The 274,958-nt window shown below is 35.7% G+C and overlaps 41 protein-coding genes, 1 long non-coding RNA gene, 1 other non-coding gene and 3 pseudogenes across 60 annotated transcripts; 28 read left to right on the top strand and 18 right to left on the bottom strand.

The window, feature by feature from the left end:
• Window positions 1-1,491: 1,491 nt before the first annotated feature.
• Window positions 1,492-6,319, bottom strand: LOC106414420 (protein ENHANCED DISEASE RESISTANCE 2-like). 2 transcript variants are annotated; one of them, XM_013855078.3, is made up of 16 exons: window positions 6,063-6,319; window positions 5,829-5,985; window positions 5,549-5,623; window positions 5,417-5,470; window positions 5,268-5,333; window positions 5,016-5,202; window positions 4,890-4,936; window positions 4,711-4,811; window positions 4,381-4,541; window positions 4,223-4,294; window positions 3,695-4,134; window positions 3,220-3,447; window positions 2,995-3,147; window positions 2,661-2,900; window positions 2,494-2,595; window positions 1,492-1,785 (listed from the first exon to the last, which is right to left on the bottom strand). In XM_013855078.3, exons 2-16 carry the CDS (start codon window positions 5,979-5,981, stop codon window positions 1,696-1,698), a joined length of 2,169 nt encoding a protein of 722 aa, XP_013710532.2. In that variant the 5' UTR covers window positions 5,982-5,985; window positions 6,063-6,319; the 3' UTR covers window positions 1,492-1,695. The 2 variants fall into 2 exon arrangements, with proteins under 2 accessions (XP_013710532.2, XP_022546846.2); XM_022691125.2 differs by having other exon boundaries at window positions 5,829-5,994; window positions 6,063-6,270.
• Window positions 6,320-13,671: 7,352 nt separating this feature from the next.
• LOC106411704 (U-box domain-containing protein 3) lies at window positions 13,672-17,032 on the top strand. 2 transcript variants are annotated; one of them, XM_013852512.3, is made up of 5 exons: window positions 13,672-13,858; window positions 14,371-14,662; window positions 14,742-14,858; window positions 14,998-16,644; window positions 16,722-17,032. In XM_013852512.3, exons 2-5 carry the CDS (start codon window positions 14,384-14,386, stop codon window positions 16,785-16,787), a joined length of 2,109 nt encoding a protein of 702 aa, XP_013707966.1. In that variant the 5' UTR covers window positions 13,672-13,858; window positions 14,371-14,383; the 3' UTR covers window positions 16,788-17,032. The 2 variants fall into 2 exon arrangements, with proteins under 2 accessions (XP_013707966.1, XP_022546845.1); XM_022691124.2 differs by lacking the exon at window positions 13,672-13,858 and adding an exon at window positions 13,930-14,275.
• Window positions 17,033-18,061: 1,029 nt separating this feature from the next.
• On the top strand, window positions 18,062-20,650 carry LOC106414300 (probable RNA-binding protein ARP1). 2 transcript variants are annotated; one of them, XM_013854981.3, is made up of 6 exons: window positions 18,062-18,365; window positions 18,660-18,801; window positions 19,365-19,491; window positions 19,575-19,617; window positions 19,711-19,936; window positions 20,456-20,650. In XM_013854981.3, the coding sequence occupies exons 1-6, from the start codon at window positions 18,180-18,182 to the stop codon at window positions 20,497-20,499; spliced, it is 768 nt and encodes a 255-aa protein (XP_013710435.2). In that variant the 5' UTR covers window positions 18,062-18,179; the 3' UTR covers window positions 20,500-20,650. The 2 variants fall into 2 exon arrangements, with proteins under 2 accessions (XP_013710435.2, XP_013710434.2); XM_013854980.3 differs by having other exon boundaries at window positions 18,063-18,365; window positions 20,450-20,650.
• Window positions 20,651-28,612: 7,962 nt separating this feature from the next.
• On the top strand, window positions 28,613-32,998 carry LOC106412390 (protein downstream neighbor of Son). 3 transcript variants are annotated; one of them, XM_013853310.3, is made up of 15 exons: window positions 28,613-28,848; window positions 28,974-29,093; window positions 29,175-29,248; window positions 29,328-29,460; window positions 29,583-29,671; window positions 29,755-29,905; window positions 29,991-30,181; window positions 30,279-30,493; window positions 30,585-30,683; window positions 31,003-31,124; window positions 31,773-31,874; window positions 32,029-32,138; window positions 32,226-32,313; window positions 32,397-32,533; window positions 32,616-32,998. In XM_013853310.3, exons 2-15 carry the CDS (start codon window positions 29,001-29,003, stop codon window positions 32,839-32,841), a joined length of 1,830 nt encoding a protein of 609 aa, XP_013708764.1. In that variant the 5' UTR covers window positions 28,613-28,848; window positions 28,974-29,000; the 3' UTR covers window positions 32,842-32,998. The 3 variants fall into 3 exon arrangements, with proteins under 3 accessions (XP_013708764.1, XP_013708762.1, XP_013708763.1); XM_013853308.3 differs by having other exon boundaries at window positions 29,325-29,460; XM_013853309.3 differs by having other exon boundaries at window positions 28,625-28,852; window positions 29,325-29,460.
• Window positions 32,999-33,080: 82 nt separating this feature from the next.
• LOC106412458 (myosin-binding protein 3) lies at window positions 33,081-35,312 on the bottom strand. 2 transcript variants are annotated; one of them, XM_013853374.3, is made up of 4 exons: window positions 34,775-35,193; window positions 33,522-34,658; window positions 33,395-33,441; window positions 33,081-33,318 (listed from the first exon to the last, which is right to left on the bottom strand). In XM_013853374.3, the coding sequence occupies exons 2-4, from the start codon at window positions 34,590-34,592 to the stop codon at window positions 33,216-33,218; spliced, it is 1,221 nt and encodes a 406-aa protein (XP_013708828.1). In that variant the 5' UTR covers window positions 34,593-34,658; window positions 34,775-35,193; the 3' UTR covers window positions 33,081-33,215. The 2 variants fall into 2 exon arrangements, with proteins under 2 accessions (XP_013708828.1, XP_048597107.1); XM_048741150.1 differs by having other exon boundaries at window positions 33,522-35,312.
• An 838-nt stretch (window positions 35,313-36,150) lies between these two features.
• LOC106414221 (probable mitochondrial import inner membrane translocase subunit TIM21) lies at window positions 36,151-37,242 on the bottom strand. Its single transcript, XM_013854910.3, has one exon. It carries the CDS (start codon window positions 37,193-37,195, stop codon window positions 36,359-36,361), a length of 837 nt encoding a protein of 278 aa, XP_013710364.2. The 5' UTR covers window positions 37,196-37,242; the 3' UTR covers window positions 36,151-36,358.
• A 3,098-nt stretch (window positions 37,243-40,340) lies between these two features.
• Window positions 40,341-43,729, top strand: LOC106411714 (probable glutamate carboxypeptidase AMP1). The gene is made up of 9 exons (XM_013852522.3): window positions 40,341-41,468; window positions 41,843-42,085; window positions 42,171-42,386; window positions 42,459-42,546; window positions 42,621-42,704; window positions 42,798-42,886; window positions 42,972-43,085; window positions 43,170-43,310; window positions 43,410-43,729. The coding sequence occupies exons 1-9, from the start codon at window positions 40,491-40,493 to the stop codon at window positions 43,572-43,574; spliced, it is 2,118 nt and encodes a 705-aa protein (XP_013707976.2). The 5' UTR covers window positions 40,341-40,490; the 3' UTR covers window positions 43,575-43,729.
• A 683-nt stretch (window positions 43,730-44,412) lies between these two features.
• LOC106414675 (probable inorganic phosphate transporter 1-7) lies at window positions 44,413-49,591 on the top strand. Of its 2 annotated transcripts, none has more exons than XM_022691123.2 (2): window positions 44,413-45,148; window positions 45,744-49,591. In XM_022691123.2, exon 2 carries the CDS (start codon window positions 45,759-45,761, stop codon window positions 47,352-47,354), a length of 1,596 nt encoding a protein of 531 aa, XP_022546844.2. In that variant the 5' UTR covers window positions 44,413-45,148; window positions 45,744-45,758; the 3' UTR covers window positions 47,355-49,591. The 2 variants fall into 2 exon arrangements, with proteins under 2 accessions (XP_022546844.2, XP_013710742.2); XM_013855288.3 differs by having other exon boundaries at window positions 44,418-45,148; window positions 45,741-49,591.
• On the bottom strand, window positions 49,410-50,823 carry LOC106411676 (serine/arginine repetitive matrix protein 1-like). The gene is made up of 2 exons (XM_013852485.3): window positions 49,990-50,823; window positions 49,410-49,718 (listed from the first exon to the last, which is right to left on the bottom strand). The coding sequence occupies exon 1, from the start codon at window positions 50,595-50,597 to the stop codon at window positions 49,992-49,994; it is 606 nt and encodes a 201-aa protein (XP_013707939.2). The 5' UTR covers window positions 50,598-50,823; the 3' UTR covers window positions 49,410-49,718; window positions 49,990-49,991.
• Window positions 50,824-51,136: 313 nt separating this feature from the next.
• LOC106415062 (structural maintenance of chromosomes protein 1-like) lies at window positions 51,137-58,817 on the bottom strand. 2 transcript variants are annotated; one of them, XM_048741149.1, is made up of 19 exons: window positions 58,131-58,817; window positions 57,812-58,048; window positions 57,483-57,716; window positions 57,159-57,397; window positions 56,466-56,732; window positions 55,973-56,243; window positions 55,408-55,532; window positions 55,096-55,205; window positions 54,891-54,998; window positions 54,677-54,816; window positions 54,512-54,601; window positions 54,222-54,430; window positions 53,621-53,790; window positions 52,928-53,037; window positions 52,466-52,845; window positions 51,969-52,220; window positions 51,564-51,791; window positions 51,393-51,478; window positions 51,137-51,276 (listed from the first exon to the last, which is right to left on the bottom strand). In XM_048741149.1, exons 1-18 carry the CDS (start codon window positions 58,569-58,571, stop codon window positions 51,430-51,432), a joined length of 3,660 nt encoding a protein of 1,219 aa, XP_048597106.1. In that variant the 5' UTR covers window positions 58,572-58,817; the 3' UTR covers window positions 51,137-51,276; window positions 51,393-51,429. The 2 variants fall into 2 exon arrangements, with proteins under 2 accessions (XP_048597106.1, XP_013711133.1); XM_013855679.3 differs by having other exon boundaries at window positions 51,137-51,478.
• A 7,598-nt stretch (window positions 58,818-66,415) lies between these two features.
• LOC106415186 (glutathione reductase, chloroplastic) lies at window positions 66,416-69,884 on the top strand. The gene is made up of 11 exons (XM_013855824.3): window positions 66,416-67,051; window positions 67,265-67,490; window positions 67,569-67,847; window positions 67,937-68,113; window positions 68,263-68,316; window positions 68,401-68,549; window positions 68,650-68,713; window positions 68,802-68,972; window positions 69,065-69,199; window positions 69,274-69,359; window positions 69,686-69,884. The coding sequence occupies exons 1-10, from the start codon at window positions 66,654-66,656 to the stop codon at window positions 69,307-69,309; spliced, it is 1,689 nt and encodes a 562-aa protein (XP_013711278.2). The 5' UTR covers window positions 66,416-66,653; the 3' UTR covers window positions 69,310-69,359; window positions 69,686-69,884.
• A 1,045-nt stretch (window positions 69,885-70,929) lies between these two features.
• LOC106416314 (F-box/LRR-repeat protein 17) lies at window positions 70,930-74,885 on the top strand. The gene is made up of 10 exons (XM_013857174.3): window positions 70,930-71,674; window positions 71,781-71,882; window positions 72,606-72,750; window positions 72,853-73,037; window positions 73,162-73,266; window positions 73,372-73,469; window positions 73,563-73,747; window positions 73,826-73,978; window positions 74,406-74,504; window positions 74,587-74,885. The coding sequence occupies exons 1-10, from the start codon at window positions 71,082-71,084 to the stop codon at window positions 74,662-74,664; spliced, it is 1,743 nt and encodes a 580-aa protein (XP_013712628.1). The 5' UTR covers window positions 70,930-71,081; the 3' UTR covers window positions 74,665-74,885.
• Window positions 74,886-75,309: 424 nt separating this feature from the next.
• Window positions 75,310-77,298, top strand: LOC106415880 (tryptophan synthase alpha chain, chloroplastic). Its single transcript, XM_013856694.3, has 8 exons — window positions 75,310-75,663; window positions 75,747-75,893; window positions 75,992-76,057; window positions 76,146-76,331; window positions 76,540-76,617; window positions 76,713-76,790; window positions 76,868-76,927; window positions 77,019-77,298. Exons 1-8 carry the CDS (start codon window positions 75,478-75,480, stop codon window positions 77,151-77,153), a joined length of 936 nt encoding a protein of 311 aa, XP_013712148.1. The 5' UTR covers window positions 75,310-75,477; the 3' UTR covers window positions 77,154-77,298.
• A 1,504-nt stretch (window positions 77,299-78,802) lies between these two features.
• Window positions 78,803-80,853, top strand: LOC106415264 (kinetochore protein NDC80 homolog). Its single transcript, XM_048741148.1, has one exon. It carries the CDS (start codon window positions 78,927-78,929, stop codon window positions 80,649-80,651), a length of 1,725 nt encoding a protein of 574 aa, XP_048597105.1. The 5' UTR covers window positions 78,803-78,926; the 3' UTR covers window positions 80,652-80,853.
• A 4,373-nt stretch (window positions 80,854-85,226) lies between these two features.
• Window positions 85,227-87,303, top strand: LOC111212259 (basic leucine zipper 25-like). Its single transcript, XM_022713719.2, has 6 exons — window positions 85,227-85,765; window positions 85,834-85,915; window positions 86,034-86,238; window positions 86,502-86,577; window positions 86,687-86,812; window positions 86,901-87,303. The coding sequence occupies exons 1-6, from the start codon at window positions 85,334-85,336 to the stop codon at window positions 87,132-87,134; spliced, it is 1,155 nt and encodes a 384-aa protein (XP_022569440.1). The 5' UTR covers window positions 85,227-85,333; the 3' UTR covers window positions 87,135-87,303.
• Window positions 87,304-101,283: 13,980 nt separating this feature from the next.
• On the top strand, window positions 101,284-103,753 carry LOC125575213 (extensin-2-like). The gene has a single exon (XM_022691122.2). The coding sequence runs from the start codon at window positions 101,343-101,345 to the stop codon at window positions 103,515-103,517; it is 2,175 nt and encodes a 724-aa protein (XP_022546843.2). The 5' UTR covers window positions 101,284-101,342; the 3' UTR covers window positions 103,518-103,753.
• A 5,422-nt stretch (window positions 103,754-109,175) lies between these two features.
• LOC106413635 lies at window positions 109,176-111,399 on the bottom strand. The gene has a single exon (XM_013854372.3). It carries the CDS (start codon window positions 110,837-110,839, stop codon window positions 109,307-109,309), a length of 1,533 nt encoding a protein of 510 aa, XP_013709826.3. The 5' UTR covers window positions 110,840-111,399; the 3' UTR covers window positions 109,176-109,306.
• Window positions 111,400-114,268: 2,869 nt separating this feature from the next.
• LOC125578896 lies at window positions 114,269-114,364 on the top strand (annotated as a pseudogene).
• A 2,256-nt stretch (window positions 114,365-116,620) lies between these two features.
• Window positions 116,621-117,833, bottom strand: LOC106415036 (histone H2A variant 1-like). The gene is made up of 3 exons (XM_013855644.3): window positions 117,636-117,833; window positions 117,370-117,517; window positions 116,621-117,104 (listed from the first exon to the last, which is right to left on the bottom strand). The coding sequence occupies exons 2-3, from the start codon at window positions 117,481-117,483 to the stop codon at window positions 116,808-116,810; spliced, it is 411 nt and encodes a 136-aa protein (XP_013711098.1). The 5' UTR covers window positions 117,484-117,517; window positions 117,636-117,833; the 3' UTR covers window positions 116,621-116,807.
• A 737-nt stretch (window positions 117,834-118,570) lies between these two features.
• On the bottom strand, window positions 118,571-121,584 carry LOC106415035 (ABC transporter F family member 4). Its single transcript, XM_013855643.3, has 2 exons — window positions 121,336-121,584; window positions 118,571-121,007 (listed from the first exon to the last, which is right to left on the bottom strand). The coding sequence occupies exon 2, from the start codon at window positions 120,996-120,998 to the stop codon at window positions 118,842-118,844; it is 2,157 nt and encodes a 718-aa protein (XP_013711097.1). The 5' UTR covers window positions 120,999-121,007; window positions 121,336-121,584; the 3' UTR covers window positions 118,571-118,841.
• Window positions 121,585-121,781: 197 nt separating this feature from the next.
• LOC111200323 lies at window positions 121,782-123,551 on the top strand. Of its 3 annotated transcripts, none has more exons than XR_007316552.1 (4): window positions 121,782-122,418; window positions 122,514-122,661; window positions 122,747-123,112; window positions 123,232-123,551. It is a non-coding gene; the product is annotated as an uncharacterized LOC111200323 (long non-coding RNA). The 3 variants fall into 3 exon arrangements; XR_007316553.1 differs by having other exon boundaries at window positions 121,878-122,418; window positions 122,747-123,151; XR_007316554.1 differs by having other exon boundaries at window positions 121,889-122,418; window positions 122,747-123,062.
• A 1,753-nt stretch (window positions 123,552-125,304) lies between these two features.
• On the top strand, window positions 125,305-126,714 carry LOC106413201 (E3 ubiquitin-protein ligase RSL1). Its single transcript, XM_048740531.1, has 3 exons — window positions 125,305-125,640; window positions 125,726-126,492; window positions 126,580-126,714. Exons 1-3 carry the CDS (start codon window positions 125,305-125,307, stop codon window positions 126,662-126,664), a joined length of 1,188 nt encoding a protein of 395 aa, XP_048596488.1. The 3' UTR covers window positions 126,665-126,714.
• Window positions 126,715-128,120: 1,406 nt separating this feature from the next.
• On the top strand, window positions 128,121-140,659 carry LOC106413200 (annotated as a pseudogene).
• On the top strand, window positions 133,033-133,139 carry LOC125578710. Its single transcript, XR_007316793.1, has one exon. It is a non-coding gene; the product is annotated as a small nucleolar RNA R71 (small nucleolar RNA).
• A 5,898-nt stretch (window positions 140,660-146,557) lies between the features above and the next one.
• On the bottom strand, window positions 146,558-154,651 carry LOC106414986 (CSC1-like protein At3g54510). 3 transcript variants are annotated; one of them, XM_022691118.2, is made up of 12 exons: window positions 154,359-154,621; window positions 154,174-154,250; window positions 149,763-150,082; window positions 149,543-149,686; window positions 149,401-149,464; window positions 149,097-149,309; window positions 148,861-149,004; window positions 148,281-148,579; window positions 147,772-148,051; window positions 147,410-147,688; window positions 147,099-147,332; window positions 146,558-147,022 (listed from the first exon to the last, which is right to left on the bottom strand). In XM_022691118.2, the coding sequence occupies exons 3-12, from the start codon at window positions 150,050-150,052 to the stop codon at window positions 146,855-146,857; spliced, it is 2,115 nt and encodes a 704-aa protein (XP_022546839.1). In that variant the 5' UTR covers window positions 150,053-150,082; window positions 154,174-154,250; window positions 154,359-154,621; the 3' UTR covers window positions 146,558-146,854. The 3 variants fall into 3 exon arrangements, with proteins under 3 accessions (XP_022546839.1, XP_022546841.1, XP_048597104.1); XM_048741147.1 differs by having other exon boundaries at window positions 146,879-147,050; window positions 149,763-154,250; window positions 154,359-154,651; XM_022691120.2 differs by lacking the exons at window positions 149,401-149,464; window positions 149,763-150,082; window positions 154,174-154,250; window positions 154,359-154,621 and having other exon boundaries at window positions 149,543-149,680.
• Window positions 154,652-158,210: 3,559 nt separating this feature from the next.
• Window positions 158,211-159,335, bottom strand: LOC106413198 (B3 domain-containing protein REM9-like). Its single transcript, XM_048740530.1, has 5 exons — window positions 159,273-159,335; window positions 158,836-159,186; window positions 158,711-158,794; window positions 158,539-158,632; window positions 158,211-158,242 (listed from the first exon to the last, which is right to left on the bottom strand). Exons 1-5 carry the CDS (start codon window positions 159,333-159,335, stop codon window positions 158,211-158,213), a joined length of 624 nt encoding a protein of 207 aa, XP_048596487.1.
• Window positions 159,336-160,431: 1,096 nt separating this feature from the next.
• On the top strand, window positions 160,432-163,212 carry LOC106415988 (F-box protein SKIP5). The gene is made up of 5 exons (XM_013856808.3): window positions 160,432-160,682; window positions 161,143-161,287; window positions 161,358-161,436; window positions 162,344-162,402; window positions 162,611-163,212. Exons 1-5 carry the CDS (start codon window positions 160,532-160,534, stop codon window positions 162,987-162,989), a joined length of 813 nt encoding a protein of 270 aa, XP_013712262.1. The 5' UTR covers window positions 160,432-160,531; the 3' UTR covers window positions 162,990-163,212.
• Window positions 163,213-164,278: 1,066 nt separating this feature from the next.
• LOC106414548 (protein NRT1/ PTR FAMILY 5.4-like) lies at window positions 164,279-171,057 on the bottom strand. The gene is made up of 6 exons (XM_048741146.1): window positions 168,953-171,057; window positions 168,647-168,864; window positions 168,310-168,561; window positions 167,520-167,797; window positions 166,199-166,595; window positions 164,279-165,717 (listed from the first exon to the last, which is right to left on the bottom strand). Exons 1-6 carry the CDS (start codon window positions 169,023-169,025, stop codon window positions 165,250-165,252), a joined length of 1,686 nt encoding a protein of 561 aa, XP_048597103.1. The 5' UTR covers window positions 169,026-171,057; the 3' UTR covers window positions 164,279-165,249.
• Window positions 171,058-171,303: 246 nt separating this feature from the next.
• On the top strand, window positions 171,304-172,381 carry LOC106413880 (protein SHI RELATED SEQUENCE 6-like). Its single transcript, XM_048741145.1, has 2 exons — window positions 171,304-172,015; window positions 172,090-172,381. Exons 1-2 carry the CDS (start codon window positions 171,637-171,639, stop codon window positions 172,293-172,295), a joined length of 585 nt encoding a protein of 194 aa, XP_048597102.1. The 5' UTR covers window positions 171,304-171,636; the 3' UTR covers window positions 172,296-172,381.
• Window positions 172,382-172,573: 192 nt separating this feature from the next.
• Window positions 172,574-173,776, bottom strand: LOC106412099 (endochitinase EP3). Its single transcript, XM_013852991.3, has 2 exons — window positions 173,255-173,776; window positions 172,574-173,167 (listed from the first exon to the last, which is right to left on the bottom strand). The coding sequence occupies exons 1-2, from the start codon at window positions 173,667-173,669 to the stop codon at window positions 172,761-172,763; spliced, it is 822 nt and encodes a 273-aa protein (XP_013708445.1). The 5' UTR covers window positions 173,670-173,776; the 3' UTR covers window positions 172,574-172,760.
• A 2,994-nt stretch (window positions 173,777-176,770) lies between these two features.
• Window positions 176,771-180,218, top strand: LOC106415612 (aspartyl protease AED3). The gene is made up of 3 exons (XM_013856366.3): window positions 176,771-177,419; window positions 178,599-179,076; window positions 179,745-180,218. The coding sequence occupies exons 1-3, from the start codon at window positions 176,961-176,963 to the stop codon at window positions 180,098-180,100; spliced, it is 1,293 nt and encodes a 430-aa protein (XP_013711820.1). The 5' UTR covers window positions 176,771-176,960; the 3' UTR covers window positions 180,101-180,218.
• A 4,171-nt stretch (window positions 180,219-184,389) lies between these two features.
• LOC106416300 (trihelix transcription factor ASIL1) lies at window positions 184,390-186,215 on the top strand. 2 transcript variants are annotated; one of them, XM_048741143.1, is made up of 2 exons: window positions 184,390-185,215; window positions 185,595-186,215. In XM_048741143.1, exons 1-2 carry the CDS (start codon window positions 184,655-184,657, stop codon window positions 186,027-186,029), a joined length of 996 nt encoding a protein of 331 aa, XP_048597100.1. In that variant the 5' UTR covers window positions 184,390-184,654; the 3' UTR covers window positions 186,030-186,215. The 2 variants fall into 2 exon arrangements, with proteins under 2 accessions (XP_048597100.1, XP_048597101.1); XM_048741144.1 differs by having other exon boundaries at window positions 184,415-185,215; window positions 185,655-186,215.
• A 2,763-nt stretch (window positions 186,216-188,978) lies between these two features.
• BNAA09G34270D (protein NCA1) lies at window positions 188,979-191,919 on the top strand. Its single transcript, XM_013856264.3, has 8 exons — window positions 188,979-189,163; window positions 189,348-189,768; window positions 189,845-190,079; window positions 190,150-190,295; window positions 190,439-190,526; window positions 190,599-190,745; window positions 191,357-191,509; window positions 191,612-191,919. Exons 2-8 carry the CDS (start codon window positions 189,371-189,373, stop codon window positions 191,672-191,674), a joined length of 1,230 nt encoding a protein of 409 aa, XP_013711718.1. The 5' UTR covers window positions 188,979-189,163; window positions 189,348-189,370; the 3' UTR covers window positions 191,675-191,919.
• Window positions 191,920-195,323: 3,404 nt separating this feature from the next.
• Window positions 195,324-197,515, top strand: LOC106414228 (floral homeotic protein APETALA 3-like). Of its 2 annotated transcripts, none has more exons than XM_013854914.3 (7): window positions 195,324-195,565; window positions 195,652-195,718; window positions 195,807-195,868; window positions 195,958-196,057; window positions 196,239-196,280; window positions 196,868-196,912; window positions 197,093-197,515. In XM_013854914.3, exons 1-7 carry the CDS (start codon window positions 195,378-195,380, stop codon window positions 197,285-197,287), a joined length of 699 nt encoding a protein of 232 aa, XP_013710368.1. In that variant the 5' UTR covers window positions 195,324-195,377; the 3' UTR covers window positions 197,288-197,515.
• Window positions 197,516-198,501: 986 nt separating this feature from the next.
• On the bottom strand, window positions 198,502-202,450 carry LOC106412187 (ethylene-responsive transcription factor WRI1). The gene is made up of 7 exons (XM_048741142.1): window positions 202,089-202,450; window positions 201,913-201,995; window positions 201,766-201,774; window positions 201,568-201,656; window positions 201,369-201,493; window positions 200,863-200,939; window positions 198,502-199,305 (listed from the first exon to the last, which is right to left on the bottom strand). Exons 1-7 carry the CDS (start codon window positions 202,289-202,291, stop codon window positions 198,644-198,646), a joined length of 1,248 nt encoding a protein of 415 aa, XP_048597099.1. The 5' UTR covers window positions 202,292-202,450; the 3' UTR covers window positions 198,502-198,643.
• A 3,199-nt stretch (window positions 202,451-205,649) lies between these two features.
• On the top strand, window positions 205,650-208,804 carry LOC106414947. The gene is made up of 6 exons (XM_048741141.1): window positions 205,650-206,366; window positions 206,635-206,795; window positions 206,880-206,927; window positions 207,043-207,150; window positions 207,256-207,525; window positions 207,603-208,804. Exons 1-6 carry the CDS (start codon window positions 205,991-205,993, stop codon window positions 207,690-207,692), a joined length of 1,053 nt encoding a protein of 350 aa, XP_048597098.1. The 5' UTR covers window positions 205,650-205,990; the 3' UTR covers window positions 207,693-208,804.
• Window positions 208,805-209,507: 703 nt separating this feature from the next.
• LOC106412018 (vesicle-associated membrane protein 727) lies at window positions 209,508-211,833 on the top strand. Of its 2 annotated transcripts, none has more exons than XM_013852905.3 (5): window positions 209,508-209,662; window positions 209,849-210,086; window positions 210,174-210,372; window positions 210,473-210,593; window positions 211,469-211,833. In XM_013852905.3, exons 2-5 carry the CDS (start codon window positions 209,897-209,899, stop codon window positions 211,679-211,681), a joined length of 723 nt encoding a protein of 240 aa, XP_013708359.1. In that variant the 5' UTR covers window positions 209,508-209,662; window positions 209,849-209,896; the 3' UTR covers window positions 211,682-211,833. The 2 variants fall into 2 exon arrangements, with proteins under 2 accessions (XP_013708359.1, XP_013708360.1); XM_013852906.3 differs by having other exon boundaries at window positions 209,519-209,662; window positions 209,885-210,086.
• Window positions 211,834-213,680: 1,847 nt separating this feature from the next.
• Window positions 213,681-215,410, top strand: BNAA09G34220D. Its single transcript, XM_013853037.3, has 3 exons — window positions 213,681-214,738; window positions 214,805-214,953; window positions 215,028-215,410. Exons 1-3 carry the CDS (start codon window positions 214,051-214,053, stop codon window positions 215,286-215,288), a joined length of 1,098 nt encoding a protein of 365 aa, XP_013708491.1. The 5' UTR covers window positions 213,681-214,050; the 3' UTR covers window positions 215,289-215,410.
• A 595-nt stretch (window positions 215,411-216,005) lies between these two features.
• Window positions 216,006-228,300, bottom strand: LOC106414992 (TATA-binding protein-associated factor BTAF1). The gene is made up of 29 exons (XM_048741139.1): window positions 228,131-228,300; window positions 227,767-227,898; window positions 227,539-227,633; window positions 226,461-226,678; window positions 226,300-226,354; window positions 225,819-225,900; window positions 225,214-225,548; window positions 224,809-224,908; window positions 224,119-224,716; window positions 223,829-223,961; window positions 223,645-223,713; window positions 223,219-223,430; window positions 222,904-223,144; window positions 222,515-222,688; window positions 221,557-221,982; window positions 221,041-221,490; window positions 220,782-220,901; window positions 220,250-220,714; window positions 219,522-220,060; window positions 218,647-219,139; window positions 218,498-218,566; window positions 218,305-218,409; window positions 217,957-218,187; window positions 217,580-217,843; window positions 217,453-217,502; window positions 217,157-217,266; window positions 216,977-217,059; window positions 216,628-216,840; window positions 216,006-216,538 (listed from the first exon to the last, which is right to left on the bottom strand). The coding sequence occupies exons 2-29, from the start codon at window positions 227,819-227,821 to the stop codon at window positions 216,377-216,379; spliced, it is 6,147 nt and encodes a 2,048-aa protein (XP_048597096.1). The 5' UTR covers window positions 227,822-227,898; window positions 228,131-228,300; the 3' UTR covers window positions 216,006-216,376.
• Window positions 228,301-240,095: 11,795 nt separating this feature from the next.
• Window positions 240,096-243,060, top strand: LOC106411802 (probable sucrose-phosphatase 3a). The gene is made up of 8 exons (XM_013852633.3): window positions 240,096-240,294; window positions 240,366-240,671; window positions 240,915-241,016; window positions 241,260-241,454; window positions 241,542-241,832; window positions 241,904-242,090; window positions 242,476-242,522; window positions 242,621-243,060. Exons 1-8 carry the CDS (start codon window positions 240,235-240,237, stop codon window positions 242,708-242,710), a joined length of 1,278 nt encoding a protein of 425 aa, XP_013708087.1. The 5' UTR covers window positions 240,096-240,234; the 3' UTR covers window positions 242,711-243,060.
• Window positions 243,061-245,937: 2,877 nt separating this feature from the next.
• LOC106411721 (diphosphomevalonate decarboxylase MVD2, peroxisomal) lies at window positions 245,938-248,942 on the top strand. Its single transcript, XM_013852529.3, has 9 exons — window positions 245,938-246,254; window positions 246,605-246,803; window positions 246,900-246,963; window positions 247,185-247,329; window positions 247,689-247,775; window positions 247,855-248,012; window positions 248,080-248,128; window positions 248,319-248,443; window positions 248,550-248,942. The coding sequence occupies exons 1-9, from the start codon at window positions 246,045-246,047 to the stop codon at window positions 248,770-248,772; spliced, it is 1,260 nt and encodes a 419-aa protein (XP_013707983.1). The 5' UTR covers window positions 245,938-246,044; the 3' UTR covers window positions 248,773-248,942.
• Window positions 248,691-250,280, bottom strand: LOC106413197 (annotated as a pseudogene).
• Window positions 250,281-250,438: 158 nt separating this feature from the next.
• LOC106415354 (SUPPRESSOR OF ABI3-5) lies at window positions 250,439-257,500 on the bottom strand. 3 transcript variants are annotated; one of them, XM_013856025.2, is made up of 17 exons: window positions 257,345-257,500; window positions 257,159-257,231; window positions 256,765-256,892; window positions 256,521-256,561; window positions 255,709-256,396; window positions 255,547-255,618; window positions 255,372-255,464; window positions 255,198-255,277; window positions 254,904-255,039; window positions 254,163-254,247; window positions 253,935-254,026; window positions 253,777-253,845; window positions 253,055-253,234; window positions 252,538-252,712; window positions 251,229-252,059; window positions 250,952-251,130; window positions 250,439-250,861 (listed from the first exon to the last, which is right to left on the bottom strand). In XM_013856025.2, the coding sequence occupies exons 3-17, from the start codon at window positions 256,810-256,812 to the stop codon at window positions 250,673-250,675; spliced, it is 2,958 nt and encodes a 985-aa protein (XP_013711479.1). In that variant the 5' UTR covers window positions 256,813-256,892; window positions 257,159-257,231; window positions 257,345-257,500; the 3' UTR covers window positions 250,439-250,672. The 3 variants fall into 3 exon arrangements, with proteins under 3 accessions (XP_013711479.1, XP_048597092.1, XP_013711478.1); XM_048741135.1 differs by having other exon boundaries at window positions 257,306-257,491; XM_013856024.3 differs by having other exon boundaries at window positions 257,159-257,488.
• Window positions 257,501-258,352: 852 nt separating this feature from the next.
• On the bottom strand, window positions 258,353-260,916 carry LOC106415282 (protein SCARECROW-like). Its single transcript, XM_048741137.1, has 2 exons — window positions 259,074-260,916; window positions 258,353-258,898 (listed from the first exon to the last, which is right to left on the bottom strand). Exons 1-2 carry the CDS (start codon window positions 260,510-260,512, stop codon window positions 258,469-258,471), a joined length of 1,869 nt encoding a protein of 622 aa, XP_048597094.1. The 5' UTR covers window positions 260,513-260,916; the 3' UTR covers window positions 258,353-258,468.
• Window positions 260,917-262,844: 1,928 nt separating this feature from the next.
• Window positions 262,845-263,750, top strand: LOC106415674 (50S ribosomal protein L17, chloroplastic). Its single transcript, XM_013856433.3, has 2 exons — window positions 262,845-263,146; window positions 263,229-263,750. The coding sequence occupies exons 1-2, from the start codon at window positions 262,930-262,932 to the stop codon at window positions 263,636-263,638; spliced, it is 627 nt and encodes a 208-aa protein (XP_013711887.1). The 5' UTR covers window positions 262,845-262,929; the 3' UTR covers window positions 263,639-263,750.
• A 1,762-nt stretch (window positions 263,751-265,512) lies between these two features.
• LOC106412001 (NDR1/HIN1-like protein 6) lies at window positions 265,513-267,082 on the bottom strand. The gene is made up of 2 exons (XM_048741138.1): window positions 266,910-267,082; window positions 265,513-266,801 (listed from the first exon to the last, which is right to left on the bottom strand). The coding sequence occupies exon 2, from the start codon at window positions 266,349-266,351 to the stop codon at window positions 265,665-265,667; it is 687 nt and encodes a 228-aa protein (XP_048597095.1). The 5' UTR covers window positions 266,352-266,801; window positions 266,910-267,082; the 3' UTR covers window positions 265,513-265,664.
• Window positions 267,083-274,958: the final 7,876 nt, after the last annotated feature.

Raw genomic sequence — 274,958 nt, 5'->3', positions numbered from 1 at the left:
TCACCATATTGCAATTGAAATTAGCGAGAGATTATGTGTTCTCAATCTGTCGTCATATATGGTCGTTATAGTGATTATTAAAAAAAGTTATAGTGATTATTTTCATATTCAGGAGTTCTTCGAAGAAAGACAATGTTATTATGACTTATTGCTTGTTTTTGATCTTTTAACTAATATGATTTCTTTATCAAGAGCATGAGTTTGAGCATTTTCCATATAATTTGATCTTATAGTTTTTTTTTTGGTGTAACCATATGCTTTTGAGCATTAAGGGTGCATATGTATTATTTTGGTATATTATTACAATTTAAAAGGTTGAAAACACGTGAGAAAGTATCTTTAATTAAGTGGTTAAATGTTCAAATCTGCGGTTTTCTTCACCGGAATTTAATTCCACTAAGTCGCGTTCTTCGCATTGTAAGGTTGATTATAGATGGGATGGGATCATGTCGATCCAACTGATGACAACAACAAAAAAAAAATTACTGCACGTTTGAAAGTGTACCAAACTTCTGAGAAAATTAAGAATTTTGATAACAAGTCAGATTAAGTGCCTGTGAGCCAACCCCCGCATAAAAGAAACGTTGACAAAGAAACAGTAATCTATTGAGCGATGATAGCAAGCCACTACTATCTTCTAAATCTCATAATATGTGTCCAAAAAGTAACATAAGAAAAATATGAACAAAAAAGTAAACTTATGAAAAATATTACAAAATGAAATTTAGCCATGATTTTCTTTAATTCTCAAGAAAACCAATTGAAAAAAGGAAGACAATGGTGGTGACTGAAGTGGAGAAGAAAAGGCAAATAAAACTATGGTAAATCTACAGAAAACTAAAACAGAAGAATAGTTAGAGAGGTGTCGGTGCCGACAGATGAACCGGACGAACCAGTGAGTCAGTGACCCACTAAAAGTGACTCCTTTGCTTCCGGAGGCATGCAACGCTATACTCAGCCCCACATTGTTGATATTCACTAATCACATTATCACACTCACTCTACATATGTAAGTCCCATATAGTTCCAATTTTTTTTTATAAAGTATAGTTCCAATTATAATTTGTTTTCTTAATATTCTAAACATTACTTATTAAAACTAAGAAATAAATGAATTTATGCCTCCGCCATTCACGTTAGCATTTATTATTCAAATGAATCCAAAATCTTAAGATAACGTAAATTTCTTCTGTAATAATTAAATGCACCGAAATGTATTTCACAGAAGTATTTTATAAAAAATAAAACCGGAAATGTGTTATATTTCAAAAGTGTGATATTGCGCGTTACACATCAAAGCCTTCCTAGAGATCGACTCCAGATACATTATCGTTTAACGCATACATGACTACTTTTTTTTTTGGTATATAGTCTTAGCTCTATAAATGTACGCAAATCAGTAAGGGTTTAGAGTTTCTTCTGATACAAGAACATATTTTGATTGTTGCACAAGTAACTATCTCCTCTAATTTTCATATAGCAAAACATGCATTGAACTGAATCAACAAGTTTATTTATTCAAGTGGATCAGGTAACACAGAGGACCGAACTAGATCCTTTCTATACCTTAGTCTGAGTGTAAAAACGAGTTGACTTAGTAAAGAATGGTAAAAGAAACACACAGCTTGTACAAAGAACCAAAAATAGAAATATCATCTGCTCTTGCATTGTGTATTGTTTGTTCTTGGGGATGCCTCATCTTTCTTTTACAGATTTTGAAGCATCGAGATAATTGAGCCGACATGTTCCCAGTAACAGTTCTGGCAGTTCCTCTACTGTATTTGCCTGCATAATCAGTTTTAAAACATAAAAAAATCTTCATTACTTATTGTTCCATAACATAAAGTCTTACAATTCAATAACTTCCAACCGGTGTTTTGAAACCTGGTGACCAAATATATAATTCGGTTTGGATTTTAGAAAAAACTATTATTTATAAATCCAATACAACCCGCAAAAACCAGTAAAATCCGGAACCTGGCTACTGGTTGAACCATTAATAATTTTTACTTTTTTTTCTTAGATTTTTTTAATTATGTTATTAAAATATGTTTTGTATTCTAGTTTATTTTTGCTCTCAACAATCTGTTACAATTTGATGTTTTACTTTTGGTTTATTTTGGATTTAAATTTTGATTGCATTGAACATTTAAATACTTATGGATTTAAAATATTGATATTTTTTTATTAGATGTCATAACTCCTAATTTGTTACAAAAATTGTTAAATAGTTTAAAATATTTTTTGATAGTTTATATGTCAAATGAGAATAAAAAAAAAACTAAAATTAAGTATTTTCTAAATGTTTTTAGACCACAAAAATCTCTTATATTTTTTAATAGATATTATGTTATTATATAACAAAACAAATTAATTTAGTAATCTGCGGCTCATCCGCGGTCGTCCCAATAAGCCGGTGACTCGGATTGTCATATTCAATATATGGGTTGGGTTTAAAAACATTGCTTTCAACATGATTATTTTTTGCTTTACCTGTATCAAAAAGGCCATTTCTATAACCAAATTGTTAAGATACCCAAGAACAAGATTGGTTACACCTCTTGCAACAGTTGAAGACCCAACATCAATGTCAAGCTGAGAAAGAAAAGATTATGAGTTTTGTTATAGCATATAATATTGCTTTTGAATTGTGTTTTTACCTCCAAGTAATTTTTTCCACGGGTGTAGCGAACTACAAGTGCCTGACCCACCAAGCAAGCCTTCTTGCCAACACTCTGTTTCACAATCCATGAGCCTTTGGAGATGTGAGGGATGAGTTTGAAGCGCGAATTGCGATAAGCATCATCACCATTCACAAAACTATGCAACAAAGGATGATCTTCTATTGGAGTTTTCAGCATATAGTACAATGCTAGGCTATACATAGCTGAACCTGGGGCCTGATTTATATATAAATTTTCATATTAGTTAGTGTCTCTTAACTAAAATAAAGCAATGATTCTTTAGAATGATAGTAGCTTATGTCAAAGTTACCTGCATGTTTACAATGAAGAAAAACTCAGGACCGCCTTTTGCTGCGAACTCCTGAACTACACCACCTAGTCGGCCACCAAGATCATCTTCTCGCTTATCAGAACTTATCCAATCTGCTCCAATCATTTGCATCATTGTGTCTTTTGCCTTTACCTATCGTATGAATAGTACCAAGCATCATTATCATGGGTTGAACACACACATGTGTATCTAGAAATGAATTACCTTTTGTTGGTCTTGTAGATAATTGTCTCCACGAATCAAGAATGTTGATGGATCCGCGGTAGCCCAACTACAAGGCAGAGTAAGATTTGGATCTTTTTGAAGAGTGGCTCCATAGAAGAATGTGGTCTTTTCATCCATACCAACCTCTTGTAAATCCATATAGCCTTTCTTGTTAATGGCTAGATCTTGAAGTTTCTTGACAATGCCAGCTGGTGATGGTATCTTGAGCTGAAACACACACACACACAAGATTACTTTGATCCACAAGAAAAACAAGAGGTGAGAGCAGAACTAGTCCTAGGCATAGCTAGATGAAACATTCTCTTATGGTCCTCAATATATTAATGGTTAATATGTATTATATCATTTAGCCCTCAAATGATTAAGAAAAAATATGTTTAGTAATTGTTTCAAGCCCTATGAATCTCAGGACCGGTCATGAATGAGAGAGCCACTGTGTTAAGCATAAATTTACCTGAGAGTGTCCTTGTGAAATGGGAGAGTTATCAATGAAGCTATCAAACTCACTGGGCTCAGGAACGTCGAAAAATTCATCAGAAGCATCATTTAAATCCATCAAACTGTTACGTGCGGAAGAAGGTTTCTCCATATCCTCAGCCTTCACAAGCTCTAGATCAACCCTTTTGGCTGCTATCTTAAGAGGTCCAGTGTTGATATTAGACACGCATGATTTAGTATCCATGAACTCCCCGGAGACGAACTCAGTGAAGCCATGTCCTTGTTTCGCTTTGAACATTTCGCGTAACGCCGCAAGTCTCTCAACCACGCGGATGGTTATGGATCTTGAAGAAGAAGCCCCAGTGTATAAGTTCCAGCTTCTCCAATCAATGGCTACCATATGCTTTACTAGTGATTGTTTCGCTTTGTTCACCGGTGTCACCACGTAACCACCACCTACGTTCCAAATCATGCAAAACTCATAAAAAAACAAAGGGTTATAAAGTCAAAATTAAAATAGTTGTGAAGAAAGAAGAAACTTTACTTTTGACACAAGCACGAACGTATCCCTTCTTTGGTGGGCAATCCTTGTGATAAACGGAGTGACAAAGAATCACTGTGATAGTCAAGGTTGAGAAGGTTTATAGACCAGAAAGTTCAACAGGTTAACGTTCAAGAAATATAATCAAGAATTGATCTAACCATATGTTCCATCTTCTTCTCTTCTCCAGTAGCGTCGCAGCAATAAGTCTCTTCTATTCATTCCCCATGGCAACCAATCACTGTATAGCTGGACATTGATTATATCTGTGTGTCCATCAAGATGCTCCACCACGCTGCCTTTGTAGAAAGAAAAGTCCCATCTACAAGAAAGTCATGTAAACCCTAAGTCAAGAACAAGATTAAACTCTAAACTTAGAGAAAGTCAAGGTTCCTTGCTAGTCAAGCCATGTATAGTAGCTAATATGGAAGATCAATGAAAATAGACCAATAAGGCTGGTTAACCTTTTAGACCAAAGTTATAGAGCTTACTCTGATCGTAAAGGACCGAAAGACATTAAGGTATTGAAGATATTTTCTGAAGTACCATCTATGACTCCAACTGCCATTATTGCAGGATGATCATCCCAATGCTACAAGAGGTTTTAGTAAAAGAAATTAAAAACTAAAATTCACAAATGCAGTAAGTAAACATAATTTACAGTACGTACCCTTCCCCTGGAATCCCAGTCTTTAGCTTCTTTAAAGAGGCGTAAACCTGAAATTTCAAAAGCTAGGTCAGGCCATCGGTTTCTTGAATCACAAGTTTCTTACAAAGAAAGTTTATCTTTTCTTACCGTTTTGGCATCCAAATATTTTCCATGGAGAAGGAGCAATGACATCAGGTGCTATTGTTTCAACATTCAGTGATGAGTAGTTTGTCCAGTCCACTGAATTTTTGCGGCGTGACCTCCTTGATACATTAAACTTCACAAGTCCTTTCTCAGCATGAGATACAAATTCGCAATCCGGAAATGGAAACTTCTGAAAATATATATCAAGTGCTATGTGAGTCTCAAATCTTATAATGTATTGAAAATGTAACAAACCTTTTGTGAAGCATCTTGTAGTGATCTGATCCATTTGGCTGCTTCTTCAGGACTACTTGCACCCAACTGTTCAAAGTGTAAAAAAAAAAGAATGAACCTTCCAAAACAAGAAATGCGAGATGTATAAGACAAGCTACTTCCAAACAAACCTTTAACTGATCCAAATGGTTCGTAGTATTGTAGAGCGTGAAGATGAAAAGGACCTGGAACAACACATGAACCAAAAAGAAACAATCTATAAACTGAGTAATATAGGCTAATAAGTATTCAAGAGTTGGTACCTTTCTATTGAAGCTCTCTCTTCCATTGTCGGTAACCCTAATACAACAGTCTAGAGATGCTCTTCTATAAGGTTCCTATACATAAAAAAGAGCATAAAAGTTAGCGGTTTTTATTTATCATCATTATTCTCATTAATTACTATCCTCCTTCGATATAATTTACCCTAATTTCTTCTTCATGTCAATATTTTGCATCTACTCTGCGTAAATATTTTTATACTACTAAAGAGCGTAACACATAAACAAAATGTCATATTATGAGGAAATGAGAAAGACAAACCTCGTTTTGATCTGATGGTACTGATCTAAAGCTTTTAAGGTTGTCGTCGAGAAGAACAAAATATCGTTTACGGGAAAATTGAAGACCGAACCGGTTGTGTCGGATGGTATAAAGCCAACCTTCCATTCTTCCGTCGGTTTGAGACATTTCCATTTTTCTACAAAACCTTTTTAAGTTTTACATAAAACGATTCAAATTCATTTAAAAAAAAAAAATCATGAATATTTGATTTACCAGTTGAAATGCTAGCTTCCTTTTCCCGTAAACAAATATATATACTAGATGTCACAAAACGTCTTGTATATCGAATGCTTAACTTGGCGTGATTCTCTGATTCAGCCGAAGCGAAACAGAGAATCCTAATTTGTTTTTTTTTCTCTCAATCAAGAGAGAAAAACAAACATAAGTTTTGGTTCTTTTCTTGTCTTTAATTGCTGCTACGTCTCGTTTTGGGTTATAAACTTTTTAAAAATTCATTGGTTAGAAATTACTTGCTATTTGTGAAGAGGCTAAAAGATTGGCACTTCTATGTTCGGGGTTTAAATTCTATAATTAGCTGTTTCTAATATATTTATGCCATTCTCTATAAGAAGATTCCAAAAGTCTTTAAACCTTACCAGTTCCTGCCTACAAGTGACCAACACATTCCACAACTAAAACTGAGACGGAACGAAACAATAATTCAATTCGTCACAAAACCAAAACGGGCCCTAAACCCGTAAAGTGAGCCTAACCCATCAATTTGTTTCATACGGCCCTAACATTTCTTTGACTAAAAAAAATCTCAAATTAGGTTGAAAGGAACACCATACCATAACTAATTAACATAACCCAAATTAGAAACCGGAACAAAGGTTAGCCATTGTACTGCCTTGTCATCTCAAGGTCCTTTGACATTATTGGTTAAACATATTTTTTTCTTGACATCAAACAATTTTTTTTTAACTTAACTTTAATCTAAATCTTTGGTCAAGACAACAAAATGTCAATCTCTACTAATAAAAGGGAGCTTTTGAAGCTCCATAGGGCGTCCACATCAGTAGAAAAAATTTCTCCCAAAAGATGACACGTGACATAAAATATAGTTTTACATTTTAATATTAATTATTTTTGAAAATTATAAAAAATATATAAAATACAGCACAAAAAAATGTAAAAACTACATTAAACATATGTAAGATTACTATTTTTCACTTAAAAAAAAGACGGCTTATCTCCATAATGTAACATTACCGTTTTATACAAAAAACAAAAAACATTATATATAATTTTGAAAATAATAAATATATGTAAAACATACAACATAAAAATGGAAATACTACATTAAACATATGTAAGATTACCATTTTACATTTTTATTTTAAGAAAATAATATGTAAATATACAACATAAAAAAATGAAAAAACTACATTAAACATATGTAAGATTACCATTTTTCACTAAAAAAAAGACAGTTTATCTCCATAATGTAACATTACTATTTTGCAAAAAAAAATTATATATAATTTCTTTTGAGGTTCCATAGGGCGTCCACATCAGCAGAAAAAATTTCTCCTGAAAGATGACACGTGGCATAAAATATAGTTTTACATTTTAATATTACTTATTTTCGAAAATTATAAAAAATATATAAAATACAGCATAAAAAAATGGAAAAACTACATTAAACATATGTAAGATTACTATTTTTCACTTAAAAAAAAGACGGCTTATCTCCATAATGTAACATTACCGTTTTATACAAAAAACAAAAAACATTATATATAATTTCGAAAATAATAAATATATGTAAAACATACAACATAAAAATAGAAATACTACATTAAACATATGTAAGATTACCATTTTACATTTTTATTTTAAGAAAATAATATGTAAATATACAGCATAAAAAATGAAAAAACTACATTAAACATATGCAAAATTACCATTTTTCACTAAAAAAAGACGGTTTATCTACATAATGTAACATTACTATTTTGCAAAAAAAAAAATTATATATAATTTCTTTTGAGGTTCCATAGGGCGTCCACATCAGCAGAAAAAATTTCTCCCGAAAGATGACACGTGGCATAAAATATAGTTTTACATTTTAATATTACTTATTTTTGAAAATTATAAAAAAAATATAAAATACAGCATAAAAAATGGAAAAACTACATTAAACATATGTAAGATTACTATTTTTCACTTAAAAAAAAAGACGGCTTATCTCCATAATGTAACATTACCGTTTTATACAAAAAACAAAAAACATTATATATAATTTCGAAAATAATAAATATATGTAAAACATACAACATAAAAATGGAAATACTACATTAAACATATGTAAGATTACCATTTTACATTTTTATTTTAAGAAAATAATATGTAAATATACAACATAAAAAATGAAAAAACTACATTAAACATATGTAAGATTACCATTTTTCACTAAAAAAAGACGGTTTATCTCCTTAATATAACATTACTATTTTGCAAAAACAAAATTATATATAATTTCAAAAATAATAAATAGTATGTAAACATACAACATAAAAAATGGAAATACTACATTAAACATATGTAAAATTACCATTTTACATTTAAAAATAACAATAATATGTAAACATACAACATAAAAAATGTAAAAACTACATTAAACATGTGTAAGATTACCGTTGTTCACTAAAAAAACGGTTTATCTTCATAATGTAACATTACCATTTTATAAAAAAAAAAAAAAAACATAAATATAACTATTTGTATATTTGTCCAAGTTCTTCTATTAAACATTGCCGTTTTATATTAAAAATGAAAAAATACGTAAAGATTTAAGCATATATCTTAAAATATAAAATATAGACATTAACTAAATATAAAGTATAAGAAAGAGAAATACTCAATAAGTAGAAAAATAAATAATAAGTAAATATTATAAATATATAAATATACGAATTATATATACAATAATAAGTAAATGCACAATTTTTAAAAAATGGAAAGAGTACATTAAATATTAAACATCTATCTTAAAATGTAAAATATAGATATTAAGTAAATAGAAAGTATAAGAAAAAGAAATACACAACTTAAAAACAATGGAAAAAGTATATTAAGATTTAAACATCTATCTTAAAATGTAAAATATAGATATTACGCAAATAGAAAGTATAAGAAAAGGAAATACACAATTTAAAAAAAATGGAAAAAGTGCATTAGTATTTAAACATCTATCTTAAAATGTAAATAAATCTTAAAATATAAAATTATTAGTAAATAGAAAGTATAAGAGATAGAAATACACAATATAAAGGAAAATAAATAATAAGTAAATATATAATATAATCTTGAAAGATGACACGTGGCATAAAATATAGTTTTATATTTTAATATTACTTATTTTCGAAAATTATAAAAAATATGTAAATATACAGCATAAAAAATGGAAAAACTACATTAAACATATGTAAGATTACTATTTTTCATTTAAAAAAAAGACGGTTTATCTCCATAATGTAACATTACCATTTTATAAAATAAAACAAAAAACATTATATATAATTTCGAAAATAATAAATCTATGTAAAATATACAACATAAAAATGGAAATACTACATTAAACATATGTAAGATTACCATTTTACATTTTTATTTTAAGAAAATAATATGTAAACATACAACATAAAAAATGGAAAAACTACACTAAAAATATGTAAGATTACCATTTTTGACTAAAAAAAAAGACAGCTTATCTCCATAATGTAACACTACTATTTTGTAAAAAAAATTATATATAATTTCAAAAATAATAAATAATATGTAAACATACAACATAAAAAATGGAAATACTACATTAAACATATGTAAAATTACCATTTTACATTTAAAAACAACAATAATATGTAAACATACAACATAAAAAAATGGAAAAACTACATTAAACATATGTAAGATTACCATTGTTCACTAAAAAACGGTTTATCTTCATAATGTAACATTACCATTTTATAAATAAAAGAAAAAAAAACATAAATATAACTATTTGACTATTTGTCCAAGTTCTTCTATTAAACATTGCCGTTTTACATTAAAAATGGAAAATACGTAAAGATTTAAACATCTATCTTAAAATATAAAATATAGACATTAACTAAATATAAAGTATAAGAAAGAGAAATACTCAATATATAGAAAAAATTATAATAAGTAAATATTATAAATATATAAATATACGAATTATATATACAATAATAAGTAAATGCACTATTTTTTAAAATGGAAAGAGTACATTAAATATTAAACATCTATCTTAAAATGTAAAATATAGATATTAAGTAAACAGAAAGTATAAGAAAAAGAAATACACAACTTAAAAACAATGGAAAAAGTATATTAAGATTTAAACATCTATCTTAAAATGTAAAATATAGATATTACGCAAATAGAAAGTATAAGAAAAGGAAATACACAATTTAAAAAAATGGAAAAAGTACATTAGTATTTAAACATCTATCTTAAAATGTAAATCAATCTTAAAATATCAAATTATTAGTAAATAGAAAGTATAAGAAATAGAAATAAACAATATAAATAAAAATAAATAATAAGTAAATATATAATATAAGTAAATACCCAATTTAAAAAATGGAAAATTGCATTAAGATTTAAAAGTGGGCAATTGTCAATAATAGCACTTTTTGAAGTTTATGTCTCAAAAATAGCACTTGAAGGAGAAAGTCACAAAAATGACATTCATTAAAGGGTAAAATATCCCTAATACCCTTGGTTTAAAATTAAATAAACAAATAAAAATAAATAAAAATAAAAATAAAAAAAATAAAATAAAAAAAATAAAAAAAAAGAAATTTTTTTTATAGTTCAGATTATATGTTTTCAGATTCGAAATTTTTATAAATTTTTTTTTTTGAAAATTTTTTTTTAATTTTTTTTTTTTGTAATTTTCTTTTTATAATTTAAAAATACTTTTTGAAACTGTTTTTAAAATTTTTATTTTTTATTTTAGTATTTATTTTTTATAAAATTTTAAACCCTAATTCCAAAACCCCACCCCTTAACTCTAAACCCTAAGGTTTGGATTAATTAACCCAAGGGGTATAAGTGTATATTTACCTCTTTAATGAAACCTATTTTTGTGACTTTGAGCCTTGAGTGCTACTTTGGGAACAAAAACTTGGTTTGGTGCTATCCTAGTCTTTTTCTCTTTAAAAGTATATATTAAAATTTAAAATATAGATATTACCTAAATAGAAAGTATAACAAATGGAAATATAAAATTTTTAAAAAATGGAAAACGTACATTAAGATTTAAACATCTATTTTAAAATATAAAATAAAGATATTAAGTAAATAAAAAGTAAAAGAAATGGAAATGGAAATACATATACAGGAAAATAAATAATAAGGAAATAATATAAATTTATAATATATGAATTATATATATAATAATAAGTAAATACACAATTTTTTTAAAAAATGGAAAAAGTTCATTAAACATTAAACATCTATCTTCAAATGTAAAATATATAATACAAGTAAATACACAATTTAAAAAAATGGAAAAAGTACATTAAGATTTAAATATCTATTTTAAAATATAAAATATAGATATTACGTAAATAAAAAATATAAAAAATTGAAATAAACATTTTAAAAAATGGAAAAAGTACATTAAGATTTAAACATCTATCATAAAATCGTAGTAAATTATATAAAAATGGAAATATCACATTAAACAAAAAAAAATAAAAATGTATAGTCTTACATCAAGAAAGTCCCTATAAAACTCATTATTCCATCAACGTCAACCTCACACTATCAAGGAAAACTTTAAAGCACTCGAGCAAAAAAATGGTTCCGCCATCAACTCTTGCCGTTCCAAAAACCTTTAATCACCTTGAAAGAGATTTTTTATAACAACGACCTTTTTGTTAGGTGGATTCATTGTTGGGAAACCCGTAACTTCCAAAATCCAAACTTATTCATGGAAATTGAATTGCTTTCCATAGACTCAAATGTATTCTTACAAATTTAAATTAATCTAATCCATAATTTTATTGTTAATATTCATACTAACTCTTTCATGATCAAACCATTACAGTTAATAACCATTCAAGCGTTTATCCCGAAACACTTCCTTCCTCGCCGAATCAGGTATTGGTTCATGTTGGTTTAGTATTGTTTTTGGTTTATTAACCGGTTTAAGATGGACCTATTGTAAATATAATTTAAGTTGGTTTAGCATATACTATGCTTAAAATAACTTAAATTAAATAATAATAATATTATGCTTAAAACATAATTTTAGAGAGTTTTCAAATATAGTTTACAGAACATTATAGGTGATGAATTTAATTTATTAAATTCGTTTATTACTTAAAACTAAGTTTTTTAAAAAACATAGTGAGTTATAAATATCAATGATGGATTGGTGAGTATAAAATGAAGACAAAAATACAAATATCTGATTTTCAAGATAAGAAATTCAACTTTTATTCAGATACTCAATATATAATATCTTAAATTATTTTTTAAAAAATATACATAATTTATATATATAGATTAATCTTCCAAACTTAAACTATTATATTATATATGAATAATGTTTTAAATAAAAATAATTTCTGATTTAAAATAAAAATAAAAACAACAAATGGTTATTTTCAAATAATGGATGTAATTTACATTATACTATCATTTAACAAGTATTAGATACGTTTTGATATATCATTATTTTCTATTTCCAGAAAACAATAAATTGTTAAACAACAATATCATCTAAGTTAAGTATACGAACAACACAAATTCAAACATCACAAAAAATATTTACATAACCATTATAATACAATAATTTAATCAAAAAATACAATTAAAAAATATTAAAAAGAATAGTTATATAATTAATATTTGAAAATAAAAGATATTTTTGCTAAAATTGTACTTACCCGGCCAAGGAGATCGACCATCTTTTTACGGATCGATCGATGTTGAGCATGTGGTCGATCCGAAAATACTCTGCAGTTTAATAAAATCTCTAAAACATTTATTCCAACACTCAAAAGATAGTTTTGCTAAATATGATAACTAGATAGCCAATAAAATTACAAAAAAATATTTAAATAGTAAAAAATATGTTAATTTAACGTGTTAAAATTTAAAAATAAATTTTAAATATGACATGCATTTTAACATTTATATAAATATATATCATAGCCTAAATATAAATAATTTAACAACTTAAATTAGAAAAAAATAAAAATCCCGGGCGTAGCCCGGGTTAATCCCTAGTTGTTATAAAAAGTAATAATTTTTTAACTGTTGTTAATTTTCTTTTTTTTTGGGTCAAATTGTTGTTTAATTTTATAAAAATGGAAAACAGAAAAAAAATAAAAAAAGACAGCTTTTAGAATTACTAACTCCACACAACACAACATAATACAGCAAGCAAATAGAGAGAGATACCTGCAGAACCCAAGTTGGGGGCCCCCTGCTATTACTTAGGGCATCTCCAACCATTAACTCTATTTTAGTGTCAAAACCACACTATTTTAGTGTAATTTCAACACTAAAACCAATGTCTTCTCCAACCATAACACTAAATTTTACACTAAAACTATTTTATAATATTATATGTATTAAGTTTTTTATTTATCATTTATTTAATTGAATGTTTTAGTAATAAAATAAGTGAATAGTGTTTTAGTGAGATGAATAGTGTTTTAGTGTGGTGAATAGTGTCACACCAAATTTGGTGTCAAATTTTAGTGTTACACTAAAATAGTGTGATTTTTGCAGTTCCATTGGAGAGGATTTGGTGTAAAAATCACACTAAAATAGTATTTTGCAGTCCCATTGGAGATGGCCTTAACACTTACTATTCCCTCTTCCCTTGTCTTACAATCTCTCTCTCCTCTCTCTCTCTTCCTCTCTTTGTGTAAGCAAAGAACCGATCTTTAGATGATTTTGGTAACTCTTCTTTAGCTCCATGCCACCCCTCGAATGATCGCCTTGTTCCTGTGAAAGCTTTGGTATTCTCCAACCCACATTTTCTTTCTAAATGTTTCTGTTTATACCAATATAAATCACTCTTTTGTGTTCTTCTTCGAACTCGGCATTGGCTAAGCTGCTAAGGTTTTTTTTTGTGTGTTTCTTTCTTCTGGGTTTCACTGTCTGTTTATGTGATGTGATGGGTCTCACACTTGGTTGAATTATCTTATTCTTCTTAGGGTATCGATTTGATATTTTATCAGATTCAGAGGAATCAGTCCCCTTTGTTAGTGTTTTGAATGTATATTTTCAAAGTTTATTAATCTGAAAAATTGTTTTAAATAAGGCAAAATCAAAGTAGAAAGCAGAAACATCTGTTTGAGTTTCCACAAGAGGTGGTGACTTGAATTTAGTCAAGGGCTGTCTTTCAGACAAATAGGTCAAAGTCAATGCTTTTGGTAATGTTGTTCCTACAGAAATATTGTGCTAAAGATACAGTTTTTTTTTCTTTCCTTCATATATTACACACTAAAGATACAGTTTTTTTTTTCAGCTTCATTAGTTGAATGGATCCTGTTCCTGTTCGATGTCTACTCAACTCCATTTCTCGTTATCTTCATCTGGTAGCATGCCAGACTATAAGATATAGCCCCATCCAGACACGTATTGGAAACGTGGTTCACTTGTTGAAGCTCTTGAAACCGTTTCTAGTTGAAGTTGTTGATTGCAAGACACCTCCTGATGATGACTGTTTAAACAGCGGGTGCGAAGACCTAGACTCCGTTGTGAACCAGGCTCGTGAGTTCTTAGAAGACTGGTCCCCAAAGTTGAGCAAGCTCTTTGGTGTAAGTTTGATGATTTAAACTCTTCATTCTATTTCTTTTTTTCTGCATCTTTATTGAGTGAGTTGGTGTGTGTGTGCAGGTGTTTCACTGTGAGCTTCTGTTGGAAAAGGTCCAGACTTGTTCACTGGAGATTACTCGCATACTTCTTCAGTTTTCACAGTCTAGTGCAGTTACTTTAAGCTTACAAGGTGTTGAGGTAAAGTACAATTACCTCATATTAATCTCTATGTGGAACTGGTGATAAGGGGATTGACCCATCTATCATATATATTACTTAGGATCCCTTCTAACTACCGACGTGGGGACTTTGTCTCTAATAATGAAACTTTTTGCAGCGGTGTATGCAGGAGATTGAGTGTGTTAAGCAAGAGAAGACATTAACAGAACACATGAACAATGCTTTACAGAATCAGACAGATGGTAATGATGATCTGGACAGCATTATTCAAATGATTGGGTTGGTATCAAACCAGGATCTCTTAAAGGAAAGCATTGCTGTGGAGAAAGAACAGATGGACCAACTGATAGATCTTGTCTCTTGCATCCGTGAACATATGCTCAAGACCGAGTTTCTTGAAGTGGCTAAAGGCATCTCAACACCTCCTTACTTCCGGTGTCCTTTGTCAACAGAACTCATGCTGGATCCGGTAATAGTAGCTTCAGGACAGACATTCGACAGAACATCCATCAAGAAATGGCTTGACAACGGGTTAGCTGTCTGTCCAAGGACGAGGCAGGTCCTGTCTCATCAAGAGCTCATTCCTAACTACACAGTTAAGGCTATGATTGAGAGTTGGTTGGAGGCAAACAATATCACCCTTGCTGTTAACTCTGGTGGTGATGATTCATCCGTGGCTAATAACATGGGTTCTAATGACTTTAACCGTACAGAGAGTTTTCGTTTCTCTTTAAGGAGCAGTAGCTTTACCTCAAGATCATCTGTTGAAGCTGGCAATGGGTTTGAGAAAGTGAAGATCAACGTGCCTGCCAGTTTAAGTAAGGAGCTTGAGATCTTTGAACTTTCTTCTCAGGAGCAGTCTTATACTCATAGCAGGAGTGAATCAGTTTGCAGTGTTGTCTCTTCTGTTGATTATGTTCCTTCGGTGACAAGTGAGACACAAAGCTTACCAGTGAACCACCAAAGCTACAGTGAGATGTCTTCAGGAACAATGATGACTTCACATACTATAAAGTTGGTAGAGGATCTTAAAAACGGATCTAACAAAGAGAAGACTGATGCTGCTGCTGAGATACGTCGTCTGACCATCAACAGCGTTGAGAATCGTGTCCACTTTGGGCGTTGCGGTGCCATCACTCCACTGCTATCACTTCTATACTCGGAAGAGAAGCTAACACAAGAACAAGCAGTCACAGCGCTCCTGAATCTTTCTCTTAGTGAAGTAAACAAAGGCATGATTGTGGAAGCTGGCGCTATAGAGCCGCTTGTTCACGTTTTGAAGGCAGGAAACGACAGAGCCAAGGAGAACTCAGCAGCTACACTGTTCAGTCTATCTGTTGTCCAAGTCAACAGGGAGAGAATAGGGCAGTGTAACGCGGCGATACATGCTCTGGTGAGTCTTCTTGGGAAGGGAACGTTGAGAGGGAAGAAAGACGCTGCTTCTGCTTTGTTCAATCTCTCTATAACTCATGAGAACAAGGCTCGGATCGTGCAAGCTAAGGCGGTTAAGTATCTTGTGGAGATGTTGGATCCTGATTTGGAGATGGTTGATAAAGCGGTTGCTCTTCTTGCAAATCTTTCTGGAGTTGGAGAAGGGCGTCAAGAGATTGTTAGGGAAGGTGGGGTTCCGTTGCTAGTTGAGACGGTTGATTCAGGGTCCGGGAGAGGGAAAGAGAATGCAGCTTCTGTGCTGCTTCAGTTGTGTCTGAACAGTCCTAAGTTTTGCACTTTGGTTTTGCAAGAAGGTGCTATACCTCCGCTTGTTGCCTTGTCTCAGTCTGGTACACAGAGAGCGAAAGAGAAGGTAAAGACTATAATAACAAACCAAGTCTGGTTTCTTGTTGTGGTTAGATATCTGAATAGTGATGTTGTTCCTTGCAGGCACAGCAACTACTCAGCCACTTTAGGAACCAGCGAGATGCAAGGATGAAGAAAGGTAGATCATGAGCATCAAGAAACGGAGCTGCATTGTTCCATTTGGAACATTCCCTTTGGGAGATTTGTTTTGTTAAGCTAGTAGAAACTTTTACTCTTTTCTTTTTGTCAGGAAGATAGCTGGAGAATAGTGTCTTTCTCTTTTCCTGCTTGTATTGAGTTCTTGTTATGTGTGCGTGTGTTAATGCTAGTGTGTAGTAGTTACATATGTGTGCAACTTGTGGGATTCGAGTATATAGGAAATGAAGTTTTTACTACGGCTCCAGTTGGTGATTGGTGACATATTGAATTAGAGTGTAATAAATTTATAATTCAATGTATTTTGCAGTAAAATCTATGTACTAGAAACAGTAGATTTATGTAGTAAGCTTATTGTAAGAATATGAATTACTATATTTGGTAATGTTTTTAGTGTATAAATTGCAGTAAATATTAATAATAATAACATTTACTATAAATTTATTAAATTAGTTTAGAAAAATTAATATATACTAAATTAAAATAATTAATTTGAAACTAAAATATATATACTTATGTATATATTCTAAACAACGGGTACATGTATAGTTACAATATAACTTGATGCATGTAATTTTTTAGTTACCAAATAGAATTAGCATTAAAATTATTGAAAAATGTTTTTTAATAATTCAAATGGAATTATTAGTTCATATTCATTTTTGACTAACTACTAATTAGCTACATATTTTTTTGAAAATGCTTCATTAATAAGAAAAGTAAACTTGGGACATGGATGCATTCAAATCAAAATTGTCCAAAAGCAAAAAGTAACTGTTGAGTAACTAAAAAGAACACCAAAAAAGATTAACACATTTGCATAGATATATCATGGAAACTATTCGTCCAATGTTTTGCAGCTTTTGCTTACATTGTTTGTTTCTTTACAGACAAAACCTGAGAGTCCTCTCAATATGTATAAGCTTCCCACTTTCACTACTGGTACATAAACATCGGATTGATGTCAACATTTTGTTATTTACCTTGTCTTTGGTTGTGTATGTAGCAAAAGAGAGCAAGGGCTAAATGAGTCTATGGTGTAATGGACTAACAAGAAACATGGCCTGTGACCGACACAGCATCTCAGTCATTAGGTATCCCATGACTGTACCTGTTAATCAACACAATGTCCAAACTCATGGCAGTGCACCCATATTTGGTGATGCTAATTATTATAATAAGTAAACAGTGAATGGAGACATAAGAAGGGTGTAGTTATCACGTTAAGACTTACCTGTCCACCAATCTGTCACTCTTTATTTTACACTATTTCTATATTCTTTATTATTCCCCTTCTTATACAATTCATTCACTCTCCTTCATCTCTCTCGCTTTCTCTCTCTTTCTCTGGCCTCTCTCTCTCTCTCAGAATTTACACACGATCCAATGACAACGACCAACAACGTGAACGGATGTTTTGGAGACACGAAGCTGACCAAAGTGTTTGTAGGAGGATTGGCTTGGGACACTAACAAAGAAGCAATGCATGATCATTTCATCAAGTACGGTGATATCTTGGAGGCAGTCATCATCTCCGACAAACTCACTCGCCGTTCCAAAGGCTACGGCTTTGTATGTTCCTCCTTTCACTCTTTTTCTTGTCTTCTTGGTTTCTAATTCTACCGCTTTATTTTTTTGTTTCTTTGTTTTTTTTTGAACAAAGGCTTTTAGTTATAATGCATGAAAAAAATACAGAGCTTTGACTTTTTCAAGTCATACAGTTGTTGAAGAAAAACATACAGTTTGAAGAAAAATCATACAAACATGTTTATGATCACATCTTAACAAGTCATAGCTTTGAAAGAAAAACAGAACATTTTTTTGTTTCTTTCTCATTATTTTTAAAAAATATTCTATTTGGTGTAGGTGACTTTCAAAGATGCGGAAGCCGCGAAGAGGGCTTGTGAAGACTCGACTCCGATCATCAATGGCCGCCGTGCCAACTGCAATCTTGCTTCCCTCGGTGGCCGCCTTCGTAGATCTCCCACCGTGGCCTCCCCTCAACAAGGTTCATCTAAGTTTATTATATAAATCTTTCTTTGTTTGCTTATAACCTGAGGATCACGTGAACCAGTCGTCATAACTCATAACATGTTGCAGAGTTGCCATTTAAGTCATCTATAGACTGATCAATAATTGTAGTGAAAGTATAGAACTTATACAGTATAATACATTGTTTATATAGGGAAATTCATATTCGGGTAATCGTTATGGGCATATAGTATGGTGCATGTGTATAAGATCAAATGTTACGAGTGTCTTTTGCAATATGGGAATAAAAAAGCAAATCAAATCATTATGTATCTGGTTTGGTGGAACATATGCTTGTCAATTATTTAGTTATATATCACAATGGTCAAAAAACAAAATAAAAAAGTTTGATCTAGGCAGGCATGTTCATTCAAACTCAGCAAGGTTGTAAACTACTAAACATTCCAAGGATTGAGTCTTGATTTGAATAGAATCGAAACACTGTTAACTGATGCCATTTGAACTTTTATAGAAATCATCTAACTTTTATAAAAATTGATCTTAACATTATTATCAATTTATGATGTTTGAGATGTGAAGGATCTAAGCACGTGGGTAGGCCCATGTCAGGACATGTAGGGAACAATCAAGCTCAATGGTACTACCCTGCGGGATTCGCACACCAGCAACATCAACAACACCATCATCAGACCATTCCTTTCTATGGGTAAAATATTTTAAGTTCCACCGTCTAATCTTCTTCCAAATGTACTTGTATTTGATTAGCTCAGTTTTGATATTAAATTAAAGGTACCCTCCCTCCTATGTCGCCCTGAACATGACCTTCAATCAAGTAAGTCTGATGACTACTAAAATCGATATGTTTGAGTTTTGATCTATCCGCATTTATGAAATAATTTTGTTTGTGATGTTATGTAATGAACAGAAAGTTGGATACGTTGGAGGCACCTATATGAGCGGATACTATGCACAACCGCAACCACAATCGCTACCACTGCCACAACCACAATATTACCACCACCATCACATGTATGGTGGAGGAAGAGTAATGGTTGGGGCAAACCCGATGATGCCTCTCTACACTGTCTATCCTTATCATCAATCTCACGCCATCGGTTTTCCTCAACCCTCTTATACGAAACCCATATCAGGTATCTATTGTCATTTTATCCTAAACCTTATATTAAAGCTAGATACATTTGGATAAGTATATATATACTATTTGGCTCATTAAAACCCGCAACAATGTCTCGTTAGAAAAAGTATTTAAAAATGTGTCATAGTACATATATAATGGTTCAATTATTATCCAACTAGCATTTGTAAATTGTCTATCCATGTTTTACTATATTTGCACAAAATAAATCATGATGAGACCTAAACACACATGCATACACAAGTTGGTCACGTTGTTTTGATATGTCAGCCGTGGACTCATGTGCCCATGATGTGGTATCACATGGATCAACCATCCTCAGCTAGCTAGGCTCTGCTTTTTCACGTGGTGACTTGATGTAGCACGTGTGTCTGTAATAATTTAGCTGCATCCTGATGCTTATGAGTTCATAAATAACAAAAGGCACCTTACATACAAGATCTTCGTGTGTCAGAAAATATATCAAACTGACAATTAAAAAAATGAAATACTTTTGACTGTTGGATAGGTACAGTTGGAGGAGGAGGAGATAGCATAATGAAGAAGGCCATAAGTTGATGGGCTACACAACAAGTTGTTGACCAAACGATTCAGCCCAAGAATATTCATTTTCTCCGGCTCACAATGTTTATTTTTAATATAGAGACAAATCATTGTTAAATTAATTCCTTTACATTTCATAATTTATTCATTAAAACTATTTACTAGAGTTTCTTTAAAAATAATTAAGGTCACTCTAAAGGTCTTATTTTATTTTAAAATAATTATATCTAGTTTTAAAATATTAAAAATCTTATTTTATTTTTTCTTAAATTACTTGTAAAACTTGAGTTTATAAAACAAATTTGAACTATTTATGAGATATAAATTTTTTAAGGATTAAAACGATAAATAAAAAAATATTTAAAAATCATAAATGTGATGTGTAATTAATGTAAGAATAAAAATACAAATACAAAGATAAAACTTTAAGTTTGAAATTTTGAATAGTGAAACTTCAAATAATATGAAGTTTCACTCCTCAAGATTCTAAATTTGAAATATATATTTTTAGAGCAAAAAATTTCTTATTTTGAAGTTATAGAATTTCTTTTGGAAATGCTAAACGAGAACGTTGTATATTAGAATTTGCTGCTGGCTTTTTCTTAGATTTTGAGAAACTCAAGACTCAAAAGCTTCACAGCCTTTTTTACTCCCGAAAAGGCAAGCAGTAAAAGAGAGGTAGACCCTCCAATTCTACTGCAGGAGGAACCGAATCATTTGAGTTTGAGGAAATTGATGACACATACTGGACTGACAGGATGATCTATAATGGTGGTGAAGAGAAAACACCACCTAATGAAAAAGAAAACTATCATGTTGTGCCGGTTGAGTTGAAACCTGCTCAGGTTAAAAGAACTGGTCGACCATACAGAAGACGACAATCACTGAATCACAGATCATTAGTCCTCTTTCTCCAGCGTCAGGAAAACCAGCGGACTCTGATGAGAGTGCACCAGCTGAGCATATAATGAACTTCTCTGAAACGGATACAATACCTGCTGAGAAGAGCCTGAGTAAAATGTTCAGGCATTTTAGACCAATAAAGGATTCAGAGACTGAACACGGAGAAAAAACGGGCAAGAGCAGTTTTTAGCTGTAGTTTTGCTTCAAGTAAAAATGCTCTCTGTGTTTTAACTTCTTGTGTACTGCTTCCAATATTTTCGTTCATGCTCGAATATTTACATAATATAGCCCACTGGTGTGAAGGTTGATGTGTACGTCAAGGTGTAAACCTTTCACACATGTATATATAGTGTTAGACTGAGAAGAACTGGCCATAGATCATAGATTCATAGTAAGCCTTGGTAGAGTCCTAGGAAGTTTAAGACAACACATACATAACGCCAACACAGTGATGAAGCCATTGAATGCTGTATTTCTTCTAAGATTTTAGGTTGAACTCAAACAGTGATTGATTTTGTGTTTCAGGTGAAACCAGTGGACAGGCAGTCTTCTTCTTTTCTTGTTTTTTTTTTAATATTTGATTTGCGGTTATTTAATCAATTGATGTTAGCATGTGTGTTTGTTCGGGTGATTTGGAGTGTTATATAAAATAACTAGATGACTTGTCGCGATATCGCAGGATGATATTATTTAAATACACTTGTGATAAATAAGTTGTGTATATATTTGAATATACAATAATTTTGATAAATTAAATATGTTGATAAAAATCGATTGATAAATTCTAACTGGTTAATAACGAAAGAATAACATTAAATTTTATTTCATTATATTGATCATCTTAACATATGTATCTACCATATGATTATGAAAAGAAAAAAAATTCCAAAGAGAAACTACCATATGTTTTTTTTTTTTGAAACTGACTACCATAAATAAGTTAAAATATATATCTAATATTTAAGTTTGAAAAGAATCTGTTGTATTTTTTTTTTGAGAAAGACTAAAAACAATAATAAATTTATGAACACTTAATATATTTATATATGATAGAGTTTCCACTAATTAAAATGTCTTACAAAATTATTAGTAACATGAAAAATAAGCAAAATTACCTAAAATATGGAGAACATGATAAATAAGCAAAATCACTTCGTAAATAATAGTATAGATATCACAAATACACCAAACTACACTTTCTCGTTGGCGGCAATTATGTCTTTAAAAATTGGAGAGGATACCTTAAATACACCTCAAGCTAAAAGTATTATAGTATGTAAACTATCTTTCGTAAAGTACCTATTTACAATATGACATACTTTCCAAAACTCCAATTACATTAGACATTTTGACCAAACAATATACTCCACATGCTTAAAATGTGTTCATTGGAGTTGTGGAAAGTATGTCATAGTGTAATTCTGTCAACTATCAACGGAAGTAACAAGTGTTATTGAAAAATAATAATACTGAGTTTGTGTGTTCAGATAACTTTGAGTTTATATAAGATATGCTGATTTGAGTCCTTGATTGAATGTTGGACATTGTACAGTCATATTTAAGTTAAATTTTATCGTTTTCTCAAATCTTTTGTTATTGTGATGATTGAAAAATAAAGTTTATTATCTTAGAATAAGTCATATTATCGATTGGTTTATTGTCTAAACCAGTTTTGGATTGGTTTATGTTTGTTGTCGATTAGAGTAAGTCTTCCTAGTTTATAGGAAGCTCAGTATTTTCAGGGTTTTAGTTGTAGCTTAATCTATTTAATATAGTTTGTGATAGTGATATTTTTAAATAAGAAAACAAAGCATTTCAAAAACACTTGTTCTCTTTGTTTTGTGTTCCTATGTTCCAACAATGATATGGTATTGTAAGATAGTTTGACAGTTAGATTTTGTTTGATTATTCTTTTGTTTATATTTGTTGATTCGGTTTCTAAGTAAGTTTGTTTACTCTTTGTAACTTTGCTGATAGTCAGGGTCCTTTGTGAATTCATCGAGCAAAATTTCATACTCATATTCCCCTGCAAACACTGATTTCATTGTTGAATTGTTTTCTCCCATCACGAGCTTCCAATTTCAGACTCAGCTTCCCTCGCAAATATATATTCTACAATTTTGATTTAAATGTAAATTTTTGTACTTAAACCTAAATTATTTAGTTAGATACACAATTAAATTAATCACTTTTTTGGACATTTTATTGGTTTTACTTTAACCAAATTCCTATTATTTGCTAAGTAGCTTTTTACTGTCTATGTGAAATTCATCTCTTTAAAAGTATAATTATTCGTTTAATAACTCAATAGATTGCTTGTACATAAATTTCTTTCACGATTAAAGAACAATGATGTTTGTCTAATTTGATTGATTTGACTTTAGTTCAATGGTTTGAGAGTTATTTATGTTTATATAATGTTAGAAAAGAAATTATATGCTAGATATCCCTCAAAAAAATTAAGAATTTATTTTATGGTGGTTCCTCAATTCACTCTTGTTGTAAAAAGTTTTAACAGTGAAGTAAGTGATATTTTCATAAGAGATAGCTTGATTTTTCCTTTATGGAAACAAAACATAAATAGCAGCTTGGTACTTACAAATTTTTATTAATTCTTTCACCAAATCATATAAAATTTTCACAGTAATCACATATGTAGGAAAGATCACCATCATTGTAATAACCTAATAAAAATTTATTAATAATTTCAAATCACATAAAATATCAGTTTGCAAAAACAAAACTATTATTGCATTTATCAATAAAGCCTATGAGGGTAAACACCCTTTCATCAAGCAATATATTTGATTAAGCATTTTTTCGTTTCGGTGAACCTATTAAAGTTTAGATAATTTTCATCTTCATTAAAATCTGAATTTATAGCCACAAAATCAATGAGATAATCTATATCATGACGTTTCTTTAAATTATATAATTTATATATATGATCTCTTATGTTTAAATTTTTTTTATCTTTTTCTTCTTTGTATGCTTGCTATTAATATGTCTCTTAATACGATATGTGATCGAGCACTAAGTTGATATCGGTAGAGTATAAACATAAGTTTTTTTATAGTGATAACTATTATCAAAACCTACAGTAGTTAAAAACATACTTTTTAAATAAACATTGATAAATTAAAAATAGTAAATTACACACACTTGTTAAAACTTGTGATTTTTTCTTTTAACGACACACCTATAAATTAAAATGCTAAATTACATACACCTATTAAAATCTTGGATTTTTTATTGTAACCGCTAAAAAGTGAATTTTATTTGGACCATAGCTTTTGACCGATGAGCTAATTTTAACGAAATCCAAAACAATATATAATTAACAAAACCCAGAACAATATAACTCTTTCTTAACATATAAGATATGGTAATTTTATTTTTATAAAATAGTAAATAAGATAATATAAAATATTTATGTAGATCATACGTTGTAGTTATCATAATATTTTCTATATTTTGTAAAATATTACCTATTTCATTATTAAAAAAATAGCTAAATTTAAAATAAAATAATTGATGTTAAAACATTACTCTACATATTCTGCGAAAAATATTTTAAATTACTTCAAGCAGAATATTTGATATAGCAAAATACATTAAATTTTAAATTTTGATAGAATTTGTTGATCTATGTTAATTAATACATTAAGTTAATCACTAAAATCGTTTATAAAACTAATAATTGTAAAATTTATTTATTAAAATTAGTGATTCATTCTAAAATTATATAGAATGTGACAAATGAGCTAAATCATTATCTATATAGTTATTAAAGGAACATTAGCTTAATTTTAAATAAAATAATACATGTTAAAACATTACTCTATATATCCTGTAAAACATATTTTTAAAATTGGTTCAAGCGGAATGTTTGATATAGAAAAATACATAAAATTTTAAATTTTAAAATTTGACATAATTTTTTTTATCTCTGTTAATTAATACATTAAAATAATCACTAAAATAATTTATGAAAACTAATAATTCTACAATACTAAGATATTCACTAAAATCTTTTGTTAAAACTAATAATTTTACATTTTATTTATTAAAATTAATGATTCATCTTAAAATTATGGAGAATGTGACAAATCAGCAAAATCACTTATCAAATAATATATATATACAATGTGACTTATCACTTGACTAGGTGTTTTGCCCGTAATGTGGGCTTAAACATTTTCATAAACTTTTGAAAAGTTTTTTGTACACTATACTCATTACTAAAATAAATCTTAAGATAACTCAATATTATATTTTTAATTATATAATTAAAATTTATTATTTGATTAACATTTAATTATATAATTTATGTTTTTAACGTTTTACTAAAATACTTTTTCAGATAACAATACAATATATACATAAATGATCTCTTTTTAAAATTATATTTTCAGATTTTAGATAATTCTTACTATTATTAATTTTAATCAATTATCTAATCAAATAAATTAAAATTTCGTTTTTATTTTTTTAATTTAGTTATACATTTTATTCATTAAGAGTATAAACGTTATTAACCATTCTAACTTTTAACTTGATTTTTAGATTTTGGATAATTCAATATTCTATTTTTAATTATATAATTAAGAATTTTATTTGATTAATATTTAGTTATATAATTTATGTTTTTATCTTTTTACTAAAAAAAATTTTCAGATAACAATACAATATATACATAAATGATTTCTTTTTAAATTATATTTTCAGATTTTATATAATTCTTACTATTATTAATTTTAATCAATTATCTAATCAAATAAATTAAAATTTTGTTTTTATGTTTTAATTTAGTTATACATTTTATTCATTAAGGGTATAAACGTTATTAACCGCTCTAACTTTTAACGTGAGAGCTCGATTCCAAAAATTTACTTTGCAAATAATAGTATAGATGTGATAAATATCATGATAATTATATATTAAAAACTAATTTTAAAAAATAATAGTGTATATATATATGTATATATCAATAGAATAGTTTAATGGTTATTAATTATCTTAGATATCATGATAAATATATATATATATATATCAAATAAAAAATAAAAAATAATATTAATTAAACTAATGATTTATTTTAAAATCATGGAAAAGATGATAAGTAATCAAATTGACTAAAATTATGGAGAATATGACAAGTAAACAAATTCACTTCTCAAATAATAATAATATATATATATAAGATAGATAGAATAGAAGAGAAGATGAACACGAACACGAAGCTGAACCGTATTAAACCAAATGTAATGTTTCTGTTTCATAATCCTTTTTTGTCAGGTCAAAACCTGATGCTTGTCCTGTTTGTCCCCTTTGACTCGACTGGAAATTCAGTGTGTGTGTGATTGTAGTTATGGGCTTTCCAAGAGATTAATTTTGCTTATGCTCCATTGCACTTCTCCAAAATATAATTTCCGGGATCTGTACGCAAATCAACATATAGATGAAGTTTCAAAGTTAGCTATATTACAATGATCTAAAATAGAATCTCTTCAAAATTAATGTACCAGTATCTTCTCATAATTCCACTTTGTGGATCTATAATCTTACCGATAATGGATTTTTAAATATCAATCCATGCGCTAAATGATAAAAAGCTTTGAGTTGCTGAAAATGAGGAATAGTAGTAGATATCAAAATTGATAATGGAGATGATAGAAATAAGGGATCAAAGCAGAAAGTAAATTAGCCAGTAGATAAAAACTTATATACGAGAAAAAAACAGTTTAAAATGATGATTATTTTAATCAGATTTTAATCATTTTTTAATTCAATTTTTTAAAAGTATTTTCCATATGTCAAGTGATATTATTAGTGAAGTGACTTGTGCTTAAGTATAAAAACTAGTATTATCACCCCGTGCTGAAGCACGGGAAAACTTTTCTGCTATTCAAATTATCTTTAAAATCGTAATAGTTTTATTTTTTGGTTAATAATAATTGAAATTATGTAAACACATTTTTTGGAGCTGCATATCACCTAGAAATATCATATCTGATTCATCAGTTTTATGTGTGTTTATTTTGTAATTAAGTCTTCTTAAAATAAATTTACTTAAAATTAATGTAATAAAAATCATGAAACTAAACATATGTATATAAAACAGTTATTTTTTTATAATAGACTTACAAAAAGTTTTTAAAATCCTCTAATACACTCTTTTATAAGAAAACATAAATATGTGAAATAGTCTAAACCATAACAAAGAAATTTGTAAATACCCAATTTGTAGAGTTCTCATTTTTTTTATTACATCCAGTTTATTACAAACATACCCAGTTTGTTGCAGAGAAGGCGCATTGGTTTTCTTTTTTGGTTTGTCTTTTTATATACTCTCCTTTCCGTTTCTGTTTTTTTTTTGTAATGCAGTAATGCAGAAGCAAGGCAAGTAGTTTCTTAGATATTGGACAAAGAAGTAAAGAACATATTTTTAAATATCCATTTTCTAGATAATATGAGTTTGTTTGTGTTGATGTCAAAAAAAAAGAAAAAAAAAGAAGATAATAGAGTTGAAATGCTTATCGTAACCTTAGTTGGTGCAGACCTTTGATCTCTCATTCTTTTTTGAAAATTTAAGTTTTGAAAGTGAAGCATAACCAAGTGCCATTTTAACCTGAAATGAACAATTAAGAGATTGTTAATTGAGAATGAGAGGAAACTGAATCTATGTTAAAATAATTATTTAAAAATTATTAAAATAAGTGTAATAATAAATGTGTGTGAAATTTGTTTCTGTTCAGAGGAAGAACTGGACAGAAGGAGAAGGTAAAGAAGTCGAAAGAAGGAGAATGAAGATATGAAGAAGAGAGTAAAATCTAGGTTAAAAAAAGTAAAATAAATAAGATTAAAAGGTAAATAGAAAATAAAACAAAACAGTTTCTGATCGTGATTTTATCTTAAAGATAGTGGTGATATTGGGAGAAAATTTAGGAATTTAGGTATTTGCAGTTTTTAAATTTGGGACCAGAACTTTTATTTTTAAATGGGCATTTTTTTTTTATAAATAAATTCCATGTGTCAATATTTGATTTGATAGGTGACTTTGCTTTAGTATATAAGGGATGATAGAACAGAACAAAAACACGAAGCTGAACCGTATTAAACCAAACCTAATGTTTCTGTTTCATAACCGGGAGAGATGACACTTTGAGACTTGAGTCAACGTTGACGGCGTTAGCTTTAACTGTTACAAATACATTTACAGGAGGAGGAGGGAACCCCCCCCCCCCCCCCCCAAAAAAAAACATATTGAGAAAATGATTTGAAAAAGGCTTCCAATTTCACGCCCTTTCCTCTTCCCTCCCACTTCACTATTTACAAGACAGAGAGAGAGAACCTAAGCCCATCCTCGCCGTGGAGATTCACACCACGACGAGCTCATCGCTATCCCTCTACGCCGCTGGATTTGCTACATAGCTAAGACATTAACCCCCAACGAGCGTGGTGAGTATGTTTCCTAATCCTATCTCCGATTCATGTTTATAATCGAAAATCTTCGCTTGTAACTTCTTCAGCATAGTCTTTTCTCAATTTAGGGTTACGATGTTAACTTCCTGATTTTGTGCCAGATCAATCAAACAAACATCTTCTGAAAAATGGCGAAAGTAGTAGCTCCTGGTGCTTTTGGCACTTCTCTACAAATGAGTGGAGGCTCCAAAGCTAAGAGGAAGACGCCCGCTGAGCTAAGAGTAAGTTGTTTTGTTTTCTTTCTCTAGTTTGCAAAGTTTGTTCATTTCTGATTCTAATGTTGTCCTTTCTCACTTACACAGGGAGAACAACTGAAGCGGACTAGTTTTGTGGACCAAGCTAAAGAGTCTTTTGATGCATTGCGCCCTTGCAAAAGGTACCATAAAGTCTTCAACTTAGTGAACTTATTTTTCTTTTTTGTTTGTCTTACTTGTGATTGATTGTCTTGGCAGTAGTATTGAGAGGGAATATGGGTTTAAGAAGCAAGAACAGTTGAAGAATCCAAAATATATTGAGATGCGTATGGATGAACTCTATCCTGTCAAAAAGGCTCGGCCTTGGATACATTCTGGCAAAGATATCTCTAAGGTTTTACAACCTTCTCTGATTCTCGATTCCCTTAGTTTTGTGTGAAAAAGAACTTATTTAAAAGACTGCTCGTGGTCTAGTACAGATCTTTTTGCTTTATTAATTATCTGTCTTTACCACAGGAAAATGGTGTGAAAGAGCAATCCAGCAACCTATTCAATGTTTCTTTACTGGCAGACGTTGCTGCCACGAAAAGACAACAACTTTGTCGGTAAAGTGCCTCAGCCAATTTCTGTCTGGAGTAAGCTGACTTACTGTGTTTTAACTTATGTTAATGCTTTACTGTCTAAGCAGTGAAGACAATGATGCGTCTACTGAAGTTTCTAATGATACTAACACGGAAGCTCGTCCAACAAATGAGAGATGCAGCCAGAGCATGTTTCGCAGCGTCACAGAGCTTTCAACAAGGGGTGAAGAGTTATCCTACTTGCCAGATATTGATATGGTATGCTTCACTTGAGAGTCTTTGATCATTTGAGACGGCTAGTAAGATATTTGGTCTTATTAAAACGGATGTCGTGTTTCAACAGACCAAAGCACTCAAAGGACTTGCCACTTATGCACCATTGTCGGTTCATCCTGATGACATAAGTGGGAAATCTGATACTGCTTCATTAAGTGGAAATTTTGTATATGAATTCCACGTTCCTGGGCGAGAGATTCCTCTGGACTTTTCCATGAAGACTTATGTTCGACTTGTTTCCTCTTCCCCATTAAATTGGTGAGATTAGGCTATTAAATACATGAAATACTGTTTTTTTGTTTCTGCCACCGAAGTTTGATTCAGTCTGTTATTTTTCATTTTAATGCTGTTCTAGGTTACATAGGTCAATCATGGGTAGCACCTACAATAGTATGCCAGAGCTAAAGTCGCTGTCGTGTAATGCGGTAAATCAAGATAAAAGTAGTGGTTCTGGATCAGCTGTGGTTTCCCAAGTGTTAAATTCCATGTCGCTACATTCATGGGTTTATCCTCAGTCCACCTTGCCACCTTTTATCATTTCAGCACTGATAACATCTGGACCAGACAGAGGTTTGTTAACGAGAGTTCATGAGCTATATGCCTTCTTATCAGTCATCTTCCTTCCAAATTCTTTAAAGAGATGTTCATTTTGTTGTTTTAGGTGAAGATGATTTCCTACAAAAGAGACAATTGGCATGGGAAGATGCTTTTCGAAGTCTATATTTTATGTTTCGGAAGAATCTCTGCAAAATATTTTATGGTAATCCCATCGATTTATTCCTGGTTTGGATGTCTTTTCTTGCGGGTATAACACTAGTTTAATGAATATAACGTTAATTGCACTGGAAACTATGTTAGGTTTCCCATTTGCACCCTCATTTAGAAGAATTCAGCATACACCTTGCTGTTACTTTTCTGTCTTGCCAAAAATGCATCAAAGTCACGTACACCTTTAGTGTTATTAAAATGTGAACTTTCATGCAAAGCTTTCTCATGCTTCATCTTTCTTACTGTAAATAATATATATGTCACACTCTTGAAATGAAACTAAATTTAGCTCTGCATTATTCGTATTGTAGTTTGTACTTCACAGTTTGTGGCAATGTTCACCGGAAGCTGTGAGTCAGGGGGTGTCAAACGTTCATGCAATGCCTATATCACTCAGTCAACTAGAAGATTGAGAGCCATGCTTAAAGACCTTGTAAGACATGCTCACTGCCTTTTGCTTTATTATGTTTTTCGCAAGTTTTTTTTGTGTTTTACTTTCCTTTAGACTTTCAAACTAGGCTGAAGCATCCTTATCTGTTATGTACTTTTGGTATCTGAACAAGTTCCATGATTGACTGCTTCTTTTGATAAGACGAAACGTAAATAAAATGTTGCGAGAAATTGCACAATAGCTACAAGTCACGGTGGTGCTTTTATTAGGAATTGTAGTCAACACATCTTTGCTTCGCTTTACTCAAAATCTGAGAATCCATGTGTTTTTAGGTAAATGAGGCTAGCCTGAAGCGAACTGTAGTTTGCAGCATTCGAAGTTATTTTGTCAGTTAACAATGATAGAACTTAAAAACATTTTGCCTGATGTTATACTGCCCTGAGGTCACCAATGCTTAGTTGAACAATTTGGTTCCATATTAGTAGGATATAAGGAATTTGGTTTAAGCAATGATATGTTACTGTTGTGCCTTTTCTGCCACTTGATTTAGAATTCATGTTAGGCTTTTACGGAATAATTGACACATTAAGAGAGAAGTATTTGAGTATCCGTTGTCTTTATTATTCTATTATGCAAACCTTGTGTGGTCATTAGTACTTGACTAATACGATCTGAATATGTTATTGACAGGACATATGCTACTCTATGCCTCTTTGCAAAACTAAAATAGATGAGACCACAGTTGAAGATCTTGCTGAACTTTCAGAGATAGAGAATCACAACCTTGGCCAGGTTTGTCCACCTTCACTTGCCTGTTTAGGAACTATACTATATTTCTGTCTAGGTGAATAATCCACTGTTATGACTTATGAGTGAAGCACAAGCAATTGTAAATGGAAGAAGAGTACTAGCGTTTTTTTCTGACTCCTCCTGTTAATGCATGCAGGCTCGTCGTTTGCGTTCCGTCTCAAACATAGATAATACTCCAGAATCGTTCTTGGCCTTTGAAGGTAACGAGAGCGTACATGGAGTTTATGATCTTCTGTTAAATTTTAGGTGCGTATGAACATTTCTCGGAAACGAAGTTACATATCGGGTACATGTAAATCCTATTAACAAATTTACTTGATGTGTCATGCTTAGGTCGTCTTTGGGATTTCTTCTAACCGCAGACGTTCCTGTATTATATTCACCAGTGCCATTTCAGAACGCTGCCCTGTCTTCTCCTGAGGTATTTTTTCTTACATTTTCACTTTTCTTTGTAATCTATGAATTCTTTTGACATTTTCAGAATACTTGTTTGTTCATCTCCAGATCAAGTGCACGGAGATGGTAAAAGCAGATGATACAAGTTGCTGCATGGTCGAGGTGAAGGGTGAATATCTTCCGCCGTGGATTATTAGCAATATTTGTGCAAACGTGGGTGCTAATGGACAAAACTTTGAAGCCAGGTTCGTTCATGCAGAATTTGCTTCTCTTCTCTTCCAAACCAAAACCTGAAGTCTTTGCTAACATTCTTTGAACTTAATTCAGCTTTGTGACCGAGCCAACCTCTGTTAGCTTAAACATGGGTCTACCACAGATCCCTGAGAAAACCGAGCCAGAGACTTCAGTCACCGAAGGCACAGGAGAAACAAAGGATGGTGCGTCTGGCATACCCGGAGCAGTGATCTGCCTTCAGCTTCAAGCAGGCTATCTAAAGAGTTTGAAGTATTGCAACAACTTGAACACTGTTTCTGTTTCGCTGTCTCCCTCGTGATCTGTATTTGCTTAGAATCCTCTCTTTTTAGGTTTTTCATCGTTATATGTATGACCTCAAAGTCAACCAATCAACGGAATGTTTATTTTTGTGCAATTTGGCTGGACATACATATAAGATGCAACATATAAGAATTAAGAAACCTATTTTGGTTTGATTCCTGACTTTATTCATGCATGACAGAGTGGCTTTCGTGTTAGTGTCTTTGCCTTGAAGAGATGAACGATCCAAAACAAGAGGAAAAGAATGAAATTTGATTTGATATATTCAGCCAGAATCTGGACCATTTGATACAAGTCTTGCAATAAAGAGAGATGTACATTCAATAATTTGCACTAACTATATTGCACAAGGGAAAAAAATGATGGATATCTCTAGACATGTGAACTTGTTAAACAACTCCATCTCCTACTTCGAGATCCCTCCCCTAGAATCATAAGCATCCCCATATTGTTTGCTGACATATCATACACATACCTGCATATTTTTGTAATTGAATTCATCAGAATATTGAACCATAAAGCAAGTGTTGTTACTCATAAAATGTACTTACTTGTTTCGCTTGGCTTTCCTTCTCCAAGAAACGAAAGACACCATCCACTGAACACACGAAAAGAGAGATCAATTCTGAGGCTTACACAGTTTCAGAAAGCAACATTGAGAGATTATAAGTATTTTACCTTGAAGGCCGTTACTACAGAGACTCCTTTGAAAAATGGCATTTTGCTAACCATGTTCCGCCTATCTGTCGTGACAGTTTCCTTAGATAAACGCTGTGCGTATTCTTTCAGCAACACCAACTGAGCTTTATCCGTCCGCATAGACACAATGATCTGCCTCAGTGATTCCCTATCAGCCTCAAGCGCTTGAAGCCTTGTGTAAAGCTTCTCAATACCCGGCTCGTTACCTCCTTGCTGAGCCATCATCATCATCACCGGTTCTTCCTTTCTCGGAGAATCCCAATGATCACCATTCAACTTCCCCTTACTCAACCTACTAGGCTCGTCCACAATCTTAACTTCAGAGACTCCCACATGAATCGAGTCAATAGTATAAACTCTGTCACCGCTACTAGACATAGGAGAGTCTGCACAAAACTCTGTCCCCTTTATCTCCTTCGCAGTTCCCAAAGGCGAGTTTGGATCATAGTAAGGCCATCTCGGAGACTGATCATCCACACTATACTCACAAGGGTAAACATCAACACTGTCTTTCCCAAACCCAAGTATCTCATCATGAATCTCTCCTTCGGTTAACCCATAGCTCAACAGCTTATCCTTGTAAGCTTCAACCTCGTAAGTCAAAGCCTCAATAGCCTGCTCTTTCTCATACAACAGCTCCTCCAGAACCAAAAGCTTTTCTTGATCATGCGTCATCTTCTCTTCAGCAAAGGCTTTGAACTGCCGAGCTTCCATCTGAATCTCAGCCTTTTCTCTCTGGAGCCTAAGTATCATCGACATCGTCTCGTTGGCTGCTGACGCAGCGGCTTTCCTCTCTTCTTCGAGCTCCAAGTGGAGATCTTTCACTGTCTTTCTTTGTGTAGAAAGATCCTCGAGGAGAGCAGCGCATTCGTTTTCGACTAGTGACTTTGCGTTTGAGGATGAGTCAGAAGAAGAGCCGCGTAGCAAGAAGTCGTTGAGCTTTCTTTTCACCGTTCTAGTCAAAGGCTCTGAAGAAGAAGATGATGCCTCGAGGGAGTAATCACAGCGTTTCACAACGTCTCTCGAAGAAAACTTCAACTCAGAATCCATGGTGTCTTGTTGAAACAACCTCAGATGCTAAGATACAACGATGAAAGCAAGAACCTTTGTTTCATTCTTCGATTGAATTGCGAGAAGGTTTCAGCATAGCGAAACAGAGGAGATTAAGTGGTGATTTTCAAAAACACGAAAGATTGTATCTTTTTCAAGAATAAAATGTAATCTTCGTTTACCTCGACGAGAAACTTTAAGATTGGTGCAGCTACGTATTCACAAAGATCTATGCTTTCAGGGGAAAACAGAGGAAAAAAGATGATTTTTTTTTCTCTCTGTTTCCAGGGAAGAAACAGAGAGGAAAATGTCAGAAACGGCAGGATGTTCAGGAGGGAGAGAAGGAGGAGGAGGAGGAAGGTTATGTTTTTGGGTTTGTGTGTTGATTCTCCTCCATCTTCCTCATCTCTCTCCCTCCTTTATCGGAGCGCGTTTCATTGTTCTTTGGACTACGTGCCCACAGAGAAGAGTAGTTCCATGACATTAATTAAATTGTAATAATAAATTAGAAAATTCCAAAAAAAAAATAATAATATTGATGACAAAAAAATTAAATAATATTTTCGTTAAAAAGGTCAGTTAATGCAATGTTTGCGAGTATGAGCATAGTTAGAGTTTTGTGGTTAAAAAAAAAAAGAGAGCACAATTAGAGTTTAGGAATCATACTTGATGTTTGCTTGGAAAAAATGTTGATCCCATGTAGTCTAAAACTAAGCAATATCACCATTGGTCATATGTTTCTTCATCATCTTTATATAGAAAAAGGTTGGTTTGAGTTATCTACTGCAGTATATAGGTGGGTAGGTAGAAATTAATTTCATTCGTTTGTGTGTTTTGGTTCACAAGGATTTTGTGATCTCTCTTTTGAAGTTTAATGGACAGAGAGATATGGGTGTAACTTGTAACACGTAACTATTACTTTCTCCTATAAAAATATTGATAATTATAATTTTTTGGTATACAAAAGATTAATGTTCTGATTTTAACTAATGTAATTTGTTTTTAAAATTAAAATCTAAAATTATTGTTATAAAAAATTAAAATATAAAAATATAATTGGTATAATTTTATTGGGAAACAAATAAAACTAAAAACTAATAAATCAAATTATATATTTAGTTTTTATTAATACGTGTATAAATCCTAAAACATCAATTTTAAAATTTAATAAATAATTAAGTAAATTAAAAGAGGAATTTAATGAGATTAACTAAGAAAAAGAGAAAATTTAACTAGTAGTGGTAGTCCAGGGGCGCTTGAGATAAATAAAAACCTAATACCGCAAAACTTTGGTTTGATTTCCGATGGCTACCTAGACTGCCTTAAATGGTAAGAATACATGGTTGATTGCGGGCCTTGTATGATTAGTCGGTTGATGTCAGTCGCCGAATTCTACAGTTATCAAGAAAATAAAGGGAAAATTTATAAATAAGAGCAAGAGGAAATTGAAAGCAATGTACTAAACAAAATTTAAAGTACATAAATGGAAGCTAATCGTTGCTTTCAATTTTGGTTTTTTTTCTTTATTTTTGCTCGTAAAAATTCTGTAAGGTTAATATATGAAAACTTATGTCTTTCAATTTAGCAATGCTAGTGCAACAGATGTCTGATCCCAGAATTGATGATAAAAACTAAAAGCACAAGTGTAAAACTGTCACATACGTTGTTCTCAATAACCCTTTAACTGATAAAACAATCTAGCCTTTTATGAGTGTTTACTGGACCAAACTGAATCACAATAAAATAGAGATATAAGAGAGTTGTGTCTAGGCGGGCAAATAGGACTCCAGCATCAGTTTGGCCGGGGAGGGAGCCAAAATCTCAACGATCAGGTATGCGTATTTCCATTCCTTCTTATCTGCCTTGTCTTTAAACATCTCTGTGTACACTTTCCCGGCTCCTTGAGGCCCACGGATGAAGAAGTTTACCTCCACATGCTCCACTCCCTCTTCATCTGTAAATACTCTGTTAGGTATACGTTGGCGAGCAGCTCGGTTTCTGGTTTCTTGTCCGTACCCTGTGATGGGGGATCCAATCCTCACCCTCACCTGACCGTCATCTTGGATTCTCTTAAACGCTTTGTCAAAGACCTTGTACTCTTTTGGTTGAAACATGAGCTCTTTAAACACAGCGTACCCAGAAGCCCCAGCGACTGCAAGCCCGGCCAGAATAACAAAACTGTAGGAAGCACCTTTTGTAAAGGTTACCGGCTTCTCCGGGATATGGTACGTCGGAGAATCAAAAGGATCTTCCTCCACAGTCACCACCTCTTTCTTAGCAGGTTCCTTGGAAGTTCTCGACGCAAAAGATCTAGACAACAAGCAAGAGGGCCTGCTGATGTTCATTGGACAAGATTCCATACGTCGGAAGCCAAACAAGAGTCCCTTAGCTCCATTTGAGACCACACTCACGAGACAAGAATCGGGAATGGCTTGCCTTGATGCTCCTGTTTGTGAAGCGGAGGAAAACGGGAGGGTCGAAGCCAGTTTAGATTTGGATAGGCTGCCGATGGATCTCCGTAGGAAGCTCATCATCTCTCCTGCTTGAGGTTGCGCAGCACGGCGAGCGAAGCCGCTTTTGAGGTTTCTGTTGCAAATTTCCATATATTGTTATTATTTGGGTTTGTTTTATCACATGGGCTTCTTAAAAGCCTGGCCCGACAACACCAAAAGGTGTAGATATTGGGGGCATAACTACAAGGCATCAGATTCTGTAAAGTAGGCTCAAATTGCTTTGAAAACTCTTAAAGTCCTTTTCATGAGAAGCCCGTATAATAGAAAAATCTATTCAACTTTTTTTTTGCATCAAAACATCATATTCCACTATGAATTCGACTAATTGGTTCAAAAACTATGGGGGAAGTTTGCTCAAATGATAAACAAACAAATATTTGTTTACATATTGCATAAAGTTGTACACAGGATACGATTGAATGTATAGAGTTATATATTAAGGTAGTCTTTTTGTTGTCCACCATATATATAGATTTTTTTATCCTACAACAATGGTCTACGAGAATTAAGGTAGTCTAGTGTCTGAACCAGACACTTGCGTTGTCCCTCAAATATTTTGTCCGAATGATGACTTGGAAGAGCATTTACGAAGGTGTTTGTACTGCAGAGATACGTTTAAGGACCCACTTAGATTTGTCCTTCCTATTTCGCGATAGTGCTGTGTCAACTTTCTGATTTATATAACACCTCAATCATTCGATCGAGTCCCACATCTTTTTTAGAAGAGCATAATCTTTATAAAGATTTTGTTTTTATAGTGAAATATCTAGAACATGGTGGTGACCTTTAAAGTAAGTGTACAAAAAGGCTTGTCATGATTATCATTCTTTTGTTCCATGATCATCATTTGTTGAGCTTAGTTACTTAGTATTTTATAACTTTTAGTTGTTTTCAATTGTGTTGTTCCAAAAAAAAGGTTGTTTTGAATTTATAAGTTTTAGTCACAAATTGTATGTGTTTTAATCAATTCACAAGTTTGTTTGTAAACGCTAGAACATTTTCCCGTAATGATCAATCCTCTTTTGGTGAATAGTTGTGTTTTTTAGATCGAATCATCTTGGTTGTTTACATAATTTGCTACCTTCTTATACGTTATAGTAAATTTTTACATTCATTACATAATTTTGGCTTTTGATTTCTCATGTATGTACCCAGACGATTAATTTTTGAGAGGAAAAGGCAAACAAGGTCGAAAATACTATTTACATTTCTTCCAAAAACAATTAGTTATTAACTTATTATTGAGTTGTTGACCGGTATAAAGATAACATTTATGGCGGACACAACATGAAGATTACATTACTGTTTATAAAAGCCACTCGGCGACACAGTATGGCTAAGAAACCTAGGTATGTGCACATCATGTATTGATAATGCCCATACATATCCCACATTTTTTCTCTATATACTAAATAGATATAAGTACATCATGCAAAATAGACAGCCTTCATCAATTTTATAACAACATGCATCACATGGATTTGGAATTCCATGCACTATATGCACCTATTGTCAAATAACATAAAATGTTATATATATACGTCTAAAACGTATCAACGATTGCGCTGATTCTTGTGCATTGGAAAGTATTAGAAAGATATTGATCTGCCAATTTTGAGAAAGATCATCTCATACGCTTCATACGAAGCAATCTTCTTGCAACATTTTGCCGATTTGAACATTATATACAACTCGAGATACAAGTTCACCTAACAATACAAGAATTAAACATTAGAATGCATGGGTGTAAAGGGACCCATCGATACCCTCGAGATGCGTCTATGTACCGTTTAACACATTTGGATGTGAACAAAATTCGAGATGACGACATTCAATGGATGAAAACGATAACAATGGTCAAAGCGGTAGAACAAAATAAAGACAAATTCAGAATAAGAAAGCCATATGGGATGAAATTATTGGCAGATAAAATATTCATTAGAGTGTAGCCACACAAATACGATAACACAAGGTGTCATATATGCAGTGTGTAAATTTAGTGTTTACAATCAGTTTGAATTCAAGGGTGGATTGTTATAATTATTGTAGCTTATATATTTACGTAAAGAAGATGATCTCAACCTCCAAGCTATATGCCTCAAATAGCTAAAGGTTTTAGGAGACATTTTGTTTTGCAAGAAAGATTAACAGCAATGCTTTTAGGAGACTTACTGGTAGATCTTATTGCTAAAGGGAGAACTCATGTTAAGTTTACCATTAACCTACCCAGTGTTTATGTAACTTTACACTGTGACTGTTATCTCCACCCTGATGAATTTATGAAATAATAAGAACAAAATCGAGGAAAAAGATGGCAATCAAAATGGAATCTCATGCGTAACATGCTTACGTTTAAAATGATAATCAAAATGGAATATGTCAAGTTTTTAACACATACAATATACATCATGATATGAGTATATAAAATTGAAGACAATAATATACAAAATAAAATACTATATATTGGCCACCCACTACTTACTAAAGAATCACTTTGTTCTTCGAATATGCAGCTTTTCATTCAACTGACCGACACTGCTGATGTCTAGTATCAAAATGGTCGTTTACATGCTTTTCAAGTGGTACTATTTAAAGAGGTTGGATCTTACAGTAATTAGTTATATTTTAATGCATTTTTATATTTTAATAATGGTTAGTTATAAGTTTTATAACTTATTGTACTAATTGAAAATTTTAGTTAAAATTAAATAAAAAATCATGAAATTATGTATTTAATATTTATAAACAAATTTGTTATATTTTATTAATATGTGAAAAAGATTTAAATATTTTAAAAGAGAGTAGATTAATTTCCCTAATATTTTCTCCTTCGGAAAAAAGATTTTCTATATTATTATCACATTTAAGAATATAATAGTTATTTACTTATTTATAATTAATTTTTTAATTATTTTAATTATATAACTTTCTAATAGCTATCAACAATAATATTTAATTAATTCAAATATTTTAACTAATGTTTTTCAAAATATGGAAACATATTTTTAAAATATAGAAAATTTATAATTTGTTATATATTTTTAATAAATATCAACCAATAATATTTAATCAATTTTAGTGTGTTTAACTAATGTTTTTTAAAATATAGAAAATATATTTTCGTGGAAGAAAAAAAAAGCCAAAAAATCTTGATTTTGGGATAGTAGGAGTACACAACAAATTAATAAGAGTAGAAGATCAAACACAATAATGTCTTTGACCCCCAAAAAAAAACTCCCGAGTAAATACAAAAGACGACAGAAACAATACAAAAAATAAAAAACAGAGAGACGAAGATGATTATTAACTAGAAAGATACTTTTTACTTTGGCCAAGCCACTACTGCTCAGACAATAACTCACTTCTCTCTCTCGCTCCCCCTGCAATGTCACAGCCTCTCACAGCAACTAGACCGACCACCGCCGGAATCTCCTTATCCCCTCTCCGTCAGCCACCGCCGCTCTGTACTTTCCTCTTCATCATAGTCCTTATCGTCGCCACTTTCTACACTCTCCACCACCCAGACGCAACTCCTCCTCTCCTCTTCTCCCGAAACACCCATAACTCCCTCACTCTCCGCCGCCTCTTCCTCTCCTCCGCCTCCAACGCCACAATCTCCTCTTACCTCCGCGCTCTGACCCGCCACCCTCACCTCGCCGGAACAAAACCCTCTCTAGACACTCTCAGCTACGTCACAAACCACTTCCAAAGCCTCGGGCTCGACACTCGTCTCGCAGAATACGAAGCTCTCCTCTCTTATCCTGCGCACATCTCCCTCGCGGCGCGTTTTAGCAACAACACGACGGTGGAGTTCGACTTAAACGACGTTACCGCCGATGACGATGTGATTAGGCCTTACCACGCTTACTCGCCGTCTGGATCGGCGCAGGGTAGCGTGGTGTTCGTGAACCACGGCGAGGAGAGAGACTACCGTGCGCTTGAGCTGATCGGAGTGAGCGTTAGAGGCTGCGTGGTGTTAGCGAGAAAGGGAGAGTCTCTGGGGAGAGGAGGGATGGTGAAGATAGCAGAGAGTAAAGGTGCGCTTGGGATGCTAATATACGCCGAGAACGACGGTGGTGGGCTCGGGGGAATTGAGAGAGGTACGGTGATGAGAGGAATCGGTGATCCGGTTAGTCCGGGTTGGCCCGGAGTTGTCGGAGGAGAGAAACTGAGTTTGGAAGATGGTGAAGTCACTAAGAGATTCCCGAAGATTCCATCTTTGCCTTTGTCTCTACGCAATGCAGAGATCATATTGGCTTCTCTGGGGGGAGCTAGAGCTCCGGTGGAGTGGAGGAATTCGGGTCGGGTCGGGTCAGGTCAACGGGTTGGCCCAGAACAGACGGTTGTTAACATGACGTTACAGGTAAACTAGGTAACTGGAGAGTCTTGTAGTTTCCGTTATATGTCCTGTGTCTTTGTAATTTAGTGTCTTTTATTATTTCTTGTGATTAATTTACGTTAAAACCTTTTTGAATATTAGATTTTGAAAGTTTTAATTTGACCTTACTATATATGGTCGGAAATAAAGCTTTTTTTTGGGTTGCTTTTTGGTTTGGTTAGTTGAAAAAGTTGGAATCTTTGAGGTCAATTTGATGTTCTTTTACTTTCAAGAAATTATTAGTTGGTAATTATTAGCTGCGTGAACCAATTTTTTTAAAATTGTTTCGCATAGGTAGATTGCCTAGGTTGAGCCATCTACGTACTGTTTATTTACTATTTGGCTTTGAAACTTTTAAGGGGGAGTTAAAGATGAAGAAAGTTCACAATGTTGTGGCTACTATAAGAGGTAGTGAGGAGCCTGACCGGTACGTGATTCTTGGGAACCATAGAGACGCATGGACGTATGGAGCTGTGGATCCAAACAGTGGAACATCAGCTTTACTCGACATTGGTAGACGATTCTCTGTGTTGCTTAAATCTGGTTGGAGACCACGTAGAACCATTCTTCTTTGTAGTTGGGATGCAGAAGAGTTCGGAATGGTTAGTTAAGAGAAAAGCTGAATCTTCTTATAGAAGCAAATTTGAGTTTTGAGTTTAGTGTTTTTTTTTCTTTCTTGTTTTGTAGATTGGATCAACTGAATGGGTTGAAGAAAATGTTCTGAACTTAGGTGCAAGTGCTGTGGCTTATCTTAATGTAGATTGCGCGGTCCAAGGCTCTGGGTTCTTTGCTGGTTCAACTCCTCAGTTAGATGGTCTTCTTTTAGATGCCTTGAAGTTGGTCCAAGATCCTGATGATGTAGCCTTGACAGTTGAAGATACTTTCAAGTCTCAGAATAACATTGTGAGTAGACTCAGTCTTTAAACTCCACAAGGGTGTCTTTGTGAATGATGTATGCTTTGAAATGGAGTGCAGATAGAGAGGCTAAGTAGAGTAGATTCTGACTTCTCCGGGTTTCTTCATCATGCTGGGATACCGTCTATAGACATGTACTATGGTGCAGGTAAAACAAGAACTTGATTCCACAACATTCAAGAATGTGATGATGAATTCATGCCTAACTGATGTTTTTTTCAGATTATCCTGTCTACCACACTGCTTTTGACTCCTATGATTGGATGATCCGCAATGCAGATCCGTTGTTTCATCGTCATGTTGCCAGTTAAACTTTTGTTTCTCTTCCTTCTTATTCTAGTTTTCATGGCTGCTATGCAGAGGAGTTAACTCTCTTGTATGCTTTTCTATATCTCTCAGTGGCTGGAGTTTGGGGACTTTTAGGAATCATCTTGGCTGATGAGCCAGTCATACCGTTTAATTACATCTCTTATGCTGAACAGTTACATGTATTTGTTTTTTCTACTCACTCCATTTTATAAATAAGAGAAAGGAAAACTGAGTTTATATATGTGTTTTGGTGTTACGGTTCAGGCACATAGAGATGCATTGAGCAAACTCTTAGTAGGGAAAGCCTCCGTTGATCCCTTGAGCATGGCGATAAAAGAGTTCTCTTTAGTTGCTAAAGAAGCAAAAGATGAAGCAAAGGTTTCTTGAAAGGGTTTTTGCTGATTGATATATATATATATATAATCGTCACACACCTATTCACATCTTGGTGATTGATTGCAGAAGTTAAAGGAACAAGCATACAACAAAAATGATGCTGCAGCAGCTGCCAGGAGAAGAGGGCTAAATGATAGGATGATGCTTGCAGAAAGAGGGTTTTTGGATTCAGAAGGGATCAAAGGGAAAGAATGGTTCAAGCATCTTGTAAGTAAATTAGAAACATCATTTTGTTTTTTTTTTAAATCAGAATTCACTACCTTTCCAAACTCATATGTGACCTTGTGTTTGCATGTCTATGTAAAGGTGTATGGACCTGCAGCTGAACCAGAGAGCAAGCTAGGTTTTTTCCCGGGAATAGCAGATGCTATTGCAGTAAACTCATCAGAGGGAATGATCCAGCATGAGATATGGAGAGTTGCCAGAGCGATTCAGAAAGCAAGCAGAGCTCTTAAAGGAGGGTTCACATGAGCAGAAAACTCAAAACACTTGTCGTTTGTATATGTATTGAGTGACTGTAGATTGTAGAAGCATAACCATATTACTTTATGATGTAACCAAAATAACATTGTTGTATTATTCAACACACGTTCAAGACTAATAGAATCTTGGTTTTAAACTCAAAATAACCGTGTCTTATTTTATGCAAGACATCTTCACTGAATCTTAAACACTGAATCTTAAACCATGATCAATGCAGGTTTTTAGGATGGAGTTCTTAGTGTAATATAAGCTAAAAAAAACACTAAAAAACGTCTCATAAATAAAACATATCGAATTTGGAATTACTTCATTGACCCTGTCTTCTTCTTGCTCCATCTCTTCCTCCATTTTAACTTCAAACTCATCATTTTCAAGTTTAGGTACCCCCAACTGAATGTCCTTTTGTCTCTGAATAACTGACTCTTTTTGAGGAATTGAGCTATATTATATTATAACAGAGTAATGTGTTTGTATTTGGTCAGTTGTCACTCAAATCTTTAGTTTTACATTTCCGATAAGATCATACGAAATGTATGTGGAAATATCAACATAGAATTTGCAGAAAACCGAGTTTCTTTATACTCCCTCCGTTTTTTAATATAAGTCGTTTTACAGCTATGCACGTAGATTAAAAAAACCATTAATTTCTTATATTTTCTAAACAAAAATATCATTAATTATTTACCTAACTACATTTCAACCAATAAAAAAATAGAAGATATATTATAATTGGTCAGACAATATTAATTATTAATAAATGTTACATAGAAAATTGAAAATGACATATAATTTGGAACAAAAAAGTTTCTCTAAAACGACTTATATTAAAAAACGGAGGGAGTAGTAAACATCGAGAGAAAGGAACTAGTATTTATTCTCTCATTTTTATTTTCTTTTAAAAAACAATGTTGACTGAAGCAAAGAAGACTAATAAATCTAAATTTCGGTGAAAAAAACTAACAAATTTCAATATTTTTTCCTATTCACAGCCACAATAATATCTGTGAACATTTAAGTTTTTCTTCTCTTACAAATTCTTCATTAATTTGGGATCAATTACTATAAGGAAAATAACATCTCATATATCCGAACGTTTGTTGTCCCTTACGAATATTCTAAGACATTGCCTAAAACGAGTTTTAAACCATGAGTTTGAAAATTTCGAACCGACAGTAAAAATAAATCACACACCAAACAGTTTATTTTAAATGAAAGCAGAACCAACTATTGTTTGCTAAAAGAAGTAAAAAAAAAGGTCGGAGGAGAAAATAGATAGGGAAAAGAAGAAGTCAAAGAGAAAGCAACGACGTCGTAGTCCTTGTCAGAAGAATATACCCACATGTTTGAAAAGAATTTGTCAACACAAAAACAGAAAATGATTTACGTATAAGTAGCCGTTCCCGACGCTGCCTCTGATTTCATTTCTCACAAATCATTCATCTTCCTCTTTGTCTCAACAAGTTTCTTCAATAAGACAACAATTACTCTTCTCTTAGGTTTTCTCTAAGACCATCCTACAAGTGTATTATTTGTCAACGAGAAAGTCAGCAAAAGAAAGTTTTGTAAGTGTTTTGTGAATCTGTTTTACTTTTTTTTTTTATTGTTGTTCTGATGAGAAATGAGGATCAAGCATGACTTTGGTCAATGGTCATTGTTTTCTTTCAGTTATTGTTTCCTCAACAGTCAACATCTATTTTATCTTCTTACAGAATTGTGTTAAACTGTTAATAACGTACGACTTTTTTGTTTTGTCGGAACTGTGAACTTGGAGCTTGATTTGTTTATAAGTCTTTTCTTGTATCAACAAATTTTTGGCACCTTTCTTGGATCGATGTATAAAGAATGTTGCCTAACACATAATAGCATCTTATTTTATTGTTGAAAAAGGTCTTGTTGGCTAAATAATTTACAAAATTATTGTACGAAATGTTGAAAAAAGAAAATAAAACGAAAGGACGTCTCCAAAATATATTTTTAGTTATAAAATTTATCTCGTTGAACTGTTTAGTCTTGTAACGAGGATAACATGTAATTTATGAATTTGAAATGGTTATAGTCTTTGGTACACTGAATAAAAGATATAGCTAATCCTTAATTATTAATTATGGGGTTAATTATACGTACTAAATGTGTGTTCTTACGACTAACGCATAGGAGAATAAAAAGAGAGCAATGGCAGGAGATCAACTACACGTCCTAAACGCACTCGACGTCGCCAAAACGCAATGGTACCATTTCACCGCGATTATCATCGCCGGAATGGGATTCTTCACCGACGCATACGACCTTTTCTGCATCTCCCTCGTCACTAAGCTTCTTGGCCGCATTTACTACCACGTGGACGGCGCAGAGAAGCCAGGAAACCTACCTCCAAACGTCTCAGCCGCGGTCAACGGCGTTGCGTTTGTTGGTACACTCACGGGCCAGCTCTTCTTTGGCTGGCTCGGTGACAAACTCGGGAGAAAAAAAGTTTACGGCATGACTCTAGCGGTCATGGTCGTATGCTCTGTCGCCTCAGGTCTCTCCTTTGGGAGCACACCAAAAGGAGTGATGAGCTCTCTCTGTTTCTTCCGGTTCTGGTTAGGTTTTGGCATCGGCGGGGACTATCCGTTGTCCGCGACCATTATGTCTGAGTACGCTAATAAAAAGACACGTGGCGCGTTTATAGCCGCGGTTTTCGCCATGCAAGGGTTCGGAATCTTGACCGGGGGGATCTTTGCGATCATCGTGTCTGCGGTTTTCGACGCTGAGTTTCCCGCTCCGGCTTATAAAGTGGATGCCTTGGCGTCCACGGTACCTCAGGCTGATTACGTGTGGAGGATTATACTAATGGTCGGTGCTGTGCCTGCTGGGATGACGTATTACTCAAGGTCCAAGATGCCAGAGACGGCGCGGTACACTGCACTCGTGGCCAAGGACGCGGAGCTAGCGGCTTCGAACATGTCTAAGGTATTGCAAGTGGAGATAGAAGCAGAGCATGATAGAGTAGAAGAGATTGCTAGAGATAGGTCCAAATCGTTTGGCTTGTTCTCCAAGGAATTCATGAAACGTCATGGTCTTCACTTGCTTGGAACCTCAAGCACATGGTTCTTGCTAGACATCGCCTTCTACAGTCAGAATCTTTTTCAGAAAGATATCTTCAGCGCCATTGGATGGATCCCACCGGCTCAGACCATGAACGCAATCCGAGAGGTTTTCATGATCGCGCGTGCACAAACCCTAATCGCCTTGTGCAGCACGGTACCTGGTTACTGGTTCACAGTTGCATTTATCGACATCATGGGTAGATTTGCGATACAAATGATGGGGTTCTTCTTCATGACTGTCTTTATGTTCGCTCTAGCCATTCCTTACGACCATTGGACTCACAAGGAGAACAGAATCGGGTTCGTGGTTATGTACTCCTTAACGTTCTTCTTCGCAAACTTTGGACCTAATGCTACAACTTTTGTGGTGCCTGCTGAGATCTTCCCGGCTAGGTTTAGATCAACTTGCCATGGAATCTCCGCGGCTTCTGGAAAGTTGGGAGCCATGGTCGGTGCGTTTGGATTCTTGTACTTGGCACAGAGTCCTGACAAGAACAAGACAGAACATGGATATCCTCCAGGGATTGGTGTCAAGAACTCGCTCATTGTTTTGGGTGTGGTTAATCTTTTGGGGATGGTGTTTACATTGTTGGTTCCTGAATCTAAAGGCAGGTCTTTGGAGGAAATGTGTGGTGAGAACGATGACAATGATGAAGGCAGCAGTTTCAGAAACAACCACTAAAACAGCACGGTATCAACTGCATAGAGGTTCTTAAAGATTCGTATTACTTATTACTTGTATTTTTGTTCACTATATATCTTCAAATTTCTTGACACTAGAAGCTCAAGTTATTCTTTATATCCACTTTTTATTGATTGATTTAAAATGGTATAGGATCTGATTCTTTTACACATCTTTTCAGTTTGTTTTTTGGAACTTTTTTAGAACTTTTTTCTTTGTATAATCCATTGTAACAAATGAAATAAAGGGAATAGAAAGCTTTTATGATGGAACTGTGTTTTTCAGTTTTCTTTGTCACCACTGAACTAAATAAGAAAAGGATTTTAGAATCAAATATCAAGCAGTAACACTAAGCAAAACAGTGGTTGTAAACTTGATTGAACTTAACTTGATTGAACTGATTAGAAAGTTAAGCCATTAAAAAAAAAGTAAAGCCATAAAGAATAGCAACTGGTCCACTGCTCATAGTTACAAGGCTGCTTTGTCTCTTGTGTTCTTGGGACAAAAAAAATTCATGTGTTAAAAGTTACAGTATATACACTGATGAGTTGAATCTTCTTGCAAAGAATTTGAGCATGGCAAAACTTAACGTTTTGACCCGTTCTGCATAAATGGGCAAAACCAAAACTGCATTGTCTTGCTTATTCAACCATTTTTTGTTCAATCTGCAACCACAAGAGGAGATGATTCACGGTGCTATGTACAGTGTGACTCTATGAAAGATGTTTTTTGTACTTTTTTGAAGGTATCAATGAAAAGCAAGAGTAGAAAAGAGAGCTTTGTAAAAGACAATTAATAATAAGAATCTTCTTATACTCTATACATATCTTTTGTTTAAATGGTGAGTGAGTACAATACATAGGAGCACCACTAGACACAATACAATTCAACATCACCAACAATACACCAATAATCTGGATCTTGGTTTATGTAAAAATAATGAACTTATGCGTATAACTCGGACATAGAGGCAGCTTCGTGTTCAGAGACCAGCTGAAACCAAACCATGCAATGTAATAATTCCAATCAACATACTGTCTTCATCGACCACTGGTAGAAACTGTACAGGTGATGTAGGTGACTCCATTTTCTTCATAGCCTCAACTGCCATTGTCTCTGGTCCAATTGTCCTCGGCTTCCTGTTTATAGATCCAATGCTTATAGGATCTAAAGCAGAGTTTTTTTCTCACGTGTTGTACATTTCTCCAACACTGAGTTTGAAGATAGCTTCTCCACTTGCTTTAAGAGTCCGGCGAATATCTCCATCAGTGAATGTACCCATCAAGCGATGATCATGAAACAACCACAAGAAAGCACCCACATCCTTTGCTGGTTAGCTCCACCAACTGATCCATTATCAAGTCACCTTCTTTACAAACCGGAAGCTCTTCTCTCTTCTTCATAACATCCTTGACCTGTTATATATAACAAATTTTTTTAAACATGCATGTGAAACTATTTAAAAATGCATGTGAAATTTTTAATACATAATCTGTTTACTAAATGTATTTGAAACTTATCATATTTTATATATAACTAGTTTTTTTATAAGAAAGAAAAAAATAGAAGGTTTTTCCTAAACATGCATGTGAAATTTAAATTAGAAATGATGCAAACTATAAATTCAGTGACCTCAGTTTTCTCTTATTTTTAGTATAACTTTGTGAAACAAACAAAAGAATAGTATTATTAATTTTGCAAATGGTTGAAGTAATTTGAAGAAGGTGATTGATCTTGTACATGATCGATTTGTTTTACCGTAGGTCCGCAACAGCGAGGTTGTAGCTTTTATATACAGCTAACACCATCTTGATTATTTGTCATATTTTGAACACATTATGGAACACATTATCAGCTGTGAACTAATAGAATTAAGAAGAGGTTACTTCAGCTGATCTTAATAATACACATGAAATTCTATGTGTACTGAATAGTGGATCAAACGGATAGTCATTTGTACGGTGAGATTAGACTAAATATGAACAATCTTAAATCAGATGTTGGAAGTTCGAAACAAGTCTCCATTAGGACCACCAAATCACATGAAATGTGTTCTGAAGAAAAACAAAACATTTTTAATCTGTATATAATATAGAGTTTATGGATTAAAATACTAGTAATAAACATGTACTAGATAGAATTATAGGTACACAAACAAAGTTTTGAACCAGCCTCCCAAACAACATATTCTACAAATCTACTGAATCTTGGGTGGTCTTGATAATCTACCGTATGATCAAAAGAACTAAAAGTGACTGTCTTAATCCCCCTACTTGAGAATGGGATGTTAACACGGAACACAGGGGTAGTAGTTTCCATCTCCATCATCGAGTGAGTAACTGGACATGAACCCAGCAAGCTCATCTGCACAAAACATCATTAAAATAACAGAACATACATGAGATGCCAAACGGATAGAGAAGAGAAATATATTCCAAGCACGATCTATAATGGACAGCTTCTCTATGGTGAAAAGAATTGAACATAAGAACCCTCGTGTTCAGACACATGGTGGGTTCGGTTCAAGTTGTCCCCCCCAGGACACGTTCTTGATAAGGCAAAAAGACCAAACCATCAAAAGAATCACGTGACTAATCTAAAACATGCAAGGCTATCTTAGTTATCTAAAACGTACCATCATCCGGAGGTGCCGGGGCGTTTCCCGCTGGATCTTGGTCGACCCAAGTATTCTGGATCGGATCGAATCCTCTCATACCCGCCCGATTTGGGTCGCCCGGTCTGTCCATGCCCGAGATACCCCTGCCGCGGTTGTTCCTGGTGAGGCAATCTCTGACTCGGATCTATAACTCGGGAAGAGTCGAGACCAGGTTTCTCGTCTTTTCGGACAAACCCTGGCCTAAGATGAGGAGGAACGAACTTGTGAGGTTTCGGAGAAACGGACATCGGAGCCGGAGGAGCTACGTGTTTCTCAGATTCTGGGGTCCGAGCTGGAAAAGAAAGCGAGGAAGCTGGTCCCGTATGTCCTAAAGGACGGAGAGAGATCTGATTCGGATCTGGATCAGAGATGGTTTGATCCGGAGTCTTGGTGGGAGCTGGAGATGGTGGAGGAGGCGTAGTGGCGGTTGCTGCGGAGGAAGATTTTAAGGGCTTGGGGGAAGGTTTGGTGAGGACGAGCATACGGCCATTGGAACGAGTAACGGAGGAATAAGAAGCAGGGGAGGAAGAAGGATCTCTTTGGAGGATGTGGCTGTAGTTGTATTTGTTGTTGTTGGTTCTTGCCATTCAATCTTTCCCTTGTTGCTTCTTCTTCTTCTATAAAAGTTTCCCTTTTTATATTTTGGGACCAAAGAAAGGAAGAAGATGAATCTGTTTTCTGGTTTTCGTTTTCTGTTGTCTGTCTCCCCTTGTTTCTTTATTTCTTAATTACACATTTAAGATTGCCATGTACTTTAATGATTGCGAAGGTGAGAAAGATAAAGGAGGACGCAAGTCTTTTGTTATTCAGATTAAGCACATGACACGTATCCATCCTTTTCTAAGATAATTTTATTTTATGGTAAATTATATCCCACTTATAATCTGAGAATATATTGATGTGATTTAAAGTTTTTAATGGATAATAGATAATTAGAAAGCGGTAATTCTTTGAATTTATGTTATTTCCGTTACTTTAATCTGCTGTGACTAAGCCGCGTCCAACGTCTACATTCTGCAGAGTACAATATCAACTTCACCTATATATTAGACTTACTAAGCTAGAAACATTCAATAGGAACTTAAATCATGTACACACAAACTATCATCGTACTTTCCACAGTAAAGATACCAAACCTGATTAATAAACTAGCATCCTGAGTTTCTGATACAACATTTAAAAAAGTTTCACATGTTCTACAGCGTCACATCTTACAAAGCTTCTATGCCGCAGGAAACCCCATATAACTATACCGCTGTTACCTACCTTGGAACATTGCGAGACGGTGTTTAAAAAAAACCCAGAAATTGAACACCATTCAGTACTTACTATATATATATATAGAGAGAGAGAGAGAGGGGGTTAGGGTTTATAATGCTTACTAAACCCTAAACCCCTAGGTGGGGGTTGTTGAGCCGATCACGACTCTGCATAGTTCCTAAGGTCAAAAGACATCGTACTCGAGCAACTGCAGCAAATGAATCATGAACGACTTGTCAGATGTCAGCTAAAATTTTGGTGCTTATACATGGACAAAACAAGATTTTGATCACCTCTTATCGACGTCTCTGTAAACTCCAACCAGAGCTTCGGCCTTGTCATAGAAGCTGTCCTTGAGAGATATTACAATGCTTTGGAAGCCATGCCCATCCTCTGCATCCTGATTGTCACGTGCTGCTTGGCAGGATTTGCTACGAATAAACTGAGCGACTTTTGCAACGTTTAAATTATCGAGCGCAGCATCCACTTCATCCAGTATGAAAAAGGGCGAAGGCCTATAGCTGAAAAAGATGGAAAGCAAAACACCTCATCATGACCATTTTCACGTTTTTGGGTGGGTAAATAAAAAAAAAATTAACATGGCAACTACCAAGACCACAGTCTGCTACTCCAACATGAAAGACTTTCACAAAAAAGATTGGAGATAAACTATGGTATAACTAGGTCGTTGGGGATACCTATGGATGGAGAAGAGCAATGCCAAAGCTGCAACTGTTTTCTCCCCTCCAGACAGCTGTTCCATATCACGGAAACGCTTTGTTGGGGGCATTGTAGTATACTTTATACCATGTAGAAACGGATCATCCTCATTCTCTAGGTTTAGATAAGCAGTCCCACCCAGTGGATGCGTGTTACTCTTGGTTAGCTGTTTGTAGATCTTGTCAATGATGCTAGAAATGTGATTGAACGCTTCCATAAATAGCTCATACCTGCATAACAGTTTGTAGTCAGCAGCAAAAACTCTAATTGAATATATGAATCTCGTCTAAAAAAACTGAGATGCACTTGTGTGAGGCATTCTATCCAAACAGGTATCTCTATCAGGTAATTTCCATAGACCTAGAATTCTCAATGTTACTTGTCCAGCTTTGGTTCTACCATAAAGTCGCTGCTATATGCTAGCAATATTCTTCGAAGTTCCAAAGATCATTTCACAAGAGAAATTTCGAGTTACCTCTTCTGCTTAACAGTATTGTATGCATCCGCTACTTGTTTCTCCTCCTTCCTGGCAGCTTCAAACTCTTGGCTAACTTGTTTCTCTTTCTCTTGTATAGCCTCATACTGGTCAAGTGCTCTCAAGTTTGGGGCCGTTCTTTCAATCTCTGACGATTTAGATTCTATTTTTTGCCTAAATTCCGCATCCATTTTGTCACGAGCAGATGGTCTCCGTTCTTGGAGATGAGCTCTATCCAACTCACTAAAGTCATACTGTGGCCCATCTGAGTCATCTTCCTCCTCCGCAGCATCTGATAAAACAGGAAGGGCAATACGTTCAAGCTCACACTGCTCAGCTATTTCCTGTTTTTGCGAGATCAGCTGCTCAATTTGGGTTTCCTGATAGCAAAAGGGGGCTTTAGTGCACCTATACTCGGACAAAAAAATCTTTGGGAAAAGATTTGATGAGTCTCCATCGTACCTTAGAATTTATCTGACGATTGAGTTTGGTTATGCTAGTTGTCGCTTGAGAAGCCTGCTTTTTCCAATCCAGGATTTCTTTTTCATACTCTTCTGATTTTTGTTTGCACTCTGCAAGCAAGAGTATTAGATATTCGCACCTCTATGGAAGGAAAAAAAAAACACTGCAGATTTGTGCTACGCAAAGAACATTAGACAGGGATGGTGACAAACAATGTATATGGTTGTGTAAGTTATGGTTATACCAGCAAATGTAAATAGGATAACAGGGGAAGAGAATCTAGAATACTGAATCTTCACATCAACCATGTGTCAGCCACTAGCATTTTATCTTAATATCATCGCTTTCTCTAAGATGTGGTGTAACCATACAATTAACGCAAGAGTTCGAGCAGATAATGTACATATAAAATTTGTTCAAGCCTAGGTCACTTCAGAGCAATCTACAAACAACTAAACAACCCCCAGGAAGTCCTAAGAAATTTTCATATTTTAATGCGTTACTCCAGTAACAGGTTCCAACATAAGGTCACCAATATTGACGAGGCAAACTCATATACGGACAATGTAGATCATGTTGATGTGTGCTATGAATGAAATCACAAACTGACAACTTATAATGGCACTGATAACTGGAAAAAAATGCATAGAACAGAGGCCATCAGATTTATGTAGAGATAGAGAATCAAAATACCTCCCATTTCCTTTTTCCAGTTGTTGATTTCATTAGTAGCTTTTTCTGTTAACTCCTTAAGTTCAGACTTCCTCTTCTGTATTTTTTCCAAATCAGTTTCCAAAGAACTGATAGAAGATTCTAGCTTCCGAATTCGTGACCCCACATCTCGGTTTTGCTCATATTCCACCCTGAAATTCAATAAGAAAATTATTTTAATAGACCAATAAGAAAAGTTTCGGTTTACTATAAGCAGTACGTCAACTCAGCTAACTAGTTAAGTTAGCGTATTGGGAGTTTGGTAGACATCCAGGTTTTTACAGGCTACAGCTACTGACACCTACACACTTGCTAATGTAGACAGCATCTGCCTACTAATCATATAAATTTCACAGAGCTGTAGTGCCTAGTGATAGTTAAAATGCAAAAAACAGTATGATGCACAACAAAATGTTCATTTTTAACTGGATACGAAAAAATCAGCTGAAACAGTGACTTTGGAGTCAGGGCTATCTATTAGCACAGAAATGATGTAATAGAAACCGATAGAGATTAAAATTGTATATGAGAAGTTAAAATAAATCTTATATGTAATCAGAAACACAAAGCAAAGGAAACATACTGGTATTTTAACTTAGCAAGCTGGTTACTCAGATTCAGCCTTTCTTCAGCCACTTCTTGAGCCTCCTTGAGCTGTTTTTCTTCATATTCACGTATATTAGCAACACCAACAGACTGGCTAAAATCCCTATAGATACGGTCCACAATCTCATTGATTCTTTTCTCCAACTTCCTGATTTCTGTATTCCTCTTATCAACCTCAGCTCTTGACTACAATACCAACGGCATTCAGTCATATTATTGTCATCAGGTTTTAACTTTACCAAATATCAGAAAAAGATATTAAATTACCTTAGAAAGTTCAACATTTATGCGTCTACTTTCTTCAGTAATATTCCGCTTCTCTTGCTCAAGATGTGGAAGTTTGTCTTTGATGCTTTTCTATAATACAAAGCCACCAATTAGTAATTCCTGAACAGTGCACAGTGAAGTAAGTTAGACATACGATTGGTTTACCTTCTCGATTTCGGCATACTGAATCTTTTTCTCAAGTCCACTTATTTTACCCGATATTTCGGACTCCTTTATCTGCATATCTCGAATAGATCCAACCTTTTCCAGTTCCAGTTCATATTCTTCTTTCTTTTTCATCAGTCCTGCACAACCGAAATGTTGACTCTAAGACACGTTGAAAGTGAAGACACTTTAAGCCAGCTGGTGACAAGCCAACCTTCAATTTTTTTGTCATCCCATTTGTTAGACTTTGCTTCCATTCCACCACTGGTACCACCAGTCATTGTTCCCGCCTTTGTGAGTAGTATGCCATCAACAGTAACAACTGGAAATAATAGAAATCAGGATAGGTAGAAATCAAAGCCAACGTTAGTGCAAGTATATGAGCAAGTTACATATAAACAAGGAAACATGAACACAACCTTTAAATCTCTCTCCAGTCCAGCTAAGACGCTTGGCTTCGTCAAGGTCGTCACAGACGAGAGTATTTCCAACAGCAAAGAGGACCGCCTTCTCTAATTCAGGATCGAACGTGAAGTGGTTAAGGTCCAAAAACATAAACTGGAAACCTACTCATATTAACCTTCCTACGTTTGTCAATTCTTGTTCAATACATCAAAACATTCTCAAGCTGCCCACAACTATGGACGCAATGAAGCCAAAGAACGAAGAATTAATAAAGGCAATCTTGTGTAAGCCAAAAGTCGAATCATTCACTTATTTGCAAAGGATATTGGATAACATCGAACGCCAGCTTTGCTGTGCCGTCCAAATTTCTTAATCTTTCAAGCACTGGCTTGACACGTACTGACTGAAGAGGAATAAATGTCATAGGAGGAAGCCTTTGCTCTTTCAAGTACTGCATGAACAAATAAACTCATTTAATCACATACCTAGAGTAGTGGTACAAAATGCTCAACATGTAATTCATAAATATTAGAAGGTAGAAAAATATCCGCAAAGTTAAGTTTGAAGACAAGTAACACAGAATGGGGATCAGTTATTAATTATATGGAATGAATTCTGCAGGAAGATGATTGCGTCATAATGTTAAATACCCGTTTGTAGCACATTTCCCTATTTGTTAATCAATATGAATTGATCATCATATAAGAGGTGGTAAAGTTTAAAGCATCATTAATTTGTTGGCATAGAACAGAGGTGTAGTATTGCGGTAAAGCATATCTTACTCAACTGTTAACGAAAATGTAACTGTCAGTAAAGAGGAGATTAAAATTATGAAAGAATATTAACAGCTTGCATGGGATTAGAACAATACAACAACCACAACAGAAATACCTTGATGCAGTCCTTTCCTGTGTTTTCATCTTCTACAACTACTGCATCCATAAATCGCCCCATAGCAACAGTAACTGCAAGGTTGTACTTCTTCCGATTTGGTCGACACAGATCAGTCATTCGACCATGAACTCCTTGGAATAGACGCTTGAGAGACTCAACAGCCTGCGTTAGCCTGCTATCTCTCTCATTTTCATATCTTTCAGCCGTTAGATCACTTAACTGATCTTCTAACTCTGCGATTCTAGTCTTCAGATTCTCAGATGCATTCCTGTGCACGTAGAAGTGGGATATAAACTATCACATTAAAATAAAAAAGACGGAGCATGAGGTATGCAGAATGCATTGCGCCTAGCTCAAGAAAGGGTTTTAGTCAAAGTATGAAATTTAAAGAAGATATATTTTTGATAAGTGAATTATCAGTATCTCTCGAGCCATATTTCAAAAGATGAAGCAACTATAAAAAGAATCTAGTGAATAGAACCATGCTAACCTGGCATCTCGGTGCTTTTCTTGCAGTGATCGTAACTGCTTTTTTAGACTAGTTGTTTCGTTCTTATATTCCGAGGATGAATCTTCAATCTCTTTTTGCCTGGATTTCATTCGCTCAATTTGTTCATCAAGATCATTCTCCCTATTTATCAGTTGCTGGTAATTTTCTTCCAGATTTCTCAGTGCTTCGAGATCAGTATGATATTGCCTATCTAGCACCTCTTTTTCATCTCTTAGCTTAATGGTTTTCATCCCAGCTTCTTCTTTTCTGAGATTGATAAACATGAAGGAAAACCGATAAGAAAACAAAGCGGTTTATAAGAACTCAAAAGATGGACGAATATGCATGTAAATGGCGAATCCAGAAGAATATTACAAAAAAATCACAAGGACATCACCAATAATAGACTGTAAAAAGTAATATAAACGCTTAACTATTTGTTTTGCTACCATTATTCAAAGCAGAGAAACATACTTATCTAACTGCGTACCAAAAATTCTTTCATAAGACGAGAGTGAGAAGCGACAAGAAAACACATGTAGTATTCATGTCATACAAAAACTCAAGCGAGAAGAACAATTAGGAAAAATAGAGAATGCAAGTTGTTGAATATTGATAATCTTAGAAACGTTGGAAAATGTCTATGCTTCTGATTAAAAAGAGAGGGAAAAATCAATGTTTCTTTCAACTCACATTCGAAAATACTCTTGCAGTTGACTGTCAAGCATTGGGAGCTTTCCACTGCTATCTTGTCTCCTCTCGTTTAATTCGTTCATTTTCTCATTCAGATCCTTGATGCTTTTCTGCATCTGTTCAATTTCTTTGGAATGCTTCCCTTTTTCTTTTTTCCTCTTATCCACCTCCTTTCGACTGCTCTCAATTTTTGATTTTATGCGAGCTATCTCCTCCTTCAATCTCAGAAGCTCAGGTTGCTACAGACAGGAGAACAAAATTTATAACTCCTCAAGTAGAAAACAAAAACTGGTATCTAAAGACTTCACAAGGTAGTATACTCACGTATTTTCCAAGCTTGGAGCTTCTCTCAGCAATCTTCTTTTCACGTTGAGCAATTTCTTTCAAATACTTAGCTTGTTCTATCTTTCTCTTACCAGCTTCATGCTCAAACTTCTCCAGCTTCGCCATGACATCCTTACGATTGTTCTTTTCAGCATCAACATCTTCATTTGCCTTCTCGATATCATTCTCAATGTTATATAATTGCCACAGAAAATGTTCCCTCTTCAAAGCTTTCTGCAATGCGTGAAGACATTATTCAATACAAATCAAGAAGGATAGCTTCCTTCACAGACTAAATGAATAAACGACTCCACCAGAGAAACAATTACCAGTTCGTCTTGCAGCTTTAGATGCTTCTCAGCTTCTTCCTTCTGCGCTTTCTTCAGCTTCTTCTCAGCGCCAATCGTCTTCTTCTTCTGATATATAAGAGCTGCTTTCTCTTCAGCGATGGCCTTCTTCTCCTCCAACTCCTCATACTCTTTCTTAAGCTCATCAGAGCCAGAGATCTGCTCGAGAAGTCCAGTGAGCTCTTTCGAATTCTTCGAAGCAACGGATTCAACATCACCCTACACAAAATCAACCACCAAAACCAATTATAGAAACAAAAGCATATATAAAAAAAAACGAATCAAGTTATAAATCAAGCACCTGAAACACTAAGAAGTTACGAGCCTTAACAAGTATCCCTATAGATCTCAGCTTCGCATTGTACTCTTCCCAATTCACAACTCTATTATCAATCCGATACTCACTCCCACCAGAGCTCGTAATCGTACGAGTGAAACGAAGCTCCACTCCATCGTCAAGGAGATAGACAAGGCGAACGAACGCTTTCCTCCCTCTCTGCTCCTTCTCTCGATCGTCGAACGCGTAGATCAGATCCTTAAGCTGAGATCCACGAAGCTGACCGGTGCGAACTCCGAGGACGAAGCTAATAGCGTCCATTAGGTTGGATTTGCCGGCGCCGTTGGGACCGATGATCGCCGTGAAGTCCTTGAAGGGGCCTACTAGCTGGTGACCTTTGTAGGACTTGAAATTCTCCATCTCGAGCTGCAGGATCCTCCCCGGCGGGGATTGGATGGCCGGCATGGTTGGAGATCTCGTAGGGAGGAGAGAAATGGAGTTTAGGGTTTCTGGAAGGTTTGGGTATATTCTCGGAGAAATAGAAAAAGGAAAGGGGAAATGGCGGGAATCGAAAATATTTTGAGGCGAAATCTCTCTCTCTCGAGGGATTTTCAGAAAATCGATTTTCCCCTAAATCCGGAAGTCGAAGCCGAGAAGAGATGACAGTGAGTCGAGTAATACGGAGTCGTTTTAAAGTGTTCTCTACTTCTCTGTATAAACCCACACGCGGTTTGATGGATTAGATTTATTTACCAGGATGTCACCATTTCCACTCACTTCGAACTTCTCCGAAAAGACTTTCTATTATAAAGTTTTTCAAACTCTATATCTATATTATTAACGTTGAAGTACAAATGAGTTTTGTTTGGATACAAGGATAAAATGATAAATAAAATATGTTTGGAAATACAGATAGCACTGAATTAGCATTTCCTATTTTTCAAAAACATTTAATGTCATTTATTAATTAACATATCTTCACAAAAGTTCTATCGATTTCTCATACCATATCTAACCTATAAACGCCGTATGGTCATCTTCCTCATCCGGTAAAAGACAGAGTTTCATACCAAAGCATCCTACGCATATTAACTTGATCTTATATGTGATTGACTCTACAAAATCTAACTATTAAATCTAACAATTAAATACAAAATAATAATATCCCCTATTGTTTCTCATGACCCTAAATATATTGCTCACATTTCCCATCGTTTTCAATATTCAGAGCACACAAAAATAGAGAGAAAAAATGTTAAACAAGCAAAGTTATGTTTTTCTTCAAAAAGTGAGATCCTTAAAGTTATGTTTTTCTCGCAGACGAAAACGTAAGTTGAAATACTCTATATATATACATATGTCCCATTTAAACTTAATCTTATATAAAGTTGTTGCTTTATACAACCAAAATATATTCATATGAGCTTTTTCGTGGCATTTAAGGTGAAAAACTTCATGCTACTACCAAAAACAAATCACAGGTATCGTGCGCATCGCAATCTCCCAATTTGAGAATGGAGGTTTATTGAGAACTTCTCAGTTAAAGGTGCTGGAGGTCAATATCGAACAACAAATTCTCCATACAACCTTGAGTTCACTGGTGAGACAGTTTTTGCGAAATCAGATTTTCAACAAGACAATCACTTCCTTACTCTTGCAAATTATGAATATATTGTTAATGGAAAACTCAAAACGTATCTTCTAATTGGTTTGTCCCGCGCTTCTACATATTTAAGATATGATATAGTTCGTTTGTGTTGGCAATAATATTATATTTGTTTGTATATGTTTTAGATATCATTGGTGAAGTGTCTGAGCTTGGAAGATACAAACAGTTCAAGTTCATGACAAAGACAAGAAAATACTTCAATTTCGGATGTGTGCTACTAAGTGAAGAGTTGTACCTGATTTTCCTTAAAACTATTTATTATCTTTTCAAATTTTACGGTTTGTTCTATATTATACTGAAGATGGCTCTTGATGATGCGTGTTGCATATGGGGAATTTTTGCTGAACTATTTGATTCTGCCTCTGTTCTTCTCCCCTGAACGTCTTTTAGATTTAAATGCTTTTAATTTTATGGAACAGATTTTCAATTTCATGAACTAAGCTTGATCACCCAAAAACATAGGTTCATTGTTGCTTCTCCAATTTCATTAACGCCGATCTGCATGATTTAGATATAATATCAAATATCTGAGTAACAAAACAAAACCCTAAAATAATCTAAAACATAAATTGATTGTTAGATAAATTAAAAATAAACTCCAAACTTTTGTATATAGGGGATATTTAGTGATGATCTTCAAAAACTTCTTCCGTTTAGATTTAAGTGAAATGTGATCGGTATCTATGTTTACCGAAGCGGTCTGAGATTAGCTTTGTTATTTAGTGATGATCTTCAAAAACTTATTCTGAGATTAGCTATCTTAATGTATTTTTAAGATAGATGCAACAACATGAATACTAACATATATTTTGTATTGTTGATTTACGTTTTTATTAGTTTTTAATATAATCCTCAGATTTCTTAATATATAAATTATTAATCATCTATATAACTATATAACTGATCCAACACATGTGATAAAAATTCAAGAATGCTCAAGATTTCATGCTAATGGACAGTATATGAACAAGTCAGTACATTTGTCCATTATCATTTACCGAATGAAATCTAAATTGCCTAGAAGTTGTAACGCTCGATCATGAAATCGGATTTAAAATCTGGTGGTGGGTATGTGACTTGCAACCAGAGAATAAAATATCGGAAATTGATTCTAGGTTTGGTAGACACTACGACCACACAAAACATGTTCTGTACTGTTATTGTATTAAACAATTAGGCCACAAGTAGTCTGGTCGAATAAAGCATACTGTCACGCCCCAACTTTTGAAGAAATAATGGGTCGGGACCGAGAGGTTTAAAACCGACCATACTTAGTATTTTTCTTAAGTTTAAGCTTGTAAAATATCTAAGTATGGATAATATAAAATAAGGAAGGAAGTGTGTAGAATACTTTAGGAGGAAGTAGCTTAAGAGTGAAGTACTTCATGTTGAAGTTACTTCATAGGAAGGAAATGATCTGAGCCGTTAGATCGGTTCGATCTCCACCGTCCGTTGAGGAGGTGATTTTGTATAAATAGGGGGTGAAGCCTCATTTGTAAATCATTCACCAAGTTATAAAATCAAGTACTTTCTAAAGCTCTGACTTCTCTCTAAAAGTATTCACACTTTCTCTCTCTAAGTGCTGATCGAGTTTGTCCGAAAGGCTGACTTAGTAACCACAAGGGTGGAAAGGTACTAAGGCCGCACGTCCTGATTGTTGTGAAGAAATCAGTCCGTGACAGTTGGTATCAGAGCGGAGTTACGATCCAGACAAAGGGAGCCTCTGTCCGAGTGAAGAAAATGGCTAAGGGAGATAAACAAAAAGAAGCAAGCTCGCAGTCCGGCGTGGAGGAGCGCGGACGGGAGGCTACGTCCACACGTGCTGGCACCCAGCGGGAAAAGAGTGTTTCTCGTGAGGCTTTGGGTGTGGCTGTGGGCGAGATTGGTGAGAAGCTCGAGAGGGTCGAGCATACTGTCACTGAGCTGGAGAGTGTTGTGTTCGGTGGGCTTGAGGAGGTCAAGCAAAATGCTGCCGACTTGGACTCTCGGTTCATTCGGCTCGAGGAGCTGGTGACGGGATCCATGCAGGCTTTGCGTGATGACATCGAGGGGATGAAGGCACGCTTTACTGCAATGGAGGAGGACGTCGCACTGGTCAAGAGGGCAAGCGCGAACGCTGGAACCGTTGAAGGAACCAGTGTTGGTAAGGTTGAATTTCCGAAGCCAAATCGGTTCAACGGGGCGCGGGATGCCAAGGAGGTCGAGAATTTCCTTTGGCAGATGGAGATATACTTCGACAATCTCAACTTGGTGGCTGAGAATGCGAAGGTGAAGGCTGCGACGTCCTACCTGTCGGACACGGCCATGCTGTGGTGGCGAAGGAAACATTCCGAGATCGAGCAAGGAACATGCCGGATCGATACTTGGGATGATTTCAAGAAGGAGTTAAAGCGGCAGTTCTACCCGGAGAACGTCGTGTATGAGGCCCGTAAGAAGTTAAGGGAACTTCGACAGCGTGGCTCGATCCGGGACTATGTGAAGGAGTTCACAACGCTCATGCTTCAGATTCCGAACATGACTGCAGAGGACCTTGTGTTCTACTTCACCGATGGACTGCAAGCTTGGGCCAAACAAGAGTTACAGCGTCGGGGAGTCAAGACAGTGGACGAAGCCATTGCGGTGGCTGAGTCGCTAACTGACTTCCGCACCTCTGGTCCGTCCGAGTCCTCAAAGAAGAAGGAGCAGGTCGTGGCCAAAGGTGGGGGAGCGAGACGGGATACTTCCCGACCATCCAACTCAAGGAGTTTTGAGAGGGGTGCTCGACGGGAAGACTTCGAGGCAAGGAAAAAGTCCTTCGTTCCTAAGGGAGGGTGCTTTGTGTGCAAGGGGCCACATGCGATGAAGGACTGTCCAAAAATGGGATCCTTGTCCGCAATCATGGAGAGTCGGGACACCGAGTCTCCAGAAGAGGAGCCGGGAAAGATGGGATCGTTGCAGCTTCTCAACGCCCTGAAGGCTAACCCGGTGGTAAAGCCAACGAGCAAGGGGCTCATGTATGTCGAGGCTCGGATCAATGACAAACCGACCCGAGTGATGGTGGACACGGGCGCCACTCACAACTTCATGGCGATAGACGAAGCTGTGAGACTTGGTGTCAAGTGGTCCAAGAAGGACGGTTGGATGAAGACGGTGAACGCCAAGGCTCAACCAGTCCATGGGATAGCCCGAGGGGTCGGGATGAAATTGGGAAGCTGGAATGGTCCGGTGAACTTCTCAGTCATTCCTATGGACGACTTCAAGGTAGTCTTGGGTATGGAATTCATGAGACAAGTCTCAGCCATACCCATGCCTGCGTTGAGCTCGGTATGCATACTCGAGAAGGGATCACCGTGCATGATTCCAGCCTTGGAAGAGAAAACCGATGGGACGAGGCAACTATCGGCGATGCAGCTCACCAAGGGGGTGAAGAAGGGTGAACCCACGTTTTTGGCTATGATGAAGGTGGAGGATCAGCCCAAGAACGTGGAGTCTATCCCACAAGTCGTCGAGGCAGTCCTTGAGGAGAACAAGGACGTGATGCCAGCTAAGTTGCCTGAGAAGTTACCACCGAGGAGGGCGGTGGACCATCAGATCGAGTTGGAGCCGGGAGCCAAACCACCATCTATGGCACCTTATAGGATGGCTCCATCCGAGCTGGAGGAGTTGAGGAAACAACTCGATGAGTTGTTATCGACGGGGAAGCTGAGACCGTCGAAGGCACCTTATGGCGCCCCGGTTTTGTTCCAAAAGAAGCATGATGGTTCGTTGAGGATGTGCGTGGACTACCGGGCCCTTAACAAGGTGACGATCAAGAACCGTTATCCCATTCCGCTGATTGCCGACCTATTCGATAGACTTGGTGGGGCAAAAGTCTATACGAAGATGGACTTGCAGAAGGGTTACTATCAAGTCCGGATAGCGGAAGGGGATGAGCCGAAGACTGCGTGCATAACGCGGTATGGGTCGTTCGAGTGGTTGGTGATGCCCTTCGGGCTTACGAACGCCCCAGCCACGTTTTGCACCCTTATGAACCAGATCCTACAACCCTACTTGGATCGGTTCGTGGTGGCATACTTAGACGACATAGTCATCTACAGCAACTCGATGGAGGAGCATGTAGAGCACCTACGGACAGTTTTCCGGGTTCTCCGAGAAAACGAACTGTTCGTGAAGAGGGAGAAGTGCACGTTTGCCACTGAGGAAGTTCAGTTCCTTGGCCATGTTATCGGCCATGGAAAGCTGAAGATGGATGAACCGAAGGTCAAGGCGATTATGGAGTGGGAGGCCCCGACCAAGGTGACGAAGTTGAGATCTTTCCTTGGTCTGGTCAACTACTATCGTCGGTTCATCGAGGGATATTCAAGGAAGGCAGCACCACTGACGGACCTTCTCAAGAAGGGGAAGACATGGGACTGGTCCGGACGTTGCCAAGAAGCCTTCGAGGAGCTGAAGACTGCAGTAAGCCAGGAACCCGTCCTTGCCTTACCCGACTTCAGTCTCCCTTTCGAGTTACACACGGATGCCTCCGACTTTGCCATCGGGGGAGTGCTGATGCAAAATGGACACCCAATTGCCTTTGAGAGCCGCAAGCTCAATGAGACTGAACGGCGGTACACGGTTCAAGAGAAGGAGATGACCGCGATAGTCCATTGCTTACGAGTTTGGAGACACTATCTTCTGGGATCGCACTTCTCAGTCAAAACGGACAACGTGGCGACGAGCTACTTTCAGACCCAGAAGAAGCTGTCCCCGAAACAGGCAAGATGGCAAGACTTCCTGGCTGAGTTCGATTACACTTTGGAGTACAAGCCAGGAAAGGTGAATGTGGTGGCCGATGCACTAAGTCGGAAAGCAGAGCTAGCAGCAATGAGCCAAGTCGAGGGGACCATTATGGCTCGAATCCGAGAGGGGCTGGAACGCGATCCAGTCGCTAAGGAGCTGGTGAAACTATCCAACGAAGGGAAGGTGCATCGATTTTGGGTAGAGAACGGGCTACTCTATACCAAAGGTCGAAGACTTTATGTGCCTAAGTGGGAAAGTCTTCGACGAGACATCATTCGGGAGTGCCATGATACCCGATGGGCGGGCCATCCGGGACAGAAGAGAACAATGGCACTTATCGAAGCAGGATACTACTGGCCACGGATGAGGGATACCGTGGAACTTTATGTGAAGACTTGTCTTGTTTGCCAGCAAGACAAGACGGAGAACAAGCAGTCCGCGGGTTTGCTACAGCCACTTCCGATTCCAGAGAGACCATGGGACTCGGTTTCCCTAGACTTCATCAGCGCATTGCCTAAGTCCGAAGGGTTCGGATCCATCCTGGTGATTGTGGACCGATTCTCTAAGTATGGGACGTTCGTGGCTTGCGACCGGGACTGCACCGCGGAAGAGGCAGCAAGGGCGTTTTTCAAAAACGTGGTTAAGTTATGGGGACTTCCGCGGAACATCGTGAGTGATCGTGATCCACGATTCACCGGGCGCTTATGGACGGAGCTGTTCAAAATGCTTGGGACAGAACTAAGTTTCTCAACAAGCTTTCACCCGCAATCTGATGGGCAGACCGAAAGGGTGAATGCCTTGCTTGAGAGTTATCTCCGTCACTTTGTAAGCGCCAACCAACGAGACTGGGCGAAGTTGCTGGATATAGCCCAGTTCTCTTACAACCTTCAACGCAGCGAGGCGACAGGACGCAGTCCATTCGAGCTCGCAACGGGACAACAGCCACTAACTCCACATACTTTGGCTGCACCAAGGACTGAGGGGAGAAGTCCAGGGGCGTTTATCATGGTCAAGCAGTGGGAAGAACATGCGGATCAGGCCCGAGCATGTTTGGAGAAGTCCCGTAAGCGTATGAAGAAGTGGGCAGATGAGAAGAGACGGCCTTCGGAGTACTCAGTGGGCGACCTTGTACTTGTGAAGTTACTTCCACAACAGTTCAAGGCATTCCGGAGCCTACACAAAGGCTTGATCCGGAGGTACGAAGGGCCGTTCGAGATAGTTGGGAAGGTGGGAAAGGTTTCCTACCGACTTGACCTACCGGATACACTTAAGATCCATCCGGTCTTTCATGTGAGCATGCTGAAGCCGTACCAGGCTGATATGGACGACCAAGACAGAGGCGTCTCGACCAGGGCACCACCAGTCATGACCAAGTCTTATGACAAGGAGATTGGGGAAGTACTGGCGTCCAAAGAAGTCAGGAAGCGAGGAGTCCCAAGACAGACCCATTTTCTCATCAAATGGAAGGGACTGCCGGAGGCGGAAGCAACTTGGGAACCGGAAGAGGACTTGTGGCAATTCCGGGACGCACTGAAGGCATACATGGCGACGAGGGCGTCACCAGCATAGGTGGGGGAGGATGTCACGCCCCAACTTTTGAAGAAATAATGGGTCGGGACCGAGAGGTTTAAAACCGACCATACTTAGTATTTTTCTTAAGTTTAAGCTTGTAAAATATCTAAGTATGGATAATATAAAATAAGGATGGAAGTGTGTAGAATACTTTAGGAGGAAGTAGCTTAAGAGTGAAGTACTTCATGTTGAAGTTACTTCATAGGAAGGAAATGATCTGAGCCGTTAGATCGGTTCGATCTCCACCGTCCGTTGAGGAGGTGATTTTGTATAAATAGGGGGTGAAGCCTCATTTGTAAATCATTCACCAAGTTATAAAATCAAGTACTTTCTAAAGCTCTGACTTCTCTCTAAAAGTATTCACACTTTCTCTCTCTAAGTGCTGATCGAGTTTGTCCGAAAGGCTGACTTAGTAACCACAAGGGTGGAAAGGTACTAAGGCCGCACGTCCTGATTGTTGTGAAGAAATCAGTCCGTGACAATACGCACAGAAACCTCACAGGAACAAACAAAAAAATTAAGACAGAGAGAAAAGAGACGCGAAGATGGCTTCGACTCCGAAGCTGACCACTACAATCTCATCATCCCCATCTCTTCAAATCCTCTGCAGAAAACTCCCGATCGCAATCAACCTACCATCTTCTCCAACCTCTCGTTCCCTCCCTAAAACCTTATCCTATCTCTCCTCTCTCCGTCCCCGCGTCGCCTCAGTCTCAAACCACCGCTACTACTCCTCCTCCTCTCGCCGCTTTTCCGTCCGTGCGCAAAACGACAACGGAGCAGACTCGGACCGCCACTACGACTTTGATCTCTTCACCATCGGCGCCGGAAGCGGCGGCGTCCGCGCCTCCCGATTCGCCACGAGCTACGGAGCGTCCGCCGCCGTCTGCGAGCTCCCCTTTTCCACCATCTCTTCCGATACCGCCGGTGGCGTCGGAGGAACGTAAGCTTCCCTCTCCTCTTAGCTTGTTTCGATACATCTCCTGCTCGGTATTTGATTTAGTCGCTGCAACTACATACATCTTCAGTGTTTTTTGAGACAGCACTTTGATCTTGTCTTGACAAAGCTAGTTATAACCGTTACTACATTCTCAAAGCACATTTCAAGCTGTGTTAGATCTCAAAGTCATCTCTTTTTTTTTGGTTTAATCGACAGGTGTGTACTAAGAGGATGTGTACCAAAGAAGTTACTTGTCTATGCATCCAAATACACTCACGAGTTTGAAGACAGTCACGGCTTTGGTTGGAAGTATGACACCGAGCCTTCTCATGATTGGAGTACATTGATTGCCAACAAGAACGCTGAGCTGCAGCGCCTTACTGGTATCTACAAGAATATACTCAACAATGCTAATGTCAAGTTGATCGAAGGTCGTGGAAAGGTAGGGCTCAAGCTCAAAGTTTATATATAGTTTTTTTTAATGGATTTTGAGTTTGATTTTTTTTGTCTTTGTGTGTAGGTTATAGACCCACACACTGTTGATGTAGATGGGAAAATATATACTTCGAGGAATATTCTGATTGCAGTTGGTGGACGTCCCTTCATTCCTGACATTCCAGGAAGAGAGTTTGCCATAGATTCAGATGCAGCGCTTGATTTACCTTCCAAGCCCGAGAAGATTGCAATCGTTGGTGGTGGCTACATAGCTCTGGAGTTTGCGGGAATCTTTAATGGTCTTGGCAGTGAAGTTCATGTATTTATAAGGCAAAAGAAGGTGCTGAGGGGGTTTGATGAAGATGTGAGTAACTTCAGAATGACTTTGGCTGCTTTCATTATCCTTTTGGTTATTTTTATTTTTTTAATTTCAAGTGTTCTTTTTTTTCATAGGTTAGGGATTTTGTTGGGGAGCAGATGTCTTTGAGAGGCATTGAGTTCCACACAGAGGAATCACCTGAAGCCATCATCAAAGCTGGAGATGGCTCATTCTCTCTGAAGACCAGCAAGGGAACTGTTGATGGGTTTTCGCATGTTATGTTTGCAACTGGTCGCAAGCCTAATACTAAGGTATAAGTTTTAGCTTAGTTCATTACTTTTGTAGATCTTCCAAGGTAAACTAAAAGTTGGAGCCCCTTGTGTATGACTTACTATGTAAGCTACTACAATGATCTTAGAATTTGATTTTGATCATTGGTGTAATGTTGTTGTTATAACAGAACTTAGGGTTGGAAAATGTTGGCGTAAAATTGGCGAAAAATGGAGCAATAGAGGTATGATCAAATGGTTAAGTTCTCATTTTATGCCTGGTTATATAATGTGTATTTGTGCTCCTTGTGGCCACTTTGTTTGGTAAGGTTGATGAATATTCAAGGACATCTGTTCCTTCCATCTATGCTGTTGGGGATGTCACTGACCGGATCAATTTGACTCCAGTCGCCTTGATGGAGGGAATGGCATTGGCGAAAACCTTGTTCCAAAATGATCCAACAAAGCCTGATTATAGGTAACACTTACAATCATGACGACTGTTAACTTTTGATGTTTATACCTTGTAAGATTTTATAACTGTCTTTTAATCTTTCTGTGTTTCTTTATTCAACTAGAGCTGTTCCCTGCGCCGTTTTCTCCCAGCCACCTATTGGAACAGTTGGTCTAACTGAAGAGCAGGTAAAACAGAACACTTTTTCGACAACATGGTCTATGGTATATCATATGTCACCGCTTATAAATGCTAACAGACGTGTTTGCATTGCAGGCCATAGAACAATATGGAGACATCGATGTTTTCACATCAAACTTCAAGCCATTAAAGGCTACTCTTTCAGGACTTCCAGACAGGGTGTTTATGAAACTCATTGTCTGTGCAAACACCAATAAAGTCCTCGGTGTTCACATGTGTGGAGAGGATTCACCCGAAATCATCCAGGTTTCACTATCAAACATTTTTCATCTTCTCTGAATCATAAACACGGAAACATATACATGATTTAAAATGATTTTTCTTTTTCAATTTGGCAGGGATTTGGAGTGGCAGTAAAAGCTGGCTTAACTAAGGCCGACTTTGACGCTACAGTGGGTGTTCACCCTACAGCAGCTGAGGAGTTTGTCACTATGAGGACTCCAACCAGGAAGATCCGCAAAGAATCCTCTGAGGTTTGTTTCTTTTCCATCTAGTTTCACTGTTTTGCAGCATCATTAAAAGATGGATATTCTCAATTTTCTTTCAGGGAAAGGCAAGTGTTGAGGCTAAAACAGCTGTCTAGAGAAGGCCGCAAGAGAATTTGGATTGACGACATTGGAGCTCCCTGACAAGGTATTCACCAGTTTCCTCCGTATTCATATAATACTAGAAAGGACATGCAATGCAATTAGCTCATAGCCTGAACAAAGCTCTGATTCTACCCACCTTAAAAGCAAAGAGAGTTCGATTTATTTGTGAGGAAGTATAGTCCTTTCGAGTAGGGCGAAATAAACTTCAATATTTTATCAATTGTACATTTACTTTGTGGCTGGCTTGAGGCGACTCTATACTACTTTAAACCAAATTGCTTGAGCCTTGGTTCAACTGATACCTTCCATGCCATATGTCGAAGAAAGTAGACCTCACACTAGAAAATAATATGTAATTTGTGTTTGCAGGAGCACATTATCCGTTAAGAAGAAGCTTTTTTTGGTCAGGAGTGATCGAGTTCTCTAGCCAACGTTTTTAAGTTATTTATGTCGCGTGGAGATGTCATAACCATCGTGCATACTGTTAATCGTTTAACATACACGACCAAATTCTGATATTCGGAAAGTGATTTTTACGAGAGCTCCTAAAATTGAAGGTTTTCAATTCTTTTTCCGTTGTAGTGGTGGCTGTATTGCCCTTCCAGTATCGCATTTTCGTGGTTGAATAAGTAAAACAATTTTATACGTCGACTGATGATTGAAAATTTGAGTTCTTAGCCAACGTTTTTTCTTGGGAGTAGTTATAACTATTTTGAAAGGTGGTTTTGGTTAGAGCAATAAAACCGATGACTTTTGAGTTATTGTGCATTGTAATGAGGGATTCACTTTACATCTTAGCTAATCCTAGCTGAATAAAATATACGGTTTCAAGCAGTCTCTAAACTTGTGGGTCATACATAAGTCTCATTTCATCATATTTTTATTAAAAAATAAAACATGTATAAGAAAATGTTTCTATACAATTAAGTATTACAATCGAACAATTAATTGTATAGAAACATTTTTTATATTTTTATTTAATTTTTGTATAGAAACAATTAATTGTATAGAAACATTTTCTTATACATGTTTTATTTTTTAATAAAAATATGATGAAATGAGACTTATGAGCTGTATACAAATACACAATTACAGCTCATCTACAGAAAAATATCTTGTTAACAAATTTGAAGTTAAATATCTAGACAAAATACAAACATTATAAGATTAACATGTTGCTATACTTAGTCGTAACTAAAAATAGTCAAAAATCACAATTAAATATAGTAAAAAATCAACTAGGAATCACTATTTGTATTCCAACAACACCATTAATATATTTTGAACAGCAATCCGATTTCTTACCATAATAAAAAAAAAGTCCAATCACATTGAATTAATGCAATCTAAACATATTTATTAGCATATCACGACACGATTAATAAACAAATATTGTCTTTACTTTCACTATAACTAGTAATCAATTCGTTTTTATAGAGAGAATCTTCTCCCTTACAAAAAACTAAAATAAATAGTCAACTATTTTCACCCAACGTCTACAAATCACGTGCCGTTTGAACAAACCAAAAGGGGCAAATCAGTAATTTAACAATCCTCACAGTAGCCTTCACGCTCCCTTCTCTTTCTAGCTGAGCGGCTAAGTTAAAATAAGTTTTTAACAATTTTTGCTTACTGTGTACTCGCGCGAAAACACCATTTCATCTCCCGCCGCACCTTCCCTCCTCCTTTTATCATCTTTCTCCCTCTCTCTCGAATCTAATCTCATCACTCCAAATCTCAATCCCTCTCTCTCTCTCTCTCAACGATGCAGCCTCAGCCGCATATCCCTCCAGCCACCGCCAACGTAGCGATCTCAGCCGCCCTTAAATCGCAACGAGCGAGAAAAAACCGCGGGAGTTACAGTTGCGGACGATGCGGCCAGCCCAAGAAAGGCCACGTATGCCATCTCCCTCCTCTCGACGTCCCCAGCACTCCGATCGCTCCCGAGCCGGTGACCTCCATCGCCGCCGCGGCGTCCTCCACCCGCTCCACCGTCGTTTCCCTATCCTCCGCGCCGCTGCGTCAGTCTTTCACTAACTTACGCCGCGCGTTGTCTTTCGACGATGACGTGGACGCGCGTGACGAGACGGATCTGACGGATCTGAGTTTGGATACGGAGATTGTTCAGCCGGGGAGGTTTCACGCGGTGGGGCTATGGGAGGTGCTTAAGAGGCTGCCTCCGTCTGGGTTGCTGATGGCGGCTAGGGTTTGTAAAGGGTGGAGAGAGACGGCGAGGAAGATGTGGAAAGCGGCGGAGGAGCTGAGGATTAGGGTTCCGAAGAGGGCTCAGATTGGTTACGTTGGATCGTTGTTGCAGAAGTGTCCTGGACTTGTTACTCTGACTCTTAAACTCGAGAGGTGATTGGATCTAACTTAGATCTGTGATTGGTCATACTAATTTGTTAATATAATGAGTAATTAAGAGACATTAGAATTAATTCGAGTTTCTGATTGTTGCTTGCAGTGATTTTGATGCGACAACTCTGGCATGCATTGCTTTTTCTTGTCCTAATCTGGAGGTTTTGGAGATTTTAACTTGTGGCGCAGCTGTCAATAGGATTTCTGGGTAAGATCTTGACACTAAGTGGTGACATGAAGTGATGATAAATCTGAGTAATTTCAATAAGAAACAATGACAATCGAGTTTTTTAACTGTTTTTGTTCTTGCTGTAAATTCATATGTACAAAGCAGTAATTTTGCATGTGATACATCATAGACTTGCTTCTGACTTGATTTATAGGTTTGATCGATTTTAAAACAGTTGTTTGCTCTTCTATGAACCTGTTTTTGATTGTCCTTAATGCTATGCTACACTAGGATTAGGCCACTTCCTCTATATGCTGCAGTCAGAAAATGGAAATTGTGGGTTCATGCTATGTGTATAGAGTTTGAGTGATGTTTGCTATCGTTTTCTCTATACTAAGCAGTCATTTTGCATTTGATGCATCAAAGACTTGCTTCTGATTAGTTTTGTGTTTTAATCGATAGACAGTTGTTTGCTCTTCTATGAATCTGGCTTTAGCTGTCTTATTTGCTATGCTACACTAGGGCTAGGCTACTTAATCTCTAAGCTGCATTCACTAAATGGAAACCGTGGGTTCTTGCCATGAATATTGAGATTTTGGTGGTGTTTGCTATAATTTCATTTGTATTAAGTAGTCATTTCGCATGTGATGCATCATAGACTTGCTTCTTAGAGGATTTATGGTTTTGATTTATTTTTATTACTTGTTTGCTCTTCTCTGGATATGTTTTCAATTGTTCTTTTTGTTGTTGTTGTATGTATAGGGATGAGCTGGGTCGCTTTGTTTCTAATAAACGTGGACTTACAAGCCTTAAGATGGAAGGATGTTCCAACTTGGGAGGATTTTCCCTTACTTCAACAAGCCTTTCTACTCTTTGGCTTTCAGATCTTCATTCTCTCTCGAAGATGGTAATTGAATTTCCTTTTTTTTTATTTTTCTCTTGCGCCCAAAGTTTGGGAAGATAATTTGTATATATAAACCATCATATTACTTTGTTCTATTTTTTTCAGATATTCAACTGTCCAAATCTTATAGAAATCTCACTTGAGTTTTCTCAACAAGAAGGTGATTCAACTGATCTTGTAACAATGGTTGATGGTTTGGGAAGGACTTGCACTAGATTGCAGAACATTCACGTTGCCTCTCTGAAGCTTTCACATACCGTTGTACTTGCTCTTACTGCTGTGAATTTCAGGTTTGTCTAATCTCTCGGTTTTGTTGTAAAAATCATATTTGCGTCTCTCTAGGACTCTTAGTCCAGTGTTCCACTGAGAGAACAGTTGTTTCTTAAGATCGATGTCAGTTTCCGTATCGTACAGGTGTTTGAGAATGCTGTCGCTAGTTCTTGGAATAGATATCACCGATGCGTCTGTAGATGCCATTTCCTCAAGTTACACAAACCTTGAGCTACTTGATTTGAGTGGGTATGTTTTGTTCTTGCTCAATATATCATATCTATATCTCCTTTGTGCTTGTTCACGTGAAGAGTATATGTTGAGGCATGTTTTTGTTTGTTTGTTGGTTTTTAGTTCCAGCATTACTGATACTGGCCTTGGGATGATCTGCGATGTTTTACCTGATACACTCTCAAAACTACTTGTTGCTCTTTGTCCCAACATTACATCAAGTAAATTCTTGATCTTTGGTTTGCAATATATATCTTAGTTCATGTGTTTATTCTCTAATTTCTCATTTCATTCTACAATTAATATTCTTGCAGGCGGCATTCAGTTTGCTACTGCTCAACTACCTCTTCTTGAGCTGATGGACTGTGGCATGACTGTATCTGATCCCAATTCAGATAATCCGTTGACTCCACAAAAGACATCAGGCTACAATCAGAAGATGTTTATTAAACATAAACGGATGAAGAAACTCAGTTTGTGGGGATGCTCCAGTTTGGACGTGAGATTCCTCATCAATGCTCTCGAAAAAAGCTCTCTTTAAAACCTGTTTTCTAATAGTTTTGATCTTTTGATGCAGGCTTTGTTCCTAAACTGCCCAGAGCTCAAGGACTTGAATTTGAACTCGTGCAACAATTTGCAACCTGAGAGTTTGGTGATCCAGTGTCCAAAGTTAGAAATTGTGCACGCATCAGGATGTCAAAAGCTATTAACAGTAGCTATCCGGAAACAGGTAAAATCTCTGGACAAGTTACAACTTGTATAGGGTTTGGTTTTAGTTTTAGACAAACTAAGATCGAATAGAGCCATTTGCAATTCAGTCTGATGCAGTATGTCTATAAACCAAGATTAGATAATTACATATTTTAATCATATATGATTAAAGTATAAAATGTAATGAATTTATGTTTCGTTTGGCTACATTAAATCGAATTTGGTCTTTTTTTCTCTTCAAAATTTTGGATTTTAGAATCATAAATGTAGTAGATTTGTGGATCGACTTTGGTTTAAACATGTTGGCTAGGGTTCTATTTGATTTGGTTCGACTTAGTTTATATGTCCACTCCTAGAAATGTGTTATGTTGCCATAGAATGAATGTCTCTGGTCACAATCAAACCAAGAGCCTCTTGATAAGCCTCTTCTTGTATTTGTTGGATAGGTTTCTGAGAACTTTGCAGCTGGGGAAAACCATATGACACGGAAACGCTTGGCTGATGGGTCGAAGAGGATTCAGGCTCCACCTTCGTTATACCAAGAGGTGAGTTTTTATCTTATTATTAGTACATTTATTATTTTTGTGTGTGAGAAAGAAAGTAACTAAGAGAGTTTGTTGTTTGCAGACAAGAGAAGATGATGAGAATTATCCAGCGAAGAAGAGAAGGAAGATTGAGAGGGAAGTGTGTACCATTATAGATTAATAAATAATACTCTGTATTAATACTCTCTTGGACTCGTCACATTTTTTCTTCTACCAGCTCTATGTTACTGTGATTATGTTGGATTACGTCTGTTGTTGTTTCTCACTTATGAACTTTACATGTTTTTATCTTTTGTTTTCCAATTAGCTTTGAATAAATTGTACAAGTAACATTTTGTATTGGATTTTGATATTTAATATATTAAAGAGAATTTTCTTCTTTTTTTTTGTTCTTTTTTGACTGCAGAGACTTTCTTTCTCATTTTTTTAGTTTTAGCGACAGTTTTGCATTTGTTTGTGTGGTACATTGAAAACATTTGCATAAACTAGTCTGTTCTGCACTTTACAACAACTTTTTAGTACTATTCGTTTTCTATATTGTAGTATCACTTGAAATAGTGCTATGATAAGAATGGTAAAACTTTTATCCAGTTACATTTTCACACATATTTTACATTTAAGCTTGAAAATGAAAATTATTTTTGTCAACGCTTGAAAATGATTATTCAGTAAGTTATATATTCGATACATCAAATTTAAGAATTTCATCTACCAATAATCCCCTTTTATAATTAAATACAGTATAATCATATATTTTTTTTCTTGATCTAAGTAAGACTAATACGAGCTTTTCTTAATACAAATGCAACGTGACGGCGGCTGAGGCAGTGAACAACTCGTGGCAGGTAGACTTCACCAACTTATTTCCATATATCCCAACGTGTAATCGCTGCGACTGCGTTTTAGTATATAAAAACACTCTCTTTCTTCCTTCCTCAAACCCAATCGTATCTACAACGTTTTTACAACAATAATGGCGATTGCTTTCAAATCCGGCGTCTGCTTCCTCCACTCCCCAAAACCCCAAGTCGGAATCCGCCACTCTTCTCCCGATTCCTCCCTCTCTTTCAAGAGATTGGCTCCCATCGCTGCCCTCTCCACCTCTTCCCCCACCCTCGGTCTCGCTGATACTTTCAAGGAGCTCAAAAAACAAGGCAAAGTAAGAGACTTTTCCTGTCTGAAATCTCAATCTTACTGACACCATTTGTATTGATCTTAAGCGTTTGTGTTTTGTGTGTGAAGGTAGCATTCATACCGTACATCACAGCTGGTGATCCAGATCTCTCTACTACCGCAGAAGCATTGAAAGTTCTCGACGCTTGTGGTTCCGACATTATCGAACTGGGTGTTCCTTACTCTGACCCTTTAGCTGATGGACCTGTTATTCAGGTTTCAACAAAACCCACCAATAAAAATCCAACCTTTATGCTATTACTCTCCTAAAGTTTTTCACTTTTGTATTGATCATCTTGCTATACTCTATTTAGGCTGCGGCGACTAGGTCTTTGGAGAAGGGGACCAACCTTGATAGCATCCTTGACATGTTGGATAAGGTGAGGTTTTAGTTTCTGAAAGCAAAGATCATCCAAACTTCCTTGTATGTATTCTGATTGTGAGTGTGTGTGTTCTTGTTGTTGGCAGGTTCTTCCAGAGTTATCTTGTCCTGTTTCGCTGTTTACTTATTACAACCCGATTCTTAAACGTGGGTTGGGGAAGTTCATGTCCAGCATCAGAGATGTTGGTGTACAGGGGCTTGTTGTTCCAGATGTTCCTCTGGAGGAAACTGAGTTTCTGAGAAAAGAAGCACTTAACAACAACATTGAACTGGTAATCATATTCTTTAACGATGTATTTTTTTATAATCAAAGATTCTCAGTCTTGTCAGTAGCAGCGTATCATAAGATATCAGTGAAAATTCCAATTTGTGTCCATATATTAGAACTAGGAGAAGCATTGTTTCTTAGCAGAGGCACTGAAACTGTACATGTTGTCTTCTGGTTTATAACGTAATGTTCATTCATGTTTTGTAATGAAGGTCCTACTCACTACACCAACAACACCAACAGAGAGAATGAAGCGAATTGTTGACGCATCAGAAGGATTTATTTACCTTGTAAGATCCCTCTTTGTGTATCTTCCTTTCTTTCCAGATATTCACATGTGTTTTTATATCTGAAAATGTATTGGCCTTGCTATTGGACTTGACAGGTGAGCTCAATTGGAGTGACGGGTGCACGTGCATCTGTAAGCGGGAAGGTCCAGTCGCTCTTGAAGGATATCAAAGAGGTATGATAATAACACATATGTTTCTTCTTTACCTTGTAATGATGTTAAAATGTTTGGCTGTTTATAACTCAATGCAGGCAACAGACAAGCCAGTGGCGGTTGGTTTTGGTATATCAAAGCCTGAGCATGTGAAACAGGTCCTAAACCTTACAAAAAAAAAGCTTCCTAATGTCTCTTAAGTTGTATTCCTGTTTGTTATTGACAAACTTTTTTTAACGGTGTGAACAGATAGCTGGATGGGGAGCTGATGGAGTGATTGTAGGAAGTGCAATGGTGAGGCTTTTGGGAGATGCTAAGTCGCCAACGGAAGGGCTCAAAGAGCTTGAGAGTCTCACAAAGTCTCTCAAATCTGCTCTTCTTTGAAACACAAAGAAGAACATTTGCAGAACTCTTTATTGATTGTGTTTTATTTACTTAATTACCAGTTATGTATGAAAATGATGTTCCAAACTTTTGAGACATTTCAAGTATGATCAAGTTACAGTGTGGTCTCTCTGTCCACAAACCAGTTGATGGATTCTTCAATGAAACTACAGTAGTTCGCACAAATTCAAAGCTTTTGATTGCCTGCAAAAGTACTTGAAGCAATTCCCATTTTTGAATTCTGATTAGAACTTTGATAGCCAAATTTTTTATTTATTTTGAATACAACATATTTTTTTTTACTCTTAATCGGTTACATTTTATTTATACTCTTAATCCGTTACAAAGATAGAAGCATCATCGGATAAATAATCTCCGGCTCTAATGAAAATTTATAGTACAAACGAACATAAAAGTAGAGACACAAACTTAGACAAATGAAAATTTATAGTACAAACCAACATAAAAGTAGAGACACAAACTTAGACAAATTTGATAATACGTTAGAATCGTTTTTAACGCTAGCATACACTAGTACTTTCTTTAAAGTCTTTGAACTTGAGAATAGTCACCCTAAATTGAGCAGTTCAAAAAATTATCTTTTATTTCCATTTGTCCACTTTTAATTCAATTGTATTTCAAAATTATTTTTGATGAAATCATGGTTTAATTTCCAATGTAGTTTGTGTTTAAAAAAAAAAAAACTGAATGATGTTGGTTAAAATTATAACACAGATAGTGCTGGGAATGTGAATCATTATCCGCGGGCCCCGCCCCATTTGATCCGCTGCGGGGCGGGTGCGGGTTGAGTGATTTAAAAAATTTGGTTCGCGGGTGCGGGTGCGGGTTGAGTGACTTTTATGCGGGGCGGGTGCGGGTCAGCCAAAATTCTGTGCGGGTATCCGCCAACCCGCAAAAACTAAAAAAAAAGATTTTTTAAAAAAATATTATTTTTAAATGGAAATTTTTTTTTAAAATAATTTAATTTTAATTATAAATAGATTAATATTTATTATTTTTAATAAAAATTATTAAAAATATTAAATTTTATTGTTATTTTTAATAAAAAATATTTAAATATTAAATTTTATTGTTATTTTTAATAAAAAAATATTTAAATTAATAATTTTTAATATTATTAATATTATCCGCGGGTCTAGCGGATCACCCGCGGATTTAAGCGGGGCGGGTGCGGATTTCATATTTTCTTCTTGCGGATCAAGCGGGTCAAATTTTTTGAGTAAAAAAAATCAGTTTACCCGCGGGTTGGCGGGTCAGCGGGGCGGGTTTGACCCGCAACCCAGCTCTAAACACAGACCCTTTCACAAATATGCCTAAAATCAGCAAGTTTGACTATGTAATTGGTCCAGGTAAACCGGTAACCTGGAAGGAGGGATGATACATGAATATTAAAAAACTTCCGATTTAAGCTTCGAATGTTACGAACCGCTCCGTCCCGAACCGCTCTGTCTCGTACCGCAGTTAACCGTAACAAAAATCTGTACATATATCATATATAATACGTTTTTATAACTGTTAAAATCGCACCGTATCTAAACCGTTTATTGAATACCGCTCAAACCGCAATTACCATTCGGAGCCTTAGTTTCGAAATTATATCAAAACACAGGTCCTACATATATTTTAAATCAGTGAGAGTAAAGAGTTCGACAATGAAAAATATCTTTTTTTTTTTAAGGTTTAGTTCAAAATTCAAAATCACAAATCGTCGCATCCCCGCAACAGATTCCAATTACTGAGAAGAGCAAAGAGATGAGAGGCGGAGCCGCCGGAAAGAGAAAAACAACGGCCGGTTTCTCCGGAGCACCACAACCCCAACCACCACCTTCCGTAGATTACCAGCGCCAACTCTTCAACTCCCGAGACTCCGACGCCAGTTTCGCCAGCAGCCGCCCCTCATCAGTCGGCTTAAGCCGCGCCTCCGATATACACACCGACAGATCTCACCAATCCTCCACGATCCGCTCCGTCAACGCCTTCCTCGCGTCTCACAACTCCCCGATCTCTCTCCGCGCCCACCCCGTTCCTCCCGTCAAAGACATCTCCGAAACCCTAGTTTTCCTCCTCTCCACCGTCGATTTCCACTGCGACGATCGCAAATGGGACGAGGACGTCGTCTTCTTCCTCAGATCGCTTAGCTGCCCGCTCAAGCTCACCAAATCCACCCTCCGCGCTCCGAACTCGCCTCACAACTGGCCTAACGTCCTCGCCGTGATCAACTGGTTGGTTCAGTACGCTCGCTTCCGTCAGCATCTATCGTCGAGTCTCGCCTCGGTGGCTCCGGATGCTAACTCCATGTCTTCCTTCGGGATCCGCAGCTACTGCCACTTCATCCGCGGGGAAGACGATTCGGTTAACAATCTTGATTCGGAGTTTTTAGGGAAACTCGAAGCGGAGAAGGTTACGATCGCTGAAACGATCTCGAATTCTGAGAAGGTTGCCGCCGAATTGGAGGCGAAGCTCGATGCGTTGAGGAAAGGTCCTTCGAAGAAGGAGGCTTTGGAGAAAGTTAAGTCTGATTTGGAGAAAGATGTTAACAAGTTTCGCACGATGGTTGCGGAACGTAGCGAGAGGACTCGTGGGATGGAGAAGGTTGTGGAGGAGAAGGAGAAGGAAGTGGTGGCTAAGGAGGAAGAGAGGGGACGGATCTTTGAAGAGAATAAGGAGCTGAAGAAGAGCGTGGAGGTTCAGTGTTTTAACGTGAGGGACGTTGAGAGGATGAAGAGGGAGTTGCAAGCTGTGGAGAGAGATGTTGGGGAGGCTGAGGTGGCTAGAGATGGTTGGGAGCAGAAAGCTTGGGAGGTTAACTCGCAGATTAGTAATCAGTTTCATCAGATTCAGAGGCTGGCGATTGATTGTAACCAGGCTCTGAGGAGGTTGAAGGTTGATGTTCAGTTCGCTGTGAATGAGAGTGGGAAGGTACCTGAGGAGGTGATGGGTGTGGAGTATAAAGCTCTGGTGAAGCCAGCTCTGTGTTCGTTGTATGATGGTATCAAAGAAGGGTCGACGAACAAGGCTGAGGAGCTTGTTTCCTTACAGCAACAGGTGTCTGAAATGGCGTCGAAGATCGAGTCAAGAAAGAGTGTTCTAAGGTCGATTCAGTTGCAGGTCAATGAAGTGGAGGAAAAGATGAAGCTAGTGAAGAAGGAAACTCAGGAGTTGGCTTCAAACTGCGACCTGGAGGTGAAAACTATGGCTGAGAGTTTGAGAACTGATGCAATGAATCTGGAGGTTGTGGAGAAAGAAGCTGCAGAGATGTTGAAAGCTTCGGGGGTTAGATTGGAAGAAGCAGTGAAGCAGAGCGAAGAGGAGGTCCAAGCTGTTGCTTCTCGACTCTTTGCGCTTATCGATTCGATATCGAAACATAAAGAGTATATGGATTCGAAGATCTTGGAGGTGAAAACTGGTGTTGCTGACACTGCTAGTGCTGTTGCAGAGATATATAAAGGGAGCCTTAAGAGGCACTTTGGTGGTTAAGTAGCTAGCTAGAGATTAGATGAGACATTGACTGAGCCAAGAGGTTGTTAAGTAATTTGTAATGGAAAACGTTGTGGCTTTTGTTGAATTATTAGTGCAAGTGTGTGTTTACATCTTTTGTCTCATTTGGTTATAGTCTTTGTTCGTTTGTTTGAAAAGATCTCTTTGGCATATGAATTTCCGGTCGAGTGAACCAATTCTACGCGTACTGATCCAGATTACATGACTTTTTTTTTGAGCAACAATTACATGAAGAGTAAAATTGAAAGAATAATTAAATCCTGAATTAACAAAAAGAACGTAACATATAAAAATGGACAAATGTCAATAATAGCACATTTTGAAGTTTATGTCTCAAAAATAGCACTAGAAGGAGAAAGTCACAAAAATGACATTCATTAAAGGGTAAAATATCCCTAATACCCTTGGTTTAAATTAAATAAATAAACAAAAATAAATAAAAATAAATAAAATAAAAATAAATAAATAAAATAAAAAAAGAATTTTTTTATAGTTTCAGATTATATGTTTTCAGATTCGAAATTTTTATAATTTTTTTTTTGAATTTTTTTTTATTTTTTTTTTCAAATTTTCTTTTTATAATTTAAAAATACTTTTTGAAACTGTTTTTAAAATTTTTATTTTTTATTTTAATATTTATTTTTTATAAAATTTTAAACCCTAATTCCAAAACCCCACCCCTTAACTCTAAACCCTAAAGTTTGGATTAATTAACCCAAGGGGTATAAGTGTATATTTACTTCTTTAATGAAACCTATTTTTGTGACTTTGAGCCTTGAGTGCTACTTTGGGAACAAAAACTTGGTCTGGTGCTATCCTAGTCTTTTTCTCTATAAAAATTATAGGGGTAAATATATATATTCATGTTTTCAGTTTTTAGGAGTAAATATATAAACCATATTTGAATATTTATAAATTTCAGCTTGGGTTTGGTTCGAGTTCGAATACCTATTTAAATTATGTTAACATTTTCAAAACCACTAAATATACATATAATTCTCAAATCCAAAAATAAAATAATATCCAATATATAAATTTGAATAACATAAGATTAAATATCTTTTTTTTAACAACCCATAAGACTAAATATTTAAATGAACATAAAAATAAGTTTGAAATTGGATATTAATGGAGAACAAATCGGTACTTCACATTTCTGGTGCTTTGAATATTTTTTGACTATTTTCAAATATTTACGTCAGACTATTTTGGTAAGTTTCATATATTCTAAATATTTTATAGATATTAAATTTAAAATAAGTTATATATGATTCATATATTTTTAGGTATCCAAAAATATTTTGATTCGGGTCGGATTCGACTTTGATTCTTCTTTAATTTTGGATTTTTTTCAAATATTTTGGTACTATTTTTCCGACTCAGGTTGAGTTCGGTGCTGAGACACCTAAATTGAGTTAATTTCATGTTTTTCAAATACTATTTCAAGTTCCGATTCAGAGATCATAACTTATCTGATAGTTACCGAACCTTATACCCCATTTAAATATTTTTATCAAACCAAAAATAGACATAGACCAAATTTTTTTTGGCCAGGTTTATGTTTGGATTTCGGATTCTGAGTAATTTTGACCAGTCCTAGATCCAATACTTCCGTCTTCTACAAGCTACAATGTTATTTTAAACCATACGTTTAACGTTTTAATTGAGTTTATTGGCTCCCATACACATAATTGGACCCTTAATTAGCTTTCTATATACGATTTGATATTAATATTTTTGTTCCGAATTTAACCCTGCTGCCAGCCCAACTTGATTAGAATTGTGTCAGTCTTGACAGCATAGGTTCTAGGTTATAGATATCTCTCTTTATATCCTATATTCTATTTCTCTCCCTTTCATCTTCTTCTCTTTTCTCTTATTTATTTTCTAGTTTTTTTATTTTCTCTTATCTTATTCATTTCTAAACTGGTTTGTGAGAGGAAGATTCGAAGAAGACAAGTGAACCGCTTAATTTTTTCAGCCATAAAGAAAAATCTCATGACTATCAGGTAAAAACTAATCATTTTCTTTTAAATAAATATATTTTATTTTGTTTGGTTGATTGCTTTGAACGAGTCTATATAAGATTCAACTTTTTCCTTTGGGGTTCTAGTTGTTTTGGCTTGACACGAGTGTTAATGTCTCTGAAAATTCCAAATATGTTTGTGATTTAGTAGTCTTGATTCTAGGTATTAAGCCAAAAAAAAAAAATTCATTTTGCTGTTATGGTTGTCATGAAGGCTGAAAGATAAATTAGGAGTTCACCATTTCAGACAATTAAGAATTACCTCTTACACAAATTTATCCAGACGGCAAAAAGATGAAGTAGGTAAAATGTCTTAAAGTATTTATTATTAATTGATACATAATTTACTACCGGATAAATATTTTGATAAAAGTTTTTTCAGTTTATACATTTGTTTCACATATGGCTTGTTTGATGATAAATTAGGTGATACATGGTTTGACTTGATACATTTTTCTCGATAAATGATTTGTTACATCATAAATGATTTGATACATAGTTTGTGACTTAGAGCATCTCCAAAAAAGAACTCTATTTTGAAGTTTCCAAAACTCTATGTTTGAAATTTAAAGGTATTCTTCTTCAAAAGCAAAATTTCAAACTCAATTTTAAAACTATTTGTATTTTATAATATGGTCCTTATATTTGTCATAACTAATTTGAATTTACAAAATTTTTGTAAATAATTAGCACATACATAAACATATTACAACAATATTAACTAATAAAATATAAAATTAAAATATAAAATTTTAAACAAAATAACTTAATTAATATTAAACTTCAAGCAAAATACCATATTATTCCATAAAGTGATTTTCGTAATGCATATATGCTATACTAGTGCATTTCGAAGTAAAGATACAAATTCTTGAAATCAGGTGATATTAATATTTGTAAATACATTAGATTAGAACAAGAAAGTAAAAGAAAAACATAAAATATTGCTAAAAGACTAACTTTTATTGATGATATTAATACTCGTGAATATATTCAATATGAACAAGAAATTTTTTACGAAAAGACATCATCAACAACAACCATCTTCAGTTATACAAAAAAAAAACTGGACAATATTTAGAAATTTTGACTGTTCCGGATCAAACTTACCTCACTATTAGTGTTGTTGTAATATTTAAATTTGTGTAATATTTATGTCTTCATGTAATTTTTTAAAAGTTTTTTTGTATACTTTTGTTATCTAAATCTAGTTTTAAATATTTTAAATCTTATTTTAAAGTTTTATTTAATTTTATGTGTTAATTTAAATTTTATAATCAAAACTTAAAATATTTTTGAGATGTAATTTTTATAAGGATTAAACAATAAACAAGAAAATATTTATGAATCATAAATGTGATGTGTAATTGTAGGGACCAAAATGCAAATAAAAAAATGAAACTTCAAATTTAAAGTTTTGAGTAGTGAAACTTCAAATATAGAGTTTCACTCCTCAAAACATCAAATTTGAAGTTTTGAAGTTCCTTTTTGGAAAGCAAAAAACTTCATATTTGAAGTTATAGAGTGTCTTTTGGAGATGCTCTTAATATGTTAACTGATAAATAGTTTATTATCCGCTAAATGATTTGTTACATGATAAATGATTTGATATATATTTTGTGAATTAATATGTTAATTGATAAATAGTTTATTGTCCGCTAAATGATTTTTTATATGGTACATGTGTTGTTAGTTGATAGAGAGTTTGGTATTAAATAATAGATAAATTGTTGTATGATATTATAAAAGACATGTCGTTAATTGATACATTGTTTATAAAACTCATTAATGATTTCATGTATGATAAATGATTTGATACATGGTTTGTGAGTTAATATGTTAATTGATAAATAGTTTGTTATCCGCTAAATAAATTGATAAATGGATTGTTAGCTAATAGAGACTTTGATATCAAAGTGCTGATAAATTATTGTATGATGTTACAAAAAAAAAATTGTTGTTGATTGATACATTGTTTGTAAAACTCATTAGTATTTTGATAAAATGTTATAAAAGATTTGTCTTTAAATGATAGATGGTTTGTAAAATAAAAGTTTCTGAGAATTATTTACTTAAAAATATTTTTTTACTGTCCATTTTTTTGTCTCAAAAACTAGAGTAAACGAATAGAGTAAAAGTGATACAGTTGATAACTTAGACACACTTTTTTGCTCTCTGAAGTGACATAATACGTACATGGAAGTTTCATCATGATACGAAGGTAAAATCGTCTCATGACGTAATAGGTATGGCTCAACCTATTAACGACACACCAAGCCATACCTATTACGTCACACCTAGTGTAGATTACTGGACTTCATTTATGTATATTTAGCTAATTGTCTCTTTTTAATTTATAAAAAAAAAAAAAGAGAGAAAGCAGCCGTATCATTTTGTTAAAAGTAGGAAGCAGCCGGAATGATTGTTCACATGAAGCATCCTGATTTGAGGATTTTATAAAGAAGAATAAAAAAGGTTAAAAGCGTCCAATTAAACGCAGTAACGCGTAAGCGTCATCTAATCTATACGTCTCCACGTAAGACAACACCATTAGAGAGAGAAAAAGACAAAAAAAAACAAAATCAAAAGAAAGAGAGAGAGAGAGAGAAATCTGAAGAAGGCGATTGGGTAAGCGATGCACATCGTCTTCTCTGTCGATGATTTGACCGACTCCTTCTGGCCCCCTCCCCCTCCGGAACCCTCTCCGGGATCAGTACCGTCGCAGACCATGCCGGACGGGATGACTCGAAGCCAATCGGAGTGGGCGTTCCAGAGACTCCTCCGGGAGATGTCCGGCTCCGACGAAAGCCCTACCACGATCAACGTAAGGTCGCCTCCGCCGGTTCAGTCCGAGCAGTCTCTTTCCACCGTCGACGAAACCGCAGATGTCGTCGAAATACAGAAGCCGCCGCCGCCGCCGCCGCGGAATCCAGCGGATGATCAAGGGAATCGAGATCGTGCGCGGTCTGCTTCTGATCCGTTGGATTCAGATTGTGTCGATCCGAATCAGTACCATGCGATTCTCAAGAGCAAGCTCGAGATCGCGTGCGCTGCCGTTGCGCGTCGTGTACGGCTTTTAGATCCGTCTCTTGGTTTGTGTTTGTTGATCGATTTGATTTTGATTTTTATACGCAGGTGGGAGCTGTGAAGCCGGAAGATTCGAGTGCCTCAGGTGTGAATCAAAAGCCATCTCCTCCGGTGGGATCTCCAGCTCAAGGTTATATCATTATTGTTTAGATGAGTGATCCTTGTGGAATATCTAATTAAGTTCCTTTGATTATGGTTTATAGTCTTTGGGTGAAATGTTTTTTGTTTTTTGTTTTTTGCTATTCTAGGCTCTGTTGTTGTGGCACAAACCTCACCCGGTGCTTCATCTGTTAGATCTGTTCCTTCAACAAGCGTTAAAAGGAAACCAGATGTTGTTCCAGCAAGGCAGACTACGAGTATTTCATCACGAGATGATTCTGATGATGATGATCTTGATGGAGACATGGAAACAGCTGATAATGGAGATCCTACTGACGTTAAGCGTGCTAGGAGGTACAATTCTTGAGAACTTTTGTATCTTTGTCTGATAATCACTCCATATATAGAGAGATACGTCCAACTTGGAAGTCTTATGGGGAAATGTTTGTAGCAGGGAGTTTTTACTTTCCTTAAAGGGAAAGTAAAAACTGAAATCTAGAATAGGAATGTTTCAGTTAGTTTTATGTTGTTTTTTGAAAGTGGAAAGATGGTCGTTAAGTCTAAAGCCGAAGTCCAATTTATAAATTCTTTGTAATATTTCGAAATTGGTTGGTTAGGATGCTCTCAAACCGAGAATCCGCTAGGCGCTCCAGGAGAAGAAAGCAAGAACAAATGAATGAATTTGATACACAGGTTCTTGTCTTACAATTGTTTGCTCATATGCATCTACGTTTCTCGATACCTTTTCTTCCTATTCAGCAGCGTTCCATTGATTTATAGGAAATGTTTTCATGTTTTGTAGGTAAACCAATTAAGAGCTGAGCATTCGACTTTACTTGGTCGTCTTGGTGACATGAATCAGAAGTATGATGCAGCTGCTGTCGACAACAGAATTCTAAGAGCTGATATCGAAACCCTAAGAACAAAGGTACACATTGTTGCAAACTCACCCAGGAATATGATTCTCTATCTAATGTTTTAGCTAAGTTTTATTGCATTGGTACAATCTTGTGCAGGTTAAGATGGCAGAAGAAACAGTGAAAAGAGTGACAGGAGTGAACCCTTTGCAGTGGGCAAGACCAAACATGGGCATGCCAGTGAACAACACACCGAGAATCCCAAGTACTACTGGTGCCGGTTCAGCACCAAATCAGAGAGTAGAGGTGAACCGTGAAGGCTTGCAGAATCAGTTTGCTACTAATCCGAAGAACATGTATGAAACCATGCCCCATTGGAATCACAAGCATTAACCCCAAGATTGAGTCATCGACTTTGTGATTTTTGAAATAACTCTTATCTTGCTCTTCTTTTCTTATTTACTGTGCGACTTCAGGATGGTGTTATATGTAAGGGTGATGATGATGTACCCATTTATGTTTGGAAATATTTGGATGGATGTTAACTTTAAGTCTTTAACGACCTGCTTGGTAGTCAGAAGCGGTAAGGTGTCTAACGCAACCAACATTGAAATTGTCAACACAAAAACATAGTTGTACACATTTACATCAGCCTGGCAGTGGCATAGTTCAACGGATTACCTAACCAGGACAAATGTGACATCATATAGAGAGCGAGAAAGTGAATGGATGCACCAAATGAGAAAATATGGGAAACTTTGGTAAGACTTGGTCTTCTAAATTATATCAATATTCCTAAACATTAAGCATATTCGTATGCAAATATACATCATAAACGATCAACAATGCTAATAAGTAAAAATATCTCAGTTACACCGAGTATAGTAACATCACTTTACCATCCTTCTATTGAGATTTAGCACCAGACTGGAGAGCTGCTTGTATTTCCAACCTTTCAAGACAAAAAAAGAAGAAAAATTCACATTTTTAATTAAACGAGTAAGAGAAGAAAAGAAAGGTAAGAAAATAAAGAAGCCTTGTTACCTGGCTGGTTGCACATTTGTAGTAAATGGTGTCCGGAGAGTTGTAAGTTCTACAGTTGTTGAACATCCGTCTCGCATCAGCCACAAACATATCAAGCGTCACGTAGTACTCTTCTGATTCTACTCTCTTTGCAATTGTCTTCAGATCTGTGTTCACATACACCATGTTGGTTCAAACATCTCTTTACAGAACAAACATTATAGGCCTGTCTCCTACTTTGCAAATTTGTTCATCCTAGATAAAGAAGGTATTCTCTTGACTAGGTTGCATTTATTCCTAAATTATTAACTTTATTTTTAGGGTATTAATGCTTCGAGGGATAGTAGAAGGATAACAAAACGAATTTACGTAGCATGATAATTTAGTGTACTCTTCTTACCTATGGGGGATCTTTAATGATGTCATAATAATCAGCGACATCGAGGGCATCAACTGGCTCTTTGAAAGGCCACGCATTAGCATGATCTTGCATTGTCTGTTGAAGTTACTCCAGCTTGTCAAGCAAAATGGCATAGTGATTGCAGTAACATACTATTATGTAATGTGATGTAATGACGAAGTACTGAGGTGAAGAAAACTTATCATTAAAAGCACGCGTATAGGTGCATTCAACTGCTTTTGCTTTGTCGCATTATCAACAAAACCATTGAATAATTTGTAACGAGTGTGCCCCCACTGATCCGGGGTCCAACCTGCGTCCCCTGTAATAGTATTCCATGACTTATGTATTAGCAATTATTGAAATATAACTACACAGCATGAGGAAATGAACTACAGATTGAAACCTTAATTTAGGAAATGGTTAAACTATATTAACCCTGAGAGTGAGAAGCAAATTCAAGGGAGATAAATGTGTTTTTCTTAAAGCCAACTTAAGTTTAACATTTTAAGCCCAAATTCATAGCTAACCAATGCAGGAATCTTAGCACATGCATATTAAATTGATCAGATACTAGCACAAGTTAATGGAGAAAATTCTATTTATGAGTAACAAACTGCAATAGCAGGCATGAAATATAATTATGACTTTAAGCCAGGTATATTCTCAGCTCTGATCCTTTTAGGACTTCCAGCTTCTTTCTGCAGAAATTAGCACATTAAACGTTTATTATAGTACTTAAAAACGGGGTGTTTTTGCTGCGACTTGTGTAATAATCACAAAGACACGCAACCATTGATATTTACCTTCTGAAATTCAAGTACGTGATATACTTCCTGACAATTCGATAACTCATTTATCCGTATATCAATTGCCTGTCATTACAAAAGTTAACGGGGATCAGAATCTGAGGATCTTTAGGGTCAAATCACCAAAGCCCTTTATAATTTAATAAGATAGTGATGAATAACTACTCTTTAGTGGTGTTTTTACGTTGTGTATGGTGTTTTAAAGTGGTGTGTAGTGTCAGCTTGACTCTTGAGCTCATAGGGAAAATAAAAATCATCATTGACTAAGATAGCATAACTGAATCTAGCCCTCAGGTTTGTTTTGCCTCTGTTCTTTAGTCTTACCAAAATTATCCACAACGTCAGAGCTAAATAGTGAACATATAGAAAGTGAAACAACAGCTTCATAAACCGTAGAACTAGAAGGCTCAAGAAAATATTTCAACAGAGTTAAAAGTATATTCAGTGGCTTACTTTTCTTTGCTGGCGTATCATGCATGACAACTCTGTATATGGAAGCTTTTGATCAATTTTGCATTCCATAAGGAGACCGCCATCATAGTCTTTAATGAACCTAGGAAAATACAAAGCTTTTTATTTGCATAATCAGCTACTAGATAAAATGCTTTTGTTCTAAGATTTGTGAGCTTAACAGGGACCACAAATGCTCGAATGATTCAATCATATAAAGCACAGAAGTTGAGCATGGTAATGAGCAGTTTGAATTTAAGAGAGACATCGTTTACATACCCATTCCGTACATCTTTCTCCAAGTAAAGCTCTTTCGTAAAACCCTACACAAGAAAATAGACATAACAGATAAACTTAGTGAAAAATTATAAGTAAAGACAAAATCACAGAACTTCAATACCCAAAAAGTGGACTTGTAGCAAAGTGCGGAAACATAATTTTTCAGAGATGCATACATTTAACATTCTGGAACCATAAACCCAAAATCATCATGAAAAGGATTATTCAAACAAAAATACAGTATACAACGATTGCGTAGAGGTTCTTGCGTTTCATTCAAGGACTCATCATTTTACAAAAACTACCTCACCTTTATGTTGCTGGTCTTAAATTTTTAGAAACATAGTAACAGCAAATCAACCACTGACAACCACATTAATCATATTGTTATTTTTTAACAAGTGCAACAAGGATATATATATGGCATCCCCTCCCATAGACCAGGTTCAACTCAGTTAACTTATTCCCTTATAGCTACGATAACATATAGAATACGTTGAATGCAATAAACTGGTTCATTCCCCGACCAAGATATGTACTAGTACTACCAGTTGGTTGACGTCTATTTCCAGATTAAGCATAGAGCCAACTATTGCAGAGAATATGAATTACACCAACCAGCTTGATAAAATAACCAACAGCATTGTTGTGCATGAGTAAGAAAGTGCGTCAATCCATCAACATCACGTGCATGTTGTTTCAGGTGGTTCATCAATCTGGTACCGTAACCTTTTACTTGTTCATCTGCAGTGATTACAAAAATGCTATTTCCCCAAACCTTTGACTGAACAAAGGATAACAGTTTAGTTAATAAGCTTGTAAAGACTGTAATCACACTCACTATGAATTGGACATGTACAGAAAGGTGTTATTGGAAAAGCAAACTCTGCTTGATGATGTATAAGATACTAAGCAAAATACTACTTGCTTCAGTCTTAAAGTAAGCGTCTTATTATATATATCGTTTGAAGAAAATCATATCACTGTGGTAAAAATAGTTGTGCGAAGTTGACCTTGTAGGACCTTATTTTACTTACCATATATCAACTGATATTTATAACAATATAGAGTATATAAATTTAGTCAACATCAGGTTTAATCCTTTACTTTTGACAAGATTAAAACAATATCTAAACATGATGTCTTGAGATATTTCAAATAGTTAGATAGGTTTGTTTGCATAATAAAAAACAATTTTTCACTAACACAAATGATTAGTGATATATTATTATGTCTCGAATTCGGATTCGATGCGAGGTAAATTTATTTTAATTAGAAATTAGAATTAGTTGCGGGGGTGTTTATTTTCATTTATACATATATAGACATTTTGTTTTTATTTCAAGAATGATATATATTCTAATATAAACCATATTTCTGAATGTTTATATGAGTTTTTCAAACACAATTATATTATATTTTGGATTTGTGTTTAATTATTAAACTCATTAATATATGTAGAGTTTGGTACAATAGAAAATTATTGTCATGTCAAATTTTTTTTAGTTGAGATATTATAGGTTGCCTTAAAAATGATTGCAATATCTTACAAATATTTGGTGAAAAACACCGGCGAACTATACCAAAATTTTGTATCAGTAAAAGAAATATACCTATAAGATATAATCAATATATTGACGATATATATGGATAGTTGAGCACAATTTGGGGAATAAGTTAATTTGAAGATATTGTTAACTATTTGGCAATATTTTCGTTGATATTAATTGATTAGTTAACCAAAAATGGTTATAAATACCGAAATTTGTGTATAATAATTAGTTGTTATTAAAAAAAATGTGAGCCAATTTATGTTTAAGGTTGGAATAATATATCCACATTCTTAATGGAATAATTCGGATTTTATTTTGGATACTGTAGTAAAGGTGTATAATGATGTAACATTATGTTCAAAGAAAATAATATTGACAAAATAACAAAAAAGATTAATAGATGACACGATCATCTATACTATTAAAAGAGAAGTCATGACTTCTTTCATGTGTGATATTTTAAATGGACCATTCCTATAAAGTTGCTTAAATTATTTTTTGTATTTTCATAACAATATCTTAACAAGATATTTAGTTATCTTTTTATTCCATCAAAATATTATTAATAATGGATAATTTCAAAAATATATTTATTCCGTCAATATATAATTATAGTTGCATATAACCATTTATAATCTACTTAATAATAATAAAATTTAATTATTCTAGAGTTAATACCTGCATATGATCTAAGTAATAATAATAACAATTAACATTTATAATGCAAATAAAATAATGTTAGAATTTCACCATGAAAAGAACAAAATCAAATCAAATATTAAATCCTAACACTATTGTATTTTCATAATAAGTGTTATTATTATTAAAAATGTTATACATTATACATGTATCAATATTTATATAGATGTTGTGTTAACAAACACTAGATCTTGATCTGCGCAACCGTGCGGGTTTTTGTTTTCATTTATTTTTATATAAACATTTATTTTTAATTCTAAATTGGTATATATATTATAATATATATATATATATATATATATATATATATATATATATATATATATATATGTCAATCAACTTTTAAAACATAATAAGTTTACGATATATTTGTTTCATTGAATAGATTGTTTCAAACTTTCACATGTATTTGTATCTTCTTCTATATATATATATTTGGATTATTATATCATTATTAAAATCGTAACTATATATATATATATATATAAAGATTAGTAAAATATTATTTTATTGTCATATCCAAATATATTGTAACATTTCACAAATTTAGAAAGTTTTTAAAAAATTAAACTTTTTGCTTCATAGATTTATATTATCGAGTAAATAATTAAACATTTAGTTTTTATTTAATTCTTAAAATAAACTATATAGTTTAAAAATTTGTTTTCATTAGTTTAAGGTAGTAAATATTTCATTGTTAGATAATATGATTTTTGTTATTTAAAAAAATATTTATACTTTTAAAAGTTAACATCGACAAATATTTAAATAATTAACATATGGAGGTATAGTAGTACAACATTAAATTATATCTATTTAAATTATACTATCTATAAATCTAGTGGATCATCCATTGTTTAAATCTAATTATTGATAGCCCAATAAAAATTTCTGGTAGGCCTAAAATATAAATGATAAGATTAATGTAATATGACTTTATAGGAATATGTCTATTAGGTCTATTTTTTAAAAATCATAAATAAATCAATGTTGTGACTTATGTTTTAATATATAATATGTATTGATAAATATATAATATTTTTAATATATATATATTTTAGTGATGATTTTTTCATGCGTTATTTTTTCATTTGGACCATTTTTAAAATTTTATCAAATTTTACATGGATTAATTATAATATTTATATTTTTAATTGAATAAAAATAAATATTTTTTAAGAAAGTTCTAAAAATCTTTTTAAAATATTTTCGGAATCAATTTAAATTTTATATCCAAAAGTAATTAATTTTAATTTTATTTATCATAAACTATAATAAGAAATTAAAATTTATTTTAGTTTTGATTTATATATGAAAATGTAAAATTATATAAAGTATTATAATTATATATTCACTGATAATAACAATCTAAACTGATTACTTTTCTAAAATAAAATTTACAAAGATTTTGTTAGAAATATTCATTTCTATTTCAAATTAAAAGAAGATATTTTATCCAACTTAGTGCATTTTGAAAATATGATATTTACTACAAACATATTTTGAAGTACAATTTATTATAGTTTTTTTCAAAAGAAATTCTTTACAGTATCTCAAAAAATATATTTTCTACTATATAGATCCAATTTAATTTGCTTTCATATAAATTTAAAATAAAAAGTATGTAAAGTAATATTGTTACATAATAAAGTTTCTAAAATAATTGTTGTTACAAAAATACAAAATTTATACTAATAATATATAAGCCAAGTAAATATAGTTATTATTGAATTACATAATATATAATACTAAATTACATTAAGTTATTGATAAATTTTGTTATATAAACTAAAACATTTTAGTATATAAATAAAAAAAACTCGCACGGTTGTGCGGATCAAGATCTAGTGATAATTAAAAAAAATACCGTATCAGCAACTTTTCAAGTCGTGTTTGAGTGTTTGTTCATGGCCGCCACAGCACTGATACAATACTATATATTAATTATATGTTTAGAATAGTTTCAGTGATCCACTTAAAATATCTATGGAAAAACTTTGAGGTGTCTTGATGTTGTAAACCTGAAGAAGAAACACGAGTTGAAATCATATAGCGTTTGATAAAAATGTTTTATTATAGTAGTCTTTCTTTTTTTTGACGTCAAGCTCCATGTATTATTAATTCAAAGTAAAAAAAGTTAGCCTGTGAAGCTAGCTAATTCAGAATTACAGAGTTTACATGGAGAAATAGAGAATTTTGGGAACGAGCTTCTATGGTAAGGAGACCGGCCCTAGACATTAGTCGATTTATGCGATGTAGAACTTATGTAGACATTACAGAGTTTTATTATAGTAGTCACGATTTATATTATATAGAAAGGTTTTATATACACAATAAAACCTTTCTATATAATATAAATCGTGACAACTATAATAAAAACTCTGCACAAATCGACTAATGTATTGTCTATGATATTAAAAACATAATAAAACCTTTTTTTTTTTTGTGTTCAAAAAAGAAGAAAGGTTTTATTGTGTTTTTAATATCATAGACAATACATTAGTCGACTTGTGCAATGTAGAACTTATGTGATGTTAATGTGAAATTAAATGGTACTAAATTTTATGACTTTCTAGTAGATAATCAAAAGTGAAATATTGCATATGAATTAGATTGTGATTTCTATTTTAATAGTATAGATGAGTCAAATGATGATGTTTAACTTAAAATAAACTGACTCATCTATAAACCGACCACCTCAACATGTTATCAACACAATGTAAGTTCCATACATATTAAAGCGTTTGATGTTAAATATAGACTAATTTCAAATTTGTATCAAGTTTGGATATGTCCGAGCACAGTCAAAAAAACCTTAGAAATCCATAAAATGATAACACTTTTAGTTGAAGAACTAATCGGCTGCTTTTCTATGGTAACAAGTGTAAATGAGGGCTGAAGGCCCTAAAATCCAGCTCTACAGTGACCAAAAAAAAAAAAAAATATCTCATTGTGATTTTCTCTTCTCTACCAACGCCTAATACGTTGGTTAGTTTTTTCGTGTTTGGGTGGGTTTATATAGAAAAGCTTTCCTCTAAAATCCAGCTCTACAGTGACCAAAAAAAAAAAAAAAATCCAGCTCTACACTTTTCTTTTCCCTGTTTAATTTGTTCTCCATCTAACAAATTAATGTATGCATGTCTACACGATGCTACTATGAGACGTGCACGAACTTTAAGAGAACGTCAACAAGCCACTTTCCATTCTTAAATCATATGTTCAAGAAGAATTTTGTATATCATGGATGCATCATTTTGTTCATTGAGCTAGTATGTTTATTTTATACCTTTTACAACTCATTTATTTTGTATTTATACCTTTCTTTTTTGAGTTATTCAACGCACTTAATTAAGAATTATCATTGGTTTTGTATGATTGATGATAAGTAACCCGCTTGCATCCCAAGTCTGTATCTAATTCGATACACATGTGTTTGACCATCTTCTAATAGCTTACGTCGTATGAAAGTTCAGAGTGTTATAAAGCCGATCAGTTTTAATTTCGGATTAAGAAGACTTCAAATTACATAAATAATGTTAGTTAACCCGTCTTGTTCGCGGTTATAAAAAGCTAATTCCATGAGATCATGTCTTAATGGATACTATTCTCAGCAGTCAGCATAAACATCTTTGGTTGGTATTCAAACGGTACGAGGGATTTCGGTGGACCTAGAACAATGAACTAAATCATGCATCCATGTTGTACAAAGCTCTTCGTGGACTTGTCATTAAAAAAATGGAAAGCGGCTAGTTGACGCTCTCCAAACGTTCATGCACGTCTCATACTCGCAACGTGTAGACATGCTTCCACGATTTAGTTGGATGGAGTCCAAATTAAACAAATTGCAGAGCTGGATTTAGAGAAACACTTTGCTATATATGTAAGCTCAGGGATCTGGAGCTTGACATGCTGGTGCATTGACACAGAAAGAGTGTTGATTGACATGGTTCTTTGGAGTATGGCTCGGACAGATTCAAAGAATATTGAAGTTTGGCGTGTTGCTGTTGTGTTACACATGGACGATAATGTGTAACACATCGACGTGGACAAAAGGAACTAAGACGTGATGACGTGGAGAGTTCCCATTGGCTGATCTTGTTTGGACGTGATTCACAAACTAGAAGATCCTCAGATCACAAATTGGAAGATTTGGTGATGCTGATTTTTAGGAAAATAGATATTGCACAATTGGAAAGAATTGGTGGCAATATATAGGAAAGCTTAGACTTAGGATTAGGTTAAGCTTTCAACGATATATTCTCACAGAAACACAAACAGGGGTTTTGGGGTTTCAGAAAGTGAGTGATTTGTAAACGTGATCAACAGGGGTTGGTTCACGCAAAGGGTAGATTAAGAATTGGTCCGTGACAAGCCGCGTGTGGCGTTGTGTAATTCGGATTAGACAAGTCTTTGTAAAAGATTGTTTAAGTGATTCTTAATAAAGAGACAGTTGGTCTTGAATCCTTTGTGTTCTTATTGGTTTCACCTGCTGTAGACTCTTCATTTGGTATCAGAGCGGGTCACCTCGTTGGATTCCGTATTCACATACAGGTTGAGGTCCTGCGGAAGAAGTCTTGAAACCATGAAAGAATTCAACACCCTACCGAGTCTCTACATGCTGGATGAAGGGAGTTTTGTCCATTGGAAAGCACGTATGAGACATATCATTCGTGCTTTAAATGAAGACGCTTGGACTGCTGTTGAAATAGGCTGGTCGGCACCTACTATGCTCATGGAAGATAAAACATATGCTCCCAAACCGAAGGAGAGATGGACAGAATCTGAGAAAGCCGCATCAAATTTCAACTCTAAAGCACTTACTATGATATTCTCAGCTGTTGAACTCGACCAATTCAAGATTATTCAGAGCTGTGAATCAGCAAAGGAGGCATGGAATGTGCTGGTTAATCACTTTGAAGGTGACACAAGTGTAAGAAGAACAAGGATTGATCATTTAGCTTCAAGGTTTGAGAACCTGCGAATGGAAGATGACAAGTCCATTGCTGGCTTTGTGTCTAAGTTAAGTTCAATTGCTAATGAAGCTACTGTCCTTGGTAAGAAGTATAAAGAAAAGAGGGAGAAGAATTTACAGTGTCAAGAGTATGAAGGCTTTGATAATCTTCGTAACAAATGCCTCTTAGCAAAACGGAAAGAGCTCAAGTGTATTGGATGCAAGGGTTTTGGACACACAAAGAGTGATTGTCCTAATAATCTGAAGAAAGACAAGTCTTTGTTATGCTTTAGTGACACTGAATCAGAAAGTGAGAGTGATGAAGAAGATTTGTTAAACAACTTTGTTGCTCTCGCTGGTCAAGATACAATGGTTGATCATCATTCTAGCACAGATTCAAATTCAAATTCAGATTCAGAGAGAGAAGGAGAAGATGTGACTGCTGATCTCAAGTCTGAATATACAACATTGTTCAAGAAATTTGCAGAGCTCAGTCATGAAAACCTGCAACTCATCAAAGATACAGCCATTTTGAAAGAACAAGTTAACATTCTGGAGCTAGAAAAACCTGCTACAAAAGCTGAGACAACATCGAAGATAGCAGATAATGATGGTAGAGACGAGCTTCAGTCTCTCAAGATAGTGATTGCAGAGCAAAATCAAGTTCAACAAGAGTCTGAAATAAAGTTTCATCAAATGAAACAGCTGCTGAATCAAGAACTTGAGAAGAGTCAGCTTCTGGAAAGACAAATTACTGAGAACTACAAGAAAGTAAGAATGTTGAACACTGGATCAGCAAGTCTAGATCATATCTTGTCAATGGGGCAGTCTCCAAAAATTAATTGGGGTTTGGGTTATAAAGGATCAACTTCACAAGATTATGACAAGGCTGAAGGGATGAGGTTCATAAAAGCTGGAGTAAAATCTGATGACGCACCAAAAGCTGCAGGACAAAAAGTTGACAAACCAAAAGCTGAAGAAAAATCAGGATCAGTGACAGAGTCTAAAGAGAATCAAAACACAGCTTGTAGGAATAGAGGCTTGTTAAGAGGAAAGCAAGGTCATCATGGAACCAGTTCTCAGGCAGTTGAAAAGAATGAAGTTACCAAGGTTGTAAAGCGCTCAATCCCAGTTGTTTCAGCTGAACTAAAGGATGAATCTCAAGCAAACACTCTGACTCCAAAGATACAAGACAAAAAAGTTATTTCTAAGCGAAGGAATGGCTGTCACTTTTGTGGTAAGATCGGACATAGTGTTGCTTACTGTTATGCTCGCAGAAATCAAGTTGAAAGAGCATGGAGGCTGAATTTGTGCTTCATAGAGCCCAAGAAGTATGGATGTGTGTGGATTGCTAAAAGAGATCTTTATCCTAAATTCAGAAGACAGACGCGTCATGGGTTACACCTTGAAACAGATGTGTCACACAAGCCTGTTGCAGAACCTGTTGAAGAAGTTATATGTAACTTTGCTCGCATTGAGGTCAAAAAACCAGAGATCATAAATCAAGCTAGTCAGAAGCTAAATCTCAGACATGGTTTGTCACACCTGGGTAGAGAGAAACATACTGCAGATTGTGTGTGCAATTTGTCTCCAAGTCACTTTGAAAAGGAAGAAAGGATGAAAAGGGAAAAGGGAACTTCAGGTCGTGGTGATCAAGGAGTCACGGTTTATGGAGGTTGTGACAAGAAGAAAACTGGTACAAAACTGATTGGGCATATGAATCAGATGAGATCAATCATCCCTAAAGCCATCGTTGCTAAAACAGAGAATCTGTCTCAGAAAGATGTAACACACAGAGACGAAAGTGTTACACACGAGAGTATAAGTGGGAGCTTGATACACCTCACTACCAGACGATCATATCTCGGTCTTACCACTGACATATGCACTCAATGGCAAGCTACTTCAAGAGTATCACACAAACTGGTTATCAATAACCATGTGAAAGGTATCCTTAAGCTCAAGTTAAATTATTCTTTTGACACTAACATGATGATGGCAGGAACTTGTGATGTCAATTGGATGTGTTACTGGGATGAGAACAACTTGAAGATGTGCCACCAGGCGTCACGTTGTCTTGCTGAAATGGAATACACAACCTTGAGAAAGTTGTGGACTCATATATTGGTAAAGAGATCAACACACGTTGAGTATGGTAGTCTTTTTGACCCTTTTGATGTTCACTGCAATAACTTGAATGACATCTGCATAATCGAGAATCTTGTTCAATTGTCATTGACTAAGCAAGTAGAAATTAGACTTCATCCTGTTAGAGAATTGATCGAGGAAAAACTTGTTGTCATTGAACATGTTGCATCTGAGAATAAACTAGTTGACACAGTTACCAAACTACCTGAATTCAATGGCTTTTTGTGTATGCGAAAAGTTTTTGAAATTTCTGATCTCTAACCTGTTTTGTCTTTGAGAGAAGGTCATGTGCATAGCTGAAATCACATATTGAGTCACACCAACTAAAACCTCTTGTCAGCAAGTTTTGTCCATATTAATAACAGAAACTACAATGACTGGGTCTGATCATAGCAGTTCACTGGAGAAAGGCACTCATCTCGGAACAGGATGCAACACATTTTGGTTCTGGTGTTGATCACTGTCTGGATTGAACGAAGTAACACGGGAGAGGATGAGTGTAACACATGCTGAGGTTTAAGAAAAAAAAAAAAAGGAAAAGTTAAAAGTGTGTCCTGCAAAGAACAGAAAGTCTTACACACTGTAAAAAGAAAATGTTAATAAGGCCCAACGTGATAGACACTCGATTTAAATCAGGATGCAACACATTTTGTATTTGACATCGATCACTGTCTTGATTGGGCAGAGGTGATTCACGTACTTTAATCCTCTGAAAAGAACATGAACAAAACACTGCCGAAGAGGAAGAGGTAGGAACACAAGATACCCATCGTGTTGTCTGAAAACGGTGTGATCATGATCCTAGTCAAAGTGGAATCGGTTAGTAGCTGGACAGAGGAGCTTGTGACAGCTACTCGGCTGAGAAATAGCTACAGGTTTGCGCTGACAAGTTGATCTCTTTAATCGTCTTTTGTGATGAAATATGTGATAAAGTTGTTGCTGATCTATCTTCCTGACACAGAGAAGTTATCAAACTCAATTTTGTAAATTCATTTAATTATCTCAGATGTACATGCTAGGTGATTTATCATGGGGTCCTTATCTATTCTCTGCAGATGTGTCGAACTCAGCTTGCTATGTCTTTTACACTTCAGTGCTAAGTGAATTTAAATCTCTGGTTTGATAGAGTGAATAATTTGGGTCTTAACTGTCCTCCTAATCATTGATGTCTTTACTAACAAGATCTTTTGAGTGAGTCTTATAAGGTACATCCATCTTCCTTTGAATGGTAGCCAACAAATAAGTGTCATTCCTCTCCATGATCATGCGACTCATGTAAATCCAGGTAAGTATCCTCTTTGTGAACCGGTTAGTTTTATCAGAATATGCAATCAAGTAGAATCTGGTTATGGGGTTACAAGCAGGGGGAGGATCGTGTAAAAGATTGATTAATTATCTAGAACTATTGTAGGTACTTTTACACTGTACCTGCTTGAGAATTTGAGCAACTCACATATTGTTCTGTGACTGATGGTTTAGTGAATTATATTGCTTCTGCGCTTCACTGGTTATGTGTTTGTGAGTTGATGCTTGCAGATTTCTAGAGATTGACATATTCAGATAAAAAGGGGGAGAGTGTAAGCTCAGGGATCTGGAGCTTGACATGCTGGTGCATTGACACAGAAAGAGTGTTGATTGACATGGTTCTTTGGAGTATGGCTCGGACAGATTCAAAGAATATTGAAGTTTGGCGTGTTGCTGTTGTGTTACACATGGACGATAATGTGTAACACATCGACGTGGACAAAAGGAACTAAGACGTGATGACGTGGAGAGTTCCCATTGGCTGATCTTGTTTGGACGTGATTCACAAACTAGAAGATCCTCAGATCACAAATTGGAAGATTTGGTGATGCTGATTTTTAGGAAAATAGATATTGCACAATTGGAAAGAATTGGTGGCAATATATAGGAAAGCTTAGACTTAGGATTAGGTTAAGCTTTCAACGATATATTCTCACAGAAACACAAACAGGGGTTTTGGGGTTTCAGAAAGTGAGTGATTTGTAAACGTGATCAACAGGGGTTGGTTCACGCAAAGGGTAGATTAAGAATTGGTCCGTGACAAGCCGCGTGTGGCGTTGTGTAATTCGGATTAGACAAGTCTTTGTAAAAGATTGTTTAAGTGATTCTTAATAAAGAGACAGTTGGTCTTGAATCCTTTGTGTTCTTATTGGTTTCACCTGCTGTAGACTCTTCAATATAAACTCATTACCCCATTCCTTACAACACAAACAAAAACAAGAAAAACTAACCAACCTAAACGTTGGTAAGAAAAAAAAAATCAGAATGAGACCTTCTTCCAGGATGGGGCCTTCAGCCCATATCACTTACGCCCTAGGCGTTATCATCATGGCAGCAATGGTTGCTGCGTATGAACCATACAGCTTGCCACCACTCCCGTCATATTCACCATCTCCAAAGATAGAATATAACACTCCTCCCCTACCATATATCCACGGTTCTTCACCACCACCACCACTATACTATTCTCCATCACCAAAGATTGACTACAAATCACCTCCTCCATCGTATGTCTACAGTTCCCCACCACCTCCTTACTATTCCCCATCACCTAAAGTTGATTACAAATCTCCCCCACCTCCATATGTCTACAGTTCTCCACCACCACCACCATATTACTCACCATCTCCCAAAGTCGAGTACAAGTCTCCCCCACCACCATATGTATACAGTTCTCCTCCACCACCTCCGTACTACTCTCCATCACCAAAGGTAGATTACAAATCTCCTCCACCACCATATGTCTACAGTTCTCCACCACCACCACCATATTATTCACCATCTCCTAAGGTTGAGTACAAGTCTTCTCCACCACCGTATGTCTACAGCTCTCCACCACCACCTCCGTACTACTCTCCATCACCAAAGGTAGACTACAAATCTCCTCCACCACCGTATGTCTACAGTTCTCCACCACCACCACCATACTATTCACCATCTCCTAAGGTTGAATACAAGTCTCCTCCACCACCATATGTTTACAGCTCACCACCACCACCACCATACTACTCACCATCTCCTAAAGTTGAGTACAAGTCTCCTCCACCACCATATGTATACAGTTCTCCACCACCACCATACTATTCACCATCTCCTAAGGTTGAATACAAGTCTCCTCCACCACCATATGTTTACAGCTCCCCACCACCACCACCATACTACTCACCATCTCCTAAAGTTGAGTACAAGTCTCCTCCTCCACCGTATGTATACAGTTCCCCACCACCACCACCATACTACTCACCATCTCCCAAGGTTGAATACAAATCTCCTCCACCACCATATGTTTACAGTTCTCCACCACCACCTCCATACTACTCGCCATCACCAAAGGTTGATTACAAATCTCCTCCACCACCATATGTCTACAGTTCTCCACCACCACCAACATATTATTCACCATCTCCTAAGGTTGAGTACAAGTCTCCTCCACCACCGTATGTCTACAGCTCTCCACCACCACCATATTATTCCCCATCTCCTAAGGTTGTGTACAAGTCTCCTCCTCCACCATATGTCTACAACTCACCACCACCACCATACTATTCTCCATCTCCCAAGGTAGATTACAAATCTCCTCCACCACCATATGTTTACAGCTCCCCACCACCACCACCATACTACTCACCATCTCCTAAAGTTGAGTACAAGTCTCCTCCTCCACCGTATGTATACAGTTCTCCTCCACCACCATATTATTCTCCATCTCCTAAGGTTGTATACAAATCTCCTCCACCACCGTATGTCTACAGTTCTCCACCACCACCATATTATTCACCTTCTCCTAAGGCACACTACAAGTCTCCTCCACCACCGTATGTTTACAGTTCTCCACCACCACCATACTACTCTCCTTCTCCAAAGGTACATTACAAATCCCCTCCACCACCATATGTCTACAGCTCTCCACCACTACCATACTATTCACCATCCCCTAAAGTTCATTACAAATCTCCACCACACCCGCATGTATGTGTCTGCCCACCACCTCCTCCATGTTATGCTCCTTCACCAAAAGTAACATACAAATCTCCTCCACCACCATATGTTTACAGTTCTCCACCACCACCATACTACTCACCTTCGCCTAAGGTGTACTACAAGTCTCCTCCACCACCATATGTTTACAGCTCACCACCACCACCACCATACTACTCACCGTCTCCTAAGGTTGAATACAAGTCTCCTCCACCACCATATGTTTACAGCTCACCACCACCACCATACTACTCACCTTCACCTAAGGTGTACTACAAGTCTCCTCCACCACCATATGTCTACAACTCTCCACCCCCACCACCATACTACTCTCCATCCCCTAAAGTAGACTACAAGTCCCCTCCACCTCCATATGTCTACAGTTCTCCACCACCACCTTATTATTCTCCTTCTCCAAAAGTTGAGTACAAATCTCCACCACCACCAGCTACATATTACTGAAAACCAGTAAATGCTACTCTTAAATGAGCTATTGAATGTTATGTGATTTCATATTTCATTTCTTGTTATAACATGTATGCTATCAATTTTAATTTTCTTGGGAATGTCTTAATAATTTGGTTATAATTCCTTCATATGGTTTTGTGTGTTTTCTGTTATTAAATTTCTGCAAAGATTGCTTGTGGTCTATCTGTAGTCATTTGCAAATTGTGATTATGAATTGCTTATTCTTGACATGGTAGTTTTGAACAACTACGTAATCCTGGTTACATGAGTTTTGTATATGGATTGCATACCTAAATTGCAAAGATTATTTAAAATTCCATTGTAGTCTTGTTTGGAAACATGATTGTGCATGCAACAAAGTCTAGCGCCAGAAAACTAACAATAAGTCTTCAGTTTGACTGAAAATATATTGACGTCGATAAAGTCATAAAACTCCCGAAAATGGAAACGTAGTGAATACTGATACGGTAGATCTTTTAATCATCCACCATTTGTGTTGAGATACAATGACAAACGTAAATGTAAGACGTAAGCTTGTGGGAAGAGGCTGTTGTCTCCCTACACAGTAAATTAGACAATGATGAATGTATGGAGATACATTAAATATATCTTGAAACTTGAAGCTGTGAAATGGAAAGGAGAGAAGAGCCAGCAAGGTCCTTTTGGGCTAATGATGCTTACGAGCTGTGTATATGTTCTTTTACAGATATGCAGGGCCGGACCTGAAAAATATTGGCCCACAAGCAAAAAGATATTTTTGGCCCTTTTGTTTCAAAAAACAGTAAAAATATTAAAAGTTGTGGCTGAGAAGACTTGAACTCGGGTCCATTCCCACAAATATAACAATGTTACCAATAGAGCTACATGCTTTTTATGATTATACTTGGCCCCTAAAATATATATATTTTCGTCAGGCCCCAAGCACATGCTTGATGGGCTTTTATTCAGGCCCGGCCCTGCAGATATGCATGGTGAGGTATCAGAGCTTTGGAAAGACACATCGCATAATGTGTAAGACAAGGCAGGTTCTTGAAGTTCCATTTCATAATTATCCCCAAACTCCTGAATCCTCCCTTGCATGATACTTCACAGGCCCTCATGATACCTCCATTGCATATGTTGGAAACAGAAAAATAAGCTTTGCAGGTTATTTCAACTTAGCCGTGAGGACATGTCTGGTCCAGAACATAATTAAGTTACTCAGTCCATCGATTCAAACGCCCAGTATGAAAGGACATTTAAAATTTTCAGTCGATTTTTTTAATGTATGTATAAACAAACTTTTTTTTGGCTAGTATAAAAGAAAATCAGTCACACCAAGTCGTGTTTAGACTAGGAATGTCAAACAGGTTGATCCGTCCCGTCCCGTACCGTAGCGGACTCGTCTTCGAGTGGGTCACGGCGGGTCAGGTCCGCACGGGCTGTGGTCCTCAAAATGACTGACTAAACCCGTACTGCAAAATATGTAGGCCTTTGCGGATCGGCCCGCGGGACATAGAATTACAAACGGACATATGGCTACTGAACGCTTCAAGACATGATTCATGACGCTTTATCAGTTTCATGATGCATCAATAAGTGAGTTTAGTCGATGATTGAACTGGATAAGACAATACACTTGTTAGTTGAAGATTTTTTTTTTTTTAAACACTAACTTTATTAAGATTATATTGAGTTTACATAATCATTATGCAATTCAGAAGTTATAAATCTAGGAACATAGTAATGATATTTAAAAGATACATTGTCGTCAATCTGATGTTTTGCCAACTTATCTGCCACTTTGTTGCCTTCTCTTCCAACCCATTGTATTTGTATTGTCTGAAATTGTTGTTTCCACCATTGTATTTCCCGTTTCCAGTTGTAAGCATCGAAATGAAGTGTTAAACCATTAATTATATCCACCGCTTTTCGATTATCAGATTCAATGCAGATTTTTAAGTGACCCCTACTCCAAGCATGTTGCATTGCCATTAGTATAGCTTGTAGTTCACTTTCCAAGGCATTATTAACACATCTTCCAGTTGCTTGAACTCCACCTTGATATCTTCCTTCTGAATCACGCAATACCCAACCAGCTTTACTCTTCATTGTATTATTAATAAAGCTTCCATCGACATTAATTTTCATCCATCCTCTAGGTGGTTTTGCCCATCTTGTATCCCTTGACCTAACTGGAATATTCCTTCCTTGTTGAGTAGACAAACCGATGTTCCGAGTTGTATCAAACCATTCTTTAGCATCTTCTCTGCTTTGTCGGATTAGAGACCTCCATGGTATATCTTTCTGTTGAAAAATCAGCATATTTCTACTTTTCCATAATCGCCAAAGGATCCAAATAGGTTGATCTTGAAAATGTATCAATCTTGTTGATGTACCTATGTTGATACATTCTTGAATCTTATCCTCAAAAGACGATGTAGAGCTGTTTATAACTGCATTATCCAAACCAGAAGCTCTCCATATCATCTTCGCATACGGACATTCAAAAAACACATGTAATTCTGACTCCTCTTGCTGGAAACATCTTTGACAGACATCATCTGGCACTACATGTCTTCGCTTTAGATTAGAACCAACTGGTAGACACTGAGATAGCATACGCCATAGGAAGTGTTGTAGTTTTGGTGGAGATTTCAGTTTCCAAATTCTTTGTTTGAGTACAATACTCCCTGGGATTTGATATATTAGACCTTGTTCTTGTTGATGAGAACTAACCCAATACCCTGATTTAACTGAGTAGATACCGTCTTCATTATAGTGCCAACCCATCAAATCTTGTTGTGCTTTGGAGCTGATCTTAATTGCCAGAATTTTATCAACGTCTTCCGGATGAATTCTCTCTCTCAGTTTCCTTTCATCCCAATGGTTACGGTCTACTGAGAAGAACTCATTAACCTTGCATATCTCCTCTGTCTGGTTCAGTGGACGCGGTGGTCTTGGTGGATGGTCTGGAATCCAAGGATCAGTCCACATGTTGATCAGTTCACCATTACCAATGATAAATCTCATCCCTTGTTTCACCAAGTTTCTCCCATGAAGAAGAGATTTCCAAGCATAAGAGGCTTTCTTTTGTAAACGTGCATTTAGTATGTCTCCATCAGGGAAGTAACGAGCTCGTAGAATCCTAGCCATAAGACACTCTGGATGTTGCATAATTCTCCAAACTTGCTTCCCAAGTAATGCTTGGTTGAAATTTTCCAAATCTCGAAATCCTAATCCCCCTTCTCTTTTAGGTAGACCCATCTTCTTCCAAGAAAACCAGTGAATCCCTTTCTTTTCTCCTGAGCCCCACCAGAATCTTGCTAGTATTCCATTTATCTCTTCACATATTTCTTTTGTGAGTTTAAAAACATTCATACTATAGATAGGCATAGCCAGGGCTACAGCTTTGAGCAGAATCTCTTTACCACCTGGTGAGAGAAATTTCTGATGCCATCCTTGCGTAATCTTTTTAACCTTCTCAATAATGTAATGAAACATTTCACTCTTTCGTCTCCCAAACTGCTCTGGCAATCCCAAGTATTTCCCCATTCCACCATCATTGTTGATGCCTAAAATGTGTTTCATCTTTGTTTTGGTAATCGGAGAGACTCTTGAACCAAAAGTAATAGAAGACTTATTCAGATTAACCGCCTGACCCGACATTGCTTCATAAACTTCAAATATCTTCTTCATTTTCTTTGCAGCCCTCTCATTAGCTAGAGCAAAAAAGAGAGAGTCATCAGCAAATAGCAGATGGTTTACTGCCGGTGCTTGGATTGAAATCTTGATGCCTCCCAAGGATCTCTCAGACATTGCAACATTCATCATGTGAGATAATACTTCTGCACACAAGATAAAGAGATAAGGAGAAAGAGGGTCTCCTTGTCTTATACCTCTCTGTGGAACAATATGACCCTCTGGTGATCCATTAATCAAGACTGAATAAGTAACAGAAGATATGCACGTCATTATCCATCCAATCCATATACTATCAAAACCCATATGCTTCATAGTTTCTTCCAAAAAGCTCCATTGTAGCCGGTCGTAAGCTTTGGTGATATCAGTTTTGATGGCCATATAGGAAGTAGATTGTCGCTTCCGAGCTTTGAGGCTATGAAAGACCTCATGAGCAATAATGACATTATCAGTGATCATCCTCCCCGGGATAAATGCAGCCTGATTTTCACTGATCATGCCACTTAAGTGTTGCTTTAACCGATTCACCAAAACTTTTGAAATGACTTTATAGGCCACATTACAAAGAGCAATGGGTCTAAATTCAGTCATTCCAGTTGGGGGATAAACTTTGGGGATCAGACACAGATTAGTATGATTCAGCTGAGGATCAAGATTACCTTCCTGGAAAAATCCCTTAACTTCCGTAATAATATCTTCTTTAATGTCTTCCCAATATTGATGGTAGAAGACGGCTGAGAATCCATCCGGACCAGGCGTTTTGTGAGCACCAATATCAAACATAGCCTCTCTGATTTCTTCCTCTGAGACTTCCTTAATCAGATCAGCATTCATCTCATTAGTTACTCGTCGCTGGAAGCTTCCAAAGACTTCAGGATAGAGTGAAGTATTGGCGTTAGAATTTTCAAATAAATTTTGAAAATACTCTTGTGCAACTTGAGCAATTTGTCTTTGACCTCGGTGGACTACTCCGTTACTATCCTGGATAGATGAGAGATTCAATCTATTTCTTTTCACCTTCGCAATGGAGTGAAAATATTTGGTATTCTTGTCACCAGCTCTTAACCACATCACCCTGCTCTTTTGTTTCCAGAAGATTTCTTCCTCAATATAGGCTTGATTCAACTCCTCTCTAACTGTATTTATCTCGTGAGTTGATGCAGCTGTAGTAATAGCTCTATCAAGTCTACCTCTTAAATCTTGTATTCGTTCTTCAGTGTTGCTCCTGTTGTGTTTCTTCCATATAGAGATTTGACTTCTACATTGTCTTAGTCTTTGTGCTAAAGGTTGTTGTAGCAGTTGCGTCTGCCCTGAACCCTTCCATCCTCTATAGACTGACTCATTGAAACCTTCTTTGTTTGAGAGTCTACTATCATATCTGAAAACCCGTTTTGGTTCATCTTTCTCATGTGAGATAAAGGTGACTAGAGGGCGATGATCAGATTCACCTATCTCCAAGAACTCTGTTTCAGAGGCCGGGAATTCTTGAAGCCATAGTCTATTAGCCATTGTTCTATCAAGGCAACATTGAATGTCGTGCGTGCCACGTTTTCCAACCCAAGAGAATCGATTACCAACAGACTTCAGATCCTGAAGGTTGTTGTTTCTGATCATATTTCGGAAATCTTGGAAAGATATCACTGGCCTTTCTCTTCCTCCTATCTTCTCATGGTTACCAAGGATTTCATTGAAATCACCTAATAGTATCCATGGTGCGTTTCTTCTTCCAATACCAAGCCGGTCTATCCTTTCCCATACTTGTGAACGCAAACTCTGATTTGGTTGACCGTAAATAAACGAGAAATAGAAAGAACTGCTTCCATTAATACTGACTTTACAATCGATAAGATTAGGAGAAGAACTTAAAATTGAAAGCTGTACATGCTGATGCCAATAGATAACTAAACCACCACTAAGACCTCGTGGAGGAACTGAAACAGAATGAATAAAGCCAAGCTGAGCACCCACATCTCTGATATGATCATCTTGTTGTTTGGTTTCAGACAGGCAAATGATGTCCGGGAGATACTTTCTATTGATCTCCTTAAGGCGTCGAACTGTCGAGTCACTGCCTAAACCTCGACAGTTCCAACAGGTTACTTTCATGGGGGCAGTGGTGGTTCAGGGCCCACCGCGCCTCTCAAAGTGTTGTTTCCGTCTCCCTCTTGAATCTTACCTTCAGCGTCCTCTGCAGCTCCAAGCACTGAATCTTTCTTCTTCCTTTTAGCATCCCCAGCCTTGCTTGTTTCTCCAATATGAGTAATCTTCTTTGACAGCATCATCTTGTTGTTCTCTGCATTAGCCATCCAAGCTTTCCTCTTGAGAGATTCTCGTCCATCACGTCTATCAGCAAATGGTGTGATCGAGTACATCTCCTCCATTTCAAATTCCTCCGAGAACAGAGAGGTTTTACCCGAGGGGTTCCAGAACTCCGCATCATCAGTATAAGAAGAAGCATCAGATTTCTCATCACCATCTTCTGCTTCATTCATATGATCCTGACCATCATTAACACCGTCTGGTGCCTCAGGAACATTGTCATCCACTCCTTGGATGTTATCAGCATTATTGATCTCCTCAATGAGAACTCCAACATTACCATGTGGCTGATCACCCGGACCTTGTTCATCATTACCCTCATCATTCTCATCGTCAAGACCTTCCTCAGGGCCGCCATTCTGGATGAGACAACGTCCGGAATCATGCGTGATCATGCCACAGACTTCACAAAAACCTCTAAGTCTTTCATAGTGAAACTTCAGCAAAGTGTTGACTCCCGGAGTGAATTGAAAGTTGCGTTGGAATTTAAGTGGTTGGCTGATATCCCAATTGAGTCTGAAACGGACAAACTCAAGACGCCCACCAGCTTCCTCATTGTAATCGACTTGGATGTATTGACCCATGAGCCTCGCAATGTTGATGACAACTTCTCTGTTCATATACTGGAATGGAATTCCACGAACTTGGATCCAAAATGGTATAAAGTTCAGCAACTCCATATCCATTAACGGGGTCCATTTCTGGAGAGTAAGCATGCGATCAGCATAGGCCCACGGGCCACGTCTGATCACGGTTTCCATCGCTTCTTCACTTGGAAAGATGAATTGGAAACGTCTTCCTTCCATGACACGCCCACGAACCAAACCATCAAGACCCCAAATCCGAGGCATAGTTGCTATGATTCCTCTCAGGTTCTGTTTTCTGGGCATAGAGGGACGCCCCACCAAAATGAAACGATTTTCTTCAGCAGCACGACTAACAACATCAGAGGGCAGAACAAAGGGAGCATCATTACTTCCTAGATCAATGTCTTGAAGCGCACGGCGAACATTTTCTGTCATTGTTTGCTTAATGAAAGGAAGAGATAAGACTTTCAAAAAATTAGACAGTGGTAAGCCAATTTCCCATGGCCATTTATATATAGCCTTTGTAGAATGCAATAAACCGCATACATCACATTGGAAAAAGATTCCCAACATGGAAACTGAAGGCAAAGTGGGTGTACAACGTGCAAGTAACCCACAAGCACATACTCGAACTACTCCAACCACTAAGATCGTGGTGAGAAAACACAGGATCTGGGGGAGCAACAGGATCGCCCAGAAAATCGCCAGTAACCGTCTTGTAACCGTCATTAGTTGAAGATTTTAGTTGGATCAAAACACTAGTTTATTTATTTTTGTTAGACTCCAAACATTTTAAAAATAAACGATACTTTAGTTGCTGAATCCAAATATTATCTCATAAATTCATAACAAATGCTTTAGTTTTCTGAATCCAAATTTAATAAAACCAACACCAAATCAAAGATGTTAATCCCAAAAATAAATAAAAAGAAAACACCAATCACACTTCTTGTTCTTCATCTTTATCACCAACAAGCGACAAAAAGATGGAAATTTCTCTTTTTCACCATCAACTTCATCTTCTGCAAATAAGAATAATAGAAGTTAGTTAGAGATATATTGAAACCTAAAACTCCAAAATGTATGATAATGTGAACAAATACATATAGGAAAAATTATGAAGAACCCATGGCGGGAACTAGATATTCTTCTTCCGTGGAAAATGAGTTTTCAAACTTCTTATGATGACTCGAAGAAGCTCCACCGGTGCAGATCGAAGGCGCTTGGGAGACCGGAAGCATCATCGACCATGAAACCACCATCACCGGAGCTACATAACGTCGAATCGCCTTCTCTCTCTCTCTCTCTCTCTCTCTCTCAATGTTTTAGGCAAAAGCAGAAATGGGGAATTAGGATTGCGAGTCTTCAAAATCCCGCAGGTTAAGCCCATCATGCGTTCGACCTGTCCCGCTTTCGACCCGTCCTGCTTTGAACCCGTCCCGCGAGGCCCACAATTTTGCGGGCTTACCAAAGAGAGGCCCAATCCCGCCCTGCAGCAAGCCTTTACGGGCTAGGCCCACGGTCCAGGTCCTTGATTGTCATCCCTAATTTAGACTATCTCCAATGGTACACAATAATTTTATTTATATTTTACTGTAAAATATAGTAACTCTATTATATAACTCTATTATAGAGTTGGATTTGCTCCAATAGTTCACTATATAATAGAGTGGAATATAGAGTAATATTGTTTTTATACTATATATTTGAAGTGAAAAATCAACATGACTCTATATTTCACTCTAAGTAATTCTATTATATACTGAACTATTGGGGCAAATTCAACTTTAAATAGAATTATCTTATTATAGAATAAAAAATAGGGAAAATTATTGTGTATCATTGGAGATGTCCTTGAGTCGCTAATCTCGAACGGTGAATCCTACGCAACTTATCCAATCAAAGCAGAGATTGACAAGGAATTTCTAATAGCGAAAACAGTTATACTGTGAATGAAAAAGGTAAAAGATATTACTTTTTCATTTGTTTGCTACAAAGAAAATTTTATATTACAGCTTTTTGTTGTTTTGTAAAACGATAGTAGAACGGTTGTTTTGGCAAATTCGCAACATTAAATCACTATATGCTTTTCTCTAAACAAAATAAATAAATAGCAACAAAATATTTACTCAGATATTTTTCTTTCTGTAAAATCAATGCAGACTAGTTTACTTAGAAAAAAAACACACCATGTTTCTGTGGAAGCACCATAGCCTATTGGTTAAGGTTTAAAGGCTTTTACACCCACTCAAATCTGGGGTTCGAATTCCAGACTATGCAATTTATTGCAGATTACAGGAAATCCAGGTTTTAAGTCCCGAAAAAACCGATTTTATTAAATAATTATGCAGACTACGGAAGAAAAGTTTTTGATTTCCGACAAAGTAGCTTTGATGTATCCGACAGAGACTAAAGTTAATTTGAATTAGTACTTATTCTGTTGGAAAAAAAAACACACCATGTTTCAAAATTTGAATCATCGTCTTGTCGGACCTAAAGTATCATTCTTCGCTAAAATTAGCAAGTTCTTACAAATCATTATTCCAAAAGGAGCGAAGCTCGACCTATTGCATTCCTGCTATAGTGCTATTGGTTAATTATATTATAAACTCATTTGCAAGTTTTTCGTAAATAAAGGGCACAAGAGCTGCCAATGGGAACGTTTTCTTCATTATTACAATAAAATTGAAAAAAAAAACCTTTCAAACTATAAAGTTCCATATTTTGTAAATACCCTCCGAAAAATGTAGAGAATTTCAAGAAATGCCACGAAGGGATTTAGAGGAACCATCAAGTTTCTTTAAGTCGTTCTCTAAACGTTCGTGCACGTCTCCTACTAGGATCGTGTAGACATACCTCCAAGATTTATCTGGATGGAGTCAAAAACAGGGAAAAAGATATTGTAGCTGGATTTAGAGAAAAAAAATTGCTATATAAACCCATGTGCTCCCTAGCAACACAAAACCAAAACAAGAAAAATCAACCAACTTAGGTAGAGAAAAATAAATCACAAATATGAGATCTTCCTCTAGCATGCCTTCAGCCCATCTCATTTACGCTCTAAGCGTTACCATCATGGCGACACTGGTTGCTGCCTATGAACCATATACATATAGCTTGCCACCACTCCCATCATATTCACCATCTCCGAAGGTAGAATACAACACTCCTCCGCTACTGTTATATCCACAATTTTCTACTACCTCCGTACTATTTTCCATCACGAAAGATAGACTACAAATCTCCTCCAATACTATATATCTACAGTTTCTCACCAACACCACCATATTCCTTCCCATCAACAAAGATTAACTATACGTCTTCTCTAGCACTATATGTTTACGGCTCTTCACCACCATCATACTACTTACTATCCCCCTAAGGTGGATTACAAGTGTCCCACTACTATCACCTTATTTTTTCTTAATGTAAAGTACAATTTTTCATCACTACCTTCATATTACTGAAAACCAGTAATATGATTCTTAAATAAGTTTTATTTGTTTTTTTTTCTTGATACAATATGTATGCAATCAGTTTCAATTTCCTTGTGAATGTCGATTAATAATATGGGTACAATACCTTCATGTGGTTTCATGTATTTTCTATTATTCTGATACCTGCAAAGATTGCTTGTGGTCTATTCGTTGTCTTTTGTAAATTGCTATTATATATGAATTGCTAACTCTTGGCATGCTAGCAAGCAAGGGATAACTATGTAATCTACGTAACATGAGTTTTGTATATGGATTGTATACCTAAATTCAAGTATTATTTAAAGTTTAATTGTTGGGAGATCAAAATTAATCGATGATATTAATAAACAAAAAATGCATAAGATCAAGAATAGTTTGGAAAGATTTAGAAGCATGTTTTAGTTGAAAATTATATTGATTTATCATATATTTTCATAGTAATTTAGAAAATTTGATTAAATGTAATGCCAGTTACAAAAAAAAAATGTGGTTATATGAGTTTTATGTAAACGTATGTGTACTGTAACATTATTTATAAAAGTAATATAATTTCCCACAAACATTTTAGTGTTATTTACTTTTAGTACTTTTCCACAAACATGATCCACGTGGTAGACGTGGCGGACATGGTCGGCTTGGCTAAGTCAATTGTGTTAACCATAGATACTAACTAAACCTTTTTGTCCCTTCGGGGACGTCCGATAAAATTAGAACGATACAGGAAAGATTAGCATGGCCCTTGATGACACGCACAAATTAAGAAATGGTCCAAATTTTTTTTTTCAAAAAAAAAAAACTAAACCTTTTCATTTTTTTTCAAATTAAGACGCAAATTGTGTGTTTTGCTCTACTTACTTTTGAAAGTATTTCTTACATTTTGTAAAACTGTATGAGTATATGCCATAACCTATATAATATTAAAATTTTGAATTAAAAAATGATCCAAATATAAAAATTAAATTAATTTAAATATATATATATATATATATATATATTAGGATCTAAAACTTTAAAATTTTAGATATGTTTATAAATTTAAGGCCTGTTTTAAAAAAAACAACTATTAGACATATATAAATGGAGTTATTAACTTTTAAATCTACATCATTACTTCGTTAAATATACAATTATTATATTTTTGAACATAGCCTAGAATTTTTTTTTTTTTTTTTTTAGCAAAACCTAGAAATAGTTTGATCACAAGTTCAAACTCGCGGTGAAATCAATTGATCACCTTTACTAATGGAAAAAACGAAGTACACTCATGTAACATGGTCAAACAGTAACCCAGATTTTCAAAACAGCCTACCAAAAATGTTCACGTCGTACTTTTTTTGTTTAATCAAAACTAATAAAACTAAAAATAGAAAAATCAATAAACATAAATTAAAGGAGATAAGGTCAACAAAAATAATAAAATGAGTCGATTCTATCAAGATTGGGAATGAAAGCTCTGATACATGACAAATGTTACAATGTGCATATATATATATATATATTATATATATAGTGATTAATATAATCTCATTTCCTAAACATGAAAATAATAAATAATAGATACATATTTAATATTAGATATATTCCTGTGGATCTTTTCCATATCTTTTTGTCATTTGAGTTTTCCAAATATTTCTTGATATTCATGTTTCCACAATATCGATGTGGGTCAATCTTCATGTCTCCAAAAACTAGAATATTAAACATCAAATCTTCAATTTGACTCCGAAAAATTCATTGACACCAACGTTAATGTATGTATACACGTTTTTTTTTAAGGTTTTCATTAGTTAACAGAATGTTTAACATAGAAGTACACCTTTTAATCGTCCACCATTCTGAATTCAGATAAATTATATAAATGTGAAAACGTAAGCTTGTGTAAGAGGTTGTTGTGTCCCTCTATACAGTAATTAGCAATATTTTTAAACCCGACCCGAACAGTGAACCGGACGACTTACTGGATTGGTGATCGACCGCGGTGAACCGCAAGTTAATAAATAAATAAATTTTATTATATAATAATATATCAGATATGTAAATAAAAATATAGAAACTAAAGTTTAATATTTTTTAAATGTTTTTAAAAAAATTAAATAATAATTTGGATATGTATATATTTTATATTTAAAACCATTTAGAAAATACTTAACTTTAGTTTTTATATTTTTATTTACATTTGACATACAAAATATCAAAAAATAGTTTAGACTATTTAAATTTTTTTCTAACAAAGTAAAAGTTATGATATCTAAAAAAGAAACACAAGACATAAAATTTATAAATAAATTTCTAATGTGAATAAAAAATTAAATTTCAAATAAAAAATAAACCAAAAATAAAAGATCATTACAATAAATTGTCAATAATAGAAATAAACTAACACCAAATCACATCAACTAATTTTGGTTCTCTCTATCATCGTTCATTCTATTTTCTTCAGGTGGCATATTGAAATCTTTATCAAAATCTTTCAGGTGACATATTGAAATCTTTATCAAAATCTAAAAATCACAAATATAAACTGAAAAAAGGAAAAAGGAAAATTTAACTTTTTTTTTTAGCACCTAACTTCTTAATGAAAACTTAGAATATAAAACATAATCTATAAACATAATAAAAAAACTTTTTAAAAAAGAATTAAAAGTTATTTATTGATTCGACCAATGGTTCAACCGGTATCGGATTCCAGATTTTACTGGGTTTTTGCAGGTTTCTAAATATTAGGTTTTTCACATAATACAAATCGGATTTTTTCTGGTTGACCGGTTCAACCGTAGGTCCAGGTTTCAAAACACTGGTAATTAGACAATGACGAAGGTATCTGAGATACACACTACATATATCTTGAATCTGAACCAGCAATTTTATATGGGCCTATAACATCTTTATTACTTATAGTTTTGATGGATTGTGGTTGGTTTATATGGGCCTATATGCATGGCTAATTAGTTGTATCTTAAATTTAAGCGCCTAGACTAACAATCAATTCTCAAATTGGGTTATCTCCTTCGGTTGTTTAGCAACAAAAACAATATTAACTCAAACGAGAAGCCTAAGCGTTCAGATTAACTAATGTACATCTGAGGATGTCCAGAAGAGTTCAACACACTGACAGAGAAACTACGAGAAAGAAAAGCAGTCCAAGACTAAACAAACACAAACATTAACACCATAAGCTACTAATTAGCAGACCACATAACCACACTGCCTAAGAAAACAAATCACTCCTTGATGGCCTTGTTGATTAGAGACTTGTGGATGTGAGGAATCACACCTCCTCCAGCAATAGTCCCTTTGATGAGCGTGTCAAGCTCCTCATCTCCTCTGATGGCCAGCTGCAAATGCCTAGGAGTTATCCTCTTCACTTTCAGATCTTTGCTCGCGTTTCCAGCTAACTCAAGAACCTCCGCAGTTAAGTACTCGAGGATCGAAGCCGTGTAGACAGCAGCAGTGGCACCAACCCTTCCGTGTGCTGAAACTCTCGTCTTGAGTTGCCTATGGATACGACCCACCGGAAACTGAAACGAACCACAAAGAAAAACAGTATCCAAGTAAGGTTTCATATAAGAAAGGCTCCACATTACAAGACCGATCTATACATAACATTAAATATCATAACCCGACATACAAATGAAATAAAGCTTCTGACTTTATAATCAGAAGTCGTATAACAATGTAGACCAAACACTTTAAACACATATTAGAGCTGACCCATCAGTAATCAGACATAAAGATGTCAACTTTAAACATTCTTCAAGAAGCTAGGGTTGAAAGGGGAGCTACCTGAATACCAGCACGAGCAGAGCGAGTGATGGGTTTCTTCTTGTCCTTGTCTTTGTCCTTGTTACCAGCCATGGTTTTTGTAGCGATGAGACCTTTACCTCCTTTGCCTGCCATGTTCGCTCGCAATTGATGCTGCTCGCTTCTAGATCTAAAACCAAAACAAGATGATGTGCCAGATCTATAGAGTTAGAAAATATTTAAGAAGACTACTACACCGAAGAGCAACAGATCTGAAGAGTTTGGTCAATGAGAGAGATAAAGAGTACCTGAGAGACGATGAGATGGGAGATGGGAGACGGAGAGAGAGTGTGACGAGAGTAATAAACGAAATCTGGTAGAAGTGAATGGGATGCGAGTTTTAAAAATTGGAAGTTTGGTGGGAGTTTTTAAAATATTTTAAAGTTTTTGGGAGGGAACTTTTTTGACAGGGCGGTTAAAGTTTTTGGTTGGATCTTTTTTTTTTGAAGAAGTTTTTCACAGTTTGCTATTATACCCTCTATTTCTTAGCAAACTTTCTAATGCGCTTTATAATTTAAAATTATCCAAAACATTCCAATGTTAAATAGCTACCAAGAATCAGAAACCATAAACACATGATATAATCAGCAGCAACGGTACGGAATATAAGTTTTTGTTGGCTTTAGTCTTCACTCTCTCATCTGCATGTGCATTTTGTATTGAAAATTATATCTTGAAGAAAGATGGAGTTATGTAACTACTTATATATATATTAAGAATGTTGATTCTGTAATTCAGTATGGTATTCTCCTCAAGAGTAAGTTTTAAAAGATTCATGTAGATAAAACTTCGTGATTTTGCTTTATGATGAATAAGTTGTTAGAAGGATCAATATATTTGACTCCAATACATATAAATCCAAATTGGATATCTTACCAATATGTTAATCAGCTTTGATGATATCTTCAGGTTACAGCTTGAATTACTAATGAGACTACACATTTTAAAATTGTTAAATTATGAAGACCATCTATTTTTACTTCAAGATGTATGAATAAAATCTTGGTACATTTTAATCTAGTTGACTCTGACCATCTAGTTTCATCCCACCATCAACAACAGACAAACTCAAAACACTTAACAGAAGCGTGAACAATGAATGAATAGAGGCTATTAATTAAGAGAAGATATTAACTTCCTTTTTTTTGATCAAAGAGAAGATATTAACTTTTAGACAACAAAATTAAGGGAACTCTTGTTGTTTATTATGCTCAATGAAACACACTCATGAAATTAAAAACGAAAGACATGTTCTCCTTGCTTCCCCCAAAAAAACATAATACTACACTCGGCTATGTAACATGGGGAAAACGTATGGTTGCATGCCATTAACGTATATAAAACACACACAATGTCTAAAAATAAACTGTAGTCCAAAACTTTTCAAGTCTATGAATATAAAAGGAGCTTTTCAGTTTTACCTTTAGAAGCAAACAACACAAACAAGACCATCATCACTCATCAACCTCTGCTCTGATCTCTCTTTGGAGATCTTCCTTGTACTCTTCAAACGTGCCATCGAAGAAAGACACAGTTCCGTCTTCCACAACCCAAATCTGACTCTTCTCATCATCCTCACAGACACGTGATATGAGTCTCGAGTCGTGACTCACCAGCACAACTCCTCCACTGAACTCCTCTAGCGCATCAGCCAACGCATCTATGCTCTGCATGTCTAAGTGATTCGTAGGCTCGTCGAGAAGCAATATGTGTGGCTTCGACATTGAGATTGAAGTAAACACAACTCTAGCTTTTTGCCCACCGGACAGTTTCGCAATCGGAGTCAAGTGGTTGTGACTCGGTAGCCCAAACTTGCCTAGCTTAGCACGCACAGCCTCTTGTTTGCTAAACCCCTCTTGGTCAGGATGAAGGCGAAGAAGATACTGAACTGGCGTTTCCCCCATTGTTAACAGGTCAACAAAGTGCTGAGAGTATCTGCCAATCCTCAGCTTTTGGCTTCTCCTCACTTCACCTTCGCTCGGAACTAAATCTCCAGCGAGAAGGTTCAAAAGAGTGGACTTTCCAGCTCCATTAGGCCCAACAATAGCGACCCTTGTACCCATATCGATACCCACATCAACATCTGAGAGCCTGAAGTCTGGCCTGTTCGGGTAACAGAAGCTAACCTCAATCAACTGCAGAAGAGGAGGAGTGAGCTCGGTTGGTTCTGGGAAATGAAACTCAACGCTATAATCTCTCCATTTTCTCGGAGCTTCAGGTGCTGGACCATCCTCATCCACCGCCTTACCTTTTCCCTTACTCTTGGACGCTTCTTTCGCTGCAGTAAACTTGGCCTTGTCCTTTACCTTCTCCTGTTGAGCACGGTTTCCAGATCTCTTAGCTGCTTTCACCTGTTTATCATAAATCTCAAACTTTTTGTTCATCTCCTTGCGTCTCTGCTCGTATCCAGTTTCGAAACCATCGAAGTTACCACGGTAGAAGTGGAGATTCTGGTCATGCAAGTGAATTATATCCGTGCAGACAGTGTTGAGGAAGTCCCGGTCGTGCGAAACAACAACCAACGTCTTCTTCCAGCGACAGAGATACTCCTCTAACCAGAGAACAGCTCTCAGGTCAAGATGGTTGGTGGGTTCATCTAACAACAGAAGAGTAGGCTGCACAAAGAGAGCTCTAGCTAACGAAATTCTCATCCTCCATCCACCACTGAATGACTTGGTCGGCCTAACTTGCATCTCTTTTGTGAAACCCAACCCAGCGAGAATCTTGGACGCCTGTGCTTCAGCAGCATCTGACCCTAAGATCTGTAGCCTCTCATACAACTCAGCAAGCTTCTCACCAGAATCATCATCATCATCTTCGTTGTCACAAGACGAGTTCTGCAGCGCTGCAGCTTCTTCCCGCAGCTTAACCAACTCCTCATTGGCGGAAACAACTGCTAGCAAAGCACTCTTGTCATCACCAACCACCTCTTGCTCAACAAGAAGAACATCAATATTCTTCGGAACTGGAATCTTCCTCCACGCCAAAAGCTTCAACAAAGTAGACTTCCCCATTCCATTAGGCCCAACCAATCCATACCTCTTCCCATGCGATATCTTAACAGAAGCATTCTTCAAAAGCTCCTTACCCCTAGCAGAGACTGAAAAAGACTCGATCGTGATATCCTTAACATTCGCATCAGCCGTGTCTTCCCCTTCAAGCACAGAAGTCTTGCTTCCAATAACAACAGTGAAAGCATCATGGTCATCCCTCAAAGCCTCCCTCTTCGCAAGCTCTATAGCCTGAAGAGCCGCTCTCTCCTTCATCTCTCGCTTCTTCTGCTCCTTATCAGTCACGGAGATATCGAGATGCCTCTGTTCGCTCTTCAGCTTCCTCCTGGCTTCAGCCTGTCTCTGCTCCTCATCAGAATCTCCTTCGTCTTCGTCCTCAGAAGAAGGAAGATCCATGTCACCGTAGGGAGAATCCTTCTTAGGAGCAGGCCTGGCTCTGGATGATGAAGAGCCTTTCTTGGGTTTATCCTCTTTCTGATCCATGCTTGCAAGTATCGCAGAGACAGAAAGCTTCTCCTTTTTGGGTTCTTTAGAAGAATCTTTCCCACTTGGCTTCCCCTTCGCGGGAGGGGCACTCTCGTCTGACTTCTTCTTACCCATCTAAAGCCTCTGCACACAAAGACATAAAATAAAAAAAGCCTATGAATAATAAAAATCATGTAAAAATTGAATTTTTTTTACTGGGTTTAGTTACAAATCTATCAATTATATTATCTAACAAGTAAAACCTATAGCTGAATCTGAACATAGCCTTCAAATTAGGGTTTTCTAAGATTCGATTACTACTGGGTTTCGTTTACCTAATATCCTAACACTAGAAATCGAAATCTCTATAGGATATACAAAATCTAGGTTAAGGTTTCTACGAGCTGTGAAATAGAGAAATAAGAGCTACCAATCATCTTAAATTAATTTAGTTTGAGATTTGGAGACAAACCTGAGAGATGTGAAGGTGTAGGAAGATTGAATACAGGAAAATAACGGAACTCTAGGTATGGAGGAAATCGATCGAGAGTTTTTTTTTTTGGGAGAGAGAACGCGGCGCAGGAGTAATTGAAGATTGCTGCTCTTGTGGTATCGAAGATGACGAAGAAGAAGAATCACAATTATAAGTAAAATCGAAGAGATTGGGTTTTCGTAACCCTTCGGCCCAAATTCACATAAAACAATCCTTAACCAGACCCGCACAAAATTTCAATCGTAGGAAAAATACTGAACCGAACCGAACCGAACCGAGACGACATATTAAAAGGTCAAAATCTCTGGTTTCGTTGGGTTCAAAACTCGAGTTCGTCGGTTCTAAACATCTATACTATATTAAAAGGAAGATATCCTCAATAGCTGGGGTGTCTACGTCGGCAATTAAAATCAACCAATAGGGTTGATTCATTCCTCCACGTCAACACGAGATTGGGCTGATCTTGGGCTGTTAATTTTTTTCAACCGTAAAAAGGAAAAAAAACATGTGGGTCATGAACCCAGGTCTGGAAAATCGGATAGTGTCGACATCTCAACTCTTCGATCTTCAGTAACCCTAAAACAGACAGGCCATTAATCTCTTTGACATCACATCTCTTCGCCCTTTCCCCTTCTTCAGCGGATCGTTCAATCAACACCATATTCATGAGTGTGCAATGAATCATCTGGAAATCTCATTAATGGGTTCCTTTCGTCTCCCTCTCAGATTCTTTATATCATTCATATTTTCCCTCACATTTGTGACACACAAAATTCTCTCAAGCCATGAATTCTAACAGCAAATCAACCGTTTCCGGCGATTTTACCACGAAGAAACCGAACGAAAAGGATGTTGTCTCCTCCGCGAGCCGGTCGAACGAGACGGGCAAACCCAAACCTTCATCTCTATTGCTAAATATGTTTCCGGTGATCCTAAGAAGAGATGACAAGAGTAGATGAGCAGTAGGGGTTTCTTTAATTGGTTCAAAGTATATGGCTGCTTCAATCTCAGCAAGACTTATTCGCACTGTTGGATCCTATGCAGCTTTAGGACGCAGCAGCAGTATTATCTCAGTTTCTAAGCTCTTTCTTATATGCAAAATTGTAAATCTTTTTTTTTTGTTGATCTCTAACTGCTTCTCTTTCTCTTTGGCACAGCAAATGCATCTGGAAAATTTTTAAGCTCTCTTCCATGTAATCTAAAGGTTGATGTCTACATCACTTCGATTGCATATACAGACTCACCAAATCGAAGTAGTCTGTTGGCTTATACACAAATATCTTATTGGCGTCAATGTCGTTCTCGGTAACTCTTCGTCCTTTTTTGTTTGATACAAACCAAACTCAAAAACTTAAACCGGTTCATCCATTTTTTTTTATTCTGCTTGCAGGATATGAGGTACCACCATCGTTTCTTTTTTGAAATGCTCTCTTTGTGATTGTATCTATGTTGAGTCTAATCTACAGATGGAGCAAATGCGGTTGGGGAAGACTCTACAAGCAATTTTTTCTTGAGCTATCTGAAGTTTCATCAAGGATTGCGAGGGCCATTTCTTGAGTCAATGAGATCTGCTTCTTAAAGACAAGTTCTGATGTTGTGTTGTTTAATGTTGTGTCTTGATTTGGCAGTTTTGCTTTGTTCTTTTAACATAACCGATGGTTGGGGGTAAGAGATAAAAGGTTCACTCCAGAACTTGAAGTTTTTAGGTATGTTGGTGATAAGGATTGCCGTAGGGATTTGTAGGGATTTGCGTAAGGTAATGCATGATTATGTCAACAAGGGCTCTAAGACGAGAGTAAATTTTTTTGTCTTTCTCAAGAAACTTTGGGTTTATCAGCTGTGTATAATTATATTGTTTTGTTTGTTTTGTTTCAGAAATCTTTGTTACCGTTTGATGTGTTGTTGACAACGTATGATATAGCATTGGTGGATCAAGACTTCCTTTCTCAGGTTCCGTGGTAACTGATGAAGCTCAAATACTCAAGAATCCCAACAGTGTATGTTACCTACCTAGAAAAATTCATCGAGTTGTGAAATGAATGATAGATCACTGGTTAGTTGATACTGTGAATTCAAGATTAACTTCCATTCATTTCACACATCTCTTATGTAGCCGTTTATATGGATTTATTGTATCGGTTTACTTTCCAGCCGAAAGCTCTCCACTTCTATTTTGACTCCTGATTGTACATTCATGATTTACTTTCCCAAAAGACAGGTCATTATGTGAGACAAAGAAATTATGTGAGAGGTTGACTGAGAGTCTGAAAACAAGTATTGTGCGAAAGGTTGCCATGAATGGGCTGATTAATTTATTATTACATGTTGGCTATTCTCCCAGCCAAAGTTTCAACAAACGTGTTATCATTTAAATGTTTGGGTATAACATCAAAATTGGTCCATTACAAACTTGATACAGTCATTTTATAATTGGGCTAGCATTCCATTTTTTGCGAGCTGGTCTTTTGGTGGACTTCGAAATGAAGTATCGTTTTAATAATTATTTCTTCGTTAAATCAGTGCTTAATCATGAGATGGTTAACTAATAAATATCTTATGACATATATTTTTCCTTAGAACATAGTTTATATAATCTTTAATAATTTTAATATATATAAATAAATTGAAAATATGAAAAGTTATTATTCATATTTATTTATGGATATTGTTTGCTCTATATTTCTCACATGTGCAACTGCAAAGTGCTTCTTAACCTCAAGTGTTTTTACATGTGATATACATATTTATCTCTTAGGTTTACCATTTTTGATAACCTAAACCTAATTCCAGACCTTAGACAATGATAATTTTTATATATATCTACCATTTATAAAATTTCAGAAAGCTTTTAAGTTGGGTTTGAAGTTCTCACTCATACCTGTTTTCGAGAGGTCATTCAAGACCATGTTTGAGCAAGTATCTCAGCCTTGCATAATAACCGAGCACACAAACACTATCCAGCAAACAGAAAAAAAGCTAGAACATCAAATAATAGTATTAATATTCAAAATTATTTCCAAAAATCTGATTAATTAAATAATTAAAATAAGAAACTGTAAAATTAATATTACATCAACAACGGTAAGAAAGTAAATCTTCTATAAATTTACAACTAATAATATTTCAAATCATGAAGTAAAATTTTCTTTCTATCACAAACAAACTTAAGAAAAACACAGAAATTAAATAGCAACAATAAATATTAAATTTAAATTTTGGTTAAAAAGGTTGACAAAATTATTTTGGTTAAAACGATAAATTGAAAACAACAAATAAAGAACCGGTATACAAGTCGGTGGTGCTTTCTTTTAAAGACAAGTAACAAAAATAAAACTTTGTAATTTTAAAACCAATCAAAATTTATACAGTACTAATTATAAGCTTTACAATTTTTTACATAAAAATAAATAACCAAGATAAAGAATATATATAGATCTTAAGTTATAATTTAGTTAACTTTTTATTAATCTTACTAATATCCTACATAAAACTCCAATAAAACACAACAAATGATTTCAAATAGTTTTAAATTTACATTTATGTTTATAATTCTATAACAAGTTTCAGTGTATATCATATTTGTTCGTTTTAAAAATATAAATATAAAAATTAAACTAATACTATAGGAAAAAATCCGGGCGTAGCCCGGAAAACCCCCTAGTACTATTAATTTATAACCAAGCTAGAATTGCAATCTTTTGATACGATTTCAATATTTATTGATTTCAATCAAATATCTTTTTTTTTTCAAATATAGATTTTGTAATATTATTAATGCATATTATTATTTACTAAATAAAATAAAAATTCAATATAATTAATTAAGAACACTTTTAGGGTTTTCCTCCGATCTTGCTGCATCTTTGGTCTGAGCTTTTGATTCACGCTTAGATTCGGGTTTTGATTTCGCGTCAAATCAGATTTATAAATTGCATAGCAGAAGTTACGATGGATAATGAATTGGAATTGGCGAGGCAGAAGCTTGGTCTTGTTTCGCTGGGAGAATCGTCAACCTATCGATTATATTCCAAGGGTTTGGTGAGTGAAGAGTTTATTAAGGATGATACGAAGCTGGTCGGTGGTTCAGGCCTGTCTCTCTGTGACTCCAACGATAACTCGAAGAAATTGGAGACCAACAAAGCTCTGAGAAACCACCGAGTCCTGGCTGCGCACCCTGAAGCTACGGAATTGGCTGCCATAATTCAAGGGATGAGTTGGGCGTTGAAACTTGGTGTTAAAAGCATCCAATTCTTCTGTGACGACGATTCCATCATCTTGGATTACGTAAGTCTCACGTCTCTTCTTTTTTTTTTTTTGCTTCTTTTATTCAGTAGTATCCTTTCACAAGTTACGTATGTGTTGTGTCTGACAGGTAACAGGTAAAGCTGCACCACCGAACGAGTCCATTGTCGTAGCAAAACTTTTGAAGCAAGTGGCTCCTCTTCAGGCAAGATTCACGTCTTGCCAGGCACTCCCTCTGCGCACAGACATCAATTCTTCTCTCATTAAGCTCGCAAGAGATGCCATTGCTTCCCAAACCACATGGCGTGAAGGTGACAATGAGTATGAGACTTGTCCAGCCTGCTATGCACACGTTTCACCTCGTCACAAACTTGAGGTGAGGAGCGGTTGCTTCCACCGCATCTGCTTTACGTGCATAAGGGACTGTGTCTCATCCCAACTAGCACGAGGAGACACCCTACTCTGCCCTTACCCGGGTTGCGAGAAAGAACTTGTGCTAGAGGATTGTAGAGGTATTGTTGATGATGATGCTCTTAATCTTATCATCCACCGCAAGAAGGAGAAGGCCATCCCCGTTTTAGACAGAGTCTACTGTCCCAAGCCTTGTTGTAACTTTTTGATGTCCGACCGCGACCTCCCACTCGGCTTCTCCATTGATCCTCGGCAAAAGTCAGTAGCACGCACGTGCGTCGAGTGCGGCTTGTGTTTCTGCAAAAAGTGCCATGTTCCATGGCACTACAAGAAGACGTGCGATGAGTTCAAGAAGTCCCAGTCTTACCTGACATCTGACGCTGCGCTTTTCGAGTCTTTAGTGAAGACAGAGGGATGGATGAAGTGTCCCCAGTGTGCCACCGTCGTTCAAAAAAATGGCGGGTGCCAACGCATTAGCTGCAGGTATTTTGGACATTTGTTATTGAGACTGATTTTATATTATTTGTCTTCGACTCTAATTATCTGTGTTTTTTTTTTTTTTTCTCACAGACATTGCAACCACAAGTTCTGTTACGCATGTGGGGCTGCGTGTACAAGGAAGAAAATGTCATGCAACTGCAGCCCACAAGACTAGGCTTCTAACGTGCTGAAGGGCCTGATATGCCAATCTTCTCTTCAAATAAAAAGACTATATCGACCATTCCAAATAGTACGTTTCCTATTAACGATATGCTAGTGTGTGTCTGAGCTTCTGTATTCCCGAACATGTCTGTGATGCATATTCGACACTTGCTTTCTCTCTTCAAATTCCATGTACAAGAAGAATCTAATGCAAATGAAATCTAATACGAAAACGATCTGTGATATATGGACATTTTGTTGATCATTCATTTCCATATATTAATATGCTTTACATATTAAAATGAGAAAAAAATCAATATTTGAAGTTAAATAAAGAAAAAATACAGAATAGAAACACAGAATACTAACTATAGTATAACCTCTTTAAATTAATACTCTATAAATTAATATACACTAAAAATCTCTATAAAATAATATAATTTTGAGAAAAAGACTAGAGTAGCACCAAACCAAGTTTTTGTTCTCAAAGTAGCACTCAATGCTCAAATTCACAAAAATAAGTTTCATTAAAGAGGTAAATATACACTTATACCCCTTGGGTTAATTAATCCAAACCTTAGGGTTTAGAGTTAAGGGGTGGGGTTTTGGAATTAGGGTTTAAAATTTTATAAAAAATAAATACTAAAATAAAAGATAAAAATTTTAAAAACAAAAAGTATTTTTAAATTATAAAAAGAAAATTTGAAAAAAAAATAAAAAAAAAATCAAAAAAAAAAATTTGAAAAAAAAATTAGAAAAATTTCGAATCTGAAAACATATAATCTGAAACTATATAAAATTTTTTTTATTTTTTTAATTTTTATTTTATTTATTTTTGTTTGTTTATTTAATTTTAATCCAAGGATATTAGGGATATTTTACCCTTTTAATGAATGTTATTTTTGTGACTTTCTCTTTCTAGTGTCATTTTTGAGACATAAACTTCAAAATGTGCTATTATTGACAATTGCCCTATAATTTTATAGTCTCAAAATGAGTTTTTGGTTCGATATTATAAATTAATATCTCTATAAATTAATAAAAAGCTATAGTTTTGGTGTAGTCCCAACATTATTAATTTATAGAAATTTCAGTGTAGTATTAAACTCTTTACATTGTTGACTTTTATGTGTATGTGTTTGTGAAAAAAGTATGTAATGTATATAGCACATCTGGCTGATCCATAGAAGGACATCATCTTACCGCTAGAGAGCAGAGAAAGATGCCTAAAATATTATTAAACAAAAGAATATGTAGAAGGTTTCTTCAGGGTCTCAGGGAGGAGCCATTGACTTCCTTGGCATGGGGTGCACGAGTTTGGATAAATCAATTATGATAGGTTGCTTCATTCAATCTATATGATTTTTCTTTTCATATAAAGAACACATAAAGAGCAATGCTTCAACAATAACATAAGAGAAATCTTGGGATTCTTGAATTCAGTGACATGGAAGCTTCTATTCTGCTCAATGCATGATATCAACAATATATCCAACTCTATTGGCACTGGAGGCAAATACAATGAAGAGGGTTTAGGGGAGCATTACCGTGACAAGGTGTCACCCTGCGCAGACCCAGTTGTGCATATATATGTGATAACTGATATGTCAGTTTCTGATGTTAGGAGTTTTCAAGGCTCCTAAGACAAATGTTGTAGTATAAAAGATTGTCGAACTAGTTCTGAGGGATATCAAAGCACCGAGAATGCAAGTACTCACTTAATCTAAGTGCAACCAATGATTTAGATGGGTTTTAAACTACTACTAATACTAGAAAGCAATAACAGAATGATACTTTCTTGACTAAGGGAAAAGAGAACTCATGGGCATAGGGATTAGACCTTGGGTGATCAAGTATCGAACTAAGGATGGCAAATAATCAATCAAACTATCAACCTTAAGCCTAGACACAATTCTAAGCAAGCTCTATGTCTAGATGAATGCTCATTTGCTAACATATCTCAAACATCAAATGTCTTTGGTTGAATAATATGAAAGCAATCATTACTAACAAGTCTATTAACTATCTTAGCACCTTTAACAACAAATGTCTTTGGCAAAGTATACTAAAAGCCTAGGAGAGTTGTCTCAGGCATTTCATCAAACACCTTTTGGGTGGGAAATGCCTATTGATCAACTTTTGAGTGGCCAACTCAGAAGATGCATTATGAATACTCTACTAGCAAGGAACAAGAATGATCTACACTAAAACATCCTAGAACTAACCTAATCACCCTTAATCTCCCTAACCCATGAATTCAAAAAGTGATTACTCACTAATCTCCATGATTCCTCTTAAACCCATATTGGATTTTAGATTAACCATGTAGAGAAATAGATAAGAAATCAACAAGAACACAAGATGAAAGCAATGAAATCTGAATCAAAAGAGGTTTTTTACTAGTTCTTCTCTAGAAAAGAGATTATCTTGCCTCCAATGGCTTACAAAAGTACTTAACTTAGGTTTAGAAAGTGTAAAAACATCAAAACAAATGACCAAAAGGCCCCTGAAATAACATAAAAATCGTCCAAGCAAAACACGCGGAGTGACCTAGCATAGTCGCTCCAGGAGGTCACTCCCGACGCGTTTTTTTGTGTCTCGACGCGTCAAAACGCGAGTGACTTGAGCTGGTCGCTCTGGCTGGTCGCTCTGGCTGGGAGTGACTTGAGGTAGTCGCTCTGGACTGGTCGCTCTGGCTGGGAGCGACCTCGGTAGGTCGCTCTGAGAGGTCACTCTGCGATGCTCGACCAGGATGGATATGCCTCTAGTAAATTGATCATAACTCCTTCATTACATCTCCAAATGACTTGAAACCACTTCCATTAGAAAGCTAACTCAATTTGCTGTGTCTCCACAAAATCTTAGCAATAGAAGATTTCTCTAAAGGCTCCATCCATGCTCATCTTTCACCCCCTTTTGGATCACAATGCTCCCAAACATCTCAAATCACTCCATGGCACACTCCAGCACCTAATAAGGACAATGAATGCAAAATGCAACCTAGACATGGCTAAATCCTAATCTATATGATGAAAATGCTCATGGATGAATGGATAAAACAATGTAAATATGCAAGATATCAACTCCCCCAAACTTGTTCTTTTACTTGTCCACAAGTGAACTTTCTAGAACTCATAGGGAGAGAGGTTGAAGGTGGGAGCATATAGCCAAAAGAAACACAACTAGCACACTCTCTTATTACACTCTAGCTTCTCTAGGCCTATCTTAACTCTTTTTGTTCTTACACTCATCATCAAGCATCCACACATTCAAATCAACCAACTCTCACATTCATTAAGCACAAAACATCAGGTGAATTCTTGCAAATGGTCAGTTGGTCCAAGTCATTTGGTTGGATAAGGGAAGGCTTTTATTCAAGTGATTCAAGAGGTTCAAAACATATGATCTTTAAGGTGGTTTACTCTCAGAAACAAGTAGCCTTGACATTGCACATAATATATCTAAGAAAGGGATCAACTCATGCATACAATGCTCAATCTCCATTGTTCTACCCTTTTCCCAAACATACAATTACACAATCATTCCCAAATGTCAAACCCAACTCACATCTCTCACCAAAAGATCCTAAGAACTTTAACTCCTTCTCTTTGAAATCTACAAGGGATTTTTTCATAACCTCAAAATATTTCTTAGCTCCTAACAACTTTGCTAGCCCCTTTTTATTTTTTTTCTTTTTCTTTTCTCTTTTTTTTTCGTTTTTTTTTTTTTTAGGTTGGGGGCCAAGACTTTCAAAACTTGAGCTAGAGGCTTTTCTACTTATCCCAATAAAACAATTCACTTAAACACAAAGAGTCATTTCTTTTCCTTTTTCATTGCTCCCAAATCATAATCACAACACTCACCCCCCACCTATAGCTAGACAATAGAGTGCCCAATCTAGCAAGAATGAAGATCAAGCATTGTCGTTCCCGATACTTTCAACATTATGCACATGTAAGACTTTCCGAAGAAGGCCTCACTCATCAAACAATGAAAGCTTAAAAGGAGGGAAAGGTTTTGGGAGTGGTCTACCACTAGAGTTTGTCAAAACAAGATTGGCATAAAGGATGTGACAACTCAAGTGTGTATAGCCATGACTCAGTACACAAGGGACCATGAGCAAGAAGCATTAAGTTCGTTCAGTTCAAATAAGGTTGTAGTTGGCTTCAAAGACTGAGTTTCAGCAATCAACAAGTTTCAGGAAGAGTTTTCAAGGCTCGAAACATACAAGTCTTTTTGAGAGGTGCAAAAGCTACTCAGGTGCAACGTAGTGTTCTTTACAAGGCATTTAAAATCATTGCTCCCAATGCAAGTGAATGCAACCTATATGCTCTAGACTCTCCTAGAAATGCAAATGATGCAAATTAAATGATTGATTTTTTTTTTTATATATGCAAATAGGTATGCAATGCATGACTCAATGAAACAACATCAAAGCAAACATGATCAAATACTTGGTACCTCCCCCAAACTTGAGTTACACAGTCTCTGTGTTGTCAAGTAGAGAGAGATACCGAAAAGAAAACTAATATGCAAAAATGAAATGGTATATACAAGGGAGTGTGGTGGGTTACCTTCTATGGGGAATGAGTAGAGGGAGATGCTCCCTCCTCGTCGTCCTCAGGTGGTAACTCTTCAAGGTGCTCATCAGCAGGAGTGCCCATCTCTTCAATGTAGAAGGCTTGCCCGAACACAGTTGGTTTCCTCATTTTCCCCTTGATTTCAAAGTGGAGGATGTTCTCTTTACCCAAATGGAGATCAATCGTGCCCTCCTTCACATTAACAATAGCTCCTGCTGTAGCTAAGAATGACCTTCCTAGAATCAATGGGTCTTGAGCCTCCTCACCCATCTCAAGCACCACAAAATCTGTAGGTATCTCATACCTTCCAATCTTCACAGGGAGGTCCTCTAAGATGCCCACAGGATACTTCACTGAACGATCAGCTAACACCAGAGAGAGTCTACACTTCTTGTACTGAGTGAATCCAAGCTTCTTTGCAACAGACAAAGGCATCAAGCTGACACTAGCTCCCAAATCGCAGAGACATTTCTCAAATACCATAGGTCCAAGAGCACAAGGTAGTGTGAAGCTTCCTGGATCCTCTAACTTCTCTGGAACATCAAGCCTCTGGATGATGGCACTGCACTCATGGGTAAGAATCATCATGCCTTCCATCTCCTTCTTCTTTGCAGCTACAACATCTTTCAGGAACTTGCTGTATTGAGGAATCAACATGAAAGCATCGATGATGGGCATTGCAACCTGAGCTTCACTCATTTGCTTCTCAAACAGAGCCTTGTACTTCTCTAGCAGCTGCTTCTTGAATCTACCAGGGAATGGAAGTTTGGGTTCATAGGGAGGAGGAACAAAAGAACTTTCACTTGCTGGAGTAACAACTTCACCATCCTTTACTGTCTTCTTCTCCTCTCCAACCTTTCCTTTACCTTTGGCTTCCACTATCTTCTCCAAGATCTCGTCATTGATCTTCTCATCAACAATCACCACTTCATCATCTATGTTGATGGCAACCCCCTCACCTAGTTTCTCAGCATCCTTGGTGAGGGTTCTAGGAGGTAACTGCTTACCACTCCTAAGGGTGATAGCTTTGGCCTCCTTGGGATTTTGGTCAGACTTTCCAGGTAGAGATCCTTGCTGGCGATTCTGGTGAGTGTTCATGGAAGCAAATTGATTCTCTAAATTCCTGACTGTAGAAGCAAGGTGTGAGAATTTGTTGTTGAGCTCATTGTAGCTCCCATCAATCTTGGAATGAAGGTTCTTCAACTCATAACCAACTTGCTTCTCACTTCTAGTCTGAGACTCCAAGATTTGTTTCAGTAAGGTATCAGTGCTGCTCTCTTGAGGAGCAGAGGAACCAGACGAGGGGTTTTGCTGAGGCTGATAGCTGCCTTGCTGGTTGTTTCTAGGCGGATAACCACTCTGTTGGTTGTTGGGATATGATTTCTGTTGGTAGTTGTTGTACTGAAAATTGGGTTTCTTTTTGTACCAGCTACCATTGTTGTTAATAAAACACAACTCCTCTTGACCTTCCAAACCCTCAACCTCATTGACAGCAAGTGGATCTTCCTGCTTGGAGTTACCAACAAATTTCAGCTGCTCTTGGGTGGCTTTTTCAGCAATGAGTAGGTCGATCTTGTCTTCCAAAGCTTTGATCTCTTTCCTCGTCTGCTTATCATCTGTTCTACTGCCTCTGTCGTGGTCTCCACTGTAGACTGCATCACTCTTTACCATGTTGTCAACCAGCTCTTCTGCATCCTCCTCAGTTCTCCCCAAGAAGAACCCATTGCTAGCTGTATCCAGTCTGGCTCTGTACTTAGGAAGAGCACCACGGTAGAATGTGCTCAGCAAGCTCTCCTTAGAAAAGTCATGGTGTGGGCATTGAGCTTGGTAGCCCTTGAATCTCTCCCAGGCTTCACTGAAGCCTTCCAAGTTCTTCTGTTGAAAGCTGAAAATCTCGTTTCTCAGCTTAGCAGTTCTTGAAGTAGAGAAGAACTTCTCCAAGAATGCTTTCTTGCAGTCATCCCAAGTGGTGATGGAGTCGCTGGGTAGAGACTTCTCCCACTGACGTGCCTTATCCCCCAAAGAGAAAGGGAATAGCTTGAGTTTTAAGGCATCTTCGGATACACCATTGGTTTTTGACAACCCACAGTAGCTGTCGAACCTGTCCAAGTGATCAAATGGATCCTCTAGAGCCAAGCCATGATACTTGTTGTTCTCAATCACATTGAGGAGTCCTGATTTGATCTCAAAGTTGTTGGCTGCTACAGCTGGTGCTCGGATTCCCAATCTATGACCATGAATGTTGGGGCGGTCATAAGTGCCAATGGGTCGAGCTGCTCGTTGTTGGTTTGGTGGAACGTTGTTAGCTCCATTGGCGGCAGCATCATCCTGAGGTATGTCTCCCATATCAGTATCCAATCTCTGCAAGTGAGCCTGTTGCTCTTCTTCTCTTCTCTTTCTAGCACACTCTCTCTCTAAAGCTCTAATGTCTGCAGCTCTTGGAACTAGGTTTGATGGACCCCTGCTCCTCAAGTTCATACACCTGTAGAGTAAAGGGAGGTGAAGAAAGAGAATCAGTAACAAAAGAAAATAAAAATGACTTAGTCTCAAGCAAGTGACTAAATCTCAATGTTGAAATCTACTCAGAATTTGGCAACGGCGCCAATTTGATGTTAGGAGTTTTCAAGGCTCCTAAGACAAATGTTGTAGTATAAAAGATTGTCGAACTAGTTCTGAGGGATATCAAAGCACCGAGAATGCAAGTACTCACTTAATCTAAGTGCAACCAATGATTTAGATGGGTTTTAAACTACTACTAATACTAGAAAGCAATAACAGAATGATACTTTCTTGACTAAGGGAAAAGAGAACTCATGGGCATAGGGATTAGACCTTGGGTGATCAAGTATCGAACTAAGGATGGCAAATAATCAATCAAACTATCAACCTTAAGCCTAGACACAATTCTAAGCAAGCTCTATGTCTAGATGAATGCTCATTTGCTAACATATCTCAAACATCAAATGTCTTTGGTTGAATAATATGAAAGCAATCATTACTAACAAGTCTATTAACTATCTTAGCACCTTTAACAACAAATGTCTTTGGCAAAGTATACTAAAAGCCTAGGAGAGTTGTCTCAGGCATTTCATCAAACACCTTTTGGGTGGGAAATGCCTATTGATCAACTTTTGAGTGGCCAACTCAGAAGATGCATTATGAATACTCTACTAGCAAGGAACAAGAATGATCTACACTAAAACATCCTAGAACTAACCTAATCACCCTTGATCTCCCTAACCCATGAATTCAAAAAGTGATTACTCACTAATCTCCATGATTCCTCTTAAACCCATATTGGATTTTAGATTAACCATGTAGAGAAATAGATAAGAAATCAACAAGAACACAAGATGAAAGCAATGAAATCTGAATCAAAAGAGGTTTTTTACTAGTTCTTCTCTAGAAAAGAGATTATCTTGCCTCCAATGGCTTACAAAAGTACTTAACTTAGGTTTAGAAAGTGTAAAAACATCAAAACAAATGACCAAAAGGCCCCTGAAATAACATAAAAATCGTCCAAGCAAAACATGTGGAGTGACCTAGCATAGTCGCTCCAGGAGGTCACTCCCGACGCGTTTTTTTGTGTCTCGACGCGTCAAAACGCGAGTGACTTGAGCTGGTCGCTCTGGCTGGTCGCTCTGGCTGGGAGTGACTTGAGGTAGTCGCTCTGGACTGGTCGCTCTGGCTGGGAGCGACCTCGGTAGGTCGCTCTGAGAGGTCACTCTGCGATGCTCGACCAGGATGGATATGCCTCTAGTAAATTGATCATAACTCCTTCATTACATCTCCAAATGACTTGAAACCACTTCCATTAGAAAGCTAACTCAATTTGCTGTGTCTCCACAAAATCTTAGCAACAGAAGATTTCTCTAAAGGCTCCATCCATGCTCATCTTTCACCCCCTTTTGGATCACAATGCTCCCAAACATCTCAAATCACTCCATGGCACACTCCAGCACCTAATAAGGACAATGAATGCAAAATGCAACCTAGACATGGCTAAATCCTAATCTATATGATGAAAATGCTCATGGATGAATGGATAAAACAATGTAAATATGCAAGATATCAGTTTCCCAAGCCGAGAAGCTGCTGAAAAAGCTGGAGAGAGATTATCAACACACCTACGAGAATTACCTAGAAGCCCGAGTAAGCATCTTCAAATATAACATAATTATTATCACTTGTGATGTTTTTAAAAGGTGAGCTATATACAACAAGATAATGAAAAAAATTTGGACAGTCAAACAGGTATAGCTCCTACATTAAAGGAAGGCACTCTAATTATCGCAGTCGCCAAGCTGGAAACTGTATCATATACTACAAGAATCTGCAAGAGAAACTGCAGAGTGATTATGAAAAAATAAATAATACAGAAGCAATACAAAGAAGAACATAAAAGCCTGATTATATATGTAAGTCATCATTTTTGCTTTCTCATTGTATAAACAATAGTACTTGAGATAAATAAAAAGAGAAGAATCAGCCTTCATCCTTTCATGATCAAACGATAACTTTTCTGTTAACTATGGAAATAATTTTATATATCTTTCATGTGTTTGGGTTCACTATAGTGCAAGCAATTCTTGCTGCATGGTTGTAAAAGCTTGGCCCAAGAAAAGAGGATACTACACCAGGTAGGTGAAACACAACAGCAGCAGAAGGAACAACAACAGTAACAACAACCCCGGGAAAACAACGACATGAGTCAAAAAAGAATTTATCTCAAACAAAGAAACTGGGAGGTGCTACAACTGTTTACCTTTTTAATAGTCTTCGTTTATATCACAAGATTGACATTTTTACTTACTTTGAAATCTTACAAATCATTCAGTTCAGCTACACTCAAGGTATATAGTTCCAAAAAGTAGCAGCAGCAAAGGAATACATGATCTGCTGAGGAGCCTTAAAGACACAGAGAAGTCGAGGAACAAAGCTACTGCCAGTGGTGAACTTGTTGACAACCAAACAAGTCAGGACAGTTTAAAAACTTCTATCAAAGTAAAAAAAAAAAATTAGTATATCGTTGGGTTGAATAAAAGTAATAAACAAGCTCGGAAAAGAAACAGGGAGAGAACGATGATTGATAATGGTTACGAGGAAAAGATCAAGCATCTAGAGAAAAAAATGTGAATGGATATGCGGGCAATAGTACAAGCTTACTACAACCCATCGTTGGGTTGAATAAAAATACATGAAGATGGGTTGTAGTAAGCTTGTACTATTGTCATAGATGATATAAACTTGAGATTTGGAGGAAAGATAAATCCATAAATCAAAATATAGCTAACATTTATGTTTTCTGTTTATTCATCTGACAAATAATAACGCCCCAAGAGTTTGCTTGTAGAGAAGCTTAAAAATCCCACAACATCCCATCCATTCATGGTCGTCCTTCAAAGCCTCCCTCTGTAGAGCTGCTCTCTCTTTCATCTCTGCTTCGTCTGTTCCTTATTAGTCGCAGACACATCAACATGCTTTGCTCCCTCGTCAGCCTTCTCCTTGCTGCCGCCTGTCTCTGTTCCAGTGTTCCTCGTCAGAAGGAGGAAGAATCGCAGAGACTGAAAGCTTCTCCCTTTTGGGTTCTTTAGAAGTATCTTTCCCACTCGGCTTCCCCTTCATGGGAGGGGCACTCTCGTCAGTCGTCACCCATCTAATAAGCTATGAATTTTAAAAAAAAAAAGACGAATGAGTAATAAAAAATTAAAGTAAAAAATTGTTTCTTTCCAAGCTTTAGTTGCATAGCTATCAATCATATTAATTATTATCTAATTTGCAAACCTAGAGCTGGCTTGCGGCTGAAGATAGCCGTCAAATTAGGGTTTTCTATTTAATTAATCCAGATCGAAAGGATTCGTGTTTCATGTATCATAACTCGAAAGCTCTATACGATTAATACAAAATCTAGGTAAAGTTTCTACGAGCTTAATTAAGTTTAATTCGTTTTGTTTTTCCAAAGCTTAATTCATAGCATAATGGCCTACTAGTTGTCGATGACCAGCTGATTACCTATCAGATAAATTAGAGATAGGTTAGATCATATATATGTTTGCTTCCAACTATATTATAAAGGTCGACGCTGCAACAAGAAGACATAGCCAAAACTTTTTAAAAGATTTTGAAACAACAACATCTGGAAAACAATGACCTGATTTTAAGAGATTACTGGGAGGTGATTCAACTGGTACTTTAATAATAGTCTTCGTTTATATATATCACACAAAATTGGTCTTTATACTTACTCTACCATTTTACCGATCATCAATTGTTCAGTCACTATCACTGCAAAATTCCAAAAAAGTAGTAGCAGCAGCAAATGAATACATGATCTGCTGAGCAGATTCAAAGACACAGAGAATTTGAAGGATAAAGCTACAGCCAACGGTGACAACCCAACAACTCGGGGCGGTTTGACAATTTCTATAAAAGTAATCAAAATCAAGGCCTTGTCCCCTATTTTTACTCTTAAGAGACTTTCTGTTTTTCACTGTCTACTTCCTTTAAAATATGTGTGTTTCCAACAGATGCTGACAAAGGCAATTAAAAAGCTTCAAAAAGAAATAGGGAAAGAGACTAGGCATCATGGGCGTTCTGGCACGTCGGTTTCGGTTCGATTGATTTGAACTTCGGATTTTCTCTGTAATATGCTCATAAGTTTCATTCGGGTTTTATTAATTATTGGGTCAGGTTCGGTTTAGATTATAATCAATATATGAAATCGTTCAAAAAAAAAAAATTTAACCTGAAAAATTAACAAAAAAAATTCAAAAAATGCAAATTATTCACAAATCTAATTAAAAATCAGCTCCTCCGTCACATAAGCTCTGATGCTGTCAGGGGAGGGGTGGGAGAACTCTAAGACTACGCCAGCTACGCCGGATCTGGAAAAGCCTCCACCCTACGCGTTAGGGATCGAAGAGGAGAGAGGTGCGCGTGTGATAACTCGTCACTTAAAGGCACCTTAGAGCATGATTAATAGGAAATTTTTAGGGTGAGGTTCTTAGTGGAATATAAGAACTCGTCTCTTAATTTTTAATTAAAAAAACTAAGAACCGGCTCTTAAATACCTTATTTAAGAACTAGTTCTTAGTTTTTTTACTTAAAAGTTAAGAGACGAGTTCTTATATCTCCATTAATCATGTTCTTAATAGCATTCTTCAAATTAATACTCATTTATATAATTTTTAAAGTTGATACAAAATGAGTTTACATCATTTAAATTCACTTGTATCATTTATAACTAATGCAAATATTTTAAATAAGTGATGCAATACACCTCTTCTTTTGTAGTGACTATACGCCGTTGCAGCATCAACATAGCTTCAATCTCCGTTCTTTTTTTCATCTAATTCGTCCATTTCAACTGCCGTCTGCACCAAGAAACAACATAGATTCTTTCTAAATTTATTAACCAGTTTGATTCATTCAATCGTCTCAACTCTCAAAGAATCGATCATTTAAATACCTGTATTGGGAAATGTTTGAATGATGGGAGGAAGCGGATCTTGCAGTACTCGTTGTAAGCTATAGTGATCAATATGAGAGGTATAGTAACAATTGCTGTAGATGGCTTTGACTTTAGCCCAAAGAGACCCACCATGGTCCCTTGCATAAGAATGATTGAGACGAAGATAAAGTGATGAATGATTGGCCAGAATCGACCGCAAGTATCATATGTCATCTCGTACACATCTTCCATGTGAGGAAATCGAAAACAGAGTTAGATTTAATGCCAAGCCAAATGTCGTTTCAGGTCGAGGCACAACAATACAGTTCACAGAGAAAAGTTTGCTTAAAGGGGAACCTCTGAGATATACTTTGAGTTAAGACTTTAATGACATGCTATAAGAAATATTCAAGGAGTAGAAGAAGAACAAGCTATCATGTTGTAAATCGTAGCTATTATTCATTCTATGATGCACCTCTGCTTATCAGATGTATTTGACAATATTTCTTCACTAATCTAAGCAACCAAATCAGTCTCCAGTAATTTTCAACATTTTTCGTTGCATCGCTCATATCATCATCACATTGATATTCAGTATCATGCCAAACATTTATTTTTGAATTTGGTCAAACTAATGACTACGTCTCTCTTATAATCATTATTACACTGAAATTCTATGCTAAACATTTCTGTATTTTATGCCTCAAAGTCAAGGGACAAGGAGATATTTATTTCCAATAATTTTTATTTTAAAAATAAAGACACTATGTCTAAAGTATTAGTATTAAACAAAAAAATGTGTATAAGGTTTCTTCAGGGAGAGTCATTTGACTTCCTTGCCGTGGGGTGCACGAGCTTTGATAATCATTTGTGATAGGTTACTTCATTCAAGCTATTATATTTTTTTCTCTTCATATAAGGACATAGAAAGAGCAATGCTTTCATAACAAATACTTAAGAGAAATTGTGGAATTGAGTGACATGGAAGCTTCTACTCTGCTCAACGATATCAACAATATATCCAACTCTATTGGCACGGGAAGCAACTATAATGCATCAGACCCAGTTATGCATATGTCAGTTTCCGAAGCCGAGAAGCTAATGAAAAAGCTCGAGAGAGATTATCAACACACCTACAAGAACTACAAAGAAACCCGAGTAAGCCTCTACAAATATAACAAAATTCTGATTACTTGTACTGTTTTTACTAAGCTCAAAAGATGAGTTATACAACAAGATAATGATATTTTTGAGCCAGTCAAACTGGCATAGCTTCTACATAAAAGAAGGACATTCTAGTTATCGCAGTAGCCAAGCTGGATTCCTTATCGGATACTACAAAGATCTGCGAGAGCTACTGCAGAATGATCTTGAAAAACTATATAAAGCAGAAGAAACGCAAAGAAAAACAGAAAACCCTGATTATGTAAGTCCTCATAACCATTTAATATCATTTTTTGTTTTATTATTGTAAAAACAAGGTTACTTAGAACATGATTAACTTCAATCTCTTAACTGGGGTTTTTAGCTTCGGATAGACAATTCTAGCTTAACTAAGAAAAGCTAAGAACCGTCTCTTAAATAAGAGATATAAGAGTTGTTTCTTAGCCGAAAAATGAAAAAAAAAAGTGTCAAATCATGAGTTGAGAACCCGACTAAGAGACCGGGGTTAATCATGCTCTAAAAATAAAGAAAAAGATTAAAAAAAAATGGACACCTTCCTACTCTTGTTCCGTCAAGTATGGAAATAATATAATATAAAATTGGTCAAATCTTGAAAATAATACATTTTAAAAAATTGTCAAAAGATAACACTAAAAATATAAAATAGCACTAATTTTACAAGAAAGATAATCAAATTGCTCTAGCTTCTAAACCCTAAACAATAATAAACCCTAAATTTTAACCGCTAAATCCTAAACTCAAATATTATAGGGTGTTTTTCAAAAACAACCCATATTTTCAAGTCAAATCCAAAACCAACCCCTTTTTTTTGTTCATACTATTCATCAATAAAATTTCCATACTATCCTTATGTTTTTGAATTATTCACAAAATTACCATTTTTATTTGTTTTTTTATTAATTTCGAAATTAACAAAAAACCAAATACACCCTAACCATTTCTTCTTATTTACAAAAATGCCATCATCATCAATTTTTCCAACCACCATGAACCACCATTTTTGAGCTCTAAAGCTCTAGAATTCAATTTTCAACCACTTTTTTTCTCATTCTAACCCAAAAAACTTCATTTCCTCTCATTTCCTCTACATTTCCATCTAAAAAACTCTCATAACTATCATTTTCATAATCACAAACTTCATATTTTCGAGTTTTTTCATTAGTGAATCGTTAAAGATGCTTCTTTTTGCTCATATTTGGAGTTTGGACGGTTGAAAAGGTTGGAAACGAGCTTTACACATGAAAAGGTAACTATTTACATGGTTTTCGTTCTTTTTTTAGATCTGTGTCGCGATGGTAGACTGTTTTGTATGTCTACGCCTCCGTGGAGACTTACGATGCAGTCTATTTGTCAACGCACGGGTTAGTTTTGCAATTGACCAGACAAATTTTTTTTCTAACGCAGACTTCCCCAGTAGTCTCCGTCTTTACCTTTGACAACAAAAATAAAACTTTCGGTAGACTTAATAAGACGTTTACCTAAAAGAGGTTAGTTTTTCATTTGACCGAACTTTTGACTTTTCAAAATAGACTTCAACGGAACTCTACAGAATGTAGACTGCCACCGAAGTCTATAAAAGGTCAGTTTTGCATTTGACCAAAACTTTGACTTCGTGGAATAGGTTAGTTTTGTGTTTGACCAAAAAGTTTAAAAAGCAATCAAAAATTTATTAAATTGTAGACTTCATATGCAGTCTTCTTATCTTAAAAAAAAAATGTAGACTGCGTATAAAGTCTACTTTTTTATTTTGGTCAAATACAAAACCAACCCGTCGGATTTGAGAGTAGACTTCACAAGAAGTCTACACACCCGTAGACGTTCATTTCAATCTACTGATTTGAAGTCAAACTTGGTCAATTGCAAAACTAACCTCTTTCAAAAAAATTCAAACATGTAGACTGCATATGAAGTCTAGTTCTGAAAGTCAAATCTTGGATGAATTCTGGTCAATTACAAAAAGTAACATTTTTAAATTGTATACCGAAAAGAAAGTCTACATGTACAAAATCACAACTTTTATTCAACTATAGAAAGCAACCCGTAAAATGGTCAATTGCAAAAACCAACCCAAAGAGTAGACCTATTTGACAGTCTACGTCTGTAAACTGAAAAGAACGTCTACATCTTCAGAGACTGAATATTAAGTTTGCATAGAAAAATCTATAAAAATGTGAATTTGTGTATTATTTATTAAATTTTTTCTAGATTTTTTGTTTGACAGTGTGTGTTAGTTAATCATAATGGGTTTGAGTGATTTTGAAAAGAATTTTTTTTATAATTATGAAGGTATAATTCATTTGATTTGACAATGTTGTTAGCTAATAATTGTAGACGTATTTGTAAGTCTTCGTTTATAGTTTTGCTAGTAAGGCTGAGCTTGTTTCAAAGCTGAAGTCGGTGACTGTGGAATATAAATTTACATTCTCAGCATATAAGACAACGAAAACTCTGTATGTGGCTAAGTGTCGTGTTCAAGGATGTGGTTGGAAACTTAGAGCGAGTGTGAAGCATGGGCCAAAGACATTTTAGATGACAAAATATTCGAAAAGGATGAAGAATCGGAAAGGTTGAAGAATGTTCATTATGCATGATGGCTGTACACATGGTAAACTTCTTGAAATGACACAAGAAAATTATGATCTGGACAACAAAATTGAGAAGATGGTGCTAACCTATTTCTTACCAAACATCATTTAAAACAAATGACTCCGAATAGGAAAATACTCCTCTTATGCCTGTCACGAATAATCGACAAGTACGGAACTTGATCGAGTTATCTAAGACACACTTTGTACGCCTTTGTGTATCAAGTCTGCGCCAAATACACTAAATTTTTTTGGATTGACTATATGTTAGATAATAAGTGTAGACGTTTTTGTAAATCTACAAATGTAGACTGCAGTTGAAGTCTACGTCGTAAATTCTATTAAAAGTGTATTTGTGTATTATTCATCATATTTTTTCATGATTTAGTTATTTTACAGTGTTTGTTAGTAAAATTTTAATGGTCTTGGATGAATTTCACAATTTAATGTGTTATAATTATACACTTGATACTTATTGCAAATTGTTTTGATTAGTGTTATTCTTAAAAATTTTTGGGAAAATTTTGTATAGATTTTCTTCTTCTCACATGTGTGTTAGTTATTATTTTAGCTTATGGTGGTTTTACTTGTTTGGTTGGTTAGATCTTGTGAAAAAATTGATATCTAACAAAAAATTAATAATATCATACAAGTGAAAACAACTAAAAATGAATACAATGTTTATAGATTATGCATTAAAAAATTATTTAAAAATTAATATTTTATTATGAAAGTTATTACAGAACAATATATTAAAAAGTATTCTTGAGTATGTTTGATTTTTCATAATCTTGATGCTTCAAATAAAGTCTTGGAAAAAGTACCTGCAAAATAAGATAGAGTTATGAGAAAAACATAAGATAAAAAATAAAATCATATTTTAGTAGACTTTTTCTTAAGTCTACGTAAAGTTATTGTTTAGTAGACTTTAGTTGAAGTCTACAATAATGGAAAATTTTCATATCTAAAAGTGTGCATTTAGAAAATTTGAAAATACTTTGTTCTAGAAAGTATTTCAAAAATGGTTTTTTTGTCATCCTTGTAACAAAGCAAAAAGATAATGTATGAATCTATAAATTTAGTTCATTATTAACACAAAATATCTTATAATGAATATATGGAAAGCTTACATTTTTGGGAAGATGATTTGAAAACATTGGAAGAGAATACATGCAAAATAAAATAAAATTATGAAAAATAAGATAAAAACTAAAATCATATTTGAGTAAACTTCTAATGAAATATGCTTAAAAGTCAAGGGTAGTAGACTTCATTTGAAGTCTACCAGCCGTAAGTTTTAAGTAGATTTCAAATGAAGTCTACTCTATAAAAAAAAAATAGATCTGGAAAATAAATACATTAAAAATATGAAATAAGTTTAAATCTAAAAAACTTTTAAAAATATGATTTAATAGACAAAATAGTTATAAATTAAAGACATATTAATATGAATTTTAATATGTAACTTTATTTGAATATAAATACTAGAACACATATTTTAAATCTATAGATGTAAACCTTACATTTCTAGGAGGAGAAGAAAACAACTATGGAAGAAAATACCTGCAAAATAAGATAAAATTATTAAAAAACATAGAAAAAAAAATTAAAGTCATATTTTTGTAGACTTCCAATGAAGTCTCCTTAAACTTTGTGGTTTAGTAAACTTCATATGAAGTCTGCAAGCTTTAATAAACTTCTTTAGAAGTCTACACTGCCTAATAATTTTCAGATCTGAAAAAATTTATATATTTTGAAATGTGAAAATAATTTTAAATCTGAAAATACTTTACATAATAGAATTTATAAGGTAAACTAGTAGCAAATTAATGTAGAGAGCTTGATCTATAAATTTATTTGAATATAAACATGTAAATACATATTTTAAATCTATTAATCTAAAACTTACATTTTTAGAGGAGATGATGAAATCCATGAGTGATAATACCTACCAAAAAAAGATAATATTGTGAGAAATAAACATAAAAATACACATTTAAAATCTATAGATCTAAAACTTACATTTTTTAAAGGAGAAGATGAAAACCATGAATCATAATATCTAAAATGACAAGATAATATTGTGAGAAAGACTTGAGAAAATTTTAGAGAGAAAGAAGATAATGAGAGAGATTTAGAAACAATTGAGAGAATTTTAGAGAGAAGAGAGAAAGTTTTAGAGAGAAGGGAGAGAGTTTTAAAAACTTGTGCAGCCACTTTAGAGAGAGATTGTATAAATTTTGTTTATATAGGGAGACAAAAATGTAACTAGGTTAAAATTTACGATACTGTAGACTTCGTTTGAAGTCTACTAAAATTAAAATTTTGGAGTAGATCTTACCTTAACATAGTAGACCTTTTTGGAAGTCTACTATAATAATTTAATTATTGTTGTTTATTCTTTATTATTTTAATAATTTTAATATATGATTTATTAAATTTATTTTTTTATTTTTTAATAGTTATAGTATATGATTTCACTTTTTTATTCGTAAGAAACTTAACTTAGTTTAAATATAATGATTTTTTGTAGAACAAATTGAAAAATATAGACTGAAAAAGATGTCTTCAGATAAATAGACTTTATTGTAGGTCTACGAAACCCTAAACCACAAATCTCAAACCCTAAATGTTTTGCTTGATAATCAAAAAGTCTCATTTATACAAAATATAAACTAATAAACATTAATATGCAGATTTAAGTTAATAAAACAAAAAAAAAACAAAATCTAAAATCTAACCCTTTGAAATCAACTACTAAAAGACATAACATGTTAGAACCTTTTGTTTGTAAACTATGAACATAGTCTAACACATGATAACCAAATTAGTATATATTCTTCAAAATTGTTCGATTATATGAAATTTTAATTTATTTACTTCATATTATCCATTATATTGATGATTAGTTAAAAATATCACAATAATTATTTTTATACATTTTTAAAATTAAATTATTAGATCAAATTAGAGTGTAGACTACAAAACAAGTATATAAAGTAGACTTCGTAGGAAGTCTATATATATGTAGACTTCTTTTATTACGTGTAGACTTCCAAAGGATAGAAACGTAAAATACATTTCTGTTTTTTGTTTGGTCATAAGAGTTAAATAGTACTTTCACTACTCATTTAGGTTGATTTTGCATTTGACTGAAAGTGGGGTATACTTTTACATTTGACTTGAATATTTGGGTTGGTTTTAGCAAATGTCCCAATATTATATAACAAAAGTTTTAACTTTTAATAAATATTATTTCTTGAAACTTTTCTTTTGTATGATATTTTTTTATAATAAAATATTGTTTTAATGCTATTTGAGGTGTGCTACAAAACAAAATGCTATTTGAGGTATTTCTCATAAATATTTCATGTGTTTGGGTGCCGGTTTAGTGCAAGCAATTCTTGCTGCATGGTTGTAAAAGCTTGGCCCAAGAAAAGAGGATACTACACCAGATAGGAGAAACACCAAATCAACAACTAGATAAACATCTGGAAAACAATGACCTGTTTCGAAAAAGAAACTGGGAGGTGATTCAACTGGTACTTAAATAATAGTCCTCCTTTATATCACGAAATTGACCTTTATACCTTTACCACTTTACAGATCAATCATTTCAGTCACTATCAAAGCAAAATTCCAAAAAGTAGCAGCAGCAAAGGAGTACATGACCTGCTCAGGAGATTTAAAGACACAGTGAAATTGAGGGATAAAGTTACTGCCAATGGTGAACTTATTGAGAACCCAACAACTCAGGACAGTTTGACAATTTCTATAAAAGTAATCAAAATCAATATCTTGTCCGCCATTTTTACTCTTTAATTTTTTAAAATTAATCAGCGAAATAATCTTTGTTTTTCCAACAGATTCTGACAAAGGCAATTAAAAAGCTTGAAAAAGACAGAGAGAGAGAGAGAGTGATTGGTAATGGCTACGAGGAACATATGAAGCATCTAGACAAAAAAAGTGAATGGATATGGAGGAAATGTGACGAACAAAAGAAGTCTATCCTCGAGTTGAGGAAAATACATAAAGATGTTTGTAGTAAACTTCATGCCCAATTCATAGATGATGATAAACGTCAGATTCGGAGGACGATATACCAATAAATCAAAACATAGCTCCTCTATATTGATAAACATATACGTTTTCTGTTTATTCATCTGACAATAATAACCTAAAGTTTGCTTGTGTTTGGATAGTCTTTACTGGTCTTCATTCTAAACCATTCACAAAATAACATTCACCATTTTTCACCCTCTATGTACTTGTAACCATTATATAAGTGCAACACATGAGGACGTACGTGGATAAGCTTAAAAACCCCACAACATCCCATCCATCATCTATTTATAATACTAAGAAGACAAAAGTTTCAAACCAGTTCATCACCTTTTCGCTTTTCAAATGGAGTCTGTCCCAAGCAACGGTTGGTTCAAGTTCCTTGGTGATTCCGCTAAGCTTACACGCTCTAAACAAGGTTGATGCCGGTTATAAGCTTTTGCAGCATCAACATAATGTGCTTCAATCTCCCCGTTCTTTTCATCTACTTCATCTATTTCAACTGCCGTCTACACCAAGCAACAACATAGATTCTTTCTAAATTTATTAACCAGTATGCTTATCCATACTATATCATTTAAATACCTGTATTGGGAAATGTTTGAATGATGGGAGGAAGCGGATCTTGCAGTACTCGTTGTAAGCTATAGTGATCAATATGAGAGGTACAGTAGCTATAGCTGCAGATGGCTTTGACTTTAGCCCAAAGAGGCCCACCATGGTGACTTGCATAAGTATAATTGATACAAAGATATAGTGATGAATGATTGGCCAGAAGCAACCACAAGTATCATATGTCATCTCGTACACATCTTCCATCTGAGGAAATGTTCAAAATGAAAACATTTATATAATGCCAAGCTAAGATCTTAAAAGGGTTTTAAGAAAAGCTAGACCTGGTTGAAGTAGACAATGTATCCAAGGCAAAAATAGCCAACTAGGAAAGGAAGCATCAATGGTGCGACCACAGCATATATCATACCAATCAATATCGATAAGGACACTGTGGGGATAACCCTAAAATATGGAAACGAAAAGAGATAAGTGTTGTTCTCTTTTGCTCTTCCATAAGTGCATGATCTTATGATATCAAATGTTATCAGCCCCAGTTGAAGAATCTCCAAAGAGAATCCAGACAGCCCATCAGTTAAGATGTATGTCATAAAAAACTCTCCCTGTAATACAAAAGCAAGTAAGAAACAAGAAAATGAAGTTACAAAGCAAGTCATATTCTTGTAGAGCACGTAAGGGCTTTTACCTGGGCTGAAACGGCAGCAGCAAGGTGACTAGGAATGTCTCTAGGATGAGTGAAGTATTCACCAATTTCATCTAGTAATGAACCAGATATGACACTCAAGAAGAAAACATTCCCCATTAGAAAATAAAAGACCATATTGCAAGCTTTTATCTCCTCTTTGCTCTTGGAGATAGAACCACCGAGATAAGCCATTCCAAGCATAGCATAGGGGACAATGTACATGAAACCTTTGAGTATTGCGCTTGGGAGGTACCCCGTCACAACCGAGCTGAGCCCTGGTCTGTTTCATATAACAAACCTACCTTGTTAGTGTACTTCCAAATCAAGAAACAAAAACGATATAGAATAATAATGGCAAACGAGAAGCAGAGCCGGTCTGGACACAACCAAGTGAAACATTGGCCTTGATCTTTATGGGGTAAATATAGGCTTCAAAATATTTATTTATTTTTATTAAAGTTCTTACTAAATGTATATGGCTTGGCTCCTCCGGAGAAGATAAAGCTTACATGAATTCAACAGCCATGGCTGGAGGAAACCATTTCTTAAGCTTCTCATACTTTGCTATTCCCTGCACAGCTGTGACCGGAATAGCAAAGAAAATTGTGAGTGCTGCTGCTGCAAGGATGACTCCGATTTTGTTGAGAGGCAATATCTGTTGAGGGATAGCAAGATTTCTCCATGACACATCTCTTGGTTCAGGAGCCATTTCAGTGATCAGTTCTAGAGGGTTTGAGTGCTGCTGTGTTTGAGCTACCAGTGCAGCACTTCTTCGTGATTTGAAGGTGACAAACGCAACAGGTAACTCCTTCATGGAGATAAAAAGCAAGATACAGTAGAATTATACAAGTGTCTTAACATGTTGGTTACCAAATTTAACACACTAGTCTATTTTGCTCGAGCTGCCATGCAGTCTCTTACCATAGTTTTGTTTTGGAATTTCATTAAGACTATTTAATTTGGATGTTCCTATGGCCATATAACTACTCTTCAGGATCCGTGCAAGACACTATAATAATTTCAGGATCACAGTTGTCTACTTTTGAGCACAAGCCACTATAAAAGTAAACTCTGAACTCATGAAAGTACCTTCTCTCTGAGCATAGCCTCACTTTGAAGTTGGGAAACCTTATGAGCAAATTCTCGAAACTTTTCTTCAGAAATTGATATATGTTTATGTTCATCTGTGTTTCTATTTTCTTCTAGCTCTTTCTTAAGCTTCTTCTGCTTCCCCTGCATGAAAATGGAGAGAAGTCTTCATTAAAAGAAAAAACCATTCTGGTGTAACAATATGAAAATATGATACCAATAGTGTCAAACCATACCAAAAGGTATTCAATATCTCTTCCATCATACAACATCTGATGCGAATGATAATTGAAAGGATGATGCGTAGAGAAGAAGTGGTCAACACCGCAGCTACGAGTGTTATGTTCAGGGCAGATTGGAACTTGCCGGACAAGAACAGTGAACTGGTCAGCACGATGACTTAGTTCTCTCATTTGCTGAAGCCTTTTCACAAGAATCTCTTTGTATTCCTATATGGGAAGATTCAGTAAATACCCTATATATTCTATATAAGATTGTTTAGAATTATGACATGATAGATAGACAAGAGTGAAAGCTTACCTTATACAACAAAAACAACGCATAGAATGATATGAACCACAAGCATGAGAAATGCACCCACAACCTAGGATAGTTTTAAGACAAATGAGAAATATTAAGAAAATAACTCCAAGATGATGCAAGAAAAGGACACAAGGCTTACTTGTTAGAACCTCTAGTGATATTTGATATAGTGAAAGCATCCATCGAGTACTCCTTTCTCGTAGGCAAATCTGACTCACTGTAATAATCAACAGGAAGAAGCAGTGCTACTCCAAGTAACGAACACAACATGAAGAATTTGATTCTGCAAAACATTACAAGACCAAAACATGTTCACTACATGCGGGTTCTCAATGTTTTCATTGGAACTGAATCCTTACCCAAATTTGAAGAGCCTCATGAGGACGAGAGCGTCGAGGCCATGGCGGCGGAGGATGTCGTCCTCAGGGACACGGAAAGCTCGTGGGATCCAAGCGACGGAAGGAAGGAAGCGAGGGAGGGAGAAGGAAGAGTGGAGAGGAAGCTCAGCGCGGTGGCGATCGGAGAGGAGGCGAGCGTAGTAGATGACGGCGTTGCGTGGCTGCTTCTTAAGCACGGAGAAGAGCCAGAGTGCGAGGATGGCGAGTCCTATGTTGATCGACGCCGACGCTATCAAGCTCTCTGGCGTCATCTCTCGTCTTTTCTCTGTTCTTCTCTCTCACTGCTATGTGAAAACAGAGTCGCATTACGTGGCCTTTCTGCATGTAACGTAATGCCTCCACGCCGCTTTTGCCTCGATTTTTATTGACCATCGACCAATATCGCATAGGTAGAGATAATTACGCTTATAGATGCTAAACACTTTCCACTTTTATCACACTTTTTTACTAACAAATTTAGCACACTTAAACTAAATTTACCAACACACAGAAATTTTGTATCATCTGAGGGCATCTTTAACCCTAAACCCAACATTGGGATTCTTTTTTCTTTTTCTAACTAAAAAATAAAAATAAAAAATAGAGAGCCGCCAAATGCCAAAAAAGTCTGCAAACAGTACAAGAAACAAAGAAAGAGGATGCCTTAGGGCATCAGCATTGCTAGATATGCAATTGCATATCTTAGTATTACTTTAATAATATAATTAGGTTAAGAGATTTTGGTAAGATACATGAGTAAAAGTAAAGATTATTGGTAGAAGTTTTGGTAGGTTCTTAGCAAAATATTAAATTTTGTTTTTTTTGTAAATTGTTTGGTAGGATTTTATGATAAAACATATAACATTAAACATATGAATATTACAAAGTTGAAAAAAAAAATTACAAAGTAGAAAAAAAAATTACAAAGTTGGAAAAAAATTACTGATACTGTTAAAAAAAATTACAATAACATAAAAGTCACCGATTTTAATTTTAAGGTCCAAATTTATCCCATATATGTTCGATCAAATCATGTTTCAATTGTTGATGGACTGGTCTATCCCGAACTCTTGCTCGACGATCAAGTGAACTAAAAATCTCTGTAGGCATCTTAACGCAAAATGAAACATCCTGATCTTGAAACGTCTCATCTTGATCGTCTGTACGTCGTTCATCTTCGACAATCATATTATGGAGTATGATACATGCTCTCATAATATTGGCTATCTTCGATTTTTTCCATAAACTAGATGGATTTTTAATAACGGCGAATCTAGCTTGTAGGACTCCAAAGGCACGCTCAACGTCTTTTCGGACTGATTCTTGGGCTGTAGCAAATAGGGAATGTTTTGGACCCTGTGGTAGTCGGATAGATCGAATAAATGTCGCCCATTCTGGATAAATACCATCAGTGAGATAGTAGGCCAAATTATACTCCCTTCCGTTAACATGGAAGTTGACTTCCGGAGCAACTCCGTTAATAATGTCATCAAAAACAGGTGATCGATCAAGAATATTTAGATCGTTCATAGTACCTGGAGCTCCAAAAAATGCATGCCATATCCAGAGGTCATAAGAAGCTACGGCCTCGAGGACAATCGTTGGTTTATCGGTTCCTCGTGAATACATACCATGCCAAGCGGTGGGGCAATTCTTCCACTCCCAGTGCATACAGTCGATGCTTCCAATCATCCCGGGAAATCCACGTTGTTCTCCCTTATGTAGTAGTCTTTCAAGATCCTCCGGTGTTGGACGTCTTAGGTATTCATCGCCAAACAAGTCGATAATTGCGGCAGTAAATTGGTGCAAGCAATTCCGCGCTGTTGTTTCACCAAGTCGAACATATTCGTCTACCGTATCGGCCCCACCACCATATGCTAATTGACGAATTGCGGCCGTGCATTTTTGGATCGGTGATAGACTTGACCTTCCAAGTGCATCTTGTGTAGGAGCAAAATAGTGAACTTCCGTAGAGAGACGGTGGACAATGCGCATGAACAACGGCTTACTCATTCGAAACCGTCGCCGGAATATATTGGGCGGATATGTTGGAGTTTCCGAAAAATAATCATTCCAGAGCTTTCGATGGCCTTCTTCCCGGTCTCTCTCGATAAATATACGTTTTTTCCGCTCTTTCGGTTCCAGAATAGTATCAGGGATTTCTAATAAATCTTCAAAGACTGATTCAAATTCATCATCATTGTCATCATTATTGTGGTAATGGTAATGAGATGAAGATGCCATTTTTAGGGAAAAAAAAATTATAGTGTTGAAATGAGTAGATGAAATTGCTTTAGAGAATTGAAATGAGTATATGTTGAATGATCGAACGTTCTCTCATATTTATAGAGAACCATATGTCTTCCCGTGTTGTGTTTCTTTTCAAATTATACACGGGGTGGATTCACGGGTATGAGTGATGTTTTGGATTTTCATGATGTTTTGGATTATAATTCACGGGTAAGGAGTTTTATAAAGGTCACGGGTATGGGGTTTATAAAGATCACGGGATTTGTAGAGGAAAGAAACAAAATAGCATTGATTCAAAAGTACTAAAACACGACTTACAAAATAGCATTGATACAAAGCTGATAACACGTAGAGGAAAGTTGAAGATGATAATACGACATTACATAACATAGCCAAGTCTCGCAACCATCGTCTTGCATCACTTAAAGGCGATCAACAGACCTATTACAACTAAAACTATGAGCATTACACCAATAACTACTTCAACCCCACCGATAACAGTAGATTTCTTCTTAGCTAATTTCTCCTCAACTAACTTCTCTAGTCTAACTAGCTTCTCCTCTGTCTCAAGGTCAGACATTAAGTTAAGATTATCTACCTTTTCCTCTAATAGAAATAGCTGGTTTTCCCTCGCCTTCATCTCCTCCATCACGGCGACGTCCCACCACTTCCATACATGGCAGTCGCCGTCATCAACGTGGTCGCATGTGTAGTACAGTCTGCTTTATATTGAGATGCTCTCTTCGGTCACCACTCTGTACAGCATGTGGAGATGCAGCATAATATTCACCAACTCGGGACCAGAAAGTGCCTAGCTTCTGTGAATTTCCTACAACCGGGTCTTTAGACGTGTTTATCCAAGCGCTGATTATAACCTCGTCATCGGCTGGTGTCCACTTCTTTCTCTCCTTAGAGCCCACTGGTGTCTCGGTTTCTTGTGAACTAAAAGGAGGGATCTCTGATGACTGTTGTGATTCTCCAATGTGGACACCCGGTTGGTAACTTTCATAAGAAAAGTTCTGACTGTTAAGGAGGCCGACTAAACTAGGGGACTGACCATATGGATTCAATGGATTCCTTGAATCCATAACGATTACAATAAAAGAGATTAAATAAGAGAGACCCGATAGAAACCGGAGACTAGTTTGATTTAGAAAACAAGAGTGAAAGAAGGTGGTTGTTAAATAGATGAGAAAGTTAAGGATGGTCAGTAATTACCTAACCATAAACAACCAGGGTCTAATCATCAGTTACTACACCCATAGCAACCAAAAAAAGCAATCAAGTAACTAAATTATATTGCCACATTATTTACTACACACATTGCGGTTAGAAACAAACAAGATCCAATCATATAGCCACAAACAAACAGATTATACTAGTCTAGACTACGACCAAACAAACTAAAACACCAAACCATTTTTAAAGCGCGAACCATAGTAACAAAATCTTTAACCATCTCACATAAATAGAAATCCTCATTAAATTCCTCCTAACAGTTCACTCAACTACAAAGCATTCAAGTTCCTCTTACAGCATTCAAGTAATAACTCTTCACACAACTACAAAGCTATACCCAAATCACTTCACACAAGTACAGCTATGTAAGCAGTCCTTCACCACAATTCACTTCAATTTTGGATCACACATCAACACAGACCATGCTTTTACTATTTTTTAAAACCTTTAACCTCATTAAAACGTTTACCTACCAGACGATCTAAGGCAAAAAGATCCTTTCTTTATATTCACAGAACTCATTTTCTCATTGTAAAGCAAATGAGAAAACATGTTTAATTTATAAAGAAACCATTCTTTGTCTTAAAGAACACATAAACAACTCATCGATTCAACAAAAGAAAACATGTTTAATTTACATAACAAGTCAAGGAAAGTAGAGGACAACTCAAGTTGATTAACACAGAATGATTAACCAACCCATTCTTAACAACTCTACTAAAGGAATCGATTAACACAAAAACAACTCAAGTTTAATTAACTACCATACGAATCCGAAGAAAACTTTTACTCCAACGAATTCACAAATCAGTAAATTAACTCACTAATAAGACAATGAATCAGTCAATTCCACTTCCTATTAAGCATACAACAAGCAAACGGAGTAGAGAGAACGAAGACACACCTGGTTTCGGAGGAGAAGGTTTCGATGTGAGAGAGAAGTGGGAGACGTTGAGAATCGTCACAGATTTCGATTTCCCACTACAATACCCAAGCATGCAAGATCAAATCAAACCCACAAACCAAAAAAAAAAAATGGTGATTAAATCTGGGAAAATCGCAACAGGGAGATCACAGAAGAACCCGTACCAGCGGTAGATTAGATTCGGCGGAGAGGATGACGATTTAACGAGAGCTCGGTGTCGGATTTTTCTTGCCAGATTGCGAGACTGAATCCCCCGTCGAGATTGAAGAAAGAGAGAGAGAGGAGACGAGAAGAATGAAGTCGAGAATGCTCGATACCTCCTCGACCTCTACCCCTTCGGTCTTCCTATCATCTCTTGACACGTGCAACCGAAGGACGCGTTGAGAAAGTTCTAATTTTGTTAACGTCCCACGATTATTACCTTAATTTGTATTTATTTTTTTTCCTCTTATTTGTTAAGATACGTGATAAGATGCTGCGATGCTGATGCCCTTAGTTTGCATACAGAAGGAACGGTGGTTTATGTTTTGATGAGACCCATGCACTACTTTTTGGGTAGAAACTCCATTACATACGGGAATAAAAATGCTCTAAATGATTAGAAAATGATGCATAACATTAAATTTAAAGGAGTTATTGGTAAAATACTTTTAGAAGAATTATCAAAAAAAAATAGATTTCATTGTTATTGGTTTATGAATTTTAAAAATCTGATTCGATTTTTAAGTTCCACTCAATTTGTTATTGAATTTTTTTAGTTTTCAAGATTTTAAAATTCTATTAAAATATATTGTTATTGAAATGTTAAAATTTCTTTGTTTTTACTCATAAGGTTCAAGTTTGAAAATATCATATATATATACATAACATTTTTGAAATCTATGTAATAAAATACACTCACATACAAAAACACACTAAATTGAATAATGAAACTATACAAATCACAAATTTTAATATAATCGATAAACACAAATTCAGTTTTTTTTCTGTAATTTTACATGTATGACTCTAAAACAAAAAAAAATTACAAAAAATAAAAATTGATAGATCATAAACTACTAATCAACCACTAATAGCATAATATATATTTGTTAATAAATAAACAAAGCTACAAAACTATTTGAGATGTGTAACAAAAAAATGTCATTATTAAAAGTCTTGAAAACTCAGAAATCTAGGCTCTTACCATAATTTTCTGAGAACAAAATAATTGAAAAAATTCACTTTCCCTTTCTCTTGCCACACTATCAGTTTCTTATTTTAAAAATTAATAATAATCAATAGAATTTTGTATACAATTAATGAAATATATGTAAATCTAGTTAATTTGAAAAATTCTTTCAACTATTAGAATAATCAAATTCCACAAAAAATCATGTTCCAATAACCTCCTAAGTGTTTTAATTTTTTTTAATACACATTAAAATTATATTTTTCTTCTTTTTAACTAATTAACTCAATTGTTGCTTGTATATGGTTGCCGAAAATATAAATGAATCTAAGGGGCATTTTGAACTTATAATTTGAAGTCATTTTTAAAGTTTTTAGATAATTTAATTGAATCAGGTATTTGAAATGATTTTTTGTTAAATTAAACTCATCTAAAACTATAAGATTTGAGATTTTATTTTATTTTTAAATAAGAACTCTTCTAAAATAAGAACTTCTTTTTAAAACTCATCTAAATTTTTTGCTCGGATTGGTGAATATGATAAATATTTGGTAGATTATCATAAAATTGGTTCTGATACCAACTGATGTAGTGGAAACTACAATAATAAAAGAATCTTATTTAGTCTAAAAATGTCTAATAAAGATGCCTCTGCACGACCTTCAACAATGATGCCACATGAAAAACTTAGACGCAGACAGCAAATACAGGCAGTGCTTGCCATTCAGAGACAACAACAGCAATTTCGCCATCAGGTTCTTATAGCAGATCAATACATTACTCAGAACTGTTGTCAAGGTAATCCACTCCAACTTGTCGAAAAATCTAATCTTGAAGGGTTAATTCCTTCCTTTGATCCTAATTCATCTCTCGAACTAGGTGATTCTGGCAACTTTTCTGCTGCTGTTGATAATTCATCAGAATTCTCAGTTCTTTATCGGCTTCAAGATGTTGTAGCAAAGGTACTCAAATGGTTGGTTGGTTGTTATGTTATAAAAAGATGAAGCTCTATAATACTACAGTACATTGTAGCCTTGTAGGTGACCTTTATGTTGGGATTAACTACTTTATATTGACATGCAGTTAAGATATAAGAATAAGGACTTGTATACGAGATAGCTTATTCCGGTTGGCTAATAACGCAGGTCAGAGACATCACACTAGTGATAAGACTAGCCAGGATGACCAGGAGTGCTATTCCTAAAGAAAAATCCAGATATAGGTGATGCATACTAATCAATATGGTATATAAATGTTGCGTACCTAGATCGGTGCAACATGCATATAGTTTTGTTAATATATGACACAATTCATAGCTTATATAGAACTAAGATTGATGGGTGTGTGCTACGAGAAATGATTTATCTGCATTAGCCCACGTCTCTTGTTCTAAAATGAATCATTTTCCGTAGCAAGAACCATCTGGAAGCTGCAAGCATATGCATTGACACTCTTTTATGTGCCGTCATAATTATTTGTTACGTGATTACGTTTTAGACAAATTTCATCATCAAGATCAGTATGTGGTATTGTGGTTTACAGAGCTAACTCTTCGTTTTTTTGTTGGTGGGATGCTAGACACAAAAACAATGACCAATCCCACAGACAGAACTGTGGCTCATTTGCTCTTTCATAGGCCGCTTGATATGTTGGCGGCAAAGCAAATGGAAGGATGAGAATCGCCAGCTTCTTCGAAGATGGGAACTGAAGACAAAGGGAAGTTTCCTAAATGCAACAGACGAGAGAGTCACATAAATAAGCAGAAAGCAGGAGAGGAGATGCCTGCAGGTTCACTTGCTCTAGGGAATGAACCTAACTCTGGATTCAGTAGTACTGTTGGTGAGAGGGTTGTTGAATCATCCCAAGGAAACAAAAGAAAGTAGTGAAATCTAGAATGGTAAACCATTCCTTACTATGGATTATGTTCCCCATATTATATACATTCATAGAGTTCATATGGATTCATTGGTAACCGATGTACAGGTTTTGCCTTTGTTGTCAATCAAAGTTTAGGTTGCAGTGTTAGAGAGGAGAGCTTGAGGAATTCAGCAGAGTAGACAAACATCTCTCAGCATCTCTTTGAACAAACTCCTCTTTCATGTTACGCTCTTGTTCTTGTAATTAGATGTTTTTTTCTTCTTGTCGTGAACCCCTTTTAATTACACGTACTTCCATGTGAACCACGTTTAGGAATTACTCTTGTTAAGAGCATATGCAATGGTGAACCTCACCAATGAATCCTTAGGAATATTTTAGTAATTTTTTTTTTTTTGGTTTTTGTTTGAATAGTTAAAGATTCGAATCAAAACTGGTCGTCCAATAGTGTTCTCGAAAATGGGTCTTTAGTAATATTTTAGTAATTTTTTTAAAAAACTGAAATTGAAATTTTATTATTTGCATGATTAAAAATAAAGATACAATGATTAAACATAAAGATATAAAGATAAACTAATTATTAATCTTCATAACCAAATTTGTTATAAATATTTTCGATTAAATCATTCTTCAATCGTTCATGCATATACCTATCACGAAGATCATTCCGATTGAGAAACATATTATTCAGATTGAGATTGACTAAACATGAGATAAAAGAGTAGAGAATGAAGAGAAGCAAGATTGTAGTTAGCTAAACAGATTTAAACTTACAAGAGTAGAAGAAAAAGATTTAAACTTATATAAGTAAGTTGATATTCGAGAAACACAAGAACTTGAGTCTAAACTGAACTGATCATACAAGTACATTGTAGCAAAGAAAACAAGAGGATAGAAGCTCTAAACAAGTCCGAGATACATAGCTAAAGAGACGCAAGCTAAAGAGACGCAAGACTACTTGACCATTCTCCTAATTCACCCGTGAGCCAGAAGCAATGTCACCTGCAGAACAAAACCAAACAAGCAAGTTATACCAGAAGCAAAGAAAGAACAAGCATGTTAAAGACGTCTCAAGCAAGGCAATGGAGAAGACTCACCACGCTTTCTGCTCAAGTGTTTGCTCAGTAGTTCAGAACACTCTTTACTTTCCGGACATACACACAACAATGGAGTAGATTTCCCATCTCCAACCAGATTGAACACAAATAAGTCTCATATGTCGCATCTGTTATCACGACAGAACTTTCCCCAGCCTCTTGTGATGTAATACATGCCGCCGGATTCGCTAAATCGCAAACTTGCAGTCCATGAATTTCCTTCTTTGTTCACTAGTATCATCTCTTGGCATTGCTTGTTCAAAACAGTAGAACTCGTAGCTCGCTTAGGAAGATACTGCAAACACAGAATATGGTTTATACATATGAAAATTGACTAACTAAATATGGTTTATATGTATGAAAATTGACTCACAAGTTTGTCTGCTTTTAGTTTTGAAGCAGTGACCTCAGCCAAAAAAGTAGTCGAATGACAAAGAAGACGTTGCCCCTGTTCCTCCTGAAATAAAAGAAACAAGTTTCCACGTCAAAACATCTCACAACAGGTAGGACCAAAACGATGAACTTTGATTGAGACTTACTAATCTCATTGTCATCAGCATCACCCGCATCGGCTTCTTCCTTGATGATGTGAGGATGTGTATACTGAATCTCACAACAGCTAGGACCAAAAGGAGTGACATGAAACACCATGTCTCCTTCGTGTTTGAAGATGACAAGGTCACCGATTTGAAGGTCATGTGTTGTGGTGAAATCTTTCCAACCTCCGGTGAGTGTCCTGCCTTCTTGTATCACTTCCCAAGTTTGATCTGAAGCGTCCGATCTTAGTTTCCATGTTTTCTGGTTCGTCTTCCCTTCTATGTGCTTTGAGAAGAAGGCAAGTGGTATTGTCTGCAAGAAAAGGCAAAGTTAATCAAACAAGAAATACATCTAATCAAGAAACGCATGTAAACAAATAGAGAGAGTGAGGTTCTTACGACGCCACTCTGGAAACCAGGAAGCAGAGGCTTAAAGAAATGAGGTTCATGTGGATTCGCCATCTGCAAACAAGAAACGAATGTAAACAATATCAACAATGAGTTTCCAAGCAGACGAAAACCCCACAATCGAATCCATAAACATTGATGAAAGTGACATGCATCAACTCCAAATGCAAAAATAAAGAACTAAATAGTCCGGGAGAACCCGAAATCGATGAAGCAAATGATTTTTTTCGAACCAATTATTAATACAAACTCAAAAAGCCCAACTCCTTTTGAAATCCTAATTTCAAACCAAAAGAACCCGAAATCGATGCTACCAGTTTCGTTTTCAAACCGATTATTACAAACACAAAAATCCCAAATTCGAATTGAACCCTTATTACAAACGCAACAAACCCCCAAATTGTGTTCGAACCCTAATTTGAAACGAGATCGATTCAACATGCATGCAAACCAATATATATCGATGAATCTACATCAGAAGGGTGCGATTTACCTTGTTCAGTCGACGGAGACAAATCGCCGTCGTTCGCCGCGGGAATAGCTGTCTGTCGTCGCGGGATTCGCCTTCGCTTCGTGGAGAGAGCAATCGCCTTTCTTCGTCGGGACTCTTTTTTTTGTTTTGCTTCGGTCGAGAATGACCAATGTTTTACGCGTAACCAAACCGAAAACCCTTCCATCCATTCAAAACACGCCACGTACCCTAATGATCAAGTCCTAAAAATCCTTAATAACGTATCAATCCTTACTCCTATTAACCAAACAACTATTATTATAATCCTCCTAACCTATGATTAAACGCTAAGGACCTTGCATGTACCTCCGTTGCGGACGCTCTTAGTACTCAATAGTTTTTCCTCATTCGAACCATCATAGATAGAGAGGCTTTCTATATAAGTCTGACTAGCCCATTTAACATCTCGTCTGGTGGGCTTCTCCAAAAACGTTTCATTTGATTTATATATTGTTAGTTGAACAAAGGTACCAACAGATCCGCTGTAGCACACAGGTTAATTTCAAATTGATGAATTCCGGGTTCGAAGCCCGGTAGCGGAATAAACCCTTTTTTTTGTTGCATTTTAAAACCGAATACGCTAATTTTTTTGAATAAAATCGACTATTCCGGTTTAAAAACGGTAAACCGAACTTATACCAAAAGGAGAAGCATGTTGGTTGAAGTCAGGGATGGTAGATAATTGAGTCGGCTGATTATCAACGACGGGCGAGGACTTTGGGGTTCATCGATTGCTTCCATGGAGATTCCTAAAATCTCAAAGGTTGACAAGCTAATCGCCGAGCCGAGGATGAAGAAGAAGAGAATGAAACTTGAATCGATCACATCTCTTAACAATCTCGATGATGGTTGCCTCATGCACATCCTCAGCTTCCTCTCTCCAATTCCTGGTAAATTTTGGTTCCTTATAATGCTACTCTCATGTTTCTCTGTTCAATTTTGCTCTTGATTGATTGATTGATTGATTGTAATCTCATTCCCAATTGGAATTAACACCAACTCAATTAGCTCAAAAATTGGAACTTTTAAGACTCAAAGTTGCGACTTTTAGACATCCCTAGATCCTATTCAGATCACAGTTACGGTTCTGTAGCTTAAAGATTTAAACTTTAAGACTCAAATTTGCAAATTTTTAACTCCCCAGATCATATTCAGACAGCACTTACGAATATGTAGCTTTATATCAATGTAACTTCACTAGTAAAGACAGCTTTTTTTTTGGTATTGAATTCATATGTTTTGTGATCTGTATACTGTCTTGTCTGAAGTAGCTTCGAAGACTCCATTTTGCGCATTGCAATCTGTTTTCAGTGCTTTTTGTGTGTGTTTTATCTGGTCTGGGGTTTGCAGATAGGTATAACACAGCACTCGTTTGCCACAGATGGAGATATCTGGCTTGTCACCCTCGCTTGTGGCTACGAGTCGACCCTTTCGTGAAGGATTTATCCCTCCCTGGAGTTTTCCACAGCATTGAATCAGCTGTTTCTGCTGCCAGGTTTGTGATGTACACTTCTTTGGTATTAGTAGATGACTAAGCGAGTCCCTGACCATTTTGTCACCTCTAGACCTGGCGATACCATTTTAATTGGAGCTGGTGGGAATCATCATGTTTCTAATATTCAGATTAAAAAGCCTCTTTGCCTGGTATGTGTCTATTAGTCTAATTGCTTGATACCTCATGGAAGTTTTTGCCTTTCCATAAATTAGTTTTCGCACGTTTCTTCCATGGATAAGAAACTATGTTTTACATCTTCAACAGTTTCACAAAAAAAATAGTAAATAATATATGGAAGTGTTTATACCAGCGTCTCTGTAAAGTAAATATAATTTTTATATAATAGCCCACCTATCTATTCTGATGAGAGGATGGAGATCCACTCCATGTTGTAGCTCTTGGTATGAGAGATCAATATGCATTGAAAAGATCCAAAACAGAACAATCCCACATTTTTGGTAGCTTATACTGTCATACAATTATATTCCCTATGCCCTAGCTGTTTGCCAGTTTGTAAATTCTTTTCAGTGTTGCTTCTGAAGTCAACATGAGAACTAAAGAATGTTAAAAACTTAGAAAACATGAGAACTAAAGTTCCTTGACCGTGGTGAGGACTCGAAGAAAAAGAAAAGATTCAGTCTGGCTTCAAAGTCTGAGAAGATTTTGGGATTCTTTTGAGTCTTCAAGCCATTGATTAATGGATTCTCCCACATAGTAGTCCTCATTTTCTCATATTGGGCAACACATAGGAAGATGGTTAGCTGTAACGGAAAGAAATTGAAAGTATAGCATGATTTAGGATGAATAGATGGAGTTACAGAATATGGATGGTAGTTATTTAATCAGTACTGTATTGATGCACGTACATTAGAATGTCAGCGGTTGCCTTATTAGTGACCTCCTTAGTTGCAGTAAAGTGGAAGACTCAGTGTCTTGGGCTGAAATAGTATTCAACCTTCTTTTCTGAGAAATGGGTGGTATGATGCTAAGGCATAAGATTAGTGTTCAATGAATCAAATAGTATTTCAGTTTTCATCTCATATTTTCTTTGTTCAGATTGGTAGTGGCGAGATTCCTGATGAAACCACCCTTGTATGTTCTAGAGGATCAGACAGGTTTGGAGCTCATATTCCCTTTTAAGTCATCTCTCTCACTCTGCAGTTTTTTTCTTTTTAAATACTTCATTGGAGGTTTAGCGTCCTAGTAGTTGCTGCTTAACGCATTTATGACATCATGTTATATGTCACCATGCTAGAGTTTCTTTATTTATCACAAAGAAAGTTCTTTGGTATACGGCTTTTTGTTGTTGGGTTTCTTTTGCAGTGCCCTGGAGTTGCTATCAACCTGCAAGCTAGCGAATCTAACAGTAAAGGCCGAGCTTGGTTGCTGCTTGCTTCACAGGAGTGGAAGGCTAACGATTGATGGATGTGTGCTTCAATGTGAAACAAACCCTTTGGATCATCTCTCATGCCCAATCGTGAGTACTGCTGGAAGAGATAAAGAAGAAGATAACTTGAGCCTTGTGGAAGTGAAGGAAACTGTTGTTGAAAAGATTAAGGGAAACAGTGTGGCTGTTTTGCAGACAAGGATAGAGGGAGGTGCAAAGGCTGTTGCTACAAGCGGAGACTTGGTACTGCAGCGTGTTCGAGTCATGTACTCGAAGGATTACCTCTATTTCTGGTTCGATGTAGATCATGAGTGAGACTGATCTCTCTGTTGTATGTTAGATTAATTACTTGCACCTTTTTCTTCAACCTGCAACATTTGTAACATTAGGTGGGATGGTGGTCAACTGGCCATCTATCATCATTATCTCCTTTGTTCTTTATTGTTACTTTTTCTTTTTAAGACATAATGTGTATGATTATGTTAAGAATAATGTACTTTAACATCCTTTTTTATATTAAAAGAAAATCATTACAACATATTTTTGTAGTCACATGTCATCACTACAATCATTTTTAAGATCCTTAGGAAAATATGTTGGTCCATATAAATATATAATAAATTTTTTATTAAACTAATCATAAATTAATTATAAATGTTCTTCACTGTTTTCTTAAATAAAAATCACGGAATTACCTAATGTGAGTAAAGTATATATGACAATTAATGATTTTTAATAATAAAGATTTGATAAAAATTAGTATATTCTCTATCATTTTTCAAAATTTTAACTTATTAAAATAAATTAAACAACCACATTAACTATATAATAAAAATTTAGATTTTTTCGTATATGTTATATTTTGAATTTTTAAAAACAAATATAAATGACTAAAGTTGTTAAAAATCTCACATTGAAATTTTTGTGATCCATGTTTTAAAATTTATGTTATAACAAGATACAAATGATTACGAAATTACATAAGTAGGAAATCTCATTTACTAAATATTATATATATGTATATTAATATTTTTTATAATAAATTATATATCATATAAAATACATGAGTATTTTAATTTAGAATTTGCTTTCAATTTTTTTGATAAACATTTTGAACAATTATTGACCACTTAATATTTAGATTTTAAACTTTGCATTGAATATTTTTAAAATTATTAATTACTAAAACTATTAAACATCCCACAAATTTTTTTATTGTTATCATTGATTTAAAAAATTTGTTATAAAGAAATACAAATGATCAAAAATAATATGAGTATAAAATATTTTTTAACAGATGTCAATATTAAAAATGTACTATATCTATGTTAATATCATTTAAACTTAATTTTATACCATATAAAATAGAAAAAAGTGTTTGTCTGGATTAATAAAATCTATTTAAGTATTTGTACCAATTTAATTATATACGTAATAGTTACTAAATATTTAATTAATCAATATATATTTATTATTTCATAATATGTAAAAAATATATAATACTTAAAAATAATTTATATATAATATTGATTCTACGCAAGGCGCGGATCTTAACCTAGTAATCATATAAAAATAATACATAGTTTTTTCAAATTTGTATATTTTTAACTTAGAAAGTGTTTACACAATAAATATTTTTCACTCTTATAGAAAGGGATTATTAGGGAATGTATTCAAATTTTCAATTAAACTGATTTGTGTTTAAAATGATAGATGATGTTATTTAAATATAATATTTTTTAAAATGAAATTTTAATGTTACTAAACTAGTAATTTTAATATATTTTAAAATGGAAGGTTATTGAAAATATCTTAAATAGTAAATTTGAATAGATTTATAGTGATTGAAATGTGTTTCGGTGTAGTTTCAAAAATCATATTTTATAGTTTTATAGGTTTAAATGAAATTTTAGAATGTTTTTAAACAAAAATCACTGTAATTTCACAATATTCCTAAAATCATTTTAAATTTTATTATAATTATATTATTTCAAATATTTTCAAAACCCAACGAAAGAACCAATGATAACATTTGAAGAAGATTCAAGAGGGTGTAGAAGCGAATTTGTAAGAGTTTCTTGAGGAGAATGGTAGGGCTAATCCAAAGCTTAAGCTTTTAGGGTTTAAGGAAAGGTCGGAGATGTCTAAGAATCTGATGGGGAAGAAGCAATTAGGTTATGATGAAGGAGATCAATCAGATTCTTAGACATCTCCGACCTTTCCTTAAACCTATGCTTAGGCTTTGGACTAACCCTACCGTTCTCCTCAAGAAACTTGTACAAACTCGCTTCTAAACTCTGTTTGTTAGCTTACCTAGAAAAACTGTAGCCACTATATCAGGGATCCTCGGTTCGAATGACCGCTGAGACGAAATTAATATTATACGATGTGGTTTTGGGTCTGAGGAATTACGAACTTTGATTCCGCACATATTATAAAAAAAAAATTAAAGCATTTTGTCTTTCAACAAGAACAATCACAGCAATCATTTGAGTTTGGATATAAACCATAAAGCCGGTATACAACTGTCCATAGAATATTAAGAAGTTACTACTCATTTGAAAACAATTTTTGATCACTCTTCTCTTTCTCCTTCAACATCATCATCATCTTTGTCTTGAACTTTCTTGTAGACAAATCGGTTAGCCATAAACAAGTAAAAGCAGAGACTCACAGCGTTAAGCGACGCGATTACCCAATAGAAATAATCAAGATGTGCCCTGTTAAGGTTGTTGACTAGCCATTCTTCACCATGGCTTTTGCTGATAGTCTGAACGGCAGATATGATTCCAGTACTAACAAAACTCCCAACTCCAACAACGCTCATGAAGATGGCTGCACCGATACTTCTCATAGTTTCAGGCATTTGATCATAGAAAAGCTCTTGCATACCAACAATAGTGAATACATCTCCAATACCCACTAGTATGTATTGTGGAAGTAACCACAAGCTACTCATTGGAACAACTTGTTTTGGAGAGTCAATTAGTCCATGATCTCTCGCAATTGTAAGTCTCTTTCCCTCCACAAACCCACACACCATCTGTTAAAAACACACAACTTTCATAAGTTTCATTTTACAGGTAGTAAAGTTTAGATGGAACATGAGTAATATAAATGAACCTAAGTCAATCCACAATTACTCATGATTTTAAGGTTGGAAACCCAATAAAATTTAACATCAGATGCCGAACACACACTACCTAACTCTAACCGAAATTGATCTGGTCCACTAAATAAGCATGGCCGTTCTTGAACCGATATGACCTTAATTCGTCCAACCGATCTGATCCAAACCAAATTCAAAATCGAGATATTGTCAAGGTAAATATAAACCATTATCTTGAAAGGGCATGTGAGAATATGAATTCATTTATTCATATATCGGGATATAAATAATTAATATATAAAAGATCTTGGCCATTCCATTTACCTTCCCACATCGAGAAAATTTTATAGTCCACTAATCAAAATCTAACGTAATAGCAATGTATGTAGAATGTTGTTAGGATAATGCACGTTACCATGTTGAAAGTAGCAATAAATAAGCCAACGCCGATTCTCTGAAGAGATGTGATTCCAGAATGGTGATTCGTGATCTTTCTTACATTAGGAACAAACACACGATCGTAAAGAGGAACCACTATGAGGATGGTGACACCAACAATGCTTTGGAAAGCAGCAGGAGGTATGGTGAAGTGATCACCAATGTTTCTATTCATCATACTTCCTTGCTTTAAAAAGAATGTGTTGAGCTGAGTAAGTGTAGCACAAAACATTATCAAGCTTATCCAAATCGGCACGAGCCTCAATATTAGCTTTACTTCTTCCACTTGGTTCACAGGACATAATCTCCATGGGTTTCTACTTTTGTTTGACGTATTATCAACTTCATCGATGATTGTAGCTTTATCCAGGAATCTGCATTACGTAAAATTGATATCATATGTTTAGAGCATCATTAGTTATGTTCTCTTAAAAAACAAAAAAATAGTATATAAAAAAAATATGCGAAAGAATGCAACAAATAAGAAAACGTTTCTTTATTAAGAAACTTTAAGAAGAGGTGAAAGATAGTTTTTTCTCTTGCCTGGTTTTTAATGGTTAACTCTATTTTTAACATTTAAGTTTAATGAAAAAATAATATAAAATAGTTTAAAAAGTGAAAATGAGAGATTCACCGTTAATGGTGATCTTAGTGGTAATTATGGAGGTTTACTATATATTATACATATTTCTATCAGTGTCCATGAGTTATCATTATGTGGGTTTAAGTTATATTATACATATGCTTTTTCCTGGATTATGACTCGGAACAATATATTCAATGCTTCAAACCAGGACCCAATGTCATTATCCATCTAATGATCATGACTTGGAACATGGCGTTGTACGATTTCATGAGTAAAATGTAATAATCACTAAACCTTATTTAATATGTAATTATTAGTTCATTTCATTTTAAAAGTTTAGTATATAGTACAAGTTCAAATTAAGTGGCTTCACATGATTCCATGCACGTTCAAAGGAAGATAAACAAATCCTCAGAATATTCATTCATCTTCTTTTCCGACGTCTCAACGCAATCCTCTCTACGGTATTTTATACTAATACGTATATTAAAACGATAGAAATACAGGTGTTACTCCAACGACTCGATTCTAATTGGATTAAGTACTTTTAGGTCAATACTTAATGCCAATAGACTAACATTAAAATGCATATGATGTACCCCATGAAACGAACATGTTGGACCACTTTAGATGTCAATAATTCTATAAACAAACAGTTGTTGAAAACTGAGGTGATGATCATATATAGAAAATAAAGTAATAAAGCAAGTACCTGAATTGATTGGTTTTGGCAAGAAGATGAGCATTAGTTGTTGACTCCAACGACTTGTCCTCCTCCGTGCCTTCCTCGTAGCATATGCCATGGTGGTGTCTCGTGGTGCTTACTCGCCATTTTCTAGAGGCAGCGACGATGACTTGAGCAACTCTCGTGAGAGGGCTTCCCACCGGAACTTGTTTCCGGTATCTCGGAATACCAATCAGAAATATGAGTACAGCTATTCCTACACTTCCTGCTATTACGCTGAATCCTGCTGACCAACTCACTCGTTCCTTTGTAATTTTTAAAAACCAAAATGAATATTAAAACCAAGCTATATATGAATATAAGTTTTTGTTGTGAAGAAACGTAAATCAGTTAGGAAGAAAATAAAATACTTAAGAGAGAAATATAATTGAGGCAAATATCCATTTTACAGTTTGTATATTGATTATGTTAATGAATAATTTGTAATTCATATTAGACTCGATCGTGTTTATATAGAACTCATTAGAATCCAACATTTCCATTTCCATTTAGAAAAACTTACTTATCTTCTGGTAGGGGTTTCTTCTAATCCTAAAAAAATATACCGTACCAACGAATGTAATTAGTTCAGTGGTGCATTGAGATTTAAGTTATTTTTAAAGTAAACAGTTTTGATAAAATCAAAAATATACCGTACCAACGAAAGATATCTCAAACCAAAACAACAAATTTTTCTTTTTGATTTGAGATATCTATAAACGAAAGATAAAAAAATGTTTTTACATAATAAGAAAAAGAGATAGAAGTATAATAATACCTGAATGAATATGAGGACAAGAACAGCTATGGAAGAACCAAGGACGATGGACAAGTACCAATAATTGAAGAATGATGTCTTTGTTGCTTTCTCCTCTGCGCTAGCTTCTCCAAACTGGTCAGCCGCGAAGGTCATCACGCATGGCTTATGCCCTCCTTCTCCAACCGCCATCACATACAACGCCGTAAAGAAAGCTTTTTCTCTCAGCCTCGATGCCACCACCGTCACCGACAATGGTAACATTACCATTCCCTATAAGTTTCAAGATCAACGTTCATATACTTAACGATTCATGTTAGTATGAGATCTCGACAAAAAGAGAGGTATATGTGCAGACCAGGAGATAAACAAAGGACGACAAGAGAACGGTTTTAAAGCGGCCTAAGATTGAGTCAGCTAGAAACGCTCCGAGAATGGGGAAAAGGTAAGAAACGCCGAGCCATGTGTTGATGTGTTTGGCTGCCGTGGCCGTGGACTGGCCTAGCTCATTCGTTAGAAATGTCATCAAGTTGCTTGCAAGACCGTAGAACGCAAATCTCTCTGTCATCTCCACAACTGCAAAGATTTGACAATAATATAGGTACGTAAATACAAATGATCGGTCGATATGCAGAATAAAATACAAATCTCAAAAATGTGTTACCCATGATGAAAACGGCAGCGTTCCATCCTCCTTTGGTTTGTTTGTTGACAATGAGGGAAGTAGAATCTGCCATGGCTGAGAAACTTTTGCTCGTGGAAGCTCCGATCGAGAGATTGTTATGGGTGTATCTAGACGGGTTCCTATAGATTGGGAGATTGTTCTGGTCACGAAGATGTCCTTTTATATTGTGAGATTTGACTATAATCTCTAGGTAAGCTTTTCTATTGTATGTGTTTCTTTATATATACATATACTTATTAACTGCATGTGATGAGAGTCTTTGGCGGAAAGGTTTCTAAAGGTTTAGCTTTATAAAATTTCACTTGTAAATAAATGCATAATGATTGTGGCTAGATGTCTAATCTTTTCCGAGTAAGAAATAATTAATTTTAAAACCTATAGTTTTCTACTTTGTTTATCTACGTAAATGTGTGATTGTTTATTACAGTATATGCGATGTTGAATCTGGATGGAAGTATTACACATAAAAACAAAATAGGGTACAAACCTACAAACTAAGGTTGTTGTCTTGTTGATGTTGAGACTATAACTAAACTAATCTAAAAGTGTGTGTAAGCAAATCAAGGAAAGACTTTTATAATTGATTCTTCAATATCCAAAGACTTGATAGATAGATAAAAAATCTTAAATCTTTATTTTACATCACCACTAGTCACTCAAGGCCAAAACTAGCAAACTTCACTTCAGCTTGCAGCAATCAGATTTTAATGTAGTTATTAAATTCAGTTTATTACTGAATATGGGGAATGAAACTGACATTAATAAACAACTATATCTTTTTCTCGGCCGATCGAATTTTATCCATAACTTCCTTTAAATTCATTAAAACTAAATAACGTATTATATTTCATGTATGACCATTAACAAATCCGTCGTAGTCTAGCTGGTTAGGATACTCGGCTCTCACCCGAGAGACCCGGGTCCCGGCGACGGAGATTTTTTAGTTATAGAAGTTTTATGAGGCTGCGTGTGTGTTTTGGTTCTGTAACCTGAGAGTTGGTTCCACTTATAATCTTCTGGTATCTAGCAAATTTTGTATTGGTTGCTACATGACCTGCTTCCAGATGCCCAAGGGTAGTGAATCAAAATCTAACCAAATAAAAAAATATATATTTTCCATATCTTCTGTATGATCTTTCATTTCTCATTTTGCATTAATTTGTTTGAATTAGAAGTTTGTCTTTTTGACAGACAGAATAATACTACTTCACTTTCAAGCTGTTGCATGGACAACATGCTAGAGTCCTCGAAGGATCTCTAATCTTGTTCTTTCTTACTTCATCCTCGAGGCTGCATACTAGAAGTTGGTCTTGACCTTCTCCCAAGGTGGCTATACTTGATTCTCCAAATCTCTGGTCAGCAGAACAAGTAAGCATGCAGCTCATTGGCTATTGCTATTGATTTTCTGGTTCAGCAACCTAAAGCCTTAATTGGCTTTGCTTCTCAGGCATACAGTAGAGTACAATAAGAAAAAGTAAAATGAGAAGAAAACTTGGTGAAATTCATAAGGTTTATAATATATTCAGGTTCGTTCAGTTTGATGCCTTATAAAAAAATCTGATGTCCTCAAAGTTTATAATTATGCTTTGGTGTCTAAACACCAGCTTCATAGGCTTTATCTAGTTGCTATACAACCTATATTGAGCTTCGTCGTGCAACACATGAAGAGGATCTTATCATGGAACAAACCATCGAGGTAGTAATCTTTTTCTTGTCTACATTCTCTAGATCATCTCAAGATTTGATATCCATCTGTACTTTTGATGAAATGACTTTATGGAGCACTTGAGCACCGTTTAGCATCGATTGTTTGTTTTTGTTTGCATTTTACTGTGTTGTATAGTGTAAGTGCATCTGGACCATAAACACATTGTGGTTGGGGGAGACGATAGCTATCTAGACACCATGTGTTTCCAAGATAACTATCTGATTCCACCAGAACCATACTCACTCTCTCTCAGGTTGTGTCCGATTACTGCAGGGACTTTGGTCTTGTACATCTACAAGGATCAACTTCCCTGCTAGAATCTCTTCTTGGATATAAGTTGAATGCTATTCAATTAGACTTGAAAGTATGCTCTAGTGAGAAACCTACTAATAAACTATGGAATAGTTACACTCAACGATAAAAGCTTTTACACATTCACTATGTAATACACTCATAAACTATCTAAAAAGTAAAAGCTTATGCGCATAGAACACACAAAGTGGGATTTTTAATGTGGCGAAAAAGCCAATTTAGGCGGGTACTTGGAATTTCCAATAAATGCGGGACCCATCCACTTGAAAATATAATAATTACATTTTCTTGCTGACTTTTTAACCATTACAAACATGTGACCACAAAACTTTGTAAAAGAAAATAAAACTCCTTTTCTTTTTCACTCTTCTTTCACTGCCATATCTCTCTCTCTCTTTCTCACTAGTTACTAGTTACTACTAATCACTAGCCTCCATAGCTACCGCTCCTACGAGTCTACAACTTAGCTCCTACCTCCACGCGCTTTATAATTACTTCCACAGTGGCTAACCCACCTTCTCTCTTCTCATGGCCACAGCACCATCAACCTCCACCATCATCAACTCCTTTCTCCGCCGTCGCCTCCACCGTCCCTGATCACTCCTCCACCGTCTCCGCCGCCGTAATCAGTACTCCAGACTACATGCTAGGCCTCCGAAACACCCTCTTCTTAAATCAACCACCGTCGCAGATTACGCAGCCGTCTCCGTCGCCGGTAAACTTCACGGCGGCGGACGTTAACAACAAGTCGTCGAGGAACAGTAACGTTGAAGAGAAAGTATGCAAAGATTGTGGGAACAGAGCAAAGAAAGAGTGTCTGTTCGAAAGGTGTAGGACTTGCTGCAAAAGCAGAGGCTACAACTGTGCCACTCACGTGAAGAGCACGTGGGTTCCTTCTTCTCATCATCGCTCCGTGAGCCGCTCTTCTTCTTCGTCTTCCGACAGGAACAAGAAGCTCAAACTCGATTCTTCCGACAAACCCAAAAGTGTCTTAATCGTTCCGACAACCACTTCTCGCCAAGGTAATAAAAATTGAAAATCGAGAAAAACATTTTGGATCTGAATTTGGGATGTTTTTTGTGTGTGGAATCTGTAGAGACAAGCTTCAAGGAAAGATTGCCCGGGAAAATCGAAGCTCCGGCGGTTTTTAAACGGACGAGAGTAACAGCGGTAAGCAACAACGAACAAGCAGAGATCGGTTATCAAGCGACTGTAACCATAAGTGGTCATGTCTTCAAAGGCTTTCTTCATTACTATGGTGTTGATCACAACAAATCATTTCCATCTCTTTCTAATAAATGATGTAACAAGCTCATAGGCCGCTACATTAAAACATTAACCAAGTTATTTTATATAATTAAGGGACCAAAAATCTACTTACATTTAAATTAGTTGGTGTTTAAGATTTTTGCGCACATACTAAGAAGTTGTTAATTTTTTTATTCATTTTGTTTTTTTTATTAAGTATATCTAATATAACCAATTACAATTAGATAATAGAATATAAATGATCAAAAACACCAAATAACATTAAAGTCTTGCCAAAAAAAAATCTAAAAAATCATTAAACTGAAACAAAATTAAATCTTAAAATATCAATTAAAATGAAGCAAAAGAGTGTAACATAGTTGATCCAAAAAAAAAAGAGTGCAACATAAATGGGTCATTACATTCTTTTTTTTTTTTTACATTCTTGACTAGCTAGCATTGTCTTTATTTCTGTAATGTGTATACAAATAAAATTGATTACTAGTAGATGTTTTTTTGTTAGCAAGTGAGGTTGTTTCCGGGGTCAACACCTAACTGACGACAATAATCGGTGTAGTAACGAACCCTGGCTTGAACGGTGGCTGAGTTGGCTCCGTCGCATTCCAAAGCGCCGTTGATTGCTCGGATTGTAGCACCAAAGCCTTGTGAGATAACTGGTTGAACTCTATTGGTCCAGTACCACAAGGCGGTCTTGAAGGATATGACTGGATCCGTAGCTACTGTTTCTGGTGCATTGAGACCGTCAAAACCAATGGCGGTTCCAGCTGGTCCGTAGTTGAAGTTCCAAGAGAGTTGGATCGGTCCGCGGCCGTAATAGCCTTTGTTGGGATTGCATGGATACTGCGTTGCGTTCTCGTCGCAATAATCCCTTGAGGGTCCGTTTATTTCTTCTATGTAGCAAAAATCTGAAACAAACCATCAAAGTAGTTCAATCATGCATGTATATCATAAAACAAAAATGAATATAAAATGATCCATCAAGTTATACTTACGTCCAGTTTCATGCGTGACATGGGCAAAGAAGGCTGCGATCTCACGCCTGGAATCATCGACCGAACCAATCCTAGCGAAACGGGAATATGACTCTAAGGCCTCAAGAAACGCTCCTCGGCTGTAAAATCCATTACCAGCGCAACTAGACTCAGCTTGGTCGATGATTCCATTGAAGAATTCTTGTGTGACAATTTCATCAACCGAGACACCATTTGCAGGAGGAGGGGCAAAACATGGCCCTTGTTGACAACCTACACCACAATAGTCTGAAGTGTTACCGCAGAAACCGAACTGACTACAACATAGGTCTGGCGAACAACCACAGTTTTGAGCCTTTGTTGTGGTACAGAAAGCTTGTAGAACTATTAGAATGGTTACTACAAGGATGGGTTTAGAAATAGCGTGAGTCAACATTTTGATTTTTGTTTGGAGAATGGTGGAAGAAGTAATGATGTTATGCCTAAATATAGTGAAATGGTGTATGAAAAGTCGTAATGTAAATGTGTGAACGTGCTCGGGCCACTGATATTACCTTCTCAACTCATAATAAGAGGGCCGAACAGTTTGAAGAAGTCGTCTCTTGTGCGATGGAGATGTTTACCTGACCTTTACATTCTTCATAGTTGACTTTTTCTATTCAACGACTTTGCAAAAAAAGTGTTTCTGTTCACATTCTAGACCAGCAAGTCAGCGATTCAAGAAAATTATTGGCCCATCCCAAATGAATAGATCAAATATAGCGAGGCTAGTGAGCTCATTATAAAAAGAAGACAAAGGCCCCAACCAATATCTTATGTATTAAAATTCTCCAAAAAGATTTCTGGTCATCGGCTCCCATATTATAAGCAACTAAGCAAGTCATGGACCGAACTTGCAAACTGGGTGTTGATTCTTCAAGATCCTAGCGGAACTCACGAACCGATTCATGCTAATCTCAAACCAGTATTTATAATTCACGTGACCACTAATCGTAGTTATCATATATGATATGTACTAATCATTTGTTTAGGTGCTATTTTTAGTGATAACACTCAAAAGTAATTTAGGATTTTCTAGCCCCTATGTTTAAGGTGATTGCAGTTAGGAAGAAATCACAACCTAATCTGCAAGGCAGCATACTATAAATATCACATTCAACTCCAAGAAACAAACAGCATTAGAAATACATTAAACATCACCCTAATTTTGATGAAGAAAGTTTGCCAACCACACCAAATATAGTGTAATATAGTCGAAAACATCTCAAATATAAAAACATGTCACCAATTTTAGTTTCAAAAAAAAAACTATACAATTAGGTTTAATTGATTTTTACACTAATTAACAGGGTCAATCTGTAATTTACTAAACTTAAACCCATTGTTTTTTTTTTAAACAACTGGTTATTCAAGGAGGAGAAGCGAAGAACACAATAAAGAGTCTGATGCCTGAAACGAAGTCAGCTGGTTTTCATAAAATTTTGCTACTGTTCTTTATTTTTAATCAACAGCCGTAGTTTTCTTTTGTCATTTGGTTATTCATTGGATGAACAAAATCTCCCACAAGTTGCTAGACATGGCACTTGCAGGGAAAGTCCTGCTTTTGTGTATGTTTTATGTATCTTCATGAGGCTGAACCGAAGCTTCTTCAATCTTGACTAGCACTAGAGAAATTAAGGTCTTAGATAATATTAATCAGACATAAATTAAATTAAGGTTTTAGATGGTCTAATCTAACCAGAAATTAAGGACAGGAACTGAGAACAGAGTGACAAACCTACACTTAAGAACAGAGGTGAAAAATCTTACACTCACTTCTTAAAACCTCCCCTGCAGTTTGTGTCAGAAGAATGTCTCCGAGCTTTGCATAAAGCGTTTTCTGTTCCTCATCTCCTAGACTCCTCGATATCTGCAGGTAGAAGACGGTCAAAGATAAAGATACATGCGTACAATCTCTTCATATGACCTTGAGTGAGTGATATGATGATGACTCTTACATCTCGACGGCATCCTGATGATAAACCCTCTTCCTGCAACTGAATCCTCCAAAACCACAGTATCACACACGAATTGCTCCCATAACACTTTAATTTTAGATTTTTCTCCAAATCTATTTTTTTTTGTGACAAATCAACTCTAAGAAAAGGAAATGATGTTGGTTGGATTGGTAATATCTCTCTCTTTGCTCTTTGCTCTTTGCTCTTTTTCTCTCTTTTCTGTTTTAGAAATCCCCAAATCAATTTTGCTCGAAGAATCTTAGAAATGGTGTCAGTTTTTTTGGTAAAGATAATTGTTTTTTACTTGAATTGAATTTGAGTTTATAAATTACAGACTGACCCATTAACTAGTGTAAAAATCAATTAATACTAATTATATAGTTCTCACCATATTGGTTTTTTTTGTACATGCGGTATGGATTAACATAAAATTAGTAATGTTATTGACATATTATCATACTTAAGATGTTTTGGATCATATTACATTATACTTAGTGTAGGCGGCAAACTAATTGATTGACAGCACTATAGAGTGGAAAAAGAGGGCAGTATGAGATGTAACCCACCACATAGTGATGACTAATGAGTATTGCGTAGTTTGATACATTCCATATTAAGCAACAAAACATAATGCATTTATTTCGATCCATCACTAGCCATTACTCACGTGATTGATTCCTTTGACATTTCTTCAAGAATACACTCTCAAACTCATTTTCTCGGATCTCTACTTAAGCAAGACTGCTCCACACATTCCTATGAATTTGGATAACTCCTAAGAATTGTTTCTAACCAAATAAATAACTATCAAAAATAATAGCATCGTTTACCAAATCTTTTAAGCTTTTGGATGCTTTTAAACGTTCTAATAAATGGTTAGCTCTATTGTGTAATACTGTAATGTTTTAGTCTGTTATGGTTCTTTTTCCAAGCAAAAAATTTAAAAATATTTATCGATTTGAGATTATCACAGGATATTACGGTCTCTACGGGGTCAAAAATGCAATCAAGAATACTTCGATGCTTTAGCATGTGAGAGTTGGCCTTCAATGTCACGTTATGTGACTAAATTTTAGTTGTCCAACATTGTTACGAAAGTTTTATCAACGCATTCAAGGTTCGTCTCCAATTCGATGTTATCTTTTTTTTTTTCTGAAAAATTATCTCATTAGTTTTTTTGTTGTTGTAGTTTATGTTTATTATCCAGGAAGATGAGTAATTGTCTCTTGTTATTGTATCTAAAAAGTTAAAGTTTCAACGAAAATAAGTTGTGTTCCAAAAAAAAAAACTAAAATCGGTTTCTAGCATGTTATACATCATTAAAATTGTTACAATAATAACATGCTTGATTCAATTTTTATTATAGGTTTAGTAAAATATAAACAAATCTGTATAGAAGCAATTGAACTATTATTAAAGTCTTTTCCAGTGCACTACTAATTTATGGTATTTTAGAGAATTAACTATATAAAACTATCAGTGCACAAAACAATTGAATAATACACAAAGCAAACTACAAATTACAACTCCTTAGTAATGAGATATTTAGAGGACACGAAAAGATCAGAAAGAAAAAAGGAGATGGGATACAGTCTGTTCTCTCAAGTAAACCCACTCTTCATTTTTTAATTCTTATTACTTTCTACACACTCAGTCATCATTCACTATATAAACACTCACAAGTCACAAACACTTTAAAACCCACAAAGATCAAAGTAAGATCTAAGAAAATGAGAATCCAACTCCTCTTTTTATTCATCTCTCTCTTAATCTTGAACTCTGAATCACTAAACTGCAATGGAAATAGCCCACAAGGCCACCCCTCAGATCTAAGAGTGTTCCACATTGACAGTCCTTGCTCTCCATACAAACAACCAAACACTGTCTCATGGGAAAGCACACTTATTAAAGACAATGCTCGTCTCCAGTACTTGTCAAGCCTCGCCGTTGGTAAGAAACCTTGGGTCCCAATCGCCTCGGGACGTTCCATCGTTCAGAGCCCGACTTACATCGTGAGGGCTAACATTGGGACACCGGCCCAGCCCATGCTCGTGGCTCTTGACACTAGCAATGACGTTACTTGGGTTCCTTGTTCTGGTTGCGTTGGCTGTGCTTCCTCTGTTCTCTTTGACCCTTCCAAGTCAAGCTCTTCTCGCACTTTTCAATGTGAAGCTCCTCAGTGTAAACAGGTAATGAGTTATTTCTATTGTATACCCTTGAAATAGATTAGTTGTATAGCCTTTGGCGGATGGACGTAAATTCTTCATATCAGAACGGTAGCATTACTCTGAAACAGAACAAACCGAAATGAATAATATAAACTTTAACTCTATTTGTTTTAAAACTAAATTATTTTTTAATCATGAATGTATCATTTTCTATGATTATTTGTTTTCACAATGTTAAACTAATATAAATTAATAAATACAATTAATTTTAAATTTTTTATAATTTATTATTATTAACTAATAAAAATCATAGAAAACAGAAAAGGCTTTGTTAAAATGAAGTAAATTTACAAAATGTTTTAGTCAAAAAAATAAAATTATATATATATATATATATACAAATGCAATCTATAGAAGTATATATATAATGCAATTTACAAAAATATGGACATATACAAAATTCACTTCGTTATACTATATGCTAATTGTTTTTTGTAAACATAATTTACTGGTTGTATTATTCAAAACCAAACCATATCTAAACCATAATATTGATACGAACCAAAAGAGTAAATCGATTCTTATTAGGATATTATTTTTGGTTCACCAGAACTATTCTTAACAATAACTTGTTCAGGTTTGTGAGAAAATTCATGTAACTTTTTAATCATTTCCCCCACTCATCGAGATTTGAACTTTAGGACTTTCGTTGAAGAAAATGAATTTTAATAGTAAAAATAGGATTACTATTCGGATTTAGTTTTCACAAAACAAGAAGATGAAAACCGAAGTAAAGGACCACTCGTTTTGGAGTCTAGTGTTTGATTATATACAAGGATGTGAAGTTCATTTTTGGCGGTGTCATTACACCATCATCGAGAAGCCTAGCTAGTCACGGGCCCTATGTACCATTTATAACAAAAATCAGTTCTAGCTAGTCACGGGTATTGTATATACAGTATTAAGATTCGTTAACTTTATAAACTGTACCAACTAGTAGGGCATATTTTACTGTATGATATATATTCTTTGTCGTCACGCTGGTTAGTGTTTGCTAAAAGACTGTTCATTTACAAATTAAAGAACGTAACCCATTTAACAATGCATTCATAACACGTATTTATCGAAATACGTTGTAAAGTAGTACGATAGTACGAATATTTACTCAAATATTAATTTGAAAAAACTGCTTTTTTGCAGGCTCCAAATCCGACGTGCACGGTGAGCAAATCATGTGGCTTCAATATGACTTACGGTGGTTCAACCATCACAGCATCTCTGACACAAGACACACTAACATTAACCAATGACGCCATCCCAGGCTACACTTTTGGGTGTATCAACAAAGCCACCGGAACATCGTTGCCAGCGCAAGGACTCATGGGTTTAGGTCGTGGTCCATTGTCTTTAATCTCACAAACGCAAAACCTTTACAAGTCCACATTCTCGTATTGCTTGCCTAATAGTAAGTCCAGCAGTTTCTCCGGAACGTTAAGATTAGGCCCTAAGTTTCAACCAGTTCGGATCAAGACCACTCCATTATTAAAGAACCCAAGGAGATCATCGCTTTACTATGTTAACATGGTTGGGATTCGTGTTGGTAATAAAATTGTGGATATTCCTCCAAGTGCACTCGCCTTTAACCCGGCCACAGGAGCTGGCACCATCTTTGACTCCGGTATTGACTTCTCAATCCTCTCTTTATTATTTTATTTGTTGTGATCTGAAATAAAGAACAAAATCATAAATCTTACCTTCCACCTTGTGATGGGTTTAACTCTTATTAAGTTAAATTTTATATGTTAAACAAAAAATGATCTCACCTAATCGTAAATACTGTTAAACATGCCTAGTAGCTAAACTCTTGAATTACCTAGTAGAAATCTAAAGGGTTCAATTTCACTAAGTGAATTTTATATATTAAACAAAAATATGATCTCACCTAGTTGTAAATATTGTTAAACATACATAGTGGCTAAAAGTTCTTGGATTACCTAATAGAAATTTAAGGAATCATATATTTAATCACTAGTAAAAACATTGTAAATGGCTACAGAACAGCCACTATTTTTGTGGCTATAGAAATTTCTTTTCACAAAACGTGGTTATACAAAGAATTCACTATAGAAAATTTGTCCATAGCTACAGACATTTTTGTACAGCCACAGGTTTTCGATGATTCTAGAGAAATTTTATACTAGTGAATTCCTGTTGGACAAAGTCTAGTTTTATAACAAAATTTAATCTAAAATAGTTTGGACATGGCGTCTTTCCTATCCATAACTTCTAGACATTCAATAAAAAAGTATATTGTTAAACAAAAACACTTACAATGTACATATGCAGGGACGGTCTACACGAGGCTAGTGGAACCAGCTTACGTTGCCGTGAGAAATGAGTTCAGGCGACGGGTCAAGAACGCAAACGCAACATCACTCGGAGGTTTCGACACTTGTTACTCCGGCTCTGTCGTGTTCCCATCGGTCACGTTTATGTTCGCGGGAATGAACGTGACTTTGCCACCGGACAATCTTCTCATCCACAGCTCCTCAGGTAGCACAAGCTGTCTCGCCATGGCTGCAGCTCCGAACAACGTAAACTCCGTCCTTAACGTCATTGCTAGCATGCAGCAACAGAACCACCGAGTCCTCATCGACCTTCCCAATTCCAGGCTCGGCATTTCACGTGAAACATGCACCTAATTTAATCTGTGCGCGAGTATGTGTTTTGTTTTTGGGTTGATTTCGTGTTATCTATCTATCTATCGCGTTTTAGTCTTCTTGAATTTGGAAACAATATAAATCAAAGATATTTCGTATTTATTATCTTTCACTACAAGAAAACATCAGATTTACAACTACAAGAATAGTTACTACTTAGTTGCAAATTAAGGTAATGTAACTATTTTGCAACTACTATGTGTAGTTAAAAATCCTTCGTCGCAAAAAAAAAAGTCGCAAGTTAGTTGCAAAATAGCAACTAGAGTAAAACTGTGTGATTGGTTGTATATAAAGCGACTAATTTGTAACTAACATTACAACTGGACAAAATTTTAAGACCAAGCTTTTTGTCTCTTATTAGTCACAAAATGTAGTTGCTAATTAGTCTCTTTTCTAATTTTACAACAAAATTTATGTTTTGTTACAAACTAGTCACAAAGGTTTATGACTATTTAGTAACGAGAATATTTATATTTTTTACTAATTAAATTGCAGGAATTATTGATTAATAAACTAATTATAAAACTAAAATATATTGAATTTTAAATATTATTTCGGATTTAAAATTCAATTATTAGTTTAATTTAATTAGAAAGTAAAATTACAAAGATAAATACTTAAATACACATATATACACAAATACACCATCTCTATGGGTTCAGCCACGGCGGCACGGATTCCGCCACCGGCTCCGGTTGAACGGCACCAAGAAGAATCGGAGGGGTTCCATCTGAAGCGGCGACTCGGAGTGGTTCCATCTGAAGCGGTGACTCGATCTGGTCGGGAAGCCACTGGTGTTGGTCTGATAGATACAGCATCTGCGGTTCCTCCGATTCGTCACGCCACCACCACCTCCGGCGCGTATGCTCCGTTACACCACCACTTCCCCTTCCCGTTTCATCACTGGTCCTTCTCAGATCTGTAAACAAAACAAAAATCAGTTAGAAATAGCATAAGTAGATGAAGATAAAGAAGACTAAGAGAGATGTTAGAGGAAAAAAGAAAAAAAGAAGATAAAGTGACGAGGAGAGATCAGAGAACAAGAAGAAGATGAAAAAAAGGTTCAGTCTGTGTGAAACTAACAAGGAGAAAGCAGAGAAGAGGAAAGAAAAAAGAAAATCTGATTAAGTCTTGGCCGTTAGATTTACTAATCTCAACGGTGATGGAAGAACAAAGCCAATCCTTCCCTTTGAAAATTGACCAATCAGAAGTAAGCTTTCTACTTTCTATTTAAATTTTATTAGCCAAATTATGCTACTAAACTGCAACTACACTAGGTCAAATGGTTGCAAAATAGTGGCTAACAATAGCCTAAACCTTAAAATTAATCTCATTACTTTTAAAAACTACAATATCTGAAAAAGACATATTATTATATATTAAGTAAAGAGAGTATAAAAAAAAAAAAAAAGAGAGTATACAATCATTTGTGTAGAACAATCTAGTTGAAATTTTTTTAACCCAAATCCAAATCATTGCACATGAATGTATTACATTTAGGTAACATATGTTTTGTGAAGATGTGCATATATCCAAATTATGTCAATTGTTCTATCTTATACAAGATATAACCATTTGGGTGTCTTATATATGTTACTAAAATGCTACAAAAAGTATGTTTTATTATGTTATTTATTAAATGATTTATGGTAAACAAAATTTAAAATAATATATTTGGCTAATTATTAAAACAGATTTGATTGCAGTGCCAAAGTAGTAGCTAATGATACCCTAAACTCTACATATATATTTATTTTCAAAATATATGTAAAAGAAGATATATGATTTTATATATTAAATGAAGGCAAACTTAGAAAGCTCTTAATGTAAAACATCTGGATTGACTTTTTTATTCTAAATGACTATATATTTGATACTCCAATGTAACTATGGCTGAAAAAAAAATACTGATAGTCACAAATTAGTTACAAATGTTTATAGTAGTAAATCAGTCACAAAATAAGTTACTACATTGCGACTACTGTACATTTAACAGTTGCAGATAAGTTACAAAATAACTGGCATGTAAAACTATGAACATTGTAGCAACTATTTTGCAACTACTGATGAAAAATTGTGAAAATTTACCCTAGACCCCAAAATAACTTGTAATCATCTTAGCTTCAAAATAATTTTTATATATACAAGCTATATACTAAGTTATGAGACATCACATAAAATGATTGTTAATTTTATAATATACAATCCAAATTCAAAGATAAACATGAAATTGTACAAATGTGTTAGTTGTGTGGTCATGTCCATTTTTTCAAATGACTCAAATTTATTCAAGATATAATTTTATTTATTAGATTATTAAGTATTGGTATGTAGTTAAAATAAAAAAAATATGAATAATTAAACTTATATAATTATAAGAAATAATACTATTTGCTACTACATTGTAACTACAAAACATTTAAGAGTTACAAAAAAGATACAAAATAATTGTATTAACCTTGCAACTAAACCTCAAAATACATTTTACCTCAATTACATGGTTTAGATACATGAAAGGTAGCAATTAATATACATGTATCATTCAAAGTATTATATATAATTGTTTTATAATATATGTATGGAAAATTTGCAACTAATTTGTGACTTGTTCGCTTTTAACTAAAGAAAGTAGTCACAACATCGTAGCAAAGCTACAACTACCATTTTGCAACTACGAGTATTACATAGTTTTGTGACTAATTTATAACCACAAGTTCGCAACAACATATGTAGTTGTAAATTAGTCTTAATAATGCTACTGTGTTGCGACTATGCTGACTAGTTACAAAAACGTCACAAATGTGTCTCAAAAAAGCAACTTAAATGCTATTATTGGTTGTGGTTGCATATTTGCAACTAATATATGACTTATTCTTTGTAATTGCAAAATAGTTGCAAATTAGTTTGAAATTAGTCGCATACTTTTGCAACCACCAATTGTAGTTGCAAGAGAAGTCTCTAAATTGATGTTTTCTTGTAGTGTTTCTACTCGTTGCCCAAAAAAAAAATTTATCTTTCTACTCTAAATTTTCATTTGCTATTCTCTGTTACTACTACAAGTGTTGCATTCACTTCTGACACAAGTGAAAGTAAAGTGTGGTCCTCAATGATGCAAGTGACTAATGAAGAGGGTCAGAGATTGACATGCAAACACAAAGCAACAGAAGTTTCAACTGAATTTTCATATAGTGGTGTTCTCAAACCATAGTTTATTAGATTGGTCAACTGGTTATGATTGCTTTTATACAAGTTAACATCTTCATTCAAACATTATGATGTATGTAATAAATATATCAGATTCTTGTAGAAAATAAAACTGAAACACACATTTTGAAGATCTCAACTTAAGTATCTTAAGCAATATTCACGCGCATACCTTCCAGCAACACATGGGAATTAGATACAAGTTAAGACATGTGCTACAATGAGAAAGCTAGTATTGTTTTGTTATATCAATGACCCGAAATCTCATAAATATTTGCAAGATACTATGTAGTATGTACACTTTCAAGTTATAATAAGTAGAACACCGAATATAGGATCTTCCAGAGAAGAAAAAGAGTGGAAGATAGAAAGGATGAGAGAGCGACACGGGTAAACCCCACTACCATTTGTCCCATACCATCTCTCTCTCTCTCTCTCTCTCTCTCTCTCTCTCTCCATCTCTCTTTTGATAAATGAATGGGTTTTGCGGTTTGGCTTGACATCAACGCTAACAGCCAGACTGACTCCACCATACATACACCCAAAAGAAAAAGGCAAATAAAAGTAAACATTTTGGATGAATAAAAGCATAAAATATAAGAAAATTTCGATATAAAATCATTATCAGCAACCCTTTTGACAAACAAAAAAAAAGATATACAAAAGCTTAACACTTTTATTTGTTGGTAAAAGAAAAAGAAACCCTATTTGAAGTTGACAAATAAACAAGAAAGTAAAACCGATTTTCAATGGTTTGCCCACTTTCATATGCTTCGCTTTATTCTATCCCACATTATTGTGGCGGGTTGTTCCTCTAATTTATGTGAAGCAAAGTGTAACTCAATTGATATTTCTATGGAGAAAAAAAAAACAGATTCGCAACTAAAAATAAACTCATGCTATTTCATTAAAATTTTAAATACCAGCTTTCTAAATTTGCCAACATTGTCGTATACAGTATAATCTATTAATAAATATCATCAGAGTGTATGCATTTGCAATCTTATGTAAAGTATAAAGAAGAAATTGGAATAAAATAAAGAGATCTCTAAAATAAACCTGTAAGTTTCTTTAGCTGTAAGTCACGAGTCACGACCACTGAAGATGGAAGAAACGCGTGTACCCAACCTCATTGGTCAGTCTTTAGACAGACATCAACGAGTGACTACAGTCTCATTATGACACAGTTTGTTAAACTCCATTCACTTCAAAAAGTCTCCATTGATCATTAAAAATTGCTAAAAAACCCATCTCCACTCTCTTTCTCATTTGATCATATACTCTCTCGAGTATTGCCTCTCTGTTTTACTCTCTCTCTCTCTCTGCCCATTCATGGAAGACGGAGATTCTAACCAAGAACATCCCCAACCGCTCCCCACAAACCACGACGCTTCCTCCCCCAAGAAGCCATCCACTTCCTCCATCGTCGTTGACAGGCTAAAACGCGATGAATGGAGCGAAGGAGCCGTGTCGAGTCTCCTCGAAGCCTACGAGACGAAATGGGCACTCAGGAACAGAGCCAAGCTCAAGGGCCAAGACTGGGAAGACGTGGCTAGACACGTGTCTTCACGCGCTAGCCACACCAAGTCCCCCAAGACTCAGACGCAGTGCAAGAACAAGATCGAGTCCATGAAGAAACGGTACCGTTCTGAGTCCGCCACTGCTGAAGGATCCTCTTGGCCTCTTTACTCTCGTCTTGATCATCTCCTCCGTGGAAATGCTTCCACCTCTGTCCACCCTCAGCCTCAGCCTCAGCCTCAGGCTGTTTTGCCTCTGAATTGCTCTGCTCCTTTGCTCTTACTCGAGCCTCCGTTGGCGGCGGTGACTCATCCGCCGCAGCAACCTCCTGCTGCTCAGATGTCTCACGGATCCAACGGTGTCGGCACGATTAAGGTCACTAAACCAATCTTGTTATGTTTCCCGGTAGCCTCCCCGGCTTGGTTAGTATGGCTTATTCGGTTTGGGTAGTTCAGTTTTTGATTAGTCCGGTTCGGTATGGGATTTGGTTAGTTCAAGATTTAAAAATCCTATTTAAAGAACTTTTTGATTTCGCTTAGATATTGGTTTAGTTTCAGATATATTCAGTCAATTTCGATTAGTTCGGTTCAGGTTTTGGTATCATTTAGTTATAATCTTTTTAGAAAAAAATATCAAACTAACCGATTATCGAACTAAAAACTGATTTTTTTATTTAAGAAAAACTACCAAATCGAACCAAACTCCTAACTGAACTAACTGAAAATTTTGGTTCGGTTCAAACGGTTCGGTTCAGATGAAAACCCCAGGCCTATTTCCCAGCGGTGGACAACTTTCTTATGAACGTTCTGTGCAGGAGGAAGGATTCAAGGACGATCACAAACCTGAGAGAGCCACGGAGATGGATACAGATAGTAGTACGCCAGTGCTCTGCAGAGAGAAAGCGAAGGTGAGGCCGAAGAAAGTAAGGAGAAGGTACAAGGAAGAGAAGGAGGAGATAGCAGGAAGCATACGGTGGTTAGCGGAGGTGGTGATGAGAACGGAGAGAGCGAGGATGGAGACGATGAAAGAGATAGAGAGGATGAGAGCTGAAGCAGAGGTGAAGAGAGGAGAGATGGATTTGAAACGAACGGAGATAATGGCCAACACTCAGATAGAGATTGCTAGGCTCTTTGCAGCTTCTGTACACAAAGGTGGTGTTGATTCTTCACTAAGGATCGGAAGAAACTGAGAAATTTTATTATTGTTCACTGAGGATGAATGGTTACGCCTTCAAATGTATGGTTAAATAATAATAAGTGTGATCAATCTAGCTTATAGAGATGCCATTACCGTCTCAAATTGATTGGCATTTGATTATCTAATTTGCATGTGGTTATGGAAAGTTGCAGTAACATATAGTGTGGTTCTAGTCTTATGTTATAACTTTTAGTTAAGGCTAGTTGTGGAACGGCACCTAGACGGTGAAGGTGGACATATTGGTCTTTTGATGGTGTAGAGTGGTCATGGCTTCTGGCTTTATGTAATATGAAATGAGAACAAGTGTGGTAAAGATGATCTTAATTGAAATTATGATTAGAAAATGTTGCTGGTATGGGGAAAGAAAACAAATAGTTGGGATGTATTCGTATATGGGTAAAAAGAAGCTGTGGAATGCATAAACTATGTTTGCTACAAGCTTCAACCCTATCCTCTCTTGCAACTATCTCAGGACCTAATGATGAAGGTAACATATATATATATATATATATATATATATGCAGACATCGGACTAAGAATCCTCGCTGTTTTTTTCCTTATATTCTTGTACTGTTAGTAATCTTGAAATGTCATAAACCAACTTTGATACTATCAGGAGTTGGATGTTAAATCTTAATGACATGAGTGCGGTCTTGAGACATGTACTGACTCCGATGGGTGCATTGTCTTGCCCACGAAGCAGCCAACCTTACGTAGTCCATAGGAAGGTTTAAAAGGTTATGATTGGATTGGAATTAAAAACTAAGAGGTTGTTGTGAAGTTGGTTGTAGGGAGTTTTCATACAATGTGAGTAGTATTCTTACCTTCTGCCCATTAGTTTTTTCTTTATAGTGCAGCTTGTACGTTCGGTTTTTAAATATTAGTCTTTTGATCTCTTCTGAGTTATGACTCAACCGAAAAAAATATATAAAATGAGGCCTATTCATTTCCTCATGTTTCAACAAGTTAGAGCAGAGAGTGACATGGTGAACAAAAAATCACTGACATTTGTTTTGATCTTGTAGTATTATTTCAGAGTAAAAACTGTGACCAGGAGAGAAGGTAGGTGGCGTCATGCTTCCGTAACTGTTTTAAACAAACACTAGAGCTTGACCCGCTCGGCCGAGCGGGTGTTTGTTTTTACTTTTTTATAAGTGAATATTGTTTCTATAAATTGATGATATATATTTCTAACATTTTGCATATAATTAATCGTATAATATTTTTATATTTGAAAAATATAGTGTGAATATGATAACATAATTTTTTTTTTTTTCAAATTGTCATTTGTATCACATCTTTCTTATAATATATTTATTATATTAGTTTTAAGATGGAGTTTTGGATCAGAGAATATATTACATTTTGAATATTATTTGTATCAATAATTTCTATATTAATAAATTTGGTACTTTCATGTATAGTTAAATTTCAAATTATTAGCACTACATAATTAGTATGTAGAAATTTTATTTTATTTTGTTTAATATTTAAAATAATCATCTACACTAAAAAATAGGTTTTAAGAGGATTACTTATTTTGGCTTGTAATTTGAGAATGATAAATGATCGGAAAACATATTAAATATTTTAGGCTTAAATAATATGTAAACCCACTTAATAGAGAGATCTATATAACTATCTATATATTTTAAGAATTTTTTTAAAATTATGTTGAGGAATATTAGGATATTTCTTTCCAAAGAGATTCTCCCCATAACCGGTGTTCTGATTTCAAGAATGCACTCAGGAGACTCTTCCCCATAATCGGTGTTCTAATTTCACGAATGAAGTAACTTCATGTGTACTCCCATCAAGTCTTGTAGGGTTTAACATCCTTAAGAGGTGTAAAAATTTAGTAAGCGACATTATTTTGCGATTTCAGAATATGAATGGGAAGTACGTAACTGGAATTGCTATACAGTGAAACCTCTATAAATTAATAATGTTGGAACTATACCAAAATTATAATTTTTTATTAATTTATAGAGATATTAATTTATCGATATACTAATTGAACCAAAAACTCAATTTGTGACTATAAAATTATATTATTTTATAGAGATTTTTAGTGCATATTAATTTATAGACTATTAATTTAAAGAGGTTATACTGTATATATTGACATGGTGAAACGATGTAGGTTAACTCTTTTTTTTTTTGAAAAAACGGTTAACTCTTATTTTTGAATTTAATAGTTAGATATGGAGAGATTATACGTAGGGTATATCTGCGATATTTTTTGCAACATTCCTAAAATCTTGTTTAGATATTTTGAAATTTAACTAATGATATAGCAATATTTTATTAACGCAGTGGCAGAGGTTGGTAAATATAGTGAAAAATTCAGGGCTATTTCTCAAATGTACTTCTGTTTTAATAGATTAGATGTAATCTTTAGGTCGCTGGTTAGGTTAGAATTTCTCTTTTCTAATTAATAATTTTCAAATGTAGCCTTCACTAGACCAAAATGTTATGTAATATCCTGTTTATTGATAGTTCTCTGTTACCAATAAAATAATCTTTTTAAAACACATAACCCATCTCCAAACCGATGAAAACCGTATCCGATTCAGTTGTACTATAGGAAAAGAATCAGTTGTGTTGCTCGTTCCATTAAACCGATTTAAACCAATTTTAGACACCCTTGACCCTCCCTTTGACACCCTCCATAAATGACCGGAAATGACACGGTTGATGTTCGTCGATCCGAGGTTTTCAGAATATTTCTGATCGTTTTAGACCAACAACCAAAGAACACCAACGTTTCTATCAGATATCACTCTAGGCTTTTTAACCCGAAAAAGCAATATTCGAGAAGCCTAGTCTTACCCGTAACCACGACTCCCTAACCCACCCTTGACCGTTTAAACCATTTCCCGACCGGATAATGATTAAAGTAATCAGTCATAATTTAAAAGGGTAGAAGTGTCATTTAAGAAAACACCTATTTTCATTGAGGAAAAGTAAAAGGCCCAAATACAATCCACACATCCTTCCTTCAATCTTTCTGACTGAGAGAAACAGATAAAACTCTGAGAAACAAAGAAAACAAAAGCTTACAATAATAATAATAATCTCCATCGATCATCGATTGCAGCTAAAGAACATCCGAGTCCAACCAAGGTTTATATACATCTCTCTCTCTCTCTCTCTCTCTCTCTAATTAGCTCTGAATCTATATCTGAAATTCCACTTCTCCAAGATTGTTGTCAACCCTTCAATTTATAGCTACCGAAGTTCTTGTTTTTCAGCTAAAAGAATCGATCTTTTCGATTTTGGATTTGAAAGTTTCATTTTTGATGTGTAGGGTTTGTTGGAATCATCTTCACAATGACGACTTCTGTTTGCCCTTTCTCCAAAGCTGCTCGTCCCGACGATGCATCTGCTGCTCGAAAACAAGCCGACACGACACCTTCTGCTTGCCCTTTCTCTAAAGCTGATGCCTCTGCTCGGAAACAAGGCGAAACTACTGCTTCCGCCTGCCCTTTCTCCAAATCTGACGCCTCTGCTCGGAAGCAAGGAGAAGTGGCGAGTAAAGGATGTCCTGAAAACGAAGGAAGAGTGAATAAGGAGGAGGACTCTACTCCTGATTCTGCAACGGTGCCTGCCAAGTGTCCGTTTGGTTATGACTCCCAGACGTTCAAGCTTGGGCCTTTTAGCTGTATGCTGTGTCAAGCACTTCTTTATGATAGTAGTAGATGTGTGCCTTGTACACATGTATTCTGCAAGTAAGTCCTAGTTGCTCAATCATCGTCCTTAGTGTTAATATTTGGTTCTTGATAGTGTTTTTTTCTTTGAATGCAGAGTGTGCGTATCACGGTTTAAGGACTGCCCTTTATGTGGTGCTGACGTCGAAAGTATTGAAGCTGATGAAAGCCTTCAGAAGATGGTTGATCAGTTTATTGAAGGCCATGCTAGGATCAAGAGGTCTGTTGTGAATAGCAATGATAAAGAAGAGGTCGAAAATGATAACAAAAAAGTGATTTACGCTGATGTTTCCATGGAGAGAGGTTCTTTCTTGGTTCAACAAGCTATGAGGGTGAGTTTTGTCTCGAAAATTTGTTGAGTTCTTGTTATGGACCTTGTTCTTATTCAACTTGTATGCACAGGCATTTCAAGCTCAGAACTATGAAAGTGCTAAATCAAGGTTGGCGATGTGTACGGAGGACATTAGAGATCAACTGAAGAGAGAGGGCAATACACCAGAGTTATGTTCACAGCTTGGTGCAGTCCTTGGCATGCTCGGTGACTGCAGGTATGCTCATTGTCTCCCTTTTTTATCAATCATCACCAGTCTCGAGTTTCATAGGCTGAAGAGACTATTGATCTTTTGTTTGGTGTGTTGAAACCTTTCTTTTTGAGTAAGATGGTTAACTTAGTTTGTCTTGTTACTTGCAGCCGGGCAATGGGAGACTCAAGCTCTGCAGTCAATCATTTTGAAGAGAGTATTGAGTTCCTTATGAAGTTGCCGATGGATGATTTGGAGGTTTAAGCACACTGTTTGATATTATTATTTTTTATTGTTACCATTTTCTAACAGTTATTGCTGAACTTGCAGATTACACATACACTTTCTGTATCGCTCAATAAAATAGGAGATCTGAAGTATTATGGCCAAGACCTAGAAGCTGCAAGGTCGTATTACTGCCGTGCTTTGAATGTTAGACGTGATGCAATGAAGCATCACCCCAATGCTCCTTCACAAGTAAGCATATGCCTTCATGTTATTTTAGTTTTTCTCTTCTTTGTTTAGTCCGGTGTGTTTGTTAATCCTAGCATGTTATTTTTAATGATAATCAACCATTGTCGCTAAATATTCTGCAATTATCCGATCTACTGACCTTATAGTATCATGTATTACCTCTTAATTTCTTAGAATATGGCAAGGAAAAGAGGAACTGAAGTAACTATTCTTAGTTCATGTGCTCATTTCAATATCTAGCTTAAAGAAATTTGGTGTTATAATAGTTATTAGAGCATGTGTGAAGGCTTAATTCTAGTTCATACGCTCTGTTTCTGGACGCATTTGTTATGTTGTTGGTAATCTTCTCTTTGGGTTCCTTCTTCTTACTTGGTTACTTGTCTAGAGAAGTTGAAACTGAAGCAAGATCTGTCTTGAAGGTGCAATATACTTTATGTGTTAGGTCTGATACGTAACATAGTACTCTGTACACCAATCTGCTATCACAGAGTCATATTTGAGAGTTAATCAGATTATTATTTAGTGGATAGATCAAGTGTTTAATAAATGTCTGGTTGGTGAATAAAAGAAACCTTTACTAACTTGGGTTGTTACTTCTTCAATCTCTTTTGTAGATTCTGGATGTGGCAGTTTCCTTGGCCAAAGTTGCAGATATAGACAGGGCTCTACAAAACGAAGATGCTGCCACAGATGGTTTCAAGGAAGGCATGAAACTGCTGGAGTCTTTGAAACTGGACTCTGAAGATTCTGCTCCTCTCGAGCAACGAGTAAGATTCTTGCACTACTTCCTCTCCCTTAGGTTTCTCAAAAGCTACTAAATGTCCGTGCAAATTTATCTGACAAATGTAATTTTTAACATATGAACGCAGCGTCTCTCTGTGCTGGAGTTTCTGAAGAAGCAAGTAGAGAAGCCTGCAGAAACTGCAATCTGAACTGATGCAGGCTTATGTAAGTATATATATATAGACTGTACTGTACCACTGTCGCATTTTGGCTGAAATAAAGAGACGAGAAAGCAAAAATGTTGTGTTTGCGCTTTAAGGATCCAAAGAAACAGAGTGATCTATATCTTGTGATGGTTTCAAAATTGTATACAGTCTATGAACTTACTATGAAGAAGCTGTTTGTAAGAATATAAGAGTTGTGGGAAAATCTGAGTGGTTGTTACTTCTTGGTAGATTAGATATTGATATCTTGCATATTTACATTGTTTTATTCATTCATTCATAAACATTTTCATCATATAGATTAGGATTTAGACATGTTTAGGTTGCATTTTGCATACATATGTCTCTATCAGGTATTTGAGTACCACATCGAGTTTCTGGAGACATTTGGGTGCATTTGGAGCTCAAAAAGGAGTGTTTAGAGTGGTCATTGGGCGAGCAAGGCATGGAGCGACCAGTCCGGAGCGACACCACCAATTCGCTCTGACCTCCCTATTGGAGCGACCTTACCAGAGCGACAGGGAGAGGTCGCTCGCGGTTTCATCACTCGGAGACGCGAGAACGAGCCCGTAGCGACCTCCCGGAGCGACACCACGAAGTCGCTCGCATCTCACGCCCCTCTCGGAGCGACCTCCCAAAGCGACACCCCGAGGTCGCTCGCGTCTCTATGGCGAGACGGCACGAAGCGAAGCCTGGAGCGACCTCTCAGAGCGACCCACTGAGGTCGCTCCCGAAGGCCGGAGCGACTTGTCGGAGCGACATGCCGAGGTCGCTCCGCGCCTATTATCTGCTCGATTTCTATTTTACTTAAGGGCCTTTTGGTCATTTCATTATGCACGTTTTACATTTCAAAAACCTATGTTTTAAACATCTTTTGTAGCCACCAGTGGCAGAAGAACTCTCTTGAGAAGTTCATCTCTTGGATTTATTGAGAAATACACAAGAACTCTCTTGAGAAGTTCATCTCTTGGATTTTGATTTGTTATGTTCTTGTGTTCTTGTTGATTTCTTATCTATTTCTCTACATGATTAATCTGAAATCCAATATGGGTTTAAGAGGAATCATGGAGATTAGTGAGTAATCACCTTTTGAATTCATGGGTTAGGGAGATTAAGGGTGATTAGGTTAGAGCTAGGATGTTTTAGTGTAGATCATTCATATTTCCTTGCTAGTAGAGTAATCATAATGCATCTTCTGAGTTGGCCACTCAGTTGTTGATCCTTAGGCATTTCTCACCCGAAAGGTGTTCGATGAAATGCCCGAGACAACTCTCCTAGGCTTTTAGTATACTTTGCCAAAGACATTTGTTGTTAAAGATGCTAAGATAGCTAATAGACTTGTTAGTAATGATTGCTTTCATATTATTCAACCAAAGACATTTGATGTTTGAGATATGTTAGCAAATGAGCATTCATCTAGACATAGAGCTTGCTTAGAATTATGTCTAGGCTTAAGGTTGATAGTTTGATTGATCATTTGTCATCCTTAGTTCGATACTTGATCACCCAAAGTCTAATCCCTATGCCCATGAGTTCTCTTTTCCCTTAGTCAAGAAAGTATCATTCTGTTATTGCTTTCTAGTATTAGTAGTAGTCTAAAACTCATCTAAATCATTGGTTGCACTTAGATTAAGTGAGTACTTGCATTCTCAGTGCTTTGATATCCCTCAGAACTGGTTCGACAATCTTCTATACTACAACATTTGTCTTAGGAGCCTTGAAAACTCCTAACATCAGATATCTTAAGTGACTAACTAGAGTTGTGAAACTGCTTTCTGTGTTCCCTTTTCAGTGTATAATGAACAAAGACAGAATCAGAGATTGAGTCGTGTTGTGATAGGTTCTAGCTAGATGTGTACTGCTCGTATGTGTCGAGTATCATTTAAGATGTCTACATTGACCGACTATGAATGAGATCACGGTGGTAGAACTCAAAATCGTGATCTTTAACTCTAAAATGAAACCTTGCGCGGAGTCATCTTTTTGATACTTCCATTCTTAGGCTTTTATGAGAAAATAAACTCAAATTATAGCAAGTTTGATGAAATAAAATCTAATTTAAAATGATAAATCTAGGCATTCAGTTTTTGGGTTGGGTTAAGGTCGGTTCTTTTCGAATCCGAATTTTTTGGATTCTAGAAATTTAAATTTAACTAAGTATTTTTAAAAAATTATGTTCAGGTTTGGGTTGGACTTTTCAGGTCCATGTTGGTTTGGATCTATAGTTAAAAGATTTGTAAAATACCTATTTTCCATGTGATTCACGTCGGGTTCGAGAATACTTAAGACCAAAAAAACTCAAAGTATTCAAACTTCATCAAAATTTAGGTGAAATCGATCATATTTATTTAAAATTTTGTAAAAATAATCAAAATGTTAATAACTAAAATTTAACAATTTGAACTCTAAATTTAACATTTAAAATTTAAAATTACTTAAAATGTTACAAAATAATAATAAATACTGCCAAAAATATCACAACTAAATCATAAATTAAAATATATAAAATAGAACACGTAGAATCATAGTTTTGGATATTCATATTTTTTGGTTATGTATAAATTAGTTTTTCGAGTCAAATATATCCATGTCGGTTTTTTGGTCTGGATCAATTAGATCGGTTCTATTTCCTTCGCGTAGAGAAATTTTGGACCCAACTAAATAATTGTAAATTTTTTGTTCAGTTTCAGACTCGGTATTTTTGGATCGGTTTCGATTTTGGTTTTGGATCTTGGTAAAATGTTCAGGCTTAGATAAAACTATTCAACTATCTTTGAGTTAGAAGAAATCTCTTAAATAATATTTTAATGTTTTAAATCCTAACTTTCAAACTGTTTATGTTATCCTTTGTTTGTAATTCCGTCTTTTTAATGAAAAAACAGTTAAATAATTTAGTTGAGGATATTAGCACTAAAACTATAAAAATTTGTAATGTTTACCTTTAACCACAGAAACATGTTTTGTAGATATTTTATTATACACCTTTAACTTCTACTAACATCCTAATATTTTCTTAAACTCCTTGGTTTATATTATATCACATGCATCGTTACAAAGGCAAATAAGGAATAAATATTGTTATCATTCAGGAAACATATATGTTTCCTGGTTAAATAACTCCCATCAAGTCAAATCAAAGAATTAAAAAACATTAATCCCTTAATTCAGCAAACAAAAGTACAATCTTTGCTTTTAACCAACAAGATATAAACTTGGTTCAAACCTAAACTTTAGTTTACTTTAGGGTAAGGGCAAATAGGTAACCAAATTCACCTGCACTGAGTTGACGTTTACAAACGACGTTAAGTATGTCATCGTGTAAACATTAAACAACGTAGAAACTTAACGGAGCTCTGTTAATAAACAAACGGAAAGCAAACTAGTCCCGTTTATAGCTTCGGTCCCCTCTTCCACCTATAGGCAATTGATTTTAATTTAAGCAGTGTCTTGTGATTAACCATCATATATGTCCATTCCACTTACCAAAAAGGAAAGTTTATCACTTAGTTTTCATCAACTTCTGAACTTACCTTTCATGGATTCGGCAATACCTTCTATTTTTAGCAACTCAAGTTGGTCCTTTACTTCTTTCTCTTTCACTTCTTTCTTCTTCTTGTTATTATATCTCTTTGTCCTCTCCGCCAAATCTCTTCAACTAAAGATAAACAGAAACTAAAAAAGAGAAAGAATGGCGAGAGGGAAGATCCAGATCAAGAGGATAGAGAACCAGACCAACCGACAAGTAACATATTCCAAGAGAAGAAATGGTTTGTTCAAGAAAGCTCACGAGCTTACGGTTTTGTGTGATGCTAGGGTTTCGATTATCATGTTCTCTAGCTCTAACAAGCTTCATGAGTTCATTAGCCCTAACACCACGTACATAATCTCTCTAAAACTAAATTTTAAATGCTTTACTTTTCTTCTAGTTAATGACTTTTTGTGTTTTGTTTTGTTGGTTATAGAACAAAGGAGATCATAGATCTGTACCAAACCGTTTCCGATGTTGATGTTTGGAGCGCACACTATGAGGTTTTCTTCTTCTTAGATCTTGATTCTTGTTCTTGACATGTGTGTTTTTTTCTTTGGTTTTGTGAATTTTGGTTATTCGTCCTTGTAGAGAATGCAAGAAACCAAGAGGAAGCTGTTGGAGACAAATAGAAAGCTCCGGACTCAGATTAAGTATTTTTTTTCTTTCTCTTCTCTCATCATCTCTCTTTAAACTTAAAAATCAAAACTATAAAATTATAATTTTTTGTTATTAATTGTAGGCAGAGGCTAGGTGAGTGTTTGGACGAACTTGATATTCAGGAGCTTCGTAGTCTTGAGGAAGAAATGGAAAACACTTTCAAACTCGTTCGTGAGCGCAAGGTATAATCATATTTGCCCTTATCTAGGGTTTTAATTAACAATCTTATCATCCGTTTCCAGATTTCGAATTGTTTTGAGTTTAGTTACATATGTTAGAAGACTTTTGTTGTATTAGTTACTGTTGAAATTGCTACATGTGAGCCGTTATTTTTATTAATCCATATGTATGCTAATCATGCAGTTTAAATCCCTTGGGAATCAGATCGAAACCACCAAGAAAAAGGTCAAAACTTCTTCTATCTTCACTCATTTTGCATTTTTATCATACTATTTGTCTCAATATTTTCGTGTGATGTGATATTATGCCCTTGCTAAAACTGTTGATAGCACTATCATCTAACCATGCATGTCACTGTTTGCGGCATCCAACTTTTCAAACTTAACTTTTTATTCTATTTTTCTATAGTTATAGTCTTTAAATCTTAACGTATATTTGATAACGAGATTAGTAGATCTTCTTAATTAAGTATTCTTGTGTTTGGAAACTGTTACCTAGCATGAGTTTCTTACAATTATAAAATGAAAAGAATAAGCGACTCATGGGAACTTCAGAATCCAATTAACTACGATTAATTGATTCCAAATATTTTGAAAATTTTAAAATATAATCAGCTTTTGTTAAAATATTACTATTTTTTGTTAAATTCATGGAAGAGGATTTTCTAATTAAGGTAATTGATAAAAGGAAAAGCCAAGAGTATATTATAGTGATGGCATAAAAGCTAAATGAAAGTGAAGTGGATTAGACAGTTAAGAGTCTTAATCATTTCAGTCTCTTCATAGTTTCTCTTCTGGTTTACTCAATTGCAGAACAAAAGTCAACAAGACATACAAAAGAATCTCATACATGAGCTGGTACTGTCTCTTGTTTCCCTCTTTTTTGTTTTTGTTTTAGGCATAATAGAAGTGTGTTGAGATGGAGTCACTCTTACGTTTTCTCTTAGTGAATGACTTCAACATGTCATGTCACTTGGAGTTAACAATGTTGAATGTGGAATATATATGGCTTTTAATATAATTTCTTTGATGAAATAGGAGCTAAGAGCAGAAGATCCTCACTATGGCCTAGTAGACAATGGAGGCGACTACGATTCGGTTCTTGGATATCAAATCGAAGGATCACGTGCTTACGCTCTTCGTTACCATCAGAACCATCATCACCATTACCCCAACCATACCCTTCATGCACCATCTGCCTCTGACATCATTACCTTCCACCTTCTCGAATGATTAATGGTTAAAAAAGGTTGCTGGTGTTTGTCATTATCTACCTACTGAATAACTACTTGAAAAGCATAAGGCTGGTGTTTGTATACAACCCTAAACTATCATGTTGCTTAATTATGTATTTCTTAGAACCTTAAGTATGGATTGTGTGATCAATAGCTTGCTGCTTTGACTTATTGTGGATTGAAACGTTTTCAACACTATGTATAATATTATGCAGTATTCACTACCTCCTACTTACCGTTTACGTACTCCTTGTTTTTAGGTTTTTATTCTATCGGTTAATCCCGGTAGAAATACACCTAGTGTTAAAGAGTGAATTTTTCCTCAAAAGACTATGACACACTAGTCTAGCCTGCCCTTAGAACACCATTAATGGGTTTGAACACGTGTAAGTTTCTTAAAGAAAAAAAAATACTCCTATTATTAGTATAATCATTTTATTTTTATTTAGGTTTAGTTATACCAATGAAACAATAGTAGAGTGACATCTGTTTTCTTTTATACTCAACCGGTTCTTAAAAACTTATATTAATAACTTCATTTTGTTCTCTCTCCTAATTTTGATTATTTTTTATTTATTTTTATAGGTAAAAACTTTTTCTAAACTCTCGTTGGAAATGCTCTTACTCCGTCTTTATCCCTATATTATGGTGACAATAATATTACATAGTCGGTTCTGCCTTTATTTTATCAAAAAGGTCGACTAAGGCAGCTCGTATGATTTCACATTTAGCTGGAGGATTGGCTATCTTTTAATTCAGAAGGTTACATGAATTCAAGAAACTGAGGACTAAATATAATTAGCTTGATATGAATTATGTACAAAACTAGAAGCTTGAATGCACGTCACACTTCTTAACTTGAAATAGTAGTCACACATCCCATATTAGTTATAGTTGCTGGCTTGCTGCTGAGAAGCAATAGCCTTTGAAGTACTGTAGTTTCCCTTTGTATTAATGCCTGAGATTAAGCTTACTTTCTATCTTGCTTGCTTTCCAAGAACTTAAGTGCAGTAGTTTATAGATACACTTTTTATGATTCTTCAACTTTAAATTTTATCTCCATTGGGGCTTAGCCCAAGTCAATATTTTGTAGATTAAGGTAAAACAGTTTCTGAATCCATTTTATATTGGCCATGCAATTGCAATCTGTGAACACTACCGTTTTATGGTTCATTTAGTTCTTAAGTTTTTGTCTTATCTTAAGAATAGACGAGCGGAAAAGAGAGCTAAACATTGACTGTCAGAACCAATGAGTAAGCCCTGAAACAGAATACAAACCCTAGCAGAACTCAACAAAAAAAAAAGAAGCAAAAGAAATAGAAAATTCAACCTAGAAATGCAAAGCTCTCCCCCCTCAGACAGAATAGTTACAAGAAACAGAGGTTATTGTTGTTGTTGTTGTTGATGAAGCAGAGTCAGTAGACAAGCAAGACAACGGTGAAGACGACAATGAAGTTGGGCTCTCTCTTCCCACCACAACAACACCATCGCAACAATCCAGATTCTCCAAGCTCAAGCAGTCTTGCTTCCCTTCCTCGAACATGAAGTCAATGTTATCCTCAAACCCCATCTCATTGAAAAGCTCAGGATACTCAATGGGATTCTCACTCGAGAGATTTGAATCCGTCAAAAACGGAGCAAACCCTGAATCCATCATACAGAAGTCCCAAGCCAGCTCATTGCTCTCCGAAGAATCAATGCAGCAAGTGACCACCGCCTCCTCCACTTCTTGTTGTTGTTGTTTTTTCTCAGTCTTCTCTTCTTTAGCTTCTTGCGGTTCTTCTTTTTCGACACACTGCTTCACTTCTTCTGTAGGCTCTTCTTTAGCTTCCACTTCTTGTTTGGCTTCAGCAAGAACAGCTTCTTGATGATTGGCTTGGCTCACAGGGAATGGGAAGACACCTTTTTTCTTTAACCGGTCGATGTAGTTACTAATGTCGAAGTTGGTCACTGCGTTTGCGCCTCTGTACTCTATAGCCGCCATGTCATATGCAGCTGCAGCTTCCTCCTGCGTATCTGCACAACCAAACAAAGTCAGCGTGTTTGAAAGTAACAGTTTTCACATAATTGTTTGTTACTTCACCAAACATGTGTTTCAATATGTATTTTAATGTTTTATTTTTAGAATTTTAAGATGCCTAATAAAGACAAAACACCAAAGGGAATTAGGTGAAGTGTTAGTGGGGACAACTAGGGTTACACTATAGGTGTGTGAGATGCGTATAGAGTTGAGGCGTGGACGAGACCATTTCTACTCCACTCTCCGCCGCTCTAAACGCTAAAAGGAGTCCAAGTTTGTAGCTTAAACAAATGCAACAATATATAAATAATTAACACGAACGTACAATTACTGACTAATTAGCAATAATTAATATCCACCTAGTGTCAACTCTAAGCTCTAATAAGTAAAAACTATCACTATTAACTTCATAATTTTACACAATAAATTTAGAAGATTTCCACAGAAAAAAAAAATGCTATAAAAGTAGGATGTTAGAAGACTATAATTTACATTTAAAAATAAAGCAGACCAGATTTTGTTCCTGAGGACAAGATGAAAGATATGGTAGAGAGAGAGAGATGAAACATGCACGTGCGGGCTCGTGACTGCTACTGAGAACAGACTCAACTCTTAAAACCATTCTTTAATGAACCACCACACAAACAAAAAAGTAGACCAGATCGACCTCGGGTTTGGTCCTAGCCCCTCTGAACTAATTTGTCCTTTTTATGAAGTGAGAGTGTTACCACGTGAGCTACGCGCTACACGCGCCCTTACACTTGTAACGTTACATTATTCTATACATTTATTCACATCTACTACTTTCATTTCTTTTGTTATTATGCTCCTGGCTCTCCTATTTTTTTTCCTTTTAAAAAAAAATCTGAATAATATGTACCCTTTTGTTATAACTTATAACACTGCCTATATTTTTGCAAAACTGAATCCGAGAAACTTTAAAAACATCTTAAATTTTTTTAACTTGTTTTCTTTTCAAAGTTAGATCCATTAATAACCTAAGGACCCGATCAAAAGAATTGAAAAAGGGTAGTATTACTTTTCAGTAAAGAGTTGGTGTTAATATTCCCTTCTGCAGAGTTTTTAATTTTTGTGTTCAGAGTATTGGATCCACAAAATGCAGAATTTAAAAGGTAATTATGCAGGGATCACATAGTTAAATAATACTCTGAAAATGTTGATTTTATTAAAGATAAAAATCAATTAGTATGAAGTGAGGGGACATGATGTCAAAACTCTCGTCTCACGTGAGTGTGTAAACCCCCACTCACTGCCTCCCCATTATGTTTATTCTAATTGACCAACTAAACAAATAATTATTTGCTTAATCACAAGTATATAAAACTCGTATAAAATATAAACTAACTCAAAACATTGTAATATCTATTTTCAAATCAAATACCAGAGTAGTTTTTGTTTTTAAAGGATCCGTTATGCCCAGTAGCTTATAAATATTTGATTACGATAGTGATTCTTAAAAAAAATTTAAAATTAATCTGATATTATTTAAAACAATTTATTATTTAAGAATAAAGAGTCAAGGATGTACGTACTATAAGTGCCGAGGTACAAGTACTTGTTTCCAAACACCCTTCCAATCCTAGCTTCCCATCTTCCGTTATGGTGATGCCTGTTTTCCCATAATTTGCTTTTTTATACTTTCTTATTTTTTTCAGAATATAAAATGGGAAAGAAATAACAAAAAATGTTTAATACATGTAACAAATCATTTGCGAAAATCAAGCTATAACTATCACATATTTACAAATTACAATAAACATCTCAATTGTTTTGCAGGAAAAGTACTTAAACAAAAGTTAACTATGAGAGAGAGAGAGAGAGAATTTTCTGAAAGCAAATCTTCAGGAAAATAAAGTCCAGCTTTTTAATTCCCAAAAAATCACATTTCCTATTTTGATTTGTTTTTCTTTAGTCACCACCCTATTAATTACTTTTTCAAATAATGCGGAAAAGGAAGATTTTAATTCCTGATTTTGGTATAATTAATTTTCCAAATCAAATTAAAAACAAACACGTAAGTAACAAAAGATAGAGAAACCTGGCGACGCCGCGATATTTAGAGACGCCTCTAGAGAAACCACTGCTCTGGCGGCGGAGAGAAGCCAAATACTCTTCCTTTGTACATCTCTGCATCTCCTCCAACTCCTTTGTGTACGTCTCAGCCTATTTGGATCATTTTTTTAAGTTAATTCAACAAGAACAAACATGCATCAATCAATCAAGTTATTTTTTCTTACCGGAAAGTTCAAGATGGTGTCGGGACCCCAGTACTTGAGAGCAGCTAGATCGTACGTATGCGCTGCTGCTTCCTCGCTGTCATATGCTCCTGCAATTACGGCGTCAGAGCAGTTGAGATTCCATTCGTTCATCCTCTTGACCAAATCAAACTCTTTTTAATTTCTCAATTTAAAAGAAAATAATTTAAAAAAATTTACCCAGATAAACTGATGAGTAGAAGAACAAGGCGCAGAGTGAGGCAGTGAGGTTGAGATCAAACAACAGAAACCAAAATCAGATTAAAACAAAAAAAGGACAGATCTTTATTACAGAATCAAGATGGGTTTTTTGTAAAAATCAAGAACCTTGTTTGCCTTTCTTGTTCTGAATCGAATTCCACGAGCTTTTGTCCCATAGATGAGCCTCGTATCTCCCTGTCCATCTATGTCTGAAACATGCAATCGAAATGCAGTTTAGAAAAAAAAAAAAAACTCAAATCAAATCTAAAAGAATCAATCATTTAATTTTTTTTTCTCTCAACCTAGTGACTCCTCTGTAGATAGAGCTGCGTCTGGTGGAGGCAGGACTGGTGGGATTCTGTGGTTTAACATCAGTAGGAATAGAAGATTTCTTAGCCCTTTTGGCTCGTTTGGGCCTTGGAGTCTCTGGTTGAGTCGGAAGTATACAAGCCGAAGAAGAAGTAGAAGAGGAGGTAGAAGGAGAAGTGGTTAAGGGTCTCTTCATTAAAAAAAACTATGAGAAAAAAAGAGAATGAGATTTTGTGTGTTTGGGGGAATGGAATGGAGTGGCTTTACCAAAAGGAGGAGATGAGAAAGGGGAAGTTTAAATAAAACCCTCAGGACTCTCAGGGGGAGTAAAAGGGCTTATGGGTTTGATTAACAAAGTGTTAAAAACAAAAAAAAATAGGTGTAAGACCAAACACTTGGCCTTCTGTTGCAGCCATGCTACCAATAGCTTTACTCTCCACGCTGTCCCTTATTTTGTTTTTGTATTTTGATTTTCTGTACGTTTTCCATACATTAATTTTTTGTACGTTTTATGTTTTGGCAATTATTGACTAGTTTAAAAAAAAAACTGGGAATCTTTTTTTTTGGAATCCAAAATAAAGTAATATATTGTGATATTATTGAGTCAATGGTAATGCAATACTATGATTGTAAATAACAAAATATGTCAGTTTTCTAATATTAAATATGAATTGAAAATGCTGAGTAACTAAGTATAAATTACATCAAACTGTTGAGTTGTATTAAATTTTTTTAAGTAAAGCTAATCATGATAACAAATTAAATGTAAAATTATTTATAAAATTATTTAAAGCTAGTAATTATAGTAAAATTTAATATATTAAATTAAAACAAATAAATTTTTGTTCGTTAATAATATAGCATACATTTATAGAAGCCAAGATTTGACTAAAACCGTCGAACTAACTACAAGTTATATTTCCTCCATTTCACTTTAATTGATGTTTTAGAATTATTTCTTGTTTTATTTTAATTGATGTTTTCAAATTTTTATGTAAAGAAAATAAATATAATTTGATGTTTAAGACCATTTATATTCTGTAATATGATTTTTCATTGGTTGAACTAGTTGTAATTATTATTTTTTAAGAAAATAAAAATAATCTGAATAAAAATTAGTAATTTCTTAATCGGTATGTAAAAACTTTAAAATTAATTATTGTAAAACAGAGGGAGCACGAAATAATTTTCAAGCTTTATAAATTTGTAACGGCTAAAATATGTGTAGATGACTGTTTAGATTTTTTAGAACATAAGTTATATATTTTACTTTTGGAACAATATGATTAAAAAAACTTTTTAGTGTTAAAAAGAAACCGGAATTGAATAATCTTAATTTGATTTTGTTTGAAAATTTATTTTTAAAATTATGGAATCTTATAGGTAGCTGTTTTATTTTAGAAAAGATAATTGGTAAAATACAAATATTTTTCATCTATATGAAAGATGTATAGTCTTTTTCCATCTTGAAAATTAAATATCAATATTTCAAAAATCTATCAAATTGACCTATTAAATACTAAAATTTTCTAGATTTTTATTTATATGATTTTAAATGTTCAAAATATAGTATATCAAGTAAGATATATATAGTCTCTTGAATAAGTTGTAGCCTAGCTAAATTAGATGCATATTTTTCCAAAAAATGCTAGATGCTTAACTGGTAGTAACCCAAAGTCTACACTTAGAATTAGAACGCTTAACTGGAACATATCTATATGATCGCATCTATATCTATCCAGTAAAATGTCTCGTTGAAATATTTGTAAATGTAGATAGTTAACTGTCTATAGAAAAAAGTAATACTATATGTTATATATAATTGACTACATTATAATGAAATATTATGATTGTAAATAATACAGGTCAGATTTCAAACCTTAATTTATAAATTGAAAAATTAAGTAAATAAAATTTGAATTACAATAAATTATTGACACACTCTTAGAGCACAGGAATTACATTTGTACATGAGTAAGTGGATACAGTTAATGATATCACATGTACGGGACTGTCAACTAGCCTTCAAAGACCGCAGGTTGCGCATAAACCCCTTCTTCACGGTTTTGGTATCTATTTCAAATAACATTAGCTAGCAAACGAATAAAAAACATTATAAAAGCAAAAGCCGTTTTCTTAAACAACAATATTATCTTAATTGCTAGCATAATAGCTTAGCTAAATTAAAAACTTTCACACATTACCGGAAGAAACATCAAACATGGCGAGTGTTCTGACACACTTTGTGTAGCCTAAGATGTAAAGAATATATGATCAAATTAACCAAACAAATACTACTCATTACACTTGGTTAGCATTTAGCAACAAAATCCAGTGACTATAGATAGGTCTAGGGATGATCAGTGCATCTTTTGATAAGAAAAAAACATTTCTAACAAAAAGATATAATGTTCTTCCCAGAACATCTCGTTTAAATGTTTACTACTATTACCGGTATAAAAATGACTAGACGTTGAATATAGAAATTGAAAGACGAGTGGGATCTATATATATAAAAATATGTTCGCCTCCCTCCTGTGATGCCACGTCATCAAGTCGTGCGTTATGGGAGTGACACGTATCCCATTTTATATTTGGGGTCAAAATAAAACAAAAAGCTGTCAGGGGTAATTGAACTCATCACCTCCAGTACTGGTAATTTCTCTTAGAACCACTAGGCTAAAACCACTTTTTATAAATATGTGGCCGCGAAAATACTTATTATCGTGTTGGCTGGAAGTCCATGCTTCTTCTGCTTGTGGCCAGGGCCGGCACTGAACTGACGTCAAGATAAAGATCGTGAAGTTAAAAACTTTGCTCCAAACAGTTTTGCAATGTTTCAAATCTTTATAACTTGATGCATATAATATATATCAAAATACATTTGTTGTACACGCTTTTATTAGTTTTGCTTTTAAAAGAAGGTATTTGCAGTTATAAATGTTTTGTGCCAGTGAAGTAATGGTTGAAAAACCTCTATATATATATCATTTTAAAATAACATCCAACTTCTATATATAGTCAATACATATGTCCATGTTATATTCTAGACTAAATATTTTCTTTTTTTAAAATATAGAAAACAGTTTTTTTAGTCTACAAGCAAATGTTGTAGAGCAAATATGCATTATACAAAATAATATATATTTAAAATCCATACGCAAAAACATAAAAGTTGATATAAGCATCTTTCTGACAAATGCACACTCCACTATGGATAAGAATTAAAAAAAAAAACAGTATTGTTATCAAACTTTATCACAAACCACATTTGTACATCTATAATTATGAGTTGGACAATTAGTTAATTTGATACAATACAAAAGCAAATATAATCGAAAAACAGCTATACCACTGCATACTAATAAGTAACACATAACAGATAACCAAATTTTTGAATCTTAAAACAAATTTCAACTCGATCATTTAGGGCATCTCCAACTCCACTCCATATTTTACTCCAAAATTGAGAAAATGGAGTGGGAAATGGAGTAATGAACAAAAAATAAAAGGATTACTCCATTTATAGAGTAATGCTTTTATTTTTTGTTCATCACTCCATTTCCCACTCCATTTTCTCAATTTTGGAGTAAAATATGAAGTGGGGTTGGAGATGCTCTTAGTGAATATCAAATTGACTAATATCCCGCCCGTAGGGCGGGCCGACCCTAGTACTATATATGTTCTTTTCCAAGGCTGTAAAATCTAGTGATTAAGACTACAAACCGTCTCTTCCACTTTACTTCACTATGTCTTTCCAGTTTCACTATGTCGTTCCAGTTTCCTCTTCTCTAGTCGTTATAAAAGACATGATCTGTTTCTTCCTCTCACACTCGTGACTCGTCCTGAATAGATTTCGAGTTCTTTTGATACCGACGTTAAATTTCTAATAGTTATGTCTTACGTTCCTCCACATAAACGACATGAAAACGTAGCACTCAGGGCATCCTCTGTTCCACCTTCTCTTCTTACAAAACACAAAAATACAAAGATAATCTACGCAAACGATTTCATCTCCAGGTGGTTTCTCGTTGGTTCAGAGGACAACAACAGCTTTCAACTTGTCCCCGTTTCTTCAGAATGGAGAAGAGAGTCAGAAGACAAACCGTTGGTAATGTTAGCGAAGAGCGAGTCCGGAAAACTGGAAGATCCATGGCTATGGGTAGCAGAGAAGGTAGAGAATGATCTTATGTTGGGATTTGGTAGGGCAAAGGAGACGCTCCTACGTTATGCATCAGATGATGTCAACCTCAGATTGATCACTAGGTTTGGTAAAGCTGTATTCAATGGGTAAAGAGTTTGACTTTTCCTCAATTTTCTTACACAAACACTTTATTATATGGTGCAGATTAGTGATAGCTGATAAGCCTTGTTTTGGTCTAGTGTAAGAGTATTGTAATTACCTTAGGTTGTTTTTGCAGTTAGGCAGACAAAGTCTTGTTTACGTTATATTTTGATACACGAGTTTGATCTAACATGCAACTTTCAAGTTAACATTCACATATGTATCTATATGGTGCAGATCAGATAACTCATCAGACACTTTACGAGATGATAACGTAACTAAAAGGGTGCTGGAAAAACTCAAGAGATCATTTCGTACAAATGTTCCAAAGTCATATGTCGAGAACACTGTGTATGGAGTGGTTCCTAAGATGGGATTCTCTGTTGAAGAGACCAAGGAGTTGTATCATGTGAAGGTGGTGTCTTCTTTTCCTTTTATAATAAATCGTTGTCCGTTGTTTCATTTTGAAAAGTTTGAAGTTTGGTTTATGGTTTTGTAGGTGTTTGACAACACTCGTCCTGATATAACCATCTCTTGTAAATGTATGGTGGACCAACAACATCAACGACTCAATTTCTATAAGGCAAGTTTCTTTTTTTCCTCTTCTGGTTTCCCACATTTTTAGTTATGATATTAGAACCTGTCTCGTGTATCTTCTTCAGGCGGAGCTTAATGCTCTGAGGCACTTGATTATCGATGTATCCTGCCTTGACCAAGATCTTGACATGAGGCTATCGGTTGATTCAAAAAGGACATTGACCAATCTATCAGTGAGTCAGTTTGGTCTATATTTCATTTATAGTATCCAAGAAAATGAAATGAAGCTTAGTATATAAATTTTAAATAAGTAACTTTATCTTTTTGATTGTATCCAGGAGAATGAGATCAAAAGTCTCAAAGAACTGACAGTTTCAGCAGTGATAGATCCAAATGTTAAAGGTGGGTTAAAATGGCCTCTTGGGAAATTATCATGTGGTGATCGTTACAGCGTTTGCGGCGTATGGCATACCGTCACAACTACATACAGAAACCAGACATTGAGGCTTCAAGTCCGAGAGGCTGATCGGTATGATTTTAGAACTGGAATTGGAGGAGCGTCAAGGGAAGTTTTTCTCAAGTTAAGAGCCTTAAGCAAACTACTCAAGGTAACATTCATGCTTCCTAGAATTGTATAGTATAGTCAACTAAGTGACAATAGTTTTTTTTTTGTTTACAATGTCAGGAGGAAAATGTGGAGGGGAAATGTGTTTCAGACATGCTGAAAGATTGTCTGAAAACAGTGTGGGACTACTTTTTGAAGATACAAGTGTAGTAGTCACTGTGTTTTCTTGTGTGTTTGCATGTTTTTGTCACTTTACTCCAAACTTTGCTGCTTTTACTGATTTTGGCTCATCATAATTTGTGGCATTGTCCACAGTATCTTTTGGATTGGAAAACGTATTTGATTAATAAAGTTGTTATTGTTTAGTTTTTCAACTTTGTTTGCTTGTACCATTCTCTTGCTGTATCTCCAATTCTCTTGTACACTATTTTAGTGTTAAAATTACACTATGTTAGTGTAGTTTCAGCACTAAAAAAATTATTCCTCCAACCACAACACCAAACTTCACAATAAAAGCTATTTATAATAGAGATCCCTTTATAATATTATATGTATTTATGTTTTTGATTTTCATTTAGTTTACTAATAAAATAAATAAATAGTGTTTTAGTGGGGTGAATAGTATTTTAGTGTAGTAAATAATATCAAAATTATAGTGTTGCACTAAAATGATGCGATTTTTTTATGTTGGGTTAGAAAAAGCTTTTATGTCCAAATCACATTAAAATAGAGTTTTAGTATTAGGTTGGAGATGATCTTATAAGGGCATCTCCAACCATGACATCAAATTAAGTGTTGAAATTACACCAAATTTGATGTTTTGGTGTCATCTTTTTGTCATCTCCAACCATGACACCAAATATTACACTAAAAATAATATATATATATATATATATATTATTTTATATTTTTCAGTTTTAATAATTTATTATTTATAATTGATAAATAATTATTTATCAAACTTAGATATTATCTTTGTTAAAAAATTATAATTTTTACGTTTATATAATTTATTTATATTTATATTTTTGGTTTAACAATATTATACTTTATGTATTTATTGTATATAAATATTAAAAATTACAAACTATTAATTATGAAAAGTACATAACAAAATAATATATTTATTTTATGTTTTGAGTGTTTATTTCAAATTTAATATGCAATTTAATCTTATCCAGCCTATGTTATTAATTTTTTTATGTTTTATAAAATACTAATTAAAAATTTATAGTATTAAAAATAAAATATAGAGTTCTATGATATTTTATTTTTAATAATATAAAATATTACCATTTAGTGATTTCTTACTTAACATAAAATATATTTTTTTAATTATGTAAAAATAATTAAAAATACAAATAATACAGTATATTTATGTTTAGTTACAAATTTGAACTAATTAATAATAATAATTGGGCTATATTATTAAATAACTACAGTAAAATATGTATATTAAATATTTGGTGTAATGAATAGTGTTACATCAAATTTAGTGTAATACTATTCACTCTATACCAAATTTGATGGGATGATGTAATTTTTAGTGTTCCATTTAAGATGAATTTACACGAAATTTGGTGGGATGATGTCCGATTGGAGTTTTGCAGATTTGCAGATATATTTCCTATTAGTGAAGTTACCCTCAAAACATAAAATATTCATTTTTATGAGATTAAAGTTGATACATGGGTTGAGAAGATAGTTCATTAATCTAAAATTACAGATACAAATAGATAATCAGGTTTATTTTCAGTATCATATTCCCTTGTTTTAATTTTGGATATCTAATAAACCAGCTATTTGAGGTTTATCTGAGCTAAATGAAAAATATAGAAAGTAAACCGTAAAACCGAACAAAGTTACGGTGTATACACTTTGAAACGAAAAGAATGAATATATAAACCAAAATGAGGAAAGAATGGATATGGTTTAAAGTTTAAACCAACAAAAAAAACAAAGAACCGAAATGGATAAACCGAAAAGCAATCAATTAAACGATATATGTATGCTAATTACTTTTGTTTTGTATTCAAAGTGTTGAATTAATAATCAAAGCATTAAGTAATGCCATTACGTCTCTGATAACAGAGCAGCACATCGTCTCTTTGCATATTCATTCCACAGAATCTGAGCATAATCCTCCAATCATCATCATCATCACCTAGCCAAATCTGAAGGTACTCACTCTCCTTCTTCCTCTCTCGCTCGTTTGATTCCCGCTCGATTTAGCTATAACTGTTCATCATCTTGGTTGTTTGTTTTTTAGGCTTTCGTTTTGCGTGATCTATAACTGACCTGATCACTTGGGATTCCATATATATATGTTTACGTATCTATTTTGGTATTTTTTTGCCATTTTCCAGATCTGATCGTGTATTGGTGGTTGACTTCTTCTCCAGAGGCTTCAAAAAATGAGTCAGAAGGGTTTGATATACAGCTTCGTCGCCAAAGGAACCGTTGTTCTAGCGGAGCACACTCCTTATTCAGGAAACTTCAGCACCATCGCTGTTCAATGTCTCCAGAAGCTTCCCACTAATAGCAGCAAGTATACTTACTCTTGCGATGCTCACACTTTCAATTTCCTTGTCCACAATGGCTTTGGTGAGCTTTCTTAGCCTTTTTAGTTTGTACTCAATGCTCAATAGCAGCAAGTATACTTACTCTTGTGTGTGTGTGTGTATATGTTAGTGTTTCTTGTGGTTGCTGATGAGTCCACGGGAAGAAGTGTTCCTTTTGTGTTTCTTGAACGTGTCAAAGAAGACTTCAAGAAACGGTATGCGGCGAGTATAAAGAACGATGAGCTGCATCCTCTTGATGATGATGACGAAGACGATGATTTGTTTGGTGATCGGTTTAGCATTGCGTACAATCTTGACAGGGAGTTCGGGTCTGTCTCTCTAGCTAATGTCTGTTTCTGATTATCAGTGATTGTTATGGTTTGAAAAAAAAGTGTTTTATAGTGTTTTTATTTTGCTCCCTTTTAACAGGCCTATACTTAAGGAGCATATGCAGTATTGTATGAGCCATCCAGAAGAGATGAGCAAACTTTCAAAGTTGAAGGCTCAAATAAATGATGTCAAGGGGATCATGATGGACAACATTGAGAAGGTATGCTTTTGTTGTTTATAATTAACAGATGCAAAGAAGCTGAGATATTTTAACTTGCATATTAAGAACGCCGTTCTTGTATTTTTGGTTTGAGGTGAAAGTAGTTTTATCTGCAAGGTATCAACAAACGATATTTTAGAAATAATTGTAGGAAAAAATTACTAAACATGTCCCAACTTCTGGAAGTCTATTTGACACCAAATAACTGGATTCGGTTTTCATGGTAGTTCTACAGATAAAATTTCAATTTTTTTTTTATTCTTGCAACCATTATACATTAGTCTAAATGTGGTAAGGTGTATTTTGTGCTGATTACTCTGTTATCTGTCCATACGCCAGTCAACTTTTAAATATGTGATGTTCTGAGTCTGTTAGGAATTAAGAAGTTGCATGCAGCTAATGAGTCTTTGACTGGCCCGTTTATTTTATTTCTAGGAAAAATGGTACTGTTTGATGTTCTCTTTTGAATGCATGTCTTTTGGTTCATCAAGATTACCAATGAGTCATATAATCTGGATAGGAATTTACTGGGGAAGAGTAAAAGATAGATGGGATCATTATAGCATGAACACCCTTGCTTCTCATAACATGAATCAGTTGTGCTATAGTTATGATTCAAGTCAAGTTATCACCTGTTGCTTTTGCATTATGGATTATGTTTGTATTTGCTTTAAGTTTGAAGTCCAATACGTTCTAAACAGAGTATCTCCAAATAATTGTCAACATAATCCAGTTTTTTGGTGTTGGAAAAGGTTACGCAAACTAGAATAGAACCAGTTAGTGTAAACAAATTATGAGAATTTTGTCACAGTATCTCCCACAATAGATTGGTTCATCCTTTTTGTAATGGTTTCTGTGGATGTGGATGTTTGCAGGTTTTGGACAGAGGAGAGAAAATCGAACTTCTGGTTGACAAAAGCGAGAACCTTCAGTTCCAAGCGGATAGCTTCCAGAGACAAGGAAGGCAGCTAAGAAGGAAGATGTGGATACAGAGCCTGCAGATGAAGCTGATGGTGGGAGGTGCTGTCATGTCCTTTATTCTCATCGTTTGGGTTGTTGCTTGTGGAGGTTTTAAATGCTCATCATGATGTTTGTATCTGCACCTTGTTTACACACGTAAGACACATGCTCATGTTTGTACATGTTGGAACATATCATCATCATCATCATCATCATCATCATCATTCCCACAAGCTATCTATCATGCAATATATAACAAAGAAGCTTTTTGTGATTTCAAGTTTTGGCGTGTGTTGTTTGTATAGGTGAATGAATGTCTTTATAACCGACTCTTGTATCAGTGCTAATTTGTTTGCATTTATATATTAAAATACTTGTCTAAAAAATGTTATAAACCAAGATAAGGATTCAGAAAAGCATATTGTATTTCTTTTCATATATGCCTTTGAACTCTGTGGATGATGAAGCAAAGAGCAAAAGGTGAAGCGTAAAGGGAGGTAAGTAAGGGCAAAGATCACATGGGCTGGAAAAAAAAAGGGAAAGGCACAAAGTCATTCTCCATGTCTGATACTTGTTTCTCGTTTATAAAGTGGATAATGAAATCAATTAAAGAGAAATATTTTAAATTATCCCCATTGATAATATAACTAATATAAGCAAACAATTTTTTTTAAAATATACCATATGATAAACAGATAAAAGTATATAGTAACTGATGAGCTACTCTAGTAAGTGCAGGTTTTATGGATACTTGCACGGTATTAGAAATCATTCTACTAGATAGAATTGTCTGAACTTATATATTTTGCAGTTTTGTAGGTGTAGACACCGCACATTTGCATCTTTACACTGTCAACTAGAACCACGTGAACTGTTTTTAACGATTTTTGAGCAAAATGCGTTTGCTGTATAGTTAGCAGGTCTTTTGGGCCAGTTTCTAACAGAAATGGACCAGTTATTTTCCCTTATTTGGAGCCTTCTAAATCTAGGGCCGGTTCTGATGTCATAGAAGAGGTTTAAAGTATCTTTGGTTCTCCATTTCTCTATCAAAACCTTAGGTAGTTGGCTAACCACTGACACTGAGATTAGCATTTTAAGGATAACCACTGAAACTTATAGCTATCAATTAGTCTTAAATATTTAAGAAAATGTTTAATAAAATAGAGCTTGTCCAGAACAGCGTTGATTTGAATATTGAATTATAATGCTGCACCCAAGAAATTTGATTTTTCTTTTCTACAAATACCATCTATTAAGTTATACTCCCTCCGTTTCATATTAAATGTAGTTGTAGAAAAAAATTTATGTTACAAAATAAGTATCGTTTTCAAATTTCAATGCAAAATTATTAATTTTATTTAACAATTTACTTTTCTATTTGTTAAAATATGGTTAGGTGTATATGTAATTATGTTTTATATATAAAATATAAAAAATTAATTGTTTCTTCAATCTTTGTGCACAAACTCAAAACGACATTTAAAATAAAACGAAAAGAGTATTAGATTGGTTGCAGTGGATTTCAGATGGAAACATTTACCGACAGATCATAATTTACATGAAAAAATAGATTTTCACGTGTTCAGATTCACTTGGCAAAACAATCCGCATGGACATTTTGGGATCTATGAATAAAATCTACATAAATAACGTTAAACTGATCTTGAATATTTTGGAAATATTGTAATTCTGATCTAAAAGCAGGCCAGTCCAGAGCTCTACCATCTTGACAAGATTCATACAATCTGTTTCAAATTTCACTGATGATATACTTTGGTCCTTTAGACATGACATAGCCCATAAAAACTCATCTAGCTCACATTTATGTGTACAGATCCTACAAAATTGATAACTAGATATTATATGCCACTTTTGAACTAATTACGAAGATCTCTGTTTAATCCACTATAAATGGCAAAATTAGTTGTCATATTCACTAGTAAAATCTCAATCAATAAGACAATAAAGAAAAAAAAAACATTTGTTCTTCCTCTTTTCTTCTATAACTAAAAACATAATGATTTTTGTCTAAATTGGTCAAATTGCTAAAAATAAAAAAAACAAATATATAATCAGAAACAAACAAATATAAGCAGCATTAAACGTAATTGGGTCTAGTCACGACGACTATTATTACTGTGATCCCCGCAAAGTCCCAAAGAGTCGATCGAAATCTCGATTTTCAATTTTGTTTTTGTATATGAAACAAAAAAGTTATTAAAATATTAAATTTTGGGAAACACTATGATCGGGGAGAGGAATAAAATTCATGTATCCTAAGCTTTTGGTGTGTGTGTGATAATGGCGTAACACCTTTTTTTTCTTCTCAACAACAATCTCACCTCATTCTCATTCTCATTCTCATCTTTCTCTCACTCCAATTGCTTGCAGCTCACTCCTTCTAGTCATCACCTTTCTCTCTCTCTCTCTTGCTTTCCTCTTCGTCTCTCTTAGATTCTATATTTCTCCCACACGTTTTCCAATTCCGTCTCGAAAAATGGGAAACTGCTTCTCGACTTCTTCTGTATCCACCGCTGAGATCTCTCCTCTTGACCTCGCCGTCAAACCTCCACCCGTCGCCGTAGCCTCTCCCGCCGCCGGAGCACAAACTCACCTTCCCGCTCCTCCTCCTCGACTCCCAATCCCTCCGCCTTCAGCTAAGGAAACGACAGCTACGGCGACGGCGACCTCCACCGTCACAGTGAAACTATACGGACCGTCGAACAGTCTCACGACCTCATACCTCCGCTTCGCACTCCTCCACAAGAGAGTAAACCTCCGCTTCGTCCCCTCCGAAGACCAGAAGCCGACGATCCAAATCGGATCGGAGAAAACGTCGGGAACTCAAGACGCTCTCCTCCGCTACATCGAGGAAAAGTTCCCGGAGCCGAGGCTGATGATATGGAAGTTCAACCTCGAAGGCTTCGACGAGGCGACGCCGCCGGTAGTGAAGACGATCTGGCTTCAGCACAGGAGCATGACGTGGCACGTGGAGAGGATGCTGAGGTGGTCGGAGGATTTAGCGGCACGTGGAGGGAGGAGAGCCGTTGATCCGTCCGTGGGGACGCCGAAGATGGAGATTAGGAAGTTCGCGAAGAGCTATACGCAGTTGCAGGAGATGATGCTTGAGCACGCTCAGATGGAGGAGAGAGTCCTCTTCCCTGTTCTTGAATCTGTTGATCGAGGTGAAAGAGGTTTTTGTTGATTCGTATGAATTTATTTCGTGTATTTTAAGTTTCGAGTTCTTGCAGGGATGTGTAAGAGTGCAAGCGCAGAACATGGGAGAGAGTTACCGTTGATGAATGGGATCAAGGAGTATATAAAATCGATTGCTGTAATGGATTCTGGGATATGTTCTGAGGAGCTCTTTAGTCTTGCTTCTCGTTTCAAATCATTACAGGTAACAGGACAGTACTTGACTTTTTGGTTTTTTTTTTTAATGAAACTTACTAGTTGTTGGTGGTGTTTGAATAGATGATGTGTAAAGCTCATTTTGAAGAGGAGGAGAAAGAGTTGCTACCGATGGTGGAAGCTGCAGAGATGGGGAAAGAGAAGCAGAAGAAGCTGATGAATCAAGGGTTGGAAGTTATGAGAGGGACTCATACTAATGTCTTTGATTTCCTCCTTCAAGGTCTCACACCTCAAGAAGCTATGCAGTATCTTGACTTGCTCATGAACTTTGCTGATCCAGATCTTATCTCTTCTTTCATGTGCCAACGAGACATTGTTGATTGATATTGTCTTTTGTGAAAAACTCTTGTCGTGTTTGGTGAAGTGTATTTGGTGTAAATAGAGTTCAGATTGTCGATGCTGGTTTGTTTACTCATTTTCATAGGTAAAACAAATATGTTATGTAACTCGTAAGAGTGCACATTCTAGTTTTCAACATTGTCATTCTGTTGGTGGAAGCACCGTAGCCTATTGGTTAAGGTTTAAAAGCTTCTACACCCAGGTCTGGGGTTCGATTCCCAGACTATGCAATTTATTGCAGATTACAGGAAATCCAGGTTTCAAGTCCCGGAGAGAGCGGTTTATTAACCAATTATGCAGACTACAAAGGAAATGCTTGCAAGAGATCTTCAACATGGTGCAAGTAAATCTGGTCAGGCGTGGATCTTCATAGGACGGCTCAGGTGCTGTAGTTAGGCGTAGGTCTTCATAAGGCAGGTAGTATTGTCGGTTGTCGAATCGTCTATGTAATATTTCCTATATCATAATTGTAAGATCATAATAAATCAGCGTTAAAAAAAAAAAAACATTGTCATTCTGTTTTTCCTTTTGGTTCCGAATATAAATTGCTAATAACTAAAACTTATTAATTCAAGAAAACTATGAGATTTGCCAGTTGGTCAAGAGTAATGCTTTTTCTTTTTTTTTTCTAACACAGTAATGCTTTTTTCTTTATACCTGTCTTATTACTTGAACACCGACAAAACAAGGAAACAGAAAAAGTAGAACAGAACATAAACGTAACTATAGAAAGCTGAAACAGCAGACGAAAAAGCTAAGTTAAAAAGGTGTTTTTACACGATTCAGGATCACTACAAAAGCTACTTCGGCGGCCAAAAACATTAGACCGGTCGTATTGCCAAAACTAACAACTAGATTATCTCCTCCTACCTCCAATCTCTTTTTTCTCCTTTTTATAAGTTAAAACTAATCTCTTTCTTTATGAATCCAAAAAAGATTACTGACAACAAATCCAATGGAGAAGAAGGAAAAGAGAGTGGAGAGGTAAGCTTTTTATCTGTTTGGAACGTCAAAAAAAATGAACCGAGCTGAAAAGATATATGTACACATACATTCCTGGTTTTTGTTGGCCACTACCCGTTTAGCTTAGCTAAGAATTGGTTAAGATTGTACTCCTCCGTGTACTGTGATTGATCCCACAGTTCCTCCAAGTTACCCAGAATTGCTTTGATTCCTTTCCCAGTTCCAGCAGTCTGATCATTATCCTCTGATCCCTTCTTCGAAGACGCACCACCCTATACAATGAAGACCCGATTATTGAAGGATACCAACTCTGCTTCTTCATCTAGATTTACTTGCAGTCAAAATAAAATATTATTATTACCTTTTTCGAAGTTTCAGCTGAAGCAAATAAGTCTAGCAACTGATCAGTGTTCATTGTCTTCATACTAGCATTCTCAGCATTGATCACCGTATTGGCAACCGATACTTTGAATCGTTGGAGACTCATCACTTTTTCTTCCAGTGTTCCACGCATTATGAGACGGTGTACATTTACAACTCTCTTCTGTCCCAATCTATGCGCTCTATCCATCGCCTGCCACATTCCTCTAAATTAGCAAACCCCACTATCACAATAATAATATTCCACTCAAGTAGAAACGGAAAGAAATGTGAAGCACTTCCTCCTTTGTTACAAGCACAAATTCAAAGATAATTGAAAATCATTCTACCTGATGATCACGCATAGGATTCCAATCATGCTCCATAAATACAATCGTGTCAGCAGAGGTCAGGTTCAATCCAAGTCCACCAACTGAATGAGTAGAAGTAAATTGTTTTCAGTTATAAATTGGTCACAACATCTACTCTACATTGTAGAAGAACCACATTGCTAAGTGGGAAAAGCATACCATGTGTTGTCAGAAGTAGAACATCAATTGTGGGATCTGAATTAAAAGCCTTCACAATCTCAAACCTTTTCTCGGGTACAACTGAACCATCCAGTCGCATATATGTGACGCTGCTTTCAAGAAAAAGGCAATAAACAGATAAGCAACAAATTGAAGAAAAGGATAAGTAAATTAAGATAGGAACATGGGAATCACAACAAACAAGTGTGATATTACGAGTTCATATTAAACAAAACATAGTCCAATAAACTAGGTCGTTATATAATAGAAAGTGTAAATTCACAAGTTGAACTCGCCTTTTCATGTGGGCTTGAAACAAGTCTTTTTCAATAATGTCCAGCAAAGCCTGCATGAATTAACATGGTTAGATCTTGGACAATATTGTATGGAAGAACTTAGTTGCAAGATTCCATATGCAATTACTTTGTGCTGTGCAAATATCAGAACTCTATGCTGGCCTACACTTAGAGTTCCATCTGAACTAGACGCTTCAGAACCTATACCACATTCTTCTAAAATTTCTTGAAGGGCAACAAGCTTTGGCGAGTGTTGAACTTTATGAAGCTCAGTGATAATGTCTGAACATCCATTTATCATTGCTGCTAAATCAGAAGCCACCGGCTCTGTAACCTTTTCGCCAAGAACAAGAAGCGGATGACTGCAGAGTTTAAGCAGGTACTGCAGCGCCTGGAAAAGTAAAACCCAAACATAAATCAGGTTTCACCAACTTGTATATATATGTTAGAGGTGGGAGTGATATAAATGTTTTGTTGTCTTCAGTGCAGGAAACAAAATTATACCTGGAAAACGTGTGTGGATGCTTTTGTTGGCGCGACTTCCACATTGCTTGAATCTGCTGATCCATCAACTTTTATGATAGTAGATATTTCTTGCTTAGCATGCGAACCAGAAAACTGCTCATAAAGCTTCAACTGGACAGGACTAAGGTCACAGTATCTGTCCTGTATGATTTTTTCTGGCAGGTCAGAGAGGACTTCCTCTTTCGTACGCCGCAATAAGAATGGCATAACCTACGTGATACAGAGATGTTATCAGGAATTATGCTACCATAAAGTTTTAAACAAATGCAACAGAGGGAAAAAAAACTTCAAAAGTCGCAATAGATGAACTCCAGAAACAGGTATTACTTGCTTATGGAGTGCTTCCATCGCCAGTACACCCGCTTCAGCATCCTTGGCAGAGCATTTAGGATCTCTAGCAGCTAGCAACGGTTTTCCATAAGATGCTTGAAACTGCCCAATAAAGAAAAAAAATGCTCGTTTATGAAAACAGAGATTATGCCAAAGTTACGCAGGAAATTGGTCATCTGTAACAACATACCTGTCTCTCTGTTCCAAGAAATCCAGGCATTAAAAAGTCAAAAAGGGACCACAGCTCGATGATATTATTCTGAAAAAGGAAACACTTTCAGTCAGAAGATAAAAGCACATGTATTAAACTTTTTGGAAAGTCGAGCACTCCGATGTAACCTGTATTGGCGTTCCACTGAGGATAAGCCGGTGTTGGGCTTTCAACTGTTTCACTGCTGAAGTAATTTTAGATTTCGCATTCTTAATAATGTGGCCCTCATCCAGAATACAATAGTTCCATGAGAACTGTGTCAGATAATCAGCATCCTTGCGGACCACATCATAAGATGTGATAATGACATTGTGGTTCTTGAACAGCTCACGGAGAGAAACGCGGTCTTGGGCAGAGCCAACATACTGCAACACGCTTAGCAGAGAAAGGTCGATATACTTCTCAATTTCAAACGCCCAGTGGCCAACTAGTGTTGAAGGGCAAACAATTATAGATGGAAAAACATCTGGTTCTTCTGTTAAGCCACGACGCTCTGCTGCATCAGATGCCACAATTGCAGATGCTTGAAGCGTCTTACCAAGCCCCATATCATCGCAGAGAATTCCATGGAGCTTAAAACGTTTCAAGAATCCTAACCAATTGATTCCTTCCTGTTGATACCTGAAATCAGAAAACTGATAAATATTCTAGAATAAACATTTCAAAAGCAATACAGATCTCTTTCAATTCAGATCAACAATTTAGAGAATTGATACACGTTAATGAATACGTATAATCCTATCAATCAAGGACCGGGCAGAGCACGAGAATGTTTTTTTCCTGAGATTTACTCTGATTAACCCAACAATAGGTGTAAGGTCCTAACATTGCTAACAAACCACCCTCAATGTTGTTGTATAGATTCAACTGAGAATACCAATGAAAATAGGCAAGGAACGACAGTGAAACGACTAAATCATACAAAAGTACAGATAACTTGAATGACACAAAGATAGGCACAACAGAGAAACAGCTTTCATTTAATCTGGATTACGAAAATTACCTTCTCAGTGTAACTTTTAATTCAGTGCAAAGCTTGTAATCATCTATATGGGAGTTGTCAAGTAGCTGCTCCAAAAATTTGGCGTCCTCTGCGTTGCTGGATAGATCTTGGCTCAACCCTACAGGAGGGGGAACCCCACGAGCTAACGGAAGCATAGGTACAAGGGCAGCAAAGCTACGTGTCACGCTCTGCCTGACAGAACTGTCAACATCACTCATGCATCTCAGGAGGGGAACAACCAATAAAGGAGAATACGGAACCAGTTCTACACCCAGCCCTTGAACAAGTAAACCAATAAGCATTCCTGCGCCTTGTCTAGCATTTACGCATGTCAAATCTCCCAACATCGGAATAGCATTTTCCACTACTGCTGCCATGACATTTGTTGTCATTGATTTAGCCATTGTCATAACACATCTAGAAGCAGCCAATCTAACAGCCACATGGGAATGGCGAACGCATTTGAAAATGCAAGGCAAGAGACTAAGTAACCTAGGTTTCAGAGTTTCTTCCATCACTGGTGCTACGGAACGTACAACCTGAAAAACAGATTAAATAAAAAACATCAAGCTACGGCTCTGCATATTAACTAACAAGCTTCATCGTTTTATCTAAAGGAGGTATGATGGCCAATCCTAAAACTAACCGTTCAAATAATTCAAGCGAAACATCCCTACTGGCGCAAGAAATTGAAAAATCATATCTATGCAAAACTTCACTGGGTGTACCTGAATGTTGTTTATCAAGACCTGTGGATCAGAGACAGATTCTATTTTAAGGTCAAAGTTCTGTTGATCTTCAGGAGTTACAGGAACAAGAACCTCAGTGAGGCACTCCCACAATTTAGGGAGCTTGTCAAACAAGGAACCACCAAATTTCATGCTTAAATGCTTCAATGCAAGTTCAGCTCCTCTCCTGGTGATAAAACCCTCAACCTTAGACCTGTCTTCGCCACCAGCCAACACTGCTTTTGACTTCTGTTTTCCTGCGTTACTTCGCGAGGACAGGAAGTCCAGATCATCAACAATATCTATAGACCTAATGATACTAGCTTGAGGTGTTTCGCTAGGATCCATGCACGTCAAGCTACAAATATTCTTGATTAACTTGTCATTAGGGCTAGGCTTCCGATCTACGCAGTACGCAATAAGTTCTGCAAGAGCCTCAGCAGCTTTCTGTTGTAGTATTTGTTCCTGAAAACAAAAGAGTCAGTGGTCAGTTCAGCGGACATGAAAACAAACATTTAATTTCAATTGTTACCTGCTCTCTTTTAATTGAAGCCATCAGCGGCAAGATTATTGGATTAAGTCTAGAGGGAAATTCTGACATCCAAACAACCGCAGCAGCGATCAGAGAGGTGACTGTGATATGTAAATTATTCTGCAAGAAATAAGTCCAGAAGAAGGATTAAAAAGGTTCAACCTCAAAAACGAAAATGCTGATATACATGCCCTGTGATAATCTAGCAGACTAAAGATATAAGAAACACATGAAAAATATCAAAACATATTCCAGGTACCTGGACACATTTTAAATAGCCAGCAGTACTTAGTAGCTGTTGCCTAGATGACTCCACATCTTCAAAAACTTGCTTTTCTAAGGATTCTTTTTCAGCACTGTCTTTATTCCACAATGCTAGTGTTGACGCAAATTCAATCGTCTCATCAGCACTCAAGCTATCCGCATTGAGTTTAGTCGTCGATAATAACTTATCAAAACAATGGTAGGTTTCGACTGTATGCAACAACTGAGAAGCTTCGTTCCTCATTTTAGTGTATGTTCTTGAGAGCTCAGCATAAGGAAGAAGTATATCTTTAGTGGGGAATGCAGGGTCTGAGCAAGCTAACAAATCTAGCATCCATTTTTTAAGAGGAGTAGGAAAACCAGGCAAACTTCCACTTCCATCAGAAGGGGAAGGGGCCTTGCATTTAATTTCTCTGAACCAAGAGATAAGCACAACCGACGCAACCTGCAAAGCCAGAGGTTTAGTTCAAAACATGCAACACGCGTTTAATGATGGAGCGAGAGAGCATACCTGGCGCTGAACACCGGACAAGGAAGTAAGAGTACTACTCAGTGGATCTACCACAAACTGCATTGAACGATCGCTCAATCGGGATGCAAGAATACCTAACGCAGATGCTGTAACTACCCGGGTGCGAGTCACTGACATCTCCATATCAGAGCCAACGATAATTTTAGTGGACCTGGCAGAAGCATCTTCATTTTTTCCAAGGGAAGCAAAACTCCTTGCATAATCAAATCCCAGAGTGCTGGAAGCTTCATTCTCAAGTTGGACAGCTTTCATCTTAGCAGCAGCTTTGAAATGACTCATACGAGGGGGAGCTACTGGCCAAAACATTTTTGTAGCATCCAATGTTGAGCCATAAGGAGTAGCTGCAAGTTCTATCCACGAAGCCATGTAAGATTTTGCAGCTTCTTCCAAATCTTCCACTGGGCACTGAACAAGAAGAGAAATAAGAGATCTAGGGCCAAATACGAAAAATAAAGCTGTCGTAAAAAGTTACAAAATTACGTGTTTTCAGGTAACTATATTACATGACCCAAATTCGTTAGCAGTCAGCAACAGGTTTCGCGCATCCGACATGTATAACTTTCTTCGAAATAGAGGAACGGGGTGGGTTTCACTCCAATTCCTTACAACCTCTATTTTTATAGTTGCTCTATTTTATAGAAAAGCTATAGATGTGGGTTGGAGATGGTCTAAGTACTTCCGTTATGGGTAAACTTAAAAAGGCAGAAAGACATCCAGCTGGTAAATAGGTTCAGATGCAAACACTTCTAACTATCCTGTGATTTAATGTCAAATAATTTACGTATGCAATACCACACACACACCAAGCAAATGGGAAACCTACTCTATGATTTGAAGTTCAACGCAAACCATGAACGAAAATCTATATTTCAAAGGGTGTAGAAAACATTTTTAAAAAGGTGTGCTGAAAGAAAAGCAATATTCTGCTACTAGATACCTGAACTAGAAGCCTCCACACTCTTTCCGAACACTCCAGAATCTCCTCAGTTGATTCTAGCAAAAGATTCTGAAAGACGATTCTTAGGGTATCCCCTAAAATAGAAGATGGCCAGAAAGAACTTTTGGACTGCTCAGAAATGTTCTTTCTGCATCCAGCTTCAAGTAGTCGCTCCTGTCAGAGAAAATTTAGGAACGAGTCGTAAGCATATAAAAGGAACATAGGAGAATTGTACTCAGAAGTAATCAAAAAGGGATTTTACATCTTTTATATATAATAAACCAGAGAAACTCAAGGCACAAGATACATGTAAATTATGCTAGTGGAGACAAACATAGACAGCAAGTATCGAGAGAGATTTGACTGTAAAACAAACAGTAGAAACCCACCAGAGTTCGAATAGCAGAAAATCGAACTGATGTGATGTCGTGTCTCGTAAATGGCCACAGCCTAGGGGCTAAACCAGATAACGCATAAGGGCTTTCCCTAACATCTCTTCTTTCTCTAACACTCTCGACATGAACCGTTTCATTGAGATCAACTTTTTGTCCCTCTCCCACTGATAATTCTTCATGCATCACCACTGTCATATCATCTTGAGAATAGATCTCTGCCAGGAGGTTCATAACACTGCAAGAAACATTATACTGCTCAACATTGATCTTGTGCAGAAAGGAGAGAATGTAATTTTATCACTAGCGTACCTGCTAGTGGATGGACTTAAGTCATCCAACTCAAGCAAGATATCCCACAGTAACATGACAATGGAAAGTAACGTCTGTCCTCTCAAAGAAACAATAGCGGCTGCTGCCGGTATAAGAGCATCAGCGGCAACCGCTCGAACATCGTCATCAGAATCCTCCAGCCCTGCTTTACACGCCGGAAGAATATGGCCAAGTAAATCTTGGAGCATTTCCTGCAAAACATAATAATCAGGGGTGAATAAGAAAGAAAAGTCAAGAAATCGAGTGTGCTACACCTTAGACACTAATAAAATACTACCCATATCATGATATCAAAAACAAGATTCCACCGGACATGGAAACGGCAAACAAGACTCCAAACATGTTTTTTTCAGTTTTATAATGTGTTAACTTCTTAAAAGTAGCTCTCACGTACGGGAGATTTACCTGTCGTACAGCAACCAAGTACTTGATGCCCAAAAGACTTCCATGACGAATTTCCCATTCAGGCCGGCGCTACACAGATATATATATATGTAGGATAAAATTACCAGTCAGTTTTATAATGTACAGAGACCGCAACAAGTTTCTTAGTTTAAATGACTTTAAAAAGAAGAGATTAAACATTTACCTGCATCTGAAGCAAGATATTTAATGTCTCATAAATCAACGAGGGACTCATGTATTTGAAAGTAGCACCAAGTGCTTGGGCACAAGCTTCCCGCACAGGAGCAACAACCTGATCAGAAATATAATCCCCAAAACTGCAATAGAGGGGAAAGATAACGACCAACTTAGAAATGCCCAACCAAATCTCAGCTAGAATGGGAAGGTTAATAAATAACCGTTACCCAAGATGCTATGAAACAAAAACAACTAATACTGGAAAAGAAAATCCATGATTGGGTACCAAAGTCTTACCGGTCAAGTGAAAGCACACATAAGAAACGAATGGTGCAATCCTGGAGAAATTCAAAATTTTTGATCCAAGAATGCCTAGCTTGTTTAACCAAATCCAACACTTCAATATTTTCTTCCTGATTCTTGTTAGGTAGGAGGGATTTCTCAACAAAACTCTTATCTTCAACGTGATTGCTGACCTCTGCAACATGATTTCTATCAGACTGACATGATGAGCCATCGATAGAAGATTCAGGTTCCGCCTTGGTAGAAATAAAGTTAACTTGACCATTGACCTTTACTGGTGGCAGTAAAGACTCAACTTCTTCATCTTTAACACTATTTTCATAGTCACTCACCATAGGTTCCAAAACCGTGTTACCAACAAATGATTTTGATGGATCCTCAATCTTAGGTCTTTTCCGAAGTGGCTCCAGCTCATTTACTGAAAATTGCATATTCAAGTCGATTTCTTTCTCTCGTGTTACTTTAGTCAAATCTTCGTTCAAATCAAAACCATTATCCGAGCTAAACTCTGCTGTTGACACTCCAGCAGAACCACCATGAAGCATTAATATTTCTCTCAGAGCCATTACACTGCCATGACGGATCTCCCATGCTGACCATATTATCAGATAATAAGTCAACTATACTCGAATTCTGAGTGAGAAACAAAGTATAATGCATACAACACTAGTACATGAGCCTTACCAGGGTCAAACATGTCAAGAATAAGTTGCTCAACAAAGCTGTGGAACGGCCATCTTCCATCCGCATCAGGCTCCATATCATCTTCGTTACCAATGTTTGCCTAAGAATTTCGAGTAGCATATGCATAAGAAACAAGAAAGTAGGAAATATGGCTAAAATCAAGAAAAATTCCTCACGCAGCTTGACGTTTATTGCTAGACAGAGTATGATAACTGCAATTCTATTTTAAAGAATATGTGGGCTATACATTTGTTAGAGATTACACACTAAAGAGAATTGAATCTAGGTTAGCATATCAATGAACTCCTGAGTCTTGGAATTGGTTGTATGCTCCATACTAATGTTCTACAACTCAAATTCTACAAGTTGGTTATCCGTCATTACAAGTATGCTGTATCCAAATACCTTGTTAGAGTCCATTGAGTCAGACAAAGTTCTCTTTGAGGTTGAGGCATGAGATGATGACATCTCAACATCTGCTCCTTCGCAGTTACCTTTGGCTTGATCTTTTGAGCTTATTTTTGCTTTACGTTTTAGTAGATTTAATTCCCTTGCGCTTGGCCTCTTGTGAGCGACACGAGGAACCATTCTTGAAACAAATTGTTGAATGTGATGTGGAGAATAGTTTGCGTATAATCTGTTTCCAACTCCATTCGCGTGAACATTGGACTTCTGCTCAATCAGATCCTCATCTCCAATCATTTCATTGACATCCATAAACTGCTCGCACATGTCCAAACCTGTTTCATTTATTGTCAGAAGTCTATCAGATGCATCAATCAAGTAAAACAAAAGATATTTGGTGCTTACAGAGTCGGCTTTACAAAGAATGAGAAGAACTAATAGTAGTGATATAATAAATTTAAAAGAACCGGTTACGCTGGTTTTCAAAAAAGACGCACATATATATTAGCCTCGTATATAACAATTTATTGGATCGGATCATTCATAACACTTTCCCCGTGATTATTAATCAACAGAAAAGAAGACAAGAATAAGGAACCACTGACCTAGACGTCGCCGGAGATTCTTTTTCTGACGAGCCATTCGGTCCCTTGGATTTTTGGAATTGTCATTCAAAATGTCGTACTCCTGCAACAAAAAGAGTTTCTCTGTAAACAGCTAATAATTTGAGTATATCTGAATTAATGTTTGTTTGTACCAAAGAAACTGCGACATATTTATGAGGAATAAAGGGAGCAAATAAACGAGGGCAAGCTATCATGTCGCATCAAGTAATTGCGTTGAAAAAGCACTTAGTTTCCTTTAGCTACAAACAGAGTGCAGCTGACAAAGAATATTTTGGTGAAAAACTTATAATTTCAATCATGCTAAGGATGTGATCAAAAGCTAACATAATGTAATTTCCACAAAGATCTTTTCCTAGGCCTAAAGACAAGACATCGGTAAAGCAATTGCACCAGAGATAAATCAGCTGCATTGATACAGACTGGCCTAGACAGATAAAACAATAGTAGATTATAAAATTACCTGTCCACCAGATGCCAACAAAGCGCCAAACTCTAAAACCTTATTCATCTCGAAGCTGTTAGCAGGTGCCAAAAGTTAGAGACATCAAAAGACATCAGGCGACCTTAACATGACGAAGACATCAAAATACATATGAATTGGGTAACAAATCTATTTACAACCTTCTGAAGGGAGCATTTTCTAGAAGTTTGGACTGTAGATTGCCTGAAGCCACCACTTCATCTACATTACCAGACAACCCGGCCTCGCCCAACTTTGTTGCCAAAGAATTTAACAGTTCACTCAATGAAGTATGCTTGACATTCAGGACAATGGCGCCAATAGCATGAGCAGCAGCAACCCTCGTATCCCACTTTTTACTACGGAGGTAATGCAAAACCTAATTCCCCGCAAAAATAGAGTTAGGTCAAGGGAACAAATAGGAAAATCTAATGTAACGAACAACTTACAGTTAAGAAAGATGTAAAACTAAACTATAATGTTAAGACAGAATTTATAAGATATATGATACCTACACAGTAGAAGAAGCAAGGTCTCAAGAAAACAAAACCTAGCCTGAGCAGAAATATTATTTAATGCACAAGACCGGATGTCCAAACAAAGCTTGAACTTCAATCTAATAAAAGAAACACTAGAAATATATAGTTACATCCTGAAACTAATTGATATATAGGTGGTCGCCCTACTTAAGATTCCATTCTGAAAGTCCATTAAATTCTTTATCTAATGCTTTGACATTCTTTGAAAAGAGTATGGGTTGACAACAGCCTATTAAAGATGTATTATAACTAGGTGTCAAACATTGGGAGACGTTCCTAGGAATCATAGTTGTGTATAGCACTATGCAACAACTTTTTCCAGCCGTGCAGGAACTTGTGATATATATTGGACAACATACGAAGTAACCCCATCGAACAGGGGATAAAACCTTTTAACCCAACACAAAATGGAGAGATGACATTGATCACCTCTGAAAAGTCTACTCTGTATACCCACCACCTATACCGAGGACATTGGGCAGAATAGTCGGTCCAGAAAAAAAAATACTACTTCCAAAGACAAATATATTCCACTGCCACTGTCCCTGGTATCTCAGTTATTTTCCCATGAGTATAACAATCAATTGAAGTCCTATATCTCTGTGATCATCAGATACGCTAACCATACAAAATGTAACCCCAGAACGAAATCTTATTCCTAGAACGCCGATAAAGTGGAGAAAGCCGAGCAAGACCGTACCTTTCTCAAAAGAGAGCTCAAGTCCTGAGGATGAGACTTTGCAATATCTCCGATCTGCCTAGCTGCAGTTAGACGTGTAGTTTGCGTTGAACCAGCTAAGAAGAAAAAAAATATAAATTAAGGAGAACATGAACCGTCTTCAAAGAGTAGCACACGAAGGCAATAAACGAGTAAGACATTATCAAAACGAAGAAACGCAATCAACAAAACAAAACAAATCAAGGATACTGTCCAACAATGTAAGGAGACGACTGAGTCGCGAAGATTGTTGTTGCTGAGCCATGACGAGAACGAGAGTGCACCTCTTCTTGGCTTCACTTCCACATCCAAGCTCATCCAATCACTTCGCGAAAACTAACCCTACAACACACACGCAATACAGATTAATCAATCGCACGGAATCGCGAAAACGAAAATCGAATCAGCAATTTGGAAATTGGAATATCGAAAAGCTTTTTATAGTAATTCGATTTGTTCGGGAGAGGCGTTTCCCATCTTCATTCACCCGCTGTGATTTTCTAGGGAAAATTCGAGAGATAAAGGGAATATAAATTCATAAGGGGAAAGGAAACGAAATTAGGGTTTAGGTTACCTGGTTAGGCTGCGAGGTTGTGAAGAGAAGAGGATGCTTATGCTGATATATAATGCTGGTTTGGGTTCCTTCTTCTTCCTCCTCCTCTTTTTCTTTTCTCCCGAACAAAAAAAAAAAATTTGCAAAAAAAATAAAATAAATTAATAATTAAAAAAAAATAACAACAAATGGGGAAAGCCCGTTATTTTTTCTTTCGTTGGGAATAAAACCGTTCTTCTCGTAACTATGACCGAAATTGATGAATTAAAAAATAATAACAGAAATTTATAAAAATTTTATGAATATTAGAAAATTGATAACAAGTACTCCAGTCCACTATAAAAGTTTATTGGAAAATTAGATCTATCTTTTTTTTTTTCTTTTTTTTTTAAAGACAAAATTAGATCTATCTACAAACCAGAAGTATCAATAACGGTCTTCTTCATCAAACAAACCAATTTTGATTTATATGTTCTCTTTGGTATTAAATATTTATATAAGTTGTTGTACATATCTTGGTTTATCTGTTTTAATTGGTCAAGCTTATATCTCATGTATATATAGCTGCGTTGAACATTCAGTTTTGAATCTAATAAAATATATAATTCATAATTCTAGAACTAGATTTGACCCGCGCTTAGAAAACGCGGATTTAATTTTGGAATTAAATTATTATTATTTTAAATAAATTTTTATAAGATAATGTGGAGCATAGAACCGCGATTCGGACCGGACGTTTTCAAAACGCGGTTTATTGTTTGATTCAATTGACATAAAATTATTATATATATGTTAGATTAAATTATATATATATATATTTGGTTTAAATAAATACTATTGATTTATACGGATTCAAGGAATGTGTTCAAGTTTTAAAATGAAATTTGTATATTTAGTAGTATAGAAATTATAAACTGGGGTAAATATATATAGAAACAATTCTTGTCACATTTATTTATATGTATATTAACTATCAAAATACACAAAAATAAAACAAAGTATATAAAATATTGTTACATGTTTAAATTCTGTAATAAGTTGATAACAATGAATTTATTAAATTACAAAAGTTGTGACATACATCACAACTTATATCTTTCTTTACTATTAAAAGCAAATCATCTCAAAAATCAACTTGCAAAATTTGTTGCACCTCTTCATTAACTATAAGTTATTCTTCAGTCATATAATAATTTAGTCTAACATAATCGTTTTAATAATTATCCTTACAATATAATATGACATATTATGTTAATAAAAAAAAAATGATGACATATTATTTTTGTGTGATCATATTTTCAGAAATTTATTTACCTTTAACAATTTTTAATACTTCAACCTTATACAGTAGAACCTCTATAAATTAATATTCGATAAATTAATAATCCCTATAAATTAATAAATTTCGCCGGTTCCAACTTGGACCGGTTCAAAAATTGACACAAATCGATAAAATAATAAGATAATAATTTTTTTAGAAAATTATATGTAAATATATGGTCCCATGAAAATTATAAATTATAAATTAATAATTTATATGTATACATATTTTATATAATTAATAACCTATTATTATATTATTTTTTTATATTCACAATGTAAGTATCTTTATATTCTCCTAAAACTTCGTATATTTTTGATAAAATTTAGTAATATTATATCTAAAATCACATTTAAGCTCTATGCAATATATAGTATATACACCAAATAATATAATAAAATTAATAAATATTTCAAATTTCAGAAATAACAATTAATGTCTATACACTAAAATCAAATATTTTTCTTATCTTAAAATAAGAAATCTAAATAAGAAATTTTTTGTAATTACTATCTCTATAAATTAATAAAATTTTAAAATTTCAACATTATTAATTTATAGAGGTTCTACTCTAGTTAACACAAAACCCACCTATATATTAACAACTCGACCACCACATAAGCATACTAATAACGGCTCATTTTATTAAATTAATGCATCAATACTATTAAATTAGAAACATGCCCAATTGATAAAAGGTTGTGTCCAACATATATTCCCTTTATTTAAGGGTTAGTTATTATTCTCTTTATATATCCATATCCAGTTTTATTTATAACTTCCATTTGATTCCCCTAATTTTCGGATCCACTTGAGTCAAAATCTACGGTTTCATTTCATACAACAATCAATATAAGTAATCATATTAAACATGTTTGACAACATAAATTAATTGACATCAATTTTTTGACCTTCTAACCTAACCTCGATTCTATTCCTAGCACCTACACCTTTTATAAGTAAAATTAATTCAAAAGTTTTAATAGGTTTAGATAGATACAAACAGGTTGATATATATTAAATAGGTTGATTTATTTTATTGTCAATTATATTTGATATATATACATTAAATGGACTAATTTAGATACTTAATCATTTTAAGAATATTTTAATATATTAGGACTGTTTTAATACTAATAATTTTTAAAAATATCATACACACACATATAATTTTTTTCTTAACTTATAAAAAATGTTCCATATTTACAGAAATATAAATAAATTATAAAGTAACATTATATCTACGGGTGAAGATCTAGAATAAGCAAATATGATTACAAAAAAACGGGCATACAAACATATGATTATAAGGAATATAGAGTATGTCGGATCAACTTCTTAGTTGCTATTATTTTGAAAAATATTTTTTTGATTAAAATGTATACACAAATATGATTACAAATAATAACATAAATATGATGACAAATATATATATATATATAAATTAAATTTCTAAGAAAAAAATAAAAACAAAAAGTAAACCCGCCCTTTGAAAGGGCGGGTCAGAATCTAGTCTACCTATTATTATATCTAACACACACGACTTACTTACATTTTGTCGAGCTTACTTCTCATCAAAAATATATCGTTCAATGATATCAATATATTGATTGAATAAAAATCAACCCTAGATAAAATATATATTTGGGTTGAAAAAGATATATATTTTCCAAATATATAGGTGGATATAAAATTAACTCCATAACTGATGCTAACATTTCTAAATATATAGGTAACAATAAATGTCTACAATATCAATATATAAATTATGATTAGAGAAATATTTGGTTATGTACTGTTATTAGTTAAATATTATGGTAAGACCAAAAATATTGTTAGTTAATGAAAGAGTTCAAACATCTTTTATAGGTAGATTTTGTAGGACTCCTTCCCTTTTAATAGTATTGATAGCTATTTCAGTATGGTATCAAAAATCTACAAAATATTCAATTATAAGCGTTTTTCATATTTTTTTTATCTTGTTTTTCTTCATTTTCTTTCACTCGATTTTGATTCATGAGTTGGTATCGTTTATGATTCTTCAAAATTGCTTTCCAAACTCCACTAATGAGCATCAACGTTGTCATTCTCCATCCCCATTTCATCAATCATTCGATAACTATGATAACCTATACATTTTCATAGTATTGATTATGCATGCTTGAAATTAATCACATATAATGGCCCTCGCTTCGAATGGTTCTGAATGTTTATAATAAGCTCGGATTTATTGTCGATAAAATTTCTAAACATCGTGATGATAAATTGATAATTAATTTTGGCTGTGATACAAAGGAATGTATTAGAGACAAAGCTTTTTAAGTTGAAATGGGTCATAAGTAATATATTCATCCGTTTTATTTTAATTGTTGTTTTAAAAATGGACACACAAATTAAGAAAATATTTAATTTTACATTTTTACTAAATAAAAAGTTTTTACCAATATACATAACCATATTTTAACCAATAAAAAATATATTGAAATATAAAGTCAATGAATTTTGCACTGAAATTATAAAATGACACTTATTTTGAAATAAAAATGTATTCGAAAATGACAAGATAAATGTGATACTTTATTTATTACTAATTGGTTTTTATATTGGAAGCTCGTCTAATTTAACAATAACAACATAGTTTTCATATAGTCGATAAATGCAACCACTAAAAAGATAGATCACATTTATTTTTTAAATCTCTGATGCTGAATAAATTTAGAAAAATATCTATACTATTAAAAATGAAGGATTCTTAAAAAAATTACCTATGAAAAGTTGTTGCACCTATTCATTAACTATTCATTATATTTTGGTCTTGCATTTATTTTCTCTAACAATCAAAAAAATAAATACACAATATACTTTTGGAAATATTGTTGGTTTGTTTTCAATATTGTATTTTTGTCATTATCATTTATTTATTCATCTAAAATTTATTAACTGTATTTCTGGTGTAGTAGTATCAGTGAAATATATGATCTCATTAATAGCATGTAAATGTGCAATATTCAAACCATATTATTTAATTTATGTTCCTTATATATGTAACATAATTTATTGACCGATTGAGCATATATTCATATTTTAATTTTAATTACTTTTCCATCATATTATTAAACTGTAAAATATTAGATTTTACATTCTATACAATTATAAAATGATTGGCATTCTTATGTGTACTTATACTAAATTTTATACAGTTATATTTTTTTAAGTTTTATCAGATTTTTAATAAATCATTTTTTATTAAATCCGAATTTTGTAAAAACATATCAGTTGGTAAAACCTCTGGTAGAATGCTACATGAAAAACATATGAAAATCCATATTATATATGGCTATCGGGTTTATCAATTCGACCACGGGTCAGAATCGGATAAAAACAATGCTTATATCTTAATTTGTCTATAAACTACATATGTACCCCACTAAAAGGCATTAAACAATTTGTAAAAATAGAATTCTTTTTGCACTATTTAAATGTAGATAGACTGCTAGTCTTTAGCATTCGGTTTTGGTTTGAATATTCTGAGTTTTGGTGTTTTGGTTCTCGAAATCAAGGATAATTATTTACAAAGTTTGGTTTGGCTTTAGTTGGGCTGTTTTTTTTAATCTGGCTCATGGGCAAAGTTGAGAATCACCAAATATGCAAAAAATAAACTGAGTCCAATTAAGTTATGGTTCGATTCTGGTTTTCCAGATAATTACAAATTTATAGATAAAAATATTGGATAATTTGGGATTATCAGTTTAAATATAATGTATTTTTGATTGCTCGGATAAATGTATCGAATAATTCTAATAATTTTAATAATTTAAAGATTTTTTTTGGGGTAATTCGGTTTCTATATAGTATTTTAAATGTAATTAACATTAGTAAGTATATAATTTGTATTTTAAAATTTTGCTTACCCTTTTGGTTCTCCGTTACTTATAAAATTCAGTTTATTTTTAGTTTCAGGATTTTCAGTTTGGTACAATTTAGTTCGTGGTTCCGAATAAATGTGATCAAATTTATACAATATATTATATAGAAATACATTTAAAATATTTTTTTATTTAAAAAAAAATCCCGCGCTTTTCTGGTGTTTGTGACTTTTTTTTATCCTATTTTTTTTCAAATTCAGTTGAATTTCATATTTAAGAATTTGGTTTTGATTGGTGACATGATCTATAATTGATCAAGTTTTAGTTAGAGCATAAGTCAAAATATTACTAACCATAAGTTAGTTTAAATTTATTGAGTTCATGTTTGAATATAATGTATTACACTTGAATGAGAATTTTGAGTTATTTTTTGAAAATTGATAACTTAAGTGTTAACTCAAAATCATTTGTCTCTCAAAATAAGGGGTATGCCGGTTTTATTTTTGATAATATAACTCGGTTGTATTTAAAAATTGTATTTTACTATTTATAATATAAAACTAGATAAGGATCCGCGCAACCACAGGGACTATGTTTTCAATTTTATCAAAAAATAAATTACATAAAAACATGTATTTAGGTTAGTTATTAAAAAAATTATATTAAATATATTGGGTCTAACTGGTGATCATTACATGAACATTATAAATAAGTAGAAAAAAAATGCAGAGGAATAATATTAGAGGAATGAAAAGGAAAATGATTTTTTATCAATTTTAGTGAGGAACAATTTTTTTCTATATTCCTATAAAATAAAAGGAATGAGAAGGAATGCAAAGGAAAAAAAATTCCTTGTAAATAGTAAGAAAAAATTAGGAATTGTAATGAATGCATTATTCCCTTTTATTCATTGGTCACCAGTTACACCCATTTTGTATCCGCGGTTTTGATTCATATGTAATTAATATACCTAAAAATATTAGTTCATAAAAAAATAGAGAAATAAATTAAAGGTGTGGGTTCATTTATTTTCTAAACACTCAAATCATAAGAGATAGATAACTAAATGTGGATATAATTTGATAATAGAAAATGTATTAAGTTTAATTTTTTAAAGAAAGTTGAGTACAAGAAAATGTTTCTGTTTTAATAAAAGACACTAAATTTTGACCCGCACTTTCAAAGCGCGGAAATGTTTCTTTTAAAAATATTTGTACTATTAAAAGGGAAGAATTCTTAAAAATCTAATTAAACAAGATTGTTGAACCATTTCATTAGATTTAAACAAGAATGTTGGATTATTTCATTAGAAATCAACAAGATTCTTATAAATCTACTTAAACAAGATTGTTGGACAATTTCATTATATTTAAATTTTTTTTTGTCTTATTTTATATTTCTCTAACTATGCAAATACTTTACATAATTTAAATGAACTTATTTATTATTCTCCCATAATCTATAGGAAGAATTTGCCAAATGACTAAAATGTGAAGGAAAATTAAGAGAATAACATTGACTTTGACATAATAAAGAAACTAACAATTATGGCTTAGTTTATCCGGTTATACCTTTTTTACATAACATTAGGTAATAACCCGCGCCTTGCGCGGGATGTGATTATTAGTTTTGTTATTTTTAATAAAAAGACATTAAATCTGTTTAATCTAGATATTGGTTCGGTTTTAAGTTTTTTTTTTTTGGTTTTTAATCTTCTAAAATATAACTATTATTTTAAATTAATATTTATTTTCGTTTATTCGGTTAAAATGTTTGATTTTTTTTGGTTTTTTCCGGTAAAAACAAAAAAAATAATATTATTTGTTTGTTTTCATGTTATGAATTTTAGATAGTCGTCATGTCGAACCAATAGTTTCATATTATAGTTTTTAAACAGATAATACTTTAAGAAAAAAAACTATTAAGACAAATCATTTCACTACAATTTTGTCGGTAGTGAAAGAAACATTAAGAAAAAATATTTCAACTTTAAAAAAAATTAGATACTTTAGTTGTGGTGAATACTTAGTTACAATGTGCTCACATCAAGGTGCACATGTATGTGCATGTAAAAAGTATATACAAATAGTTGACAAATATATAAAGATATTGTTAATTAATATTAAATGACTTTTTTGTTCAAAATAATAAATGAAAAGTAAAACTAAATTAATTTAAAATAAAAAAGGCTTTGCCATTAGTCATTTTTTCATATAAAGAAAATAAAATTGTATCTGTAAATATGGGTGAGCACAGATCAAATATCTGGGTATTTGGAAGCATTCGTGTCGATTCGATCTTTAGCCACCTAGATATTCGATGACTCGGATATCCGAAATGTTTTGGAATTTTAAAGAATATCTGATTTGATCCGTAAATAAAATAAAATTAAATTTTAAAAATAATTGATAATTTTAATAATAACATTTTATTACATAAATAAAACATTATTTAACTTTTTTAAATTATAGTACCTAATATAATAAATTTAATTCATAAAAATATTGTAAAACTGATATAAAGTATAATATATATAACATATATATATATATATATATATATAATTCTTTACATATATGTATATAAATCCATATAATAGATCGAATAGATATATGTTCCTAAATGGTATTTGTGATTTGTTTTTTTTTTGGATATTGTATTTTAGTATTTGATTTGTTTCGTAGAGTTACGGATATCCAGATTTTTTGGTTTAAATAAAAACGGATACGAATCTAATCAAAATTTATGAATATTTTGCTCAACTTTATCCATAAATAATAAAATAATATATATATAGTTTGGCTTTTGATTCGTTATTTATTTTTATTTGAACCAAAAAATTCAGAGTTTAATTGGAATTATGTATGTGAGTTTTATATTTAAAAAAAATGCAAAGTACATAATGTGAACATATTTATGAATATAGTGTGAACACGTTAACATATTTATTATCAAATCATTGTGAGGCCGCCACGTGTCTATTATAGTGTGAATGCATTTATTACAATGCTTCTCTTTTAATATATAAGGGATATAAGGGATGTAAACAAGGGAGATAAGTGATGACGTAGCCTAATTCATGTATGAAAAAATATTTATTGAGGACTATTCACTATCAACGCAATAAAAACCACCCACATCACATGATTATTTATAGCATACGTATTTCGTGCTCACTAAATGTATGAATAAAAATAGAACACTTCTTCAATATATGATGTATTTCATTTATTGTCCACTGTAAACTATTTCCATTAAAAAGTAAGAACCACATAGTGAAGAAGATAAATGCATGGAAGAGTTTAATGCTAACTCCAAATTTACTGCATCCTCTACATACTAAACCCAAAACTTTAATCACTAAATCTTAAACCATAATCATTAAACCTTAAATCCAAATATAAACCATAAACCCAAATATCAATATCTAAAAATAATAAATAATATATCATGTTTTATTAAACTATACTATATAGATATGAACTATAGAATATACATAATCCCAAATAATCAAATATCAGGAGGAGAAAACAATGGCGGCGATGAAACAATTGGTGGTTGGGATAAATATAGTTGTATATGCAGGCTAAGCTGATAACAAATTAACAAAGAATTGTTACAAAAATTAATAATTTTCAACATTTATATAAATGAAAATATACACACATTGGGACATGTAAAATAGTATAGTACAATTATTGAAATTATCAAATCGTGTAAAAATACTATACTACATATGTTTCAAATTAGCAAATAGTACATTGCCTACAAATCAATTGTCGGGACAAAATGATGAACAACCATTACAGAGAATGTATGGGACTCTATCTCCAATATTTTCTCAAATTGTGACGCATTCAACATCACTAAATTGCCGTTCTCTGAAGCAGTCTTGAACATCTCAATCTAACTGTTGTTGAAATAGGTAAGTCTATCATGTGTACATAAATACATAAGTCTATTTTGTTTAAAGCAGATATAACAAGATACACACAAAGCAGCCAGAAAATATATTGCTTTATATTCACAATACTACAGTCTATTCTATTGTCACTCGTAACTAATATTCTATATATGTACATCAATGATTAACCAATATAGTGTGTTTATACTATTCGACACCAACACATATAATTCTATCTATTTTTGTTGGTTGGTATTCTATTTAGTTCAGAAGAACATACAGAAATCAACAAAAATACGAACAAGCATACTCCTCACATTGATGCTATGTTACTCAGGAAACATAGACGACTTGAAAATATCATAGAATGAGGACATAAGCCAAACGAAAAGTCCCAAACTTTCTCAAGCTATTCTATTTGTATTCAGGTAAAACAAACAATTTGAAATCATAATAGATTAAACAGTGGAGACCAAACGCAAAAGTCTAAAACTTTCAGGTTACAACATTAATACATATTGACTCCAACATGCAACAAAGAATTAATTCAGATTAAGAAATAATAAGAGAACAACCACAACTTACCTGTTTGTAATTATCTTCTGCGATACGGTTATGGAAAGTCAAATCCGCAAGTTAATTCACCTGGCCACCACTCCTGTTCCGTCTTCCTTAGGATTGTCGATTTCAGAATCTGAGAAGCCTCCCCCAGCTTTCGTCAACGTCGGAGCCTTCAAAAGTCTTCTCCTCCATAGTAATCCATTGAGAATGTAGACAGTGGCGTTGAGGGTCTCGTAAATCTGAGATGAAACTTATTCATCTTTCCCAAAATTATCAACACAAAATTTATCTTAAGAATGGTGTGTGAATAATAAAGAATCACGGATTATTTTTTACATTCACTTATTATTTAATGTAAAACTAGATCTCGACCCGTGCAACCGCACAGATTTTTGTTTTCATTTATTTTTATATAAATATTTTGTTTTCAATTCTAAATTGGTATATATTATAATATATATGTGTTTATCAATTTTTAAAACATAATAAGTTTACTGTATATTTTTTTCATTGAATAGATTGTTTCAGACTTTCACATGTATTTGTATATTCTTCTAAATATATTTTTTCGTATTATTATTTCATTATTAAAATCATAACTATATATATAAAGATTAGTAAAATATTATTTTATTGTTATATTCAAAAATATTGTAACATTTCACAAATTTAGAAAGTTTTTAAAAAATTAAACTTTTCGCTTCATAGATTTATATTATCGAGTAAATAATTAAATATTTAGTTTTTGTTTAATTTTAAAATAAAATATATAGTTTAAAATTTATTTTCATTGGTTTAAGGTAATAAAAAATAATCATTGTTAGATAATATGATATTTGTTATTTAAAAAAGATCTTTATAATTTTAAAAGTTAACATCGACAAATATTTAAATATTTAGCATATAGAGGTATAGTATTACAACATTAAATCCAATTATTGATAGTCCAATAAAAATTTATTATAGGTCCAAAATTTAAATGATAAGATTAGATATTAAATGTAGCATGACTTTCTAAGAATAAGTTTATTTTTTAAAAATCACACATGAATCAAAGTTGTGACTTCTGTTTTAATATATAAGATTACTTTGGTAGCAGGTTTCAGCGTTTATTTACAAATTCATTAGTGTATTGTTATATAAAATATACATTATATCCATGTAAAGTAGGTTAACACGTTATAGCATTAAGGGTGGGCGTTCGGGTACCCGTTCGGGTTCGGGTCGGATATTTCAAAATTTTGGGTATTTACAGAGGTATAAAACCCGTTCGGGTATTTTTGTATTTCGGGTCGGGTTCGGATATTTTTAGTTCGGGTTCGATTATTTCGGATCGGGTTCGGATATTTAGATTTTGAAAAAAAAAATTAAACTTTTCATTTCTCAAATTTCTTGTATTTAAAAATATAACTTTCACTTAAATATTTTTTTTATTTTTTATAGATTGAATGGTTAATATATTTGGACATAACATTTTGAAATTAAAAAAGACATTATTTTGGTTATTATTTTTAAATTTTGGTTGTAACTTTTTGTTAATTCTTGAAATAAAAAGTTTGACATTCATTTTAAGTGAGTAGAAAATCATTTCCTCCGTAATTCTATGTATATCATATGAACTTAAAGTATGTGTATTATCAATATAAATATTTTATATAAAATAAGAAATGTAAACTAGAAATATATGGTTAATTATACATATGTTCGGTTATCTTCGAATATCCATTCGGGTTCGGATATTACCCGTTCGGGTTCGGATATCCAATCTCTCATAATTCAATACCCGTTCGGATATTTTGTTACTTCGATTCGGATTTCGGTTCGGGTTTTCGGATCGAGTTTGGGTGCGGTTTCGGATATCGGGTAAAGTGTCCACCCCTATGCTATCGGATGCAATTTCTCATCAAATTATCAATTAGTACTTACGACAAATTTCTTTTGAGAAAAGTCTTCAAGAACAAAAACAGAGTTATTTTCTCATAAGACTTACTGACGGTTATGAGCAAACTCGCAAACATTTTCTCATGCTTAAACATCTGCCCAATATAAAAATGTTTTCAATACCTTGCTCATGATGAACATCAACAGACAATGAAGCCTCATGCTCAAACTGATCTCTGCGAGGAATGAATGATAACTATTCCTCCATTATCCATATTCTACTGCTAATCTCTATTTAATTCATCTTTGTTTCACTAATTCCTCTAATGACAACCATTTGGAAACCTAATTATTCTGAATAAATAATACTTGATGCATAAACATGCATACAACTAACTCAACTTTTAATATTACCATCAGAAATAGTCTTTCTTATATATAGTTGTTTAGAAAAACTTAGCGTTGTACATAAACGAAGTCTTCTTACAAGAAAGTCAAGACAAGACAAACTGAAAAGTAGAAAAACTGTTCAAGAGGAAGAAGCCAAGCCAAGCAAAGAAAAATCTTATCTTTGGGGGGTTTTGAGAAAACGATGGATAGGCTTGACGGTCCACCACGGCTCATACTAGTCACTGATCTTGATTGCACTTTGGTAACTTCCTAATTTCAAGAATATATTTTAACCCATTTTCAAGATTCGACTAGAACTTTTATTTTCCTCAGGTTGATCACGATGACCCTGAAAACACCGATCTCCTTAGATTCAATGCGCTATGGGAAGCTCACTACCGCCATGATTCACTCCTTGTTTACTGCACCGGAAGGTCCATGCGTTCTTACTTGAGTCTAAGAAACAAGAAGCCATTGTTGACTCCGGACATCGCCATTACTTCTGTCGGTTCTCAGATTGCTTACGGCGGTGGCGAGTCGATGGTGTCGGATGATGTTTGGGTGGCTCGTATGGGTGAAATGTGGAACAGAGACATTGTCGTCGAGGAAACTTCCAAGTTCCCTCAACTTGAACCGCAGGTATCTTTCCTGTTTTGTTTTGTCTTGTTGTGTTTGAGTATTTTATGTCTTGGTTCTTGGCTGCGTTGACTTTGACTTTCTGTTTTAAGGTGAATTAAAAAAAGTTTTATGATTGCAGCATCTCTTAACATTACAATGGGTTTGGTTTTGATGGCATAGATGAAACTGATTGTGGTTTTGTTTTACTGTTTGCATCTGTAGCATTTTAATTGTTCTGAAGATCTTTTCTTTGGTCTGTTATAGCCAGATAAGAGCCAAGAGCAGCACAAAGTGAGTTTCTTTGTGGGAAGAGAACATGCTTTGGAAATAATGAAGGTTCTTCCAGAGAGATTATTGGAGCGTGGGGTGAGACTTTGTTTGTGTACCCCCTCATTTGAATTTTGATGGCTATTATTTTCATAGGTTCTTCCTTTTGATGCTGACAATGGTATAAGTTCCAATGTTCAAGAAATCGTTAGGAGGTGATTAGATGCTTTATAGAGTATTATTGATTAGGTGGACGTCTAGACCGATTTAAAAAAATAAATCATTCAAGAAAAAATCATTTAGATTAGACCGATTTTTAGAACACTGATGAGTTTTGTATAGGTGGATGTGAAGCTGGTCTATAGCAACGACTATGCTTTCGATGTTTTACCAAAAGGATCTGGCAAAGGAGGGGCTCTGACTTATCTACTTGAAAAGCTGGAGAGTGAAGGGAAGCAGTCTTCTAACATACTTGTTTGTGGTGACTCTGGAAACGATGCTGAGCTCTTCAATGTTCCTCAAGCATATGGTGTAATGGTTAGTTTAGTTTCCTTACTGTTTGTGAACTTAACCATGGTACTTTGATTGTGCTCTTGTAGTTGTGATGCTGTTTTACTGTTTAAGGTTAGCAATTCACACAAAGAACTACTGCAATGGCATGAAGAGAATGCAAAGGATAACCCAAAGATAATCCTTGCGTCCGAGAGATGTGGAGCTGGGATGATAGAAGCCTTGCAGAGGTTTAATCTGGGACCGAACGTCTCTCCTAGAGATGTTTTGGATACTGAGAACTTCCAGGAGGAAGTTTTGGATCCTGCTCATGAGGTGGTTCAGTTTTATTTGCTTTACGAGAAATGGCGCTGTGGAGAGGTGGAGAAGTCTGATAAGTACTTGCAGAACTTGAAATCGCTCTCTGTAAGTTTCTGAGTAATGTTTCGAGTGTCCAAAACATCTGAGTAAATGTTTTACTTTTTGCAATGTTTCAGAGTGCACTTGGTATGTTTGTTCATCCGACTGGAGTGGAGAAACCGATACATGAGTGGATAGATGATTTGGAAAATTTACATGGGGAAGGGAAGGAGAAGCAGTTTCGCATTTGGTTGGATAGAGTCTCGTCTTCTCTTATTAGCCCAGAAACATGGATTGTAAAATTTGACAAACATGAGATATCTGGTAAGAAGTCTTTTAAGTTTACCATTTAAACTATATCTTCAATTTCAGACATTTTATTGTGCTTGCCTTACCAAATTACTAATCAACTTTGTCATACTAGATTCATTTTTCTTCATTTTGTAATTTTACTTCTGCTGCATAGACTAGATTCAACTTGTGACTTGTATGGGTGAGGAATTGATTTTAAACCCTTTTTGATATGTTTGTTACAAGCCCATTGATACAGTTAGTTTCTAGGAAGTATTAAAGATATGTTTGATCTTTGTTTTTTTTTTAAGATGGCATAAAAAGATGTTGGTTCGTTTGTTTGCTCATCATAAGGGAATACTATAGAAGTTTGCTTCCATGTTTAATGTTTTAGTCTTATTTTTTGGGTTGTATCCAGAGGGGAAAGTGAGGTCATGTTCGACCAGAGTCTTACTAAGTTGTCAGGTAAAAAACCTTCATTTATGTCCTTTTAAGTTTTTTTTTTAATGACTTGAGTGATTTGACAATCTGAATATGGGGTTTAAAATGAAAAAAAAAAACAGGAGGACAAGGAAAAGCTGACGTGGATGCACATCCAACAATCATGGTTAGATGGTTTTTGTTCAGATGATCAAGAGAAATGGATCTTCTGAAACTGGACTGACATATTAAGCTGATACCTCACCTGTTTGGGACAAGAGCTAACCAAAAGAGCACAGTGTCTGTGTGTTGTGTTATGTATGGGCTTTCACTGATACTCTTTTTACATATCTTGAAAAGTAATAAATTAAGAAAGTGTTGTACTGAACTGGTCTGTATTGGATCATAATTGGTTTGTCTATGACCTTTTGTGGGGGAGGGGAGTTTAGGGTCTCTGCAACAAAACCCTACATTTATTTGGTTCATGTAATCTGCTAACTCTTGATTTGCTCCTTTGTTTGTTTGTTGATTGTTGTCTTCATGACACTGATTAAGAAAGAATTCGTGCTTGATTTTTGGTTTACATGGATTGTTTTGTACTATTTCGGTTTGCTTCTGTTTTTTTGTTCATCAAGAGATCTATTATTCCGGGTTGATTCGATTTCAGTTCGGAACTAAAACGTTTTTCTTAACCACAACAACATTTTGTCCAAATGATTTACTCGCGAATCCTGCCTCAGATATTGTAATCTGCTTATAAAGAAAAATTCAAAAAAGGCTATACTGGTGGAGATAAGAGGAGAACACCATTGTTTAAGCAAAGATGGTCATGTACACAAAAACATTTGTTGGCAGAGTGGTCGAAAGTGTTTCAACCAGATACATCTTCTTCTGGCGAATGACACGTTCCTCAACAATCTAGAGTGTTGAAAAAGGTGGTTAATTACGAGAATTAATATTGCATACCATCACAAGAATGTCGGCTTATAGGAGAGATGCACATCCTTCTGTGTTCAAGAGACCAATCCAAGAGGAAGAGAAGCACCACATCTCTGGACGAGATTGTAGTAACTAGGCCTAGGAAAAAAACTGAACCGAAATAACTGAAATCGGATTGTAATCCTCAAATACCCTTGACAAAACTCTTTTTCTCTCCAACCTCTCTCTAAGAAAAAAACCTCTTTCATAGATCTCCTTGCTCCGGCGACTGCCGCGTCCTCCGTGCGGTCGTGCGGTCGTCGGAGCCCCCCTGCTCTCGTGTCTCTCCGTTCCTCCTTGTGTATCTCTGTGGTCTCGGCGGAGGGTTAGTTAGACAAGGTCTCCCTTCCGGTTCAGATCCGGTGCTCCCGGCGTAGATCTAGAGGGTTTCGGTGTTGTGGGATGCGCTAGAGGACGGCGCCGTCTCATCGTACTGCTCTCTTCCTCTTGCTTGGAGCTTCAGTCCGGTTAGGGTTTTTTTTTTCTCAGATCTCGTCTAGCTCTCTCAGGATTGGTGGCGTGTGGGTCGTCGGTGGTCCTCTCCAAGTGTTCTCTCATCTCTCAGTGTGGCGTTTGACTGATGGTGGGTTCGGCGTCTTGTTGGGGTTCGGGCTTCGTGCTTTGTGCTCCGGCCATCAAACTCTAGCTTTGTTTTCCGCTGGTGGTCTCCAGTGGGTTGCGTGGGAACTCTGTAAGGTTGGGCTCCGTGCTCTCCTCACGGTGGTTCTGGTGGCAGCGCACTGCGGTTCGCTTCGGCTTCCGCTTCATAGCTCTGAGTTGCCGGCGGTGTGGCGCTCATCGCCCCTCTCTGTTCTCCATTTGCTTTGTGCAGGTTCTCTTGCTCACTTGCGGTTGTAATAGGTAGTTTGGATTTGTTCAGGATGGCAATTGGGTCTCGGGTTACGAACTCACCAGATTGCGCCACTCCAGAGGTGGTGTACCTCTCCAGTCCGATTGTTCTATATGGACTCTTGGTTAAATGGGTGTATACGGTCCCGGTTGACAGACTTGAAGGCGGCAATCTTCGAGAACGTCTTCTGAACGACGGCATCGCTGGTCTGTGTCACTACCTCGTGCCGCTGGTGGTGGTGAGCGTCGGGTTGGTAAGTGTATCCGTGCTGGAGATTCTCTGGATTAGCTTTGCTTGGTAGGTCATTAGGAAGCTGTAGGCACCGTGCAATCAAGGTTTGAGGGCGCCTTTCTCTCGGGCTCGCGGCAACCGTCGACTCTCCTCCTCTGCTCCGGTCCTTTGGTCTTAGCTCGCCTCGTTGTTCTCCGGTACTTTGGATGCTCCTGCTCTCCTCTCTCGGGCTTTAGGTCTTGTATGTAAGCTTGTGTTTAGTTTCAATTATTGTACTTCTGCTACTAGTTTTCCTTTGTAATCTCTGTCAAAAACAGAAAACTTGGTAATATAATTTTAACATTTTACCAAAAAAAAAAAAATCCTCAAATACCCACGCAGTTTTTTAACCGAATCAAAACTGAATGGATACTCACATATGTAAAAAATATTAGTTATATATACACATAACATAACCAAAATACATACATATATATATATATATATATTTATTTATTTATAATTTTAAAATCTATTAAAATTATTAAAATATTTGAAAAACCAAATTATCAAAAAATATATGAACTACGTAAAATTACCGTTTATCCGAAATATCCAAAAAAATTTGAGGTTTTTATCCAAATCATCTCAACTACTCGATATTTTACTTGATGTATCCTATATTTACCCAAATTACTCGGAATAACTAAACCAAAAACATAACCAAACAAAATCCAAAATTTTGGCTATTAGGCGGCTCATAATTTTACTATTCAAATCAACCCGAATCTAAAATTATATGAACCGATATGAACCAAAAAATTGTCGGTTCCTATATGGATCCTATAGCTTTCTATCCAAAATATCTGATCCCGACCGAATAGATGCCTGAAATGTTTAGGCCTAAGAGCATCTCCAACTCATAGTTATTTCCACCTCTATAATAGCATTTAGAGGTAAAATTGCTCCAATCTACCTCTATTTCTTTCTCTATAATAGAAATTTCTATTTTTTCTTCTACATTTAGAAATTGTTATTTTAGAGGAATACATTGGAACATATCTCATTTCTGTTATAGAGTTCTTCTATTTTAGAGGTGAAAATAGCAAAATACATTGGAGAGATGGTCTAATAGTGGAGGTGATAATTGGAATAAGATGTTTTCTTCAGTGATCTTAACCAAAGCCGTATTACCATGTGACTTTCATCACGCATGAGTTTACTTACTATACTTTTGGTATGATATACAAAGTATCAACACAATACACACATCCCAGTTTATTTAAAATACACTGTTCAATGTTCACTCCCACCTATAAATCTTTCTTTCTGAATTTTTTTTTACAAAAAAAGGTACAAACTATAGCATTTGATTAAAATGACCCCAATTTTTATTTGAATAAAATAATATTTGTTTTGTTTCGAATTCTCCGTCTCTTTCATTAATCACTTGAAAGCTCTCTTCAGATCTCTCTGCCCAGCGACAAAGATCACCTCTATACGCTTTTGGAAGAAGCTTCTTCGTGCTCATGGCGGCGGAGAAATGGGTGTACATGGTGACGGCTCAAACTCCGACGAACATCGCGGTGATCAAGTATTGGGGAAAGAGAGACGAGGTCCGTATCCTCCCCGTAAACGACAGCATCAGCGTCACTCTCGATCCCGATCACCTCTGCACCGTCACCACCGTCGCCGTCAGTCCCTCTTTCGATCGTGATCGAATGTGGCTCAACGGCAAGGTATACTTCGCCGAGATTCCGTTTCTCGAATTCAAGGATAGATTAGTCACCACATGGATTTGGATTAGTGGTATTCAAATGTGTATAGTCCGGTTTACTATAAACCGAGTTTAATGTACCTGGTTATGTTTCTTGTTAGAGACGAAGAACACTCATGTGAAAAAGTCTGTTATCCATCTCGTAACAGAATCAGTCAGTTACATCCTCCTTATAGAATCTGGTATTGAAACATAACCAAGTACATTAGACTCGGTTTATATTAAACCGGACTATACACACCACAACTCTGATGGAAATGTACTTAGGAAGGAAGGTCTTTAAATGTTGTTGTTGTTGTTGTGTTAGTGTAGGAGATCTCTCTTTCAGGGAGTAGGTACCAGAACTGTTTGAGGGAGATTCGAAGTCGTGGTGGTGATGTTGAAGATAAGGAGAAAGGTGTGAAGATTGAGAAGAAAGATTGGGAGAGATTGAATCTTCATATTGCTTCTCATAACAATTTTCCTACTGCTGCTGGCTTAGCTTCCTCAGCTGCTGGATTTGCTTGTCTAGGTATTCTTTTGTGGCCTTTGATGACGATGAAGATATCTACAAACTTGATCATGGATGGATACTAGATTAAAGTCAAAACTGTTCTTTTTCCTACAGTTTTTTCTCTTGCAAAGTTGATGAATGTAGAGGAAGATCCAAGCCAGCTTTCTGCGATAGCCAGGTACATATGTAGTCCACTTCCTTCCTTATATTTTATGCTCCCCATGGATTGATTTATATACAGGCTTACTATTTTGATCTTTTTTTTTACAATCATTTTTATTTATGCGGTAATGGCACAAAGTTTTCCTCTCTTTTTTTGTTGAATTACGTGAAATATGATATTCCTTTAGATAGTAAGTGGTATTGGTATATGTATTTAACTCTCATTTTCATGTGTAGGCAAGGTTCAGGGAGTGCTTGCCGTAGTTTATTTGGTGGATTTGTCAAGTGGAAAATGGGGAGCAAGGACGATGGAAGTGACAGCGTTGCAGTTCAACTTGCTGATGAGAAGCATTGGGATGATCTTGTTATCATCATTGCTGTGGTATGGTTCTTATAAACCTTTCATCAAGTGTGCCTTTAGCCTTGGTCGTACAGCTATATTCCCAGTCTCCCATTTTCCATACAATTTCACTTGTCATACGATTTGAAAAGAGTGAGCCTATATGAATAAGTATTTACCAGGAGTAGATACTGAGTGGCTTAATTTGAACTAATGAACATTAGTAGATTATATATTCATACGGGCACACTCTTCTGCACTATTGCATGATTAAGACAAGCTTAAAAATATGATCTGAACTTTGTGACAATCCAGAACCTGCTTATCATTTTTTGCATAGCCTTTGACAGCTTCTTTGTTAAAATGTGTTTATAACTTGTTTAACCTTATGTTACACCCAGGTGAGTTCACGCCAGAAGGAAACGAGCAGCACCTCTGGAATGCGTGAAAGTGTTGAGACGAGTTTGCTTTTACAGCACAGAGCAAAAGTCCGTTTCTCCTCTGGATGTTTGATGGAACTCTGTAATCTGTATCAACTGTTTAACCTCATGTTCTATTTCTCTGTAGGAAGTTGTGCCAAAACGGATTGTGCAAATGGAGGAAGCTATTAAAAACCGAGATTTTGCATCTTTTACCCAATTGAGCTGCACAGACAGTAATCAGTTTCATGCTGTTTGTCTAGATACATCTCCACCCATATTTTACATGAATGACACCTCCCACAGGTATTTTTCTATTTTCTATCAATCTCCATTTTCCCTTTTAATATCAAGCTGTTAACTCCTTCCCCAGGATAATTAGCTTAGTTGAAAAGTGGAACCGTTCTGAAGGGACTCCACAGGTAAAGTCCTACTAAGCTGTTTCTTGCTCGACCTTTTGATCATCTGTTAGTTCCAATATTTGTTTTCAAGCATTAGGATTTGAGATTAGAACAGGCCACCTTTATCTCAAATCTCATTCCCGGAAAAACTTTTTTGTGTTCCTCAAGTATATAAACAACATATAACTCGAGTAACTTAAAATCTGGACAGGTTGCTTACACATTTGACGCTGGTCCAAATGCTGTACTGATTGCACGCAACAGAAAGGTAGCTGTTCAACTTCTTCAGGGGCTTCTCTACTATTTCCCTCCTAAGTCTGACACTGACATGAAGAGGTAATAGATTTAAACTGTGTGACTCGTCCACTGCGGTTTATACGAGTTTAATAACATACGACTAAAAAGCTGTTTGTAATGGTTTTGGTTTCTTTGATTTTACCAGTTACGTAGTGGGAGACAATTCGATTCTAAAGGAGGCAGGATTAGATGGAGAAAACAGTGTAGAGAATCTGCAACCTCCACCTGAAATTAGAGACAACATTGGATCTCAGGATCAAAAAGGAGAAGTCAGTTATTTTATCTGCACCAGACCAGGAAGAGGTCCCGTCGTGCTTCCCGACCAAACTCAAGCTCTTCTCGATCCGGAAACTGGTCTTCCCAAGTGAGCATTGTCTCTGCTTCCATCTAATGTTATGATTAGCACCATCATTTTAACTGCAAGTTTAAGAAACACATGTTTGTGGCAGAATAAGTGCAATCTTTGTTGTTAATACTCTTGTTATCTACTGCTAACTTTCTTAATACCAATAAAAACATTAAAAAAAATTCATTGTTATTGTTTTACCAGATTACATTTCTTACTACACTGCAACATATTTACGTAAAATATATAGTACTATTTTTGTACAATTTTTTAGTAAGTCTAAACAAATATGTTAATGAAGTTAAGATGCTTGGGGAATAGTCAATGATGCATTCAAGACAGTCTCTGCCATCCCACCAGCATTTGAAAACAAAAGACCAGCGCGTGGAACCTCATGATACTTTATCCAACTAAGTTTCTGAACTATATGATCCTTTGTAGCTGTAGCGGGACGAGCCGACATCATCCCTTGCCACAAATGCACTGATCCATTCACCTTTCGGGAACGGATTCTCGATCTTCACATGGTCAAAACCCCATTTCCCAAATCCAACAATCATGTCGCGGTCTAATGATTCATGTGTCCCCTGTTGCGTTGTTTGGTTCAGCGAGTTTGGGCAGTAAAGACATCTTGAGGAGAGAATATCGTCGAACTTGATTGCATCACAGCTGATGTTTGGAATAGCTTTTGATTGTTCCACCAATAGAGTAGCCATGGTGTGTTGTGAGTAAGGAGCATCGCAAACCTTTCGGTTTTAGATTGCTTGTTCCATAGTTCCCAAGTCAAACTATCAGGGAAACTGGGCCACCATGAGTTGGTTACAGGAAATAGCAGTGTGGCTCCAGCGAGTCTGTGGGGGTGTAATTGGTCAGCGAGACATGAGCTAAAGTCTTTTCATTGCGACTGGACCAGGTCGATCGTACGATATTACATAGATGATGTTTTCCTCAAGAAACCCCTGACCAAAAAAAAACAACGCAATTACTCTAGGTAGGGCTCAAATGTATTCAAATGTGAATCTATGCATTAGCGTTTATAACAAGAATTTAACGTTTGAACAATATCAGCTCAGCATAAACGTAAGCTTCAAAAGATTCTAAAAGATGTAATTGGTGTTTACAATTAACAAAGTAGTTTTGATTTAAGATGAAAAAGATTGTTGGTTTAGTAAGAGAGGAGAGATTCAAATCATTACAGAACGAATGGCGACAACAGCATTGCACCTGAAAGATGATCTTGAGGGTGGCGTTTTGTCTACTATCTCCATGTTCTTGGTAAGCTAAATAACTGCCATTGCTGAGCCGTATCCTCGGTGCAGTAATAGGCGGGCCACCAGGCGTACCGCATCTCTTAGAAGGTGGAGGTACTGTAAAGGAAACAATAGCCCATGCCCCTAATGCAATCAACACTATTACAACGGCTCCTACTAACCCTGTCAAAGTTCTCAAAATCAAGAATAAGTTCACACATTCTTGGTCTCTTTGCAAACTTGCTCCCTTTCAACTAATCAGAAACTCACATTTCTTCATGCTGATAAACCTTTGATAGAAGTGGCTAGCTTATTTGGAGTAATACCAACTTATAATCTAATAAATTTGCTATAGCTTTAAAAGAGTTGATGTTTGATACATATATATACAGAGGTTCTAAAACTTGAATCGGTTCAGTCTCATGTATTGAGCAAATATAACAACGTAAATCACGGTCGATTAAACTTTTCTTGTGATAAGTTAATCCAGAAATAGGCGGTAGCACCAACTAAACCACCACAACAATCGTTCCGACAACCGTTTTAACCACTTTTGTTCAATAGTGACAAGAGAGCAAAACTAAAATCACTTTTCAGTTTAAACACAACCACCAACGTACAAAAACTCCAACTCCAGTTTACAAACGCAAAACCTCTCACAAGTCTCAACAGTCAATTATTGTCAGACATTTCACGAAACCTCGCAAGAGCTTTCTTATGGAGAACAGTTCTGTAGGTATCACCAGGCTGAGCCTCAAACTCGGGATCAAGTCTCTTCTGTTGACTCCCAAGTCCTGCTCTCCTATCAACGCCTTGCGCTTGCACTGGTTCTTTCATTCCACTCCCGTCTCTCCCTAAACCCTGCACTTAACCAAACAAACAAACCATCACCATCCTCTACTTCTTTTAACATAACCATATAACGTTATTGATGATTTTTCAAAATTTTACCGATCCTTCGTGCCAACCCATGTTCCTCAACATTCTGTTTCCCACGTTACTTTCGTCTATTGCTTTCTCCTCTGTGATTACATCGTAATCACTGACTTCGGTCGTGGTAGTTCCACGTACGCCCACACCAGGAGGAAAGGGTGTTGGATCTGATGCACCTTTTCTCATAATATCTTCACCTTCATTCAAACACCATTTTTCACATTATGTTATTATAATATAACTCCTCATTACCAGTTTTTATATATGTGAAAATAGAGAAGTCAGGGACGCTTACTTGAATCCATAAGATCATTATCAATCGGAGCTGATGAACCGTATAAGTTTCTTCTTTCCGCAGCACGGTCCCTGTATGATGTCTGAGGCTGTTCTCTGTGAGTAGGCGCTGCGGTCGGCTTTTCAGAGAACCTTCTTCTCCCACTCCCATAAGCCGAAACCGGAACAGAAGGGGAAGGAGCAGAAGGCAAAACCGGAGGCACTTGTACATTAGCTGAGGAAGAAGCTCCTCCGAAAGAACCTCTCATCACCCCCATCAAAGGTGCTCCTGCTTTACTGCTACTCGAGCTTTCTGTAGTGGGAGTTGCTGTCAGTGCAACAACTCCATGACTGGAGGTAGATCTCTCCTTTGCAATCACTGTATCAGTTGTCAGCTTGCCCTTGGGTTGTACAGTGGAGAAAGACGACCTTGCTTCAGCGAGAACGGTAGGTGGTGGATTTTCACCACCAAGTGAGGGACGTTGTGTTTGTGTTTCACTGGTCCGCTGCTTCCACATTGTTAAAACATTACTCATTTTTTTCTTGCTAGCCAGTATGCTACTCTTTGATGCAAGTTTTATTTCCTTCACTCTTTCTTTTTCTCTCTTCTCCGATGCAATTGCTGCTGCCGCAGCCGCCTGAACCGCATCTGGTAAGGAGATAGTCTTTTCTACAGTCGGGGTAGCAGCTGCAGAGATAATAACCTTTTGTTGGCTGGATTTCTCCATCTTGGCAGACTCAGGTTGTGTTCCAGTTGATTTACTCTCATTGTTCTGATCAGGACAAGGAACATATTGTTGCGTTTGAGGGTCATACGAGTACCAAATCCCACTACTGCTGTCGTAATAAAGACCTGCATATTTAATAGCATGTGATTAACCGTAATATACTACCCTCTTATTACACCACCGAGACCAAGTTTTCCACATCCACCAAGTCTAGATGACTATTGATTACCAAAAAAACATTGACCGCTCTATCAGATGCGAATTCTCAAGGCACATAGATAAGCATACAATATTTAAAAGTCAAAAAAGTGACAAACATCCATTGGAATCCTACCGCAACCATCGTCAACTATATCAGCTAATACTGCGGCCATACTTTAAAGTCTACTTAAAGACAAATTATATATCTTCACGTTACCGTTTTAGTGAGTAACAGAGTATCATGTAAACTTATGTTACACAACAGCCAAAATAGCAATACTCTTTATTTCAGGTGAAGACTTATTTGAGATGAAACTATCTTCAAAAAGAATACACTTAACAGACAGAGACATACTTTGTTCAAAAAAAAAAACAGACAGAGACATATAAGCAAATGCAAACCTGAATTTCCATCGTAGTAATATCCAGAAGCAGCATCATAGTAATAACCAGATGCTTCATCCCACACGTATCCAGATTGAGGAGCAGAAGCCATTTCCCCAATGCCCTGGGCGTGCCCTCCAGTTTGCTTCTCATCATGATTATATTCCTTTGGAGCCCATCCCGCCCCGTCATACTAATAAAGAAATGAGGAATAACCATTCACAGAGAGCACAAGAATCACAAGCATGACAACCTTTGAAAAAAAAAATCCAAGAATTGAATAACTCAATCTCATTAGAATATTTATGTCCAAACAGTGTATTAACAACATTCAGTCAGAACTTTTGCTTTTCCTTTGGTTAATAAAAACATAATTGCGTCTTCTAGTACATTTGATTGACAAAATCCAGTGAAAACTAGCTTAACTTTGTTTCATTACATAGCCATTACGTTAGAAGATCAAATTTAACTAAGGCTCAATGTGTGACCAACAAATACAAACGAGGGAAACTGGATGAAAACAATCTTCAAATACCTGTTGAGAAAATGCTGCTGCTTCAATTGCGGCAGCAGCGAGGTTGCTGGCATGAGATGATGCTGGCATACCAGTTCCAGAACCATGAACGCTCTTTGCATATGCGACTCTCAGGATTTTACCATTCTTGTCGAGGATTGTTCCGTTTGTTGCTTCAAGTGCCTTGGTAGCATCCTCAACCTACACGAATATAACCATATTTTTCTGTTTCAAGTTCATAGCTAAATTAAAAAGTAGTCAAATACCTAGATAAACAGGAGAAAATAGGTATTTGAATATATTAAAGCAGTTATGCTTCAAAATCTAGCCACCTTTAAGATATTAAACTGGGGCGAAGATACCACAAGAATAATCTACTACAACAAGGTTCAAAGGGCCATGCGAAGAAGTGATTGTAGATTATAAAAATAGAACAAAAAGAAACTATAGTGTGCCTATCTCCAAACACTGCAAAGACTACCCATGGAACTAACAGATTATGATTACTATAGGTTCTTCCTGACACAGACAGACAAATAAAAACAAAATCACTTCAAAGACAAAACAGTTACTCCTAATCTAGACTGGGTTACTAATTTCTATACCACCTAATAATTCTATGATCAAAAGGTACACTTGCAATTGACTTATCAGCAAGGGGAAAGGGAAGAAGAAGATAGAATTTGAGGAGCACAACACCGGAGCTAGTAAGTGCAACAACCGATTTGGGTTTGAGACATTACCGAAAAGAAATGGACAAATGCAAATCCTCGTGAAACATGCGTGAATTTGTCTCTGACAAGACGAAGATCCTACAAAATGATAAAAACAGAAACACCAGGTCAACTGACTTAAAAGTGCATATCTTATTAAACATGAATCCGAAAGGATTTCTGCTTACCTTGATAGGAGCATGTTTGGAAAATTCATACCGAATCATTTCCTCGTCAGCATCTTCATCCAACCCGCGTACAACTAAGACATGAGTTGGACCTGAAAAGGAAAATAAGAACATAGTCTCTTAGGCATAGATGGCATGTAAAGAAATGAAAAACTATAACCTTTAACACTGTCGACTTTTTTCTGACCCGACACGGAAAACATCTTAATGAAAATGTTGATCACAAACCTGATTCAGAACTTCGTCTTCCCGCTGTTGAGTTGGATAAACCTACGTCAACTGAAGGAGAATCATCGGTCTTTGGTTCATTACACTGCGTAAAAAGAAAGAGATCATAGAGATTTACATAATGCCAATAAATCGTTTCTCCATATTATAACAGCACCTCAGCTTTTATAGTGTTAACAATAATCAAGACAGACTGCTGCACACCAAATAAGGGATACATAACACAATTTACCACACTGAACAATTAATGAACAATTTGAGTTCAAACAAACAGAACAAAAAATGTAACAGAATCCATTAGTAAATACCAGTTCAAGGAGTTGGGTTGTTACATACGTTCTCTTTTGACTTTTGATGTATGAAAGTTTTATATACTGCTAAACAAACTAAATACAAACAAATATATTATCAGCAGAGGTATGCATATCAACGTGTCTACGTAAAGATAACGTGTTCAAATACCATTATTACTGACATATGTATGTCACCCTAGTCCCACACATTAAGTGCCAACTGAGAATACATGTTTGTCACCAAAAGCAACTGAAAACAATTTTCGGGGCACAAAACAGATTTATCCCGAGGGTTTTATCAGTTCTATCACCAACTCATGAAAACCACAAGGAGAAGTTCTATTCCTAAAATGAAATATATATGTAACTTCATCTCCAGTTTCACATGGGTTTATACTCTAGCACTCACTATGAAATATGCATAACTTTATCCAAACAATGCACCAACCTGAAAGCAAGAGGTTCGCCGTGCAAAATTGATACAGCCACAGATTGTACATATCCAATCTGAGGGAACTATATTGCCACCATAACCGCGCCTAGAAGTATTTTCCTGCCTACGGGGCACACCAGCCCTCGGTGTGCTGTTCAACACACAGCAATTCAGTCAAAGAATGCTATACAACTAACTGAAAGGATGATATTAAAAGATCAAAGAACTTTTGTTTGCATATTATGAACCAGTGGTCCGCCACAAATTTCAGATATATATCGAAATCGAAGTCAAATAATAATAAAAGACCTGTAACGAAAAATCAGCTTCCTTCCATCCACAATTATACCATCATGCTCAATTCTGTTCATCATGGTGCGTGCGGCATCCTGCCAGAGAAATATACATAATTGCACTTCACTGGGTTAAATAGAACACAAAAAAGGGCCACAAGGAACTAACAACTAAGTTTAGAGTAATTACCACCGTGGGGAAATCAATAAATGCAAATCCACGAGAAATTCCAGAATTTTGCTCCCGAATCACACGGACATGATGCAGAGGACCCCATTCAGCCTAGTCAAGAATAAGGGAACAATGAACTCATGCAAGAAAAATTGTTCAACCCTAAGGATATACGAATTCGAAAAATGAATACCAGAAGCTGGTACAGATCTTCTTCTGTTGATTTCGTTGAGAGACCCTTCACAACAACAGTGGCGGATGGGGTCTAGCAAAAACCATAAAAATATAGGAAATGATTTCTAAAATGCCATTGCAACAAAATAACGTAAACCAGGGATGGTAGGATAATATATACAGCAGAAAAATGATCCTGTTCATGTCTATCTTCATACTCTCTTCGCCTCTCACTTCCATACCAGTGATCTCCCTCGTAGCTGTCCTCCCGATAACTTCGCCCATGGCTCCGACCTCTAGGAGATCTTGATCTTGATCTAGAGAACCCATCACGTCCAGCAGATCCAGAGCGAGATTTCTCATATCTCCTCTGTGGACTCACATCTCTTTCACGGCTGAAAGATCTATTGTCCCCTTCTCTATCACGTGAACCCCACTCTCTATCACGTGAGTTCCGTTCTCTATCCTGCGAGTCCCCACTCTTCCTATTGCCATCTCTCACACTGCCCCTTTCATAATCGGAATCATAACTCCGACGAGCATAATCATAATCTTTTCCACGGCTATCATCTCTGTTATGATGGTAGTTTCTAGATCTACTGGAAGAGTAGTCATCACGGCCATCATATCGTGAAGACCTTTCGTGTCCTTGATCACGGTAGTATCCATTACGACTCCCAACTTCAGTGTCATGATAATAATCAGCATCATAGTTTGTATCGGTAGAAGGCTTTTCATGCCTACGAAGTTCACGAGGATAAGTTTCCTCAGAGTTTCTCCTTCTAGACTGAGGCAAAGGACCCATATCATGTCCAGGTGGATGATTGTAGACATCATCCCGATATCCCCTATCATATGATACGCCAAACCTGTAAGAAAAAAATTAGAATAAAATGCAGACAAACCAAGTATAGTAGACGAAAGTGAACATTAATACGAGTGGTTGATTCACCCATGAGAAGTAAAAACAAGATCAAATATAGTAGCGCTCACCGGCTGTTTGGATCATGCTCAGGACCATAACCCTCCGGAGCCTGTGAATTGAAGAGAATAAGCAATGTCAGCAACAAACATCAAGACTGATACAACGTTAGCCAAATCCAATCCACATCCTCAATTTCCACTGTCTCTCTCAGTCCTCAGATGAGGGGCCCGTAATAATTGACAAACACAACATCCCTATAAAAAATTCTTGTTTATCATCCCATATATCTAAGGTTGAGAAAACCACAATTACACTGGTATTATCCCAATCTTGCTGCCGACCAAATCGACCAGGGTCCATTTCCAGCCAAATGCACTACGCAAAAAAACCTTTGATGGTGGGAGGGAGAATACGTTTCAACACTTATTCAAAGCCCTTTCCTGAAACAAACACACGCATCAAACAAACATGTATCAATCCGTTAATGCCGTATATAATAATAATAAAAACTCTTTCAAAATTGGAAGCCTCAAACAAAATAACAAATCTAAAAAAATGAATTGGCTATGAAGTAGTAGTAGTAGTAACAAAGGCGCTATAAGAATGCATACAACAACACAGATTATTTGGTATACAAACAAATTTAATAGGTCTGAAAAAAATAGTCTGAAAACAGAAATCAATTTAGGTAAAAGTAAGAGCATACCACGCTCAAGTCGTGTCCACGATGAACTGAAAGCAGCAGGAAGACGCCGTGAATGGGGGATAAACGATGAGGTCTGCTAACAGCGAAGAAAGACTTGGAATCAGAAATTTATAGCGAACCGAGAACCAGAGAAGAGAGAAGACAAGCCTGAGAAATCAGAAACGCAGCGACGAGAGAAGAGAGAACCTCGAGGTCGTCAATCAAAAAGCAATCGATCAATTCGAGCTAAGGACTTGGGAGATTAAACTCGAAAATCAGATTAGGTTTCGTCGTTGTTGAAGACGAGATGAAATTGGCAAAGTGTTTTTTTTTTTTTTTTATGCGAATCTCGTTTGAGGAAATTAAAAATAAATGTTATTTATATCGGTAATTAACACAAAGATGTTATTTGGCCCAATTACGCCTCCGGGTGCGGTTAGTTCGGTTTAGTCGGGTCGGTTACTTCGGTTTTCTTGGGAAGCGAAAAAGCTGCCGAACCGATAATCATATTTATTTTGAAAATGTGCCGATCGGTTTAGAACCAATAACTGGACCATAATTTTAGTTTATTTCGGTTGGGTTTAATACTATAGGCCTTACCCGAATAATCAGAAGCATGGATCCGATTTGAGCAAAATACTGTTTTTTTGCTTGCCGTTGCAATCTGTAACTGCGATTATTACAAATCTTGTTTGTTTACTTGTCGTGAATCACTATTTTTTTTTCCGATGCAATTGAATTTTTAAAATTTCTACGACATCTGACTAACGACTGTGATTGGTCGTAAGATCATGTGATAGACAATCGAATAACATTTGATCGGAGATTGGAGTTACAAGGACATGTAAACGAACATGATCTATTTCAACAACAAAAAGTTTAGACTTGTTGTATCCATTGTAACATGAGATGTGTTTTTTTATGTTACATGGATATGCAAGTGAAATATTGGCTTTATGGTCTTCAATCTTTCTCAAAATATTTACATAAACATAAGCTTTTAAATTTGTAAGAAATTTTTACTAAATTGCATATAATTTCCAAAAACTCAGTGACTGACGTAAAACTGATTTGAATTAGCCCAATAACCAAAAAGTGTGGATCCCAATTTAGCATAGTACTGTAACATGTTTGCATGCTTAGTTCGACAACAGAAAGTTCCACTTGTTGTATGTGCTTTCTGTCACTACCAACTTCCTCTGATATTCCACCAAGTGAAACAACTTAAGAATCCTCTCTTCTCATTACATAAACAAAAAGTGGTAAGACTCTATTTATGGGCATTGTTTGTGTGAATCAAAAGAGAGAAAACTAAAAAAAAAAAAAAAAATCTAAGAACAAGGAGTCCAAGCTGAAGCAGTGAGTAACGAGAGATCTTTCCATCCAAGCTTAAGTGTACCATTATCATCAACCAAAGTATAACCATCCGATGGAAACATCCCCAACAAAAGCGTAGCTTGCGTCGCTGCATTCCCAGCCAAAGATATCCCTTTGAATCCACATTGCTGCATCTTCTCCCTCCAGCTCTCAAACTTCACTTCACCGCTCCTCGACGGTCCACCAACAGCCAATACGTTCCTTATCTCTTTGGACAGTAGCTGCTGCTCAACAACATGTCTCTCCTCGCTCTCTTCTCCGTAGCTTGCTCCTAAGGAATCAAACAGCGCCGAGTAGTAATGTATTGCTTCCACAAATCTTCCTAAGAAAGAACCAGCATGGCTCAAGTCTTGTTCCACTACTGTCACCACCTTAGGTGCTAATCTGTTCAAATAACAATCATTCACCTTCAGTAAACATAAACACTTTTATAGTTATAGAATGATAAAATCGTATAAGCGCTTAAAAAACGATCTAGACACCCGCCTAATCATTAGTCTCATATAAAACACCTAACTAAGGCATAGCAATATCTTGAACATTGAAAGTGTTTGTATACCTTTGGAGTAACCAGAGAGTGTGTGTATCAGAGCCAGTAACATCATAAAGAGAATGCTGAAGCCAATGAACAGCAACAGCTTCTCTCTTCCTCACATTAAGTCTCTCAGCATCCAAGTTCCCAACTTTCTCAGCCAAAGGACAAAACTCAAAAGGCAAGCCAAGCTTATCCGCAAAATCCGAAAGACGTTTCCCAGTAGCCTGAAGAGCTTCCATAGAAGTACCAAGTCCCGTGAGACGCACGTGAGGAGGCCCACCAGGTCTAGAAGCAAGTATATGAAACAAACCAGGCCACTGAAGCCCCTGCATGATATCCAAATCAATGATGTGGACACAATCTTCCTTCTCGAACGCTTCTTGAATCGCTTGGTTAGCCGTGAAGTGCGAGAACTTCACCAGAGGGCTTATCCCGTTGAACACCTGGAAGGCGGAGACCATCTTCAAGCTGTGCGTCTGCGGCATCCACCGCGAAGGCAACGCCGCGTAGATGCCGAGACAGGAGTTGAGCAGGCGAGCGGACATGGCTTCGGAGAAGTAAGCGGCGACGCGCTGCGCGGACGTTCCGTAGGGAGTGGAGAGCTGAGAGATCTCGAGGAGGAGCTTGTTGGCTTCCTCGAGGTTGTCCGCGGAGACAGCTTCGGCGCATTGGAGGAGGAGAGTGAGGAGATGCAAGCCTTCTTCGTCTTGCTTCTGACGCTTGATCTCTTCTTTTCTCTCTCTCAAGGCCTCCGCCGTGGTCGTGGTGGTGGTGGTGGTGGTGGTCACAGTCTCCGGCGGCGGCGGTGGAGTGTTCTCCCTTTCTTGCTGCTGAACCTGAGGAGGAGGAGGAGTAGGAGGTTTAGGCTGTTGTTGTTGCTGATGGTAGAGAGGCTCAAAAGGCGGCTGAGGAGGAGGAGCGTCGGAGGAGGAGGGAGGAGGATCAAGAAGCATGAGAGAGCGGAGTCTGTATTCAAGAAGAGCGCCGAGGTTAGGGTTGCAAGGGAAGATGATGTCTCTAACGTTTTGGATGAGCTGAGGGATGGAGACCGAAGCAGAGGAGTTGATTAAGTCTCTGATAATGGCGTCGACCCAGACAGTAGGCGAAGAAGAAGAAGAGTCTTGTTGCTCCATTGGCTGTACGGACATAGCTGTCCGGTTGTTGTTGTTGTCGGAAGGAAAAACCGGTAGACCGGAGAAGCCGCAGACAGAGACAGGTGGTGTCGGGTGGGTTGTCGAGTCCGCCGCCGCCGCCGTGACGATGTAGTTGGAGTCAGGGAGGTGAGAGGCGCGGTGGGGAGGAGGAGGACGTTGGTTGTTGTTTAAGGAAGAAGATGAAGACATCTCCGAAGCTAATCTCTTTCTCACCATAGCTGAAGCAGGAGGAGGAGGATGAGGAGGAACAGTACTACGGTTGCTGCTGTTGTTGTCGGAAGAAGTTGTTTTACCGCTTGATTCCGCCATGGAGGTTGTCGTGAGATTGCATGGTTATAAATAGAGTCTTATCTTCTTCACGATCTTCGAGTGTTTTAATTTGGAAGGGAGTGTGTTGGGAGAAGGAGGATTCTTTGTAGAAAAGGTGAGAGCTTTGGAGGAGCCTGGCCGTATGTAACTCGTCTTCCTCCTTTTCGAATTATTGTGAATGTCGCTTCGTTGGTTTTAATGACTCTCTCTAACCTCTATTCGTATTAACTCTTTCTCTCTCTCTATTAATTACATTTTTGGTTTTAAAATAGTTATAAATGGGGGAAGAGATTAGGTGGGAGATCGGAGATGTTCGTCGTTGCCTGTTTAACGTCTTCTTTTTGCCGATCCATCTTTGTTTCTTCCTCCACCACTCTCTCCCTATCAACAAGAAGATAACATTTACATCGGTATAATTGAACCGGTAGGAGTATATAATATTCTTTCCTAATAATCGACAAAATGACTATTAATTGTTTTTGATTGTTGTGTTGATTTTTAGTGTTTGACCCAACAAGGGGTCGAACATTCAAAATCAAACTAACAATCGAAACTATATCCATTAGATTCCACACGACAATCAAATTTTCCAACGCCATAATTGATCATAATAATATACGCCAAGACAAAAAGATGGTTAATTCTAAACCGGATTAAAGTTCACCATTCAATATGTTTTTTTTGTTGTTGACCATTTATACATTTTGTACTATTAATTTTTGTTGGTTGAATTAGCTAGTTATTGTTGTTTTGTGCAAAACAACATGGATTAAATAAAAGTTAGTAATTTTTGAATTGATGTAAAAATTCTTAAACATCAATTATTTTATAACAGAGAAACTTGCTTTTTTACAGTTTATCAGGGAAATTAATGATTAACTGCGAATTCTTCCGAATGGAGTAACAACTCATTTACATAAATTTATTTATTTTTATTTTTTTTTGAACAACTTTTTACATAAATTTATTAATGTTCTGATATTGTATTTGGATAGCCATGTTGCTAGTTTTTTTTTTTTGAACAACTACCATGTTGCTAGTTTGTAGTAGTAAAAATAGCCTAAAGAAGAAGTTAATTCGTTTTATTTAAAAAAAAATTAAAATAAAAGAAGCCAAGTAGTAATTTCCAAAATATCCACGGACCACGGGCATTGTCATGTGCGAGAGGAATTGGACAAGACGAAGTAAGCTAAAACAGTAATTACAAAGAAGTAAAGAGATGCACATGTTGTGACGAGTCCATTACACCAACTGTCAAACTCCAGTTCCCTATAAAATCTGAAAACTAGTGTTTGACATTTTGCTTTCATATGCATCCTCCTTTTTTCCCTTTTTAACAATTTTCTTTTTGTAAAATATTTTTTTACTAAGTTTTGGACCTGTTTGGCCTGACAGTTTTTTTAGACTTTTGTACGTCAAACACTGGCCCCCATGACCTTATTATAATAGCATGGCCTGGGAAATGGCAGTGAAGCCCTAGAGAAACCATCCACGCTTTTTACGATCATTTTTCCCCTTTTTCACTTATAAGAAACATTTTTTATTCATATCTCTACACAACCCAAACACACGGCTCAATATGAAAGTTCTCAGCGTAAAAAAAGAAAAAAAAAAGTTCTCAGCGTAAAAAGCTGAGAGGCTTTCTCCAAGTTCATATTCAAAAAGTCGTTATTGCCCTTTCATATTTATTGGTTGTGTTAGGCTTGTGGCTCCTACTCTCCATCCAACCGTGCATATATTCTTAACTATGGTTGTTGAAAAAAATCTTAAGCAAATTAACACTACATAGTGAGTCGTGACTTTTTATACCAAACAAAATCTTTTTACTAGTTTTTAACATCCATTTATTATATTAAAGTAATTTTAAGAATAATTTATCAATTATTGAAAACAATCTCATTAATTTTGCATAGTTGATGATAATTTTTTCTTTTGTGATTCTAATTTCTAGTTACATATTTTTATGATATAAGCATTAATAAATTTTTTTTCTGATGTCAAACGGTCATAATAAATTCTTTTTTTTGTAACGTCTTTCTTATTAATCTTTAAGAGTTTACATAATCATTATGGAGCTCCAGTGTAATGGATGAAGGTACATAATAAATTCTTATTTAAAATTTTAAACTAATGGAGTTTAATATTTGTTATATATCCAGGGTGTTGGGTCAATGAATTTTGGTTTAGGAAAACGAAAAACTCCATTACAATACATAGGTCACTGATCTAGCCCAACAAAAATTAAGACCCATGAGAAGTTACAACATTGTGTGTGAGCGAAACTGTATCCTGGGCCCATTAAGGCCCAATCGAAGGCTTCTTCTGATAAGCACAATCCTCTTCTTCCTATATCCCTTATCCTTTTCCACTTCACCAATCTTTACGCCCTTGGTTTCAGAGAAGAGCACCACACTGTAATGGCGGCAATCCCAATGGCAACGGCCACTCCTACAGACTCCATGAGCAGAGTTTGGAGCATGTCATCTCTCAAATCATCTCTCCCCTCCGCCGTAACTTGCCGTCTACCTTCCCCGTCTTCTCGCCGTCCCGTCCTCGTCTCTTCTCCATCACCGCGTCTCCCTTCATTCTCCGGTCTCTCCCCGGTTAACCCCCTCATCTCAACCGGTCTTCCAGGTAATCCCCCATTTTAAAACCGGTTCAATTTCAATTACCTCCGGTTTAAATTTAATCTCCAAACCGTTTTTGCGAAACGCAGGTTGGCAAAGCTTCGAGGATGGGTTCAAGATCATCGACGGCGGTGGCCGCGTGTACGCGATGAGGCACGGGAGGAGAGTCCCGAAGCTGAACAGGCCACCGGACCAGAGGAAAGCTCTGCTCCGTGGGCTCACGACGCAGCTGTTGAAGCACGGGAGGATCAAGACGACTCGAGCTAGAGCTAGTGCGATGAGGAAGTTTGTGGATAAGATGATTACTTTAGCCAAGGACGGGTCTCTGCACAAGCGGAGGCAAGCGTTGGGGTATATCTACGAGAAGCAGATCGTTCACGCGTTGTTCGCTGAGGTTCCGGATAGGTACGGGGAGAGGAATGGTGGGTACACGAGGATTATTAGGACTCTTCCGAGGAGAGGTGATAATGCTCCTATGGCGTATATTGAGCTTGTTTAAGAGGTTGTTATTTGTCGTTTTGATTAATTTCGGAATTGCTAGACTCTTTGCTTTGTAATCTTGAGCCTGTTGTTTATTATGCAGATATGAGATCGTTTGTTGTGCTTTGAAATCGACTTGGTAAAATGTGTTGGTTGTTTGTTAGAGTTACTCTTTGGACTTAGTCATAGTAGATGGAACAAGCTCTGAGAATGTAAGTTTGGTTGATTCTTGGTGAAATAAACCAAACAAGCAAACTAGAATTTTAAAGTTTGGTTGATTCTTGCTTGTTATAAGTTTAAAGTTTTCAAGTGACAATTCAAGTAAAACCCCAGTTAAGAATCTAAAAACTATATACTTCAAAAGTTCAATCAAGATTATAAAAGATCTAGTGAACTTGAAAAAAAAGTCATACAACGAATAGTCCAGGACAATTTATAGCTTAGTGCTCACTTCACATTCTTGTTTCTGCATTTTCATGGATGGGAAGTGAGTTATGATCTTATCAGTTAGGGTTGACGATCTATTTCCCCCTGAGAAGTATCATATATCACTAGATACACACAGACTTTTGACCCCGTTCTATTTCTCCACAAAATAAAAGTTCGAATCCTATATCCCCCAATTCGAAAGATCGAGTTCCTTTTCCCCATACCGGCGAATTTAATGGTTTACTTGGGTGAACCAGTAGCTAACCAAAATAAACCCATTTTTAACATAACCACACCCGTTTGAAAACCCGACCCTAGTCTTTAAAATCCCCGATTCCTAAAACAATTACAGTAACGAACCCTAACAAAATTGAATTGGAAAAATTGATTTGTGGGAGAGATAAGAGAAATTGAGAGATGAGTGATGTTTCTGGAGCTTCAAGTGGGTCGTCAATGGTGCGTGTCTCTCCATCTCTTTTTCATTGTCTGATTCATCTCTAAGAGAAGGAATCGTGTTTCCACTGACCGTCTCCATTTTTTCTACTTGTAATCAACTAAAATCGGCCGGTAAATCTTTCTAGGGTTTCTTTGTTGATGAACAACACTGGGGATTTGGGGGTTTATGTTTTCGGGTTAAACCAATAACAATTGGGTTGTAATCGGGTTTTAATCAGGTTTTAATCGGATCTTAAATGGATCTTTTCGGTTAAATCGCGGTTTTTGTTGGGCAACAATAGATTACGGTTAAATGATAAACAGTAAACCGGCGTTAATCCAAACCTATGTATATTGCAATGTTTAACTTCGACGGTATGGGGAAAAAGAACTCGATCTTTCGAATTGGGGGAATATAGGATTCGAATTTTTATTTTGTGGGGAAATAGAACGGGATCAAAAGTCTGTGTGTATCTAGTGATATATGATACTTCTCAGGGGGAAATAGATCGTCAACCCTATCAGTTAAGTGTTTCTTGAAGGTTCCTCACAACTTGCTTCTCCCTGTATACAACTAATGTCGTCCCTGTCCCATGTCTGAAACACACGGTTGCGATTCTCCACAAGAGACGAGGGACTAATGTGTGAACTTGAGCTGAATATCAATCACATGGTAATTATATACGCAAGGCCAAGATTGCAGGTTGGATCCGACTTATAGGGTATTACTAGGCTTTGTAAACCGTCAACGCCAAGATTTAGGCAGGGATAAAGCAAAGGCACAGTTTGGGTTCACGCTAAAGCTTGGTCATGCTGACAATTTATAAAGGATAAGTTTCACGTAATGAACAAGTGCTATGAATGCAATTTGAACTGCCAACTACCACCTTTAAAAATCTGGTTCTCATTTTGACTATTTCTTGTATGAAAAAGTCGAATAAATAGCCATCTGTTACGTCGACACGTTGATTTGTAAAGGACGCTCAACGTGTTACTACTTTTTTGCTGAATCAATTTGAGATTTGAAAATGAAAAAAACAAACCAATGTCTTTTGAATTTATTTTGTTCTAAACCATATAATACACACACACATAAAAAAAAAATTCAAAAACAAAACCATCAGGACAACAAGAAGACAAAAGCAACGCAGATCTATAAACTAAAAACCTTCAGACAACGATCACAGCTTAGTCGAATACTTACAGTGTTGACTCGTAACGTTACGATTCGCAACAGAGATGACAATATCACACGACGAAGACGACTGAACTTTAATCTTAAAGATCTTCAGAACACTTACTTTCCCGGCGACCTTAACGAAAGTGTTGATAGGTATAGACCCGGACATGACGTCATTAATAATCTGCGTGTCGGTGAGTAACCGATCCGCCATCAACGTCAGCGTTATGTTCATAGGCAGCGTATTCTCCGGCCCGACTCGACTCGCCGGAAGCGGCGCCTCTCCGATTAACTTGCCGCCGTAGTTAAGCAACGCGGACGAGTTGCCGAAGCTGAATCCGACGCAGTTAGGGTTTTTCAAGGAGAGATCGACGCTGAGCGTTAGGTTTAGGACGACCTTGAGATTGAGGACGTCGACGGAGGCTTGGAGACGATCCACGGCGACGGAGTCGATGGTGGTGATGGGGCGTTTGGGTTTGAAGAGAGTGAGGCCTAAGACGAGGACGACTATGAAGATGAGGAGGAGGATGAGGAGTGTGACGCAGATGCAGATTTTGCGGTTGCGTTTCTTCCCTTTTGTCCCGCCGCCGCCGTTTGCAGACTGCGTTTCCATGGCTGCGTTTGGCTTGGGCGCTTCGGATGCTAACATGGGTATTGCTGGCTTCTCCTTTTTATCATCTGTTTTCATCGTAGTACTCTTTCTCTCTACTACTTCTTCTTCTTCTCTGTTACGCTTTCTGCTTCTCGTGGCTGTTTCTTTTTTCCCTTTTTTTCTCGGTGGTGTTTCTTATTTGTAACCGACTTTACGACGTAAGTCAAATAACAAATCCGATTTTTTTTTTTTTTTGTCATCAAAAGCTTTATTTCAAACTTAAACCGGTCCTATCGTACTAGCCTCGTGAGCTAGCGGAATAGAGACCATACTGTCAACCAACATGTAGTGTAAATCACGTGATCGGGCCTCTTTTGCAAGAGCATCCGCACGGAAGTTCAAAGAACGAGGTAAAAAACTCAGCGAAAAGGAAATAAAAGAAGTTCTCAGTGCCTCAATGGCATCAAGCTCTGGATCAAGTGCTGGCCACTTCTTAGAGAAGTTGATGATGTGTACCAGCTGTTGACAGTCTGATTCCAAGCGTACCTGCTGGAACCCACGGCTACTAAGCTCCTCCATAGCCCACACTAAACTCTCCGCTTCCGCATGTAGTGGGGATGGGACGTTGATTAGTTTCCTTTGCCCTCGCATTACCTCCATGTCGCCATCGAACACAATAAAACTCAGCCCCACTCCAGTATCTTCTAGGACCCAAGACGCGTCGAGCTGGCATCTCCATCGTCCCACCCTTTCTTGTTCCTCCACTTCCGCTATCCTCTCATTCCCGTCGTCTGCTGCTTCCAAGATGTCCGGCAGGATCTGCGCTAGCTTCCATGTTGTAGCTTCCGAAACCGCTAGTTGCAGGGTATCCACAGGTGATGTATCCTTGTTATTAAAACATTTATCGTTTCGTGCCTTCCATAAGTACCAGATCAACCATGGAAAGAAGGCCGTGCTCTCAGCTCTGCTAGGATCTGTTTGCAAATTCAGTAGCATATCAAAGTTAACAAAGATTGAGGAACTCGGGAAGACCCCCGGAGACGTCGGGACTGTCGATAATGCCCAACTTTGAATCGCTGGCGGGCATTCAAAGATGATATGGTTAATCGTTTCATTCTCCGCACCACAGCGTTGACAGACCGAGTCGTTACCGCAATGTCTTTCTTTTAGCTTGCTCGCTGAGGCGACATATCCAGACAGAGCTTGCCACAGAAAATGCTTGATTTTCCGCGGCGCCTTAAGTCTCCAAACCTTCTTCTTTAAACCATTGCAACTCGGTCCCAGGCTTATGTCCCCACGCAGCTTTTTCCGTTGTTCAACTGCAATGGTGTACCCAGACCTCACTGTGTATACCCCCGACTTTGTATGCTTCCAGCTGTAGCCGTCCTTGCGTCCCGTTTTGCTGATCCTAAGTGTGAGAATACGAGATACATCATCGGCAGCAATAAATTCATTTATAACGCCAACATTCCATTCAGCCTTGTCGACATCAATAAGGTGGTGGACTTTAAGATCAGTATCCATGATCACTGTCTTTGGTTTCGCCGCGCGAGCAGGTTCCGTAGGGATCCATGCGTCTTCCCAAACTTTCGTGTCTGCCCCTGTTCCTATCGTCCTCTTGATTCCACCGATGAGAATCGGTTTAGCTGCCATCAAGCTGTTCCACCCAAAAGATGGGGAATTTGCTTTACCTATTACAAGTGGATTCGAGTGTCTGTAGTATCTACCTTTAAGAACTCTTGCTAGAAGGGACTCGGGATGTGTAAGCAGACGCCATACTTGTTTAGCGAGAAGGGCCAGGTTGAAATCTCGGAAATCTCGGAAGCCCAAGCCTCCTTCCTCTACTGGTACACAGATTTTGTCCCATGCCACCCAATGCATCCCCCGATTGTTATTGCTTGTACTCCACCAGAAACGCGCCACTGCGGCGGATAGTTTGTTACAGATCTCTAAAGGTATCAAGTAACACGACATCACATAAGTCGGTACTGACTGGGCCACTGATTTGATTTGCACCTCTTTACCACCCTTTGATAATAGTTTACCTGACCAAGAGTTGATCTTTCCATTCATCCTCTCTTGAACGAAAGAAAAAACTTGTTTCTTTGATCCACAAATCTTTTCCGGCATTCCCAGGTACATTCCCATTCCTCCTTCGTTGTTAATATTGAGTGATCTTTTCAGATCGGTTTTTGTGGACGCTATGACCTTAGAACCGAACAGAACTGAAGATTTAGACTTGTTCAGTTGTTGTCCTGAGGCTTTCCCATAGACGTCAATGATGCGAACCAGTTCCCTGCATTGAGATTGCTCCGCTTTGCAGAAGAAGAGGCTGTCATCGGCGAAGAGTAAATGAGAGATGGCGGGGCTCCCTCTAGCAATCTTGATACCCGTAATAGTTTGATCTCTCTCCGCTTGTTTTATATGCGAGATCAGAACTTCCGTGCATAAAATAAATAGGAACGGAGACAGCGGATCGCCCTGTCGGAGACCCCGGGACGGCACGATCCTCCCTTTGGCCTCTCCGTTTATCAAGACTTGGTACGAGACGGAGGTAATGCATTTCATTATCCTTGCCACCCATATATGATCGAAGCCAAATTTTAGAAGTAGGGCTTCCATAAACCTCCATTCTACGCGATCGTAAGCTTTACTCATATCAGTTTTGATCGCCACGAACTTCCCTTTGCAGCTAGGATTTGTACGAAGCGCGTGAAACATTTCTTGGGCCACAAGGATATTATCAGTGATGAGCCTCTCTGCCACAAACGCAGATTGCGTCTCTGAAATGATCTTCGGCAGGATACTTTTCAGCCTAGATGATAAGATTTTTGAGATGATCTTATATCCCACATTGCAGAGACTGATCGGCCTAAATTCAGTCATCGCCTCCGGTCTTTCAGTCTTTGGTATTAGACATAAATTAGTCATGTTTAGTCTCTCATCAAGTTCCCCCGTATCAAAGAAACCCCTGACCATATTGCAGACATCCTTCCCAACCGAGCTCCAAAAGCGTTGGTAAAAGAGGCTAGTCATGCCGTCTGGACCAGGCGCCTTCTCCGGGTTAATCGCAAAAGTAGCATTTTTAATCTCCTCATCTTGAGGGATACGAAGTAGATTCTGATTCATGTCCTCTGAGACTGTCGCGGTAATAAACCGGAGGGATTCTTCAATGGTGTCTGGGTTTGTCGTAGTGAACAACGTCTGGAAATAGTCAACAGCGACTGCCTCTATATCGTCCTCTTTGTAAACCCATTGATTCATCGAGTTTCTCAGGCGAGTAATTCTGTTGCGTGCTCGTCTTTGTTTGGTCTTCGCATGAAAATATCTTGTGTTCCTATCTCCTTCTCGCAGCCATATAACTCGACTTTTCTGCTTCCAATAAAGCTCCTCTTCCCTATATGCTTCACAGAGTTTCCACTTCAATTCCAGTTCTTCTTCGCTTGAGATCATCTCGTCGTTTTGCACTTGATCTAGTTTTTGCTTTAAGCTTTCAATAAGCTTTGCGCTGTTGGTGGGATTCCGTTTCTTCCACCTTGAGATGGACCTGCGAGTCCTACAGATTTTGTCATAAAGCTCCAGGTCGGGTTCCATCTTTAGTGCCTCCCATTCTCCCTTAACAGTGTCGATGAAACCTTCTTTACCAAACCAGTTACGGTCGAAACGAAAGTTTCTTTTTCCGCGAGCCCCTCTGTTTTGAAACCTCGCTAAGATGGGCCGGTGGTCAGATCCCCAGCGCAACAAATACTCCACATAAGTGTGGGAAAATACATTATGCCAATCTTCATTTCCGACGGCTCTGTCCAGCCTACATTGCACCCGTCCTGCTCTGGTTCTTCCTGCCCATGAAAAAATGTTCCCTTTAGATGGAAACTCAATCATCCCGCACCCTGCAAGCATGTTTTTAAACGGCAGGAAAGAGCTTTCTGGTCGTTTTCGCCCCCCTCTTTTCTCCAAATTGCTTGTGATCTCATTGAAATCCCCCATCAAGAGCCATGCTCCTGTCCTGTTTGCACTCATCCGCAGCAACCTTTCCCATACATACTCACGGTATTCCACCACCGGATCTCCATACAAGAACGTGATAAACACTTCCTGTCCGTCTATCTGCGCTTTTATATCAATCATACGATCATTATAGAAAATAATATCCACCGCAGAGTCCTCCATGTAAAACAAAGCCAATCCACCGCCCCTACCAACAGGGTCCACGGTGAACAATTTATCATAACCAAATTCAAACTTAAAGTCTTGCATAAAAGAAAAATTGTTTTTTGTTTCTGAAAGAAAAAGAAAGCTAGGTTTAAAACAGCGATGCAACTCCCGGAGGTGTTGCTTGGTCAGGTAGGCTCCGGCCCCCTGACAGTTCCAGGCGATTGCACTCATATCTGAGTACTGGGTGGTTTCTGGGACCCCACCGAACCTGATGCAGCAGTAGATTTTCGGCCTTTGGTAACCGAAGGATACACCTCAACACGAGGGACCACCTTTGAGCCTGGGTCTTTCGTCATGAAGAGACGCCCCTGTTTGGCCAGCTTGCCTTTTGGTGATGCTCGACCTCTATTCGCAAGCTTCCTGGATGCAGCTAAACCTTTTGTGTCTGGGCTTCGCGTACCCCTGCGCTTATTTAAGTTTGCCGGGGGGAGAGGGTTCTTTTGCATCCTCCTGCCCTGTTCCGACATCCTTCTTGGAGGTAGGTTGTTCCTACTTTGTTCTCTTTTCTCTTTTCCCTCTCCTCCTAAGACTCTTCCATCTTCGTGTTGTTTCTCCAAGTTTTTAGTACCTGCGGTTTGATATTCTGGAGCCATCGTCTCTTCCACCATCGTCTCTTCCACCCTAGTTTCATCAAGCAGGTCATCATTGTCTAACATTTCCTCATCCATTTCAAGTTGTACGCTGGCATATTGTTCCTCAAATTCTTTCAACTCCTCCTCCGTCATCTCCTGCTCATTATCTGTTGGCTTGTCCAGTTCTTCTAGATTTGGCCTGTTAAGGGATGGAGCACCCGTCTCAATAGGACTTCGCAATGATATCACTCTTTCTGGAGAGGTCACAAATTCCTTTTCTTTCTCCGTAATCACCTGATTACCAGGGAACTCAGTTTGAACTGTATCAAAAATCTTCAAGATTCCACTTGCCGCACGGACTGTATCCAGATTTGTTTCTTTATCTCCTGCGTTCGCTTCAATTGCCTTCCCCTTAAGCATGCGTCTTCTTTCATCTTCGGTTTCCCTTGCTATCTCTCTCACATTCCTTTGGTTAGGGGAGAGAGCCATTTGTTCATCTCTCCTTTTCCCTGGCTCTCGAGTCGGTCGCCATTCCATTCGCGGCTGCTGTCTAGGCGAGTGGTATCGTCTTCCTGCGCCATCCCCTCTGTCATATCTATGACTTTCAGAGATAGTCCTCTGGGAATCTGGTGAGTTCCTAGTTGATTTTGATGAGAGATCCATTCTTCTGTGCTCATAATGCTGGTCTTTATTCGTTTGGTCCAGGTTGCGACCCCTGGTGTCAGGACTGGAACCTTTAATTCTCCAGCTCGAGGATGAGACCGAGTCACCGTGGTGGCCCCTCACAGAACGATTTCCAGAATCTCTGCTGCTGTGCTTCGACTCCTCATATTTATCCCTGTTGTAAGGATGATATCTCTCCCGATCACGGGGATTTCTTCCTCCATAGCTATGATCAATTCTATTCCAAACATTCTTTGCAATGTCTTCTCTTTTGCTTAGAATCTTTGATCTTAAATCCCCATGCTCTGTCCTCTGTGCTTGTCCTGGTCTGGCTCGCTCCTCTCTTCTTTGTGGGTGTTCCTGACGTCTCTTATCTGATTCCATCTCACGGGAAAATCTAGGATGGTTGTCGGTGTTCCACGCGTGGTTCTCGAAACCCCTGTGCAGATCGCGGCCTCTAAATGGTGCAGAGAAAGCTTCTCTGGCCGCCAGCTCCTCTTTCTCCTTACTTTCCAAACGAACTAAACGGTTAGCTTCTCTTTGTTCTGGGGACAGCTCAGGGCATGTACCTTCTTCATGCGATATTCTTTTGCAGGTAAAGCAATATCGGTGTAGCTCTTCATAAGACAAAGATACTTTGATGATATCACCATTCGCATATCCAGCCTTCCTCTCAAATTGCAAAGGTTCATCAGCATTAACAACAACTCGAACCCTTCCATTTTCGACATCTACCGTATCCACCTCTCCCAAAGCCCGGCCAATGCTCCTATATGATTCATCTTTTTTGTAATGTGTCGGTACTCCGGTGATATTCACCCACAAGAGTAAGGAGTTTGGATAGTCCTCCTTTATCGTTGGTATCCACCTTTCTAAGGAGAAGGTCCACTTATTAAAATGACATGGTCTACGGAGAAGTACTTTTTGGAGATCCTCCTCCTTATCGAAATCAAATTGGAATTTGTTATTCCCAAGGTTTGTTCCTCGTACCCTGCCTTCCACGTCCCAGATACTTCGTTTCGGCATATGTTTGATTAAAGCATCAACACTTCTACCATCCCGATGGAACATCCTTCCAACAAGGGATAGTTTATACTTCTCGACAAGATCAGTGTAATCGAATTCTGGAACTTTTATGATCTCTTCCTTGTCTTGGCTACGTCTGCGGTCATGTCGAGTACTCCCGACTCTGGTTCGATCCTTCCTTTCCCGATACATCGTAACAGCGGGGACCGGTAAGGATGAGACAGCGCCCTATTAGAGGGGAATAGAACTATTAACGTAATGTCGTTTACTTGATGCTCACGAAACCGGGAACCAAGGTATTACGCTACGAAAACAGAAGATAAAACACTGCAAGGGGCAGGAAAATTTAGGAACGAGAGGAGTGTGGTGTAGTCTCCCTCTCTCCTAGACCGCCGGTAAGAAACTAGGTCCTCCGCCTGAGACGGGGTTCAGATCTCGAAATCGCCTTGTCGTCGCCAAAACCCTAGCCGCCTTTTTAACAAATCCGATTTATTTTATTTAATTTGGTTTCTTTTGCTTTTTTTTCAAAGTTTCCTTTGCTTTTTTTTTTTACATTAAATATTGGTTCATCTGTCACGGGCTCTAAATAATTTAGACGTTTGTTTTACTTTATGGCAACATTTAATTGAAATACTTATGAAACTAATAATTACTTCATACTACTTATTTGTGTTTGAGGTTTTGGCACATTGGTTAAAAACACAAATTTGTATTTAATTTGCCTCATTTACATCAAAACATCATTAACTAAAATAAATTCAATCAATAAAAATAACATTGCAGAATATAAATAGTTAGAAAAGCTAAATATTTTTAAAAAATTTGCATGGAAATTTGGAAATTAAAATTGAAATTAAAAAATAGTTGAACATCGTTTATATTGAAGCTGAGGGAATAATGGAGTTCGAACTAAGATATAACGTGGATGGCGCCGTATGCAGTGTTGGACGGTGTGTATTGGACGAAATAAATGTGTTTACTGTTAGCAGCCTAGTATACGTATACAGTATTGGTTATTAGTTGGGCAGCGTTCAATGGATACTGATTAATGTAATGACTCGAGAAAGAAAACGTGTATTGTTTTAGTTATTTGTCTCCTTTGTTCAACTAGTGCATTAATTTAGGATGAAGATGATAAAATAATACAGTGAGGTAGAAATAAGCGAAATCACTAATCACATGGGACATGGCTTTGTATGAGATCCTGTCGCTTTTGCTCATTTCGTGTGAGTAGTTTTACTGCAATGAATGAATCGACCGTCTTTGTCTGGGCCCATTCCTTCAGTTACAGAGGAACGACTTTTGGGTTTTGGCCCGTTGATTGAATCTTCTTCCTCGCTTAGTGAATTTTTGATCATCATGCCACCAATAAGTCCTAACTAGAATGAGACAGTTGCCTATACATCAGTTTTATATCACGATTTGAAAAGGAAAGTTTTTGGAAAATTTTAAAGAGTTAAAATGGCTTCTTTCAAAAGTTTAAAAGATTTAGCTTTAATTCAGGAAGATCCAATGTATCCACTCACAAATTTTGGGACTGCTCATTTGTTTATTTTAATTTTAGGAATTTATATATAAAAAAATATTGTAAAATGTGTTGGTTTCCAAATCTTACATTTGAAATTTTATTTCTATTCTTAATTATAGTATATCTAATTGGATTTAATTTTTTATATATTCAACTTCCGAGTACTTTTAAATCCATTAAAATTTATTATAGTCACTTTTATAAATAAACTGAACATATTAAATAATACATCTATTAGTTATAAACTGTAAAATAAATAATCCAAAATTAGGATAAAATTACAGAATAAACCGTACAATTACATAATCTCCAATGATTCTCAATAAATTGTTTTAAATACACTAAATTGGATACCGTTTTTTCAAAAATACACTTAATCAAAATTAACATAACATTTGGATTTAGAGTTTATTGATGATTGTTTAGGGTGTAAAGGGTTAGATTGAGTTTATAAGCTTTTATAAATAGTTCTAAACATTTATAAGCGATACGGAGAATTAATTTTATCTTTTTCATAATAAACTTCAGATACTTATGAAAATATTTATTATTTAAAGATAAGTTTGAAAATAGTATAAGTTATGAGGTAAAGTTAGAATTCCCCATGATCATGTGACAAAAAATAACACTCTTTTTGTTTCAAAATAATATAGGTTTTAGAATTTTCACACATATTAAAAATATATTATTTTTTGATCA

Source organism: Brassica napus, chromosome A9 (genome assembly GCF_020379485.1).
Source record: "Brassica napus cultivar Da-Ae chromosome A9, Da-Ae, whole genome shotgun sequence".
NCBI lineage: Eukaryota > Viridiplantae > Streptophyta > Magnoliopsida > Brassicales > Brassicaceae > Brassica > Brassica napus.
The sequence above is the reverse complement of the archived record's forward strand: the minus strand, read 5'-3'. Positions and strand labels throughout refer to the sequence as shown.

What these genes read in the sequence shown, in the direction of transcription:
- LOC106414420 (XM_013855078.3), bottom strand. Translation starts at nt 5,981, where the DNA reads ATGGAAATGTCTCAAACCGACGGAAGAATGGAAGGTTGGCTTTATACC. An exon ending in GAGAGAGCTTCAATAGAAAG is followed by an intron (nt 5,471 to 5,548) that starts GTACCAACTCTT and finishes GTGTTGTTCCAG; the next exon opens with GTCCTTTTCATCTTCACGCT. An exon ending in CGTTCGTGCTTGTGTCAAAA is followed by an intron (nt 4,135 to 4,222) that starts GTAAAGTTTCTT and finishes TTTGGAACGTAG; the next exon opens with GTGGTGGTTACGTGGTGACA.
- LOC106411704 (XM_013852512.3), top strand. Translation starts at nt 14,384, where the DNA reads ATGGATCCTGTTCCTGTTCGATGTCTACTCAACTCCATTTCTCGTTAT. An exon ending in AGTTGAGCAAGCTCTTTGGT is followed by an intron (nt 14,663 to 14,741) that starts GTAAGTTTGATG and finishes GTGTGTGTGCAG; the next exon opens with GTGTTTCACTGTGAGCTTCT. An exon ending in TAAGCTTACAAGGTGTTGAG is followed by an intron (nt 14,859 to 14,997) that starts GTAAAGTACAAT and finishes AACTTTTTGCAG; the next exon opens with CGGTGTATGCAGGAGATTGA.
- LOC106414300 (XM_013854980.3), top strand. Translation starts at nt 18,180, where the DNA reads ATGACAACGACCAACAACGTGAACGGATGTTTTGGAGACACGAAGCTG. An exon ending in GTTCCAAAGGCTACGGCTTT is followed by an intron (nt 18,366 to 18,659) that starts GTATGTTCCTCC and finishes TATTTGGTGTAG; the next exon opens with GTGACTTTCAAAGATGCGGA. An exon ending in TGAACATGACCTTCAATCAA is followed by an intron (nt 19,618 to 19,710) that starts GTAAGTCTGATG and finishes TGTAATGAACAG; the next exon opens with AAAGTTGGATACGTTGGAGG.
- LOC106412390 (XM_013853308.3), top strand. Translation starts at nt 29,001, where the DNA reads ATGGCGAAAGTAGTAGCTCCTGGTGCTTTTGGCACTTCTCTACAAATG. An exon ending in GAGCCATGCTTAAAGACCTT is followed by an intron (nt 31,125 to 31,772) that starts GTAAGACATGCT and finishes TGTTATTGACAG; the next exon opens with GACATATGCTACTCTATGCC. An exon ending in GGACAAAACTTTGAAGCCAG is followed by an intron (nt 32,534 to 32,615) that starts GTTCGTTCATGC and finishes AACTTAATTCAG; the next exon opens with CTTTGTGACCGAGCCAACCT.
- LOC106412458 (XM_048741150.1), bottom strand. Translation starts at nt 34,592, where the DNA reads ATGGATTCTGAGTTGAAGTTTTCTTCGAGAGACGTTGTGAAACGCTGT. An exon ending in CTGTAGTAACGGCCTTCAAG is followed by an intron (nt 33,442 to 33,521) that starts GTAAAATACTTA and finishes TCGTGTGTTCAG; the next exon opens with TGGATGGTGTCTTTCGTTTC. An exon ending in AGGAAAGCCAAGCGAAACAA is followed by an intron (nt 33,319 to 33,394) that starts GTAAGTACATTT and finishes AAAAATATGCAG; the next exon opens with GTATGTGTATGATATGTCAG.
- LOC106414221 (XM_013854910.3), bottom strand. Translation starts at nt 37,195, where the DNA reads ATGGAAATTTGCAACAGAAACCTCAAAAGCGGCTTCGCTCGCCGTGCT.
- LOC106411714 (XM_013852522.3), top strand. Translation starts at nt 40,491, where the DNA reads ATGTCACAGCCTCTCACAGCAACTAGACCGACCACCGCCGGAATCTCC. An exon ending in AAGCAAAAGATGAAGCAAAG is followed by an intron (nt 43,086 to 43,169) that starts GTTTCTTGAAAG and finishes GATTGATTGCAG; the next exon opens with AAGTTAAAGGAACAAGCATA. An exon ending in AAGAATGGTTCAAGCATCTT is followed by an intron (nt 43,311 to 43,409) that starts GTAAGTAAATTA and finishes GTCTATGTAAAG; the next exon opens with GTGTATGGACCTGCAGCTGA.
- LOC106414675 (XM_022691123.2), top strand. Translation starts at nt 45,759, where the DNA reads ATGGCAGGAGATCAACTACACGTCCTAAACGCACTCGACGTCGCCAAA.
- LOC106411676 (XM_013852485.3), bottom strand. Translation starts at nt 50,597, where the DNA reads ATGGCAAGAACCAACAACAACAAATACAACTACAGCCACATCCTCCAA.
- LOC106415062 (XM_013855679.3), bottom strand. Translation starts at nt 58,571, where the DNA reads ATGCCGGCCATCCAATCCCCGCCGGGGAGGATCCTGCAGCTCGAGATG. An exon ending in CAGGAAAGGACTGCATCAAG is followed by an intron (nt 55,533 to 55,972) that starts GTATTTCTGTTG and finishes TTGTTCATGCAG; the next exon opens with TACTTGAAAGAGCAAAGGCT. An exon ending in AGTATGCCGAAATCGAGAAG is followed by an intron (nt 54,602 to 54,676) that starts GTAAACCAATCG and finishes TTTGTATTATAG; the next exon opens with AAAAGCATCAAAGACAAACT.
- LOC106415186 (XM_013855824.3), top strand. Translation starts at nt 66,654, where the DNA reads ATGGCTTCGACTCCGAAGCTGACCACTACAATCTCATCATCCCCATCT. An exon ending in GTCGCAAGCCTAATACTAAG is followed by an intron (nt 68,114 to 68,262) that starts GTATAAGTTTTA and finishes TTGTTATAACAG; the next exon opens with AACTTAGGGTTGGAAAATGT. An exon ending in TTGGTCTAACTGAAGAGCAG is followed by an intron (nt 68,714 to 68,801) that starts GTAAAACAGAAC and finishes TTTGCATTGCAG; the next exon opens with GCCATAGAACAATATGGAGA.
- LOC106416314 (XM_013857174.3), top strand. Translation starts at nt 71,082, where the DNA reads ATGCAGCCTCAGCCGCATATCCCTCCAGCCACCGCCAACGTAGCGATC. An exon ending in GCTGTCAATAGGATTTCTGG is followed by an intron (nt 71,883 to 72,605) that starts GTAAGATCTTGA and finishes TTGTATGTATAG; the next exon opens with GGATGAGCTGGGTCGCTTTG. An exon ending in GAGCTACTTGATTTGAGTGG is followed by an intron (nt 73,267 to 73,371) that starts GTATGTTTTGTT and finishes GTTGGTTTTTAG; the next exon opens with TTCCAGCATTACTGATACTG.
- LOC106415880 (XM_013856694.3), top strand. Translation starts at nt 75,478, where the DNA reads ATGGCGATTGCTTTCAAATCCGGCGTCTGCTTCCTCCACTCCCCAAAA. An exon ending in TCCTTGACATGTTGGATAAG is followed by an intron (nt 76,058 to 76,145) that starts GTGAGGTTTTAG and finishes TGTTGTTGGCAG; the next exon opens with GTTCTTCCAGAGTTATCTTG. An exon ending in TCTTGAAGGATATCAAAGAG is followed by an intron (nt 76,791 to 76,867) that starts GTATGATAATAA and finishes AACTCAATGCAG; the next exon opens with GCAACAGACAAGCCAGTGGC.
- LOC106415264 (XM_048741148.1), top strand. Translation starts at nt 78,927, where the DNA reads ATGAGAGGCGGAGCCGCCGGAAAGAGAAAAACAACGGCCGGTTTCTCC.
- LOC111212259 (XM_022713719.2), top strand. Translation starts at nt 85,334, where the DNA reads ATGCACATCGTCTTCTCTGTCGATGATTTGACCGACTCCTTCTGGCCC. An exon ending in TGAATGAATTTGATACACAG is followed by an intron (nt 86,578 to 86,686) that starts GTTCTTGTCTTA and finishes CATGTTTTGTAG; the next exon opens with GTAAACCAATTAAGAGCTGA. An exon ending in TCGAAACCCTAAGAACAAAG is followed by an intron (nt 86,813 to 86,900) that starts GTACACATTGTT and finishes AATCTTGTGCAG; the next exon opens with GTTAAGATGGCAGAAGAAAC.
- LOC125575213 (XM_022691122.2), top strand. Translation starts at nt 101,343, where the DNA reads ATGAGACCTTCTTCCAGGATGGGGCCTTCAGCCCATATCACTTACGCC.
- LOC106413635 (XM_013854372.3), bottom strand. Translation starts at nt 110,839, where the DNA reads ATGACGGTTACAAGACGGTTACTGGCGATTTTCTGGGCGATCCTGTTG.
- LOC106415036 (XM_013855644.3), bottom strand. Translation starts at nt 117,483, where the DNA reads ATGGCAGGCAAAGGAGGTAAAGGTCTCATCGCTACAAAAACCATGGCT. An exon ending in CTGCTCGTGCTGGTATTCAG is followed by an intron (nt 117,105 to 117,369) that starts GTAGCTCCCCTT and finishes GGTTCGTTTCAG; the next exon opens with TTTCCGGTGGGTCGTATCCA.
- LOC106415035 (XM_013855643.3), bottom strand. Translation starts at nt 120,998, where the DNA reads ATGGGTAAGAAGAAGTCAGACGAGAGTGCCCCTCCCGCGAAGGGGAAG.
- LOC106413201 (XM_048740531.1), top strand. Translation starts at nt 125,305, where the DNA reads ATGGATAATGAATTGGAATTGGCGAGGCAGAAGCTTGGTCTTGTTTCG. An exon ending in ATTCCATCATCTTGGATTAC is followed by an intron (nt 125,641 to 125,725) that starts GTAAGTCTCACG and finishes TGTTGTGTCTGA; the next exon opens with CAGGTAACAGGTAAAGCTGC. An exon ending in TGCCAACGCATTAGCTGCAG is followed by an intron (nt 126,493 to 126,579) that starts GTATTTTGGACA and finishes TTTTTCTCACAG; the next exon opens with ACATTGCAACCACAAGTTCT.
- LOC106414986 (XM_022691118.2), bottom strand. Translation starts at nt 150,052, where the DNA reads ATGACGCCAGAGAGCTTGATAGCGTCGGCGTCGATCAACATAGGACTC. An exon ending in ATGAGGCTCTTCAAATTTGG is followed by an intron (nt 149,687 to 149,762) that starts GTAAGGATTCAG and finishes AATGTTTTGCAG; the next exon opens with AATCAAATTCTTCATGTTGT. An exon ending in ACATTGTCTACTTCAACCAG is followed by an intron (nt 147,333 to 147,409) that starts GTCTAGCTTTTC and finishes ACATTTCCTCAG; the next exon opens with ATGGAAGATGTGTACGAGAT.
- LOC106413198 (XM_048740530.1), bottom strand. Translation starts at nt 159,335, where the DNA reads ATGGCGAATCCACATGAACCTCATTTCTTTAAGCCTCTGCTTCCTGGT. An exon ending in CTGGTTTCCAGAGTGGCGTC is followed by an intron (nt 159,187 to 159,272) that starts GTAAGAACCTCA and finishes CTTTTCTTGCAG; the next exon opens with ACAATACCACTTGCCTTCTT. An exon ending in AACTAAAAGCAGACAAACTT is followed by an intron (nt 158,633 to 158,710) that starts GTGAGTCAATTT and finishes CTGTGTTTGCAG; the next exon opens with TATCTTCCTAAGCGAGCTAC.
- LOC106415988 (XM_013856808.3), top strand. Translation starts at nt 160,532, where the DNA reads ATGGAGATTCCTAAAATCTCAAAGGTTGACAAGCTAATCGCCGAGCCG. An exon ending in CTTCCTCTCTCCAATTCCTG is followed by an intron (nt 160,683 to 161,142) that starts GTAAATTTTGGT and finishes TGGGGTTTGCAG; the next exon opens with ATAGGTATAACACAGCACTC. An exon ending in TTAAAAAGCCTCTTTGCCTG is followed by an intron (nt 161,437 to 162,343) that starts GTATGTGTCTAT and finishes TTCTTTGTTCAG; the next exon opens with ATTGGTAGTGGCGAGATTCC.
- LOC106414548 (XM_048741146.1), bottom strand. Translation starts at nt 169,025, where the DNA reads ATGGCAGATTCTACTTCCCTCATTGTCAACAAACAAACCAAAGGAGGA. An exon ending in CGTCCTTTGTTTATCTCCTG is followed by an intron (nt 168,562 to 168,646) that starts GTCTGCACATAT and finishes TGAAACTTATAG; the next exon opens with GGAATGGTAATGTTACCATT. An exon ending in TTGTCCTCATATTCATTCAG is followed by an intron (nt 167,798 to 168,309) that starts GTATTATTATAC and finishes AAAATTACAAAG; the next exon opens with GAACGAGTGAGTTGGTCAGC.
- LOC106413880 (XM_048741145.1), top strand. Translation starts at nt 171,637, where the DNA reads ATGCTAGGCCTCCGAAACACCCTCTTCTTAAATCAACCACCGTCGCAG. An exon ending in GACAACCACTTCTCGCCAAG is followed by an intron (nt 172,016 to 172,089) that starts GTAATAAAAATT and finishes TGGAATCTGTAG; the next exon opens with AGACAAGCTTCAAGGAAAGA.
- LOC106412099 (XM_013852991.3), bottom strand. Translation starts at nt 173,669, where the DNA reads ATGTTGACTCACGCTATTTCTAAACCCATCCTTGTAGTAACCATTCTA. An exon ending in TGTCACGCATGAAACTGGAC is followed by an intron (nt 173,168 to 173,254) that starts GTAAGTATAACT and finishes GGTTTGTTTCAG; the next exon opens with ATTTTTGCTACATAGAAGAA.
- LOC106415612 (XM_013856366.3), top strand. Translation starts at nt 176,961, where the DNA reads ATGAGAATCCAACTCCTCTTTTTATTCATCTCTCTCTTAATCTTGAAC. An exon ending in AAGCTCCTCAGTGTAAACAG is followed by an intron (nt 177,420 to 178,598) that starts GTAATGAGTTAT and finishes GCTTTTTTGCAG; the next exon opens with GCTCCAAATCCGACGTGCAC. An exon ending in TGGCACCATCTTTGACTCCG is followed by an intron (nt 179,077 to 179,744) that starts GTATTGACTTCT and finishes GTACATATGCAG; the next exon opens with GGACGGTCTACACGAGGCTA.
- LOC106416300 (XM_048741143.1), top strand. Translation starts at nt 184,655, where the DNA reads ATGGAAGACGGAGATTCTAACCAAGAACATCCCCAACCGCTCCCCACA. An exon ending in ACGGTGTCGGCACGATTAAG is followed by an intron (nt 185,216 to 185,594) that starts GTCACTAAACCA and finishes GGTTCGGTTCAG; the next exon opens with ATGAAAACCCCAGGCCTATT.
- BNAA09G34270D (XM_013856264.3), top strand. Translation starts at nt 189,371, where the DNA reads ATGACGACTTCTGTTTGCCCTTTCTCCAAAGCTGCTCGTCCCGACGAT. An exon ending in TGTACACATGTATTCTGCAA is followed by an intron (nt 189,769 to 189,844) that starts GTAAGTCCTAGT and finishes CTTTGAATGCAG; the next exon opens with AGTGTGCGTATCACGGTTTA. An exon ending in ACCCCAATGCTCCTTCACAA is followed by an intron (nt 190,746 to 191,356) that starts GTAAGCATATGC and finishes TCTCTTTTGTAG; the next exon opens with ATTCTGGATGTGGCAGTTTC.
- LOC106414228 (XM_013854914.3), top strand. Translation starts at nt 195,378, where the DNA reads ATGGCGAGAGGGAAGATCCAGATCAAGAGGATAGAGAACCAGACCAAC. An exon ending in AAGCTCCGGACTCAGATTAA is followed by an intron (nt 195,869 to 195,957) that starts GTATTTTTTTTC and finishes TATTAATTGTAG; the next exon opens with GCAGAGGCTAGGTGAGTGTT. An exon ending in AACTCGTTCGTGAGCGCAAG is followed by an intron (nt 196,058 to 196,238) that starts GTATAATCATAT and finishes CTAATCATGCAG; the next exon opens with TTTAAATCCCTTGGGAATCA.
- LOC106412187 (XM_048741142.1), bottom strand. Translation starts at nt 202,291, where the DNA reads ATGAAGAGACCCTTAACCACTTCTCCTTCTACCTCCTCTTCTACTTCT. An exon ending in ACACCATCTTGAACTTTCCG is followed by an intron (nt 201,494 to 201,567) that starts GTAAGAAAAAAT and finishes TGATCCAAATAG; the next exon opens with GCTGAGACGTACACAAAGGA. An exon ending in AAATATCGCGGCGTCGCCAG is followed by an intron (nt 200,940 to 201,368) that starts GTTTCTCTATCT and finishes ATGGGAAAACAG; the next exon opens with GCATCACCATAACGGAAGAT.
- LOC106414947 (XM_048741141.1), top strand. Translation starts at nt 205,991, where the DNA reads ATGTCTTACGTTCCTCCACATAAACGACATGAAAACGTAGCACTCAGG. An exon ending in GGACATTGACCAATCTATCA is followed by an intron (nt 207,151 to 207,255) that starts GTGAGTCAGTTT and finishes GATTGTATCCAG; the next exon opens with GAGAATGAGATCAAAAGTCT. An exon ending in CCTTAAGCAAACTACTCAAG is followed by an intron (nt 207,526 to 207,602) that starts GTAACATTCATG and finishes TTACAATGTCAG; the next exon opens with GAGGAAAATGTGGAGGGGAA.
- LOC106412018 (XM_013852905.3), top strand. Translation starts at nt 209,897, where the DNA reads ATGAGTCAGAAGGGTTTGATATACAGCTTCGTCGCCAAAGGAACCGTT. An exon ending in AATCTTGACAGGGAGTTCGG is followed by an intron (nt 210,373 to 210,472) that starts GTCTGTCTCTCT and finishes CCCTTTTAACAG; the next exon opens with GCCTATACTTAAGGAGCATA. An exon ending in TGATGGACAACATTGAGAAG is followed by an intron (nt 210,594 to 211,468) that starts GTATGCTTTTGT and finishes GGATGTTTGCAG; the next exon opens with GTTTTGGACAGAGGAGAGAA.
- BNAA09G34220D (XM_013853037.3), top strand. Translation starts at nt 214,051, where the DNA reads ATGGGAAACTGCTTCTCGACTTCTTCTGTATCCACCGCTGAGATCTCT. An exon ending in TCTTGAATCTGTTGATCGAG is followed by an intron (nt 214,739 to 214,804) that starts GTGAAAGAGGTT and finishes GAGTTCTTGCAG; the next exon opens with GGATGTGTAAGAGTGCAAGC. An exon ending in CTCGTTTCAAATCATTACAG is followed by an intron (nt 214,954 to 215,027) that starts GTAACAGGACAG and finishes GTGTTTGAATAG; the next exon opens with ATGATGTGTAAAGCTCATTT.
- LOC106414992 (XM_048741139.1), bottom strand. Translation starts at nt 227,821, where the DNA reads ATGGCTCAGCAACAACAATCTTCGCGACTCAGTCGTCTCCTTACATTG. An exon ending in TGGAAGCACTCCATAAGCAA is followed by an intron (nt 218,188 to 218,304) that starts GTAATACCTGTT and finishes TGTATCACGTAG; the next exon opens with GTTATGCCATTCTTATTGCG. An exon ending in TCTACTTCTGACAACACATG is followed by an intron (nt 217,060 to 217,156) that starts GTATGCTTTTCC and finishes CTACTCATTCAG; the next exon opens with TTGGTGGACTTGGATTGAAC.
- LOC106411802 (XM_013852633.3), top strand. Translation starts at nt 240,235, where the DNA reads ATGGATAGGCTTGACGGTCCACCACGGCTCATACTAGTCACTGATCTT. An exon ending in TCCCTCAACTTGAACCGCAG is followed by an intron (nt 240,672 to 240,914) that starts GTATCTTTCCTG and finishes GGTCTGTTATAG; the next exon opens with CCAGATAAGAGCCAAGAGCA. An exon ending in AGAGATTATTGGAGCGTGGG is followed by an intron (nt 241,017 to 241,259) that starts GTGAGACTTTGT and finishes AGTTTTGTATAG; the next exon opens with GTGGATGTGAAGCTGGTCTA.
- LOC106411721 (XM_013852529.3), top strand. Translation starts at nt 246,045, where the DNA reads ATGGCGGCGGAGAAATGGGTGTACATGGTGACGGCTCAAACTCCGACG. An exon ending in TGCTGGATTTGCTTGTCTAG is followed by an intron (nt 246,804 to 246,899) that starts GTATTCTTTTGT and finishes TTTTTCCTACAG; the next exon opens with TTTTTTCTCTTGCAAAGTTG. An exon ending in TTTTACAGCACAGAGCAAAA is followed by an intron (nt 247,776 to 247,854) that starts GTCCGTTTCTCC and finishes ATTTCTCTGTAG; the next exon opens with GAAGTTGTGCCAAAACGGAT.
- LOC106415354 (XM_013856025.2), bottom strand. Translation starts at nt 256,812, where the DNA reads ATGGACCCTGGTCGATTTGGTCGGCAGCAAGATTGGGATAATACCAGT. An exon ending in AACAGGATCATTTTTCTGCT is followed by an intron (nt 255,619 to 255,708) that starts GTATATATTATC and finishes GGTTTTTGCTAG; the next exon opens with ACCCCATCCGCCACTGTTGT. An exon ending in CATTTGTCCATTTCTTTTCG is followed by an intron (nt 253,235 to 253,776) that starts GTAATGTCTCAA and finishes ATATTCGTGTAG; the next exon opens with GTTGAGGATGCTACCAAGGC.
- LOC106415282 (XM_048741137.1), bottom strand. Translation starts at nt 260,512, where the DNA reads ATGGCGGAATCAAGCGGTAAAACAACTTCTTCCGACAACAACAGCAGC. An exon ending in ACTCTCTGGTTACTCCAAAG is followed by an intron (nt 258,899 to 259,073) that starts GTATACAAACAC and finishes TTATTTGAACAG; the next exon opens with ATTAGCACCTAAGGTGGTGA.
- LOC106415674 (XM_013856433.3), top strand. Translation starts at nt 262,930, where the DNA reads ATGGCGGCAATCCCAATGGCAACGGCCACTCCTACAGACTCCATGAGC. An exon ending in CATCTCAACCGGTCTTCCAG is followed by an intron (nt 263,147 to 263,228) that starts GTAATCCCCCAT and finishes TGCGAAACGCAG; the next exon opens with GTTGGCAAAGCTTCGAGGAT.
- LOC106412001 (XM_048741138.1), bottom strand. Translation starts at nt 266,351, where the DNA reads ATGAAAACAGATGATAAAAAGGAGAAGCCAGCAATACCCATGTTAGCA.